We start from the raw sequence: 265,084 nt of genomic DNA on the forward strand, positions 1-265,084 counted from the left end.
GGCCTGAGGGCATTTCATTCTTTCAAACAGTCCTGAAAACAGCATCTCTGGTGTACTGTTCCAGGAATGAATCACACTGTTTCTGAGAGCAGTATTCAGGGCTGTCTGAAGGGTTTGCATTAGAGACACCTCAAGATCTGTTGGAGAGAATGGCATGAATGAGAAAAATAGCAGTGCCTGGTGTCTTCCTTGCCCTAAAGCGCAGGTACAGACATCTTCTCCCCCCTGTAACTACACTTGCTTTCAAGTTTGAAGTGTTCCCTACTCTACTGCCATGTTGTTTGATCATTCACAGGGCATAGCACAAACCAGGTGAGGCATGGGGTTCAAGGTAAAGCCGACATCAGCAGTGAGATCCAGGTCTGACTTATCCACTCCTGGAGGGGGACGAAAAACAAATTTGCGGAGCAAGCCCCCAAAAAAGAGGAACAGCTCCATTTTGGCCAGTCCTTCTCCAAGGCAAGCCCTTCATCCTAAAAACAACCAGGAGAGAAGTTAATGATCAGCACTGTGACTGTTAATGTTGATCTCTGAGACCTAAACTGGAGATATAGTCTGTAAGAGCAGACTGCTGAGGTAGGAAATTTTCCCTTCCTTCTCTCTGTGTGTTAGAGGTTCTACTGACTTGGTCTCAAGCTACACAGAGGGCTGTAGGTATGTGAAATTATTCAGTGACTGTGAGTAAATCAGTGTCTCCCAGATCTCCCAAAGAAGAGAGCCTACAGCAATGGTGGACAGAAAAAATCACTAGAAATCCCTTATCCTCTGTTCTATATCCCTGGCTTTCATACTTTCCTGAATCTGGGGCAACTGCCATTAGCCCAGCCCCAGGTGATACACATACAACCCCCTCTCACCTACAGAGAATGGAATAAATGCTTCTCTCCTAATGAAGTTCCCATTGGCATCCAGGAAATGGGAAGGGTTGAACTGATCTGGGGTTTTCCAGTGTAACTCATCATTCAGAGCAGAGGTCAGCAGTGGAATAATCTCAGTACCCTGAAAGGGATCAAAGAAACACATGGAAGAGGAGATCACTCTCCTAGTTGAGACAGACTACCTTCTTTTTTCTAATGTGAAGAGGCAAGTAAGATTGAGCCATGACAAATAGAACTGGGGGTGCTTCTCTGCCCCATTGTGGTTCTGTTATCAGTAGCTGCTATTTTATTTTTTGGCCCACAAAACATTCCTTCCTTACAGAGTCAGATCTTTCAAGAAAGATGCTGAAGCAGACGCTCCACATTTTACATAAAAGATTCAAACCAGTGCAATTTAATTATGGTTATTCAAGCTTCAAACAGCTGTAACAGACCACAGTCCATTGTATGCTATAACAGTTACCCTGGATCCAAGACAAAGGGTCACGGATTAAAACATGCCTCATGGTGTCCTTAGTTATTTGTTGGGGTTTTTTTGTCTGCTTTGAAGAAAAGTGTAAAGAATCTGCACAGCATAAGCTGCTGTCCTCAAAACTCACCTTAGGAATCACATAGCCTCGAAAATTCACGTCTCTGGGAGTTGATCGTGATACACCCATTGGGACAATATTGGCAAACCTTTGTATTTCATGTATCACTGCTTCTGTATAAGGCATTTTTTTCCGGTCCTCCAACTTAGGCAGCTCTCCTGGTTCAATGACACGGTTCATTTCTTCCTGAATCTTTCCTTGGAAGGAGGAAAGGATTAAGAAGCTGATAACAATCTTACCTTGCACCTGAAATGACTTCCACTTTGGCAAAGATGAAGAAAAGGGAAAACTGTGAATATTTGGGAAGAGCAGAAATGGGTAACCCAGAGCATGGCATGGCTCTTTCAGGTTTTGTTGTTGAGCCAAGGGAACTCGAACAGAGTCACTGCAGTCCATCCCATGCCTGATTCTGACTACACACCTTTGTTACCCCATAACCTTCAACAGAAACCAGATCAGAATCAGCTCCTGAGGAGACCTTTAGTGACGTAAGCCCATAGCCTGCAGGTGAATAATCACGGGGGAAGCTTCACTGTAACTGTAGACTGCCCCTTAGCCTCTCCCACTTGGCTGGGCCTGGTTTATTGCAATCCAGCTGAAAAAAATTTCTTTGTAAAGTCAACGGTTGTTATCACTCTCAGAGCACTCGGAATCCTTACTCTAGGCAGCACTGAATGAGTTCCACTCCCTTCCACAACCAAAGCCTGAAGCATGCAACAGTGAATTGTACAAGAGACTTGCCAGCCTTACTCTGAATTTCTGGGTATTTCATCATCAGAAGGAGCCCCCATCGCACAGTTGTAGATGTAGTTTCAGTCCCAGCAGCAAAGAGGTCCAGTGTTGAAAACATCAGGTTTCCATTGTCAAACATAGTGTGGGGTTTCTTTGACTCCTGCAAAACATACCGGTAATGGCCATAAGTTCTACAGCAAGTGACACCTATGTGTGACTGTGTTGCCACCATTTTTATCTGCATTTTAGCTCTCTGTGACTCTAAACGTGCTGGAAAACTAAACATTTAGCATGTTAGCAATACAGCCTGTGCTGTGTGGAATTTGTCTGGTCCCAAGCATATAGGCAATACCCAGTTCTAGGTATTAAATTAGTTGGAATTTATTTATTGCAACACAGCTTGTAACTGTACCGTTCTTGCAGGAAGGTTTGGGATGATCTCCTCCTTGTGTGTGCTGAGTGGTAACTTATGTCACCACATGGGACATCATGACAACCCTGTAACCAGCAGTTTCAGTGGAGCGGTGGAGTAAGTCCAGCACAGCTCACTGTGAGTATAAGGTTTGATATATCCTGCTCACTGCAGTCCTTCTGTCTCCACATACACCCAGTCCCTGACAGATGGCCTGTCCTCAGAATAAGTCACAACTAAGAGAAGAGAAAGACTCTGAGACTCAGCTTTAAAGTACCTGTTGTTGCTTTACCAGAAAGGCATCAACAAAGCCTGTTAAGTCATTTTCATTAAGCTCCTTTTTGTGTTGCTGGAAGAGCTTCTGGAGAAAAGCATTCAACTCACTGATGTTTTGTAGCACAGTCTTGGAAGCTCCAGAGAGAAATCCAAGGGATGGGTAGAAATTATATAACTGTGAAGCAAGAGAATTTTTAAAGTTAGTTGACATTTTGAACACATACTGGTATCTCAAATCACATTGCTATGTGTTTTAGATGCAGAACCAGAGATGTGTTCTGTACGGGCCACTTGGTTGATAATGTTCTTGTTTTCAAGAAGCAAGTTGTGGGAGGCCAGGAGAACAAACACGGACAACTTGATATCCCCCCAAAATCTAAAAGTTACAACTTAAAATAGAGCTCTTACCAGCACCATAGGGGAGCCCAACAGCTTAGCATTTTGATTCATCAGCCCCAGCAAAGTTAGAAATACAGGATCATCATATTCAAACCTCTCTCCAAACAATATCGAGCAGATGACATTGGATACAGCATTGTTGAGTATCATTTTCGTGTCAAATGGTTTCCCTGTGTTTCAAGCAATTAAAAGAAAGGACAATGTGATTATGCTTTTTTCAGTCTGATTTCCTATGGAAATACAGTCCTGAGCTCCCAAAGAAAACTCATTCCCCACCCAGAATGCATGGCAGGGAACTTTGTTTCAGTGTTTTAAGGCCTCGGTTCAATAACCTACTGCAGCATACGCTGAACTTTAACCACGAGATACCATTTGCTCAGAGTTAAACTTTCATTAATTTTTATTGTTCTGCTAGACCTGTTTTCTGTCTCTGGATGAAAGACTTGACACTCACCATGATAGGATTCAAAATATTTAATAAGGGAATTTACTTCCTCCAGGATTCGGATCTCAAGGGTTCTCTTTCCCATTCCAAAATCTCGCAGTGTGGACAAGGTAAACCTTCTCATAGTTTTCCAGAGCTCTCCATGGCTGAATGCTATGCCTGAAATAAAGATGTAACATCCTATGTCACCTGTCGTTCATAAACATCGGTAAGGCTTTCTTACACACTGGTACCTCTTTCAGATCACAAAGAGTGATCTGTACGATGGTGATAATCTCTGCTGTAAGAAGGTACTGAAAAAACTACAATCAAAAGGTCAATTACCATTTCCTTGTGTCATTTTCCTAAATATGGGTATTTCTGCCCTCTCTCCAAATTCTTCAGCATGATTTAAAAGGGCGTCCTTGATGGCTTCATATCCAGCCAGTACCACAACTTTCCTGGGTCCAAAATGCACGGTGAAGACGTTGCCATATGTCTTGGATAGCTGACAAGGTGAATAAATATGTTCATTCAAAACCAGATCAGGACTCAAACGCTAGTACAAGCCACCCTAGGTGGTTTTTAGACCAAAAGGAGCCTCTTAGCCCTGCCTGAAGTCTCCAGGTGCTGCTGTAATTCAAGTAATGAGCAACAGCTATCGATTGCCAGCATCTCAGCTTGCACCCTGTTTGCACAACAAGGTGTCTGCTATCACTGTTTCTATCAGAGGAGTCAATAAAATGCCATTGCATTCCTGTGGTGTTCTGTAGTAACAGGCCAGTGCAGTGATACCACACTGGGAGGCTGGTTGGAGAACGCTGTGGCAGGCAGGCCTGTTTATTGTAATGCTGTTGACCTGAGGCAAGTGGGCGTGCACACACCTTTGAGGCTGAAGCCACAAACACTGCAAAAACAAAGCTAGACAATAACTCTTTCTTTCAGGACAGCACTTGTCTCTAATTATGGCAAGGTGCGTAGTGATGCAGTCATTGCAAAATTATTTGCTGGCCACCAGAAACTGGAATCCAACTAGGAAGCACGTTCTTGTAGATAATGCCACAGGAGCACTAGGCTTTTATAGCAAATTAAAATATGGATCATCTGTTACACAGAAAGGTAGCTTTGACAAGCTAATAATTCACTTGGTATTTTAGACTTCGTTTAAACACACTTCAAGCCACCAGCTCCAAATGTCTTCTTGTTTCTGATGTGCCTGGCTTACCATTTGCTATGCATTAGATACATTCCACAAATTGAATTTCAGATTAGAAGCAGCTCCTGTTATTACACCAGACAAATTGAATTTGTTTTCATCAAATGCTGGTTTGACGGCTTGGGAGATAACATTAGCACTGGTTCTTTCATCCCTGGCAGCTCACAGAGTGTGCAGCAGAGCCAGGGGCAGGGAATCACAGCTGCCTCTGAGCCTTCCTTTGGTCATTTCTTTGCATTAGTGCTTCTTGGTATCCACTCTGTTTTTACTCAGAAACAAAAGTAGTGGAAGGCCTGAAAACCTAAATAAAGCTGCTTGGTGGATTACAGGAAATTAATCTGGTGCAATCACATTTGTATTATAAAATCTCACACTACTGACAAAAATGGTTGCTCTTTCATGCCGACATCCTCAAACATGCCTAGGATCAGCTGGGAGCTCAGGACCAGAAGCCCATCAAAACTGGTCTCTGCACAACCCTCTGCACTGTAAATCAGGGCGGATGAGCACTGCATGCCTGCTAGAGGAATTCCATTATTTTGCAGCCCAGGATGCCCTTTTTTCTACAATTAACTGGAGGATTTCAGTGTCTGCACTGCCCTCTCACTGCAGATGTTAAGTGGCTGAAGGAGTTCACTGTGGACTGGCTTTCCCCCATCACAGTGTCCGGTAAGCACATACAGGGCACATGACAATGGCATCTCCATTTCTCTAGCTGCATTCCTCACTTTGGGAATTGCACATTTTCCCTCTCCCTGCTTGTCCAGCCCCTACCTCTGTCAGCGACTGGAACGGCTTTTTCAGGTCCACCACGTTCAAGTTTCCGATCAGAGGAAGAGGCCGTGGCCCAGGAGGCCAACTGCAAACTGACTTCTTCGAGCTGGTGAGAAAGTAAAGGAGAGCAAACAGCCCTGCTGCCAAACAGAGCAGCGAGCTGGAGCCCAAGTACTGCAGGAAACTCTGTATGGCCATGTCCAAATCCAAGTGTGGGCATGAGAGTTTTGGGGTCCCTTTATAGCCCTTCTGTCATTTCCTGAACACACCTTCTGGGGAAGCGGCTTTGTGCAGAGAAAAGGACTCTGTGGTCTTGTTGACATCCATTCATTATGCTGACAAATAAACCACCCTATTTTATTGTGAACCATGGATTATTGTAATCAGGAGCTCCTATTTCATCTATAGCACCAGGGCAAGGTGTTTGTTTTCCAGTGAAAATCTGTGTTATGGGCATGTTGTTCTCTGCATTATTTCAGGGACAGAACTCAGGGATAGGACCCAAGCTGGATTGCTGCCATGGTGCCAGGTCACAGGGCTCAGATGGGCCACTGGTGATGCAATGGAGGAAGCAGGACACAGGAGGGAAAGCCCATAATAACACATGGACCAGGGTGCAGCTGGCAAGCAAGCCCTCAGGAAAGACAAGACTGACCATGGAGGGGTTGGAATGGTGGTTGTATGAAGATGTGCTAATTCAGGATTGCCAGTGGGAGTAGATCTATTTACAGGTGACAGTTCTGATTCTTTTTGCTTTCCTGCCACCCCAGTGAAATCACCTCCTTGAGCAACACAGTGTTTTCATTGCTAGAGTTGTTATTGATCTTTGTCCCAAAAATTGTCTACGAGCAATTCCAAACTGCTCCTGAAACCACTTCAGTCATTATTTTGCAGTTTACTGTCCAGAGGACTGTGTGTCCATGTCTGGCTCTGTGTTTGATGATGACTCCTTCTGTTTGTGGGCAGATGCATGCAATCCTCTAGGAGAAACCGTCCCCTCCAGGCAGTCCTTCTACCTAGTTTGGGAAAGAGATCCTGAACCTTTGTAACCTGGGAGGAGCCAGGATCAGAGTGCAGCTGTCCAGGCAGAGGATGGAGGCTGCCTGGGCAGCTGTTGCAGAGGGGGTGCCAGGCAGGAGGAGCACACAGCAGCAGTTTTTTGGCCCTCCAGGTGCACTGAGTCATGCACCATGCCAGGGCAGGGGCCTGCAAGAGCCCGCGTGCCCAGGAGACAGCTCCCCAAGAGCCACCTACACCCTCTGCATCCTGGGGGGATGACAACACAGCTGACGTGATCATGAACAGGAGGCCACTGTTGAAAAGGTAACTCTGGGGGAAAAGAGCCAACTTGATGTTCTATCACCTTTTCTCAAGTGGGGATATTTTGTTCCCCAGTTGCAGATTCTATCAGATTACTGGGCTGTGCTGCTGTTCACCCCTTTAGAAATCTTTAGCTTTAATAATACTTTTGCTAGAATTCTCCAAGGCTCCCGGGTACAGGCTCCACTGATGGAAAAATGATGATTATTTATTAATAATAATAAAAGTACATTAGCCGAAGGCAAGGGGAATCAATAACTCTAACTAGATTGACATGAAAAAGGTGTCTGCTCATGTGCCTGCACATCTGCCTGTTCTCCAAAGCTTGTTATCAGGAGTGGAGTTTTTCACAAGGGGGAACTTTCCTGTGCAGAAGAGGACTAAGCAGGGTGGGCAAAGAAAAGACGGCAGCGGATGGTCATGTCAGTCTCAAGATTTCCTGCACAGTTATGAGGTCTTTTTCTGCACCCACTTCTTACAGACATTTCCAAGAATATCAGATTCTTCTCTGAGCAAATGGTGTGACCACGGGGACTCCTGATGCTTTGTAACACACAGTAAGAGGGAGGAAAAAACCCTATGTGGGGCCAGTTGGGTACCAGTGGAGGAAATCTATTGTTTCTGTTTACATACAGCTCTGTTGGAATGGAGCTGGCTGCTGCCATAGCAAGCAAGAGCACCTTCCCAAGGGCTTCCAATCTGTTTCAAGCTTCAGGTTGTACCTGGTGACAATAGAGGGTGAAACCCTTTCTCAAATGGTGAGCCTGTGGACTTGCAACATGCTGGACTGGTGTATGCACTGCGGGAATTAATGGAGGAGCTCTCCAGCGGGTGGGAATGATTGCAGTCTTAAAATACAGCCAATCTGATGTCCTCACCTCCACTTCTTCCTCACATACCTTGGCTTCCAGTATGCAACTCTGAACCCAGCTTACAACTGAGTTGCTGGATTGCTGGTGAGGCATCCCACATTGGACTGGGGAGAAAACGTTGCTCTCTGCTCACGTATCTTTGTCTGTCTACCAGCCCAAGCCAGAACTGATACCATCTTAAGGTAAGCAGACTTTGTGGGCACAGTTCAGTTCCTCCTAGAAAATGAGCCTGTACATTAAACAGCCACAGTAATTTCTGTGTGCTCATCTGGAGAAGGTCATATCATCTTCTAATGGGACGCAGGTTAACAATGCTACAGTAACCGTAGGATAATGCAGGGAAAGGGTTGTTATAAGGCCATAATTCAGTCAATGACTGCTGATAACATAATAAACCATGAGAGTGAACACCAAGTGCTTGTGTGCCTTGCAAGGCTCTGCCACTGATTTACAGCCTCTGGAGATGCCTATCAGCCCGTGCATTGTTATCAGGGATATATAAAGCCTGAGCACACCCTATTAAACATTAACATTTTTAAAGACTCAGATGTGTTAAAACTCAGGCTGCTCCTTGCTAATGGATTTTGCTTGCCCTGACAAATGCCACTGCAAAAAGAAATCAAAAGCTTCCCGACTTTGACCTCTTTCAATTTTTCATCATTATTGCATTGTTTTATTGGATTACACCCACTTCTTCCCACCCTGCCAATCTGTACTTCTGCAGAATCACTACAGGGTGGTGATCAGTATCTCAAGTGTTCACTGTGCTCATTTTCATACAAATAACTTGTTAGTTTCTTTTCACCTATCTGTCAAATCAGTGTGGGTTGCAAATCTACTTTGAGAAGAAAGACTCCTGAAAAAATATTTTAAAAAATCATTATTTTACTGCAAAAAAAATTTCAAAGACTCATGGGGGGGTTTTTTACATATTCTGAGCTGAAAGAATTTATGTGAAGGGTCTGGTCACTGGGAGAAGAAAATGAAAAAAATCTGTGTATGGGATTAGTGCATTGTCCCTGTGCAGAGCCTGAAGGTGACAGTATTTTCCACTCCTGTTAAGCATTTATGATTCTTGGGAACTTTGGTGCTTTTAAAAGCTGCCTTCTTGTACTGAATGGATGCCATTCCTTCCTTAGTCTCATTCAGTGAGAAAATACATGGGAGATCCCAGGGTTTGGTGCTGGTAATGCACTTTTCAATATGCATATCTACAAAAATATTTGCAGTAAAATCCCATGTGACTGTAGCCAGATTCATGTTCTCCAGATCTCACATTTACACCAAGTCATGGCAACCTGACCTGGGAAGTCAGTATTGAGAAGGTCAGGTCATGAAGAGTTGATTTTCAAAATACAACTGATCAAATCAAATGTCTTGTCATAGGTCCAAGGATTTTTCTGTTCTGGGTCTCTAGCCTCAGTCTGTCTCAACAGAGTATTGCAGAAATTATATTAATCCAAGAGAAATTTGGGGCATATCATGAAGGGTGATTAGGAGGTTGGTATCTAAAGAGCCAGGGGCCCAGCATCTTACTTTTGGGCCCCTGTCTGGATGCAGGTAGAGATGTGGATTTAAATATACCAGAATCGCAACTAGCAACGTAAGATAAAGGTTTGCTTTGCATATCTGTGCAGTGTTACCATTGCTACAACATTCCTCTCTAACCTGATGAGACTTTGGCTCAGTAATAACAGAAAATGAGCTATCACTCTGTACATCTTCACAGAGCACATAACATATTGAGGCCCTGACCTCAACGGCATGAAACTACAATTTCCCTGTAAGTGCAAAACAATAATACTTCATTAATCATCCACAACAAAAATCCCCATTCCCCAGACTATTCTGGCAATATTCTGCATTTTTGCTTGTCTAGGAACCTGAATTAAAAGGGAGAAAAATGGTTTACAACAGCCTGTGGCAGTGATGTAGCAAGAGACCTTATGTAAGAGCTGGCGGCATGCTCGCCTTGCAAGGGTGAGGTGTAGGAATGAGTGATCCTGGAAGGATGTTTCTCTGAGGTGTGTTCTGTGCCTGGGCTGGGAACAGCAGTCTCAAGGGCACAAATTCCAGCATCTGAATGTGCTTGGTCTTGTTCATCTCATTAATTTCTTACAGCTATCCCAAGTGAAGCTACAAAATCCCTGAGTACTTTACTCAAAGCCTTTCATGGCTTGTCAATAAATTATTTTCAAATTAACTACCTGATAATTTGAATCTGCAGGCTCTTCAAAGATGCAGCGTGGTGCAAGAGAGAAAATAATGGAAGTCACCGACTTTACCCTGCCCATAAAAAAGAATAAAGGTTCTTCTCTGAAGTATTATTCAGTTTGGTGCTTCTGAAAAGTAGTGGTAAGTCTGTAATAACTCATTCTGAAGAGACATTTGTACAACTAACAGATAAACACCAATAGTGGAATAAGTTTTCAGCATTATCTGACAACATTGTAGAAGAGCAAACAGTTTTTAAATGTTACTTTAGTCCACATTTAATGAATATTTAGTCCCTAATTAATGACTAACAGCTCTGATTCAAGCAAAGGATTTTTTTTTAATCTATAAAGCTCTGTACCTTGAAAGGGGAAGATCCAAGATTTTCCCGAGTTTGGGAAGCCTTCCAATTTGAGCCTTCTAATTTTTGTAAAGGGCTCAGGACTCCAGACTAGAGATTCTGTGAAACATGGTGCTTTACAAATTATCTGATTTCTCTTGTACAGTGGGCACTTTTTTACTGAAGTAGCTATTTCAGGTTTCCCTGATGCTGTCAAAGTCTCTCACTTCTTTGAAAGATAATATGGGGAAAACATTTAATTCTCTGTTTATGGCACTGCTTTGTTTTTATTGAATTTCTTTGAAATTGGTTGGCTTAATCTGCAAATGAGATTTTTTTTCTTCACACTGATTATCTAACAGGGGTTTCATTTGATCTCCTTGGGAAAAATACATCCTTAACTGCTAAAGCACGTGTATTAGGTTGTATGACACCATGTACCTTTAAAGGAAACTCTAGAAGACACAACTGGCATTTGCAATAAAAACATTAAGTAACCATAACCAAACACCTGCTACTATACCTGACCTGAAGGTGGGTAACTACAAAATTTAACTCTCCAAAGACAGGCAGTTAATAAATAGGTAATAAAAATATTTGGATATTATAAAATATATCAAGTTGATATAGCCTTTGCCTAGAATCATGGAATTGTTTAGGTTGGAAAAGACCTCTAAGATCATTGAGACCAACTGTTCCCAGCACTGCCAAGGCCACCACTAAACCATGTGTCTCATTCTTAATATACACAGTGCCGCTCAACTGGTTGTCATCTACAAACTTACTGAGGGTTCCATCAAACCCCTCATTCAGATTGTTGATAGAGATATTAAACAGAACTGGAATGAATTGTCACTGTCTGTCTGGGAATAATTCTGCTGTGGGATCCCTGCACATCTTTTTCCTTTGACTTCTTCCTTCATCACATGGGGAACCAGCAAAGTCAACCACTGTGCCAGAAAGTAAAGAATACAATTTGGGCAGTTTGCTAAAATTTAGTGCCTTGACAATTCAGTTAAACTTGTCTAGATGAACCAAAGCTGCTTCTCTGCTGCTCAGTCCTCTGAGATCTGGGAGACAATTTCCTGCGTGTATTTATGAAAGAGGCGTATCTCCCTTTTACCACCAAGTGTTGTAACGAAGTCAAGTGGAAAAGTGCCATTTACCATATAATAAAAACCCTCTATTGTTCATAGCAATGAACACCTAATAATAAAACCTTAAATTTCAGGCTGTTTAAACCAGTTGCTTATGTAATAGAACACGGTGTAATTTTCCATTTAGAATTTCAATACTGTAATAAGAAAGCAATCAAGGCATAAACAAAACACACTTTAAACAGGGCTGCAGGTAGTATTTCCATAATGACTGTTCTTAAAAATTGAAGCTATTTCTTTTTTTTTTTTTTTTTTTGCCAGCCTCGAATTCTTTCTACTTAGCTCAGTCATTTAATTAAAAGAAAAATCAACTTAAAACAGATGAAAGACTGTCTGAAACCAATTGCAGCTATTAGCAAAGAAGAAAAAATACTACTGTAATCCTCTGTTAACACTTGGGTAGGTTAAATTAAAGCCATATCTCATCCTCCTTTCAGGAGGAGACTGTAGATCTGCAGAAAGTGTGCTGTAAACCTGCAGGCAATAGGGGCGTTTTTCTTGATTATCCATCTTGAGGATCTGGAAGTTCACCATTTCCCAAGCACCTGCCAAAAACTACTTGGTTTTACCAGCCTCATCAGCATTCATGCCACGCGATGGGAACCCTCCTGCTCACCCATCATTTATAGGAGGCATAAAAATAACTCTGTGCTGTCTGTCAGGTTTGTGCACAGCATTAAACCATGGGGATTAATGAGGGATAAGCAGTCATGTTACTGTGACCACGGACAGCCGATGGCAGAGTTCGTGTCACTGCAGTGGGATGGAGATGGCTCCTCCAAATCCCTGCTGGGTTTCTAAGGGAAGTTCATACTGCCTCCCTGCAGGTGTTATCCCCAGGGCTCTGGGATCACACCAGCCAGGGCTGGGTCCTGAAAAATGTGCCAGCGCTCTCAGCAGTGGCAGATGAGGAACTTGTTCTTCATGGCAGAGGGGACGGAGGAGCCCGGCCTCAGTCTGGTCCCTGGATAGAAACAGGAGAGACTCGCTGGGGATGGATCCTTTATGAAGGGGTGTGCTGACACCAGGATCCAAGTGTTATAAATTGTGACCACAAATGATCAGAGTACCAATTAAAATTTATTTATTGCTTAGAGATAGCAAGCGGAATATGAGCAAATGCAGCGCTGGGCGAACAGGGGGGGTCTCCGCCCCACCAACTGCCGCGCTAAAACATTGAAAAAGTCCCTTTTTATGGTTTCTTAATTCCGTTTTCTTGACGTAGTGGTAATACTCTTGCGCATGCTTGGGCTGTTACTAAGGGGTCTTTTCTGCCTTCTGGTGGTCGTCGAGGCTGAAGTAAGACGTCTTCCTCTTGTGTCCCTTGTTTGCCCTTTTTGTTCTGGATAGTAATTGCCTCCTTATATGGATCGTCCTTGTAACTCTAAGAACCTTTGGCAATCTTGTCTCTTACATAACTATTACATAGTCTCTTGAGGTTTATTGTACATTTTAGCTTAGTATTTTTAGCAAAAGATGCATCCTGTTTGATAAACTATATTTCCCACCTTAATTTATTACACAAGTTTGGCTTTCCAGCTGAACAAGTGCCAGGGACAGATTGTTTTTCCAGGCCCCTCCGCAGACAGGCGGCCCGTGGCCATCGCTCTCACCCACCCATTCACAGAATCACAGAATCACGGGATGGAAGGGATTGGAAGATGTGTTGGAAGGGACCCACAAGGATCATCAAAGCCCAACTCCTGGCCCTGCCCAGAAGAACCCCGAGAATCCCTTGGAGCGTTCAGAAGGGAATGAGGACAAAACCACGGGTTTTTATGAGGAGGAATCGGTTTATTTCGCGGAGGCTGACGAAGCCCTGAACGCAGGGACGCCAGCACTCCCGGCCCGACCCTCCCGTGGGGGCCCGGCCCAACACGGCGGGCTGCGGCGGCGTCTCCATGGCGACCCGCGCATCGCCGCGGTTGCCGTGGCAACGGGGGAACGCCGCCATCATGGCGGGCGGCCCCGCCCCGGTCACGTGCCGCTCGGTGAGCTCGGCGCGCGGCTGCCCCCGGCGGCGGGACGGACCGACGGACCGGGCAGGGACCGACGGACAGGGACCGACGGGACAGGGACCGCGGGACTGTCCGCGCAACGCCGGCGACATGTCCACCGCCATGAACTTCAGCACCAAGAGCTTCACGCCGCGGCCGCCGGACAAGGGCGCCTTCCCGCTGGATCACTTCGGTGCGGTGCCGCGGCCGGGCCTGCTCACCCTCCCCCCACTCCCTGCCCTCCGCGCCCTGCCCGCACGCCCCGGCGGGTGTCACGGCCCCGGCGGGTGTCACGGCCCCGGCGGGTGTCACGGCCCCGGTGGGTGTCACGGCCCCGGTGGGTGTCACGGCCCCTCGCTGTGTGTTGCAGGGGAGTGCAGCGCCTTCAAGGAGCGGTTCATGGAGTGTCTCCGGCACAGCGGCTACGAGAGCGCGGCCTGCCGGCAGCGCGCCATGGCCTACCTGGAGTGCCGCATGGACAGGCGAGTGTGCCGGCAACACCGGCCCTGCCCGACCCCGGGCACCCCCGGGACGCGCTGGAGACCCGGGGGCCAGCCCGGTGGTCCCCTTTGCGGGGACGGGAGGGGCAGGCAGCCCGCAGTCACACAGGAAGGTGTCCTGAAGGTGGCCCGTGCGGCATCACCGTCACTCGGCTCGTGTTTCCACGTTCTCCGGCCCGTACGGTGGGATGACGGCGGGACTCGGGCAGCTTCCATCCCGCACAACCGCATTTCTCCGTGCGAAGCTTAATTTTTTTATTTCCAACTGGTTACAAGTTAAACTTTTAACTTGCACGTACTTTGCTCGCTTCCTGCCTGCCCTTCTTAATCAGCTCTGTCTTTAAAACCCCCAGTAGGTGTTTGTATAACTTACCCATGAATTATGGTTAATAAGGTGCTGTTCTTTTGTTTATAGACCGTGTTCTCTAAAAAAGTTTTTTTGTTTTCTTCTTTTGAACTTAGGCAGCTTATGGCCAACGAACCACTGGAAAAATTGGGATTTAAAGACCTGATAAATGAGAAATCAGAAGAAAAACCTGAAAAGTCGTGATGAAGACAGACAACTTTGCTCCTCATCTATGGAAAGCATAACTCTAAATGTAGTACATATTGTACCTTCTATTCATATTGCAATAGGAAATGTTTCCTAAAGGAACATTTTTTTCCAGAGTTTAATTTTCCTAAAATAAGGGTTGTTTTTTTTTTAAGTGAGCAAAAGTACTGCCTTTGTATGCTTTGCTCAAGTATTTCTTAACTTCTTTCTTTTAATTTCTCTAGAGGGAAAACAGTTACTGCCTGAAGTGTTCTCCATGTCTCTGTAAGAACAGTGAAGCCTTATTTTAAAAGGACAAAAACCCCAAATCAAACAACCCTTTATTGTGTAGATCTTGAACTGCTGATTAATCTTGTGTGGGCAGTACTAATATGCTCACAGCAGTTGCTTGTTAGGTGGAAATAAAGCTGTTGTGGTACTTGCAAATTGCTTTTCATTAAATACTGGTATTAGTGCCCGTCTTTGGGGTGATCTCCTTCTCACCCTGCTATGGAAGACACTTGGGGTGGTTGTTTTTTTTTTTTCCAGTCTTAAAATCTTCCATCATTGTTAGGAGAGTATTTCTAGTTCCAGACACCAGTCAGGTAGTGATTCTGCTTTGCCATACCAGCAGTGTTCACCTAAACTTCATTTCATTGGGAATCTTTCATTCTGAATACATTCACTTTCCCACAGGGAGCTGCCATATGTTTTGGGGTTTTAATATCTTTATGGTGAAATCAGTGTGGGGACAGAAATGGTATTTATTTGTGCTCTAAGTGACAAAATATACATAATGTGATTGGACTGTTTTATTCTTTTAAAATCAAACATTTTATATTAAAAACCAGGATAGATCAGGAGTTAGCTGTCCAAGAAATCCAGTGTTTCTTTGCAAAACACATGGCTGCAGCCCATACATTGAGAAGGCCATGCAGCAGGTGAGCAATCAGCTCTGAGTGTGTCTTTAAGATCCCTGATATGTGTTTGTATAATTTAGCCATGAATTACCAGAGCCATTCTCTTGCATGTAGTAATGCAGTTGAGTCTTTCTTAATTAATGTTGAGTTCAAGCAGAAAGAGTTTGGCCTGTTAGCCCCTTAGAAATGCGTTTCAAGCAGGCAATAAATTTGTAAATCCTCTGGATGTATTTTCTACTGTATTTTCTGCCCTGTCACCCCTGTTTCTTTTGTTTTTGTCTTTACCCCAGTGACTCATTTCTCTGTCTATCTGGTTCTCGAACGTTAAGCTTTAGGGTCAGGGCCTGCAGACAGTGATACAAACAGTGATCTGTTTGCCAAGGCAATTGTCCAACACTTTTCTCTTTATTTGGTGTCCTCTCTTTGATGTATCTCCCCTTCCCTGCTGTCTGCTTTTGCTTCTGCTTCTCTCCACTGTGCATCTGCTCATACAGAGCTCCAGGAAAGAGTGGAAGAACATTTTCTGCTTTTCATATTGGTCACTGGAGCTGAGATTTAAATTGTTGCTCAGGTCTAATCTGATGGAACAGAGTGCACATAGCTCAGAGCAGGTTCCTGTTTGAAAAGAACATTAGCTTGCTGCTGCATATTTTTATTCTACTTCATTCTACTGTTCAAATTATATCCTTTGGTGAGATTAGTACATTTATAGAAAAGAAAGAAGAGATTGTATTTCTGCAACAGATATTAAAAGACTTTATATTAAACCACTGAACAAGGGCTTCCTTTCAGTGATACCAAGTCAGAATTAAAATAATCTCCAGCATCTGCAGAAGAAAGAAATCAAATTTCATGCTTCTGTGCTCCTTGAATATTATAAGGTGAAGTGAATTCCTGGTAGGTGTGAAAGAACCCACCAGTGGTGGGGGAGTAATCTGGGCTGTTATGAATGGTAGTTTCATTTTTTGGGTGTTACTTTCCACTGTCGTTTGGCCAAACAGTTCCTTCACGAGTTCAGTCCGTGTTTTTCTGAGACATTGGTACCAACTCTGTCCTCTGGGTTGTTCCAGAGTAAAAGGGGTAAAGTTTTTGAGGTGTTGAGTGGTTGCCACCCTAAAAAGGGAGGGCGGGGGTGAGAGGTTTGCACCTTTCACCAACCCTCAGATCACATCCTCATCCTGTCCAGATCCATAAGCACCTTTCATTCTGCTTTCCAGCACTGTGAGTCAGCTGCACAGCGCTGTCCCCTCATGGCAGGGCAAGAAAGGAGCTGTGAGTGGGTAGTTGAAAAGCTGGGGAATTGACAAAAGCACATATTTCCTGTAAGCGTTAGCTGGAGAAGAGAATATGTTCAGTGGAGCTGTAAGGTAAGCTCGGAGCTGGTGAGGGACGTCAGACAGTGAGACCCAATGCAACTGAGAAGTGGTGGGAAAACAAGCCATTAATCAGTGCCAAACCTGGGTCAAACAGTTTTCCCAAGTTGCTCTATGGGACAAGCCCCTGCAACACCAGAGTCATCAGGGAGAATTCCCAGAATGCTCTTCAATTAAGTCCTGCCAACATCCAGATCATTAATTAAAGCCTTTCTATTTAAAACCTCTTAATTTTAGCTTTGCTTGTGGTATCCAGGTGTGTGCTCCTTTAAAATGAAAGCCAAAGGAAAGCTGTAAATTCATAGCCATCTCTCCTGTGCTCATACCAAGAAGGAGCCTCTCCAGAAGCCTGTCACTAAGCTGGGAAAAATCTGTATTCTGGAAACGCTGAGCTGAGGTGTGTGTGCTGCAGGGGAGGCAGTTTGTCAGGGGCACTGCTTCCTTCGTGGAGCTGCTTGGAGCTGATGAGCTGCTCTGCTGCGCGAGTGGTCCCACGCAAGTGCATTAATCTTCCTGTGAGAAGCCTGCCAGGTGCTGCTGGAGCTGCCGAGAAGCTCCACCTGCTGATGGATCCCACGAGCTGGAGACAGGCAAATGGCTGGGAAAAGAGGTTGGGCTGGGACTGATGCACGGACTGCCAGCCTGGATGTGCAGGTGTGGAAGGGATAGCCCGAAGCAGGAGGAAGGGTTGACTGTGTTGGAGCGAAGATCTATTCGAGCTTAGAATAGAATTAGCAATAGAATCAATAAGTGAGGGGGCTGTAATTGTCTTTTCTGTAGCTTTTCTTCAGCAAAGCCTCGTTCACATCCTAAGGAGGCACTCTGCTGCTTGGGATCGGTCCCAGGGAGTCCCCAGAGGGCTCTGGAACAGCAGAGCTTTGCTGTTGGCACTGGGGAGAGCCTTGCCCACACATTCCCCCTTTCGTTGCTCATATTAAATCCACTCAACCACAAAGAGCTTAACCTTGATCACGGCAGTTATTTACAGAGGGAACATTGCTGCGAGCCAACCGTCGTTATGTCTTCCTGGGAGACCTTGAGCTCTAGGTGTATCTCTCCAAATAACTGCAGTGACCTGCAGAACAAGGAAGAAAGGGTTTAATAAACATTTCCAGAGCTCTGGGTGTGCTTTCACAGAAAATCCTACACAAAGAGAGACTCCTGTGCTTGTTCTGGAAGTGGGCCATGGTCCAAAGTCCTTTGTGGGAGCACAATGAGCCTGTGCCTCTGTGCTGAGGAGGGATTGTTGCTCCATCTGCCACCTGGAATGGCAGTACCTGGTGTAGCAGAAGGGTTGCATCTGTCAGCACCTGTGAAGTGAATGTTTGGGGTTGTGCACAGTTAGGGGCAGGCAGTGGGTGTAGCTGCTGACCACACTTGGTCCTTTTCCAAAGCCTTCTCCCCAGTTTGTCCTGCCTGCTTCAAATCCAAGGAGTTCCTTGTGGCTGGGCATTACACTTAAGTTCAGCAGTCACCCATTTGGTTTCCTTTGGAGACCATGGAGTTGCTGGCCTTTGCTGATGATTATTGCCCTTTGGGGCAGCAATCAAAACAACTTTCCCTTACTGCTGCTTTTGTGGTTTGGGCTTAACCAGCACTAACAGTGAGTGAGGGGTAACTAAAGTTAAAGCAACTCTTAAATTTCCCCTTGTTGTCTCATTCCAAGCAGGCCTGGAGAGCACTGAGAGGCAACATTATTTTCACCAAGCCTCTGGAATGAAACTTAGGTTGTGTGAGGCTATGAGAGAAGGAGCAGCCTGCTCCTATACAGAAAGTGTCTGTAGCATCTGTAGGCTCTCAAAGTGCCTTGGGTGTTCTGGTTCCACTGGAGAGCAGTATTTTTCTACATTTCTCATCTGTAATTCCTGGGATGGGAATGATGCTTCTGCTAGAATGCAGGAGCCTGGTCGTTTCTGGTAGCATATTCAGTGACCCCAGAGGACTTAGTTGCTTCTGTGCCTGAAGGAGTTCTATTCTGGAAGAGATCCTTCTGCTAAAGTGGGACTGTTGTGTGAAGCATCAGCTTTTCCACAAAAATCAAAGCTCTAACTCTGATTAATTGAAAAAAAAAAATTAAAAATTTGGAAGTGCACATGCAAGGGTCTGTTTCCCCTTCCAGAGTATTTCAATGAAAATTGGATGTCTGATTAATCTTATCCTGGTTCTCTTTTTTTTTTTTTCCTTAATGATCCCACTTCTGTGAATAACTGGCAGTGTTGCATTTTTTTCAGGATGCAGCAGATTTTCTAGCTTACAGATTTCAAGACAAAATGCCTTCCTTCTGGAATGAAGGTGCCATATGGCTTGAAATGCATAATTGATCACTGCTCAAAATAGAAGCTTCATAGAAAGTCACCTAGAAGTCCAATGCATGTGTGCAGGAGACTTAATAGACCTTGATGCATTTTTTGTTTCCTCAGACTGATGATGATATAGGGAGAGGTTTTTATGGCTCCTCTTAGAGGTTCTGATGCTTGTGCTCTCTCATTATTCCAGGAGATCTTGGGAGTTGCATTAGCAGGTACATCAATCTTATGCTTGCTGATCCCTGCTGGGCTTGGCTGGATGAAAAACACCCCAGACAAGCCTGGCATTCACCATAAACCCAACAAAGGCCACAGTTGTATCTGTGAGTGTAAAACAGTTCAGTTGATCAAATCTGGTGGGTTGAATCCCACCCTTGGTGCCCCTATTTCCCCACCTCTGGTGGGATGCCTGCACAAGCAGTCTTCCTTCCCCAGCTCCCACACAGAGCGAGGTAGGTTCCTACTGACATGGGAGGGATGTTGGGGTCTGTCTGGCTGTGTGCCCTGCTTCCTGGTAATGAACAACACTGTAGACCACCCAGTATTATGGATGCTTTTCTGTTCTGGTCCTTATGAATTATGGCAAATTCTTGATAAGAGCAGTGGTGGGAAGTTGCTTTGAAAAAAAGAGAGCAGAGCAGGAAAGAAATCAAGGAGACTACCCAGAATGACCCAGGCTTTTCGATTCACCTTGATAGGTTTAAAAAGCAGGCAGTGGAGGTGCTTCTGCAGCCCCTTTGGGCAACTAAGTCCTTTGTCTATTTTAGTAACCTTCAAGGAGTTGACAGATCTGATTTCTGGAGGATTTCTAGTTTTCTCACTGCTAGCAAGCCCTGCTCAGCAAGAACCTGCTCACACACCCAGTTCTGCTCCTTGCTTGCAGAGCTGCTAATCAAGGATAGCACGTGGGAAGGCAGCCACATGGGAGGGGGCGCTCTGCGAGGGAGTCAGACCCGGTTTTGTTTGCTCAATTTACATTTCTCTGTTATTAAACCATGTTCTGGGTTTCAGCAGGGTTTGTAAGCACTGAATCTCTACTTAGTGGACAAGGTAGGAGAATTATAGCTACTACAGAATCTGGGACACCAGGATAGCCCTGAGGATTTGATGTGATGCTGTGTACTGCAGCCATCTGCTGCCAATCTACTAAGGGCCTCTCCCCTCTGGGTTGCACCAGCAGCCCCAGGTAGCATGGATGGATGGATGGTCATAAGCATTTCATCACACTGGGGAAGCTAGTTTTGGGGCAGGCAGACTCAAAGGGGAAAAAAAAAATCCTGCTGCCACTCAGGATTGCAGAGAAGCTGCGGATCAGAACAGTGCTGAGAAAATTGCTGGTAACTCAGGATGCTGAACCAGGCAGGAGCAAAGCCTCCCACTGATAAATGAGCCTTCACAGCCCCATGAAAAAGCACCAAGCAGGAAGTCCCAGGGGTGTAATGAGGCTGGCTGCTTGCAACTCTGGGGTTGCCTCCCTTGGCTTTTGCTCTTTAGTGTGGAGGTGGGAGTTATGCCGTGCTGTAAACCCTGGATTTAGCAGGTTGTCTTTAACCCCTTGTCCTCACCACCCATCGCTGTGGCCCAGCCCGTACAGAGCACACACTCCAGGCTGTGCCTGTTGTTTGGCACACCTCTGTGAGCGCTCAGAGCGGTTGCTAAGACAGCATAAGTCTGTCCCCTTTCTCCATGCCTTCAAATGTCTGTCTGATCTAGAGGTATAGGTGTACTGTGCCCATGCAGCCCAATCCCAGAGCAGTCTCCGCATGGGAGAGCAGAGGCAATGCCACGGGTCCGGTGTTAACAGTCTGTGTGCACATCAGTGTGAGCGGTACAGGAGAGTGGAGTGTGAGCTACAGCTTAGTTCTCCCCCTCCCCAAACTGTGCTGCAGAGTCTGGTGGGAAAGAGGGACTGTCCACTGCGACCTTAAAGGAGGCAGCATGGAGATGAACATCTCTGACAGGAGATGCATCCTGACCTCTGTGTGAGAGATGCTCAGCATGTGCAAGGGCAGGACAGAGATGTTGTAGGAACCAGGTCGCTGCAGGGCTCTGGTGACAGGAGGTGTGTGAGTTCTGGTCAAAGGGACAGAGACACTGCATTCCACTGGCTGGTGAAAAAGAACCAGGTAAGTGAAAAATGAGAGCGTGTCTGTAACCATCTAACTCCATCCTTCCAGCGTGCATGGCAGGAGACTTGCAGGTGTGATGGTGCCAGCCAGAAGGACTCATTTGAACACAGAGATGTCTGGATTGATGGCTTTATTTCAGCTTATTTTAGCAAGTAATAGGCAGGGGGGGTGATGTTTATCACTGAAACTGGAGCTGGCTGTACTTTAGATCACAGCTCTAATCGGTTAGACTGACTTGGACAGTAAATCACTTCAGCAGCACTAATAACACAGAGTGACAGGTGTACTAAACCCTCTATTGCAGCAATAACCTGGTCCTGCTGGTTCTTTCACTCAGGTTAGTGCTTCTGCTCTGGTTTGTTTATTAAAGCTCCTTCACAAAAGTCACCTGGGTGGCTGCTCTGACTCAGCCATTGAAATGGCTGTTCTGCCATTCCCCAACCTGGCTTCGGCTCTTTTTATAGCCTGCTATAAAATTGTTTATTTTTGCACCTGTTTAGAAAGGCTTTTTGGCCACAGGGGTCTCATGATGTTGTTTTCATGGCTTCTGGAGCAGGGCTGCTCTGTTGTTGCTAGAAATAATTGCTGTTAATTAATTCTTTGCTGATTTTTCTTTGGCAAAGCACACTGAAATAGAGAAGTGAGCAGCATGCTCTGTATCTCGATGTTGTGGGAGCTTTTAGGAGGCATGCAATGACATCCAAACAATCCCATCAGCAGCCAGAGGAAGGGTAGGACACAGTCCTCAAGTTTCTGTGGACAAAGTTAATTGAGGGGAGGCTGAATTACCATCTCCAGCTGTTTGGCAGCTTCCTTCAGGCCACCATTTTTAATCTCTTCCTAGAGAAAAACCACAGCCTTGTTTCCATCTAATGCTTTATTCAAATCACAGTTGAGCAATGTTACAGAAAATGATGCGGTCTCAGCTCTCTGAGCTGGACCAGCAGCTGAAGGCAGCAGTCTGTGATACGAGACTGACTGCTGGGGCCAATAATTGCACCATTTTCTCTTCTGTGCCCTTTTTTAAATGGTTTGTTCTTTTTTTTTCTGAGGGACTTTCAGACAGAAGTGAAGTGCTGGGCTTCAGCCCCTCTGACCTGTGGTCACGCCTGTATCATCTCCATCATTCTCTTTGCACTGGGCTCCTGGCAGGATCAGCCGCTGCTTCCCAGAGCTGGCAGCAGCTGGCTGGGCCACTTCTGTCCCCACCCTGGAATGGGACATCACACAGCCCAGTCTCTTGCTTGAATGTCTCCAAGCTGTTCCTGGAAGGATGAGCCATTTGAGCCAGGAAGAGATTAAATTATTGGAATTGAGCAAAAGCAATTTCCATGATAAGTGCTTGCCCTGCGGTTGGCACATTGAACCTGTCCTGCTGTGTCTCTGACTCAGACTGAGCTGATGACGTCCTGCTCTGAATAATCACTTTGACTTTTCTTGGAGGAGCTGATACACCCTGACATATGAGTGTCTTCACACATATGTTGGCTTTCTCCATACTGAGATTCCACGGGCCTAAGTCTTTTAATTAGAATAAATGGGGAATAATGCTCAAAGCAGCGGTCTACCAGTGATGTAATTGAATTATTGACTTCATTGGCCTAATTTCATCTTCTCTGAGAGCAGAGAAGAGCCTGTCATTAGGTCATAGAAGTCAGCACAGCTCCAGACTCAGGTGCCTCAGAGATGCCATGGAGCCAATTCCCTCAGCTGCCCATTCCATGTCATATTTTACACCATATGAAATGGGTTTGGTACAACAGCAACAGGACTGTTACAGAGCTGGTTTTCCTGTGTTGAGATTTTCCCGTGTGCTGTGGAGCGGACATACAAATATCCAACATCTTCAAGCTATCCATTGCCCCCTTACTCTCTCTCTTAGAGGTCTCTTGGCTCCCAACCACACTGTCTGAGCAATTAAGCAGCCCCTGCAACCACAAACCAACTCCTAAATAAGCCCATTGCTGCAGTGAGCTGGCCAGAGACAGGCAGAATGGAAACTGAAAGGATATCCTGAGAGCACGTGACAGACAGGCTGATGGTCAGACAACTTTCCTTTTTGTTGGCAGTGCGGCTGTGAGAGATCAATGATCAGCTCTAGGGTGTGGCAGAAACCTAAAACAAAAAAAGGTGTTTAAGGAAATCAGCAGAGATTTTGCCCTGAACCCCCTTCTTGTCCTCATTCTCCCCATTTCTGCTGCCTTACAGAGGATCTCTGTGTGCATGATGTTACCTGCATGACTGTTCAATCACTGGAGGAAAGGATTCCCCTTCTTTCACTGGTAACACTGGGCTGCAGCAGAGTTAACCACTATGCAAATGGAATGAAGCCCTGACCTGCAAATCACTCTGCAGTGAGGCACTTTTAGAGCTGCACAACACCATCTTCTTTGAGGGTTGGTGCAGGTGCAGAGCAGCTCTGTAGACACAGGACTTCACTGTTATTTCTGCACCTTCACATCACTTTCTCTTCAACCTGACCAACACATCCTAACCATGCAGATGCAGTGAGTGTGCTTTTCCCTGTTCCACAGAAGAACAATCCCACAGGATCCATACAGCAATTTGCTCAAAAGCAGAGAAAGTTGGCATCAGTATTGGATTTTCAGTTCAAGAGTTTTTAATTCCCCTGATCAGAGCTCTCTGCTCTGTGGCATTCCTCCCTCTCAGCTGTAGCCACTCTTGATTTAACTGGATAACCCAGAAAACATGATACATATTTTTTTTTAAGAAAAACCTCTAGGATTTAAGTTTCTTCCTTTTTTTTTTTTTTTTCTTTTTTTTTTTTTTTTTTTTTGTGTTTTGAACAGGAAACCAAAACTGCAACGGAAACGAGCTGCTGTAGCATAGGTGCAGCTGGCCAGTGCTGTAGCTTGTTCACACAAACCTCCAGCTGCAAAAGCTGCCTCCCCCGTGGTGCTGAGGAAGCCTAAAGGATCTAGCCTGGTGTATCTGCTACTCCAGAGTTTTGCTTGAATGCAGTTGCAGTGGCATGAATTATTGATATCTCTGTTCAGGTTTGCTGTTCATGCAGGAATCTGTAATGCTTCCCCACCTTACGCTGTGAACGCGCTCCCGGGTCACATAAAGGGTTCTGTTTAACAGCCTTTCACTTGCATGGCTGTGACACTGATTTAGCCATTTCAGGGCTGGGGCTGCAAAATTAACTAAAAACCAGTGTAAACAGCTCTTTCCTGACAAAACAAGGCAGTCTCAGGGTAAGAGGAGCTAATATGGAAGGGCAAGGAGGAGGTATAGTTATGTCTGTCCATTTTCAGGGTGTCACCATAAACATGATGGAAAGGTTTCCTGGAATTCCGGAGCATTCTTTGCCCTGACCTCAGTATCTGGCATTTCCAGAGGCTGCCCTTGCTGCCACTGTGCTTACCACCTCAAGAGATCGCATTAATAACGTCCGTTTCTAAGGCAACAACCTTGTGATTTAGAAGAGACGGAGTTAAAAGTGTGCGTGTTTACAAACAAACACATCTTACACATAAATATGTAAGTATTTACATACATATGTATATAAATTTATATCAGACCTATAAGCCACTTAGCAGTGGAGAGACAGAAAGCATCTGAATGATGGTGATGTGCTGACGGTGACAGCACGTCTCCAGGGAGTTTGGCCAGAGACTTTGCAAGAAGTAGGAGCAAATTCATTTAGCACTCCCTGACAGGCCGTACCCACGGGCAAAGTGTGGGGCAAAGCTCAGGGGAGGTGTTGACTCCTGTGGGTACAGGCAGGAGTGAACAGTCTGACGTGGACAAGGCTGAGCAGTGATGCTCAGCAGCCCCCAGGAGCCTCCGCCAACCCTGACAGGGCAAACTTCACCCTTTACCCCTTGTGAGACTATAAACTCTGATGCTGTCCCCGCTCTACACCAGGAATCACAATCCTTAGGAGCCAGTGTCCATCAGGAGAGCCTCACTGCCTGCCCTGGATCAACATTGTGCCAGTCGATACTGGGACAATACCCAGCCTCTTAACCTTGGATAAACCAGGAGTAAATTTACAGAGGTACTCTTGTATATGTGAGATTGGTTGAAGCCTTTGATTTTCCACTGAAGAAAAGTTTATCTTCAATTCTGGCTCATTAAGTTCCAACTTTTCTCCCTCTCTCTCCATGTTCCCTCCACCCATGTGGGTTGTTTGTTTCCCCATGTGAAGTCTGGAGTAATTCTGATGAGACTTAAATGCTGAGGATGTTGCTGACTGACCCTTGCTGGCCCTGCTCTCTGGCTCTGCCTGTCCTTTATGAAATGCTCCCCTTTCATCATTGACAACAGACTCTGTTTTATTTGATTTTATTACAAGATATAAATTTCTGTCTGCAGCCCTGGCTTCCAGCACGTGGAGGAGAGAGAGGGATTGCCTAGCAACCAGGAGAACAAAAAATTAAGAGAATCAATAAGTCTTAATGGAAAGCTAAACAGAGACTTTCAAACCAAACCCCCTCCCTCCTCCCAGCCCCAGCCTGTGCTAAGTTCATGATGATGTGCAGCATCCTGGCTATCACACAAAGCCTTCAGCAAGTGCCTCTTCTGGAAAAACCAGAGTGCAAATGAAAACCTGACCTAACTTGGGCTTAGGGAAAGCTCTGATCCTGTAAGCATTTACACTTCAAGCTTGAGCATATCACAGGTGTGGAGGATTAGGGCTAAGATAATGTGTTAGCTGGTTTCTCTCAGAGGATGTTAGCAGTCAGTGCTCTGCTCCAGGTAAGTATTAGTGACTTGGAGGCTGAAGAAGGTGAGGGTCTGGATGCTCAGCTTACCCACAAAAGGCCTGTGTGTGGAATTGTGCCTTTGATTAGCACATTTTAGATGTTATCAGCCTATGTGCGTAAAACCAGCAAACCCAGCACAATGCTGGACGCTGGGCAGAGCCAGCAAGAGTCCAGCATCAGCTTAAAGCAGTCAGAAATCAACCTGGTTACAGTCGCTTGCCTGGCAGCACAAATGCAAAGGTCATTTAGAAGAATGTATTCCAGGCAAGTGGGGCAATTATAAATATACCAGGCCATGATTCTGTCTGTATTTAAGAGTGTTATGCTATTTTCTCCCACAAAGTGTCCTCTGGAACCTGCTCACATCTGTGTAGGTCTGCAGGATCAAGATGGTGATTTAGTTGTGGAAGCCTTCCCAGAGCTTCTGGCACACCCTGAACCTCATGGGCAGCATGAACGACATGAGCTGAGCTTGCAGGAGGGCTCTGCTTTGTTGGACGAAGCAGAGAGCGATGACTTGAATGGGGGACTTGCTTTGCAGAACCAAAATTGTTTCTATAAGCAGAGATGTATTAACCACAAACAGGACATATCAGCATTGCAGGTGACCCATACCTGAGAGGAAGGTTTCAGCAGGAGTTTGGGCAGCAGCCTCGAGGCACAACTCTGAACCCCTCCTTGGCCAAAGGCTTCCCACCTCACCATCCAGGGTCACCCCCTAGTCCTTATTAGCTGGCAAAACAAGGACAGGAGCCTTGCCTGTAGGTGACGTGACATGACATGCATGAGAGGCTGTAGCCCTTGGTCCCATCAACACAGACTTGTTGACACAGGGAAGCTCTGGTTATTCCCCAGGGTCGTTTTCTCTCCTGATACTCCCTTGACACCACGGAGGCTGTGAAAAGTGTGGGAAGATGCTTGGAGGATGGTCCTGACAAGACACAGACATGGAAGGACAGCAGTGAAGGAGGAGCGTTTTGGAGCGCATGTGGCTACTAGTGAAACATTCACAACTACCCCCAAAAGACGCTGATGTTGAAAAACGCTCCCCAAAAGTGCTGCCTGTGAACCTGCCAAGGTGCTTGAGTGGCAAGACCCCAGACAGTGAGGGTTGGGGGATGCTGCGAGCTGCCACCTCCCCCAGGCAAAGACCCCCGGCCCCCACCTCCCCATTGCCCGCCGGCTCCCACCCCATGAGCGAGAGCATCCTCTCGCGTCACCCCGAGTTAAACCAGGGAAGGGACCCCTGAGTGCTGGGGACACCCGGAGGGATGGGACGCCCTGAAGCTCGGGGACCCCCCTAGTGGGGGACGGGGCGCCCGGGCCACGAGCAGCCGCTGGAGGTCGCGGGCGAGCGGCGCGGGGGAGCCACCAGCCCCCCGGGGCCCGGCGAGAAGGCGGAACCGGCGGCGTGCCCGGCCGGGCGGCCCCGGCAGCGGCGGGGCCAGAGGCTCCCAGGGCAGCGGCAGCACCGCCCCGGCAGCGGCGCGTCCCGGCGGCCGGAGAGGCGCGTTCAGCGTGCGGGGCCGAATGGAGCCGCCCGGGCGCCGCCCGCCTCGCCAGCGCCCCCCGCCCGCACCATGAGGCTGCGGTAGCGCGGCGGAGCGAGCGGAGCCCCGCGGAGCCGCCCGCCGCCCCCATGGCGAAGGAGAGGAGCAGGAAGGCGCTGGTGGAGCTGCTCCAGCGGCCGGGGAACGCGGCGTGCGCCGACTGCGCCGCCCCGGGTAAGGGCAGGGCAGGGCGAGGGGAGGAGAGGCGGGGGGCGCGGGCGGCGGCCGCACCTGCACCTGTCCGCCCCGCACCGCATGGCACAGCCCCGCACGGCACCGCACAGCACCGCACCGCGCGGAGGCAGCGACGGCGCGGGGGGCTCTGCCCTCTGCGGGAGCGGCGAGCTTTGCGCCCCGCCGAGGGGGTGCCCGACCCCCCATCCCCGCCCCGCGGGGATGCAGCGGGGACGCTCCGCGGCCGGTGCGGGGATGCGCTGCTGTGCTGCCGCGGTCCCCGCGGGCCGGCCCCGGCCGAGGTTTCCCCGGTCCCCCCTGGCCCGGCCCGGCTCCTCGCCCGGCTGTGAGCGCTGATGTCATCCCGGCGGGTCCCCGCGGGCTGCAGCGCGGCCGGGGCCGGTAGCCGGGCGGCGGGGGCTCTGCCGGGGGTGCCCTGTGCTGCGGGGGCGGCGTGTCCTCCGTGTCCCCTCGGCTGCTGCTGCCCTGTCGGCGAGCAAGCAGAGCGGACAACCAGAGGCATCGCTGCGGCCACCCTGCCGACCAACCTTTGCCCGGCTGCCATCGATGGGTGCCTAAGCTATTGCAGGGAGCGGGGCTGGAATGTCCGTAGTCGTCTTCGTGCGCAGACGGGAGAAAATCTGGGCTCGGAACGGCTTTCTAGCCCTTTGGATGGTGAATTGTGGAGGTCGGGGTGTGATGCTCTTGCTGAGCAGGGTCTACATGAGACGGTGAGACCCGCCTTTGAGAACAGCCTTAAGAAAAATTGCAGAACAAGTAGCTTTCCTTTAAAAAAAAAATAAATCACCATATAGAAACACCTAAAATTGTATTAGCTTGAGCAGGAAGGCTCTGAAGAGGTGTATAGAAAGGATGTCCTTCCCAGCCTATGTAATTCTATAGGTTAAAGAAAACCCAACACTTCAGCTGAACCTTATTTTCCCAGATATTGATTTGCTTGGGATTTCAAAATCTGTTGGATACCACTATCCAGCTCATACCATTACCCGTGGTTTTGTATCCCTAACCTGCATCTCAGGACACTGCAGTTCACTTTCAGACGTGTTGTGTCCCCCAGTACCCAGCTGGAAAGGACAAAGAACTTTCAGCACAGCGTGAACAGCTTTGCAGCGCTGCACTGCTCTGCCTGCTCCCACCCATCTGCTGCCTGGTGCTGCTGTCTGACTGTACCAGCCCACCTTTGAGGTGCCTTGCTGAGCACAGCTTGGGCTCACCGAGAGTAGGTGTCTGCCTAAATTATTCCTTCCTGGAGAAAACTTTACAAACCTGGGTCTTTACAAACCATTCAGGTCTGTGGGATGATTCTCCCTCACCCTCTGCAAAATGGGAAGTTTCTCAGCACTATCAGGGTGGAGATGAGGCTGTAGGACAGTAAAACAGCTCACGTCAGGGAAAGAGGGTTGTTGGTGAAGGCTCCAGAAGGGCCTGTGAAACAACAAAACCATATTTTGTTTTTGGTGACGTTTGCATACAGAGATGTCTTAGTGAATCTGAAACTCGGAGAGGAGAATTTAGGCCAGTGGCTTTTGTAACACAAGATGTGCTATATGAATACCATTCAGCTTCTTCTGAACTCTCGTGGCATTGCTTCCCTGGGACCAGCTCCTTGTTCATCAACCCAATTTCTTTAGTGACTACTTTGCTTCAGTTCCTTTGGCAAACAGGAGCTACTCAGGGTGCTGGAGCGTGCTCGTCTGCCTGGGAGTGACAATAAACTTGAGATGCTCTGGGCTACTTAAGATAATACCTTCTGTCTGGAGGTGATATAGAAAATATTCACCCTGAATTAAGTTATCCATCCTGGGCAGGTGTGGCAGGCCAGGTCTTTCTGGGGATGAGGTAATGCAGGATAGGCAGGATAGAGGTTAAGAGAGCCTCCAGAATGGAGTGCAAGTATATTCTTTGTTGAGAAGTGAGATGCACAGAGAGATAAAGAGAGATAAAGCACAGAGAGCTGGAAGCAGGTGTGCAGCTGACCCTGGGAAAGTACCAAAGCAAGAAAATGAAGTGAGAAGGAAAGAAGTGGGAGGGTGGGGAATGAACAGAAGATGAGGAAAGCAGGGTGGACTTGTGCTTTCCCACATGTGAGTATCATCATAGGGCTAATCTGGTACAGCTGGGGGGGAAGCCAAAGGTCAGGATCCTTCATTTATTATTTCTGCTTCTCAGGTGGGTGTGTGCCTTTCCCTGAAATTCTCAGTTAGAACAGGATCCACTTTAAGAGACAGCCATTTAGCTCAGGAATCCTGATAACAAAGAATAGGATGGATCAGAAACATAATTCTCTGTTAGTCACTTTAATTTGTGTATTTGGAAGCCAGCTGGGTTTTCTTTTTCTCTTGGAAATATTTGTTTTAGAAATCAGCCAGCTAGTGAAAGTTTGTTTGTTTCTTTTCCCTTCCCTGCTGTCAAAAAGGGTTGTTTTCTTTTGTTACTGTTTTGGCATTTGGGAGAGGCTCGGTAGCCAGAGCCCTGAAGTCCCAGCTTGTCCCAGGTATTCAGTGTCTGTAACAGATCCCTGGGTTTCTGATGCAAAGGAGCTCACAGCTTGGCATTGTTGGACTAAGCTGTGACCATGCAAAAATCAAAGCTGGGGATGGAGAGGGAACATGGAGGGAGGCAGTGCTGCTCCTCCTGGGCTGTGTAAATAACACAGCCTGCAGGGTCATCGCATCTCCTCGGGGAGATCCAAGCACAAACTGCTGCTTGCCTGGGTCTGGGCCAGAATTTGCCACCTAATCATGATTGAGGATTATTTAAGTGGCCAAGCCCTGCAAGCAAGGCTGCTGAGTTCAAGATGTGTGTTCCTCTGGTCTGTGTGTTCCTCTGGTCCGAGCACAGGATATGAACCCTTGCAGCTGGGTGGAATGTGGTATTGAGTGTGATGTTCGGGAAGGTCAGATCTGGGTCTTCCCCAGCACCAATGTACATGCCTGGCCAAAAACTCTCTTGTGCAAAAAGCAGAGCTTCCAAAGAATCCTCCCAGATTTTGAGGACGTGTCTCAGGTGAGGAGAACAGTCTTGCTGTGGCCCTGGCCATGGCAGCTGGGAATGCAAAAAGTCTAAAGCAGAATGTGAAAATCAGAGTGGAAAATAGCCTGAGAGGTTACATTTTTCACTTGAAGGGCTTTTGTGGGTCTTTTTATAAGTTAGGCTTTTATTAATTGTATCTTTACAAAACCTTAAATTTTAATGAAAGGTTGTTTTGAATAAAAGATGTTTCAGTTGCAAAAACATCATCCATCTGTAACAAGTAATGAGATTGCCTTGGTTACATCTTTGGAACTGAATTCTGGGGTAGAAGCCACTGTAATAAAGTCATTAAATGGGGCTTCAGGTCCCCTGTCACTACATACCTCTGTGTCCTGGGTGTTGGTTTGCAGCATGTTTGTTTCATGGGTTTAAAGCTGTGCTTTCACAGTGAAGACAGCATGGTAAATGCCGTCTTAAGTGCAAACTGAGCAATGTTGCTGAATTGCTGGTGTGTAATGGCTCTCTGTGCATTAGAATAATCTTTTTTTCTTCAAGACTAGTGTGGCAATTCAGCCTTTTTTTTTTTTCCTAAAGGATTCTTTGTCTCAGGCAATCTTTCCTCGCATCATGAGACGGATGGTTATCTCAGGGCATAACAAGACCTTGAGTATTTCTCTCTCTTTACTCCATTTTTCTATGACTTAGGCTGGTGTTTCCATGGAGTGAGAATCATTTTACATTGTAGGAGGACAGGGAGGCTCTGAAGACAGAAATGGAAATCCCATCAAAGCAATCCTGCAGTTTAAACCCTCCGGCAGCAGTTTACATGGCTTGTTATCATTTTCATCTTTCTCATTTGGGATGGATTACTGGGACACGGATCCTGGGTAACATCGGCCTCTGTGCCTGAGGCTCAGGGGGGATGAGGGATGGAGGAAGAGCAGAAGGCACAGGCTGGAGGGGAGTCTGGTATCCAAGCTTTGTGCTGCAGAGCACAAAGTTTCTTCTGCAGATCTGGTGTTTTGGTGTAACAGTTCATATAAAAGCCCGAGGGTGGGTGGTGCGTGGCTAAGGTGGTTGTAAACACCTTCCCTGCAGGCCCAGCATCTTCTCAATTCTAAGGCAGGTGAAGCTTTTCCATTCCCATGATGTCACCAAGTGAGGGTGGTGATTAGAGGGAACACATGAGTGCTGGGGATTGCTTGATTTGCTCAGGATTAAGGAAGGCACTGAACGGATTTGATCTCAACCCTCTCCCTTCCTCTCTCCAACCCAGATCAGCGAGACAACTGAGTCATTGGGTCCTGCCTCGTGCTGCCATCTGCACTGACTCTCCCCATCCCCTCAGGGGAGTGATGGGGCTCTGCCTTGCAGCTCATTCTCTCTCTTGCCCCCACTGCCTCCCACTGCAAAGCTGTTCTGGAGCTTCACCACTCTAATGGCGTGAAACGGCCTTTTCATGTTCGAGCTGAAAGTGGAAACTTGTTCCTGCACCTCCATTGTCCTCTCACTTAAGTAGTGATTTTATTTTTTTTGTTTGTTTGTTTGTTTTTCCCTGGGAATTTGCCAGCCCTTCTCCCTGGGCATAAGGATATTGGAGGGGTAAAAACAATAATAAAAAAAAGAGTCTCACAGCAGTTTAACTCGATGCCACTTTATGCAGGAGAAAGGACTTTTTGAAACAAAGGAGGTTTAATGTGATGGTGTTTTCTGTCTGGTCCTGGTGCCTGGGCTGCAGCACAGTTGTGGGCTGAAGACAGAGGGGGCTGCTGGGACCTGCCAGTTGAATTAAAAGACCTTGGCAAGTTTAGTACCTTCACTGAAAAATTTTCCTACTTAAAGAGGAGTGTTGGTGGGAGGCTGCTTGGCTTCAATGTTAATGTCTTTTATTGTTATTTTTCAGCATGCATGGCCAGGGTTTGTGTATTAGGCTCCTAATCTTTCCCCAAAGTAAATAGCTACAGAACTTTAGTGCTGAACACGAGGTTCTCTGACTGAGCCATGTAGGAAATCAGCAGCAGCTGAGCAGCAAAGGCTTTTTTGTGCTTGTGTGGATCACATCAAAACCCCTGTGATTCTATCCCGTATCGATGATTTACCTTTCTAGTGCAGGGTAAGAAAGGTTTTGCCTACCTGAAGAGGTCCTTCACTTCCTTTTGATCAGCCTTTATCACCTCAAACAAGAGAGAGATCAGGAAAATCCTCTGAATCTCCATCCCAACCAAACACCAGGTCCCATCCAGCTGGGGTGGCTGGGATGCAGCCAGGCAGCTCATGAAGGGTCAGGCCATCGTTGGTGTGCTGGGAAATGTGTTAAGGGTGTGTTGCTGTGCATTCTCACAGATGTTTGCCTTGGTCGTCAATATTGTGCTATATCTAGTGATAGCTGTAGTTTTTAAGGCAAAAGGTGGAATAGAGGCATCCAAGTAAGTTTTGGGACTCGAGTTCTTGCTCTTGTCTTGTGTCTTACTTTGAGCCTACTTTTGCTGCTCTACTTCATGGGATTTTTCTTGGATTGATGGCATCTAGGGATTTTCAAACTGGAACCATATGTTTATATTATGGACACAGGAAATATTGATTATTTATTAAAAAAATTAAATTCCATTGCCATTGCACTTCCAGTCTTTTTGGTTTGTGTGAATTGTCCTGTGTCTTCTGCTGGTTCTTCTTCCTTAATATTTCTCTGGGTCTAGCCTTTGTTTTTCCTTTCTTTCTTTTGTTCAGTAATGCTGAGTTCAAGCTGCAGAGTTCACTGTTCTCTGTGCTGGGTTTTCCTGGGGCTTATGGAGGCAAAAGGGCTGGGTGGGGAAGTTAATTTTTGAATTTAGCTGTGTTGCCCAAGTGTTTTATTTTTGGTTTGGATGCTTCTCTAATCTCTGGCTGTGCCTTCCCTTTTAGATGAATGAGATGGGAAAATACCAGCCCAATACTCTTCTTCTGAGTTTAGTTTAGCTTTGCTTGTTTCTTTAATTTTTAAAAGGAAGTTAACTCAAGTCTTTATTTTGAAAGTCATTATAATCTGTTTATAAGTGACCAGGAATCTCTAGCACATTGGGTAGTGAAAGCCTTTAAGAGCTGGAATCGGTTGTTCAGGATAAGAGACTTTCTGCACTTAAAACACTGTATTTGGTTTAATATTCCCCTTGCTCCTGTTCATCTTTATTACTTTTGGCTTGAAATAATGGAAGAAAGTAATTTGTGTGGAACTTAGGCATACTGGAGAGTTTTCATTAGGCTTCACTGGTGTTTGCTCAAAACTCTGGAGGCTTAGGAAAAAAAATCATCTTTTTTAAGCAATGCCCAAAAGTTCCAGATTATAACATATTGCCATTTCAATGCACTTTTTTTTCTCCATGCCCAGACAGAATGTCTTAAATGAAATTACTGAACTCTCAGTAATGTCCAGCATGGAGAATGTGTTTCAGCTGAAGTGTCTAACAGCAAGGTGGACTTCACCCAGCTATGGAGAGCTCAGCTTGCCAGCTGTGCAGCCTGGGGTCACTAGTTCACTAAACTAATGGTGCCGCCCCAAAATTCACTTATTTTGTGTGAAGACACTTGTGAAAATTTATTTGCATGTTTGATTAGATGTTGTCTTACCTCGAAGCAACGGTGCAGTCATTTGAAAGGTGGGAGTCTGCGATAGTGCCAAGGCCAGAGATCACTGCTGTTATTCCCTGTGTTCCTGATCTGAGAATTTTTCACACTGTTTGTGCATTATACCTTGAAATATAATCCAGCTTTTGTTTTCTTAATTAGACAAGGCTTGACATGGTGTAGAGCCCAGGAGGAGCATGTTTAAGAGTCTGGTCTGAAGAAGAGAGTGTTGGTGTGAGGAGAATGCTTTAAAGCCCAGGTGTGCTTCAAACCTGTTGCCTGAGGTGCTGTTTACCCATGTCAAGAAGAGACAGCTTGGGTATGAGCTGGCTTGGTGTCCACTGGAGCTGGAGTCTCCTCTAGGATCTTTCTCTACCCAAAAGTGTCCTCATCCCTGGTTGGAGGCAGGTGTGATATCTCCTGTCACACACAGCAGTGCAGGCAGTGGAGGGGTTACCTCTTCGAGAGGACCTTAGAAGCCAGAGTCCAGGAAGTTGCAGACGACATGAAGAAATCCACCTGCATGCCTAAGATAAATCTGTTAACATAAAACAGGCATTGGGACTCCCAGTAAAACCTGTTTTATTGGCCAGTGCATACTTTGACACCCATTTCCCTGGGTCGGGCAGAGCTTTGATCGGATTTCATTACACTGGGAAGGTTTGGAGCAGTTATCCTGGAGCGGCTGTGCTGAGCACAGGGAGCTGGTGACCATTTAGTTCCCAGCTCCAGACTCTGATGCAATGGCTTTGTCATCGCTGCTCTGTGGCCACTCCGTCCTCTGGACACTTTCACCATTCCTTGTACCTGATCCTCTGTGTGGAAGTCAGCGATGGATGTTTAAACAGGAGACCTTGATGCTTTCACCTTGCCCAACTTGCATCATTTTGTCCCCTGGGCTGCCACGGGGGCAGCAGTGCTGCACCTTGGACTGTGTGTGAGAGGACTTCTGGCAAGTCCCAGACTTTGATTAGAGCCATGTGTTTGGAGATGGGAAAGGGCAATGTGAGGAGTTAGAGCACATAAACAGAAACATGCATGAGTGTTCAGAACTCTTGGTTCTTGTTGCCTGCCTACAACCCAATAACTGGCTGCAACGTTTGTGGTCGGAATAAGTGAAGGTGCCTGACCTGGGATGGTGTGTGAATCTGAGTCACCTGGGGCAGGAGCAAGGTGAGGATGTGAGAATTGGGGTTGGGAGGCAGAGCTCCCTATGTTCTCACTGGCATGGCTGGATGTGGGCAGCACCTGGCTGCTGCTGGGGTGCCCTTAGATCCACCTGACTGGTTTTATATTTGCCAGGCCTGAGCTGTAGTCACTGGGGCCTGGCATGAGGATAGGAAACCATGTGAAACAGGAAGAAGACACCTTTATTTGCAGTCTGCTGGTGCCAGCCCTGGGAGCCCAGGGAGCTGCGACTGATGGGACTTGGAACAGCTTGGGAATTTGCTCTCCTCTCCTGGGTGGGCACTCAGACACGTCTGATGAGGCTGCTCGTTTAGCTCTGGGGTTTATATTTGAGCAGAGCCACCTCTGGAGAACTGAGCTGGTCTTCCCCAGGGTGTGCTGGGGGAGGCTGGTGGCCATCCCTGTGGGCAGGGCTGGTGGCAGCCCTCGGTACCCCTTCAGAGGAGCTGTGCTGCCCCATGCCAGCCTGCTCCCTGCACCGACACAGCCCGAGCATTAAAGATGGACGGGGAGGAGAGAGCACGTTCCCTTTTATAAACCCTTTTATAAATAATTGCTGCGCTGTGAGGAGCGAGTGTTTAGTGTAATTACTGCGGGGAATAAACAGATGATGAGGATTTGTCAGAAGGGAAGACCTGGCCTTACCCCGGACTGCCACCCCTTCGAGTTGGGGAAGGAGGGCCCAGGGGACACCTATCAGGAGGATTCAGTGGCTGACTTGGTGCCTTGCAATGAAGCTCCTTCTGCTGGGGCACAGCTGGACTCGCAGGCGGTGACATTTGCCAGTGGGAGTTCAAACAAAGATCCCTGTATTGGCTTTATTGGCGAGGCAGTGCCAGGGACACTGGTGGATGTGTCCTGCCCCCGGCCCCTGCCCTGCTCCAGTTCCTCTCTGTCTCCCCGCTTCAGGCAGTGCCTCTCCCAAGGAGGAATTTGGGGGCAAGGGACTTGTGTTTGAAGTGCTTTGTGTGAGATGTCAGCTCGGGGCTGTAAACAGCGTGTGGTTTTGCTCAGAGAAAGTACAGAGCTGCCACTGGCAGCACTTTTCCATTAAGGAAAGGGCTGGAAACCTCCTGGCTGGCGGGCTGGGCTTCTGGGAGCTGCAGCTGTGGGAGGAAAGTCTCTCTGTGGAGCACATGTAATAAATAAATAAATAAAAATAAGGCAAAGGAGCAGCATAGTGGTTTCCCTGAGCTGTTTGTTTTAATTTTCTAGGGTTTAAGTTTCTGTTCCATGCGGTTTTTGGGTGGGATTTGCTGATGAAAGGTGGACATTCCCTTCTTCATGTGACCATGGAGTGAGTTTGGGAGGTCTTGGGCACATGCAGTTGCCTGTATATTGGGGTTTTTTTAATAACAGCTGCACTGGAGATTACAAATCTCCAGTTAGTTTAATTTGTATTACTATTAATATAAACAAGCACATGTCCTATTTTGCTTGTGTATTTATTTGATGCCTTTAGAATCAGGGAACTTGGACCTGGTAACTCCTGAACCCCCCTGCCATGCCCTGTTCTACCCTGAATCTGAAAGATCAGTCAAGTGCAATTCTCTCTCTTTTCCTTCTTGCTTTCAGACCCAGACTGGGCATCCCACAGCCTAGGGATCTTCATCTGCTTGAATTGTTCAGGAATCCACCGCAATATTCCCCAGGTCAGCAAAGTGAAGTCAGTCCGCTTGGATGACTGGGATGATGCTCAAGTGGAGGTACGTGCACCTGAGGCTGGCAGTACCGGCGTGTTTGGGTTCTTCCTTTTGGAGTCCTTTCTAAAGATGCCACAACAAATGTGATTTTGGAAAACATGTCTAGGTAACTCCTGAATGCGGGGATGAGGTCCGTGATGCTGACTGAAATAGAACAGACGTTTTGCGAAGGATTTCTGAGGGCTTCACCCCGCAGTGAAATTACTAATATTTAATGAACTGTCTTCTGTTTCTTACATTATCTCTAGGCTGGACTAGACCTGTAGTCTACTACCCCTGCCCAGCTCAGCTATTTCTGGCTTTGTTCCTCTTGGTGTTGAAGACTCTTAAACTCACATCTTGAAAAACCAAACCCTCACAGTATAAATTCCCTCTATCTATGCCACACACCTGTCTAGATTTGGGTGATGCTGCTAAGGGCAGGCCTACCCAGGAAATCTTTCTGCTTTGACTATTGGTGTCTTTAAAAGCATGAAGAACACCAGCAGTCATCGATCTCTATCTTCTATGTGTAGAGTTGAGGTTTTTCTGAAAGCTGCAGCTCACGGAGTCATGTCTTTTCTGATAAAAATAGGCCTTACTGTTGCAGGGTTTTTTCATTCCCTGATTTTTTTGGGGGAATAGATTGAATATGTAAATGTGAGAAACTCAAAACCATGACGATAATGAAAAAAAGCTTAGCTGCTTGTTGTGTTTGTATGCTTGGCATTTGACACAAAACAAAACGTATTTAGCATGACTGCCTGGAAAAGAATGGGGGTTTTACACTTGTAAAGTGACTTCAATTAAATAAAATATATGAATAAGAAAATAAGTAGTCTTCTTTGCAGAATTCTCAACTAGCCATTTGTATACAAGATCAGAAGAAGAAGAGGGCTGTCAGGGCAGATAGAAATATATTTATTTATTGGAAAAGAGGGCTGTCAATGCAGATAGAATATTTACTTATTTATTTATTTGTTTATTTGTTTGTTTGTTTATCACTTTAAACTCCTTTCTGATGTTGCTGGCATGACTGTGCAAAAATAAAATTATCCTTTTGGCACAAGTGATGTGATCTCAAGTAAAGGATGTTGTCAGACCCATCTCATTCCCATAACAGTGAGGAAGTGCCACTGCATGCTGCCTCCTGCTCCTGTGGGACTGGTGGGGATCCTGTAGGTGTGGCTGTGACAAGGACCTGTCCTCAGCATCATATTAAACTGTAGGATCCCTGGCAATAATAGTCAATATTAATTTCTGAGCCCTGGTTTGCAGGAACAGTCTTTACAGCATCCCTTCTGTGCACAGTCCTGGGGAAACCTCTCAAAGTGAACAGATGCCCCGTCCCAATAATTTTATTACTCTGTAAAAGCAAAAGAGGATAAAGGCAAATGCTCTTAACATTTTATAATTATTGCTGTTTTTTCTCTTTTAACAGTTTATGGCCTCGAATGGAAACAATGTAGCAAAAGCAAAATATGAATCTAAAATGCCACCGTTTTATTATAAGCCAACGTTTCTTGACTGTCAGTAAGTAAATACCTCTGCTGGTAAACAGCATTTATTTGTTTGTGCAGCTGCAGCCTCTGTCATACTTTAGTTTTAGCATAATACTTTTTTTTTTTTTTTTAGCCACAAAGGAGGTTTCATTTATAAAAGCCCCTGAAAATGTTTTTTCTTCTGCACACATATGGTAGAGTTTATACTACGTGTGGGATCTTATTTAATAAGTACAGTTGAGATGATGCAGGGAAGTCAGTCGTTTGTCTGTTCCCCAGGCTCTTCCAAGTTTCTACAGAAATGCCAATTTCTACCCATTGATTTCCTCTGCTTTTTTCAAATCCCCCCTCCTGCATCAAAACAGAGCTTGCTAATCTGCTGTGAGAGATGCTGGGTTACTTCTAATGCAAAAATGCTGGGGGTTTATGCCAAGGAAGTGGGTTTTCTTTTTTGTCTTTGAACTAAATGACAAATAATCCCTGTGAAGGCAGGTAAGACTTACTGTCTCCCATACAGGGTAGAGTAAACCTCCCCAGTAAGCTGGGGTGGACTTTGTAGACCAAGAAGCTGAGCAGTTAGAATCTGCTGTACCACCCAGGGCACAAGAAGATGAACTAAAATTGGTTTTTAGGGTCCTGCCGAGTACCAAGGTGGTTTTTGTGTGAGTGGTGCTGCCTGGCCTGGAAATAAAAAACCCATCCATTTATGCAATGTTCTGAGCTCCAGAATCCCAGCAGCTGAGCTATGCCTTTTTGAGACTTGTATGTGCTTGGAGAAGCAAGATTTTTTTTTTTCCCACCTCATTGTCATTGGTAGCAGAAACACAATTCTAGGGAATTTTATTTGTTTACTCCTAAGTTTCAGTTAAGTTCAGTGAGATGCTGTCTATGTGATATTCAGGTTGTTCAGGAGCAGAGTCCTGGTTCTTTTCCGTGCTGGAAGTGGGGCAGTTCCCTCTCCAGCTTGGGGCATCCTGAGATCTGGGTGCAAATTGCACCCTGCTCTCCTTGCACAGGTCAGGCTGGGAGGCAAAGCTGGTCCTGCGCTCAGGCAGCTTGGAGACCATAAGCATTTTCACTGCTTGTGCTGTGGGGCTGGCAGCAGTGTCTGTGGCTGGTTCTGTGCTCGGTTGGTTTGTCTCCCTTGGATAATGCAGCTCAGCCCTTGCCGCTGTGATATTTTCCTCCCTCCATCCTGCGGTGCGGTTGCACTCTGGGGAGCTTTGCCAAGCGGTGGCTGAGCTCCAGCCACAGCCCTGCCAGAGCTGTCTGGGATCACACAGGGACCTGTATGGGGTGGCTGCTCCATGCACAGCCCTTCCTGATGCCTGATGGAGCGACACGCTGTTGGGCTGGTAACCTGTGAGAAACAGGAGCAGGAGAATGAAAAGATTTTTGTTGTTCTTGTTGTTTCTTTTTGGTTATTTATCGCTTGATTGATCCATTGGGAGGATGAGTTAAGGCCAGTCTTCCTGCAAGCAGCTGGAAGACTAATTTTTGGCCCTTTTCTGGTCCCAACTTGTGCCTCTTCTGCATTGGGAAGATTATCAGCCTTGCATGGCCTGATTTCTGAACTCAGCCTGGAGCTCTGTTCATGAAGGTGTTCTCCAGACCAGTGCTGCTGGGTCTCTGCCATAGCACTGGGATGGATGTGACCTCTCCCAGTAGCAGATCTCCTGACACTGCTGCAGTATCAGCAGCTGTGGGTATGTTACACGTTGGGGGTGTCTCGAGGACGGTGTGCCAGGCTGTATTTTTCTATCCCTAGTTAGAGGCTCTCTGTGCCTTTCCACAGATGCATGCTAAACAAGCGCAGGGGAGTGCTGCTTTTTACAGGAACATATATTTAGCTTTTTCCCCGCCTCGCTGCAGTCCAGTCACTGCAACAGCATGAGCTGTTCCCAGCTCCCAGCCCTGGGTGCCATCGCCATGGATGGCACCTCCATCCAGGGCTGGCACCGAGCCCTTGTGTCCCAACCCACGTTCTGCAGCATCAAGAGGTTGCGATGCCTCTAATTCCAACAGCAGCATGTGCTGCTGGGCAGCTGCAGTGGCTGGGCAGGCTCTGGGAGCTGCCCTCAGCCCAGCGGGATGCTGACGTACGAGCCGTAACAAGGACAGGCTGTTCGTTCATCTGAAGCTTCTTAATTTCATAATGCTCCCTCTGGAATTGCTCTGCTTCGGTCACATGAAGAATTGTGAAGTTCAGAGCAAGAGGGAAGAAGTGCTGCAGCACCAGCTTGTCCTTTTTTCTTCTTGCCTACAATGTTGTGTTCGACTCCCTGGGAAGTCCATGGTGTTCGCCTGCCGCGTGTGGCTTCTAACCCCGTTGTGGCTTCCTGGTTCTGTATGACACTTGGCAAAGGGAGCAAGGACAGAGCCAACTTCTGAACCACTGGGGAGTCCCTGAGGGTGAAATGAATCCCAGACTCTGGGGTGTTCCTACACCACAGCAGTGCTGGCCCCAAGAGCCTTGGGTGAGTGACTTAAACCACAAAAACCCTCTTTGGATGGTCACCAGTGGTCATGGCCCAGCTTTGTACACCACAGCAGCAGACCAGGAGCTGTAAAATAACCTTTTCTGAGGCAGATATACTGCAAGCACATGGTTAAGTTTTGAGTCACCAGTGAGTAACAGCATCACTCTTGAGCAAAAGCAAAGGAAAAAAGCTTTTTTCAGTCTTTTGCTGGCTGAAAACTCATAGAAGGAAGTGGAGATAATCTCTTACTGGGCTTTTGCAGGACTGGAAGTACATCCATGTCCCTGCCCAATACTTACTGTCGTTTTCTGCTGACCTTTTACTTGATTTGGGAACGCAGATCATCATCCTGCAGAACTGGGTATGAGCTGCAGTGCATTGCTCTGCTCTGCTCCTCTCCCTGTGCTTAGATAAGTGGGAGCTACATCTGCTCCTCATGCAGAACACTTCAGTGCACTGACTGCCAGCACATTTGAGCACCTTGGTAGGAAAAATGGGGCAAACTGCAATGGCATGAGTTGTACTGGGTGGTTGTCTTATCTGGAACGAGATGAGACATCAGTCAGAGAGAGGATGTACCCCAGTGAGGCTCACATCTTGACGAGTCACCCATGTAGTCATCTAAAGAACACCAGTTATTAGCTGAAGTGCCTTATTGTATTGATTGAAATGTGCAGGGAGGAAATTGCCTGGTAAATCTCTGAATTTTATTTTTTTTTCTTTATCGCTTCAAGTTTGGTTCATTTGGTAGAGGAGCAACCAAACCCACCACCTCAGTCTGGTGTCTAAAGGTCAGTGTGGCTCCCTCCTCTCCCATGAGTGGGGCATAAGGATAGTCAGGGGTGCAAACCTGACCTCCTCTTCCTCTGTCACCTCCTTTTCCTGGTACTTTATACATAATAAACTTTATTGCTTAATGTCCAGAGGGGTAACATTGAGTTTTGCTCAGGCTCCTACTTATTCATAAGGGTCTTCAGATTTTACATCCACGGCTTTCAGAAGTACCTGATTTCTTGGGTGTAAAGTTTGAGGTGCTGCTGTGTGGCCTTGTCAGAATGGCTGCTTATCAGTTCCCAAGTGGTGGAACCTCCTGTGGTGGCTCAAACTGGGCACTCAGCCTCGGGAGTTCTTTGTCTGAGTATCGTTCTGCAGTCAGCTGAGTGCTCAGAGCTGCCCACTCCTTCAGTCCTGACCGGCCACGGGGTTTTCTTTCCTTGTTGTCTTTTTCTCTTTGCTGTTAGCTCGTAAGCCTGATAAATCATATGGATTCCTTTAATTTCCAAAGGAAATTGCTACAAGGTTAAGGTAGTGCCGACACAGGCTGTTTCCTACTCGTTTTTAATTGGTGTTTAACCACTCTGAAAAATAGCGTCGGGGTGAACTGGACCGTGTGTGTAAAACAACCAAACAGAAAAGGAACCAGTTAGCGTTTTAATTGAGGATGTTGTGATTTTGCATACTCAAATGCAGCTTTAACTTCTCCAAATCCATAATGCAAGGGTTTTATGCCTCGGTAGCCAAAACCCCTGTCTTTTTTGCTCTCCTCTGGAAGCTTGCTGTTGGGCGCTGGTCTTGGTTGGCGGATGGCACGTCACTCCCCGGGGTTCCACAAGCTGAGGTGATGCAAAGAGCACCTGGAAGAAGCTCCCCAGCTGTCTCATGCCTCACAAAGCCATTTAAAAGCAAGTTCTCACAGCAAGGACTTACTAGACAGGGAAAGAGAGTGAAGCTAGGCAGGGCTTTTAGTCTGTGCTGCAGTGGCTCTCCTTGCAGTCTGAGCAAAAAATTTGGGCTCGGGCTTAAAATTTCATTAAAGCAGTTGTTTGACAGAAAATTGGCATAGCTGCATCCATCAAGCTGCCTGTGGAAAGCAGATTGTTTTTTGCTGGAAAAACCTCTGACAAATTCCAGAAGCTACAAATTTGGCTTTTGGAAATGGTGGTCCTGGATGACATTCATTTCTTTTGTCTTTCTTGGACTTGATGGTGCCTCACAAGGATGCAATTAGAAAGTGGTGGTGTGTGGTGTTTGATGTCTTTTGGGCCACTTTCACCCCTGGCTGAGGTTTCTAGTCTGTCATAAGTCTCCAAAAAGCCACAGCAGCTATGCTGCCTGTGTGGTGTGTGTTCTGTAGTGCATCAGCCAGGCCAGCTGAGAGTCTTGGGAAATAATAAATTGGAGACTCAGAATTTGGCAGCCCAGCGCTCCTCCACAGAGCACACTGAAGCCACGCAGCCACAGTTTGATAATTAACTGCTTGAGCAGCTTTTCCTGTGGTGCTTTTTGCTGTGAGTGAAAGGCTTTGAGTAGGTGGGACCAAGATAAAGCTGCTCTAGTGGCTTCTTCTGGAACCTTCCTTGCTGGCCCCTGGGCAGAGAGCCCTTGTTTTCATGTGGGTGGTCAGGCAAGCAAACAAGTGCCTACAGTGAGATTGGAGCTCTTGTTGCTGGCAGTGCTTTGTTGGCCTCTGGACCTACTGCCTCCTCAGTGAAGCCCAGTCCTGTTCCATCTGGGGGAGTAAATTTCCCTTATTCTGCTGGAAATATGGATTTCCTTAGCGTGTTGTTTTGTTGCTGGTGGTTTGTTTTTTTGTTTTTTTCTTTGCTCCCAGGTTTTTATCTTGATGATTAGCAGGACTTTTCTGTTCTAATTGCCAAAAAATTACATGTTCCCTGTAACCAGCAGCCTGACAGACTTTAGGTGGGCTGTTAAAGCTTTTGGAGTCAATCCCGAAAGCTGCGCATCTCTGCAGTTTAGGAATGATGTGACAAACACAAATGGCATATTTGCTTATTTGCTACATTATCCCATCACCAGAAATGCAGTAAAATACTGGGAGGCTGTTACTACAGTCCTTTCTGTTCACAGAACTCCTTTTGGAATCAAAGGTGGATTTGGATGGAGGGTATTCGGCACGTGATGCCTGTCCCGGGTTATTTGCACACATATTCACATCTGGAAAAGTACATTTCAACTGAAACATAGCAATAGATATTTTAAAAAGCCCCTGAAAGCATACTTAAAATGAAATTAAGATCAGGTCTGCAGCCCACTGAAAACAGTGGCTGTTTTCATACAATCCCTGTATTGTTTGAGGGTCTTCTGGATGGTCCCTGCCCTCCAATCGCTCTCAAAGCCTGTAGATACCAGGACAAATTCCTGCTTCTGTTTGGATTCATCAAACCTGTGCTAGTGAAACTGGGGGTAAACCCCAGGATCAAAAGCAACTTTTTATGGCAGCATTGCATCTAGTCTTGAGAGTGAGCGTGGTCAAGTCCCTGCTCAGTTTCTCTGTTGCAGTGAAGGGAGCTGGTGGACTCCTCATCGCCCTAGTTGGGGTTTTGTTTTGGTTTCTTTTGCTGGAGTTGTTCTGCTTTCTATAAATAACCACTGGAGCAGAAGCTGCAGCTACTGGCCCTGCACTGAGTTGTCCTAACTGTGGGCTGCTCTTGGCGTTTCTTGGGTTTTGGGAAATTATTGCTAAAGAGCTTGGGTTTGTGTTGATAAGGAAAGGGGAAGAGTGTGTGAACTGTCAGAAAGCGCTTTCTGCACGCTGGGAAAGCGGCACGGCTGGAGCCCTGTGTGCCGCGGGAGTTGCCATTGGGGCCACTTGTGCTCAGGGCCAGATGCTGGGAGAGGTTATCAAGAGCATTTTGCAGCTTCTCAGAGCGCCCCGGGTGGCTGCCCAGCGTGTGCTGTCTTGCACAAAAGCTCTGGAGATGCTGAACCACCGCTGCTGGCAGCGCCGGGGGAAGTCAGTCCCTGCAGAGCAGTGTTCCCCAAGGCGTGAGCCCAGCAGAGTGTGTCTGTTGTACGATCTGCATCATACAGCAAAGGGTGTTTTCCCACTGCTGCACATGAATCTTAATTTATACTGTATTTAAACATCCGTGCTGGAAGGCTGACTCTCGGAGACTCGGAGCAGCTGCAGCTCCTGCTGAATCCACTGACGTCAGCGGGAGCCGAGGGTGGTGTGAATTTTCATCCTCCTAGTTCAATCCCTAATCATCCTGTTGAAAAGGTCCAAGTTTGGATTCGGTGATAACAAGCTGTCCACAGCAGCTGGGCTGGAAAAATTGCAAGAAGGGTAGCAAATTTAAGTATTCGTGTTGATTTTATGATTAAATTTTGGTGGCTTTGCTGATGAGTTACGACCGTATGGAAACAGGAATTTTGGTGCCAGCTTTTGGGTCATCAGCCACCTATGCGTGCAGACTAACATATTGTGGATATCAGATCCAGAAAGGGCATCCTGCTTGACCCAGAATAGCCCCTTGGATGCTGAGGGGCATGCTTTGAGCAACCCCATGGCGGGGGGGTTGGAGGTAGATGACCTTTAAGATCCCTTCCTAAAAAAACCATTCTAGGATTCTACAAAGCTTACCTGCACCTCCTGAGATGAACTCAAAATGGGTTGTGCTCAAACCAGAGCACAGCACAGGGTAGCAATAGAAAGGAGATGGGTGTTCATCTCCAGAGTTCACAGTCAAACTTGCAGATGTGTAACAGCTAAAGATCAGTAAAGGAAACAGAAACAGAAGGGGGAAGGCAGAGTTGGTGCATTATTTCTGTTACAGCAGAAGCTCACAGTTGGGGTTTGGGTGCAGGGAAGCGATGGTGCTCCTTGAGCCTTGGGGGAGAAGGCTGGTGTCCCAACCAAGGAGATGACACAACGGGTGGAACAAAGTCTATGTAATTATTTCCTCCTTTATTACCAAGAAACCAATCACAGCCACAGTTCTGACTGGATAGTGCCTTGAAGACTTGTTAAATGCATTTGCTGTACCTGCAGATGAATTTTTGTAAGCAGTGTTGGTATGTTTGTCTTCTCTGAGCATTTCTGGGATGTGTCTGCTGAAAAGATACCATTGAGTTTGCATCAGCAAAAAAGAAAAGGTGATTAAGCATATGAACAGTTTTCACTGGCAGAGAAGCTGATGTCTTGAAGTGTGATGGTTTTATGGAACACACCCAATGGTGGGGAATCATTTACTGTCTTTGGTGTAGGCTGCTCTGAAATGTCTGCTGTGAAGCTGGGATAACACATGCCTTTATTTCTGTGTGTGATTTCTGCTTCCCTGGGCTATTTAGGGTTCTAGGGCAATTAAACCATTTTTAACTGCACTCAGTTCTTGAAGGAATTTCTAGCATATTCTAGATCAAAACTACTTAATTTGTTCCAGCACTCATACTAAAATAAAATGTCATAAAATGTATTTATAATCTTTGGAGTATTTTTAAGTTTTTGTAAGTTAAGGTCTTGGTGTATAATCATTGGTATCATTTCAACATTAAAAATAAGGAACTTTTTAATCATCATGTTTCCAGCTATGCATTATGGATTGCTTTCTTAGACTTATCAGTATAGGCTATGAATTTGGAAGAGCTTGGCCAGGTGGGTTCTCACCACCTTGCAGTGTTTTGGTCCTGTGTTCCAGCCTTTACATCTTCACCCATCCATTTTCTCCTGGTCTTTTTGAGGCTTTTTCACTTTTCACACATCCCAGTTCCTTCCAAGAGGTTGGCCAGGGCCTGGGATATGTTGTTTTATGTTGTTTCTAGTTTGGGAAGCGTGTGACACCCTGCAACAAGCTCCAAGTCAGCAGGTATCACCCATACCTGGGCGGGGCTTCCCTTGGTCACTAAAAGTATAATTTTAACCTGACACATCACAATTTCTTGGAATAGCCATCCATGCATGACAAGGAGATGCTCTCTCTGCATCTTTGACTGCCAGAAGGCCATCACATACATGCATCACACCAGGCAACCCCAAGTTCTGCTTCTGTATTGATGGCTTCAGGGCAATAATTCCTCTTTTGTCTGTAGTTTTTGGGTTTTTTTCATTTACTGATCCTGTTCACTGAAGAATGTGATTTGAGGAAATTAGGTTTAAAATAGTTCATATAGTGAGGGAGGGTTTTTTACAGTCTGATTGGGTGGGTGGGTGGGAGTGGGCTGTTCTGCTAAATCTGTACATTTTATTAAATAAGTTTCCAATAAAATTGGATATACAGTTAAATGAGTAATTATTGTCCAACAGTAAGCAGAAGAAACCCTTGACTCCAGGCTGTACGATGCAATTTTTAGAAGACTTCTAATTCACAGTTGTATTTTGACTGAAGAATTAACGGTTCTGGATTCTTCCTTAGTGTATCTTGGACCATGTTTCCTTTTCTCTGTATTTTTTTTTCCAGACTGCTGCGGGAACAGTGGATCAGAGCCAAATATGAGCGAAAAGAATTCATTCACAGCGAGAAGCAGGAGCCTTACTCTGCAGGTAGTGAAAGACACTTTTGACAGATAAGATTTTTGATGTCCAGCACCTTCCATTTTCTTTGCCTCTGTTCATATGTTCTTTATATTGGTTATTGCTCATATGTCTTTAAGTAGGAGGAGTAAGTGTGTTTATTTTGCTAAAGATCCCTCCTGGCATTCCCTGTATTTGATTTAGATTACTGGGAATTTTAACACCTGATGGAAATGAATCAGAGTCTTCCTGTTGACTTTCAAGGGCTGTTCACCAACAGCAAGTGAGACCAAGTGCCAGTGGGTTCATTTCTGGTGGGCTGGTAGAGCAGTGGGTCGGATGATTTTCTTGCAGAAGGGTGGGATTTGAAGAGGAGACCCAGGGCTCAACTGTGTTTCAGGACCACATGAAAGTGCTTGAAACTAGCTGGGTATTTCTGTGCTATATGTAAGTGGCATTTAATTTACTCTGCATAATAAGTAGTTGACACCAGCTATGTGCTTGGATGACTCTGGGATAATTTTATTAGCAAAGACTGTGCTACAGATTAAAGGTTAAAATATTATTGTCATGATGCTTTTCAAGACTAATAATATGCAGGTAGCTCCAGCATTTGGCTGATATGAAAACCACAATTAAAGTCTTATCTCATATATTCTCAATTTATGTTTAGAGCATTTCTGCTCTGCTATTTTGTATACATGAGGCACACACATAGTGTGTGGGGAGTATCCATATTCATATAGAGAACGTTATGCAGATTTTTATTTTAGATTTCTTAAAGCAGTTTGCTGGAGTTGGACGTGGTCTGTTAACAATAAAAATAAATAGTTTGATTTCTTAGATAATCAATTTTGGAATGTATCTGCCCGTGTGTGTATAATGTTCACCCAGGAGTAATGTTTCTAATTTCTGCCTTGCAACTACTAGATATAAAAGCTCAGATTCAACCAGGTACTTGAGGCAAATGCATCATTTTAAGCACATGATTAGTCCTTTCGACTCTGAGAAGAGCGTGTACCTGGTTAAAGTGAAGTAGGTGCTTCAGTGCTGTGTGGGAAGAAGGGCAGTGTGTTCTGAGCATTCTGAAAGATATTATAAGAAGAGTTCAAAGGGGAGTTTATTTTAGTAGTGTATTTTGTAGGTGTTCTTCAGTAATGTGGCTGCATAATATTTAACTGCATGGTGAAGGGACAGGGTTTTCTCCCCTCTCTTTGAAGTTCAAAAGCCATTAAATACAGCACAGAAGAGAAGGGGCTAAGCCATTTTCAGTGAGCAGTGCTCTCGTGAGGAGGAGGGGAAGGGAAGCAGTCTGGGTATTGTGTAGGTTGTGTATGAGTGATTTTTGGTTGTATCTTGTCTTTGGGAATTGCCCTGTTGCTAAAATCCAGCACAGCAGTTGTGCAGATGACCTGTGCATCTGGGATGTCATTCAGTGATTCTTCTGGACAGTAAATTCCAAGGGGGTCTTTGTCCATGTGGTTCCTCCTTAGGGAGACCAGGTTGGTGTTACAGCAAAACAAAGCTGGGGAAACACACACCAAACTTCCAGTGCCAGCTTTTCCCTTCTGCTGCACCACAGCAGCCCCCAGGGGTAGCTGCCCACCCGTCCTTCACCCTGTGCCAAACAGTGCTCCCTCTTCCAGACTGTCATGCAGCTCAGTTGATGATGCTGTTTTCAGCTCTTGGGCTGTTATGCTGGGATTTGGTTGTTTTCCAGGGTTGTTCCAGAGAAGGGAGCTCGGGGAAAATCCTGTGTCCCGTAGGAGAGCAGCACAATGAACATCACAGAATCATTTAGGTTGTAAAAGACCCTTGATATCATTGAGTCCAGACGTTAACCCAGCACTGCCAAGGATGCCACTACACCCTGTCCTGTGTGTGTTGGGACAGTTCTTGCATCCTTTGGGTGAAATGGGGCTATTTTGGCATTGTGTCATTCGTGGTGCTGGAACACCAGTTTGCCCAGCTGGTGCAAACCAGTGCCATCAAAGCCAGTCTGAATCCCAGTGATATCCATGAGCCCTCCAAGACAGGCTGGAGCGTGGTGCTTGCAGAAGCTCAGCCACACCACACGCCCTGGCTCTGCCCTCCTCGCTGCCTGGGGATGTTGATACAGCTCAGTGGTCACACCAGCAGCTCAGAGGACACACCCTGTGTGGGCTGGACCTGCTGTGCCTGGGTATGCCGGGCTCAGCTCTCTCTGGGAACAACAGAGGATCTGGGCTGTTGCTTTCTGCTGTTGACCTGAACTGTCTGTGAACACACCGAGGTGGGACCGATGCCAGGGCGCCCTCCTGCCCACCCCACATCCAGCAGTGTCTCACTAGAGTGTATGTTTATCTCTGTTTCTTCCTAATGCTGTCTCAGACCATTTTTTCTCACCGTTCTGAATTCCCTGGAGCAGTGTTAGATTACCAGTTTCAGAGCATGAAACATTTTGTTGCTAATAGAGATGTCAGTATCCATTTTCTTGTGTTTGTTGGAAGATTTAATTCCATTTTCCAGTCCCAGGGGCTATTTTGCATTCTGATATTTGTTCAATAATTGCATTTAAAAATAAGAAAATGCTATATTTGAGTAGTTTTGAGAAACATCCTTTTCCAGGCAGCCGGACGAAACCCCAGTCAGAAATTCAATGTCTTTCAGAATATCCTTTGGGGAGAGACTGTCTGGAGCCTGTAGACGCCAAGCAGAAGCTATCACAGCCGAACTGACAGACTTAGGAGAAATGAGTCTCGGGACAGGAGTGTCAGTTGTGCAGGTCAGAGCTGAGAGAGTCGTGCAGGGAAGCCTGGCAGGAGGATGCAGCAAACTTCAGCTGCTGGGGAAGGGTATAAATACGAGGCAGTGTGGGATGCAAAGGCAACAGATGCCCCAAAAGGCACCTTGCCTAACCCCTAAACCTCTGGGAAACATCTGCCTCAGGAGATACAGAGTGGTGTGAGGTAGCAGAATCAGAATTGGGAAACAAAACTGGGAAACCAAGACACTTCCCACGTGCAGAAATCCTCAGTGCTGAGCTGAGCCCTGGGAGGAGGATCCATGCCTCTGGGTTCAGTCCCTAAATCAGATGCCCTGTCTTGGGGATGTGCTGTTGTATGTGTAGTCACAGCCTCTTACCCTCAGTAGGAGACTGAAGTGAAAATTCCTGTAAGGGAGTTTTTAGAGAGTCTCTTGCTCCCCCAGGAAGCCTTGGAGCACAAGCCCATGTGCCATCCGTGGCTTTCTGCTCCTCTACCTCCAGTTAGTGTTTCAAACTCTGATGGTTTTGTTGTTAATGAGTATGTCAGCACCATTGATTTTAGTGTGAGGAGTCAGTTTGAGTTCAGATGGTGCAGAGAGATTAGTAAAACAGTGATTAAATGTTTCGGTGATCCACTATCGATTCTTAGATACACCCATTTATACATTTGAGCTCTTCATTCAGCTGTAGTGTGAGCTAAATAATTTGTTTGCCCTAGCCAGACTTTATGAAACAAAACATTATTTACACCCCAGCAATCCCAATTAACGCCATGGCCACATCCTTTCCAATAGCAGGACGTTCGTTGCACAACGGCACAGAACGGTAACAGTTTTGAGACTTTCACATTAACGTGTTTCAGGTTGGCTTTATCCCTTCTGGTAAATGAACTGGTGAAATTACTGTCAGTCTCCAGCTAATTGTCCCTTTTAACAGAGTTTAATGGGGCACAGGTGCTGAATTCTCCTAGAAATGGGGGATGGCTGTAGTTGCCATCAAACTCTGGATCCGTATCTCAAGGCAACTGCAAGGTTTGATAAATTTTAAAAATATTTTGATCAGTTTACGAAGTTTGGATGTTTTCCCCTGCTGTTGGCAGACAGCAGTTATGGTGATGCTTCCCAAAAGTCCTGCTGAAAGTTAATTCACTTGACTATTTTTTATTTCTCTTAATCAAAGGGATTTATTCTAACCAAGGCAGACATGGAGGAAGCAAAAGGCAACAGTATTTGCAGGCCTGGAGCACTATGATATTATAAACTGGTCAAGGTGCAGCTGCTCTGACACATCCCAGGCCGTGAACGAGAGAATGGGAACGTGCACATGGCCAAGAGAGAGCAAAAGGGAATTGTTTTCTCCTTGAACTTTGGCTTCACTGCTTTCATTGTTTAGTCATGGGAGACTGGGGCTCCTCAGCTGATATAAATTGTCATAGGTCCCATGAAAACAGTGGGGGAATCCAGATTTACACCAGCTAAAGATTTAAACCATATCCTTTGGCGTGGAAGTTGAAGGACTCTCTGATTATCTGACTGGTAGTTTTGTAGTTGGGTGGGATGGCCCATTGGGCTGCAGAGCAAGATAATGTGGTGTTACTTCAACCTTATTGTCATTATTCAGATGAGCTCTGGTTTCTTCAGGTAGTTACTAAGGGTAGCATTTCTCTGAAGGTACCTATTTGCTTGTACTATCTTTTGTCATCACCCTAAGGATTACTTGGCTTATACATTGTTTTGTGTTTGTCCATAAATCTGATGGTAAAATAAATTATGAGACATAACACCCCAAAATAGTAAAATCTGTTAATATGCACTTTCCATTGCATGAGGCTCTTGCACAATTTGGGCAGCAGTCTGAATTAATTTTCCCCTGCACTCACACAGTTGGAAGGAGCTCTGACTGCAAAGCACTAGGGAAAATGCACGGGACACAAAAACGTCCTTTCTCAGTGTGAGGAAGAGACCCTTATTAGCTCAGTCTGACCTGCAGTGATGTAATGCAGTTTATTTTGAGCCCGATCAGACAAAACAGTGAGCAGTGTTGCAGTTAAAACCCAATTATTTTAACCGACAGACCTCATCCTCTGCTGTCTCTTACCCCTTTTTGTCTGGCTAGTGGGGAGCTGAGAGTGTCAGAGCAACACCATCTCTGCAGTGTTTTTTCACAGCCTCAGAAGCAAATTACAGGGCTGAGCACACCCAGAGAGCAAACCGGTGCTAATGGCAGCCTGAAAAGGCACAGGTTTTACTGCACTTCCAAGGGCCTGAAGCACTGAGCAGGGAAATGAAGCATCAGCTTGAGGGCTCCTGGTGCCCTTTGCTAATCTCCTAATGCTCTTGGTCTTTAAGGAGATGCTCATGCAGAAGGGAATGTGAAGCCACATGAGAACCATCCCCTCTCTTTGCCTTGCAAGCACGTGCAGTAAAACCTGCTGGTGGAGGTGGCATGGGGAGAGGAGGTGAGGTGACACTGTGTGGGTGGGATGGTGGGTGGCTCTGATCTGTGGGTTTTTGCAAGAAGAGAGGGTGAGAGCAGAGAGGGCCTACAGGCTCAGGGAACAGGGCATCTTGCAGTCAGTAAGATTTTTATGCTGCAGACTGGTGGGGATAAAGCAATGGTAGAGTGTGCTGGCTGCAAGGAGAGGATGTTTTCTCCAGGAGCCTGTCACATACACAGGCTTACCTGTGCCCATAAATCACTGCCTTGCAATACAGTCTGCTTGGGCTTGGCTGCAGCTCCCTTGCAGGGAAGGACAGTTGAACCAAAAGAGCCAAGGATGCTGGTGAGAAGGTTTAAAGAAAAAGCAAAGTCTCAGCTCAGGGCACTGCAGCTGTATCAGGATCACGGCAGCAGGTTGGTCCCAGATGGGAACATGGGTGGGTTGTAGCTTTTTTTTTTTTCCCCTGCCCTATTCCTGCCTTGGCTGGGGTGAATCTGCATTGCTCCATCCATGCTTGTGATGGTTTATGCTGTCTGAAAGTCTTGATGTGGGACAGTGCTCCCTCCCATCGGAGCTGCTCCATGGTCAGAGCATAGTGCTGTGGGTAGGGAGATGCCCTGTGGGAGTGACTTGGTAAGGGTGACACACAGCTGTTGTGTGACACAGCTCCTTGCCAGTGGGGAGAAGTGCCGTAGGTGCTTCCTGTGGCATCTTGGCTGACGAGACACAAGACACCCATGCTGAGTAAAACAGTTGAATCGAAACTCTGTTCTTGCTAAGGTGTTATCAGCTAACCCACAAGCTGCTTGTAGCACTGGGGAGGATTTGAGCCAGCTCATGTGTGTGGTCAGGATGGCAGCCAGCTGCCGTCTCAGCTTCTCTCATGCAGACCAGCATGAAGATTATTTCATTGTTCTTTTTTCCCCCAAATGCAGCCCACATCCTTGTCCAAAGTTCCTCTTTATATTTCCACCAACTCCAGGGCAGCTCTCCTGGCTTTTCCCAGGTGAAGGTCTGAGGGTGCCAAGGTGATGCTGTGCTAAGCACTGTACAAACACAGAGAAGGAGGATGGTGGTGTGGTTGAGTGTAAGGTGAGAGCAGACAGGTGCCAGCCCCTCAGAGAAAAAGAGGCAGTGCAAGGGTGGTTCTGCAAAACACAGGGATGAGGACGATTTTTGAAGTGTGTAAATTATATCCCATTGCTTTATAAGCAAGAGAGAGTGGTGTGTTTAGCAACACAGCAAGCCACATCTGGCTGAAATTATCCAAGATGCTGAGAAGCCAGAGGGAGAGACAGACGAATAAGCCTTGGTTCCTTAGGAAACCGAGTTCACAGGAGGACTAAGAGAAACTATGAGATAAAAGCAACCATTTTGAGGGTTATCCGCAGCAAGTCGATGGGCTTTGTCCAGGCACCATGTGTGCCATAGGAGAGCGTAGTGGTGGTGCAGAGCAAGGTCACCTGCCCAGCTCGCCCCTCGACAGCAGTGCCTTGTGTGGCACGGGGTGCTGCAGGGTGTGCAGGAGCATCCCACTGCCTTTCAGGAGGTGTGTGGTGTTTGGCTGATTTGGGTTTGGTGCATGTCTGAAGTGATGTACCACCATGCCCACGCTGTGCCTGAACCACCAGCGTGTCTGCCGGTGCGAGGGCGGCTGTGCCTGGCCACGGTGCGGGGCACTGCGCTGCCTCCCCTCCTCTGACCCGGCAAGGTAGAGAAACACTTCAGCGGTTTTATTTCTTTTTTTTTCCTCCCTTAAAACCTTTTCTCCCTTCCCCCAGTCCCCTATGAGCTTACAACATCTCCTTGTGCTAAAAATAGCCGTCGGTGTCAGCGCTGTTGCTCCGCCCGCCCTTTGTTCGAGGGGCTGCAGCGCAGTCCCGGGGCAGCCCCCGGGAATGTTGGATGCCGAAGGGAATGTTGGATGCCGAAGGGAATGTTGGATGCCGGAGCTGCTCCGCCAGTCGATGTCACTTGATTTGCGGTGGCAGCCCGCAGCGGTTCGTAATTGGACCGTGGGCACTTCGCTGAGAAAAAATCACTTTATAGCCTCAGCTACCTGTTTGGTGTCTGAAGCAGTGGAGGAATCTCTGCAGAGCAGTTGCTATGGTTTGCATTAACGTGCCCAAAAGCGAGCGGTGGCCGTGGACACATTTCTGGTGAGAGCAGTGGGGTTTGAAATGCCACTTTATAAACACTAAGTCACATTAGGCTCTGAATACCAGAATAAAAGCTTTAGTGCCACATTAATGCTGCGAAATTATAAATGGCCTTTAAAGCCCTGGCTGCGTTATGCGCCTGTAAAGTGAATTGTGCCATGCAAATAAAGAGTTTTATTTTCCCCTCGTTCTGTTTTTTTGCTGGCACGTTTCCCACAGTGCCAGTGACTTGCCTCCTAATTTACACCATATATAGAAATGTAGAAAAAGCCTAATTATAACTGGCTCTTCTAACATTTTTGAGTTGAACTTCTGCAAATACTGGCTACATCTGTAACCTCGATCCAAAGGTCTGAGATTTTCTGAAGTTTCTGTGAGTCTAAATCTCTATTTAACCTCAATGCAGATGTGGCTGATGGGCAAAGAGAGCTGTCAAAAGCTTTAGCAGGCCTTGATTTTAGTCCGTAGAGAGGAATTTTCAATCTAAAGAAATAAGTTAATTTGTTTCTACTTATTAACCTCAAAGAGAAGTTGCTGCTTGGCTCCGATTGCTTTTTAATGTCACTGTTATCTGATGCTAGTTGTAAAATGGATTAAATTCTCTTCTGATGCTTGAAAGGCTCAAGTATTAGAGCTGAGCTTTGAGGGAAACTCAGTAATTTTCTGCTCTGTCCCTCGCTGATGGGAAGAACTTGTTTTTGTGATGCAGGGCAGCAGCGTGCGCCGGGAAAATGCAGCTGTCATGAGGTCCCTCACTGAGGGATGCTTTCTGGTACTTCTGTCTTAGCCCCTCTTTCCCATCCCTGTAAAGCAGATCCCTCATAGACCTAGAGATCCACAGGGATGCTGCGCCTCCTTGGCATGGACCTCTGCCCTGTCTCAGTGTGCCAGAGAGTGAAATGGTTGGGGAGGGACTGTACTGGGGAATTTGGCCTCTTGGCTGAGTTTTGCAGCCTGCCATGATCTTGGTGCTGTGCAAGTTCTGCCGATGCTTCTCTTTGTGGTCACTGGAGCCGTGGGGTGCATGGCAGGGAGGGATGCAGGGAGGAATGTGGGAGGGCAGGCTAAGTGGCTCTAGCCCTCTCCAAAAGGGATGCAACCTCATCACAGCTTGCTTTTCAAGGGAGCATAAGAATTTAGCACTTCAAGGGTGCGCAAGAGCATCATGTGCAGACTGCATCCAGTGCTCTGGGTGCTCCATAGATGCCCTAGAAAAGCAGCCCCTGTCCAGAGGTTATCACGAGAGGGCTGGGTGTGTGAGTGTCCAGTGGACAACTCCAAACCCTGCAGTTCTCCCAGCCCAGCATCGAGGTCACTGGAGGCTGATGTGCTGTTGTCGGGAGGGGGTTAAAGCACAAGCATCCTTGCAGTGAGCAACCTTGCCTGGCACAGAAACCTCCTTCTCATGCTGCCAGAGCCACAGAGAGGCTTCTGTTCTCTGGGCACTGACATCAGCTGGGATGTGAGTCACGCTGGGAGCCAGGCTTGGTGAGTGCTGGTCCTGCTGCCTCCCCACACCCTGGGTGATGATGCCTTGTTTGGTGGGTCTGAGCCCCCACAATGGGTCCTCACCTGTGCAGCACCTGGCATGTGTCAGGTGCAATGTTTGCAGCCCCAGGAGCAGGACATGATGCCCCAGTGAGGTCTGGCATCTGCGTCCATGCCCTGGCATTTGTGCTGTGGATTTTGGGTATGGAAAAGCGGGACTAAGGCCTGGGTTAGTTATTTTTCCCAAAAACTTTTGTCTAATAGGGAAGAATAGTTGAAGATGAAAGGCTCTGGAAAAAATTGAAATGGTTGAAAGAGGAAAGTCAAAAATATGTTCAGCTGAAGCAGATGGGACACTTTTGCTGGTGCTAAGTCTCCTTTTCATGTCTTTCCAATATAATCCTTTAACATTACACAACTGCCTGTCAGGACTTGCTCCAAGAAACATTTCCCCATCCTCTCCTTGGAGGTTTGATGGAAATGCAGTCATTCCTTTAAAACAAGTACCTACTTCTTCTTCCCCTGTGTGCCCTGGCACTGCTACCACAGGAAGGGGATGAGGTAGGGGGTGATGCTGTTCAGGTCACTTCTGCTCTCTGCAGCCTCATCCAGAGCAGAGCAAAAACTGACACAACAGCTTGTCTCCAGGGTGAAAAAATACTGAGCTAAATTGCCTTGAAAGGAAAGGGATCCACTTGAAAAAATCCACTCAAGAAACCAGCAGCACATCTAATCCCCAGCCAGACTAACAGCATCCTCTAGGATGGGTCTAGGAAGGGCTGTGGAGGGAATGGGCCCTCCTGGGGAGCTGCCTGTGGTGGGTCCTGCTCAGCCTCACTCCATGTTAACAACTCCACAGTACAAATGATGTAAACATCAAACACGGACTTTGCTGCACTAAAGAAAAGCACATCAAAGAGCTGTTTAACAAACCCAGCTCGTGAGGAGGATGCAAGGGGAGATCACAGTGTGTTTGTCTTATTATTATTTTTTCTTGTGCAAGGGGAGCAGACCCGTGGCAGGGACCCACACGTGGCATTGTTCTTGTGCCAGGATGCACTGACGTCTCCACAGAACTCTCATCATATGACCAGGAGCTGGAGCAGCCTTTCAGTGCCTTCCAGGAGCATTTGAAAGTGCTGATTCAGACGTGGTCCAACCCCTCTGAAAGAGCACGGCCTCCTCCTGAGGCTCTGTGAGAATCAAAGGAAGATGCTGCACCATTTCCCAGCCTTGCTAAGGAGGCACCTCTCATAGTCACCACCAGAAGGCAAAGGAAAGGGCTCCAAATGCAAAAGCCTTTCTTTTAGCGTTAACTTTGGAGCATTTTTATTTTTTCTATCTCTCTGGGCCATGGCAAGAGGCCAATGACTGCTGTTACACTTTCCAGGAAATCCATGAACACTGCAGTGACAAAGTGATGGGGCGGTGATGGATCTTACAGATAGCTGCTGTAGGAAGAAAAACATCTAGCAAAGAGAAATACTCTGATGTCTTCAGCTCCCCTAAAGCAGAAAAGCATTTAGGCAGCCAGAAATTGCAGGTGAGGCCCTGTGGGTCTGAACCTGGAGGAGGAGGAGCAGTTGGCCAAGCAAGGCGTTGGCAGCCGGCTCTGGGAAGGGGGTAGCACCACTGTGAGCTAAAGCTGGATGTTCACAGCTAGTTTAGGATCCAGCTGTAATTTTAACAGCTGGTTCTGTCGAGCTGCCTTCAGCATAGCTCTGATCCAGCTTCTATAATTAGCCAGAGAGCAGCAGCTCTTGTGCAAAAAGGAAGGCAGCAGTGATGCTCATTGCAGGGGAAGCAGAGCAACGTGGGAGTGAACCTTGCTGAAAGGGGCAAGGGCTGCCCCATGAAATTTTAAGTAGTTGGAGGTTGGCCTTTTTTTCTCTAAGCACCTTGTGCAAAAGGTTTCATTAGGGGTTTTTTTTTTTGGCCTCTCAAAAAAGCACACTTAAGAAATGTTGTTTCATTTTGAATCATCCTTAACAGAAATGTTTACATTTGTCAACTCAAACCAAAAGCATTTAATTTGTGGTCAGTTTGAGGTCAGTTGAATTTGCTGAACTAGTGCAGTTTCTCATGGGTGAGATGGTCTGAGCCCCTCCACCCCTTGGATTCCCTTGGCAGCTGGATGTGCCGCCTGTGTCTTGGGGTGTGCTCTGGATGCTCCCTGGCGATGCCCTGAGCTGTGGGTGTTCCCTGGGAGAGTCAGGCCACCCGGTGAGGATAGACTATAAGATCAATAATGTGTGAAACACCCCAGCTAGAATTACCATTACTCTCTCCTGTCCTTGAGCTTTCCCTATTTGAGGTCAACCACCTTGAAATACTGTATTTTGATATTGCTAAGGCTGCCTGTTCTTGTAATCTTGGCAGGGTTTTTGCCAGGCAATAAATGGACCTATACCAAATGGAGAGAGCTGGTTCTCCATGTTTTTGATGATAAACAAACTGAAAGAATAGAACCATCCCTTTCCATTTCTGATGCTTTATGAAGGTAGTTATTGTGCCCTGGGTCTCCTGGTGTTTCTCTGTGGTTTTATACTGTGCACGTTCACATTCCTTGTGTAGTGACACAGGACCAAAAGGCTGAGGCATCTTTTTTCTGCTAATGAGAAGGGAGTGACTAGGAAGCAACAGGATAGCAGAGGACGTGGAAAAGGCTGTTTTCGTGGCAATTTGTCCTAGCTTAATTAAATTTCCACTAAAGAAAGATCCGTTTTGCGTTGAAGACTTGTGCAGGGTCGGGAGGTTTCTGTCTCTCACCAGATAAAGAACATTTTCCAGGGTGAGGTCATGTCTTTTTCTGGAGTTTGCCAGAGATGTAGCTGAGTTAGATCATCCTTGACTCAAAAGTGGGAGCATTTGCTGATGCTTCTTTCTTCCCAACATCAGCCCATTTCCACCTGCATTTTCCCTCTCTAGGTTTCACCTTGAAACCTCTGATGCAGCAGGGAAGCCTCTGCAGCAGAGGAGTTGTCCACACCCCACTTCTTGGATGCTTACAGTGAAATTGGACTTGGAGGTGGCTCCCCAGTTGACTAAATAGGACTGGTTTTATAAATCCTGCTGCAGTTGAGGTGCAGACAAAGCAGCCACCTCCAGTTTCATAACCAGGACAGCCCATGAGGGACATTGGTTATGTGGCACAGCAGTAACAAACAGTATATCCCCAAAATACCTAAAAGACGAGGAGGCTGCTCCACAGGGAGTGAATTTCAAACTTTCACGCATTGCAGAGGCTGGAAGAAAAAAAATTAGCCTAGCAAAGTCGATGGGAGTTTTGGTCAGTGAATTATTGGGACAGAATTTAGCCTTGATTTGTATAATTCCAGGAATTCATTAAGTGGGATTATGCTGCTCCAGGGGATGGGGGGGATGATAGTTTTAGAAAAATCAAGGTGTGCAAATGTCCTTGTGCAACCTGGAGGTTGCGGCTGTGCTGCCAAATGCTCCTCCCTTGATAGCACAGCTGCCAGAGCATCCTGTACTGGCTGATTTCTGGGACAGCTGTAACACCAGCAGCCAAGAGAGGAACGAGTCCTAAATTTAAAAAAAAAAAAAACAACACCTCCTTTCCTGCATAAAGTTTTGACTGCAAATGTATTGAATGCTCAATAAAAGATATTCAGGAGCCTTTAGCACTGCAGCAGATATGCTTTAAGCCTTTTGGATTTCTCTTCAAAGCAAAGAAAGAGGAATGTTATGTGCACGTGAGAATGGGTTTCCATGATTTGTGTTTCTGTGGCAATGCTGCCTGTGTGGGGGAAATGCTTTGCTCTAGGATGCCCTGGACAGAGGGGTCTTAAACCCATCTGAAATCTGTGGTGAACTTCTCTGCTGGCTTCTGTAAAGCTCTGTTGGGGGATTAAAGTGGCTGACATTTTATTTATTGGTGTGAGTAAAAGACTCCTAAAGATCTAGAGCTATTCAGGGCTTGGAGGCTCCTGATCCCATATCTGGGGTTCGAGGATGCCTGTGTGAAATCCAGACCTTCAGGTGGCCCCCGGTGCTTTGCAGGTGTTTGGAGCTGGAGCCCCAGCAGCAGGTTGGTGCAGCCCATCTGTGGTGCATATGGAGGGTAAAAGTCTCCTCATCCCCAGCTGTTCCAGGGTGTCACCTCTTTGCTTTCTGCAGAGGAGTCACTGCAGCTGCACACGAGGGCTGCAGCTGGGTTCTCCCTTGCCTTGCAGATGTCCAGGCAGGACCAGCTCTGTGCAGGGCAGGGGTGATGGGTGTGGGATGGAGGCAGCAGTTCCTCCAGGTGTCAGGAGGGAAAGCTGCAGAACATCTTCCCGTGCAGCTTCTGTGCAAGTAACTCACAGTGGCTGCAGCAAGGGGTTTTTTAAGTGTTAGTACCTTGCCCAAGGAGGATCCTTGCCCTGTGGTTTGGGAGTGGTTTGGCTCTCAAAATTCAGCACCTGAAGTGAACTGCTGTACGGGTGTTGTTATGACTTAGCAGTGTGTGCCTGTCCTTAAACGTTTTCTTGCCCAGCTCTCCATCTCAATCAGGCTTCGAGTGCACTCAGTGCTGGTAAATGGGATGAGCATCGCACTGGGAACCTCCCAGCTTTCATCTGCCTTTTATTATAAAAGACTGGCTTCAAAATATCAAAACCTGAAGGTTATTTACCTGTAGCAGGGGTTTTTCCTCCGAGCAGCCAGCAGCTCCCAGGTGGGTATGCAGGGATGCCACTCGAAGAGGAACCATTTGATTTCCAAGTAAAATTAGATTCAATTCTCAATAACGCAAGCGCAAGGCTTCCAGTAAAGACATTTTCTGTAGCAAGAGGTTGTAACATCTCCCGGCAGATACAATCGAATTGCTCTGCAGCAGTCAGCTATGGCCTTATCTTTAATATGTAAACACTTGCTCAGTAATTAAGTTACCACGGAAGTTGTACTGTGTCGATGGTCAATTATAAGATAAACTGATAAAAGGGAGGATGTGGCCGTGTTCTGTACCAAACCTGATATGCCTGAAGCAGACAGGTGAAGACTTGGGAATTGTATATTTTGGTGTTTTCTCCTGATATTTGTTCCCACGCAGCATTTTCAGGGGAGGTGAGTGCTCACTGGGAGATCGATATCACTCTGTTAAAAGAAGTTTTTTCTCTGGTAAGAGTCCTTTGCACCACTTTACCTTGAGCAGTCTCTTGCCCACTGGCTGTCACTTCCCGATGCCATGATTTCCCTGGCTCCACAGAGGAACCTGGTGTGTCTCCTTCCTCCCACACTCAGTGGGCACAAGGGGAAAAGTGATCCCGTCTGAGATACCTTCCGGGAGTATGAATGACTGTGCTAATGTCTTTGTCACCTGAGAGCTGCTCTGCAGGGAATCGTAACATGTGATTAAGGAAACCAGTTAAAAACAGCTTAGGAAGCTGGATTAGGTACATGATCTCTTATTATGGCTCCTTTTAGCTGACAACCCGGTGAAAGAAGGGGGGGTTTGGATTACATGGGGAAACATCAGACCTGACAGGAGTGTTTTCTGACTGTTCGGCTTAGTGGTGTCATGTACAATTTTAATCAGATTTAAATAGTGGCAAACATCACAGGCTTAATGGATTTCAGCTTTATTATTGGGGCTTTGCTTGGAAGCAATTTGGATTTTCAGCTGTGAGCCAGCAATGAAGAGTATTCATAATGACATTAAATGGGACTGGAAACCCAGGGACCAACCTTGCATTTAAATGCCACATGTGTGTGGGGACAGACCTTGTCTTCTTTCTGTCATACTCAGGATCTTGATGCGCAGTTTAAGCTCAGCCCCATTTTTTTTTCCATAGAGATGGTGCATTTGGCTCCGTTTTCCACATTGATCTGAGCAGCTGGGTAGCTGAACTAACACCTTTTTCTATTACAATGCTTTTGTTGCTCAGGATGAAGCAAGATGACAATGTCTTTTTGCAGTGATCTGGAGAGTTTGTTTCCCATGTTTGGCTTCAGCCTTGGAGTTGTTCTACACATGTTCTAAAGTGGTCTCTGTCCTCTGTTTCAGGGCACCTGTGTTTCTTAGGCCATGCTCAGGCTTTGAATGGCTTTGGCTGTGCTGGTTTGGGGTGATTTGACCAGAGGAAAAACAGTCTCTGAGGACACTAACACCTGTATTTCTGCAGAGATGTGGTCCTGCCTCCAAACTGGCTCTTTAGGGGCATCTTTTTTTACATTGTGGGAGAAGATGCCTTGGAAGAAATCAGTATTGAAGGTGGTTTTGTAAAACATATTTGACTTTGCACAGAGGACTGGTAATGGGAGACAGCCCTGTACCTCCAGCCCTGGGAGACTGAGTCTGCAGAGCTGTCAGAGACCAAAGGTACCATTTCATGACAGTCGGTAGTTGAGGTCTGGTCAATTGGTTGGTGCTCTGGGTCCTGCATGAGCAGAAAAAGGAGGAAAAGGGGAACATCGGTGCTTTTCAAATTCCCCTTTATCAGTAAAGGGAAATGTGTGTTCCTTCTCCCTTGTATTTTCTGTGCCACCTCTCACCACCGACCTGAGGTTTCATCTACTTCCAGCTCTGAGCTGAGCATTAGTGATGGTGTTTTCCCTCATAAGGCCAAGGAGATGTCTGTATGGTGTTATCTGAATCATCTGCTAAATCCTGGCTTTCTGTCTGATGCAGCCATTCAAGCGCTAATTGCCTTTGATTAAGTCAATCGTTTGCAGAGTGAGTGGGTTAATTGGGTATTGTGGAAGCAATCAATCTCATCAGCTGCTTGCATCCATAGCTGAGGCTCGACAATGCAGCGGGACAATAATTGTTTTATGAGCTCCTGGAAGGCAGCAGAGGCAGACTGGATGGCAACAGGAAACCTTCTCTGCAAAATGGCCTTTAGGAAAGGTAATTTGGATGCTAAGTGCTCATTAAGAGAGGACTGATTGATTTAAGAGCTGGGAAACTTGCACCTCTAAAACTGTGCGGGCCTGAGAAAGTGTTTGATGTGGGTGTCAGGGTGCTGCACAAGGGAGGTCTTGGGCTCCTTTGCCTGGCTGGGTGAGATGTGATAAAGATGTGTTGTCTTAGCAGGGGATACTAAGTCCTCTTAAGGGAGGTGAAGGGAGATCACTCCCTTCTCAAGCCTGAGAATGTGAGGTGAGACATGCCAGGCACCCACCTTACATCAGGTGCACCGAGAGTTTATCTCCCAGGTGTCCTGGGGGCAGAGACTGGTTTGCAGGATCCCTGAGCGCATCCTCATTCGCTCCTTGCTGAGGCCTTGATTTCTAAAGCACTGACCTGTGCATGAGCAGTAGCAGCTCTTGGTGGCTCCTCACCTGGTCAGTGCAGGAGAACCCCTGGGGGAAGGATGCCCATCTCATTAGCAAGCTTTCTGGGTGCCCTCTGCCTCCTGTGCATCGGGATGCTGACACCTCCAACACTCCCAGTCTCTGCACTGCTGAACATGGGACCAGCAGGAAGCGTATTTATCTGGGGATGACTGCAGAATTGTTTGCAGGGAAGTTATAAGCTCCTCAGCACAGCTGCAGACAGGGAAAACAAAGGCAAAAAAGCAAGCTGCTGGTGCTGTGCAGCAGAGCAGGGTAGTGCTTGCAGGGAAACTGGAGAATATGCCACCTTCTCTGTCCAGCCCTCTGACTATGGATGGTGGGGGTTTATTTTGGAAGGAGTGTCCTTCAGACTCTTCGTTTAAAAAGGAGGTTGTGACATCGGGGTCAGAGGCGATGTGGGATGTCAGGGATTCACCACTCAACTGCTCCAAATAATTATGCAGTTCCTTAACCTCTCAGAAAAGGTGGGCACATCATGTCTAGTGAGTACCTATGCCCCGTTCTGCCTTAATTAACATCTTACAATGCTAATACCGCAGAGTGCTCAGCTTCTGACACACAGAGGAGTGGAGATACAGACCCTGCAATTTCAGCAGCAAAGTGATGGAGTTGCATCTGAATCTTCTCCAAAGCTCTGAATTGGGGTCAACACACTTTAACTGCTTAGAGGAAGGGAAACCTGCTTCTATAGGAGGAGATGCCCTGCCTGAACTCTAGGAAAACGGGATTACCCTTGGATTACTTGCACAAGTACATTTTTTTCTCCTGTTTCAGCCTCCCATGCTTTGACTTGCAGTGAGACAAGAAGGCAAGAAACCACACAGTGATGCATTTGGGCTTGGGTATGGTATTGCACGTGAAACTGCAAAATAAAGTGCCAAAGAAACCAAGGAGCCAGCTTATAATGCCTTAGTTAAGATAACAGAAGCAAAGTCCATGCATGGTTTTTGCAAGACAGTGGATCTGATCCATTGGATCGGGAGGTTTTTTTTCTTCTCTGAGAACAAAGGCTAAAACTGAACAAGTAATTCTGGGTACTTCCTACAATCCACATTCTCAGGGACCAAAAACCCCCGTCACTAACTAAGCACCGTAACAGCTTTCTGAGGTGGGGAAGTAGCAATATCCCTCTTCTTAAGAAATGGGGAACTTGAACCCAGTGCTGGCAGAAGTCAGATGGAAAGATGGGGGCTACATCAGATTTTCTTGATAGAAAGTCCTCTCCCTTGCTTCCTCTGCAGCCTCTTGGACAGCAAGAAGGCTGGGCTACACCAGAGTACCCAGTGGGTCCTGCCTGGCTTGAAGGCACCTCAGACACCAGCATACCTGGTGACACAGCATACCAGCTGGCACAAGGCCGTGCATTATCTTCTTTTCAATCAACCAACAGGGTGATCCTGTTTTCTTTGCCCCCAGAGTTTTAGCTGTGGTGATGAAGTGAGTGTGGAAGCACCAGTTCCTCATTTTTACCTTGGAAACTATGTAACAGGTAAAAAATACCCATTTGGGCTGCGTGGTTTCAGGTCTTATTGCATGCCATTTGTCGGCTAACTTTGTCTCAACTGCTTGGTGGGTTTTTTGCAAGTGTCACAGGTTTGTGCCAGAGCAGCTTGCAAAGGCAAGTGATTGATTTTCCTCCTTGGCAGGCAGCTGAAGTGATGCAGAAAACTGGACATCCAAGCAGCAGCGGTGTTAGCAAAGCAAGAGTGGTATTTCTAAGGGGTGGCTGTAGGTGCTCTCCAGCAGGTAGTCCTTTCTATAGTCACAGCTGGGTGCTGGTGATCAGTGGGATGATGGCAGGTGACTGCATCCCTCCTTCTGGGCCTTGGGAGAGTGTTGGTGACATGATGCTGCACGGTCTAACACCAGTGATCAGCAGGTGTTGCAGGGCTAGTGGTTGTTCAGCTTCAACATAAGCAGAACAGCCTTCATAGAATCCCAGAATGGTTTGGGTTGGAAGGGACCTAAATCTAGTTCCAACCCCTGCTTTTCTGGGGAACCTGTGCCAGGGCCTCACCACCCAGGAAGATCTGGATGTGGCCAGAGAACTCTAAATATTGCTGAGGTGGTTCAGCCCCCAGAGACAAGGAAGAGAGGGTTTGGTGTCCAAATCTGATGCCCTCTGGTTTGAGATCTGTTGCCTGTTCAGCCTCCTGCAGTTTTGTTTCTCAGCACCTTCTCTAGCTGTTTTCACAACCCTTTAGATCAGGACATTGAGGACATGTCTTGCTGACACACTGTTTGCCCGGGGAACCTGTTTGGGTTCATGTTGGGTTCAAGTCCAGTTCACAGTGGTTTGCACTGATGGATGTTGACAGGGGTGCAGGCAGCAGGTTTGGGCAGAGCAGAGGAGCAGCTCCCAAGGATGCAGCCCTGGAGGGAGGGAGAGGAAAAGGGAAAAAAAAGAAAAGAAGCAAGCAGAAATCTGTGCTGAAGAACACTGAAATCAGCAGCTGGCTTTGTCAGAGCAGCCAGGAGGAGCTCTTTTGCTGAGGCAGTCTGTCTGTGAAGAGCTGGCATGTGAGGGATAACTTTTAGTTTTGTTGTGTTTTTTTAATTCTTCCTTGGAGTGGAAGGATACTGTGGAGTGGATACTGTGTTTGCCACAAAATGTTGGAAAGAGAAGGTCAAAATAATTAAATGTCCCTATGTAAGAGGGCAGAGAAAACAGGGTTTCCCGCCTGACATCAGCACTGGCTCACAGCCTTGTCCTGGGCAGCTCATCAAACCTCTTTGGGCTTCCCTTCCTTCATATATGCAGCTGTTACAGTGCCCGTCTGCCAGGTGGACATTAGGTAGACTTTACAGATTTGCAGTGATTTGAGGTCATCTTTGGGGAGATGCAGAACAATTTTTTCATCATCCCTCAAGTGCTAAGAATAATCACAAAGAAAAGGTGCTTTGGTGGGGAACAAGTTTTACCAGGAATGTCTGCAGCATTCTTCGCCATTCAGATGTTCATAATGAAACACTCAGGATGAGTGGACGGATCAGACCCAGAGCCAGGACTTGTGGAGCTGAGCTGCTCTGAGGTGGAGCCACCGAGAGCTTGAGCTCTGTGTGCTCATCGTGCTCTTTCTTAGGAGCTGAGCAAAGCCCAGGTGAGGATTCCTGAAAGAAAAGATGGGCTTTCCTTCTTCATTGCCCCCTGTTTGCATTTGGAGATGTCACTGTCCTTCTCATGTTGTCTTTCCTCTTTGTTGTTGGATGCTGGTGTCCTTTCCTCTATGCCCAGCTCTCTCCATCCCGCTAGGAGATGTCAGTGTTCCCCAAACACCAGTGGGGAGGCTCTGAAATCATCCCTGCCATTCAGTGGAGTGAATAGCAGTGACTTCTGAAGTACTCTCCCACTGCGTTAAAGCCCAGCACCCTTCAGGAACAGAAACCACCTGTCCTTGGTTTCCAAACCACACACTCTGAGAGCAAACAGCTTCACGTGGTGCCACTGAGGAGAGCAGTGGGCCATCCCCAGCCGTCAGAGCCCCGGCAGCAGCTCTGCCTCGCGTTGAGCAAATCTCGCATTTCATAAACGTATCAGCTGGGCATCACCTCCTGCCTGTCTGTCTCCTGTCAGAGAGATGTTACTCCTGCTCAGCTCCATCGTGTGCAGCCTGCCTTAGGCTGTGTGGTGGGTTTGCTGATAGAGCCTGGCAGGGAGCAGCGTCTGACTCTGCGTCAGTCAGAGCTTCGGCTCCCGGCGGTTCTGCCACCGTGGTGATGTCAGCGCATCAGCCTGGGCCATTCCTGCACAGCTGCCCTTGGGTGGCCTTTCTTGGCTTCCTTGGCTGTTTCCCCTTGCTCTTTGAGGAACTGGAGAAAGTATTTGGTGCAGGATCTCGTAAGTCCAGTAGAAGTTTGTGTGTGAATTTTTTCTTGCTTTTGGGGTTTATGTCATGGGAACATTTTATCTTGCTTGCAGCTGTAGAGTCAATGTTGAGGAACTAGTTGAGGGATTTTTCTTCTGCATCTTTTCATCAGTGGTTTAAATCAAATCTGTATCAGGATGGACAAGTGAAAAGCTGGCTGAATGAGGAATTTCTGCACACCACTGGTTTGTAACAGGCAGGTGAAGAGAGGCTTTAATGTACCATTTGGCACATTACTGAATGTAACATATTGAAAAAAAAAAGGTAGTTTAGCTACTGTTTGGAAGTTGTTATAAAACATAATTTTAAACTTTGAAATCCTCATTCCTGAGAGCCAGTAGCAAAAATTGAAAAGGGGTGAAACTTAAGAAAGGAAACACAATTTCAGTGGGACTCTTTGTATAATTATGTCTTAAATTGAGTGTCAGAGCAGGGACATCTGAAGCACGTGCTGTTGGCAAAGAACAAGGGTGGAATGGAAAGGGCAAAGCTGAAGCAGAAGGCCTGTTTCATTCATGTCTCGAGCAAAACAGCCACACGCTTGGTCTGCTTAGTTTTGAAGTCAGGGCTCATCTCTTCTTTACCCCAACTCTTTTTTTTAATTAGAGGATTTTATCCCTGGTTCTCAGCCATTCCTTTCTGCTGCAGGGTACCGAGAAGGGTTTCTGTGGAAGAGAGGACGCGACAACGGGCAGTTCTTAAGCCGAAAGTTCGTGTTGTCAGAGAGAGAAGGTGCACTGAAGTACTTCAACAAAAACGACGTGAGTACCTGGCCTTGCTCTGTGCAGAGCTGTGAGACCATCTTTGAACATGGGATTCCTGGGCCACCAGTTTATTTCTACAGTTTCTGTAAGCACTGAATCCCCAGTTGCTCCAGGCCAAAAGCACCAGGTACAGCTCACTGCTCTCTGTAGTAAGGTTTGCTCATGCTCCACCACCACAGTCATGGTGAGATGCCCCAGCTGAGCAGTTCTGGCTTTGCACCATCCAGCTGACATGAGTGTCATAGTGGTGGTTAGCCTGTGCTGAAGGTGCCACCACCTCACAGGGATCACTGGGGTCTGAATCCTCCTTTGCATGGCATGGCATCCAATCCAGAGGGAAAGCTCCCTGTTTTTCAGTTCCCATGTCAAGCAGTCTGGAAACATTGGTCTTTTCCCCCAGAGCACATTTCATTACTGTGTGAGAAATGGAGCTGTAACCACGAAAGTTGCATTTGTGATGAATGGGTGGACACTCCACTGTTGTGCACCACGTACTGGGGGAAGCCAAGGTGTTTTATCTGACCTTTGAGTCTCCCCTGAACATCACAGCTGAGAGCAGCCCAGGCCAAACCACCAGCCAGTTTTCTCAAGTCACTGATGTAGTCATGGTATTGTGATGAGCCACAATGTGCAGAGGAGGGGAGCATCCACCCACACTTTTTAATGGCTTTGACAGCACCGTCTCCTCCTTCAGCTTGGTGTGTTATGGTGCAATTCCATCTCATGGAGAGGAGAGAGCCTGTCCTTACTGAGGGAGAAGTGAAAGTCCCAGCAGCCCCATTCAGTCACCCTTGACTGCTCTGATAGTTTAAAGCTGCCTTGCTTCATTGTTGACCACAGCTGTGGTGGGAACAGCACTGTCTAGACATGTCCTCTGTGCTGGGATTTCCCCACCGTGGTCACCCACGATGGCTGTGTGTCCATGGCAAGTCCCCAAGTTCCCAAAGTGGCACTAACAGGTCTGCCAGCTCAAGACTTCTGCGTGATGCTGGGGATCATGGCACCACGGCACGACCTTCTGCTGGCCCCTGGCTGTGCCCTAAAACTGGTGCTACCAAGTGCCTGATCTGTATTTGTGGTAATGTCCCATTCACACTTGCTGGTTCACTTCTCAGTGCAGTCCTGAAAGGTGGTAAACTTCTAAAGACATTTTGTAAGAAGATGAACAGCGCTGTGGTGGTGCCTGCCACAGAGGTTGCAGCTGGGGTGGTGCCTGAGGGGGCCTGATCCAGGCTCTCCGTTGGCCTAACCCGCCCAAGAGATGGGCTGTAAGGATTATATTTGTCCCTCTGAAAAGCAAGTTCTGAGTTTGGAAGGCAAGGGGAGGAGCAGCCAGTGGCTCATGTGAGAGGATGGGGACATGCACATGGTGTCCCTGCCAGCTGAGCACCTGGGTGTGATGTTGGCAAGGGGGATAATCCTCCATCTTTTGGGACAAGGATGAACTGGCTGTGGGTGCTGGAGATGCAGAAAGCATCCTGGCCTGTCAGTTAGCAGTCTGTAGGGTTTTTTGCATCTCTGCTGAATTTTGCAGAACAGATTATTTTTCCAGGCTGGCAGGAAGGGCTCATTGATGCCCAAGCAAAGTCTCTGATATCTCATCACCAGGTAGTTTTGTGGGCTGGGAATCAGGTCTTTTTAGCTAATGGCCTCAATCAGGAGTTCATTCTGACCAAGTGAACTGCTTTCTGGTTTGAAAGCCAATTCTCTGGTGTTTGCTCACTCAGCTGTGTTTTTCAGGCAAAAGAACCCAAAGCAATTATGAAGATCGAACACCTAAATGCGACTTTCCAGCCTGCAAAAATCGGGAACCCACACGGACTGCAGATCACTTACTTGAAGGACAACAGCACAAGGAACATCTTTGTCTATCATGAAGATGGCAAGGTGAGGGCGCAGAGGTAGCGAGAAGGGTTGGGTTGTGGTCCTGGAGGTCAATGCTGCCCAGAGCCAGCCTGTGGCACACCAGGCTCTAACCGAGCTGGACTTGTTGGGAGGGGATGGACAGAATGGGGGTACAGGATGCAGAACAAGCTTTGAGCATGTTTGTCGTGTCCTTCCAAGCACAAAGGTGGCAAAACGTGTTTTGTAAGTAGCAAGATGCAAATGGAAGGAATTGCTACTCCTCTGCTTGCAAACTGGAGTTGAGGATTTTTTAAGGGAGGCTCCTCAGTGCCCGGAGTAGGAGACAGGGTGGATGGAGCAATGAAAGGTGAGGGGACTTAATCCAAAGACTCACCAAAGGGGAGCAAGCTGGACTGTAGGAGAAGCGAGGAATTGTTGTTCTGCCTGTCTCATACTTTGTAAAATGCAAATATTCATGTTTGTATTGAAACAAATCCCTTGAAGGGAGATGTGAAGAAGAGGGCTCATGGGTCTGGGGCTGCTCACAGATTTACCCTCCCCTCCATCCTCCACTCTGCCAGGTGGGATGTGCAAGTCCCATGGTGCAGAGCAGGCACCCCTTGTCACCACGTGCAAGCACAGCACAGTGTCATTCAGGTCACTCTCAGGTACCTTCCTGACTGCAATTTAAACCAGAATAAGTGGAAGAAGCTCTTTCCTGTGAAAGCTGCATCCCACCATCGTGCCTGTGTCTGTGATTTGCTGGGCTTTGGTGGTTTGCTTAGCCAAGCTGTGAGGAGCACAGTCAGGGTTGAACTGGGTTTGGGGTTTAAAGTGCTGAGGTCTCTGCAGGGGGCTGGTGGAAGGAGCAGTGTCACTGGTCTCATGCAGTGGCTCCACTGTGTCAGTGGTTTGGCAGGATGTGCTCTCATGCCATCCAATAATGACCTGGCTGAATTTCTTTGGCCTACCCTGGAATCAGCCTGTCCCCTTGGCTGAGTGAGGGCTGCAAGAAGGTGAACTCCTGGGGTAAGCTCCTGCCCTTTGGGACTAGAGGCTACCCCATCCAACGTGGCCTTGAACACTTCCAGGGGTGGGGCAGCCACAGCTTCTCTGGGCAACCTGTGCCAGTGTCTTAACACCCTCACAGGGAAGAATTTGATCAAACTCCATTTCTGGGGATGGATGATCAATATTCCAAAAGGAATTGACTGCTGAAAGTCACCAAGGGTTTCAGCCTCTGCTTTTCTGCATCATGATCAAGAAGGAGACCCACAGACATAGATATATATATATATAAATAGCCATCCAGTAGGTGATTGTATGAGATAACTACCTTTTAACACTGCAGCCCATTGGTCATTATCTCCTGCCTGGTTTGGTCATCATTAACTTCAGGAGTGAATTCCTCTCTCTGATCCTCTTTGTGATGCTATCTGGGGTCTCCTTAGCTGCTTAGAGTTAGGAAAGCAAGTGATAAGTGAGTAAAACCTCAGACAAGTAGGTCAGAGTTTTCAAAAACGTTGTTTGTTGTATTATGTTTCATTTTTTCTCCTTCAACTTGAAGTAACTTAACAAACCAAAACACGGCTTTTAAATATTTGAGGATGGCTGTTTGCCACATTAGACCATTTTAGAGAAACCCTCAATTCAGCTCCTTAAAACTGAGATCTCACAAATTTCTCATATGAGCCTTTCCTCCCCCCCCCAGTAATTTTTAAAGCATAAAAAAGTTTAAATCTTACTGAGGGCTGACTTCTCCTTTGATACGGTCTTTCCTACACTACAGCGACCTCACCTGAAAGGGTTGACAGTGTTTATTTTAGGATTAAGTCTGGCTCATTGAACATGTCCCTGATGTGTGAAGCTTCATGTGCGTTACTGACAGCTGGACAGCTCAGCATCCCTCTCCCAGAGCCCAGCATCCCGAGGAGGGAAGCTGTAAATCTCCCTTCCAACATGCCTTTCCTTTTCTCACACCCTCAGACCACAAGGCAGTGTTTGAGTGCTTAAAATTAATGTGGCATTTCTCAGTGAAATCTTCAAAGAGGCGTTCGACTCAACACCAAGCTCTGTGGGTCTCACCAGAGGCAAGTGAAAAAATGAGTTTAAAAACAAACAGGTTATAAACCAACTAATTTTTAGGGGGCAAAAAATGTGGACAGACTTTTGCCAAGCAAAGGAAGAACTGCCAGAGATTCTAGGAATTGAGCTGGGACTTTAATATCACTGTCTGTAAAGGACTGGCAGACAAGGCTGATAGAGTGGGGTTCAAAGATAAAGACATAGCTACTCTTTTAGCAAGGCACTGATGTATGTTGCTAGATTTTGGGTGGGATTCAGGCATTGCTCCAGTGTCCTGCCAGAGGGGCTGGGATGGCAGGAGGAGTGAGGGGGCTGGGGGGTGTCAGGCTGCCTTTGCACCAGCCAGCACATGCCAAGCCATGTTTATAAGGTCAGTTCAATATCTCAAATGCTGATTTGGGGCTGGTTTTGCCCGTTCAGAGATGTGTTTAAATCCTTCCCTCTGCAGAAGGCCCTTTGGTGCTCACTGGTTGCTGCAGAGCTTTGTGCACATTGGGACAGCAGCCTGGGACAGTTCCCCATCCCTCACCTGTTTGCTGTGTTCTGTATTTTTTAGGACTGCTGCTACACTGTGCCCTGGCACTGGGAACAGTGATCAGAGAGATAAGCTCAGCAGGATCAGGTTATTTTGTGTGCAGGCTATGTTCCTCACTGTGCTTTTCTTTCTCTTTATTAGGAAATAGTGGATTGGTTCAACGCCATCCGGGCAGCGCGTTTCCATTACTTACAAGTGGCATTCCCTGGAGCCAGCGATGTTGATGTGAGTGCTCCTTCAGTTTTGGTTGGTTTTTTAATTTCCTTTTCCCCTCTTGCTCGTTTTTAGCATCTTGTTAACAAGCTGGAAGGCTTGGGGAGTGCTCCATCCTTCGGAGCATTTTACAATTACCAGGCTGAAATGATTGCGGGGGGATGTCGAGCCCACGTGCAGCACCTGTTCCCAGCATCCAGCCTGGGAAACCACGTTCACGTGCAGTCACACATGTTCACCCTAACCACGTGAGTCGTGTGTGTGAGTAACTCCAGCCATAAGCATCTTTCTGCTGCTGTAATACCAAAAAGCTGAAACAAAGGCTGCGAGGTAGAAAAGATGAAAGCAGAAGGATGCAAGTGCCATACCCAGGCCTCTGGATGAGATCTTGTGTGCAGGTCAACGCAGCCTGGCTTATGAATCTCTGTCTGTGTTTTCCGGCTGCTGGAGCTGCTAATTGTGTTACCCTTTGCTAATACAATTCCAGAGCCTGCACTGGCAGCCAGGACCGGGGTTTGCAGCTGGTAACGTCACTGGTGCTGGTTGTTGTTGATTACTCTCTGCTACCTCCTTGACCGTAGATTTTGAAATCTAATTGCCTTCCCTGCCTTCCACTAATTACATGGGAGGGGGCTGGCTCTGAGATGCAGGGTGGCTCCTTCTCTGGCTGTCCCAGCACCCCTGGGGTTTCTCCCTGAGGCTGCTGGCAGTGTGGGTGAAGTGCTCGAAGATGTTTCATGGTTCTTCACCCACCTCTTGGGTGGGTTCAGGGCTGGGGGCCAGCTGGGTGTGGATTTTCCTTCCAGTGACCCCTCCAGCCTTGCCCAGCACACCCAGTGACCCCCCAGCCCCCTCCACCTGATGTTCGTCTCTTTTTTTCTCCTCCTTGGTTGTTCCAGCTGGTGCCAAAGCTTTCTAGAAACTACCTGAAGGAAGGATACATGGAGAAAACGGGGCCAAAGGTAGGATATAAAGTATTTCTCATGTATTATATTTTGCCAGAGAGGCAAAGCTGTAACACCATACATTTTTATCACCTGGGAGCAAACATTCAAAAAAAATCCAAAACCACTTCACAAACTCACTGCCCCTTCCTGCAAGCCCTCGTGGTACAGCTGGCCCAGACCCTGGCTATGGTGGCTCCTGATGACCCAGAAGCTGCCTGTTCTCAACTCCCCCAGCCCATCAGGGTCTTCCAAGTGACTTGAGACTCCTGGATCATGCCTGGTAAGAGAGAACCTATGCTGTTTCAGTGTGTAATCCAGCATTTTTGCCTCTTCAGCAAACAGAGGGATTCAAGAAGCGATGGTTCACCATGGATGACCGACGGCTCATGTATTTCAAAGATCCCCTGGTAAGAGGAAGGTGCATGGGCTGCCTGTTGGGAATTATCTGCAATAATAATACTAGTAATTATAATAATAGTAATAATGATAGTAATAATCTGCAGTGAAGCTCAGGCTGGTGGGAGAGCCAAAAGAGCACAAAGCTCTAACTGCTCTGAGGCTCTGCCTGGTGTTCAGTGTGCAATAGTCCTGTGCATAGATACCAAAAATTCCTTGGAAGCCCTGTTCACTGGGCATTCTGCATCTGGATTTTGGTCTCTCTGGTGTTGGTGCTGTACTGTGGGTGCCCCTGTGGGATGAGCAGGGGTTCTTGGGGTGGCTGGTGCTGTTGGGGTTTGGCTCATGGGACTTGTGGCTGCTGCAGGGTGAGCCGTGTCCCAGCTGTCTGGGACCCAGTGCCCCCCTCACACTCACACCCGCCTGACTGCTCTGCTGTCTCCTAGGACGCCTTTGCTAGAGGGGAAGTTTTTATTGGGAGCAAAGAAAACAGCTACAAGGTGCTGGAAGGGCTCCCACCGTCCACGCAGGGAAACCACTGGCAGCACGGGATAACCATCGTCACCCCGGATCGGAAATTCCTCTTCGCCTGCGAGACAGAGGACGACCAGCTGGAGTGGATCACAACCTTTCAGAAAGTCATCAGCCGGCCAATGCTGCCTCAGGAATACGCAGGTGTGTTTGCTGGTGGGGGCTGGATTTGGCTCTGCTGTTTCCCAAGTGTTGGAGGATTTAATGGCCGGAGGGGGACTGGGGATGCAGCGACATCGCTCCCTCCTGTACGATGTGAGCAGGGCAGCCCACGAAGGAGGTCAGGGGAGGATACAAAGGCTGTTTGAGCAGAGAGGGGCTCACAGTGGGAGGAGGAGGATGGTATCTTTCCCTCTTCCATTGCCTCTGGTATGATGTCCATGGTGCTGTAAGGATCAGTTGTACAGTTATAAGAATAATCGGATCCAAGGAGCATCAGCACAACAAGAACCATTAGCAGGGTGGGCTTATGCAGGGCTGTCACTGCTTGCCCAGTGCTTATCCTGCTTTTAACGTTCTTTTTCTCTGCTTTTTCCTTTCAGTGGAAGCCCATTTCAAACATAAACCTTAGCTGGGACTGGCTGGGCAGACCTGAGGAGTGAGCTTCTGTTTACAACACAACGTGGTTTTATTTGAAATGTTTAAAATAATAATTAATAATAATAACAGTAATAATAATAATAATACTTCCCTTTCCCCTCATCATTCACTTGATCATGTTGGAAACCGAGAAGGACGGCAGCGGAACTTTGGAGAAGATGCTGATCCAACTTGAAATTCAGCTCCATGGGATGGGACAGGTGGTCCTGCCACCCCATCACCCGACACCTGCTGGAAGGGTTGCCCCACCCAGCTTCAGCAGGATGGCAGAGACTGTTGGTGGCTCATCCCAGGGGGAGAAGGAGCTTTTCCACATGCAGGTCCCTGGGCTCTGGAGCTGAGCATCCCCGCAGTCCCAGCTGGCTGCCAGCCCTTTCCAGGGGGCTGCAAGTCCCCAAGCAGTGACATCCTCGTGGGATGGGAAATTGCAGCCTGGAAACACCAGAAATGGTGCTGTGTAAAACGGCTGGGCCTCCCGATGGCATTGGGGTAAATGATAAGGAAATTACCTCTTTGCGGAGGGGTGGTGATGCTGTACCTGGACAGGGTCAAATGGGATTTTGGAAAGTGAGGAAATGGACATCATCAGCCTCGTTACTGCTTAAGGAAGGGCAGGGAGGAGGAGACTCAGTGGGGACAGAGCAGTGTTGCCCCAGCCCTGCAAGGGACACACCAACCCATGAGGTGATGCTGGGAAAGCAGAGCTTTGGGGGCCAGGCCTGTGCTCTGCTCCTGGGTCATTCCTGTTTCGTGGTTTAGGGGGGATTGCACCCTTTTATGGAGTGGGGGGGGGGTTGAGCTTTAGGTGCATTTTTGCTGATGGGCACATCAAAGCCTGTCCCAGCCTACCCCCAGCAGGCACGTCCCTTCTCCAGTCTTGGTGGTTGCACTTTTTTCCCCAATAATTCTCTCAATTTTTTTGTTGATTTTCTTTTTCCTGCCAAAAAAAAAAAAAAAAGAAAAAAAAAAAAGAAAAAAAAGCTGCTTGAAGTGACGTTTCAGCGCGGTGTTGAGCACTGTAATTCCTGCAGTCAGGGCGGGCGGGCTGGGACCTGCACACCAGGTGCTGGATTTTTACCCAAAAATGAAATTTCTGGCGTCTGTGAAAGGACCAGCCCCGGACACGGACCCGTCCAACGCGTTCCTTAGGTTGGTGTGTGTAACCGAGAGCATCTCATCAGCTGTGTGCATTCGTTCTGTCACTGGTAAGACAACTGTGGTACTAAATGTCATTCGAACCAATAAATTATTATTATGTCAGAGCCATGGCCGTGTGGTGCTGGGGCAGGGGAGGGAGGTGGGGTTCAAAAAGCAGGCAGAGCTCTGAGGGCTGTGGGACACTCACAAAACCATCTGCCCCACCCTGGGCTGCTCTTGGGGGTGTTGGTGAGGGAGAAGCTGCACATACATATACTAGGTAAATATATTTCATGCAAACTAAACAGTTATGTGTATTATTTTATATATTAGTTAGGTATATGTATAGTGTAGGTTTTATATGTTTTTCTCTGTAATACATCTATTTGTATGCACACACATACACATATATATATATGAATACATATATATATATACAAACTACTTATGATTATAGAAATAAATATTACGAAAGGGTTGTTGACTATTCACAGACACACAGGGAGGTATATATAGCACTGAGATACATACATTTAATTTACAAATATATAAACTAAATGTATTTCATACACCTGTCTATATAGACATTTTTATAATTGGGATTTTATAAAATACAGTTATATAAACGTGCATGCTTTTTATATAAGTATATAATTTATAAACATATAAATGTAAGAGGAATATATTGCATATAAACCTATCCACGTGTGCGTGCACAGCTATAATGATATATTTAGTTTGTATTAAAAGTATTTATAAATGTTACACACACACTCAGGCTCACTCATCCTTACTTACCAACCCAGGCACAGCAGAAGCAGGGAGAGGACAGACTGGACTCACTGCTTGTGTTTATAACTAGCTGTAAAGATTGTTTTTTGTGTATGTATAATTCAGAATAATATATTATAAATTATATGCCATACAATTATTTAATTACAATCTACACAAAAGGCTGTTTATATGGGTGTGTACATAACACAAATGTAACCTCACACTGGGTCGTATGTGCAGGACACAGGAGGGGACACTGCTGCTGGACACCTGTGGACACCTTTCACCACCCATTCCTGGCAGCCAGAGGCAATGAAATGATTTGGTTCTAAACCTCTTGTCGACATCCCAGATCATTTATTAAATGTCTGCAGCACCATCCCGGGTAGGCAGCTCTTCCTTAAACTTGCTGCAAATCAAAGCAATCCACCTCTTCTCCAGACATTCCAATAACCCCCTAGAGAATTATGCCTTTACTGCACTAAGGTGAAGCTGCAGCACTGAGGGCTGGATGACCCACAGTCAAATGCAGAGTGGAAAACCAGCAAGGAAAGTAAGGTCTCTGCATGGAAATCTCCCAGAAAGCAGCACTATTGCACATCCTGGTATAAAGTGTTTATTTGAGACTTCACAATTAACACAAAGTCTTCCTGTCAATGCTTTTTTTTTTTTTCCATACAGTCAATAAATTTGTATTAATCCCTCCCCCATGCATGATTGCTGTTTATTAATCTAAGCTTTTTTATTTTCACCGTGAAAAAATAAAGCGTTTCCCCACCCTTTCATCTGTTCCCTGCACCAAACTGTGCTGCATTACAGAGGAGATGGAGAATGGCTATGCCTACTGCTGGGGGTGAAGTTACTCCATTATTTATTGATTTATTCTTTTTAACAGAAAGTGTTAAATGAATCAATCACCCAAGAAAAATAAATATATCATAGAGAACCAGGAGTTCTGCAGTATCCCTTTCCTTTACACACAGCTCAGGTCAAACACATACACTGCTCACGGCAAACCGTGTCACTCACTGTCACGCCGTCGCCTGTACGCTGTTATGGACTTGCACTGACAAAGAATCTGTTCCAAAGGAGTAGAGCCACAAGCCAGAGGAGGTATTTTAGATGCCAAATGGAAGCCAATTACCCTGCATTCCACTCATGGGCTTTTACTCAAGAGCAAGTCAAATCTTGTGCTTTTCAGGAATTATCGGCTAAAAACACACGCGTGGGCTCGGCCAGAGCCAGACCTTGGGGAGGGGGACAGGCAGTAATGAAGGGTGTGCATGTTACTCATGGCAGTGGAAGCGAGTTCTTGTTTCAATGTCTCTTGCATGTGCATCTCAAATTATGCTGCTTGGCTCATCTCACAGTACTTTTGGCACCAGCCTCGCAAATAAATTATTCAATTGCTCCCCCTGCCTTTCGAGATCTTCCTTGGAGAGGGCAGAGGTCAAGGAGGCTTTCTCATAACAGAGACGGTACTGGGCAGGCCATGAAGGACAAGACCCATTTTTATGCTTTATTGAATTACTGTGCAAAAGGGAATACTGCATCAGAAACCGTAGAAGACTATATTTTAATCAGTCACCAGCCACTGCATCGGAAACCCACTAACAACTGCTCCGATTGGTTCGTTTGGCTACTTTTTGTTGGTTTCTTTCTTTTTTTTTTTTGTTTTTTTACATAAATAATATAGACCGACATTATAAACATTTCAGCAACCATTTCTAAAAGACCAGAGGAGCCCTTTCAGGCGCCAAGAAACAACTGCAGGATTCAAATTCCAAAAGTGTCTTTGGAGTCATCGAATCATCAGATTTACACGGCACCCAATGACAACAACATTCAGTCGAGCTCGATAGGACTGCTGTCTTCCTGACCATCTTCTGTGTCATCATCTTCCCCAGTTCCCATCAGACTGTTTAAAAGATTTCCTAGAATAAAATAGAGGACAGTTAAAATTGATAGTTTTACGTTCTCATCTCAAAAACTTTTAACTGATCTCCTTCCATCCTGCTCTATGGTGCAGATTTCTGTAACAAAAAAATTCCCCAGAACAAACAAACAAACCAACAACAAGAAAAACACAACCAAAAAAAAACTAAGAGGAGAGTGTTGTTTGAAGCAAGACATTAGTATTTTCACAGTGGTGTCCATTAAGAATATTGACTTGAGAAGCTGCACACTGTTAGCCCTACACAGGACTGCTGCTCCTTACTGATACTCTTCCTTCTCTAACAATACACTGGAAAAACCCATGAAACTTATGTATTTATGTGCTACACTTGCACCCTGAGGGGAAAACACAGCCAACCACATGAGCAGCAGTGAAACTCTCAAAAAGGCAGCAACAGTCCTGCATCACGCTGTAAAAAACTTGTTCGAAATTCAAATGCACTTAAAGGTGCTTGAATTGCTGAAAAGCAAATTACGGATGGTAAAAACATGATTGTTCATGTTTTTCACCAAACTTTGGATATCAGTGAATTGATATTTGTAGGTAAAGCTTCAAGTCAGTTTACAAACAAAGAAGCTTAGTTCCTAAGGGCAAACATTCAATTTTATTCACCTTTTATTCGAGAGCCAGGAAATGAGGGTTGAAATTCTCGATTCCCTTTCATTTCTTGTGAAAGGGCGGTATTAGAACCCTACCAGAGCCCCAGACTTGACTTGAAGAAAATTAGCCACTGAAGTCTGAGGAAATTAAGCTTTAACACCATGAAGATGCTTCTTAATGTTAGGAAGTTATACCATAATGTCAAAAATTAAACATGAGTCATTTACGTGCTTCTCCCCTTCTCAAACACGTAAGGTCTACTAACTCCAGCAAACTAATATCACATGCAACCAATCAATCCTGTATTCTACAGCAGGGACTGTTTCTACAGGCTATGGAAAGAGTTAAATATTCATTAGAACAGATTATCTGTTTCCAGCACAGATGCTTTATCTAAGTCTGTGGTACCTACAAACCAACCTTACCTAGCAATCCTCCGTAGGACGAGGTCTGCTTGGGCGGAACTCCAAAGAAAAGCTGTCCTATTCTATCTAGGTACTGAAATGACACAAGATGAAGAAAAATGTCATTTATTCCATTTACTGGTGGAAATACTGTGGATAGCAGTCACCCACACAAGGTAGATCTCCAACTTCTATTTACAAGTCACAGAACAGGAGACAACCAGCTATTATTTAACTAATTCAGTAGGTTAAATCCTGTTTATGAGTAACTCACCTCATTATACATGGGATCCCTTTTCAGAGAAGGTTGATACTGTTCACACAATACTGTAAATACTGTTAGTTTTCCTCTAGAAAGGAAACAACCAAAAATGTAATCTCAGTAACAACTGAAAAATAAACCAAGAACAACATGACAGAAATCAGACTGTACCCATCAACTGCCAACAACAGAAACCAGATGAAGTTTAGCAGTGGTTGAACAAAGGGTGGGCCCTTCTCTATTGAAGGATGTTTCTGTGTGTATGTCGTAAAAACAACTGATGCGCTGGTCTTATTTTTTAAGCAGAGAAATCTGAAAAAGGAAAGAGAACAGGGCAAGTTAAAAACAAAAGGTAGAAAAACAGTTTCACACACAGAAAGAGAAAGGGAAGCCAAAAGCTCAACAATCTACTTCATTTGTGCACAGAGGCCATCTTAGGCTTAAACTGATGGCAAAACCCAAGTGGAAGAGGTACATCTTTGGGAATGGTTTGGTCATCAGCTGAGGAAGGGGAAAATCACTACTAGAACACACTGTGGAATAGGCAGGTTGGGAGGGAGAACAGACAATAAATAATAAAGAATGAGTTTAACCAGGATTTAAGCAGCTTGTATAGAGGATGGTTACTAATAGAGGGCATCAATTTAATCAAAATGTGGAAAGACTGGCTACGCTGTAATTCACATTTAACATGATATTGCACTTACTGGTCTGGAGATTACTGTGCTGAGGTAACAACTGAATTAAATCAAATCCAAAACACACCTCCTTTCAGCACGTATCTGTCAATGTCCGATGACTCTACCATTCTATTGGCACCACCTCAAAATAACGTGGCATCAGGACCACTAATAAGTTCAACACACAGGCCTAGAAGTCTCATAATAAAGCTACACTTCGAGCTCCCAAGCCATTTGTCCCCAGCCAACAGATCAATCCCCCAAACCGATCAAATCTGAGTTCAGGTCCAGTTAATTTAACTGGCAATCTCTGCCAGTCCCATTGGCCTAACAGGACAAATGTGGGACAAATGCTGTCAGCAGGCTCTAGGAAGGCTGCCACGAGCCATCTCATTTTTGATGGCAGGCTGGCCTCTAATTCTGTACCCTCACATGTGCAAGGGCTTGGGGCTCTTTTGCCTCACTGCTAGGCAAGGAACTGCAATTATTTTCATTAGAGTACAAACTGCTATGTAAGAGGATTTAGCAGTGTTTGAGATATAGGCCAGTAGAGGATGCAGTAGTAGTGTGGTATAAACACTGAAAAAATAGTCTCTTACTCTTAATTTCTGCCCAGAATTTCCCCCCCTCCAGAGCAAAGCCCTATAAAATTGCTTAAGAATTCTGCTTATACTGGATTTCCATACAGGATTTGAGCTACTGCTCAAAATCACAGCAATCTATAGCAACCAGCTAGGGAAAGGAGGACAAATCTGATATGACAGCTCAGTGCTGCCAAAAGAGAGACAAACTTGCTCGCACCTCCTCCCTCTCCCCCAACACCTACTCTCTCCCTGACTCCCTGCCACACAGTCCTGTCTCCACCTCCTCCTCAGACTCCTCCATGAGCTGCTTTCCCTGACTGAAGAAAGCCATCAGCTGATTAAACACAGTAAAATTGGCTTTGTCAACCTTCATTCTGCATGAGCTCTGCAAAAGCACATAATAGCTTGCATTCCCACCTCCTACAAAATAAATGCCTGAAGTAAATGAGAGCCAGCAGCAACTCTGTCAAACCAAAAGCCATAGTGCTGCTGCTCAAGGACCAGGGTGACCAGGACAAATTGTCTCTGAGGATGAGACTGAGAGCAAGAACTGTGCTAAAGGTAAATACAGAGCCTGCTTAGGTCCAGTCTTTGTAAGAACATCGAGGTAAGCCCTCACTGGACATAAAGTGGTATTAACAAAGCTAAGAATTGTGCTTTCAGGGTCAAACAGATTGCATTAATTCTTCAGGCAATTAACAGGATTTCAGGTTTCAACCTTAATACGTTGGTTGTTTTTTTTTTTTTCCTCCCCAGTCTGACCAATTTAACACACCAGTTTTCAGATGGTTTTCTCCCGTTGTTACCACACAAAATGACTTTCAGAATCTCTGGCCAGTTTCACAGTTTCTTTCGAAAAGGATGCATGGTTAAACCTACAGTTACCATGATTAAACTGGCCCCAAAACACAATGTCATCTCAGCAAAATACTTGCACAGAAGTTTAACACCTACTGTAGTACTGCCTGAGCTACAAACATGTCCACCTCACTGCGGTATCCGCGGGACGACGAGTATTCTACCAGCATATTTGCACAGCCCTCACCATCTGTGGAGTGCAAGAAGTGATACCGAGATTCACTATAGTTTTGCTCTAGAAAAGGAAGAAAAGAAAAAGAAAATGGCTTTTAAGAAATCAATTCATCATACCTGAGTGTAAAACCAAAATGTATCAGGCTTTTACTTTATTAGCTGGTAAAAGAACAACAACTACACATGTGGTATATAAACAAGACAAAAAGTTTATGAGTTACAGACAACTTATAAAGGGAAATAATAATAAAATTTAACTTAAATACATTTGAAAAACTGCTATTAAATGCAGTTTATTCAATGCCAGCCACCACTGGCTTGAACTTTGGCCATATCATTTTATCTAACTGCATGTTGACACTTCACATGCTTTCATCAAGAAATTCCACATTAGACCATGTGCACCAAGAAGTCAAACAGCACCTTCAGCGTCCTTCTTTCTAAGTGCACAAAAAGAAGGCACTTCTTATTTTTAGTTTAGCCCACTCTCGCTATCAAAATTAAAATTGCTTCCATATGCTGAACAGAACAGCAATTATACAGGAAAAAGGTGTAAGAAATGGCAATGATTTGTTAGAACTTGAAGCAAAGCATCAATCAGTGCAAAAATCACTGCAATGACAGAACCCTGAGAGCTGCTAACTCTTGGAATTTGAGAGCTTTGTTTTAAAAATCTGAGTCTTTTCTGATGAAACTCAAAAAAATACAGACTAAGGAAACGTAGGCATTTTGCTCTTCAGGAGAACAGTGAGTAGACAGCTACAAAATGGAGATTTATACTTTCAGAATGCAACTGTTTCTTATCCTAATTGTAGCTCAGCTTCTAACTCAAATGTTCTGAGGAAAATCCTGCCTTTCTGGCTGGCAGCAGCCATCAGGACAATGTAAGTCCATGGGAGCAGCTATGGGATTGCCTATGGCACACACACAGATGATGAGCTGCAGTGTTGACCATTATTGGGTCAGGGTTGTTACATGAAACCACTGTCATCACTTGGCAGCTACTGAAAAACGTAAAATAAACAATCATTTTGCACAGTTACTCATGAGAAACCACAGAAGAAATGGCTTGTATTCAACTGTTCTCAATCACCTTTGTTATGCTTCGAACACAAGACTTTAAAAACTGGCTACCATCCACAATTAAAATAATTATTTAGAGCATTTTGTGTTTATCTGACATCCCATCACAAGTGATAAAATGGCTCATAAATCAAAGGCAAAAGCATTCATTCTGGAATAAGCCTGCTGGCCAACTTCTCAAAAAGTACTTATTCACAGTCCAGAGACTGTTTTGGACGCCAGGTGAAGTATTTCAATCTTTGTCATGTTTATCCAGGATTTAAAAACAAAAATCCTCACCAACAGAATAGCTTTGCTCCCCAGTAATTTTCCTCCTAATGACACAATCAAACTACCTCAACGTCTAAAGGTTCCATTGGTCATTTATAGAGAGCCTTACAGCACTTGTGTTTTGGGGTTTGCACTAATGTAGAGCTACAGCTCCACTTTTTTCCTGTTAACAACGTTAAGATGATGTTATTGCAAAAATCAGATAATAGCAGAACTCAATCAATTATTTCTGTCTCAGCTTCCTTAGATTATTTCCAAAGTAGATCTCACACAATATCTGGCTTTTCAAAGGAAAACACAAAAAAGTCAGTTGATTTTTCTTACCTTTCCACAGGGTAATAGCTAGTAACTGGTGTAGTTTTGGATGTCCAAGTTTTCCTGACCCTCCACTGGACCATTTTAGTGCTCTGGATACGAAAGCCACTCGTTCGGGAGAATTTGGATCCATTAAACTAAACAATTTAGCCAAGTTTTCTAGAAGCAATAGGATTCAAAAATATTTAGCATTAAGAGAAATAAGACGATCTGCTGCTTCTAGTGCATTTTATAAGGTCCATCTTTAAGTCAGGCAGCACTGGGTGTTCCAAGCATGCCCACAAAGTTATCAGGAATCCATCATTCTCTAATAAACTTTCCCCCCAGTCCATTTCTATGGGGAAGGTAACCCTGAGCCATGTGGGAATGCATCCAAACAGGATTGCAGCTTTCAAGACTATTAACAACAGTCACTGTGAAGGGAAAGCACAGCTAAACACCATCAAAATGAGTGCAAAGGTCACCTCACCTAAAAGGTCTTCTGCTACTTTTGCATCCGATTTCTCCAAAGACTCCAGAACCAGCATGGACAGATCAGCAGCACTGTTTTGCTACAAAACAGACACACGCTGGCAGTGATGAACGTATCAGCACATAAAAGAAAACACCAGCCAGAATTTTGGCAGCAGAGGGTTTAATGCTTTTATCAACGTCTACAGCCAAGGCACAGCATCAAGTCTCAGCCCTCCCTTATAAAAAAATTATAGTAATTTGATGGCATCAAAAGAGAAGCCTCCAGGAAAGCAAAACATGGTTATTGTTTGGATGCTCACAAACACTTCTGCTGCATGTTCCAGTTTGGCATAATCCTTCTTTGTGGAGAAAGGCTCAACAAAGAGATAAAACAAAAGATTACAAAGCAATTAGCCCAAACATTTACCCTTCAGAACTCGCCATTCAGCTCTCAAAATCTTAAAATAACAACTCCCTGCCACCCAAACTGCACACAAAAAAACAGTGACTTACCTGGTTATGACTGAAGAACAGCAAAGCCCCTGAATACATAAGTTCTCTTGCTTCTGCATGTTTTCCTTGTGACATATACCTGAAAAAACACCAAAGCCATGATAAAAATTACCATGAAGTTAGTTATACTTAAAGGATTCAAAGATCACTAAAATTTAAAATAAAGGCAACAAGGGATTATTTTTAAATCAGGTTAGCCTCAATAATGATGTAGCTTCAACTGCAAGTTGCAATTTGTTTTCCAGACTTCATGGAACAAAGCAAAGAATGAAAACTGAGAGCTACAAACCTGATTTGGGCTGGAACAAAGAAAAGGGAATGATGCCAGTTCACCTGAGCAAAAGATGCCAATGCACTGAACTACACCACTCAGAAGGTGACTTTTGAGCCTTTACCAAAGCCATCCCAGTGAAACACTTTTTGGAACAGCCCCTGGAGAGCTCACACACCCAGCACTGCCCAAGTGACTCCAGCCCTCTCCTCAATGATCTCCTTTCCACTGGTTTAAGTCTCTCTGACCATTACAACTCTACCAGGGGACAGCAGCCAGCAAGATTCACCAGCAACACTTTAAAAGAAACAAAATATAATGCTTCAAAACGCAGCTGCTGCAGCTTCCACCTTCCTTACTTAAGAGTTAACCAAGAAATGAGGATTGAAAGAACTTGTTCCCAACCTCAGGAGCCTCCGACCACAGAGCTGTGATTGCAGCCTCCTGTACATCATCACTACCAGTAACTAAAGCTCTTGTCACAGCTCTGTATTATAAGCACAGCATTTCCCATAAAAGCCCAGTTTAGGTGTGGCAGCAGACACAGTTTCCAAGTTCCATTTCTCTTAACTGCTTCTCAAGAAGTCTGTGTTCTCAGTAGTTAATAACAGCAGCTGAAGCTGATTTGCTCCTATCAGCAGAGATAAGCTGACCATGCTGCTTTAGTACCTGCAGTGTTTGGTTTGTCCTCTGTGCCACACCTGGCTGGGCTGTGCCTGTGTCACCCCTTTCCATTCCCTGGGGGGTCTGGGCAGCCCCTCTGCTCCTGCAGCCCCGAAGTCCCCCAAGGTGACCCAAAGCCTGAGAGTCCCGTGGGGTAACAGAGGGGTTGGTATCTCTGGGGGTGAAGCAGCAGGTGGCACAGCGAGGGCATGGGGGGGTCACACTAACCAGGGGGACAACTGGAGGGAGCAGTGCATCCCAAACTCTTGTGCTGTGCCTGAGATTCCTGTCACATGTGACAGCTCCAGGAACAGGCCCTACTGGTAACATCACACAGACAACAAACAAGGGAGGAGACAGTCCTCCGATCCCGCTCATCCGCTCCCACAAACCCCAAGGTCTCTGAAACAAAGCAGCAGAACTGAAATAATGGATAGCACAATGGTGGTGTGTTGGAATAAGGACCCTCAACAACTTGGATGTGCAACCACCACGGTGAATGTTCCACATGTGAGTCAAACAGATCCGCAGCTCCAACGTTTTCATAGTTGGGCTCACATCCAGGTTTGCTTCTAGGAGTTTGATTAAGTGTGGATCCACTTGCACAAATTCTACTTCCAGCAGAGTCACAATGCTATTTGGGAGCTCTTAATCTGGGAAATATTACAGAAGATACTGAAAGATGCTGAAAACAGTTTCACAATATAAAATACATTTTGAAGTGCTGGGGTTTTTTTTACAGAACTTTTATTAGAAAAGTTCTTTCTAATAAGAAATAAATATTGATGGCACTACTCTAAATGGCATTTAGAACAATGGAAATCCTGGAACATATTATTCATACCAGAAAAATCATCAGCAATGTCAGGAAAATAGAAATTGATGTCACAAGGATATTACACTTGGAAGTTTGACTCAGTCACCGAATCATGAAGAGAAAAGGGTTCAGCCCAGCCAGCCTGTGGAGTGACACCACTGGCCCAGGTGCTCCTCTTTGGAGGAGCTCAGGGTCAGGCAGGAACAGGAGTTTTCCACCTGCTCTGTGGATCACAAGGAGGGATAATAACTCTGCAGGAGGCAGGCTTATGGTAATCTTTCCTCCTCCAGTTCTTCCCCTCCTCCACTCTCAAATACATCTCAGTGTATGAAACTGAGTCAGGATTTCAAGTTTAACCTCTGACAGACCAGACTAACGTTTTACAGGCCAGTGTGTTTAAAAGGCGTAAGCACTGGCTATCCCAATCACAATTCCAGAGCTGAGGTCATCCCAATCCGTGTTAACGCATGTCTGGAAAAAATGCTGATATTTAACACATTTTACAGAGGACTGACAAGAGAATCCAGCACTTTCTTTTGGCCACAGTGATTTTCCAAACATGTTTCACAGTCACATTCCACCTTTTTGCCCTTTTCCCAGGCATGCAAATGTCACCTTTTCATTTAATTGAGCACCTCCTTTCACTTGCATTTAAAATAGAAAAGGCAGGATTTTTGATTTCAAATTAATTCAGGGAGGCTTAAGCAAAGTATGTGAGTTAATACATCCAGAGGACTGGAGGAGAAGTGACCTCCTGAGCCAAGACTTCTTGCACCACTGCAGACACCACATCACATAATCCCTACTATAAAATAGGCCAGGCTTTGTCTTAAATTTAGATTTATTCCCAAATACCATTTAAGTCTTAAGGTCTGGATGGTGCCTCGCTGATCCCATCAGAGGGTTATGGCAGAATGGACTGCTTTAATTTGATGGTGCTGGTACAAGGGGGCAGGGCAGGGCAGGCTGTCTGATGAACACTGGGAGCAGAAGTAGGACTGTACATCAAGACTTTCTTCCCTGGCTGCTATTTTATTGTGCTTTGTCACAGGCCTCTTCCTATCCTAACTCAGAGGTCTTAGGACAGGAGTCACAAGACGGGGAAGGCGGAAATTTCTTCACAGAAAAGGTGGACGAGCATTAGAAGGGGCTGCCCAGGGAGGTGGTGGAGTCACAGTCCCTGGAAGGGTTCAAAAAACAACTGGATGTGGCACTGAGTGTTCTGGTCTGGTTGACAAGGTGGTGACCGGTCAAAGGTTGGACTTGATGACCTTAGAGGACTTTTCCAACCCCGTGAATTCTGTGAAGGCAATTTTCCCCCTTGACCTCTCCCAGCAGAGCCACAAATAAAACAAAGCTGGGACCAACCAAGGAAGCCCCTGAACACAAGGGCCTACATTTTAAATGCTGATGAGAGGAAGTGTGACCACTGCAAGTTGTAGTGGGTGTAAAACATAAAATTTGGAAAAGTTTTGCAATAAAAATAATTTCCTCATGACGTAACAGGCAGCGGCAACATTTCTGAATAAATGCCCAGGCCTGCTCTACTCAGTCTCTGTCACGTACACAAACACTACATCAGGTGGAATTTACTCTTAAAAACTCCTCCGTGCAGGCGATTCCGGCCACGCTGAGATGCCCCTTTCCCTTACTGACAGGGTGGCTGTGCCCTGCAACAAAGCAGCCCCGTGTCCCGGCCGAGCCGGTCACCCTTGAAACGCCGAGACCCCGACACAGCCCCTGCGCTGACATTCAGGCCGAGCTGGCAGCGCAGGGGCCGCGAAGGGCTCGGCTCCGGGACGGCCCCGAGCCCGGCACAGGGGGCGATCCCTGGGGGAAGGCCGGGGGGGCATCACTCGAACTCCGCGGGAGGCACTGGGGGGGCAGGGGGGGTTGAATTCCGCGCCGGCCGTGACCTCTGGGCAGTTTAACGCAACACCCGCCGCGCGTCCCCGGGGCACGGGCCCCGCCGTGCCCCGCCGCTCCCTCAGCCGCGCCGGGGTCGGGCTCCCCCTCACGGCCCTCCCGGAGCCGCCGGGACGGGGCCGGCCCGGGGGACCCTCCGGGCTCTCCGGCCCAGCCCGGGCCCCGCCGCGAGCCCGCCCCACCCCGCCCCCCCGGGAGCCAATCAGGGAGCGGGACGGGGAGATGGACAGGAGCGGCGGCCAATGGGGAGCGGCCGCGGGCGCGGCGGGGCCCAGTGCGTGGGAAGGCTCTGGAAGGCCGGGCTGGGGGGGAAGGGGCGGCGGCGCGGCCCTACCTGAAGAACAGCGTCCGGTACATCTGGTGCGCCTCGTAGTAGTCGCCCTTCTCGACGCTGGCGCGCAGCTTCCCCTCCACGCGCTGCACGCCGCCGCGGTTCCTGCCGCCGCCGCCGCCGCCTTTCGCGGCTTCCTGCTCGGCCGCCATGATCGCCGCCGCCATCAGCGCGGAGCACGGGGAGGGGCGGCGGCGGCGGGTGGAGGGGCGCATGCGCAGGCAGCGCCGGCCCCTCGCTGCCCGGCTTCCGCCCTCACGGACGGCGGCCCGCGAGGCTCACTCCGAGCGGGTGCGCGCGGCGGTCACGGCCCCGGGGGGGGGCGATGAAGGAGACCCCGGGAGCGGCCCCGGGAGCGGCCCCGGCCCCGCCGAACCCGCCGGGGAACGGCAGAGCATATGAAAAAAAAATCAAGGAATGGGTGATGGAGCGCAGGCAGCGTGTCTGAGCGCTGCTCTGGAGATCCGGGGTGTAGGCGAGGCTGGGGGCAGGAATTAATCCAACCTACCCCCGCTTCACACCGATGAAAAGTCATCCAGCAAGTACCAAATTGGGCTTTTCTTCAAGAATTTCAATGTGATGTTTATCTGCTCAACACATGTTGCTGCTCCCTGCCCCAGAAAAGCCAGATTTAAGCCCCTTCTCCTCACCCAGAACACTCAAGAGCAATGACCCTGCTCAGGGACAGGGGAGAAATTTTAAATTAGTCTTTCCTCAGTTATTTAAGCAGCTGATCAAAAAAAATATTACAGAAAAGAAGCTTTATTTCTTGTTTCAAGTATTACATGCACTTTCAAAAATTAAAACTCTTTATTTAAACATCTCAATAGCATCTTGTCAGTTTGGAGGCAGCAAAGAATAACAGACATTTTGAAAAGCATTTACAAAAATACATTGCACAAAGTCCTATCTTGCTTTTTTTTTAAAAATAAGTTAGTGTTATTCAAAATATTCCCCCCCCTCACCTACCTAATTTCAATTTACACAGGATAATTCTAATTTTAAATATGTAACCTATAGTATGAAAACACCTGTACATGTGTCATCTACTCCTCTGCGTAGGCCATAGGTTCTGTCTCTAGGTCAAGTGAAAAAAACCAGTTCTTCACATGGAGACTTTTGTATTTAAACATTCGAGGACTGTTGTGCAACATACATAACTCTATTCAGAAAACCAGTCAGCAGGTCCATGTGGTAACAGTTCTCTGTAACTACAAAATGCACTAGGAACAGCAAGATAAAAAATTCTGCGTACAAGTAAAGTTCAGGAATCTTTCTCTGAAAAGGATCTTCAAAAGCAGCAATGCTAAGGGGGGGCAAACAAGCAGTTTTCATCTCGTTCTACATGGGAATGTTGCTTCTGGGAGCAACTCTAATCATCTCACACCCGACTAAGGCTTCTGGGGAGGATCAGGAATGCCCGTGTGTTTGCAACAGCAGCGCTGAGCACAAGTCCCTCTTGTAAGTGTGACGTGGAGAGAATTACTTCAGTCTTGTTTTCCACACACTGAGTTCTCACAGTACAACATTTATGGAGTGTAACAACGAACCAGTCTAAGGAATCCTCATCCCACAGAGATTGCTTTTGACAAACTAATATTGTTCAGTTGCTGCATAACAATGTTTACTGAGCAATTTAGCAGGTTTATCAGCTCCGATCCAGTCAGTCAGTACATCAAGGTCGATTCGGAATTAACACTAAAAAAGAACAAACTGGCCAAGTTGCCATGGTAAAATACCTTAAAATAACTTCAGCTACTGAAAGTTATCCCTGACTTTTAGAGCAATTCACGGCCACAAATTACAGTAAAGCATTCTCAGTCGCTGGTGTTTAAACTGGTTTTGGTTGTGTTAGCTTTCCCTGACAGTAGGATTTATTATATTCAACATGTATCAAAGAAGCCCTTTTGGATCCACCAAAAAGGTCAAAACCAAGGGTCAACTGAAGGACACCTTTAGCCACAGTCAGTGTTCAAAATATACCACAGTTTTTGGCTCATGGTGCCAAGCTAGCAGAAGGATGCAGTTAAGACCTGGATTAAAAAAGAACAGATTCCTAGTTGCAGAAAGTGTGGTTTATTCTTTTTAAAAAACCCCTATACATTCATTTGTAATAAAATATGTGTCACCTGTTTGCCAACTGGGCTTTACGAACCAGAGCTGTTTGCATGCATTATTTCCCTCAGCATGGACGCAGAAACATGAAGCGAACTGGCAATTACAAGCTGAGCGTTAGAGCAAATAAAAATCGATTTTTTTTTTTTTTTATACATTTCTGCTGACAGTCTTCTGCCTTTTATCAGAGGACCAACAGTTCTGCAGGGTGTATCTTGCATCCTCGTCCTTTAGAGGTTCCAGTGTTCGAGGCTCTCCGGTATATACAGATTAGGAACAAAATGTACAACGAGCTGTAGTGTGCTTTACTCGGCGGGTTTCCCGTGCACTCTGAACCGATAAAGGCAGGTGTACTCTGCATGGCCCCAGTTAGAGAAAATCCTCAGCTCCACTATCTGGAATGCATCTTCATTTTCCTCCTGGAGAAGGCAAAAGCAAACACACAAGCTAGGCTTAGGTTGGCTGGTACAAACAGCTGCAACTCAAGCTTTCTTAGATTGCTGCAGCTACCAACAGTCTTTAATAGCTAAGTCATGGCTTGGGAATTTTCTGCCCCTTTGAACAAAACCTTCCTTGGATTACAATTATTTATTTATAAGTGAGTCAGAAGCAGCATGAAACAGACTCTTCATATGTTTAGCAACTTCACACCATTTGTGTCCAGATGGCAACAAACCTTCCTCCCTTCTTGTTTATTTAAGCCATTGGTTTTGAGGCAGATACTTTTATTTTCTATGGTTGTGTGCAATGAGCAGTGAAAACGCCTCATTTTCAGTTGGACACTGTAGAAGCTGAGGTAGAAAGTATCTATCTTTCTCCTGACACTTTAAAATCTTATAATCCAGACTCACCATCACTGGAAACATCTGCAGTGGTTCTCCTTCTTGATCATAGACATACTCTCCTAGAAGCTTGCCCTCTTCTTGATATTCATCATCCAGACCCTGCAAGAACAGGATAAAGATTTTTGCTTCCAACAAATTTCAAATCAAAGCAAAACTAGAAGCATGTCTACACAGCAGAGTATCAACAGACAGCACTCAGAAGTCTATCAGGCCAGGAGAAGGAGGAACGATGAAACCACAAAGTGTATGAAGAACTAGACCAAATTAAAAACCATCATCTCCTTCCAAGAATGTTTACTGTTGTATAAAGCAAGAGAAACAACTCCCCTAAAATTAGTTTTAAGCACTTCTTATTCCTAACCTCAAATGCTACTAAAAATATATATTCAATTTTGAGAGCAATGACTGAATCACTTTAACATCATCTCATCTGTCCTCCCTTTATGCGTACAAACACCAATATAAATTGAGAGACAGACTTACATATACTGCAAAATTTCTAGGAGCACTGGTGATATTTCCTGTTGGCGAAAGTGTTTTTGGTATGTGTTCCACTGTAAAGGCAGTTGGATAGATCTTCATTGAAAGCCTCACTACGAGATAGCCCTGTGATCCTTTGAAAGCCCAGCAGTTTCCTGGATACATGTCCGGCTAGACAGGAGGAAAGTAGAGAGAACAAGATGAAACACAACAAGAAAAACAACCCTACTAGTGTTTTGTAATTATTTTTTTTATTGTAATGGAGAGTTGTAATTAATTCTGAATTCTTAGGGACAGTCTTAGATAGCAAGTGGCAGAAATAATCTCTGTGGTGCAACTCTTCAGGAAATCACCACATCCACCTGAGCTCCCAGCAGTGTTTTGAAGACCCACCTTGAGATTACTTCTCAACAGGAACCCTCCCAATGCTCACACTTTGCACAAGTCCAATGCACCACCCAAGCCTCCCATAAAGGTCTAAATTTTACTAGAGCAGGACTAAAGCTGTGTCCAGGGACTACCTGAAGAATCCCACTCTTAGGAACATAGTTCCAAGTACCTGTGCCCCTCGATATTACAGACAGGAACACCCAGCATCCGAAAAAACCAATCCAATCCACTCAACACAAAATAACGCTGCTGAATTTGTTTATTTGGCCTTTAATTACCTGAATTACCACTCTGGGAGACTGAGAGAAGTACCACAGAGGAATTCCAAAGAGGCTAATTAATGCTGTCTTGGTCTCATAGGTTTCAGAACAGCGAGTACTCAGAATGCTGCCACCTCAAAAGAGATAGATCAGGTTAGCAGAAATAAAAGTCTTCAGGAAGAAATGAGTAGTTAACGAGATTTATATAAAAGCTTAATGAATCCAGATTAAATATATTGTTAAGATCAAATAATTTTCTGGGGATACAAAGCTTCTATCAAGTACAATGTTATAGTAAGAATACATCAAAGGTTTTTAATTTCTTTCTTATCCAGCTGTAGATGTGCTAACTGTTCTATCCCTGTCCACACACACCTAAGCTGATATATAGCCCTATAAACACCATCATAGATTGCAGCAGACTGATGATCAGGCAACATACAAGAAAGCTCTACTAACCTCTAGTCTTCACTGTAAGATTTCTAGTAAATACTGCTAAAAACATCAATAGGAAAAGTGGTGTTTCCTCTATTTACCTCCAGATTCCAAGGCGAAATCCACCATCCCAGTCTTGTCTTGAGAGTAAAGTTTCAGTGCATTATTTACAATAATCTGTGCTTGCTGTAGATGCATAGGAGAATGGAAAGAGAAATATTTCAATAAGATCAAGTGATAAAAGAATTGATATATACATATCTGTGAAGCTGCAAGCACCTTTTTGAGATGCTGCACTTCAGCACAAGTCTCTGAAAGCCTCTATCAAGACAGAGGCCATTTTAATGCATGGTTGTCTGTCTTAAAATACAAATTCACACTGCATCTTGACCCGTTTTCTTCAAAAGCTGAATTACTTCCTCCACCTTCCCAAAACCCTGAGCTGCATTTCTTTGGTATTCTTGTTTTTTGGGAATTCTTCAGTTTTCAAGACAGCACACTGAATTCAAACACAGATGTTCACAACAGGCAACAAGCAATGCCGTAACAATACACTTCTAAAGCATTTTCTGTAGTTCTCCTCCTTTCAGTGAATGTTCCTGACATCCCTCAAAATCTTTCACATTTATGTCAACAGTCATTTGCTACAAAATGTCCATAAAAGAACTCTCTACAGTTTAACTTCTGAGAACTTGAACTCACCGCTTCCGTGATCCCAGAAATCCCTGCATTAGTCACAGCATTTGTGACTACTTCAGATGTCAGTTTTTGGTTTGTAACAGACATATGGAGAGTGATATTCTTGAGGATCTGCAACTCCAGATCCCGCAGCAAAGTCTGCAGATCACTTTTGCTCACAAAATTGGATGTAAGCCACTGGAGAAGTGATTCGGGAAGGTCTTCTTGATGATCACCAAAAAGCAACAGCTTGACAGATTCTTTGACCTGGGCATCTACCTAATAGAAGTCATTAACAATCATAATAGAAATTATTAGTTTTTATGAACTGTTAAGTGATACTTACATATATATAAATACATATATATAACAGGCACACAGCTGGGCCATATTTGAGCATTATCACAAGATGGTATTTAAGTCAAAGTTGACAATCCCTTATCAACGCTTACTGTTGTATTTTGTGGGCTACGCTCTAGTCAGACCTTTCAAAAGGCTTCCAAAGAACTTTAGCATGATTTTTAAAGACAACTCCCAGATAACAAACCTAACTTGCTTTTATGTTAAGTTTCTTTTCCATATTTTCATGGGTCAGCAAAATACATTGGTAAGATCAGCAAAGTACTGTAAAGAGAACTGCTACTGCATCGTAACTTAAATGCAAACCCCTGTAGAAAACAAGTCATAAACTCTTGCCTAGTAAAGTGCTACACACAAATGGAAAAATGAATGGCACTCCTACATAAAACACTGTCATTCTTTAAGATTAATACTACCCCCATGTTACTCATTGCAGTGCATTTCAAGAAAAAGTCAGCGAACAAAATTAAGTAATACCAAATTTTACTGGGACAGTTACAGAAGTTGCAGAACCTACTTTTTCATGAATGGCATCGATTTTCTCGCAACTCGTCTTCACACTTTCCCCAGATAACAGCTCCGATTTCATCTGAGACAACTCTAGTTCCAGTGTTTTAATTTTGGACATAAGTTGACTATGTTGATCATCATCTCTGACAAAAACAAGGAGCCAATAATTAGGAAAGAGTAGTTTGACTCATTCCACCAAATCCCAAAAGGTATAAGAATGTACTCATCTAATACAAAGTGCTCTCCTAGTTCAGTTATTCACCAGAATACACACAGTAAACTCTGAAGATGGTACTTTAGGCATACATAGAATTAATATATTCAAAGCAGAGTATTTTTAATTTGTGGACAAATCCAGCAGGGATGACTTCATATCAACAAGCTGCCAAACTAATAAACATATTTTGGGGGAATTTAAAGGTTTCTGGCAAACCAGTTTGCCACTGGTTAGAAAGAGTTTCAGGCTACCTTACTCAAACCAGAATAACTTCAGAGGAACTGTTGAGTTAAAGTAGCAGCTCACATATGACAATAAAGATCAGTGTTCAGTGCATGCTATGGAAAAAGGTATCAGCCATCACTCTAAAGCCATTTAAATGACAATTCAGCACATAAGTGTTTATTTTCCTCTTCTAAATGGGGAAACTGCTTAATGAAGTGCTGAAGTTTTAATCCCAGTATTACACTGTACATGAGTGGAAAGTAGCCAACAAGTCAAAACTAGACTAAAGCTAGAACTGATACAATTCAAGACTTTAAATATAAAGGCCATCAAAAGCAGTTACTGTATACTTCACTAATGATCTGAGGGAAACCTCTAATGCATTTATAAGAGGATGAGAAGGCACTCATTCTCCTCCATTATATAAGCAGCTTTCTCTAGTGAAAATGTAGTTGCAGGGCTGTCCCCACACTGGAGGTGGGTCTTGTGCTGATGTTCAGCATCCCAGTTAAAATCTCCAGTAAGACAGAAGTGCTCTTGTTGACAATGCAAACCCTCAGGGTCAGTTAACCAACACAAGAAAAGGATTGTTTTACTGGAAGAACAACACACATAAATCACTGTCTGTTGTCATCAGAGCTGAAAAAGCAAAATATATTTGAAAAGTGCTTATACCTCATTGTTTTTGCTTTAGCTATGTCAAGCTCCTTCTGGATGTCCTAAAAAAAATACGTAAGTTAGTTTTAATGTGTATGAAGAAACACAAGTGACAGAAAGAAGATAAAGAATGATATATGAAAATAAGAGATTCTAGCACCACTCCTGCAGGACTGTGTACCCACAATATTTTTACCTCTGTATAATAAGGTTTTATTCCAAACAGAACCTGCACCACTGGTCAAGTGAATAATTTTTAATCTTTGGACTGAAACCCTCTCCAGGGAGGGGGAGCAAAAAACAAGTTTTGAGACTTAAAGTTCTGTAATAGCCAGAGCAAAGGAAACTGGTGTTTAGGATGGAAAATAAAAAACTTGCTCTGTTTTATCAACAGGTTACAATTAGAACAAGTCAGCAAAGCTCACTTTCAATACCTTGGATTCAGCAGAGAGTTTTCTAAGAAGGTCTTCCAGTGTCCGGATGCGCGACTCATGTTCTTGATGTAAAGCCAGGAAGTCAGTCTTAAAAAAACAGGGAAGGAAAAGGGGGTGTATTTGCTTTTGGAGTACAAATACCACAATTGGTATTTTTTGCAAAGCATTATTTTAATTCCATTTTGTGAATGTTAAAGTGATTTATCCTGCAGGTACTGTGAGAAATTACAGAATCTGTAATAAATACAGGAGTCTGATTCAGCAATAGTAGGGGTTATACAGAGGGAAGTTTACCACAAAATCCCTTCTTTGTCACTATTCCTTCCTATGGCATTCTTTACCTGTATGGAAACAGGATAAATCCAGCTACTTTTTAGCAATGTAAGAATCTACTTTAGGCCATCTGTCTGGAATTAATCCTTTGTCAGCAATAACAAAGAAGGAATAAATGCCCATGACTACTCCCAGGCACTTACTACCTATTGATTAATTCTGTAGCAGAAAAAGAATCCTCCAGTCAATTGATAACAACCTGCATTAGTAAAACAGAAAACTTTGATCAGGAACAGAAAGCATTAACTATCTTACCTTTTCCTCCAATTTCATATCTTTAAGATATTGACTCATCACATTTTTTATTAGCTTCAATGTTTCACTTTTGTCACTCATCTTGGCAACCTGATCTTGAAGATTATGGAGCAGAAGCATCATTTTGTTATATTCTTCATTCCGGTCATGGCATCTGCCAGACACGATGGCCATTTGCTTTTCCAGCTCACTTATCCGATCAAAATCAAAGATATTTATGGTATCCTAAGGGATAAAGGTAATTTTTTAATATATAAAAATTACCCTTGTGCATCAAGTAGTTATTGCAAAATACCGAAGACAGAGGAGTTAAAATATATGAAAGTTTTTCCCTGGACTGTTCTCCTTTACCTTTGGAGGCTGCACAGAATGAAAAGAATCATCCTGTGGTTCAGGAACACGAATGGAATCATCTGTTCTCTGTATTCTGTCAACTCTTGTCCAGTTCAACGGAGATAATAATGAAATGAAGCCATCAAACCCCCAGAACCACATACCTAGAACAGAAACAAAAAGCAACATGTGTTCAAAATAATTCTCCCTTCAGATTGCTTGTATTTACAAATTTCTTCTTACTTAAGGACACAAGCTACCTTCAGTTTGCAAGATAGATGCCACACAAAGAACACTTCTCCAGTCTAAACAAAAATCACCAATGAGTCAGCTTTAAAATTTTTAACTCAAGTACCTAAGAATATTAGGAAGCATCCATCAGTACCACTCACACATTTGCAAGGTGGGCATTGTGCTTATATATATGATCACACATATATATATATATGGCACCTTGATCACATTTATTAAGACAGGTCGTGTTTTCTGAAGGCAGATGTAAATGCTGCTTTTTATCTCCATGGAAAATATGTTGCCTTACACCCCACTTACTACAAACCCCATTGCATAAGAGCTAATAAAATTAGGAGGAAACTTAGGCCTTCATGGTAATAAAATAGCATTTCACAAGATTACGCTTGTTTTTGCAATATCTTAGTGAGAAGTAGCAGCATTTTCTACACAGGGTGAACTCTTCCTTCCTTATTCACCCTAGTACAGAGGACTTTGAAACCCCACTGCAGGTTTCCAAGAAGCTTCATCTTCTCCACAAAATAGTTGCAAGCTTTTAGGACACACAAAGACTTGAAACTGCTTTTCAGAAACGGCCCAGCACTTTTACTAAATATCTTAAACTGAATTTGTTAATTTCAAAATTGACAGCTGATCTGGAACACTGTCTATGAACCAATATAAAGTGAACAGTAACTTAAGCAACTAAAACATGGTCTAGAGCACAGGAAAGACTTAGGGTGAGTTGGTAAAAGGACCTAACCACACTGTTATTGAGACTGACAACAATCAGCACACAGCCCACTCTTTCACTGCTACTCCTATGAAGGGAGGTAAAGAAAAAAAGGACTTCAAAGCACCTACTCACTCAGCCACTCTCTATAAAGAGCTCTGTGCAATTAAATCAAGGGTATTCCTTCCATGGGGAAAGTGCATTGACTTGTCAGTACTCTGAAAGCTTGAATTACTGTCCTGTTCACTAATTTGCTTTTTTTTGCTTCTGCATCCTCTTCATAAACCAACTAAAAATGCTGTTTTAGAACAGCTGTAGTACACACATCAATTTGTATTATAACTAAATTGACATACCTAGTAGAAACAGGAGTGGGATAAGAAACAGTAATGACTTGTAGTTCTTTGGAAGGCATCTAGAGAAAGAGAAAAGAAAGTTTACAAGAAACAATACATTTACCATAAATTATTGGGGTTTTATATTACATTATTTTATATTACATTTATTATTATATTATTATTTATTTTTATAATATTATGTATTTATATTATTTTAAAATACATATTACCACTGATAAATAACTTGCTCACAAACAAATTTTTTCAAAGGATACACACCTTCTTACAAGAAACACCTTGAGCAAAGACATCAGAGCAACAAGCTGATACCACCCAGTTCGAAGCAACCTGTACATGCCAGAAGCTGCCCTCCCTAGAAGACAGAAAGTGGGAATGTGAAATGTAATTACTGCAGCACTTGTTCAAAGAAACCAAGCAGAAGGACATGCAGCTGTGGCCAACAATGCTTTGCAGAGCGGAGAAATGCACGAGTACAGGCAACACATGCAGCTTATGGACATCTAGATATCACAAATATGACAGCACTGTAACATCAGCTACTCAACAAAGCCAACAGCCATGCAAGAAGGTGAAGTGCTCCTTTGTTATGACACTGCTATCTCACTGGAAACTCAGTATTAATGTTTGAACACAAGTTATCACAGACTGGAGACCTCAGTATGTTTCAAGAAATGCACAGATTAGCAGCATCAGCTTCTGGTAAGAGGAATATCAATACAGGAAGTGGCTGCCAAACTCAACACACCCCATTGTTCTTGATACCCCACATTCAGTGCTATTCAGACATTCATTCCCCCATGAAACAGCCTGGTTAGTCTCCTGTTAGACCTGTGAGCAGAAATAAACCCTCTCATTAAGCCTAATTTGGTCAGTAAAAAAAGTAAAGTAGCACATGCATCTCAAGATAGAAAAGCTCCAGCACAAGCACAGCTGAATTAAGATAAGCCACATACTGCAGATTCCTAGTTTGTCAAAAGGAACAGGCAAGGCACACACACATGGATTAGAATAGTAACCTGGAGAAAGAATGGCCAGCCAAAGTAGAGACAACACCTTCTGAGACACAAGCCATCCCGTTGCTCCCACTGTTCGCAACACGTGAAGCATAAAGTAACCTGGATTATAACAAATTAACTCCATGTGGTAACTGACACAAAGGAGATGAAGGTTCTTTTCAATACATGCAGTAAAACACACTCAATCCCCTGCCCACTATATGCTCTGCAGAATTTTAAACCATACCTTTCAGTAAACTCAAACTTAGTTCTTCACTACTTTAAGGTAAAGCAAGCCACTAACAAATATAAAGCCAAGTGAAACCAAGACAATTTAGAAATTGAATTCTCACGGACAGAGATAAACAGAATGAAAAACAGCATCTGTGCAGTTAGAATAGTTCTTTTCCAAAATCAAAAGTTTACATTTTGTTACATGTTTATCTAACAATGCCATGCAAAGTGTAGCAGAGAATAGCAAAAGAGTACTACCATAAAAACAAGCGTTAAGCACATCATTACTTTAAGAGCATCTTATTTGTTCCAAATTATACAGCAAGTCTCTTATCTGGGTTACTGTGCAGAAGAGGGAACAATTAAAATTTTGAACTCCAGTGATTTCGAAGAAATATTGAGAAATAAAGTATTTCTTCTAAAAGTTGCAAGCAGTACATTTTCATTAAGCTGAGTGTTCCCAAGGATGTTCAATATGACAGCTTTGTATCTCTTAAAGAGAATAAAAGCACCACCAACAACCCCCCCCACACACAAGGCACTAAAATAAAATGGTGTAACTTAAAACCCAATGAGGCCAAAAATTACTAAATCCACAACTAGGACTGGCTGTTCTACAGAACAAACTACGTAGTATATGTTTAGAAAATAATCCTACATTTTTAGATTAGCAGGTATGTCTGGGTTAATCTGAGGGATTATAGATATACCAACCCAATGTTTTGCAAATCATTTAGGTGACTGAAGTGTCCCAAATCATTTTCTTTTGCTGAATAAAGAGCACTCAACAGATCCTTGATGCCTCTGTCATTCAAGCTAGGGAATGCTCATCTCACAGGGAAGATTCTATCCCTATATAAGATTCCTGTAAAAATTGACTATCACTAGAACAAAAATAAAATGTTAAAACTCCTTTATTCAAATAATCTGCATACCAATACCTCATACCTTGCTTTTATTAAAAGGCAGCTTTTCAACCTATGAAGCATACAGATCTCCCCAAAGTGCAATAAATTAACAATCTGACTTGTTCTTTCTAACATATAACGTGTACACAACACCTACACCTTTTTTATTAATTTTTACTAATAGGTAAGCATCCTGCCAAGCTTGTAAAAAAGCCAGAATAAAAGTAAGAAGTCAGAACAGAAAGGTGTTAAGCGTGTTAGTTTTCTAGGCACTTTACACTTTTAACGTAGATGAAGGAAGGAAAAAAAAACCCAAACACAAAATTATTAACATTGTGAGATTGTGACGCAAAATAAAAGCAAACAAAAAGGTCCAAGTCAACCTGCAGAAGAAAAGGTGTGCCAAATGGTCCTTGCTACCCTTTTGGCCCATGAGGATTGCATGTGGTCTGTGGTGTACATTTCAAGATGTTTCTTCCCCTTACAGTCATCACCTGTTGGTTGTGGTAACAGTTGATTAATGGGACAAAGCCAGGATCAAGCCAAGATTGTTACAAGATAACGTGAACAAAGCTATTTCACAGTATCAGTTATCAGACCAAAAACCCCTAGGGAAATTCAGTGGAATAAAACTTGCTGGGGAAATACTACAACAGGCCATCACCAGTCCCGCCCTACATCCAAGTGCAAAGCAAATATTTACTTTGTAGCTTCCACAGTGTCACGGGGTGTCTGACACTACTATTACAGCAACAACCTGGGGCACAGCACAAGGAGAGATAACATTAATCACTATACTTACATATTGATTCCTCATTCACACCAAGATGTCGATCTTCTCTGTAAAACTCCTTTACATTCATGCTTCCACAGTAGTCCGAGTGAGCTGCAACACATTCCAAAAGCACATAAGGAATCTGATTCTCCAGTTCAAAGCCTTTCATATATGCAGATTTTAGCTAAACTGGCTTGGTTCACTATTAAATCAGGTTGCTCACAGGAAACATGAAAAATGATTGAGGAAGAAGCCTACTCTGGGCAATCTTATTTTTCTTCTTTAAGTATCAGGGGACCTCTTGATTCGAAAATCTTTCTGCTTCTTTTCAGATAGCAAAAATTTCTTCTTTGTAAAGAGAAACAAACACTAAGTAACAACTCATCAATAAGTCCCTGTTCCCAATATTCCACCACATGGGCCAACCATTACATCTTTGTGTTGTTTTTAACAGAGTTGTTAGAAGGAGCAGGAGAAAGCATTAGCAAGTTATAGGGATCTGAGCAGAAAGAATGAGGAAAGCAAAGGTCTACTCACACAAAAATCAGGTACCTTCTGCCTATGGCAATTTAACTTCACTCTCAGAGGGTGTATTATAGAAGAGAAAGCACCAGAGAAGAAATGAAGTGTTTTCAAAGAAAACAAGATGTGCTTCATAGTAGCGCAGAGTGATGATGGCAGTTTTAGTTCTGCAAGATCTAATCAAGCTTTAAGTGCACAGCAGGTTTAAGGGTAACAAGATGGACCTAAAGACATTGCAAAGTTAGGATTTGACACTATCACACCAGCTCTTAAAAATCAACCCAAGTTTCTCAGTTTAAAAATTGCCCTCTACCACTTCCTAGTGAAAATCAACATGTGAATCCTAACCGTAACACAGATCTTGTCTATGGGAATCCTGGTACTTTCAAAAGAGAGGGGAGCTATGAAAAATGCAGCTGAGGTAATAATAAAAAGGGAGAAAGACAAGAGCCAGCCAAAAGACTATAGAAAAAGAACACCACAGTGCCAAAGATGAAGACCATAGGAAAGAAAAACCAATACACACACTCTGGCTTTGTGCAGAGACCAAGGAAGACAACTGAAAAGGTACCTTTGTATTCATAACCCAGCTTCAGCAAAACCATTTGAAATAGTTGCACTAATAGTGATGCAAAAGATGTTGCAGTATGTTTGACCAATCGTAGAATCTTACTCATGTAGAAATAGGTTCCTCCTATTGAAAAAAACAGTGTGAATACAAATTATTCATCTACAGAAAGATGTAATTCTGTTCTCTGGTCACCATTAGCTTGTGGAAGAGTGAGAATGAAGCACAGTAAAGCCTTTTTTTAGCCAAGAGTATGAAACTCAAGCAAGTGTGGTTTGAAAAGTCTGGATGTATTAGATATTACATCAAAGCTTCTGTAAGAACCACACATCCTAGGGAAAATGACTTCAAGGCAAAATGTATGACTTCAGCAAGTACACATTTCCTTAGTGAGAACGCAGAACTCTAACCAGCAATGAATTCCTTGCTTATGGAACTCGGGATTCCTCACTGATGTGAGCTGCTGATACTGACTTTGTGGGTCTCAGCTCCAAAAAGATAAACTGCATTCTTATTTTGGATCTGAAAGGGCGAGGACTTTTCACTACCATCTCTGCTGTTACACCAGAGGACGTTCCTATAGTGTCCTGCCTGAAGTGCTGGAGACACTCCCAGAGCCACAGTCCAGCACTGCTGCTCTCCTAGACAGCTGCACTCCAAAAACCTGCCACAACTGTGTGCTCTCTTCCCCAGTGACATGCCCCCCAAATTTAACCCAAACCTCTAGATTAAAGTTCAAAGGAATGTACAAAGATGAGTATAGAAAAGAGTTTTTATGCAGTGTCATGTTAAGTAGTTGATTGTGACAAGTCAAAAGAATTCCAACCGGTGCTACACAGTAACTAAAGAGAAATACTACCCTCAAAGCATCTGAATTCACATCTTATAGCCCAAACAAACTCATTTCTTGCAACTGAAAACACCCTTCATTCAAGAATAACAAACCTACAGAATCCTAAAATTGGTTCCTTTCTAATTCAAGGTCATTTAAGAAACAAATCCTTTGTGGTAACTGAGGACTACCAACAATCCAGAAGCTCAAGATGCTGTGCAGGAGGCAGGCAGACAAGTCCAGACACTGAGGGCAACAATCCACTGAATGGAGATCACCTTGGAAAGGCAGAACCTTATTTGCACAGGCTCATTTGTTTTCAAGCTCTCAAAATGTAGTCCCTAGAAAGACTATTTGGAATCAAGTTTTTTTCCCTTTGGAGGTCAGTTTTTCATATAGAGGTTTAGCTTCTAGAAACACTCTAGAAAGCCACAAGGTTAAATGAGGAGAAAAAAATGAAGCAGGAAGTAAAAAAAACTCAAGAGATTTCCTGGATAGCAGAAGCACTGCAAAGTAACAATTCTGCTCAATCTTGAAAGTTCAAATCATGTAAGGGATAAAAAATAATAAAAGAAAAAGCACAGAAAGTTTCTATCTGAAAACCATGACCAAAAACTTCATATACAGACCTACACAGATCTGGCATCAGATTAGGAGACTTTTTACAATCAGTGCTGGTGGGGCAAATAATTTTATCATTTAAGGTATCAGAGCATTTTAATTTTAATTAATGGTTTAATTCCTACAGCAGCACTGAAAATCAGTAGATAATTACATATTAGAAGCTGACAAGTACATAAAATTTTAACCAATACAGAAAAAGTATTTCATATAAGCTGATCTCTAGAATTCTGTTATTAGTAACTTTACCGGGGTAGCAAAAGTGCTTGAATAACACTTGATGGAAAATGAGCCAACTGAACTGTGCACCAGACAGAACACACGAGACAGTCACTTACTAGATGCATGCTTCTGGCTCCTGTCCCGAGTGTAAATCCTGGAGGATGGCACGTGAGCCGCCGAGTAGGCTGTGAGGACCTCCTTGCGCTCGGACAGCATGCTGCAGTCACTGCACGTGTAGCCGTTCATCGGGGGCTGCGGCTCTGCTGCTCCTGCTATGTCACCATTGCCCTGCAGCAGTGTAGTGTCACTACCTGCCAAACCCAGAGCACAACACCCGGAGCACCCACGTCAGTACTGCCAGCACTGGGTGCTGTCACATACAAGGGATGTGGAAGGAAAAGCGAAGTGCAGTTACCTTTAGGGTCGCCTTCCTCGTCAAGACCTTCAAAGGTGAGAGAGAAAAAAAAAACAACAAACTTGGTCCCAGATATGAGAAAGGCCTGTATTTAACTACAGTACCAGACAAACTCAAGTCAAAAGTCATATTAATTTTCAGGCTTCAAAGAAAGGCACTTTGTGATTAGTATTTAACATGTTTTGCAGCCCATCAGAGAAACATGTATCCATACAGTAGGGTAAGTTGTGAAAAGTATTCCACCATGGAAGGGGCAGACAAAATAATATGAATGACAACTACACTTTTACTTAGCTCCCATGTGACTTTAAAGCAGCTAATTACAAGCTTACAGTGTTTCTGTTGCTTGGTAACTACTTCAATACTACTGTATTTAAGATTCTGGTTTAAGAGCCAGGTAATCTGAAGTTTAGAAGGGGTTCCACCAAGATTGAAACAATTCTTCCCATTTGGACTCTGGGAAGGTCACAAGTGTACTGACTAGAAACAAACAGTCTGAACTGGGAGATAAAATAAATTGTTGATCTTCTCCCACAGTACACTTTACACAGACAATTCTCATATTTTTCTCTTTGTTGAAGAAAGCAGGTTACAGGAAATACATATGTGCAAAACCAAACCAGCCAGCCACACACAAAAATCCTTTAGGGAAATCCTTAAGTGCCACTGATTTGAAACTTTCAGATTAAGGTATGTTGAAACACATTTCTGCCTATAACAAAGAAGAAAATGCTTTGTCTTTTCGAAAACAAATTATATGTTTACCATTCTTTAAATACAGTAGTCTGTGTACCTTTTGAAGAAAGTAATGATAGGAGATAATTATGGTGTTGCATCACAAAATTATATATGTTTCCTGGCATATTAAATTGACAGTACAACTTGTCTTGATGTTAGCTACACCAGTAAATCAAGTTTACACACTGGACCACAAATTTCCAGTGGGCATCTCAGCAAGCAGACACCTACAGCAGAAGTCTGTGTGCACATATGTTTAGGGGCAGGATGGAAAACAGGTGGGGAAAAGATCATGAATTTATACACACCAAACCGTAAACAGTTTCCACAGTTTGATACAAGAAATAGCAATCATTGCCTACCCCAGAAATGATCAACTTCTGTCTGCTCACGAATCAAAGACTCGTCCAATACAGTGGATACCATTGATGTATCACTGGCATGGCTATTGAAACTGCTCTGGCTAAAAATAGATGAGCTGGACAGATTTTTCCTCGGCATGTGTCTTACAGTGCCAGGCTGTTTATTCATGCTTTTGCGTTGCTTTACCATCCTAGGAAACAAAGCAAAGACAAGTAAGACACAGCACTAAACACACAAATTTCAGTTAGTCTCTTGCTTTATTAAGGAATAAACCGTCATTTCAGCATTGATGTGACTAAACAGAGCAAATTAATTTTAAAAGGAACCATTCACCTGTATTTTTACAAAGATTTCATTGCAAACCACATACTGAACATAAATTTCAAAGTATGGCAGTAAATACTGAGAACAGAAGAATAAACCAGTAGGTGATCTGTTCGCATTATTGTGTTCAAACACTAAGCCTCAGGATTCCAACCCACAAATTAACTTGTGATGATTAAAAACGCTTACTTAGAGGACTGTTCCCTGAAGGACACGTTTCCGGTGTAAGAGCTGTCGCGAAGGGAATCGCTGCGTCCATCCTCTGCTTGGCTGTATCCTGCAGCAGCTAACCGTAAACTACGCCGGGACATCCTTGGGGAATCAAATACTGGATCTATTTTGTTTTCAGTCTCAAAATCCAAAGCAGATGAAGAATAACTTGAACTGCAGTAAAATAAGAACAGCAAAGTTACTAGGGGAATTTTCAACCTGGTAACAAACATGCCCTTCAAGCCAGTCTAACTTTCCATTAAAAGCAGTTTATTCAGGGTTATGGTGCAATTTCCACAAGATGTGCCACGTAACCCAAATAATCTAGACATGTGTAGATATTCAAGGTTCTCCCAAGCAATTCATATTGCAAATTTTACAACTGAAAGCAAATCACAGTTAGAAACAACCACCATGGAAACCATGTTTGAAGTTTAGCCAGAGCAAGCACTCGTTCTTTTGGGACCAATTTGACAGTGGAATCCGTATGACACAGTTTCTTCACCATGCCCAGCAGCAAATTAAAAATCATGACATGCTCTAAGTAGCAAAGATTAATTTTTAGTCAAAGCTTATTTTTGTCTATTTTTTGCTTGCCAAGTCCTTGTTTTGAGAACCAAAGATCTGTATGCCACATTACTCTGAGTTTCCATCTCTCAACAAGTAGGAACTTCCTCTCTTTAAGATACTTAAAGGCTTCCCAACTTCAGCTACTTCAGTTTAACTACTATTACTCTTTTAAAAAAAGTGGATTAAAAATATTTCTTAATTTAATGCACATCATTGAAATATTTAACTCTGAGCAAACAAAAAATGTTTAAAGACTTTAATTTTTCTCCACAGAGGCAAGTTTGCACATAGATAACTTTCATATCATCTTCCTGGGAGCTCCACATTTCACCATGTGATTCCCTCAGAGCCTCCATGAAAACTTATAGTGAAGACAAAGCAGCAACACAAGGCAAACAAAAAGAGCTTAAACCAAGGAGTCTGTAAGAAATACACTTACGAAAGCAGAACTTTAACCTAAAGTAGAATACTCATACTTACAACCCAGGGAAACATTCAGTTATGTAAGTGAGCAGACAGAGGCTGTTGCAAGGGCACAGCACAGCAGGTCAGGCTCTAGAACCACTCAGCCCTGTGACCCACAGCATCCAAATGCTAAGTGCCCTGGGCCAGCTTTCATAAGGGCTCTGTCCCCTCTCAGGCCACAGAGATACACAGTTACTTCAGTGTTCCTGGGGGTTTTCATTTCTTGTTTTTAAAAGAGCTGAACAAGTTATTGTTAACAACAGCAGCTCTTTATCCCTAAAACCCCAAACAAAAACACACAAGCAAATTAAATATGAATGAGTAGATTCTGCTGTGCAATCTGTATTTGAAATGGAAGCTTTCCCTTTAAAAAATACAGAGAAATAGCTACTATAAAATGTACTTGTGCAAAAAACAATTAATGGAAATAGTTTTCTTTCACAATCTTTAAAGATCTCAGAACATCACAAAGTAATAACATGATATGTATTGTATTACTTTAGCGTACAAGTTAACACCGGAAGGCCTTGGAGCTACACTTACAGTAATGATGCAATTCTGACAAGCTGGTGCTTTTGAGGCAAGTTTCTTCATTGCTCCGCAATGCAAAGCAAAGCACATAAGATAGGATTGTGTCAGAGCACATGGACTGCATTTCTTTTGGCTAAAAAAACTAACCCAGACAACACATTGCAGGAAAACATCTTCAGGCTCCAGCAGCAGCTGGGCATTCAGCCCACAGGGCCAGAGCAGAGTCTGTCCAAAGTAACTTCTTCAGTTGCCCAGAGGTGCCCAGATTTGATGGTCAGGTGTTTGGCACTACGTGCTGGATCTCACTGGTGTGCCCTGCTCAGCCTGGCACGTGCAGTGCAACCCTGTGCAAGGCAGGAGCCTGAGCACAGTTTGAGACAAACCCAGCATACACTGCTATATACATTAGGCTTATTAATCCCTGCTTGCATTTGGCTGGAAGGGGGAGAAAAAATAAGACACTTTTTCTCAAGTACCTAAGGAATTGCAGACTAAAGAATATATCTTATACAGTTTTCAAAAGTACTAAGTACAGATAACTCCCATTCTGACAGATGTGAAGTGAGAATATGGGTTAAATGCGGCTCCTCCTGTTGTTATTCAGAAAGGGTCAGAGGCACAACAGTTTTCTATTGAGTCCCTCCCAAACAGTTGTTTCAGAACCCAGTTTGGCTATTTACACTTGCCACTACGCATTTGCTTTTCCTCATCTTCACCCAACGTTTCTTACAGATACTCAATTCACAAGAACACAAAGTACACAGAACACGCTGACAGCTGTGACCAGCCTCAATTTGTTTCTGTTTATGAACACTTGCTGTTACCAAGTATCTCAGTGAGCATTTATATCAATGTGGGTTGAATACAGAGCCTGGAGTTGGGCTCCACTATCTAAAAACTATAAAAATCATGGAATGTTTTCCTCTTTAAGCAAAAGGAGTTTGTGTCTTACTCAAGATAATAATAATTCTCTTCAAATTATCTGTCCTGTCAGTTAAGACAGTACCTAGAAGTCTCCTAACCTGCCATCTCACTTTCCACACTTTGGACTGTGGCCTTTTTTCTTCTACAGAAAAGATTACAGTAAATTAAAAAAGCACTGTCTTTCCTTTCGAGGGCCAGAAATGAATACATACATTGATGGTTCTTCTATGCAATATGCACTGCTAACCACAAAACAATCTAAAAGTGGGATGCAATTAGCCTACACTCCCAGATAACCTACACAAACAGTGCACACTCTGGTTCCTTCCCCCAGCTAACAGCTCCCGTGGTTGCTGGCAGAGCTGCTGACTGGATCTAGTCTCACATTTCCAGCTTCTATTACTTTGATACCTCCTTCACATGAGCTTCTACAGACTAAGAATGTCCCAGACTTCAGTGGGTTTTCAAGTTATAAATATATTAGTGGAATGAGAATGAGGTCTGCCAATTTTAGCACACCTATAGCTTTGTCTGACAGACCTTAAATGTCATTTATTTTTAAGTATTCCTCAGAATGAAATGGGCAGTGATGTTCTTGATTATTCAAGATAACAGATAAATGCAACATGCCCAGAGAAGTACAGCTAAACAGGCATCTTCTAACATGGACACAGGTATATGAATGTACAAACATTCATGTGCTTTCTGACCAGGGCATCCTGATTGCATGCTCTGATACAGAAAAAGAAAAAAAAATTTAAACCAAATTCTTACTGATTTAATCCATATTTGTAAAGTGCTAAAGGCACCCAATTGACAACACAACTCAAAAGATGAAGGTGACTAAAAGGAAAGATCAGCCTCAAGAGGGGGGTGTAAATTATATGTTGACAAGTGGGTGAGATTCACAAGTTTGACTTGTGTTTGGAGGAGGATAAAGATTATTTAGGTATATCAGTTAAATGTTTTTCTGATTTGGGCTGGAGGAATAAAAGCACAAAGCTGAAACACCACAGTTATGAACATGCAGTAATCCCAGTGAGTATTAATATAAGTTCTATTAATAAGTGATAGCCAACTCTATTAATAGCTTTGTGGTATCAAACTTCACTGCACTGCTTTCTGCAGGGCTACGTGCACAAGCCAGTTTCTTTAAAGAAATTCACAGGCAGATTCTGTACAAAAGGCAGAATAAATCAGACTGGAATATAAGGAAAACAAACACAAGTGAGCAGAGAGAAGGAATGAACTGCAATATGAAAACATTTCTGATTAGCAGCTCTCCCTCTCCTCAGATTCCTCAAATATTGTCTGACCCAAGGCAGGACAAGCTACAGCAATACAGGTCATCCTGCACAGGTTCATCAAGCAGACACACAGTAAGAGTCTGCTCAAAAGACTGCACTTTACTCTGCTGATACCCTGAAAGCACCATCGAGTCAGTGTACCAAGTAGTTTTCCCTATTATTTTAATACTTGTGGCTTCACAGAATTTTTCATGCAGAAATTTTAAAGAAAGCACTTGCCAATCCTTCCTTTCTACACAAGGAAGAATTACAATGAATTAATTCAACGTAGTTTAACTATACTTGCCTTCATTAACTCAGTTATTAAACTTCAGATTATCCAGCTCTATCCGTATTTGAGTAACTATACCTAACACACTTTACCACAGCAAAATGGCAAACTGCAAAGGTTCAAGACACACAACCCTCCCTGTCCATAAGTTTTGTGTTGCAAAACAACAGTCTTCATTCCTAGAGGAAGACAAACACTCCAGCTGTCTTCTACACAAATCCCACCAAAGTAATAATGAACTATCCTCTAGATGTCCAATAGGATTTATCACTCTGCATCTTCCTTTCTTCTTGCCCACAATTTTGTTGGATATAAGCTTTGCACAAGAACGCCACAGGAGCGAAGATTAACCTGCCAGGAGTTACAATATTTTAGCCAATTTATTGGCAAGTAGCCAAGTGTTCTCCAATCTATACAGTGCATTTTAATATGCAATAGACAATAATGACTTACAGACATAGCACAGAAAGACAATCTCATACTGTGTCCCAATGAACAATCATTTTTTTTAAAGTTAACTAAACCAGTAACTCAGGCTCACTGACAAATACTTGTTTCAAAATATATCTACTAACTCAACATCAGGAAAAGCTCGACAGATCAAAACAACACCAATCTATTAATACTAAAAAACTCAAATGGGCATCACAACATTTGTTCTGAATACATAATACAAAAATCTAACAAACAGTGTTAGTTTTTAGAAAACTGAAGTGATTTAAGAAAAACAATCTAATAAGAGTTTAATAAAAAGACACAAGAAAAAACAAGTTCATTAGAACACAGATTTTACATTCACACAACAATCAGTTTTGCCAAAAAAAAAAAGTAATCAATATGTTACTTCCAGCCACATTCCACATTAGCAGCAACGAGTGCACATCAATCAGTGTTCTAAAGTGAAAACAGTCCCAAGTCACAAAAGAAAGCACACTCAAAAGTTACAGGACACAAAACATCTAAGAATTTTGATGACATATTTATAGAAATCAAACAGCAGTTGTAACTAGGCGGGCACAAGTTATTCATAGCAACTAATAAACACTGAGTCATTTTCTTAGTCATTGTCCTCTCAGTTCAACACGTTTTCTTTCCTCCATTTAGGACACAGAGCTGTTTTCAAACCACACTAGATAAAGTACGTTTCTTCAAACAAGTCAGCTACTTACCACGAAAGCTAAACTCTCCAGAGTTAGCAGCATTCAGAGAACATACAGTTTCTCTACGAGAAGAAAAGAGTTCTCACCTGAGTGCATATGTATAGCCAGTGTTCTCTGGCAGACATTGGGGAGGAGTGTACGTATGTAGACGTGAAAAGTCCATGTTGACTGTTTCAAATCATACTGTAAAAGGTGAAAATAAAGGAATGCAGTGACTTAAAGTTACATCAAGTCAATGTAAGAGCCCTTGCACTGTTCAGCCTGTGTTATTAAGTACTGAAATTAAAAAGCTGTTACCAGAAACATGGAGCTCTCAGTATTGGAGCAGCACTGCTGCTAGTGCCAGATATCCCTTTATCATTACTGCAGGAAGCTCAGGGTATTTCTGACAGAGACTTTCTTGGTGATACCCTATTTCCAGCTATTTCCGAGTTCTCTGGAACACTACTGTAACATGAGCCAAGCTCTTATCACAGCTACACTACAACACTTCCACAGGAACCAAGTCAGGCTGGCATCCCCAAAAGCTAAGCATAAAAATCTAAACAGCTTTCAGAGATCTCTTCACAACGAGTTTTGCTCTGAGAGCCCTCTGGGCAAAGCACAGGCTGCTCTGTGCACCAACTAACATAATGCAGATGAAACTAGAGAGAAGGTTTTACATACAGTCAAATCATTTCACTCTACAACCTTTGAACACCACCCACTAAGTTGCAAGGGAGTATCCTTCATTTCACATAAAATTCTAATATATGGTATTGGATAATTTATTCCTGTCATTAAAACCACTGACTACACACCCTGGTAGAAGAGCCAACTGCAAAATGACTCACAGGGCTAGAATTAGGCACATTTTCCAGAGTGCCATCCACTTCCAAAAAAACCTCAAAACACAAAGCTACCAAACCAAAAACACCCAAGCAACACTTGTAAAATTTTCCATGGAGTCTTTGAAAGATATGACAGCTTTAGGAAGAAAATAAAAACTAATGTTATCATATCAACGAACTTGAAGAGCTGTACAGGTGACTACTTGTGGTGTTATGAACAATTTGACATTCAAGTTCATAATATTTGCAATATCCTTGAGCCCTTTTCAGTTTTATTAGCCACAAGAAAAGTTTTGCTTTTCTAGAAAAGATTCGCTGATGATGGCTTATTTGTGGTTAATAAATAGGGATTTGGCTATGCTGGATTTGCATGGTTAGGAAAGCAGAATCCTGGCTATTTTCAGATTATCTACAGCTCCTGTTTCAAGAGCAGTAAAAGATATTCCACACAACTGTGATGACATACCTAAACCAGGGTAAAAATATCCCCAGCTACACTCTAATTCTTATAATGAAACAATAAGTCTCTCATTTTGGAGGTGCACTTTTCTAGGTTGAAATAAGAGTTTTCATTTGTATAGCTACCTATACATAAGAGAGAGGGACAAAAAGCAGTGTCACAGGTACAGGTAAAAGCAGGTCAAAAAGAAATCTGTACACGTAACATTAAAATGCTCTTAGTCATTCCACCTGTAGCCTCCAAATCCTGAGGTCAGTAAGGCAGAAAGATATTTCCATTACTACTGAAGTCAGTTTCCTTCTTGTTTTTAGAAAAACAAAAACTTACAGGCCTAAATGTTGTGGCTTTCTGAATGTAAGCACCTCCCATGCATTTGTGGGGTTAATGAAAAATAAGGTATCACTTCTGCTATTTACTTTTTTTTTTCCAGTATTATAGAACGCATTTCCATTAAGTGATCTTTCTCTACACTCAGTTCATTTGTCCCAGAGCTATAATGCTTTCACTGGCTCGTATATAAAATTTGTTGTTTGTTTAGAGGAAGCATAAGTCAGTAGTGCGGAAGTATTAGCAAAGTAGTCTCATTCTCTTGCTAGAATAAGCAGCAAATTCTGCTACAATACATAACAACTGCTGCCTTTCTTTATCAACAAATCAGAGCTCAATTTAGCACATAGGAAATGGGGACCGGAGAGTAATGGTTCTCCAGTAACAGAACTAGAAATACAGTAAATTTCAAAATGAGGGATGTTGATAATATCAGATAACACTTGTTTTAAAGAACAGCAAAACATTTCTTATACATATGCTTACTGAAATTCAAAACTATGATTGAGGTTGATCAGTTTGAATTGGTGTATTTTTAACACACAAGCTATGGAAACCTCCTGTTTAGTATCCACTGGAGTTGATGTGTGTGCTTCGCACGCATCATTTAATCACAAAACCTATTTTTTAACTGGCAACTCAGTAGCTGATATAATCCATGTGACACTATGGGAGACAGCTTTGAGCAGCTCCCCAGCTCCTCTCCATCTCTGCTGCCATATGGGCAGGGCAACGGCTGACTTTGAAAAACAACATATTGGCTCAATTTCTCTCCTGCCCTTTTCCCCTTCACCACCAGTTCTCTACTTACTTGACTTCTGAGGAAATCAAATGCTACAATTTAAATAGTATTCCTTACTTGATAAGGTTTTAATTGTATCATTAAGTTATTACAGATAAAATATGAACTTGAGAACGGCAGTGCAAACTGCAAAGCCTCGGAGGTATTTATGCGTAGGACTATTAATAGCCCGTTTTCACAGCACCCAGCTCTCCAGTGAAGATATCAGGTTTGCCATCTAAACACCACAGCTAGAAATCACTCTTAGAAGATTTAAGGGCTTGGTTTGATTCACTGTTTGTCTGATGCTCTAAAATTAATTCAGACTCAAGGGGGAAAACCTTTACTCAATTTTTCAAACCAACAAAACAGGACTGACTTAAACAGAACTTGAAGAATCATCTTCAGAGATCACCACCATAATTTTCAAAAATGTGCATCTAAAATTTACTATGCAATTGGACCTTTTTTAAAAAGAAATGGCTATTAGTTCAGCAGCTTAATTTTAGTTATTATTCTCTTCAAAACAAATGATCATCTTGATTTATTTAAAAATATTCTACATACTTATTATAGAATAGGGGTATGTAGGTGGAAGACAGTAACTCCCTCTAATTTGTTCACTCATGTTTAACAGCACTGCACCTTGCAGGTATTATCATTCTTCTTGCTTATGAAACTTTCATATGCAACTGGAACAGAAAGCCATGCTGATAAAATATTTTGATAATTTAAAATCACAAAACTTGGCAGAGAACCTGGGAGCTGGACATTGCACTTAGTTCCAGTTTGAACACTTCTGGGTGCACAGCATGTTTCTGATTTAGGTACCACAGATCTGTCTGGACTCAGATTCTTGTAGGCTTTTAGCATCAGCTGTGTTGCAAGCATTACTAGACCCAAACTTTAAGTACCCTTTTTTCCTTCTTCAGAAGCCTATAAACACCTATTTCTAAGTACTAAGGGATGTGTAGTGCAAGAAGTAAGCATGTAGTTATATAAAAACCCCAGGTAAACAGAATACCTTTATAAGACAACCCAAATTAAAGAGAATTTATTCTCTTGAAATTAAAGAGAAGCACACATTTCTGCTAGGATGCAAGGGGGCACTAGATGAGCCTCAGCTTACAAGCCAACTTCCATGTTCCTCCTAAGGAGACATGCTTTCTGGGAGAAGTAGATAGCAGCAATCACCTTAAGTATCATCTCTCCCTTACAATTCAACTGCATCAGTATGACAAAAAACCAGCACATTAGAAGGGCAGGAGAAGACAGATTCTGACTTGGTCACAACACAAGGAAGCACAGGGACTCCTGTAATCAGTGCAGCAGAATTTACTTTCATACAAGGCTCCCTGGAGGTCTCTAAAGGACTCCGAGGCATCTAAGTGAGACATGAGGCTGCTCCACCACCTCAAAAGCCTGTTTATCTGACAGTCCCTTTCAAAACCAGCCGGTTTCCACAAAACTCTTAGTACCACAGCTTCCTGTACCATCCTGGCTTCCAGGGAGGGGGATGAGATGCTCCACGAGTGGCCTTTTTGCAAAGAAGCATCACAAGGCAGGGGGAGCAGCATCAAACACTGAACACGCACTACAAACACTTCCCAAGGACTGAGACAAACCCTCACTTACAGCTTTTGGGGTCCATGAACAGACTGTCACAAACTCACTGTTCAGGTGGTTCCTCAGAAACACCCTTTTTGACAAAGGAAGTGGTTAAATTGCCATTTCACAAACGGGACCCTGGCACAGTAGAAATACTCATAAAGTCCATTAGAGAACAAGAAAATTTGCAAGATAACGTCTTATTTTTACATCATAAGGGGCAAAAAATTATTTAACTGAAGTCTTAGATGTTGGTGGTACTACACCTAGAATCCATGCTACTCTATACCTAGTAAAGCCAACTAAGTCACTATGACTTAACACAGTAATGCCACCAATGCTAAACAGACTTTTGGGCAAATTAACAGTAACAATGAAACTGGAGTATGCAACTCCATCAATTCCTGAGAGCAAACCATTTTTTTTACTTGTAATTTCGATTTTTATTTTCTTCTATTATTCAGAATAAAAAATAAAATGCCTACGTATACTCCACAAAGGATGTTTCCACATACCAAATCAAGTACTAGTTTAAACAGGCTGAAGAGGAAAGAGCTCCAAGCTAAATCAACGTTTTATTAAAACACACATTCATAAAACATTACTATTCCTTTCAAAGAGCAACCCAGAAGCAAACAAACAAAAAAAAATCCCAAGTAATAAGACCGATATTTTAAAGTATATGTTAAATGGAAATTGAGCATTATGGCACAGATCCCCCAACACAGGTGTCAAACCGCAGCGCTACCAACAAACCCCGGGTCCATCACAAAGCAGCACCGTCCGCGCGTTCACATCATGTACCTCCTGAAACGCTTTTTAAAAGGGAGGCCGGTGGAAACCAGCCGCACATTCAGCCGCGGCGAGACAATCAGCGCGCCCGTTCATTGTTTACACGGCGGGCCCCGCTGCCGACACACCATTTCGCAGCCCAGGCCGCTCGGCCCCCGCAGGCTCCGCGCTCAGGGGCTGCGCTCCGCGGCTCCCCCATGGGCAGGGGGTCTGGGGCCGCCCCCGCGGCCGGGCCGGGCTCGGGGCGGGCCGGGGCTCAGGGCGCGCTCCCCGGCGGGCGGGACATGCTGTTCCATGGATCCCAAAATGGCTTCCGGCCCCAACAAAGCCCGCAGGATCCAGGGATCCGGCCCGGCCCCCACGCTCCCCGTCACTCGGGGAGTTTGAATTCACTGGAGGCGGCGGCGCTGCCAACCCACCGCCTTTAACCCCTGCGGGGCCGCTGAGCTGCGGCTCCCGGAGCACAACAAAAGGCGTGTTCTACCACGCTCCCAGAACGCGTCACCTGCCCAATAAAACACCGCCGGTATTAACTATCAAATTGCAACCCATCATCTTACTCCTTATAACCAACACCTTCACCTGAATGCCTAAAGCGTCCACAACTTATCAACACCGAGGCACAAGTCAGTCAATCACCGCATACTGAAAGATACAAACGAATATAAATATATATATACACACAAACCACATCTACTAATACATCAACGTAAACAGCCTACCAAGCTTGTTAATAAAACCCTCTTGTCCAGATCACTCACAACAAAAAAACCCTGCAACTCACTTCCACAGCACTGCCATGAAAACCAGCAAACAGCAATTCACCCCCATATGTAAAAGAGGGAATTGGACATTAACTTGAAATTCAATAGAAGCATAAGCCCGGAATAGTTAGTTGCAAAGCACTGAAGCAGAAAAATTTTTAAGAAAATGAGCAAAGATTTCACTTCCTTTTTGCGTAATGATAAACTGAAAAAACAGATGGTGGGATGGGGGCACTGCAAGTGCCGCAGAAACACGGAATTCCCTAGCAAAGGCTTTCCTTCCCTATAACATCTTATCAACAATACATTTTAAAATAAAGAAGCGTAAAATAAGGCAAACCAAATACTTTTTCTTCCCAGCTGACACAAAACTTCTGGAGACTATCAGAAAACAGGTGCTGCCTCCAAACAGTTCCGCGTTTCAGACACTCCTACCCCTGCGGTCATTGAAGAGCAGCCAAACGTGAGCACCACACGAGGGACACAGCCCTACAACCTCAAAACGGGCACCACACTGAAAACAGCACATTTTGCTGTAAAAACACCAGCAGTCCCTCTGTGGGCGACCGGGGCCAAACTGTTTTACAGTAAACCCGCCTGTTTAACAACACTTTCCCCGGAGAAGCAGCTCGCTGACGCCAGCTGCCCCGAGGTGACAGCCGGGGGGGACGGTGAAAACAGGACCGTCCCCCTTTGCTCCCCAGCCCGGAGCACAACACCCATCACAGCACGGTACCTTCGCACCAGGGCTCGGCAGCTGCAGCGAGCGCCCGCGCGCTTATCAGCTCGCTCTCGATCAGCGCGCAAAGCTGCAGGTTACAGTTTCTTCTGACAAGGAAATCCTCCAGGTGCCAGGCCCAGGGGCACCCGAGCGGGGGAGGTTTCCCTCTCCTCCCAGCGCCGACCCGCCGAACCCCGCGCTAACGAGGGGCCAGCGCTCGCCCCACGCCCCCAGCCCGCGGCGCCTCACGCCCCGCTGCCTCCCCTGCCCAGGACGCCGATCCCCCAGCCGGGGGAGGCCGCAGACCGGGATACCGCGCCCCGAAGGGCTCCCACGCGGCCCCGGCCCGGCGGGAAGCGGCGGCGGGCGGGCCGAGGCGGTGGCGGGCGGCGGACGGGTGACCGCGGGCGGGGGGCGGTTGGCAACGGCCGGGGCGGGCTGAGCCCCGCCGCCCTCCAGCCCCGCGCTCCGGGGGCGGACAGGGGGAGCGCGGCCCGAGCCCTGAGCGACGGGGAGACCCGGGAGCGGGGGTGGTTACCTGGTGCCGGTGCAGCGAGAGAAAGGCAGAGCCGGCGGCCGCGGCGGCTGAGATTGCCCGAGCCCCGCCCGCTTTGCCGAGGCCGCCGGGAGCCCCCGCCCCGCCCGCACGGCGCGTGCCGCCAGCGCCCCCTCAGCGCCCGCCCCGCGCGGCCCCTCACACGCCCGGCCGGGGCTTCGCTCCTCCTCCTCCTCCTCCTCCTTCTTCTCTTCCTTCTCTTCTTCTTTCTCCTCCTCCTCGAGCTCCCGTCAGCGTTTCCCCCCCCACGGTGTTTTCACCCCCTGGCAGCGGCCACAGCCAGGCCTCCGCCTGCCTCGCCTTCCCCCTCCGCAAAAGGGAGCCGTGGGAGTCTCCGGAGCGAGCAGTGAAGAGATGAGGAGAGTTAGCTCGGATTTTCACTCCGGCCTCTGTTGCTTGACTCATTGACTTTCCCTCCCGGTGTTTTCACGCCTCCCCTCGCTGTTTCCTTCCCATTCTGCCTTTTCGAGGTTTTCTTTCCCTTTTAATTGCTGTTCTCCACTAAGGCTTCGGTGCTAGCCCAGCACACGCGGCCGCTCAGTGGGACTGAAGTGCTTTCAGCTCCTGTGCGGTGCCCAAGCGAGTCTCACTGATGCCAACACCGGGATGCAGAAACCCCTGCACCAGCCGCACAGAAATCACAGAATGGTTTGGGTTGGAAGGGACCTTAAAGTCCGTCTAGTTCCATCCCCCTGCAATGAGCAGGGACACCCCTCCCTGCTCAAGGTTTCTCCAAGCCCCATCCAGCCTGGCCTTGAACACTTCCAGGAATGGAGCTGGCTCTTGGCAGCGAACAAACAAGACCCATTGTTCAAATATTTGGGGAAAGTATGCACATACATTGAATTTGAAGCTTGTGCCCCAGTCACGTTTGGCTAAGCCTTCAGTCTCCCTGAGCCCGCAGTTGCCTTGCAGGCCTGGCAATGCTGAGCGCTGTGGGCAGGGGCAGTACAATGGCAGGGAACAGAACAGCAAATTGTCACTTGGGAAAGGGTAGTCGGGCCATAAATTGTTATTTACTTGTGTGTGAGAGAGAAATGACTCAGCTTACTGGGAAACACTGGGTAATAAATATATAATTATCAAATAATCCAAGTGTTTGGATACAAAATGGGTGAAAGCTAATCCTTAAGAAACAAGAGATGCAAGATAAAGACATTCACTTGAGGTGTTGGCTGGTGCTGATGCAGCACTGATTTGGGGCAATTACTGTTTCTTTTTAAAGAGCTTTGCCCCAGCTATGTGACAGTTTTAAGATGCTGCGGCCAAAGTTGAGCTGACCCCAGAAACACTTGGAAGCCAGAGCATGGTTTGGTCAGATGTGCAGCCCTTCACCAGTCACCTCGTCCTTGCATATGGCTGAGGATTTTGCAGAATCAGTTTTCTGAGCGCTCCTTCTCCTTCTGTACTTATTCCACACCTGTTTTCCTGTCCTTAGAGTAGATAATGTTTAAAGGCTTAAGATAGTCAGGGCAAAATCAACTCTTAGTTTAAATCTCCCTGAAATTCCTTGGTGATGTGAGGCCAGGCTTTCTCAGGGATGTTTTTCCCCTTATTCCCCGGGAGCCCAGGCAGGGCAGGCAATGCTCAGCTCTGGCAGGACAAGGCATGTCCCTCTCCCTGGGCACTGCTCCAGCTCCCCGGGCTGCTCTGACTTGTCCCAAGCAGTTGTTTTTCCATCACGACCGGGCCAAGAGGCTGGATGGAGAATGATGACTTAAGCTCAGCTTTCACTCCGCTCCTCAGCTATGAGGAGCAATAGAATATTTTTTTAATTTCAGTGATTTAAGGGAATCTTAGTCAGATGTCCCTGTTTTGTTAAAAGAAGCTGGTACGTACAGGGAGTTAATTTTTCCGCGTTTCAGAAGAAACTGCTCTGAGGCAAACAAAAATTCTTTCAAAGTTTCTCAGCATCCAACAACGAGCTCTGAATGTAAAGTGGGCTCACTTATTTTATTGTCTGAGCTGAAGTGTGCAGAAAAACGGTCAATAAGAATAAAAATTAATCATGTTAAAATTGCTTCAGTTTTAACACTGTAGAGGGCAGCTAAGAATTTAGGGGAAAAAAGCTTTCCTAACTGACACCATGTACAGGAAAACTGCAATACAGGGCAAACCAATCCAAGGTGCACATTTATCTAGTTCTACCTCTTCTTCCCTTCCCATCGCAATTCCCATATTAGTGCTCTCTTCCTTCCCACCATGACTCCCATTCCCAGCGCACTCCTGCAGTCACACCTAGCAAACCTGTTCTGCTCCACATTCTGGTCCTTGCTATCAAAAGGGGCAAGTCCCCACAGCTACTGAAGGTGCAGACCAACTGTGACAGAAACCAGTGCGGGGAGGTGTTTCTGACTGGTAGTACTGGGTGCTGGGCATGGCACACTGCTGCACAGGCTGGAGGTGTGGTGACTTTTATGTCACTGGGGAGACGATCATATGTATGTATTAGTATGAAAATTTCCTAAAAGATCTGGAAATCTGATTTCTTGCTCATTAAAGTTTCTCACCATCTGCATCCCTCTATGGTTAAGCTCACCAGGGCCCTCTCCCTACATCATCACTGCTATCAGCCAAAGGCAATGAGTGCTCCTTACAGAGGAATTAGGTTACCAGGTAAAAGGGGCTGCAAAGCACTTCAAGTCAGTTTTGCCACTAGATCTCCATCTCCCTGACTTACAGGGGATTTCAGACATTAACAAGAAAAGCCGATTATACTCAAGGCAGGCCAGCAGAGCAGCCGTTCTCCTCACAGCTCTCATCTGCTGCTTCAGCTCAGTTACTGCTTCTCTGGGGGATTGATCCCGGTAAATGGACACAAGCTTGTTAACTGTAATTTTTGTTGATCCTTCAGCTGCCTAATAATGAAGAATTTGGTGCTTTATTTTTCCTTGTCTCTCTTTAAAACACGGTTAGACCTGCACATAAAAGGCTGAGACACAGAGCAGTCCGTGGTGTATCCACCAGGACCAGCTCTGATCCACTGTTTTAGCCAACAGCTGCTCGCTTTCCCATGCAAGGATCCTAACACAGATTCTGCAAATGAAACAGAAACTTGGCTCGTCTCAAACCTGCATTTGGCTTCCAAAGCTAAGATGTTATTATATCTGGGGCAATGTTCTCGTGTGTTTTTGTTGTGCAGAAAAGGGGCTTCCCCCAAGCAAGATAAAGCCTTTGCAATAACCCATCAGAACTCCAACCTCTCTATATAGAGCTAGAGCTATTATACTATAACAATTTATATATAGTAAATAAATAAATAAACAACTACTATAATGACAGAAATAGCTATTAAGGTTATACTGTGCTATAACAGGATAGTTTTACTATAACAGTGTGTTGTAAAACTGTATTATGTATTATACTAATTCTTTCTGGTAACTCACAGTTTTAACTGGGAAGTTGTTGTACTGTAACAGCTAAAATTCTGTATGTAGAAATTAGATTAGAGCTCTGTAATAACTCTCCAGCCATAACTGGAGGTGAGTCTCTGGGAGCAGACTGCTGACACACAGAGAGAGGTGCCTTAGTGCACCCTCTCCATGGGTCACATGACTCACTGCACCTCCAGACACAATGTCTGCAATCTGCCAAAAGCCTTTCCGAGGAAAACTGCAGATTGCCTATAAGGACCCTCACGGATGAGAACTGGGTGGATCTGGAACATCCTTAACCCCAGCCTCTCCTAGAAATGCTCTCTGATGCAGAGCTTCTCTCAAAGTCTGGGTGCCTCATATTTGTCAGTGCCCTCTCAATGTCTAATTAACTCAATTGATTTAAAGTTGTTAACAAATATTGAGAAGATTCTATATTCAGTTAGAGAAATGCATGCACTTACCAAAAACCCTTTGTTTTGCTGAGAATCCGAGTCCCAGGGTCCTCCACAACAGGTCTTCTGGCTTACAAGGACGAAGACAGAGGCACATCTGTTCGTCACAGGAAGGGCAGGGCTAAAGCCTGCTTATCTAAAGGGTCTGAAAGTCTGAAAGTTGGAGATAACCGTTCTGCCTGAAAAAAGTTGCCCTCGCTTAAGAGTTACGTAATGCATATGGTCCTAGTGACATTCTGTAATGAGCACAAATTAAATCTACTACATATAACAGCTGATCTGGCAAAATAGGAGAAGAAAATTGTATATTTCAATTGAGTCCCTACTGATGCAGTAAAAGATTGAAGCTGACAAAGTTGAGTCTCAAAGAAAATTACTTTAAAATCCGCCATCCACTGGAGACTCAATAGTAGCATATTTTTGTAAAGGATTTGAGAAATTTGGCATATCAATGGAAGTGTGGTAAGCTATTTTGGGGTCAGCATATTGTCAAGTGCTATGCCCAGAAGACTCTATAATAAAAGGATGCAGTGCAGGTAGTAGTTTGTCTCACACACACAAACAAGATCAGGCTGGGTGTTTAACATCTCTCGAAGGATTATTAGAAGACTCAATTCAACAAGCTCTCCTGGCTCTGAAGAAAAAGCTGGTTGTTGGATGATGCAGTGATTTTTCTTTGGGAGGCATCCCACAACGGACTGCTCTGAAAGATAACAAAATGTTCAACATATGGAGACAAAAAATTTCCCAGCCTGCTGAAGACATCAAGCTTGATGAACACTTCAGCTCTTACTATTTGTGTACCAGCTTTAGAACGTCTTGAAAAACTTTGACTGGATTCCACTTCACCCAAGAACGTTCTCTTCTCTAATCCCACATTTGAAGTTGGGTTTGCAAACATCTCTTCTTTAGATCACAAGGGTATTTAAAAGCACCTGCCCAACATGTGTGCTGCAGTATCATGAGGCTGCAATCAGTGGTAAAGTAAAAGAATCTAAAATTTGCCAACATAGCAAGCTAATAATGTCATGCCAGTAGTAGTGTTGTTAAGTAGGATTTATTTGAGGGACTTTTAAGGAATCTTTACCATAAGAACTGGTTTCTTGCTGCTGAAGTGAAACTTTAAGTTGTATTGGAAGAATGTGCTTCTTTGCAGTGCTTTGAAATGCTACTTTTTTTGAAACAAGGGCTCTGCTAGGATAGTTACATTCCAGTCTAATTAAATTGGCTTTTTAATAATTGATTAGACTAAGGGAAACAATTTAATGGAATCACAGAATAGCCAAGGCTGGAAGAGGCTCCTGGAGATGATGCAGGCCCACTCCTGCCCAACAGGCTCAGGCAGAACAGGTTTCCCAGGACTTTCTTAAGTCAGGTTTTGAATATCTCCAAGTCTAGAGACTCCACAACCTCTTAACTCTATTTAATGTTTTCTAGGGACTTTTACTTCACTCACATTGTGCCTTCTATGAATTTCAGCTGATCCCCCAGTGAGTTAAATAGTAGTTTTTAGTCAACTAAAAGGCTCAGTACAGGAGCAGTTAGACCTTGGCTTTCCATTAAAAGTCAACTTCAAAGACACTACAAAGGATCTAAAATGAGTATTCTGTTCTACAGGAATGCACAATAGCTTTTGGATCCATAAGAAATTAGTCAATTACTCTGTATTGTTAGTATTATTGTCCCTTTTTGGAGAATTTTCAAAGCAGCATCATATTTTGTGGAGAAGTGGCCAGAAGTTTGCCTGACTTTGCTTTTAAGCTAGGAAGACAAGACACTTGTCTTGTGTGTGTAATCTGCCCCAAATGCTTCTTTGAGAATGCAAGGAGATATTGCTGTAAACAGATCTTGGGTTTGTTAACAATTATGTCACAGCCTGAAAAGGTAAAGTTAGGTCAGAAAGACAAACAAACACCAGGACTTCCTACAGCATAAGGAGTATGAGCAACTCCCACTGAGTCTGTTTTTAAACTTGATATAAAGCCAAGGCGCTTGGGAATTAGAAGCCAAAGAGCACTTTCTGTCTGTACTACAGATGATTTAAAAAAAAAAAAATCAGAATCCTGATTTCCCATGATTTGTGTGTGCAAGTAACAAACAGCACACTACCCCACAAGGATGTAGACAAGCAGTTAGGAGCTCACTTATTTTATTACACAGCTGAGAATATAAAATCACTAAAACTTATACACTACAAAGGTATTAAAAAACCCCCCAAACAAATCAAACTTTAACCTAAAGCTGCAGAATTTAATTACAAGGCAACATGAAAACAAATGTTGCTTGCTTTCCAAGGCACAATGGTATAAATATTAAAACTGCAAATGTGATATATTTAGTACAAAAATATAAATCTATGAACTAAACATGTAATCTAAATAACAAAACAGCACATTCCCTCCCATGTATAAACCTTAATTTAAAAAATTCAGCTTTACTCTCCGTCATGAAATGTAATACAATAACAATAAAAACTGTTCTTTTAGTGACACCTACTATGTCCCTATTATACCAGCATAAATATGAGTCCTCAGAACATTATAAATTTCACTGCATTATGCAAGAGAAGTTTGGCTGCTTTTTTTTCCTTATAAAACTGATCCTCACAGACCTGACTCTGCAAAGTCTGATTTTATCCAGAGTTTGAAATCCTCCTTGAAAGACTGAGTCCTTGCTTTATTATGTTAATAACTTTGACATTAAATTATTACTTTGTTAAATAATCTTACTCAATTATAAATAGAGTTAAATTCCTGAAAAAGCATTCCTCCTTTAAACCTTGTATCTGAAAAACTTCCAATGCAAAGTGAATTAAAACACTGTTTTATTGCTAACAAATACAAAGAACTGTTCAAAGTGCAAAGAACACAGAATTGTGCCAACTTGACTTTTTAATGAGCCAACAGTGAACTTACAAAGAAAAAAACAATCTATTTTCAGCTCAGCCTTTCTCAAGCAAAAGAAAATATGAAAGTAATAAGGGTCATACAGATTTCAGATCAGTTCAGTAAAAAGAATCTCAGCAGTGATTCATAAAGCTGATTCCTTGGCTGACTGAATGTGATGTAGTAGTTGATTACAGTAGAGCGGCGTTTGATGCTTATGTACAACCCCTTCGATTTCTCTCACAAGCAGATCTGGATATAAAACACTTCCTTCCTTTAAAACTTCTGTAAAACAAAAATATGTTTTATAAATCATTAGCTGCTCTGTATTTCTCTATCCAAGTTCTCTGAAAAGAAGCTGAAATCGAATGTGGAAATTGTTGTTCTACGAGTGGCGCAGTGATGACAACTCTGTTCCTCCCTTCCCTGTTTGCTGAGGTCTGTATTTTGACATTTATGTTCTTGAACACAGGCTGACACTAATAAATTCCAGAGAGCCCATCAAGGAGGCTGGGATATGGTCACATCCTGCAATGGTGGGGCTCTACACTCCATATCCTGTTTACCATCTGTAAAGCCTCCAGTAGTTCAGCTGCCCTGATATTTCTCCCCTGGTGAACACTGGACAAAACATTACATTCTGCACCCAGGTAAAAGGTCAGAGCTCATACCCACTGAAATGCAGAGCAAAGCTCCAGCCTGTCACTTAAAAAGCATTGTTCAAAATACATCTGACTGAAAGTCTTACCTAGGACTGCATTTTGGAGATTTTGATCTGGGTCATCGAGATGTATCAACAGTTCTTGGTACAGAAACTCAATATGACCTTGCATTGAGGATTTCACATCACTGTCCTTTAAGCACTTAAACCAATTAGCCAAGGTGTGAGCAGCTGCCAGTCGTACATCGCACGAAGCATCATCCAGACGCTTTAAAACCTCTGAAAAGGAGCATATAAATAACCAGACAGCTCTGTGAGCAGGGGAGTTAGCTTTTGCATTTGAAAAAAACCCGTCCTCTGTCATCACTGAAATTATTGTTGCATTTATGACATATTTCTGTCTCTTGAACGTTATGAATACACGTATGACATTGCTCTTAAAAGCACATGGTGCATTGTTATTGGATTGTTATGTTGCCAAAAACATTAATAAAGACATACACGAAACATTTTCTAGCAGTCCTAACAAGGTACTATGAAAGTCTATTCATGCATTACACAACTACAGAGTTTAAGTATTTCTATGCCCTATAAAGCACAGTATTTCTATCAAATGCTACTGTTTCAGTGAATGACTGCACTGCAAACTAGTTGAACATGCAAGGTGCAAAGGTATACTTTGACAATTGTCTGATCATGTACTCCTCCAAAATAAAAATGTTTGTTGTTAGATTTCTACTGTGCCATGTAAGAAAGAGTATCAGTCATTAAGACGCTGAGTTTGGGAAAGTCCAAGTTATTTGTATACATAAGAACATAAATTCTGGTACATATATGTGCATAGTCTGTACTTCTGATTCGTGATTTAGCATTTAAACTTCATCCTAAGAAGCATTACAGACCCTGGGTCTATTTTACAGTACAGCACTCTAGATTAGGGTTTTCTTCTTTGGTTTTTTGGTTGGTTTTTGGTTTTTTTTAGATAAAACCCCAACCCACTACCTATTCAAGTCTATTTATGGTAGGCTGAAACGGTTTGCTCTTGGCCCTCAAACACAGCACGGAGAACAATGTGACTTCCATTTATATACTGCAGCACTGTTCTGCTCTCACTATACTTAGCACATTATTTCATAGAGACTAAACTCTGAAGCAATGCAGATGAGGTACTCGCAAGCCCTGCACAGACCGAAATATTGAGTGAAGTTCCACCTAGTGGCCTAAATGGATAACGACGTCGGGAATATTGCTCAGTTCGGCCAAACTGGGAGTGAGGACGTTTCCAAAGGACATGAACTTGTCTGCAACACCCTTCAGTGAAATGAAAAACTGACATTAAAAACCTGCTACAGAAAAGCCTTGCAAGTGCTGTTGGAGTCACACTCAGCAACACCTGCTGAGTGTTTCTCACCTGGAGTTTCTAAAATGTGTCCATGTACTTTATACGTTTTATGCACCCTCTCTCAGCAGTTTAAAACCACGCCTCAGTCTCTGCAGGATTAAGAAACTAAAATGCCTCTCATACACGAAAATGCTGCTAATGGTATGATTCTGTGCAGTGCTTTTCCCATTTCCTTAGTATCTATAAAATTACTCTCTGGGGGAGAACTACCCAAATAGTTAAAATACCCACTAAGAGAACACAGAAATAGCATTAGAATATGCCTATGGGAATGAGATAAGAAAGGGTGAGAAACGAGTCTACATAAAATCTGCCCCTATTAGTACCTCAAACTGTTTAAAGGCTTTTTGTTCTTCATGTGGGATTAAAGCCAGATGCCACAGTGACATGCAGCAATATTTGTTATTTCCTAGTCTGTGTTAGTGCTTTCAGTGCTACAGTGAGTCTGCAGGTGATGTGGACAACCTGCACAGTGAATCCTAAAGCCATACAGCAAATCTGCCAACTGCTCCAGCAGGATGCTTTTCACCTTCAAAAGCTGAGCTAACTGTGATGCTTTGCGTAAAAAAAGCAAATGTAAGTTTTAAACTGTGGAGATCTTGATTTTAAAAAGCAAAAAACAAAACCACTCCCACCACTAGTCAAGTAAACATTTACACTTACCTGTGTAAGTGTTCTTAAACTTATCTTCATCAAACTGCCTCCCACAGGCTTTTAAAAAAGCATCAACAATACGACAAGCCATCAGTCGAGTAATTTTAGAGTCTTCATCCATGGAAGCAATGATTTGGGGCATTAGCTCATCTTTGACTTTTAAGATCTACAATTAATAGGAAAAGCATAGAAGAATAACAGCTTTTCAGTCACTGTAATACAATATTCTCAGTGGTTAGAGCAGTTACCATTAACTCTGAGAGATGCTGGTTTGCTTAGTTTGAAAAGTTAACTATAAAAGTGAAAATCTCAGAAGTTACACAGCTCTATTTTTGCCTCTAAGCTTGCTTGGAAAATGAAAATCCACCAGTCCATCATCCAGCTCATGGATGCTCAGTATACATGCAGATGAGTTTTATGTAACTTGTAAAAGCTTTCAAACTTACTCGCCTGTAAAAAAAAAAACAAACCCCAAACTGTTGCCAGGGTTTAACCAAACCGGAGCTGAGGATGACGCGCCCGTACCAGGAGATGGCGCTCCGGCTCTGACAGGGAGCGATGGGATGGGATGGGATGTGTTGGGGAAGGGTCGGAATTTCACCTTATTATGTACATTTCGTATCCATTAATGAAAAAATAGGCATTAAGGCATCGATTCAGAAAAAAAATGTTAAACTGGAATAGTAATCTTGACATCAATGTTTTTGTATGTGTGAACTCAACTAGTTATGTGTTTTTAAGCACTTTTTTCTGATATAAAGGCAATAAAGACTATGAACATTTCGTAACATTTTAATTCAATCTACTTTTCAGAAATGCCCTTATATTTAAAATATTTGCAGTGCGTTATCTCCACGTGTCATTTTTTTTGCAAAGATGCTTCAGAAACCCCCTCAGATTCAATTAATCCTTAATCACTGGTGGGTAACATCTCTCTAAGTGCAGTCCTTGCTAGGTCTCCAGTTTCTACAGATATTCTTCATTTCCATCTCAACTCCTCCTGCCCTTTCCAGGAGTCTTTTAGATTTTATTTTTTTTTCCCCTAAATGGACCTGTGAGCTCCAAGGCAACCAAACAACTTGTCTTTTCCACATGACACAGCAGCATGTCCTGACTAGTTCCAGTGCTGCTGCACAGGCACAGGCTACGGGTCCAATAATACCAAGTGTTGTGTTAATAGTGGGCAGTAGTTTGTGCTACAGAACTGATGTTATACTAGAAAAAGTATCTACAAAAATGTGATGCTGGACAGTTCTACAGCTCAGCATATTGCTGGCCTCAGGTCTCCTACCAGGACATAATCATCCCTTCACAGATTGTTTCAGTCATTAATATTCGATTATAATTAATGAATTTTATTATGAAAACTGTCCATCCATCTGAAAATATTACTTACCCTGAGGATTCATTATTTTTTTTTCCCTCCCTTGCATTTATTTGGTTTTCCTGCCTAAGATTTCAAAGGATGAGAAAGAGAGAATTTACCTCTTTTGGTGAAAGCATTTCACAGTGGATGAGAGCCCAAAGGCACAATACAGCTGTAGCACGGATGGCAGCTGCTGTTCTTCCAGCATGCCACTGCAGATTAGGAGCCAGGATGTCTTTTATCACAGTCTCAAGGTAGCTAGGGAACAGCCTGAAGCCAAAAATAAGAAAGCAAAATAAAGGTTCATGAGAAAGTGATAAAGAGACTGACAGGATGTAGAAGAGAATGTTCTGTCATAGAAATATAGACAGAAAGGGGAAAAAAGAAGACTCTAAAAAAAAATAAATAAAATCATATAAGCCAATGTGATTGTAATGTATGTGATAAGATTTTCATAACTTAATTTTTCTAGATAATATTTAAACAAATACCTAACATTCATGGAAGGGGGAGGCTAGACTTTCTCCCACTTCAGACGATGCCCATGACTCAGTGTTATCTTGGTAAACTACTTACCTTCTCTCTGTCTCACTTGCTCTGTCTGTGAAGTGGAGATAACACACCCCGTGTGAGTGCTGTGAGGATTCATTAATATCTGTGAGGCCTTTTGAGACTGTCCAGTGAAAAGTATTTATAATGTCAAAAGAATGACTGCTATTGATGATACCTGAACTCCTGATACTGCAGGGAGCCTACAAAGAATACTTCAACTCTCCCTTGGCTCAGAAACTCATCTCCCTCAAGGATGAGAGGTCTGTAGGATTTTCTGATGGCGCCAGTCCCAATATTAGTTTCTTTTTATCACAAACACAAACTTGTGATGTTTTAGCTGATGCTTTTTCCTCCTCTTCTATTAAATGACTATTATGCTAAAAGTTGCTGTGAGAGTCAGTAATTCTAATAGGCAGGATTCCCTCATACCCCTTTAATTCCAGCTCAAACAATTTTAAATTAAGAGAGAGAGAGATATAGGTCTTACACACAAGTTAATTAATACTTTGCTGCATCAAAGAGACATTAGTACCTGGCTATGGCCAGTAGCTTGAGCTCAGGTTATTCACAGCCCTACAAATCAGCTGCCAGCATGCAAACAGATTGGCAAGTGACAGACTAAATCTACCCTGATTCCTGCCCACTCTGTTCAAACTTCTGCTCAAACTGTGACCACCTGAGTGCCAAACAGCACATGACCACCCTGGTGCTTGGCAGAAAGGGAAGAAGCTCTTGTTGGCTTTTCTAAGAGTCCTGCATTTACAGGATGAATAAGTGGCTCCTTTGTATATGTGCCAAGCCACTTGAGGAACAAAACAGGTACATGTTAACAACTAACTTATCACTTAAAAAAATTCCACAAAAAAGCAAAGCAGAATCATCCAGCAATAAAAAAATTCCATAATAATATTGTATCAATGTAATAAGAAATATAATTGTAGCTACTTCTTTCCTGTAACTGCCTTTTACCCATTGCAAGTAGTCCACGTTATCTGGGTATAACTTGACTAAAGCACAATAGTTATCTACTGACACACAAACACCTGCAAATCTCTACCTGCAACATGGTGAGAACAGATACACCTGGCTGCTGCTTTGCCCTGTGGCAAGAGAGCCCTGGGTGTCTGAGGAAGGCAGAGATCCAGCCACTCCTGCTTCCTGTCAGCAGATGGCACTTAAGTAATAACAAGAAATCTGACATCCCATTAGACACGTCTACATTTGTAAACCCCTTTAGATCTATTATTTTAAACACATTTTTGAGAATTAATAATGCTCTATTCAAAATGTTGCTGGAAAAAAAATATAACTAATGATCACCATCGTTCCAAATTTCCTTTCAGCTCCAAAACTAAAAGCAGCTCTGTGCTATCTGATCAGTAGCTGCTTCTGTTTTTAATAAAACTTTCTGTTAAAATGCAATGAAAAATGATCTGTGAAAACACAAAGGTAAATTCCACCAGTATTATGTTAACCATAATGCTGAGCTGTTTGTGAGAATCTTTGTTCTAATGCCTTGATATAGAATCAGTAAAGCAGTATCTGGCAATTATCTGACTCAGTCATGTCAGGCTCAAACACAATTAGATGACCACACAACTGTGTTTAGCAGAATAACCAAAGGCCTTCCTATCCAAGCTGTTAGAATAATTTTAAGGAGCTAAACAAATTAGTGGCAGCAGTGAAAGCAAAAGTGCAACTGCAACTTATTGCTAGTTCCCAACGCTATCTCTCATTACCATTAAGATGTATTTTTGCTGTTGGTGATACAATTAAATTCTCTCTCTTTCCATTTTCAGATCTTATTGTTGTAAATCTGTGTAACTTAATTCTAAAAGTGAGTCATTTCCATGAAAGTAAACAAGTAATCTACTGACAACAAAGACATTTCTTATATGAGTAGGGAATTTAATATTACACTCTGAAAATATAGAAACAAGTAACAGCACACTTCACACTGAAGCTTTCAGTTCAAAAGGTAGCAAAGACTACAGTGGAGAAAGTCCAGACTTAAATTTATTTATATATTTTTAAAAATTATTGCACTCCACCCTTCTAATGATTGTTAAAAAATACAGCAAGAAGATGGTGGGAAAGTCTTTTTTTCTCCAAGACATGCCAACATGGGCATGGTTATAAGGGTTAAATAACTACCATGGTCATTACTTCTTAATGCCCCTGTAGTGGTCAAATAGCTGTGTGAAATCAGACCTCCCCTTACCCCTGAGAATTGATGGTTTCACTTGCTTTCTGGAACAACTGTGATAAAACAGTAAAAAGTTTCAACCGCATCTGGGGATCCTTGTTTGGCTGAAGACACGTCTTCAGAATGGGAATAAAGTCATCGAGAGCTTCACCTATGACAGGACCTAGAAAACAAAGAGCTAAAGCTTATTTCGGACTACGAATAAGTTCTATTTAGGTGTTTAACATGCGAGTGCATTAAAATTTGTAAATTTTAAAATAGGATTTAGCTTTCCACTCTTGCATGGCAGCTGTTAAAGTATCTGTGTTACGTTGTTTTTGCCTAGTCTAAGGCTAGGCAAAAACTTTTGGTTTCATTAAACTTAATGAAAAATTATACTGAATGTGGTATGACCCTGACACCCCTCTCCATACAACAACATTAATTATACTTTTTTCTTCTTTCAGGTTTTTCCACATGCAGCCTTCAAGGAAAGGTGTTCATGACTCCTGCAGGCACAGGAAAGGGCATGTTTGAAAAGATCAGCTTCAAAACTCGGCTAATAGAATTAGTGCAGCAGCATTCTTTCTCCATGTCTAAGTAATGCTTATTTGCACTTTACAAGAAAATCTAAAATATGATGAATTTTAGGAGCTATTTGAAATAAAAATATTTTCTAAATTAATTCTTCAGTTTGTCAATATTTTCACACCTACGATGAATTCTGTTTTCACCTCTAAAAATAAACAAACAGAACTCTAAGCTTTAATCACAACATTTTCAGAAATTATTTTCCTGAAACTGAAGGAAGTTTGTGTCTTTCTCCTTGATAGTGATTAACACCTGCATGGTTTTAAAGAGGAAGAGTACATAGAAACTGTACACATGCTCTCTTCTGTAAGCTTCTAGCTGTAGAATGCTCTTTCTGCTCTGTTTTTGCAATAAACTACTCTAGGAACTTCTTCAGCTTTGCATCCCTGAGATGCACATTCCATTCAACTCCAGTCACTCAGAAAATGTTCCCAGGAGACACAACACTGGCATTTCTGATGACAAGAATATTCCTCACACATGGAATGGACAGTTGAAGTATTCAAGATTCCAAAACAAGTTCAATAGCATTTAATAATTTCTGGAAATTTAATGTTTAAAATAATAATGACAAACACCCAAATCTTCACTGTCTAGACTGAAGCAATAGAGGGTGTTGAACTGCAGTTTGCTAAATGTCTGTGCCAACAAATAGGTCTTTATTTTCACAGCATTTATTCAAAATACACCGCTTCATGTGAGTTCTGAGACATTCACAAATACTACTATTTTATCAAACTGATAACAGCAAATTCAACAGATGGAAAATAAACAGAATAAACTAGATTGCTAATTTCATTTTAAGCATACGTTCCTGGAAAACAGTAAAAACTGAGAAATGTGAAATGAGTAAAGCTGATTAAACTGATTAAAAACAACATTATGCGTGGGAATGAAAAGAAGGGAAAAAAAATAGCTCTAGGAGCTGCTGTGTCAGACAGAAAACACAGACAATAGCATATTACCAGTGTTGGGTGCAAGCCAAAATGTTTGCCCAGACATTTGATGATTTATTTAGCATTAAGGAAAACAGAGACAACTGTCTAGAAGTCCCTCAGTCATGGAAATGGGAGTACAAATATATAGAAAAGTTGGCCTCTCGGATCTTGCACTGAAGAAACTTTCTGTTCTTTCCACAGATGAAAACCAGAAAAAGTGCTTATGCTGGTTGCTGCACAAACCAGCAAGTGGGTGCTTCACATAGGTTTGATGAGGGGTTTTTTGAGATTCAAGGATTAAATGCATAAGATAGAGCCCTTTAAAACACACCTATCCCCATTTAACTGTCTGCAGTAGCCACAATGATACTTCATCTGTAGTTGGAATGACTGTCTGATGTGCCCTGTTCAACCAACACAAAGGGAAAAACAAATCAACAGGACTTTCTATTCTAATAATCTTCAAATGTGTGTCTAGGTGAGAAGAGCTGCCTGTCACCACATCCCTCGCTGTAGCTGCAACCTGGAGAGCTGTGTCAGGGGATGTTCACTGTGCAGCACTGAAGGCATGTGAAATGTGCACCTAGGTGTTTCACTCATCTCTACACAGCCACCTGTTGAAGAACAGTGAGGAAGTGTTTGTCACAGAAAGTTTAGTATCCTCTGAAAGACTAGTGAATGGATGGAAAAAATAGATACATTTTTGGACATATAAGCTACATCATTTAACGCTCACCTATTTCATTCACCTGGAAGTGCACTTTTCTGTAAGTGCTTTTAACAGGCTCCTTGCAGACAAGGAGTCTTCTGGAATACGAGCTGCTTCAACATTTGTTTTCCATTATGTTCTTGTGAAGTTTCTGAGCATTACACTGTTCGTTACAAAACACAAGCTGGCTGCGGGCTATGGAGATTGAGATTTGATTTTTTTATTTTTTTTAGGATTACTAAGTAAGTGGTACCTGAATGGGTTGCGATGACCTCTAACTGTAACACTTCTGGAGAGTAGCAGCTCCACCCATCACACGACACTGAAACCCACTCCATGAGCTGAATTATGTGCTGCTTGTAGAGACAATGAAAACTATCCAGTTGCTGCACTTCAGCTAATGAAGACATTGTTTTCTCCACCTGTTAAAGCAGAGACAGGATACTTTAACTGAAACAATGTTAATAAAAAACCACCAAACTTTTTAAACTCATAAGAACAGAAGGGACACAAGGAGATTTTCATTGCTTCTACTTAAACAATCAAGATTGATATTTAATGTCTGCCTATACTCCATCCATTAACTTTTACTTGAAGTGAAATGTTTGTACTGATTTCCAAATGAAATCATGAGGAACACAGCAACCTAACAGCAAAATGAAAGAGTCTCTAATCCGTGTGCAGACCTATCCAAAAACTAACCACATCATAAAAAAGGCTCTTGGTGCTTATAAAGATGTAGAGATTTTTCTCCTTAATTTAAGAATGATTTAAACCAGGGAATTTCTCACAAGCCCATCTAGCAGGCTATGGCAGCTTCCAAAAACTATTGCTGTCGCAGGTCAAAGACCTGGCACTTCCCCTCTCCCCCTTCCTCCCCCCCCACATTGAATTATGCAAGACACTCTCTCTTTACAGTAGCTGGGCAGGATCACTCTGAAATTCTCATCTTCTGTTGCTTATAAGTATCAAAATTCACTGTTACATTAGAAATATCTTCTTCATATTTACAGTTAGGCTATTCCATGAGACATGCAAATAAAACATGTACAAATGAAACATGTAAAAAGAACTACTAAATGAATTCCAGACATGATCACGATGCTTGGCAAGGAAGCCTATAGGTTTTCTTAATCATTTGCAGCACATGTATTTCAAAGGAAAGGAAAATTTGCTTTTACAATTCCTGAAGGCATCTACCAGAAGCATAAAATTTCTCCAAGCAAGAGATTAAAAGCATGCTGGAAGCAGCATCTTTAGTCTCAGTGATTTCAGTAGACAGGGAAGCAATGATGAGGAGCAAGACACCATTAGGAACCCCACTAAGGAATAACATGTGCTGCCAGCATGGCCAGTTCCAGCAGAGAAAGATGTAGTGCAGAGCTCTGAGTGACATCATTTGACTCTCATTGCTTCAGTAGAACTACAAATTGTACTCATAGTTTTAATATTTTTAAGCTGAACTCAACCACACAAGTTAGCTGGAACATGTCTAGGACCTTTAGACTCTTACAGAGTCTAATCACTTGCCAGACAAAGATGTTTTTATGAAAGTACCAGATGTGGAGAAAATAAATGAGAATTCTAGGGAAAAAAGTATATAAATCAGGATTTGCTAAGGACAAAGGTTACTCTTAAGGCAGGTTTGCCTGCCTCAAGCACAGTAGATTTCTCCTTTCTGGAAGCATTTTGCCAGTCAGCCAAAACAACTCAGATAAATGAATATTTTACATATAAGTTATTTGTAAATTAATTGGTACATTTTACAGAATGTGTCAAGACAGAAACTGTTCCCCATTATTAATCACACCCTAATGCACAAAGAGTTTTTTCCAGTGAACAAGAGATACAAAATAATACATTGTTCACTTATGATTTAAAATAAACTTGCAGTGGTTTCAAAAGTGCAATTAAAAAGAGAGAATAAATTAAATATGCCTGTAGACTGATGCATATGTTCTCATTAAGAAGAGTCTCACAGTAAAATAAAATAAATAGCAAACGTGATTTTCTTTCCCTTATTTGAAAGTTTAATGACACATTATTTTCACACTACTACTCAAAGTGTGCCAAAAGAAGAGCCAAGATAACACTGGTGATGAAACAAAACCTTATCTTTAGGTCACCAGTTAAACCACTGACAAGCTCAAATCATGTTTAACAGACTCACAACTGAAATGGGTTGCAGTCTCTCTGGGGCTGTAAACCACCCTCCTGCTCGTGCCACTGCTGTGCTCAGTTGGTGGTCTTGGCCTGTCTCCTCAGCCCCAAGCAACCAGAAACGTGAGGGACACAAAGCAAAGGGGCCAAAAATCAGGTGAGACCTGAGTGTTCACCATCAGGTCACATCAGCTGTGATCTCCACTATCTCAGTGATCTCCTGTCCCCTTGCAGTAAAGCCTGAATTGAAGTTCTATGATGATAATTTTTGGATAATTTATGTTTATACTCAAAATCTTTTGATCCTGAATACAGATTTCTTTTCCGAACAACAAACTCATACTTGTACAGCAGCTGTAATGCTTTTGTTCTGTATGTTCTTAAGCTATTTTAACAGGGACTTCTTGCCTCCTGCAAGATGTAAAGCTCACTTTGAAGTTTCAGAATAGTCAGTAACTGGAGGAAAAAAATAAAATTCAAGCCATATTTGTCTTTGTGGCACTTTGAAATACTGCAATTATGTAATCTCACTGCCAGATTTTCTATGTGTCTCGCTGAAAGAAAGGCTAATGAGAAAAAAGATTCTTATCCAAAGTCTTGTCAACTTAAAAAATCATCTGCAACTGCAGGAACATCTTAAACCTTCAATAATCTTGGGAGATTAACTTTTCCATATATGAAAATTAGGATTTATTGCTATGAAACTGCTTTCTCTGTAGGAGTATGAAGTTTAAGGTTTTAAATGGACCTTGCTGACTTTATAGTCCACCGCAGGGATAAATAGACAAGATACCACAAAACATTCCAGATCCATCTGTCCCAGCCTTACTTGGACAGATTTTTTTGTCTCAAAAAAGCCCCAAGCAAACAAACAAAATCCCCAACCCCTTCAAAATCCCACTCTTGCACTGGCTCTCCATTAGACAGATCATCACCCCAACCCTTTTTGACCTGTGAAGTCTTTTCAGTACTTGTTTCAAGCTTTGTTCTACTTTATTTCTTCCAGAATACCTTATGCCTCCTTGGAGGCAGCCTGTCAGCTCTGGGGCCATAAATACTGATGCTACACAGGCCTTTGGAATACCATGCCTGGGAGCAAGAGAAAAGGAAGTAGAATAGTCACCGCATTTAAGGTGTGTGTTTGAAAAAAGACAACTGGGATAGGTCATAATTGTCCTGCACGAGGATGGCTCGCTGATTTATATGATATTTAGCTCGAGGAAGAAAGAGGAAGAGAGAAATAAGGGGTGAGATAATGTTAAGCCAAGAAAGCTCATCTATTATCTGGGCATGTACAGCTGTCCTTGATTTTAAAGCATTCCTGCGACATTTAAACTTTTGTTTCTGGTGGGGAGGTAAAAAGGTCAACTACTGTAAAATCAGCCTGATCTCTGGCTAAAGATTAAAAAATTACTACAAAAACATCACTTTTTTAAGGCTAGTAGTGCTCTGGATCTCTAGGTGAATGGTTCCTTAACAGACAGAAAGTAAAAGTGAGTTTTTTCCTGTGTATAACCAAATATTCACTGGCCAGTGACTTATATCCCAAATTGTAAACCCAACCCCAATCTTAATTCTGTTATCAACCATATACAGTCTGTACAGTGAGAGAAGAACAACCTGGGACCATCCACAAAGTGTCTCAATAGTAAAAGTCAGAAACACAACAGAATATTAAACCAGCTCATAGTTTACCTTTTCTTTAAGGTCCTGAGAGGATGGTATTGCCATTATGGTCACCAAAACTTTCATTAGCTGCAAGCTAATTTCTTTGCAGTCTTCCTGGCACACTTCAATCAATGCTTGCACACAATAAAGCAACTGCTCCACATAAAAGGCCTGATTTTTAAGAAAAGCATACAGTTATTATGTTTTGTTTGAAAATACAACATTCTTTTTAAGAGATGGGAAATGACAGTAATAAAATCTGAGCACTGTATAATCCCTACATTGGTAACATATTGATAATTTCTTGTTAGCTCTTCTGACGACCAGCATTCTACTTTTTATAGAATACAGTATAATCTTCCTCCCACACTGTCTGTTTGTATTTACCTTGTCCTGTTAGTAAAATAAATGACCCTGCTCTTAATCACACAATGGTTCCACTGGTGAATGGTGAATAAAAACATCAAAGCATTTTGAAGTGCTTGCTGATAGTACTTTCTCTTTCTGAAGTGCAATTTGTTAATTAATAACGTATTTGTTACAACTCTTTGAAATATTATTCCATGTTTGACTATTTTGGATGAACAGTGACAGTTAAATACATAAACCAAGAAAACCTGAGCGTTTGCTTTTATCTCAGCCAATTTATCTCATTTGATTCAATATAATTCATGTTATCTTGATCCAACTGATACCAGTTGAAGTCAATACTGTTGTCAGTTAGTTTGCCATGACTCCTATGATAAAGTGCATCAGACATTCATGGAGCTGTCAGTGAACAGAAGGGGCCATTGTTACAGATTTACTTCCAAAAAATAAATCAAGTCTAGGAATAGGTTAGCTATAAATGTTATTAATCTCATGGACGTGGTCAATCCTTAGCTAAACAGTGTCTGTGAAGCATTCACTGGCTAAAATAGAGAAAGATTGTTTTCCAAGACTAAAGGCTAGAACAATTCCCCCAAACCTTCAGCTGCAGATGGATCTGACTCCTGCAGCTAATGCCAAATGGAAGTGGTAAGCTTAAACCTCATAGCAATTTTGCAGATATACTTCAGGGAGCTGTTATTTGAACAATCAGGTTACAGTGCTTCCACTTATATGAGTTCCTAATCATCACAGGCTTCATGGAGATTAAGGTTAATTCCTGCATCACTGGTACATATTCCATTAGGGAAGAAACCTAATGAGGGAAGAACTTCAAACATATATCTTACATTGGCTCAAAAAGACAATTAGGCCAGGTTCAGTCTGCACACATGAATAACTGTTTTAAGGGGAAGCCTGCATCTGACATGAAATCAGAGTTTCTAAAGGCACAGCACTGGTCCTTTTTTGGTCATCTTAACAGCAGAAGCCTAACAAACTTCTGGTGGAATGAAACCCAGGATTTCATTTGTGGGGAAAATTATAGGGATTCCTCTTGTGCATCTCTAACAGATCTATTTCTACATTTGAATAAGTGAAGGGAAAAAAAGTCTTGCAGGTTCAAAAATCTCCATTCCACACTGAAGAGAATCTCTCACCTCCTTATACAGCAATTGATGAATATTCTTCATATGCTAAAATAAAAATGATCTTCAGGCTCAGCCATTAATTAGGGATACACTTGGAAGTAAATTTCTAATTAATCAAGATCTTCCTTCTAGATTCAAGAGAAGGAACCAGGCCCTAAAGTTTACACAGTGTGCTCCTAAATGTACTCATAATGTACTGGTACCTTCCTTTTTTAAATGGGAATTAAGAATACAAAACAAAAATAAGATGACATTAAGAGGGAATCTTTCTTGAGAAACCTGACATGCCAATTACAATGGACTGTGAAAAATCTTCAGTCATTTTTACTGATGAGGATTGAAATATATGATCTTGTTTGGATTGTGAATACAAGGAATTTCAAAACATGGGTTTAACTCTGCCTCAGGATCAGCCAAGGTAGCCCTCTGTTAGTACAGTACTTACTAAACAGCTGCTTCTCTCCCTGCCGTGCCTCTTCATTTTCCTACCACTATATGAAGCCTTTCACAGCAGTTCTCAAGCTTGAACCCACATCTGCTGAGAGGATGGACTGTTAGGAAGCTTTTGGAAATAGCAGCTCTGCCCAGGAAACAACAACATGGCCAGGGAAGCTCCTGTTTTGTCTCAGACACACATCCACAACTATACCCTGAGATAGGGTGGGGTAGGTGTGCAAGGGATGCGTAAGAGTGGGAGCATTTAGGGAGAACAAGAGAAGAAATAAGTTGGTCAAAACCTGTAGCCTGCTGTGTGTTTTCCAGCTTTCCTTACCTCTTCAGATCGCTGACAAACTCCAGGTTGGGAAAGTGTGTTGCCAAGCTGGGCCACGTGAGGCTGCAAGATTTCTTTTGGGCTCCCTCGAATCACTGCAGCCAGAACCATCACACAGGAGGGTTTGGGTGTCTGCTCAAAGGCCGAGGTGATCAACCTCAAAGACACCTTCAGGCTGACAAACGTGCCAATCAGTTCTGCTGCTTTCACACTCTGAAAAAGGAACAGGAAAACTTGAGGATTTTCCTGAAAACACAAAGACTATTCAACGTATCATAGGCTTTTTCTTTTTATGATTCCAGCTGTTACTTTAAATGCTCCAGCAGTTGCCTTGTAGGCCTTTTCCACTCGCTCAGTAATGATTATACGCATGAAGAAATTTTCTTGACGTGTTCAGTAAGCACATAATAAGGCATGCAAGCACCCTTCTCATCAGACAAACCTGCATGAGAAAGCAGTGCACAGAAATGAAATGTACAACTTTCAGTGTAATAAAGTTTCTGGTTTAGAATAACCAGATGTTGCAGAGTTAGTGGTTTAGCGTTTTGTCCTCCAAAGGCTGTTCCAAGGCTTACTCTTAACGGACCCACCCCCCATCTATTAAAAGCTGCAACTATAAAAACCTGAAAGAGGAATTTTTTGTTATTGTACTATACCTTGAAGCTGATATTACAGATCTGGTTTGGTGTGGAAGCAGTGCCATGGGGGAACTGCCCACTGCTTTCAATTCTTACTTCTTTAACTGAAAAGGCCTAAATTATTATTTATTTCCCATAGTACTGGCACCCTTTGATGCCATCCCTGCCTTGTAGACATATCAGCATGTTATATTCCACGTGAAATGCCACATCAGAACTTACTGCCTGACACCCAATGTTTACAATCACTTGCACAATAAACAAAATACAATCAACTACTGCACCACTACCTGTGCAACAGCAAAACTTCTTCCTAACCTCTGTGTTTAATGGTTGGCTCATTCCCCTACAGCTTACCTCTCTTTGTATATTATTTTTAGTCTGGTGATTTAGCCATGGATTTTTAATTGCACCTAATTAATACTTGAATCATGCTAAATTCTTTAGTCTCAACGGAATAACACAGCCATGGGTTCTATAGTTGAAATCTGCACTATTTATAGCTGTTTCCTTTCACAAAGACTCAAAGGAGTTGTAACATACTCCATGTAGATGTGAACCCTGTCCTCCTCCTTATTTGCCATAGAGAAAAAGACTGTTACTGCTCTGAAAACAGGACAGTACAATTAAACAGCTCAAAAATATGAGTGGATACATTTGCATGGATCAATTTACTTATTTTAACAGGGGAAAAAGTAAAAAAAAAAAAGAAACAAAGGATAAAAGACCATCTGGTCTTTTGTACATCTCATTTGGTATTACTAGGCTGGAAAAAGAGATGGACATTTTCCAAGTTGGTGGCTGAAATGGGTTCTACAGTAACAAACTATAGAGGATGTTATCACAGTACCCTGAGAAGCAGCACCACTAAGAGATAGAAGGCATTCACAAACACAAGTTGCTGAACCTTATGTTTAGGCACAAAGAAAAGTACAATTAAATACTGAAATCATCTCCTAATTGGGAATAAATCTCTTGGAAGCACCTGCAAGAAGATTAGTGGTGGAATTCCAAGAAAGAGACAAGTATGGTCAATAAAAGGCAAGGAAAAACTATGTGCTGCTTGAACACATACTTTTGAATTTAGAACTACTGCAATAAGCAGACAACAGGAAATTTGGTCAGGACAGCAAGACCACGTGGCTTTCCTCCCCTAATTATTTAAGTTTTCTTGTAGCCCAGCTCACAGCAAGAACCTAAAGAAAAGCCTGATTTAAAGGTTGACCATTTAGTTGGACTACCTGTATCCAGTAAGCAGAACACATTCTTCCGATATCCCAAAGCAATAACATTTGTAGCTTTAAAGTAAGTTACATGGATTTTTTTTTATTGTTATACATATGTTCTCTTCCTCGTGTAGAAATAGGAACAGAAGATTTTATCTTAAAACTGTAAAAACATTTGTACCACCTGTCCTTCTGTTGCTAAATTTATCTAATGTCTTCAACTACATCTGTTTTACTGATTTGTTGATCAAAGTGTTGAAAGCATTAACTGTTAGAAAAAATGAAACTAATTATTCCTCACAAATTACCAGCATTTTCTAAGTGTTAAGTCAAGGATTCAAAAACTGAATATGGGTATCACATGGAATAAACATACCTCGACATACAGTTGGATTATGGAGCAGGGGGAGATAAGTGAAATTAACCTGAAAGGGCATGACCTGCACATTTCTTTTACATTGAATTTATTACCTCAAGGCTTTTATACTTTAATCCACTGCTTATGGTTTTTAGAGTGGTCATTATGAATGCTTCACGGAGTTGGCAAATGAACTGAAGTTTAAATACCTTCACTATTAGTCTTCTACATTTATTTTAACACACTAGGTAAGTACAACGTTCATGTGTTTTTAACACCCATAAAAACCTGAGCCTGATCCTTCAGCAACTTCCAGTGACCTATGGTAAGGTCAGAGTCAGGGCTATAAAGGACAGAGTCTTTATTCAGTGTACAACAGCTTCTGTGAGAGACTAAACTTACATTTTTAACCACTTCACTCTCTTCATCCAAGCACGACTGGTACAAAGTTCTGAGCAGCAGCTCCATGTGCTGTGTGATGTGATCCTCTGCATGCAGCAGTAATGTGTACAGGAGCTGGGATGCTTTTACTCTTGTGCTTACAACCCAGTCTGTCATATCATGACAGAGACCTGGAAGGATTTTGGAGAGGTTTCTTGACACAAGTTCCCGACAACCTAGTCCTGGTCGAGTCACTAGAAGAAAGAAAGAAACAAAAACAAAACAAAAGGAAATATCAAAGGGAAAGCCAATGCAAATTAATCCTTAGAAAAGTTTAGAACTTCCAAGGTAAGAGCTCTGGGTATCTGCTTCAGCATAGAACAAAATATTCCAAATGCTTCTGAGGAACTTGCCTGTGCAAGTTGCATTTCTTTAATATATATTGCAGAATTTAAACTCCACACAGCTCTTTGAAAAGTTATGTATTTATTACTGGATGGTGATGTAGATTTCATGTTTTAAAATGTTTCCAGAAGAGAAAGAGAAAGAGAAGTTAATGTGTGACATTATCCACTTCGGAAAACACAGCTTAACAATTTCAATTTTTATGGCAACACAAATCTCTTTATAAAAAACAAACTGAAACACACAGAGGTGAACAAAAGAAATACTTTTGCACGCAAATGTTGTGGTCTCGCTGAGTTAAATATAATTTGGAGTGGGAAAGAAAGCTAAAAGTCACAAATAGTACAGAGGACATGAGCTGCAATGAAACAGACAATGTCAATTGTGCCCTCTAAAGGAAAAGGTTAAAAGTGTATCTGGCAAATTGAAAGCAGAAAGGGCACTAACTATGGCTTGTACAGGTTCTGTGTAATAAATCAGGCCAACAAATTGATAGTATTTTAAAAATCACAGCTACTATATGATCCCTTTTCTTAGGCCTTTTCAGGAAAAGCAGCTCACTGATGTGCCTCTTCAATCTCTCAAAAATTAAATAACACATTTAAACTGGAAAGAAAGATTATACAGGAGCTGGAGGGGGAAGGAAAACTGACTAAAGTAAATGGTCTAAAGACTACAAAAGGCTTATAAATGCTTATGAAATACCTAGAACAGGGAAAAAAGTAAAATTCAAGCATCAGGATGTGAATTGCTGCTTCATTTGTCAATGGAAGATAACATTTTGGATCATGAAAACTGACAACGAATAGCAAAAGGTCAAATAAAGAAATCAACCTGAGACAGCAAATACAGACTGTGCATCCTATTTGACCCCAGGCAGAATTTTGTTTGAAGAATTCAGACCATTCTTTATCGGCAATTCCTTCATTTCAGATGTTCAAATGCAGGTATTTATCCCTGTAGCTACTCCTGTCAAAGACTTCCCTGCTATAAACTGTCGGCACCTGTATCCTAAGGCAATGACTGCTGTGGCTCAGTGGAAGCTGTTCAGCTGGGGGGATGACACCAGGTATGGGGTCTAACTCTGGTCTTCCTCTGACCTGCAGGATCTGTCACTGTGAGATCAAAGCAGGGGGGCTCCTGTGTCAGCTCCATTAGTTTGACAGTTGGACAGTTCAGTAAAATGTACCTTTAACTCACAGTTGCAAAAAATATTCCAGTACATTCAGTAAGTCAGAAGAAAGCACAACAAAGTATTAAAATACATATCATTATATTAAAAAAAAATAAAAATCCAACACTAACCTCCCTTCCAAAACCAAAACCAACCAACAAAAAGCCCCAACCAGACTTAAATGTTTGTGGAGAGCAAAGAGAGGAAGGAGACATATCATAAAAATCATCTATATACAGTCTGTGGTAGGACACCACGAATTAGTAGTTGAAACTAAGGTATGTTAGTGGCTCTGATAAAGTTTTGTGTCTGTAAGATTAAGCAGCCAATCATTCTTTCCCCTGATTTTTCTTCTCTTGTCGCATAAAGCCTGATTGTTAATAAGACATTCAATTTGGAAGTAAAGATAAGCAGGAAGAAATGATATCTTAAAGTCACCATTATCTTGGGACTCAAGTCCAAAATTACCAGGTTATTTCTTCAAAATATTCTTTAGTTACATGTGTACATATATACACATACATATGTCACATTCAAGCCTTAAATGCATCATTCTACCAAGAAAATTCAATTAAATGTGGAGCTGGAATGTTGCATATTTATTGTGCTAAGAAGATTATTTTGGAAAGCACATATCATTTTACTATGAAGTAATTGAGAGATGCCACTCTAAAAAGCCCCAATGAAAGAGCACACACACACACAAAGCCCAATACACACCTAGAGAAAACTGACCAAGACATAACACTATCAGCTGTACAAATGGTAATCCCTGTTTCAAGGACAAGGATATTAAGGCTTTTATGACCTTCTCTATATCATGGTAATTGCAAAACAAGTGACTGGAGCTCAGACACTCAACTTCATCACTTTATGTCTGTTAAAAGATTCTCTGACTGCCAGAAAAAGAAGTATGTTTCTGCCATCACCAGTGGAAGTAAAAGCATTCTTCAGAATTTACAAACCCCTGAGGTAAAATTATATATAAAATAAGGAGGAAAGAGAAAAAGTTAGAAAGGATGACAGATCAACTTGCCTGTCTTCAAAGCTAAACAGTTCTGTCAAACCAGTCACCATTATGAAGTGCTTCCCCTTTCATTCAAGCATTACTGACTAAAACAACTTTGAAGAAAAAAAAAAAAAGAAGTGTAATTTCAAAGAAGAAAGAACTCCGGAACCCACTGTCATGGAAAGGATTTTGCTGCTGGGTATTCTGTGATGTGATTGTCACGTAGGCACAAGTCAAGCATGAACCTGTTCTTTCACACCAAAAGAGTTTTTGTTCTGTTAAGTATGAGTGCAGAAATCAATAAATGAGCCTGTTAAACCCTCTCTCTCACCAACTCCCATGTGCATATTTTTAAACATTAACTTCATGAACCCCAGACAGGAAACAAGCTTCAAGCTACTGCAAACACAATGTTTTAAAGCCACCTATAAATCATACAGTACTAAAAAGTAATCTACCCATTCTACATATCTTGATGGTTTTTTGTGTATAATAAAGGAAATTACTCTGTTCCCACATTCTTCATGTACACTGGCAGATTGGTAGCATCCCAGTGTCTCACACAGAAGTCCGAAATAATTTCACTGCAAATTTTTCTTCCACACCAATTATGTGGATCATTAATGCTGTGATCAGTTCTCATTATTCAAGGACTTCCTTTCCAGTCATCTCTGTGCCCACTGCATATGTGGCTGCTGGCTGATGTAGAACTTTCTGCTGTTTCTGCACCACTGCTCTACCTGTTTTTCATCGTAGGCATTTTCCCTTTCTTTTTCTCGAAAATGCATTTCTTGATTAATGGAAAAAAAAAAATGTAGTTATTGAATGAACATTTTAGAAATTTAAACTAAATATAAATAATTTAAATAATTTTATATACATAAATACTATATGTTTTTAATAGGTGCCATCCCTATACATTAACTAACATTACACCTTGTAATGAATATTACACATTCTGCTCTGCTGTTACTACTGCACTGCAGCTCTTGGAGATTATTCAGGAAGCAGAAATGATTTTCAATGCAACACTTACCTCCTTTGGGATAATGAGATGGTGAAAGACTAAAATCCATCTTATCCTTCAAATCTTCTTCATTCTCCTTCTCCCACTGCAAGCCTAGCTTTTCCCAATAAGTCCAAGCCAGTTTCCTAGGTAAAAAATAAAGAGTTTTATACCATCACACCCCCCTCCCCAAGAAAAACGTTATAAAATTAGACTTCTAGAAAAGCTGACTACTTAAATTCATCTGGAAGGATGGGAAGCATTCCTGCCATTTAACTGAGGCACATTAAGTAGAGAGTTTATACTTCTTTAGTACTCAGTGGACAGAGGTTTCCTCTTCCAAGGTATAATTCTGTCTCTACCTCTGTCTCTCTCACACTTACTTGGATATACCAGAAAAGGACAATATAACAAAAGTTACTGAAGATAATGCTAACATTTTGGGTTTAAGAAAAACAAACAAACAAACAAAAGTGGGGGTTTTGTCTTCCAAGCAAGACATCTGTGAACACAGGAACACTTCTGTGTGTGATATCTATTTGAGGAGGAAAAAACAAAAGAAGAAAGTAAGAAGAAAGTTGCACTTACTCATTTTCAGGAATTTCATCACTAAAGCTGCCAAGTAACAAAGGGATAAGCTTGTGAAAATATGAATATCTATCTCGTAGGTGCAACAACCATTCTCCAATGACAGTTGTTACAGCGTGCCGTACCTACAGGGACACAAAAAGACTATTTCATATGTGTCAGGGAAAAACCAGAAAAAAAAAATAGTATTTGCTTTCCCTATGGTAAAGTACATCAATACTCTCAGACAAAATTAGAAGAACACAAGATTTCCTCACTTGCAGGAAGCATCTTAAGTAACACCCAAGGTGTCACACTCCCTTGCTTTCTCACACTGCCTCAATCGCTCTGAGACTGCTGCACAAAAGCACAATTCTGAGAGGAAGACAAGGTACAGACCTAACTCAGAAAACTAAACTGTCGTGGTTAATATCCTCCTGAGAATGTAAGACACGTACATTTCTCTGGGATTTGTAGCTTTCCAAGCACATCCTGAGAAGAAGACTTCCTCTGTTCACTACAAAGGAAGGACTAATTTTAAAATTACTGCCTCAGCTGCATCTTATGAAGGCACCATACTGTGTTTGTTAAGCATCTGAAAAGGCCACAGAATCAAAGCCCAGAGAGATGTGACAGAGAATTTAAGACAGAATTTAAGGCACCCATCAAAACAAAAAGGTGCCTATAATCTTTAACACCTTGCAGAATTAGGCAGCAGCTGAACAGGCAGATGAACAGGTCACCAGCCTTGGGTTTGGACAGTTTACAGCTGATGAAACTTGTATGGGAAATTGTCCTGGTTTCAGCTGGGACAGAGTTCACCTTCTTCTTAGTAGCTGGTACAGTGCTGGTTTTTTTGAATAGTATGAGAATGATGCTGATAACACACTGATGTTTACCTGTTGCTAAGCAGAGTTTAATCTACATCAAGGACTTTTTGCGGTCTCAAGCTCTGCACAAACAGCTGGAGGGAGCAATGCCAGGACAGATGACCTGAACTGGGAGTGAGTGAGGGACTGTGTGATATTTAATTTCTGGCTGGGATTAAACCACAACAGACACATTTACTTATCTCAACTGAATGAATGAAAGTGGAAAACTGGGGGAGGAGGGAGGGAAACAAAAAAACACTCACCCCGAAACACATATAAAATAAATCCAGATTAAAGAAAGAAGAGAAGCACACCTTGGGAATCTCATCAAACAATCTCTGGGCCAGATGAGACAGAACATCATCCACAGACTTTCCATTCCCAAACTGTATCACTGCTCCAGTAGCCTGAATCACATCAACACGAACTCGGTAGTGCTGGTGTGAAATCGTCTGCATTAAAGGCTTTATCAGAGATTCTGACTGCATGTGGAAGTGCTCTGTTAGGGCAGAAACACAGAAACGTCAACCGTGTGAGCTGTCACAGTGAGTGGCCTCCCTGTCTGTGGCAGGGGGGGTGGAACTGGATGATCTTTAAGGTCCCTTCCCACCCAAACCATTCTGTGATTCTAAGTAGCAGGGACATATCCATGCCACCCACTCGCTGCCGGGACCAGCAGGACACGATGACATTTCGAGTGGACTAATGCATTTGGGTGGTGGATTAACGTTGTCCTGTGATTCTGTCTTTATGTGGAGCAACATCATTTCTGCAACACTACGAACAGCACTCTGACTAATGTTGCTGCATTTGAGTAGCAGGCGGATTTAACTCTACACTGTATCAGAGCTGAACTAACTCCTCCTCCCGCTGTCACCCAACATGTAACAGCTCAGCCTCCACTCCTAGCACGGCTCTTCCCCAGCAGACCCTCCAAATCCCATAAAGCACACCCGTAAAGGGTGTGTGCGACTTCTCATCGCTCTTCCTCTCTCCCCGTCCCTTCCCCGTCCCCCATCCCCCGGGATTCTCAGGCTCGCACCATCCCACCGCTCCCCCCGTGCCCGTCCCTGAGCCCCACCTGGCATGGCCTGGGCACAGGCCACCGCACACCTGCAGCTCTCCCGCCTGACCTCGGCATAGTGGTCGAGCAGGGTGGCCTGGAGGACGCGGGCGATGTCCCCGAGGTAGGGGGCGGCGGCGGGGCCGCAGCGCCGAAGGAGGAGGTGCAGAAGCTGGACGAGGCCGAGCCGCAGCTCCTCGCTGGGCTCGGCGGCCGGCGGCGGGCACAGCCGCTGCGCCAGCGCCGGCAGCAGCACGGGCAGCGCCTCGCAGGGCCGCTCGCCGCGGCTGAGCCCGTCCTGGAGCAGCTGCAGGGCGAGCTCCCGGCACCGCTCGGCCGCGTCCCCCGCCAGGCACCGCGACAGCGGCCGCAGCAGCCGCGCCGCGAACACCTCCTGCAGCACCGCGCCGGGCACCGCCCGGCCCCGCAGCTCGGCGCCGATGGCCTCCAGCGCCCGCAGCCGCGCCGCCCGCCCGCAGTCGGGCTGCTGCAGGAGACTGAGGGACCGCGACAGCGCCTGGCACAGCTCGGCCCCCTCGGGCCCCTCGGCAGCCGCCACCGCCATGTTCCGGCTCCGCGGGGGGGCGGCCGCGTCGCCAGGGACGCGCGGGGCGTTTGCGACCGCGGGAGCGCGCTTTACGGCAGTGCGGGCACTGCGGGGGGGGGACCGGGACAGGCAGAGAGTGAGGGGACAGGGACAGAGACACAGAGAGAGGGGACAGGGACAGAGCGGGGGGACAGGGACAGAGACACAGAGAGAGGGGACAGAGACACAGAGAGAGGGGACAGGGACAGAGCGGGGGGACAGGGATAGAGACACAGAGAGAGGGGACAGGGACAGAGACACAGAGAGAGGGGACAGGGACAGAGACACAGAGAGAGGGGACAGGGACAGAGCGGGGGGACAAAGAAGCGGGGCAGGGACAGTACGGGAAGGCAGGGCCGGGGGGACAGGGGCAGCAGGGGCTCAGCCCCTCCGCCGCTCTGCCCCGCGCTGAGGACACGTCCCAAAGCACCGGGGGGGCTGTGGTGGGGTCGGTGGGTTCAGCGAGTTCTGCGGGTTCTGCCGGTACCGGCGAGGGTGGGGGAGCCGCTCTTGGATCACGCGGGGAAAAAGGGATGCAAACCCGGGAGAGCCCCGCGGGCGGTGGAAGGGCTGAGGGGAACGGGAAAGCACCGGGCCACATTCACATGTATCGCTTCTCCCTCCTGTTTTCTCTTCGGAGGGATCAATGGGGCACTATCAGGAAGTCACCTGACTGCTGTAGCAGCCTTGTATACTTTGTAGTGTTTATTTGTATAAGTTAAGGTGTGTATATATTGTGTTCATATAACGTGATTTATACAACCTAATGTTTCGTGGTTTATTCTGGTGAATGCAATGAACACGCATCAAACTAAAGGGTCCTTTTCTTGAGCGATCATACTGAATTTAAAATACAACAAACTACAAAACTAATTAAAATTACTCTTCTGTAAAAGCCCTGTGTTTGCCGGCAGAGTTTATTCTCTTGTTATGCTGCTCCTAGCTGGAGTGTGAGCCTTCAGAGTCCTTTTTCACCCTTTATTCTGTGGGAACCACGAGTGTGAATTCCCTGGGAACAGAGGAAATACTAGCATGCATTGGAGTATTCCTCAGTGCACGTTCTGGTCCATGGCCACGTCCCAGCTGGGACCACGCTCCTCATGGCCTTGCATGGAGGTGCTGCTGGGTGTGATGGCTTTGCTCTAAATACCCAAGGATGGACCCGGTGATCCGCTCTTCCCAGTGCTTCCCGAGCTCTGGGTGCAGGAGGGCTGGTGGCTCACATGCCACGCTCCTGCCCCACTCAGTAGCCTGTCCTTTGTGGCCAGGCTGCCCTTCATGGTCAGCCCTTCCTCCTCCATGGTCAGGCCGCCTTTCTTGGCCACCCTCTATAGCCAGCCCCCCTTCCTGGCCAGCCCACATTTCATGACCAGGCTGTTGTCCTTCATGGCCATGCCTGTTCTTCACGCTCTGGCCGCCTTTCACACCTGGGCTGTTCTTTGTGACCACACGATTGTCCTTCATGGCCAAGTAGTCCTGCACGGCAGGACACCTTTCACATCCAGGCTGCCCTTTGCGACCAGGCTCGCCCTTCCTGGCCAGGCCATGTTTCATGGCCAGAGTGTTGTTCTTCATGGCCAAGCTGTCCTCCATGGAAAGGCCACCTTTCACATACAGGCTGTCCTTGGTGGCCGGGCCCATCCTTCGTGGCCAGACCATTGTCCATTGTGGCCAGCCCGTACTTCATGACCGGGGAGGCCTCCCTGCCCAGTCTGGCCTCAGGCTGGCGGTGTGGGGCAGCCAGGCCGGGCTCTGCCGTGCCCCCGTGTGCCCGTGCGGAGCGGAGCAGGTCGGAGCGGTGCAGAGCAGGTCCGTGCGGAGCGGGGCGAGTCGGTGCGGGTCGGTGCGGTGCAGAAGGGGTCGGTGCGGTGCAGAACGGGTCGATGCGGAGCAGAGCGGGTCGGATCGGGTCGATGCGGAGCAGAGCGGGTCGGATCGGGTCGGTGCGGTGCAGAGCGGGTCGGTGCGGTGCAGAGCGGGTCGGTGCGGTGGAGAAGGGGTCGGAGCGGTGGAGAAGGGGTCGATGCGGCGCAGAGCGGGTCGGAGCGGGTCGGTGCGGTGCAGAGCGGGTCGGTGCGGTGCAGAGCGGGTCGGTGCGGTGCAGAGCGGGTCGGTGCGGTGCAGAGCGGGTCGGTGCGGTGCAGAGCGGGTCGGTGCGGTGCAGAACGGGTCGGTGCGGTGCAGAGCGGGTCGGTGCGGTCCGTGCCGCCTCTCGGCGGAGGCGAGGCCGCGCCCGCCCGTGAGTGACGGCGGCGGCGGCACTTCCTGCGGGCGAGCGGCGGCGGCGGGGCCGGAGCCTTTGTGCGGGAGCGGGAGGAGAGTCCCCGTGGCGCCCCGCGGCCCCGGGCGGGCGGGCAGGAGCGGGGGAGGCGGCGGCTGCAGTGCGGATACCGGCGGGGGAGCCCCTTCCTCCTCCTCCAGCGCCGGGAAGGACAGAGGAGGCGCCGTCGCTCCGCCGGCTCCGGACACCAGGTATTTACCGGCCCCTGCGCTCCCGGGGCCCGGCGGCGGGGCAGGGGCTGCCGGTCCGCCCCGCCGGGCCCGGGGGATGCGCTGCCGCGGGGACCGCCCGGCCGGGCTCGGGGCGCCTCCCGGGGCCTGCCCCGCACAGCCCCGCACAGCCCCGGCCGCCCCTCGGGACCCACCGGCCCGGGCAGGAGCGGCTGGGACCGGGATAAAGCTGCCCCCGCGGTTTTGGGCTCGTAACAGAGCGGTCATATCCAGGCTGGTGGAAATAAAGAGGGTTTTGGGGTTGTTCTCCCCCCAGTCACCAAACTTCCCCTTAAGGGGCTCACTTCCCTTTGGGGGGCTCAATTCCCTTTTTGGGGGGCTCTGCCCGCTGCTCCCCAGCTCCCCCGGGGCCGGGAAGGGTCGCTCGCTGGGAAAGGGGGAGATGCTGAAACTGACGGAAAATCCCCCTGTATCGGAAAGCTGGGCTTGTGCTGACAGGGAAGGAGTTCCCATGGGGATGGAAAAACAAGGCTTTACGCCATCGTTTAATAGCTGTCTTTGAAACTGCTAGCCTTGTAGGGTTAATTGCACTGGATTTTTTTTCCCCCGAAGATTGATCGCTGTCTAGGAGTTAAAATCCTCTTTTTGTACTTACTGGGATGTTGATCTTACAAAGATAACACAGTTCAGCATTTCCACATACAACCCTAAAACATTAAAACATTCAGTTTCAATAGCTCTTGAATAGGCAACAGGCAATGGTAAAAATGTCTTTGCTCCTTCAGATCTCTCTGACAAAGGATTTTGGAACTGTCTCTTATCTCTTTCTTGCACCATTTTCTTACCTAGGTCTGTTTTCTGTTTACAAGCCTGAAGATGGCTGCTGCTGCTTCCTGCAATGTGGAAGAAGATGAGAGCCTGAAGGGATGTGAACTCTATGTTCAGAAGCACAACATCCAACAGATTTTAAAAGAGTGCATTGTAAACCTCTGCATAGCAAAGCCAGACCGACCCATGAAGTTCCTTAGAGAACACTTTGAAAAATTAGAAAAGGTCAGTGATTTTCAGGTGGCTTTCCATTTTCCATTTTTAAACTGAAAAAGATTGTTTAAAGAGTTTCAAATATTTTGGGACATTTTTTCTTTCAAATTTTAAATTATCACAAAACTGTGAAAAAGTAGACTGTTAGAAGAAAAAAACCCTAACCCTTCATTTGCTGATGTCTACTGTAATATTGGCTATTGTTTAGAATTTTCTGTGCAAGGTTATAATTCCTCATCAAACTGCACTTGTTAAAAATGACCCAAATTGTTATGACCATACTTTGTGTTGTGATATGTGATATCCCAAACTTTCATCTATGGGAAGAACCTTCCTATGGGTGCAAAACATGTTGTTCCCTGTTTATTCCAGTGTCACGTGATGCGATTTTCCCTTCCTCTAAAACTGAGCAAAATCAGGGAACCAGCAAGTTTTGAAAATCATTGAATAGTTTAATTTGCTGCTTAATTTCCCTGCTCTCTCCCATCTGCAGTACTTGTCCCAGGATTCTCTGACAAGGGATGCTTTCAGAGAGACCTCACTTGCTGTGACTGTCTTCTTAAGCACCGTAAAGGAGGAAACATTTTAGAACATTCCCAGACAAATTCTTACTAAAGCCCACGGGTGTCTTTGCAGGAAGAGCACGTTCTGCTAGCACAGCTTTTCCCTGGGGATGAAATTCATCCAGAAATAAATGGGAGCACAGGGCAAGTTGTTGGCTATACAAATCCTCAGCCTGCCAGAGAATTTATTCATATACTTAATTTAAGAGGAGGATTATTTGCCTTTTTTTGAAGGAAACATGTAAAGTTTGTAGGTTTAAGAGATAAGTTTTATGTAGTGTCTTCCTTTAAGAGGCAGAATTTTATAAGGACAGAGTAAGAACAATAATAAACAGTGAATAATACATAAAGCTGATATATTACCAGTGATGTGGAGCATTTTAAATATCCCACTGTCTGCTTTTCAGACACATTTTTGTAGAGGTGAGTATATGCCAAATTTACATAGTTTTAAAAGAACCCAATCATTGCATTGTGGTGGCAGCCCAGTAAGAATCCCTGGGACATCAGAGAGGGGTAGGAAGTACAAGATGGTTTTTAATTCCAATGCTTATTATTAAAAAGGGACAGTCTCTTAATTCTGCATATTCTAAAATTCTGACAGCCAAGACCCATTTCGAGAGAGTCAAAACTGTTGAATTTACTTTATTGTGTTATGAGTTATTATACATCATAATGACTGCAATTTTTGGCTTCCTGAAAAGAAGGATAAGCACCATTTTTGGGGAAAAAAAAAAAAAAAGTTAAAATACGATGTAGTATTTTGAAATAAGCTCCATAGCTAGAGGAATTGTACTTGGGGAGTTTGGCTTCACTGATCTAAACACACTACACAGAACTGAGGCAGGAAGGCAGTTGAGAAATTCTATATCTTTTCATTTAATCTCCTATTATTTCCCAAAGAACAGTGGATACCAGAATGCTGTAGGACATCAATCAGGATGCAGACACAGAAGCTGATGGATATCACTTGTCTCAGAATGGAAGGACATGATTTAGAAACAACCAGTCTCAAGGCATCAGATGCAGTGAATATCATACTTACTGTGGGAGGGAACAATCTTGGCACTGCCTCTCTAGAGCAGCCTGGGGGCTAAGCCTGCTGAGCCTGAAGGCTTCAGGCTGCTCCTGGAGGTTTCCAGCACTGTAATTCTTGTTCCTGAAACAGTTTGACTTCCCTGTCCAACCATCTCTGAGGGCTTTCTTGGAATGAATTGAACTGTGGAGGGTTTTCTGCTGCAGAATAATATTTTGACTTGGTTGGTTGTGTAATAACAGTTGAAGGAATGCTTGTAAATATAGAGAAATTCTTTCAGTAAGTTTTATCCTGTTTTTATACACTTGTCATACGCAGGTCGTTTGAAGAATCATAATGGAATTGTTAATTTAGCAATTGATCATTAGGTTTGTGTATGTAAGTGAGCAATACCGATATGGCAAGATTGCTATTAGCTCCTTTAGTTTTGCTCCTGTGCAGGGAGAGGAATGAAAATCTTTGGGTTTAAGCATGATTTTTTAAACAAAGTCATGCATTTTTCCACCCAAGTGTGTGGTATTTTGGGCTTATTTTCCAAACTCATTAAAACAGACAACACGTTCCACTGAAGAGAGCAGTAGAATAACAGTTTATCTGTCAAAAAATCATGTGGGCACTTTGGAGATGAAGTGTAGGATATTTTTCGAGCGGTTAAAAAAAGGAACTCGTGGAAAATATGCAGAGCTTGATCCACAGCAATGTACTGGAGCTACCTCAGAGGTGAATTTAAAAAAAAAAAAGTGTATTTCGTTTTGCTAATTCTTAACTCCATCTCATAAAATCAACTCATAAAAGCAAATTTATTATGATATGCAAGATCAGACTGCATCATAAATGCTTTTCACCTGACTTCTGATGACATCAGAGTTGGGTCCATTGCCTTCAGCCCACATCTGTGCTGCTAAATTGGAATGGGTGAGGCTAACCCCTGACCCCATGACACTGACTGGCCCCAAACATAGTTCTTAGGTCTAACAGGTCTAGGAGCAGGTTTGTTTTGGCAGGAGTTGGTAGGAGCAGCTGAGAACAGAGCCAGGGAACGAGCTAATGGTTGGGGGACGTGGACTGTCTTGAGCTGGTGCTCAGGCCCATGGCTGGGCCACTTTTTATTTTGCAATATGGACATGGACTGAGAGGGCTGTGGAGTGAGAACATGAATAAATACTTGTAAATAAAGTGCTGGAGATTGAGGTTTGATGTTTGACGTCACAGTCATCGTTTTCAGCTGGAAGAGTGCCCAGGTTAGAAAGAAATGCCTGATGCCTTTCTAAATTTGCAGCTTATTTGTATCAAGTACAATATTAAAAAAAGAAAAACATGAAAACTCTGAAAATAATTGTAGGAGAACTTAAATAAATATTTTTCAGTTCACTTGATACTGTCAGGACCCTCTTGTCTTAAGATGCCAGGAATTGTTTGGAATCAGCCTGTATTTCTATATACTGAAGTTTGCAAGTTGGTTTTCATATGTGACCTACAGACTTAAGGATGACATCTACTCTGATCACATTAACAGCTACTTTGTAAAAATCTGTAACATGCCCTTGAGCACAGAAAATAGTTGCAAATAGTTTAGATGTTTGAGATTTTAAAAACTGTCACGTTTCCTTTAAGTTGTTTGTTTTACATTTCCCTGTGACTGTAAAATTTCCTGTTGGTGGATGGGGTGAGGGAAACCCTTCCCTTTGGGGCATTAATTGGCTTTTTTTAAGTGGGGGAATAGATGTTAGCTAAGAAATTGTGGCAATATTTGAATAGCTGTAATTAGGTCCTGTTTACTTGAGTACTAATGAATGGCAGAAAGAACAGGGAAGCCATATTTTATCTCTGGTTCTTACTTTATGTAGAAAAAGTTAATTACTAAGACATTACAAGGAAAGCTTTGTATTTTCAGCCATACTGAGCCTGCAGAACTTTAATTGGTGTCAGGCTGTTTAGTGCCATGATTATATGATCAAAGGTGGAGTTGTCTTGCCAGGCTAAGCTCGACTGTTGTTCAGAAGGAAAAAAAAATGAGAATAAAGAGTAGAACTAATGGAGAGAATGGCACAAAAGAAGGGGAGGCAGCAGGAACCTGCAGGATGTGTTTAGGCATTGCTGAGTGCTTTGCTGAAGCCATTTTGCAAGCAGTGTATTTCAGAGCAGTGGCTGTGCTGGCTAAGCCGGGCTTTGCTCGTACCTTCTGGAGCTCTGTCCAGGTCCCCCTGTTGCCCTCAGCTCATACAGGAAACACTGTCTTTCTCTAAAAAAAATTACTGTCTTGGATTGCAATGGATTGGCAGTGTTTTTGTGGATGCAGGCTGATGCTACGTGTCTTAAGGTACCATTGGAAAGAGAATTTTAGGAAAACCTGGACCGAACCATCTGTCATTAAATAAATTGCTCTGCCCCCACGTAGCTCCTCCTGGCGGTGTTAGCCAGTACTGCTTGTGTGACAGGTTTGCTGTGAACTGGCATCGAAAAGAAAGCGTGGAGTAAACCACAAATTCATTCACTGTTAAGTAAAATACGCGGTATTTATTTATCATAAAGAGTTTCAGAACCAAAGGTATTCGAGCACCAAAATTCGAGCATTAGGCTTTTCTTCTGCAACGGTATTCTCTCTCAGTATTTACATTTTGTCCCCAAAGGAAATTTTTCAGTCAGTAATTCCCACCAGAACCTGTCCAAGCCAATAAAATTCACTCTTATAAGTACAGGTGATCGTGCTAAGCATAACTCATTCCTTTCAGGTAGGCTGGGGAGAGGTTATGGTTTGGAAGGAAAATCCTATGGAGGAAAAACTATATAAAAAATGCATTAACTAAGCAGTTTCATAGAGACTAATAAGACAAATACTTCTGTGTCTTTCAAAGCTTTCAAAGCAGTTGGGTGGTATCTGCTCGGTGGTCAGAAATGAGGGAACACACCTGAGCTACCTGAGACACTGAGAGAAGCACAGTGATGGGAGCACCAGCTGTGTGACTGTGTGACTGTGTTTCTGAGCAGGCTTGGGCATCCTCTGCTCCTGCCTCTCCTCTGATGTCAGTACTGGGAAGAGCTGGATGCAAATCAGCTCAGGTGGGACCTCTGTGATTGCTGTAGTCAGCCCCAGGCAGGGCGTGAGAGGCATCAAAAATAGGATCTGTGTTTTGTAACAAAACCTCTCTACTGTGAGGCGAGTGTAAGAAAGTAGGGAAGAGGTGGTGATGTGTTGAGATACTGGAGACACTGGGGAGGGGGAAAGGCAAGAAGTGTTAACAAATTGCAGGAGGTAAAAGGATGCCAGGAAAGGGTCTGCAGAAGGTCAGCGATGCAGTGTGAATGTCATCAGAGTAGGTGGATTTTTGGCAGGAGAATTTTTTCCAGATTTGAAATTACAAATGAGCTGAGATGCAGAGAGGCCACAGAGGATATAGTAATAGTAATCAAAGTGGTGGAGTGGGTAAACACATTAGTGGGAGGAGTGGATGTTAAAGATATTTCTTAGAAATGCTGTAGAAGAAAAGGCAGCACATCCTGTGGGGAAGACAGTGGAAAAATAGTTGAGATTGTGTGAATAATCTCTGATGACAAGTCTGAATGATCATAAAGATTGTCTGTTGTGGCAGATAAGACTGGAAAGGACATTAAGACCTCCCAAATTTCTCCTGCTTTCAGTGATGGCATCAGGCAGTCCTGTGCTTCCAGCAAAACAAAGTGCTTTGCCTTTGGCCTTTATTGATTACTATAAATCATCATGTCAGTCTCCAGGAGTGGTGGGTGGGTGTTAGAAACCTTCCTGGATTGAGAGCATCTCCTCTGGGTCAGTTCCAGTGGAAAGAGAGATTAGTTACCTGTGCATGAACTGCACATCCTGCACATTTTCTGTGGATAATCCATGTCTGCCAGTCAGAAAACTTTATGAGTGTACTTGAGGAGAAAAAAAAAATCATTTAGGAAAGGCTTTTCAAAGCTGTCGCTAGGTTTTTGGTCACTGGTGACATGATTTGAACAGAAGTGGGATTAGATTACATATATATGAAATACAGTGTTATTGCCACACAGCAGTGTTGGTTTACAGTTTTGGGGTGTAGTGGACTGTGGCAGTGACACTGGGGGCTTCAGTCAGCGGTGCACACCTGATCCCCTACTGCCACATATGTGAGATGTCCACTGGGTCTCACAGATGTGACACAGAACAGCATGAGACTTGTGTCCTCAGCTGCAGCCAAAATCCGAGCAAGGTCACCCAAAACAGCACTGGACCACAGTCTGGATCAGACCCTACATGTTCTACAAGTCAGGAGCTTCTCCACTGAAGCCAGAGAAGGCACTGGTGTGAAGAGAACAAGATGCTCAGAGGGACTTGGTCAAAGGCAATTACGCTGTCTTGCAGTTGTGTCTTCCATGTGTTTTCTCATTTTAAGGTGGACATAATTGGACAGTATGATTGTGAGTTATCAGTGCCATCAGAAGAGAGAGGGAGAGGGAGAGAGATATCACTTGTTGTCATGACAACAAAAGATGATGAGGTGTTTACTTGAAACTCAGTTCTGCACAAGGATTCACATCAAGCTGCATCTGAAGATCCGTGTTCGAAGAACTATTCTTCACACAGTTGATTCCTCCTTTAAAATATTGGCTGTATCTGTGCAGTTTTATCCCAGGATATATGGAAGACGGCTCTCTGAAAGCTTAACCCAGGACAGAGCACACTCTTTTATTTCCAAAAGGCACGCTTTAGTTCAGGAATGGGGATCCTACCTAGACTACAAATAGCGGCGTATGGAAAAGCCGGCCAGTCAACTGTCTGCTGTTTATATAAAAGGAGTTTGTAGTGAAGAGACTTCCTTTTAAAATGAATCACAGAGTAACTCACTTTTATAATCCTTTAATATCTGTTTGGCTTCTAAAAGTATTTAAGTTTAAGAGCATGCTTTGTAGTATTAATTTTATCTCACTGAGCTTTCTTTTGTGTATAAATCTGTGCTGGGGCAGAGGAGATATTATTTATTAATTCCTTGGAAGTGCCTTTTATGCAATGTGTACTGAAAAAAAAGTGTGTATTTGATATTCAAATGGGGCAAACTACTGCCCTTCCCTCTGAGTAAATATACTGTGTATAAAAAGAACTATGTAAGGGCTGCATACCATTAGTTAACTGACTGCCCTCTTGTTGTACTTACCTTTTAGTGTACTTTCAGCTGCTACTGTTCAGAAAGGTCTTCATTAACTTTCACTTAAGCATATGAAGAAGGTGCATTTGGTTGTGTTCATTTAATATAAAGAAAACGTTGACATTGTCAGAGATATGTGAGCTACAATAGTCAGCAATGTTATTTGAAATTCTTCAGTCATAACTTTCATTTTGAATCATGAGATAAATGAAATACAATGATTATAAATGCACACATTTGTTTTTTTAAATATTTGTGTTTCTACAAATGCCTATTTGTAATTAAGGAATCTAGAGAAAGTCAGAGAGGTGTAGGGAAGAAGTTAATAGAATGCTTAAATAGGACCTGCAGTTCTTGCATGATTGGAAAAATCTAGCTGAGTAATTTTTTACATATCTAGTGCTACTATTTGAAATTTGAATGTAAAGTGAAAAAGTTTCAGTAAGGACTTAATACATAGGAATGCAAGGTTTTTTTCTGTATTTTTTTGGTTACAGCTCTTAGCTCAATTGTGTTATGGTCTGGGAGTTGTGGTGTTATAATCCCAATTTAAAAAACTGCAACTGATCTCAGAGAGAACTTGGTACTTTTTGAGGCAGGTCAGAATCCTAAGAAGTCAGATCTTTAGCCAGCCCTCTGCATTTTATCTCTGAGCTTGTCTCCTAAATATTTCAGTAGTCCCTCATTCAAAACAAGAATGTGTGACTTGTTACTTTGAGTCACGCAGCATGGGAAATACTGTTGAGTTATTTAATTCAAGTAGAAATAGTGCATCAAAGACTGGTGTCAAAGGCTCATTAGGTTAATGAGAAGGGCAATGGAGGTGATGGTCAGGAAAGAAAATGGAATAAGATCAGAAAAGACAAGTGGCATGGCTGGATTTGTTGGACATTTGTAAACATCAACGGCAAAACATATATTAATCATCCATTTTTCTTGCAAGCTTAATGATTATGAGCTTGTGCCAGGTTTTGTACCACCCTTTTCTGGTGTCATACCTGATGAGTTACTGATAACTCATTTCCTCTGTCAGTGAGACCAACTGGCTGTGTTGGTAATCTGCCACTTTTCTAGTGCTGGTGCTCCCAGATGCTCCCTCCTCCACTGACTCCATATCTTAGCTTTGATTGGAAAGTCTCACTGGAAATTAGCTGTGTGAGATGGAGGCCAGGTTCTGGCACCCCTGTGGAAGGAATGTTGGTTTATGGGGTGGGGAGGGAGCTCAGCATTGCTGTTTGCTTTTGGGTAACCTGCAATGCTGCTGCTCTAAATGGTCTGAGAAGTACTCAAGTTGTTCAGGGAAGCACTGGATGATGACTGGTACCTGTACATCAATCAACATAACAATGAGGCTATCAGGGTGTGGGTTTTGCCTACAGTGATATAGGAGATGACAGCAAATAAAATACTGGGCTAATGCTGCACCAGAGAGCCTTCTTACAGTGCTCGTGTATCAGACAATCTGAGAACAGGACATATGGTCCATCCCATCTCCAGTTCTCCCCTGCCTTTAGGGAGGAACAGCCAAGACTGGAATGAACCAGCCAAGAAGGCACTGACCAAGTAGTGAGGGCAGTTTGTTGGGGTGTGTTTGTGGGCAGGATGCCAGGCTGAGGGGGTACCAGGGGGTGAGAATGTGGGCTGGGTCTGAGCAGACAGACCCCTGTTCCATAGGCTGACAGATGCAAAGGGAATTTTACTCCTTTCCCTTGAATCCCAGGAAGCTGAGGGGTAGAACATGGGGCTCTGGGAAAATACTATAATTATGTGTAATCTTGTTTGTCTCGCTTCTTTAGAAGTCAAATTCAGCATATGTTGACAAAGTCTTGCAACTTTGATTTCCTTTATTGAAGGTTTACTATACTGTTTCCTGCTCTTGTTACTCTCTCTACAGGGATTCCCCTTCCTATTTTATTGTCTGTTCCATGAGCATGAAATCTGGGGAATAACCTCCCTGTTATCCAGCTGGTGCTAGGCCAGCCATCATTTTTCATAACCCTCTGGAGCCTACCTTGGATCTTATTTGTTTGGAAGTAGCCCCATTGATTGTAAATCTGTTATATGGCAGAGATTCTGGAGTAGGGAGCATCTTTGTTGTTTCTGGTGATAGCAAGCTTGCAAAGCAGAGCAAGATGAAGAAACCTATGTAATGTATCAGTGTGTGACTTCTGATACGTTATCTGTACAAGAGACAAAGCTGTGTACAAACCAACTGAGAAAATAACAGCTGTGCCGTTGGAGAGTAAGCAAAAGAGGCTTGTTGTTTTGCTTTCTCAGCCAGGAGTAGCTGCAAAGATACGCCAGCAGTTTCTATACACTGGTTTCCATTATGTGTAAGAAACAGTTAAACAGGTCAAGTACTGGAGTGATGACACCTGTACACACATTGTAGTTAATGCTGCTCACATGGAATTTTTAATTTTCCTTCAGCAGTACACATGTGTAAATTGACAGCCATCCAAACGCAGAAGTGAAGGCCTTGCTGATAAGTCATAAAAGAAGAGTGAATTGACTATATGCAGCAAGTGAGCTACAGGGGTAAGGGATGTTTTATTGTCTCTTTTTGCCTTGCAGGAGGAATGCAAACAAATACTGGCTCGGCAGAAATCCAGTTCCCAGTCTGATTCTCATGACGATGAGATTTCCCCTCCTCCTCCCAACCCAGTGGTCAAAGCCCGGCGCAGGAGAGGGGGGGTCAGTGCAGAAGTGTACACTGAGGAAGATGCTGTTTCTTATGTCAGAAAGGTAATGTGTTACCATCTCTCTGACTCTGAGAGGTACAGGACAATTCAGTGACTCAGATTTTGCCAATAATTTGGACTCATGGGTCAGCCTGTAGGATGGTGTTCTCACTCCGGCATGGGCACAGCTTGACCATCTTCACACTCAAGTTCTTTTGCTGCATCCTTGACTAAATGCTTTCACCATCAACGGGGCTTCAGCATTCTTTGTTCCTTCTTTTTTGAGATGTGCTGCTCATCTGTTTCCCCATCTCACAGGATCAGTATTTCTCAGCTGGTTTCTTGATAATCACCGACTTCAGCATCTCCTGAGTTTGGTCAGAACCTCACACTTTTGGAGAGCAGCTTTTTTATTGCTGCATTTCCTGCTTTTTTTTCCACCCCAAAAGGCAATTCTACCTCAAGTTTTCTTCTATCCTAAGTCATTTAGGTTTCCTCAGTGTGGTTCTCAGTGTTGATTGGCTACCACCTAACCAGATTTTGGAAATCTGTTGACCATACTTGGGCAATTTCATGTGACTGTTGTCTTTGAAGGAATGCCAATCCCAAATGAGGTAATTTCTTCACTAGGAGCTCTAATTTGGACTTCTATTTTTTTAACTGCCTTTTCCACAAAAATATCTAGCTATGTTGTAGCTTTGATATCTCTTAATAACTCTGCAAAATAGTTTGAAGCTGGCTAAAGCTTTCAAAGGTTATTAAAAGAGAGATGTTACAATAGCATATGTCATGTTTGTTTAGGGAACCAGGCTCAAAATATATTTCATAAGGTTGACAGATGCTACTAATGTGCTTTTGTGCACGCCTGGAGTAGCTTTAACTCAAAGAGATTTTTATTTATGGGAATACATTTTGTCAGTCACTGTTTCTTGGCAGAATACTTTTTGCCTTTGCAGTCAGATGTGCTTTTGTCATCTGCTTATGATACAAGTTTACTGGCTGCTCTGGGCACTTCTGTCCCAAGAAACAAAGAATCAGGAGAGCCAGTCATCCTTTAAACAAGTATTCTTGTGGCAGTTAAATAACTCTTGCATGTATACAGTAAATTTCAACAGCACTGTGGTCAAGCTGTTAATGCCTTACACTGTTGAAAAACTTGCATGATACTTCAAAAGCCACTTTCAAGCACTTCTTTCTGTGCAGTTTGCCATACCCCCCTTAAAAACTTCCATGAAGAGATCACAGTTGTTTGAGCTTATTATGGGTTCCATCTGACTCTCCTGAAAATCAAAGGAAATATTCCTCCTTACCCTCTGAGTAATTCTTTTATGTTTATAATGGAACCTGAAGTTAACTTTGTTTTCTTCATTTTTTGACATTGATGCCCTTAAGTCCAAACAGTAGCAAGGACAGGCAAGAACCAGAAGCAGCAATACAAATCATATTCTGTGTGTTCTGTGATTAGAGTTGTTATGATTTTAATTTCCTAGAAACTGACTGAGCTTAAATAATAAAAATTTAGGGGATGATTTCCTGTGAAGCTACAGATGCTGCAAGGAATATAGAACTAGCATTGGAAGGGTTTGTGTCAGTGCTCTGTCTTCTGCCATAAGCAAATGAATCCCACGGTGAATCCCATGGATGTGTGGTTTAGACAGAGATTTCTAGAATACAGAAATAAAGGTAGACATTGAAAGGACAAATTATGAAAGCCAAAAGGGTAAAAAGCAAGGCAAAGGCTGTGTTAGACTATTGGAAACAGATGGAATTTTAGATAGTAGTCAGGAAGAACCTCTGGCTTGAATTCAGGTGTTGGATAGAAACACATCTGGGTCATAAGCCAATTTGAAGGTTCCCTTCAAGGGGTGAGCTATAGAATGAATAGTGCTAAAGGCAGGGCAGTGAGTTGGGTTGCTGGAGAGAAGAATCAAAAGAGATTTAACTCTGTGATTTGAGCAAGCACATGGCATGGCTCCATTCTGGGGAGCACTGAGGAAGATCCCTGTGGAGGGTTATTTCATTGTTTCATTCTCGATCTAGAGAAAGCATTATTTGTCAACACATCTGGCATAACATAATTAACAACTAACAGAACAGGAATTTTGCTCTAAAGAGAGTTATCAGCTTGAAGAGAAGATTCACTATGACTTGGAAGGTTGACGTAAGAAATGGTTGAGCGATTCTTCCCGGCACTGGGTTTCGGTCAGATGCCTGGTTACATCTCAAGAATCTCTCCCCTGTTTTCTCTGTCCCTGCCCCAACATGACCCACAAAGCCTTGTGGCTTTCATTGCTGCAAATTTGCACTGAGAAAGGCTAGTCTGTGGTATTTCAGAATCAGCCAGAAAGGTTGGAGTTGAATGTCTTAGTGATTTGATTATCTACCCTTTTGGCTCATCAGCAGTAAGCTGAACAGCTTGTGTATTCTTTCTTAATAGAGCAAGAGTTCAGGACTGCAATTCAATCTAATGTTCATTTGATAGGGTAAAACCCAAGAATAAGATACTATCCAACTGCTTGTTTAGCACTGAGGAATTGAAACTTTTAGATAAATTAGATTACATATCACTCTGATACAACCATGCAGTTTATACAAATACACTTCTCTAGACTCAATTTGAGTACTCTAATGACTACAGCAGTCAATACAAATGATGTCTGAAGCCAGAGTTTAGCTTCAGATCTTCACAGTGCAGTATTTCACCATGAAAAAAATGTAGATAATTCTTTGTGAGAACTGGTTCTACATCACTTTTACCTTTTACCTAAAGAAATGTTGCTTATTCCCTAGTTTTAAAAGTAGGTTGCTTCTGATAGTGGTTGGGGGGGGGGAGGGAAACCAATATGAAATATGTTTTCCTTAGTCCAAAAGATTTGAAAGGAGACTACAGAGCTGCCAGTACCTGCTAATTATAATATTTTTTGGATATTCTTCTCACCACTCATCCCTGATCTTATATTTCTTTTCTGGGTGTCGTTCTGAGAAAATCAATCCTTATCCTCAAATTACCAAAACTGTAATTCATTACTTTATGAGTAGCTTTATATTATAGCCTAATCCTGTCTCAGTGTTTGAAATCAAATTGCATCCATTTTCTTGAAAAATGAAATTTTCAGTACATTTCACGATCTATGAAGAAATACAACCAGGCATGTAATTACCTTTCATTCTTTTCTCCACAGGTTATTCCAAAGGACTATAAAACTATGACTGCTCTGGCAAAGGCCATCTCCAAGAATGTGCTCTTTGCTCATCTTGATGACAATGAACGAAGGTATGAGGTGCTTTATGATTTAAAGGAATATCTTGGTCTGAGGACAAGAAATGAAATTAAATTTTAGCTCAGGAATTGAAATTACTCTCACTGATGCATTTGAGTCATACTAGGTGCACCCTCAAACTCATTTATGGTATTATGAGAGAGGGTAAAATCACAAGCTAAAAAAGGACAAGAACAGGTGTTAGAATGTGTTCAGACACATGTAAAATTTTCAAATCAGCTGTGCCTGATGACCTTTATTCTATGTTACTTAAGGAATTGGCTAAAGCATTCTCAGAAGCATTTGTCATTACTTCTGAGAACTTGGGGAAGATAGGTCAAGTGCAGAAAGAGAGGGAAAGAAAAAGCATGATGTCTGTAAAGAGGTAAAAGAGAATTACAGGTAAATTATTTTGTTCTTTGAAAAACTGGGACAAAAAAATTGTGTATAAGCACCCGAAGGAGACCAAGGAGTTCAGTTGCAGCCAGTGTGACTTTTAAAAACTTGAAAATGTCTTTCTGGGACTGAGTAGCAAGTTGTGTGACTGGGGGAGTCATGATGGAGGCCAAAGAGCTTGACTTCTAGTAACGTTTTTGACATGAATGTGTATGATGGTTTCATAAAAAAGCAAGGGGAGAATTTCTTCAGTGAAACCACCATGAAGTCCATGCAAAACTGATTGGCTTGCCATACCAAGTAGCAGTTATCACTAGTCCATCATTCCAATGGAAAGATATATTGAAGTGTGAGAGGGGTTGGTCTGCTTCTCATCATTATTGCCATTAGTGACCTTGGTGGAACAGACAATGAGTGTTGAGTTTTGAGGTGACATAAAGATGGGAAGGGCTGCTAAAACATTTGGAGACAAGAGCAGAATTCAAAATGATGCTGACAGGGTGAAGAAATGTTTTAGTAAAAGCAGGATGAATTGTCACTAATTCAAGGGCAGAGAAGTATCCTTAGGCAGGGAGAACACCTGTATAAGACAGTTTTGCAGTTTTGGTAGTTCCTTGAAAGACTATGTGGAGCTTATTGTGACTCATCCTCTGAATAACAGTCGTTAATGTCAAGCTATTTTGAAAATACTAATGTTTTACTGGGGTAAATAAACAGAACATGCAAGACAAGTCCTGGCATTGGAAAGATTTCAGCTGTAACAGAGTGTCCGGTTTGGGCACTGAACTTCAAGAATAAACAGTTGGAGGAAGTTCATGGAAGGGTGAGGGGAACAATCACAGACCTAGATAACATCACTTCTGAAGGAAGAATGGGATTGGTTGACCTGCAGAATAGATGTTGGGGCAGAGAGATGCAATAATAGCTTATAACTGTGTGTGAATAATAGTATATGAGGAATAAACTACTGTGTGGGCCAGAGGGTAAAGAATAACAGATTTAAAGTGCAGTAGGAGAGAGTCAAGTCAGATCCAAGAAGAGGTCTCTGAGTGCCTGGGTAGGTTGTGTAGTCTCCACCATCTGAGGCCATTAAGAACAGATTAGGCTGTGGTCTGCCAGGAATGACATAAGCAGTGTCAGTCCTGCCTTGCAGCAGACAGTGATGTGGGGAGGTCCTTGCCAACCCCACTTTTCTGTGCTTCTATGGTTAGAAAGAGTGAAATGTCTGTACTGATGGTTTTAGTTCTGGCACAGAACATCAACAGCACAGTCCTGTGGTGGGGCTACTCAAATCCTTGCAGTCAAAGCACGTTCCAACTGTGCAAATTTTGCTCCTTCTTGCAGATGTTTACACAGTTTAATTACTTTGCAATCTTAATGGTGCCACGTTAACATGCAGATTTCTGGAGTAATTAGAAGAGGATTAACTTTGCACATTTCTTCTAGCTTTCTCTCCCACAGCAGAGAAGTCTTGTACAGAACTACTATAAATCCTGATTATACTGTCAGGATGCCGACGTGACAGGCACTGGAAGGATAGGTTTTAGGGCTGGAAATGGGACATTTCAGTAACATGTTATCAAAGTAGAGTGAGAGACAAAAAATGGAGGAAAAGGGTTTTTTTCTGGCACTGCCCTGATTGTACATCATGGTCATGTGGTCTCTCCTGCCCATTCCCTGTGTCCCCTTTACCTCTGTCAGGCAGACTGTCCTGTCATGGGTATGTGATAGGAATGAAGAGATGTGCACAGAGTGCTCCATTGCCCTTGTCTGGTTGTGTTTGTCAAGCGTGGAGAAGCCAGCAAGCTGGAGCCATCATCATACCATTGCCATCACTTCCAGTCTGCATCTTGTTGGTGCAGATTTGAAGTTCAGTAAAGCAAGTGGTATAGGACTTCATTTGGGTTTTGGGATTGGTGGAAAGCTAGGCAGGGTGACTTTATTTTCTGTGCTGCAATGGTGGTGTTGGTGTTTATTTTCCTCAGTGCTTTCTATGCTGAAGACAGTGTCATTGTTTCACCTAATTTCATCTTTGGCCAAAACGTGGGAGGTGTTCAGGTGTGGGAAGGATGGACAATCAGGGCTTAATTCCTCATTTAGAATGGATGACTCTTACATTTTTCCTTCTCTGAAAAGATATTTATGTTAGTTTGCTCTGTGGCTGTGCCATCCATGTGATTGGTGCTGAACTTGCTGCTTGGCAGCTCTGAAGCTCCTTATGTCTGACATAAACCCTTATTTATAAAGGCAGAGTGTAGGATATCATCTCTGTGTCAGATATTCCATAGGAATGATTGATTGCATGAGAAGTCATGCTGAAGTTGAGGTAAACGAGCATCTTTTTGCACTACTGTCTGAAATATTTTTCTCCAAGTCCTATTTTAGATCACATCTTTCCCTGTTCTGTGCTTCAAACGGGGTTGCCATCTATGTCCTGCACACACACACAGAGCCTCTGGTGTAAAATGGTACTGAAAAGTACAATAAAAGGGAAACTGTAACTGCAACAGTACTAAAAGCAGCAGAGCTAGTTACCAACAACTTTTGCCAAACTGTTCAGAAGTTGTTAATGTTATAAAGAACAGTGCAGCTCTGCAGAGTGATGTGGCAGTCCACTGTTTTTCCCATAGGACTTTTCCACTAACTTCAAGCAGATCTTGATTAAACTCTGGAGTAAGGTCCTGGTTCTCTCAAAGCCAGTGGCAAAATGCCCATTATCTGAAGTGGGAATGTGCTTTTAACTGGAAAGGAGCTGCTGTTTTCATTTGCATATCCAGAAATGCATGGCTTTTTAATTGGGTTTCCACACATGTGCACCTGATGTATATTTTATGTTGTTCTTCCTTTTCCTAGAGCTGGTATCCAGTGAGGATACCAGCCCAAACTGAGTTGCAGTCTGTCAGAGGAGCCTTATGTCATATGTGCATTGATGGAGATTTCTTCCCCAGCTGGTAGATGTGAAAAAGCCCTTTTACTTCATTCCAGGTTTTGATGTCTTTCAGTGCCTGGGCAGTGAAGCTTGGATGTGATAATGCTGTTGTATCACCTTGCAGGTCCCCAGGCACGTGTGCTCTAACTTCTCTCTCCTTCTCTCCCCCACCTCATGTGATGACACTGGGTTTGTCCACGTGCTCACATGGGGGTTCTGCCCTTTGTTCTGTGTTTCTTCTGTGCTGCACTTCGTTTGTGACTCCACTCAAAAACTCATGGAAGAGATGGCTCCAAAAGGGTTTTGTTAGGTGGGCAGTGGAGCATGTTAGTTAAGCTCAGGTGTGACTGCAGCAAGAAGTTCTGGAAAAGCATAGTTCATACTGGTGTGCAAACATCCTGCAGAAGCTGTGGAGATGGTCACCAGGAGGACAGTTTTTCCACACAGAGAGTGTTGTAAAAACCTGCTAGTTATTATCACTGCAGGACCACCACCCTGGTTCTGGCTTGGTGCTCACCAAAGCCTTACATATGCACAGTCCTGCAAAACAGCTTCTGAAGGAGCTCCTTGCAGCACAGAACATCTTCTGATGCAGAAGACCAGGATGTGCACCCAGAAGAATTAGGAATTGCTCTGCAGTCTGTTCAAGGATGAACTAGCCTTGAGAGAACCAGTTTGTGGAGCTGGACCTACAGACAGGTATGAGGTTTTCACTCTCTCTTCGGTTATATTGGGGAAAAGTGAAATGGCTGTGAGGGACTTCTGCATTATAAATACAAATTTTTTTTATAGGTGATATTCTTTACAAAAATTTGTCTTTAACATCAGTTGAGGGCAGAGACCATCTTGTTTCTCTGCTCTTCATTGCCCTTGTGATCCAAGAGGAAGTCCTAGGAAAAATAAAAAAAAAAATTGAATAAAAGCCTTGATGATGGCATTTATACCAAATAAAAAGACCTCAGAGTTAAAAATAACAGTGCTTATTTCAGAAAGTGCATCTCTATCTTTCTAATGTCCCTCCAGAATGCTGGTAGGAAGTCACACATTATAACATTCCAGTGCTGTCTTCAGTGGCCTGTTCTAGAGATTCTAATGGCTGGATAAGGGGAGGACGTTCCTTGCAGATCTTATCCCTCCTGGTTCAAATGTGATCTCATGACTCAGGTCCATTCTGCAGACCATTAAGAGTTTGCATAAACTTTCCCCCTTCTTTTGGGCTGTGACATCTGAGAGTTTTGCATGAGGGAGAGATCGGCCGGGGGCGGCACCGCTGCCCTCCCCGCTGCTCTGGCTCCGGTCAGGATTTCTGTCTGTGCAAAGATACAATTACACCCATAACTTGGCAGCGTTTTATTTCCTCTCCCACTCTTGGATATCCAGCAGATTAACGTCCTCTAAGGCCTCCTAGTTGTGAAATGGTGTATAAAGTCAAAATTGGTGACAAGGGGCCAGTGTGACTGACCTGATCTCTTCTAAGCCAGCAGTGTAGCTACCACGATTTTTTATCGTTCATCGTGTAATGCTGGGATACAAGTACACCCACTTGGCTCTGCCCTGATGTTGAATGGTTAAGGGGAATCAAAAGGAAGAAATTGTGGATAAAAATAAAAAGTATTTTTTCATCATTTCATTGACAGGATGCTCTGTCTGTACTGGACAGGGGCAGACACTGAGAGGGGGCAGTGAGGAAGTTCAGAGGTGACCTCCTGTGGGAATGGAAGTTGGAACCAAAGCTGTTGATTGTCAAGGAGGAGAAGGAAATATAACTGAAGCATAACCAGTGGGGGAGAGAGCAGGACTGAGAGCGGCAGGAGTGAGTGTCTCTCCTGCTTTCAAGATGTCATCAGTGCCTGACTGCTCTGCTGAGTCATGAGGCACATCTTTCAGGCCCTGTTCAGAAGCTCAGTGGCCTCCTGACCACACAAAGAAGTAGAAAGGTTAAACACTCTCCATATCTATATGTAAATGCTAAGTAAAATTTGTTCATCAAGAAGTAAAGAGGTTAGATAAATATTTAGCTAATGTCATCATTTTTAGAAGCATTTCTTATTAATGTACAGGCAGCTGTACTGCCTACAACAGCTTTTAGAATACTGTTGTGTATTTTATTACTTGGATTAATAATAAATTTGTTTCTGAGAACAGTATGCTGGTGTGAAATTGCTTTGGAAACAAGGAAGTTGTATTTAATGCTTTTACTAAAATGCTGAGCTCTTATAAAGGCACAAAAAAAAAAAGTACCAACAAATGAACTTATAAGGAGATAAAACTGCTGTATTTATTCCAGCAGCACACAGTGTTGCATTTACTCCTGTGTGTTTCCTGAATGGCAAATGTAGGAGAGCAAAGGGCATTTTTTATTATCTGTGCCTGTTGGGGCCCAGATGCGAAGGTGAGCGTTGGCACTCGGGCTTCGTGTGCAGGCCAACCAAGACTTTGCTTCAAGCAAAAATTCTTAGGCTTTTCCCAGCATCCTCCCAAACACCGTGGAAGGCATATGCTGCTGTGATACTGTAGATAAAATTGGAGATAAGTTGCAGATCCCACCATGGTACTGCTCCTGTTTCAGCAAAATGTTCTGTTGCCTTCTTACAAGTGTGTTTTAAGTTCAGGCAGTTTTATAAGCCGTGATCTGTGGAAAAGTGGGAGTCCTATAGGGACTTACTGGGTGTAAACATAACACTATTTGGAAGACATTCATGCCCAAATTAAGGCTTCTTTAGTATCAAGACACAATCGTGTTCTTAAAATGCATTAAGGGCTGCCACAGGGGGGAAATGAGTTGTTATGTATCTCTGTCCCCTGAATACAAAACATCAGACTTAAGCTTAAATCATAAAAGATGATGATTTGCCACGTGTGTGTAAATTATACATGTGGTAACAACTTCCAGGGGCAGGGATACTTAAATAGATAGCAGGATCTAGAATTGTTAAGAACAGATTAGGCAAATCTCACTGAACAGAATTTTGTTTCTCCTGTGTTTGGATGGGAGAGGTCTCTTAGTTCTCTCTATTTTTGTAATTCTTGGATCTTCAGTAGTGGGAAAATCTTTCACTATGCATTTTTGTTTTCTCTTTTTATTTATTTATTTATTTATTTACTCAAAGGGTTATTGTTATTTTGTTCATCTTATGTTCTTTCAGCTGGATGAATCCAATTCTCCCCATCTTCCTTTGCAGACCTGGTTCCTCAGTCTACTGGTCATTTTTGTTGTTCTCAACTCTCTCTAATTGCTCCATGTCTTTCTTGTTTCTTTAAATTTTTCCCAGCAGTGAGATATTTTTGAGTCCTACTTAGCATGTGATCTCTGGAATCACTGGATCCTTTCCTGCAGAAATGTTCCCTTGGCAGTGAATCTTCAGCTTGTATTTATGCTGTTGGTCACCCCTACCCTAATATAGTTAGCTGTAGTGTCTTTATTGAAAATATATCTATTTTCTCAGACTATTTCTTCAATTTGTAATAATTTTACATCCTAACATTTTTTTAAGTGCTTGCAGATCCTTTGCAGTGAAGTATTGTCTTTTATTCAGAAAATACACTCTTTATCTGGGTCAGTAATGACTTGGGTGTGTTTGGGTTTTTTTTTATTACAGGCATAATTTATCATGAGAAAAATGGTTTTCCGTAGCTACCATGAATTTTAGTTGTTGTCCTCTTGATCTCATATTAAAATCTTCTTGAAACTTCTGGTGATTAGCGAATTTCAAGGACATTATTATTGCTATAAGCTTTATTCACTTCTGCATAATACCATGTTTTATTACAGCACTGGCTGCAGGCCAGCTGGAAAGCCTCATATATGTGGAAGAAACCTAAGAAGGCACCATTCAGGAGCAAGATATTTTAGAAACAGGATGCCACAGCTATGACATATTCATTACACATCCTGTGTTTTCCTTGCATTTGTAACTTAACTCTTTTGTTAAAAAACAAATACCTATGAAGCTTCTGCCCATGCTTCATATGTGCCTACAGTGTGCAGAGCAGTGCAAGAAAAATTCCCTTCCCACGATGCTGCACTAGTATTTCTGTATCTCCAGGAGTCCATGTTGTGCCAACATGGATGTTAAGGGGGGATGAGAAGATGAGAGATGAAAAGGTGAAAGATGAGAAGAAAGAATAAGAGATGAAAGAGAAATGATGAAAGTGAGGCATGAAGAGTGGGGGGTGAAGAAGGGCTTTGTGGAGTCCATAACAGGGCTTCCTTGGGTTATATTAGGATTTTTTGTGAACAGAGTTGGACAGGTTTCTTCCCACTCCTTTTTGAGAGTAGCAAAAGAGAGAGGAGATGCAGCATCATCTCGCAGTGCACGCTGTGCAGATGCATCCCGTGAAGGTTTGTAAAAGTGTGGATGCTCCACCTGTGCTGGAACTCCAGGAGGTGGTCAGCAGAGAGTGGTAGCTTGCAGGGAGGGGAGGTGTGAATATACAAGTTATATTCAGATATAACAAGTTTGTTATTGAAGAAAGTGGCACAAAACCTCGCTGTGTGGGGGATTTTTTTCTGATCCTCAGTCCTATTGGGTGATTAGTCTGTCCTGTGAATTCTACTTGTAAGCAACCAGAAAGAGGAAACTCAAATGAACCAAGGCAAGCTAAACAGAACTTTTCTTCTTTGGGCAACACCAAGGTATTTTCCAGGTAAACTTCCTGGCAATCCAGCTTTTCTTTGTGCCTTTCATGCCTTCTTTATGGCCTTGATTCCTCATGGTATTTCAAAGTGCGTGTTTGACTATGAGTTGTTCCATTGACTTGCTATTGATGTCAGAGGAACTATTCATGTGTTTAAATGGAAGCACATTCAGTCCTGCTGAATTGGAGCTTGCCAATGAGGAATACTGCTTAAACTAGAAAAAGTTATGGATTTTGGAGACAAGAATCATCTGGCAGCAGAGATGGAAATGAAAGCAGGTAGAATTGCCCAGCTGCTTGGAAAATAAATGATCCAATTCTCCGTTGAAGGATTAGCTATGAGTTTAGCACTGACTTTATTTTCCAGTACATCCATCTCATTTATCCAAGAATTATTGTCTTTAATTGCCATTGTGGTGCCTGCAGGCAGCAGTCTTTAAATTAGTTATGCAAAGTTCTGCTCTCAGCAGTCATCAGGAGATTGTATCTGCTTTGGTATCAATCCCCTTACAACAGCCTGACAGCATCAGACTCTGTACCAGGGATGTACTTTTTGTGATGTCTGTATTTGGCCTGGTGGGTAGGTTAGTCTCTTAAACAAAACTAAAAGCACAGACATTTGGTATTAGTGGATATTTTTATCTTGAGAAACAAATACTGTCAGTTCGTAGCTTTTTAGAGGTTGTGATTCACCCTCAGTGTTTTGTTAGACAGTTTATATTCTTCATCACAAATACTGGTGGCGCCATGCCTAATGGTGGTTATTTTTAATTCTTCATAAAGCACTGGTTTACATATGGGCAGTATGTCACCCATTCTGAAAAACAGAGTTAAAGCAGAGAAGTTATTTACATAAATCCTTTTCAGATCTAGAAAAAACACCCTGAGGCAAATAGTACTCATGCATGCTCATGAAAAAATCTTGATTCTAAACTTATCTCTGTCTATATAACATAGAAAAATTATGACTACTCCTGGATTTAACAGGCCTTGTAAAATTTTTCTACCACTGCAATATATATGACTGTGCCTTTGTGTGCTTCTTTACACAACAATTAGCTGGCAGTGGTTCTGAAAATACATTACCCAATGCTGAGGCTTTGCAGAATTAAACACAAAGGTTGAATAAAAGAACATCCCCTCTTCTCAGCAAGTCTTTGTGTTCTGCATTGGAGCAGCTGGAAGCAGTAATTTGTCTCTGTGCATGGACGAACAAGGGTTTATTTCAACTAAAGCTCTTTAAAATGCTGCTTCCTTTCTTTTTGCCCCCAGAAGGGTTGTAGGTAACCTGTCAGCAGTTACTCCTACTCTAATAAGTCTTCATTAGGCGACTGATTCTACAGCCTTGCATGGCTTTGAAAGCCTACGTGTCTTCGAGTGGGGGTATTACCGGTACCGGTACTGGAGGATCAACTGTGTGATTAAGTTGCTTAGTTATGCATTTAGAAGAGGATGTTCAAAGAGCTTAAAGGAACTAGATATTCATGTTGACTGATATATAGTGGGAAGTGAATGTTTAACTCCTGTAGGGTTCTCTTGAAAATGCCCACCTTACGCTCTGGATGGTTAGACCTGTGCATTTCCATTATGGGATGACATCTGTTTAGTAACACCGTGTTTGGAAAGACAGAAAGAAACTGACCTTCAAACAAAAAAATATTCTATAATACTACGAGATTTAGTGGTGGGTTTTTTTCTATATAGAAAGAGTGGATTCAGCTCAACAACCAGATGAAATTTCTCTGTCATTCCAGTGCACTTAATGGAAATACCAAGCGTAAGTTATTTGACTGTTAGGCTGCTAACTCTCTCTTAATGACAAAAAACCTGACAAACCCAAACAATGATTTAGTTCTTGTTTTACAAGTTCCTTACTAAAGACTTTGACCTGAAGTACATCGCATCTTGTGAGGTAACAGCTGGTCTATCATTGTCTTTGGAAAAAAGTAACAGTTGCTAAGATTTCAGGAAACAAAGATGGTCTTTGAATCAACTGGAACAGCTGTAAGAGACTGACACACCATGCACTGTCAGCTGCTAAATTCAGATATTCACACTGCCCGAAATGGGATACTTTCACCCTTTGGCACCACCAGATTCCTTTCTCTCTGTTTTTCTTTTTTTAAAAAGGCAGAAAAAGAAATTGGGTTTTCAGTTTGCCTTTTGCATCCAGAAAAAACCCAAACCCCCAAACTATCACTTTCTTTGTAGGGATTTTATTTGTTATATTTATTCAACTTCAGATTTATAAGTCATCCAAAGACATGCTTGCTGACAGCTGAAATTTGCATTAGAAAAGTATAATGTGCTTCTCTGTGTGGTGCATTAAAAAGAAAATATAATAGTGCATATCCAAAAAACAACATCAGATGCTATTTTAAGGCACTGAGAATCTTCCCAGTTTTGTTTGTGGAGACTGTATTTCGTTTAACAAAGCAGAATGAAGGTGAATTTATCACATCTATGAGGGAAAGGTAAGTGATAGCAATGGTATCTTTAACAGACAGAGGAATGTGAGATCCAAGAGTTGGTGGCTGAAGTTGGGCACATTCAGACTGGAAAAGTTTAGTTTTTCTTTTTAGAGTAATCAGGGAACTGATCCATAATTTAAATTAGCTTGGGATGTGGATTTTTCCATTGCTTGAAACCTTCAGATCAAACTTGGCTCTCTGCTGTTTTTGGTTCTTGCAGCACTTTCTGAAGTGCTCCAGAATATTGTGGGCTTATTTTCAAAGATGGCAAAATGTGATGACATGAAAATTTATTTCACTTAATGAAGAGTCAGCAGCCATCTCTTGTGAACAAAACACTTGTATGGCTTCGGTACGCCTGAAAGCCAACTTGGAACCCGACCGATTTTTGGAAGCCTGAAATAGGCACAAACTGGGACTCTTGCTAGACTATTGTTTTAGTTCAGTTACAAAGGATGGGGTATTATTTAGGAGTCTCTGAGATGCTGTAGCCTGTGTTAGATGGTATCAGGAAAGCTGTGCACAGCATGGCTGATCTTGCTGCTGATGGAGAAGGTGAAACATCCAGCGAGTGGTACCCTGAGCCCTCTGTAGTGCTGATCAGACAATGGGACTGGTGTCTCAGCATTGAACACTCTGTTTTCTTGCCCAAAGAGCCATTCTGGCTCCAATTTGCTCCTGAGTGATTTACTTCAGTACTCCCAAGCAGTGCATAGTGATGGCTTCTTATAAAAACTCTTTCACTGATCATATCTAACCTACTTTCTTGCATCCTGCACTGCTGATGCTGCACTATCTGAGTGAGTAAAAGATTGGCAATTATGGTCACTGTTTGCAGAGTCAAGTTTAGTTTATTCTTCTGATTGTGGGTATGACTGTGTGAAAAAGAATAGATTTACACCATAACCCCAGAGGATTTGAAAGTTCCTTGCTCATGTGAGTTAATGTCCTAGAGTAAAGGCTGAGACATAAATTGAATAGTTTTCCAGATGTGATAATTGAGGCAAGCAGAATAAACTGCTCAGTCTAGAGCTTTATTCTTATTATTAGGAAATTCTTATTATTAGGAAAGCACTTTACTGTCCTGATGGTCTGGTTTATATTTACAGTTAATACAATGTCCACATAAAGGCTACACCTCCTGACATCCCTCTCTAGGTTTGCAATGAAAGACCAAGTCTGCTGTCATTAAGCTGAATTCCAGCTCTGCTTTCCACATCTTTGTATTTTTCATCTGTCTGATATTCTGAGAGACATATTTGTCATGAAAAGCCAGGGAGAAACAAGGGAAACAAAACAACAGATGTACATATATTCTGAATTTAACTTTGTCTTATTTTATTCTTTGTTGAAAGGATTTGTAAGGAGACTTTGCTGCTACCTTTGCTTGCTCTTCTTTTCCCTAGCTGAGGCACATCATTATCTTATGAGGTGAACGGGAATTACTTTTCAGTATCCAGAAATAGACTTTGGCCTTTTGACATCCTAATAATTCCCGGAACAGCCAACTGAACCTTCACCACGATAGACTGGATTTGCTATATTAAAATATTGTAGTAGTGCCCTGATTTCAAGTCCTGACAGTTTCATCACTGCAGATGACCCATGTTCCTCATGCAGCTGCTTTCTGCAATGTGGTTACAACATCAGTGCAGATTTTCCTTTGCTTTTAGAAACTTGGTTTAAAATAGTGAAAAGTTGTGTTTCTTCCAAGGTTACCTACTGTTCTTTAATGGTATGTCATGTATCCCGTTTCTTCCCTTATTTATTAAATCCTGTGCTTTGACTAGAACTTATTTCCAAGAATATTAAATTATTGTTCTATTATTAGAGCACAAGGTTTGATTTCTTGACGGGCTGACAAGAGCTCTGCCACACTTTGCAGGAACAGCCCTTCCTAATCAAAACTGTCCTCAGCAGCGTCAGTCGGTTTGCCCTGGTGCTGAAATGTAGTTGCAATAAAGCTGCTCAGTTGCTGGGCAGTGTGTTGTGGCATCTGGGACTTGACGCTCTCCTTTTCGCAGTCACCCCACCCTCTGATACAGACAGTCATCTTCAGAGCAGCAGCTACCAACACTCGTCTTTTTAGTGCCTGATCCCTCACATACACGTCCTGATTGAGTTCTGCATAAATTCCAACATCTATCAAGTTTCTTGGCCATCATACAGCATATTAATATAGGCTCATGGTCATCTGTCTCCTTCCATTTGCTGGTAATAAGTAAATTGCATTTAGACTAGAAAGACAATAACCTACTAATTTGGTGCATCTTGGGATCTTCCTTATGTTGCAAGGGTGGGTTTTTTTGCAGGCTTCAGAGTGTTTTCATTTACTGTGCTCTTTGGCTCTTAGACTTCCTTCCTCTTCTGGTTTAGGATTTTAACCAAATTCAGTGCTCAAGATCACTTAACATGCTCAGTGTAGGCTCTTTTTAATTACCTGGACTTTATATCACTATGTCAGAAAATTTAGATTTATTTTCCAGCAACTTCCTATGAAAACAGTTGCCCTACAAATACAGTTATTGTGAATGTGAATGATGTGGTTTTAGAACAGTTTCATTTTCAAAGGGTGCTTTCATGGAAAACAAGGTTAAGTTGTGTGGGAACAACGGAGATTATGCAAACAGCTCTAATAGGTAGTTCCTTTCTCCCTTCCAAGACAGTGTTAGGAATCAGATCAGAGCACGAGAGATACAAGGAAGAAAAGAAAATACAGAGTGATACTGTTCTCAGACTCCAGAACCGTGTTCTTAAAGCCCAGGGGCGAGATGATGAACAATTCCAGTGAAGGTTACATTGAGATTATTTCTACTAATGTTCTCCACATCTCTTGTTTATCTCTTTTATTTGTTTTGCTGCTCTGTTCCGGTGCCGTAGTGACACTCTCTGGCAATGGCAGGATAGTTTCATTGCCATTAGGGAGCTCTTCAGCAGTCAGGGAGCAACCTCATGGGAAGGGCATGGGCGTGCCATGTCCTTCCTTCCCTCGGAGCTGGTTTGGCTCAAGACTGAAATTCACACATGTGAAGTTAAAGTTAATGTGCACGATGGGTAATAGATACAAATTGAAGTACCATGTAATAAATGACATTGGGCAGCTTTTCTTCTGGCGAGGAGCTTGAAAAGTCTCCCTTTGTGCTAAAATTGATTTGTTTGCACTGACTCTAAAGCACATTCTTCCCTTCTGGAGTACAAAGCCCTACAGATGCTGGGTGTGGCTCACACCAGAACAGAGCTGACTCAGTGATCCCTTATACCTGTGAAATAACACAGGTTTTTAAAGATGTAAAAGTTTCTCGGAGTTTTCTGCCCACTGTTAATTTTGTATTTTGTGCTGGTGATGCTTTTATTTGTGCTGTCCTTCATGATGGGTCACAAAATGCAAACTTCTCACAACTGACATTTTTGCAGGCAGTATGAAGAGAGCTGTCGAGGCAGTTGGAGCAGCAAACTAGGGTGGCTGAGGCTTGGAGGAAGGCATTAAGGTGCCCAAGTTCTATTAAAATCAAGGTGTTGGAGAGTACTTAATGTTTTTTGTCGTATCTAGGTCCTGTGTCTCATTTGGATAAGCAGCTTGGTGCACATCTGCAGGGCAAGCTGGTAGTACAAAGCTGCCTAAATGGTCGATTTTGGACAAAGCAACTACCTGGCTGCAGCAGCTCAAGGATCCATGCCAGGCACCTCACTGAGCTTCTCAGCAGCCTGAATAAGCCCAGAAACAGATGTCTGTGCTGCTGGACTCGAGCAAAGTTGAAGACTTGTTAGAGAAACCTCCATGGATAAATGGGGAGTGGAGGTTCTCAGATGAAAACCTTAAGTCCCGTTGATTGCTCTGTCCCATAAGGGCTTTTATTGACCTGCTTGCAATGAGCCCTCCCCAGTCCCACAGCAGCAACTGAGCTGTGCTGGACTGATTCTGGGGACTCTGAGTTTGGACACAGGGGCTTCTCAGCATCATGATGAAATCAGAAGGTCTGGCTCAGCTTCTGAAAGCAGCCGTGGTTGTATCTGCCACCTGGGGTCACTGTGATCAAGGTTATTAAAAAGGGAGGTATGAAAGTAACAAAGCAAATACAAGCAGTAAAAAACGCACTTTCCAGCCCTAACCCCTGGAGGCTAAAACTGAGGTTGCCACAAGTATGCAAATTAGTTGAGATTTTTATTGTGTGTGAAAAGGTGAAGCCCTGTACTTCAGTGTGTAAAAAGAAGTCTGCTTTAATGGGGCAGGGATTTGTATGAAGCAAGACATGAACTATCACAGGAAAAGTGTTATCTCTCGTAGACCTTTCTTACTGCATTTTGTCTTAGCTCTTCTACCTGTTGGCTGCTGCAGTGTGTTACAACTGACTTTGAAGATCCTTTTAGCAGTGTAGTTTTGTGGCTGCAAAATCTTCAGTGGACTTGTTTAACACAGGAATTGCTGCACATATCTCAGTGTCTGTTCATATTATTTACACACATGAGATTATAGGTGAGTCTAATAGATATTTTGATTCTGCACTCATCCTATAGAATTTCTTAAGTGTGCTATTAATGAAACCTTTGTCTCAGCTAACCCCACATGATGTATTATGTACCAGCAGTACTTCTTAAAAGCACTTTAGCTGAATTTTCAAGCTGGCTTGGCTTAAAGTTGTCAAAATCATATGTATTTATGTTAAAACTCTTCAGAATACTGTGTGGATGTAAATCTTTTTGTGGAGGTGCTGCACTGTGAGATAGGAACTGCGCTGGGAAAAGAGCAGTTCCAGAGGATGCAAGTGCTACTTCAAACCCCATTTATTGTCAGAGCAGCACTGCAGTGTGTGAGCTGCTTGGCAGCTGGACATCCCTGGTGCTCTTTGAGATCTGTCTCTAACAGCAGCTGCAAAATTGTTACCTCATAGTCTGAAAGAGAAAGTCAAAGCTAAGACAGTAAGACATAAAAACCCACTTCCCATGCTATTCTCTTCACAAATCCTTTTACAAAGGCCTGTAGGTACCCAGAGAACAGACTTCTGCTGCTCTACTTGCCACTGGATGGCCTCCATTGGAGCTGAAGGAGATAACATACACCTATATAGGACATCTTTTCTTTTTTCTTAGCTAAATATTGCTGAAACTTGTAGACAATGGGACTGTACAAGACATTGCATGGAATTCAGCCTGCTCTTTAGTAGGAAAAATTGGTAAATCAATATTTTGAACCTTTTTTGTGCTTACTAATTGGAATTTGGTATATCACAGAGCCACAGAATGGTTGGAAGGGACCTTAAATACCATTTGGTTCCAACCCCCTGCCATGAGGGGTTGCCAACCCTAACCCTAACCCTTACCCTAATCCTAACCCTATACCCTAACCCTTAACCCTAACCCCTAAGCCTAACCCTAACCCCTAACCCTAACCTTCCACTTTCCCAGGTTGCTCCATGCGCCATCCAACCTGGCCTTGAACGCTTCCAGTGATGGGACAGCCACAATTTCTCTGGGCAACCTGTGTCAGTTCCTCAAACCCCTCATAAGAAAGAATTTCCATGTAATTTACTTCTAATTGTATCATTTCCTTAATGATAAGAAGTACTTCAGTTACAGGTATAGTTGAAGGAGAATGGGATTGAAGAAACAGTAGTAATGCTTTTAGTAGGGTTTCTTCATAACTCTTTGCAAGTGGAAAACATCCATTCTTTGCAATCCTGAAGGGCTATAGGGTCGGAACTGCCTTACTCCTCTGCCTTTTCAAGTGAACTTTGCATCACCAGCACCACCTTTAGGTAAGATTATTTAGCATCTTTTGTAATTACGTGATCTTTAAAGCATCTCTCAGGACCACATTTTAGTCCTATTATAGTCAGTGTTCTTTGGAGTAATTAATTATGTATATCATCACGAGGTCAGAATCAGAACATTATGTTTTCATCTCTTGTAGTGATATAGCTCCTCGTACATCCCATCATGCTGCTGTACACATAATTAGTACTATATGAAGAATATAAATTAACATGTTAGTTTTGATGGGAATGTTGATGAGCTTGGAAAGGCGTCATTAATATGCTCAATAGTGCAAAATAATACTTCTGATTTTAGCTTCCCTTGCTTTTCCTTTCAACTGGTTAAGCTAAAAATATGGCACAGCTGCTTTCCCTTTACACATGTGAAAGTGCGTGGAATGCGAAGTGAGAGAGAGAACAGCAACCTTTTGGGTGAGAAAACGTGAGGTTCAGTGCTGAGACACCAGTCCCTGTCTCATCAGGGGAGCAGGGCTGAGGGTGGGCTCGGGGTACCGCTTGTTGCTGCAGGGATGGAAGGGCCTCCTGACACAGCACTGCAGCATCACCTCAGTCGTACACAGCAGGGTGGGTTCTGTTACTGGCTGGTTAGAGTCAAGATGAATTGCTGACTCCACCTGGAGATGCCACTGCACCTCTTCCTTCTCTAAGGCCTAAGTAGTTTTATGCACTGTTGAGCTCCTCCAGTGCCTCAAACACATGTGGTCCTCACTTAACTGCTGCTAATGGATCAGATAGAAGATTTAGGCAGAAATAGAAGATCCTTATGGATGTAAATCAATACTCATTAATGACATCTAACTGTGTTAAGTCTCAGGACAAAGGAGTATCTGCAGCTTGATAGAAACTCTATGCAAGAAGACCAGTAGAATGGATGAATAGCAGCAAAAAGCAAAGGATGGAAAGCTTTGTGAAGTATATTTATTTTATAATAGTTTTGCTCTGGGTTTTTTATTGAGAAGGGTAAGTAACCAATATCCATGTTGAACACTTTTTGGATATCCTTTGCTGTTGTGGTTGATGAATAAAATTATGAAGTGAGTATGTGATCCTGAAAATGGATCTCTGCAAACAAGCTTTTATAAACTTGAAGAGCTCAGTGGACATCAGTGGGAGCTGCTACGGGAAGGAGGGTTAATCGGTATTAAATTGGTGGCCGAAGTAAAGTAGCTGTCAGCTGGGAGCAAAACAACAGAAAATACTGGTAGGAGAGAATGAAACTGTGCTCTTAGATAGATCTTCTCTAAAACTGATTCAGTCAGAAAGTCACTAATTAGTTTTTACAAATTCAGGCAGTGGTTTAAACTTGTCTGCCTTTCATAGTTACATGAAGTCTCACGTAAAGTAGAGTATATTTCAAATGTGTTTGAATTAATGTTTTCCATTACTGGAGTCTGCTTTTTCCTTTCCTTTTTCTTTTTTTGTTGATTTAATATGCAGGAGAATAATATTGCATTGGTGCAAAATTGCTTTGATTGCAAGGGTATGACTTTAAACCCATTATATTTTCCTAATTGTCCTTTTTGAAAGTTTCCAATTTTTCTGTTAGTTTTCTTAGTGGTTTTTAGCTCCCAAATTCAGCCTCTTGGTAGAGACCCAGCTTTCCAGTCATAAAGGCATGAAAAATCAGCATAATTAAAAGCTACCTATTAAAGCAACTTCATAATAGTTTTCTGAAATGCAAATGAGACATAAGAGAAGACTCACCTGTATTTGCTCTGTACATTGCTTGAAAAAAATCCATGTATTGTGCTTGGAGGTTTGGTGCTGGTAGGATATTGCAGCTATATTTATTGAAAACTCAGGGTTTAACTAAGATGACGCTTTTAGTTCCTGACTTACAATACTGATTATAATTTCTAGTCAACTTGGATTCTCTTTCTACCTCTATTCCCATGGAGTTCACAGTGATGCCACTCTGCCTCTCCCTCTTAAATCCACTGGGTTTACATTCTGGTAATTTTCCACTTTTCTCCTTCTCCCGGCCCTCAGCCCTCTGCCTCACAGCTCTCTTCCACTTTGCAATTTCTGATTTATTTCTGGCATCTGTTCAATTCCAGAAAAAAAATAATTCTAGCCTATTAGTCTTGAAAGGAAATATAAATTCCATTTTTATCAACATTCGTCAATTAAAATCTGATATTGCAAAGCCTGTTTATAAATAACTTGACTATTCCAAATTTATGTTGATAATACCTTATACCATTCATTCCATATATATAACACTTTCATGTGGCAGATGAGGAGAGATGTTTCTGTGAGGCTATATAGATTTACAAGTACAGAAATAAAATCCATTGACTGCCCCCCAGTGTCACACTCATTGTGTGTATGCTCACACTTACACACATGTGCCCTGTAAGTTGCTTTGAAGGGTGAACTTGTATATAATTATCTGATAAGATATAAAACTGAAGCCTGAAATCCGGGCTGATCTCTTGAGTTTTGGTTTGGGGCCAGATTCTGGAAAACCATTTGAGTTCCGATTCAGGCAAAATCCCCTGAATATGTTTTTCTGGCAATATTTTTGAGAACAGCTGATCTTTTCACATTTTTTCCATTTGGGTTAGAAATCTTAAGAGAGTAACCGAGATGCCACTGAAATACTGCTGTTTGCTACTCACTGAAAGGAAAATGCAGCCCATAGACATGGAGCCGTAATTTTGGCATTTTTCTCTGGTGTATTTCAAAGCTCTAGATGATAGATAATGACATTAAGGAGAGTGAGTTGAAGTTAATTGCAAAGCACTGCTTATTAGGTTTGAAAGAGATATAATCACAGGGCATTCTAATTCCTTAAGACACTGATTAATGTAACAGCTACAGAGAAAAAACTGGCAGGGAATACGTTTCTAGGGAGTTTGCAGGATTGCTGGTTTATGCATTTTCTTTTACAGCCTACACAGTTGGAGATAATTCAGAATCTTACTGTTTAAGAGTAAGCCAAGTATCTAAAATCTTGTGACCATATTTAGGGATGGATGAAATGTTTTGGATAAAATAGCTCACACTCCCCTACACATGCCCATGTTTCTGTCCGGCCTTCAGACCGGTGAAAGGAAGAAACAGGAGACCTCAGAGATTTCCTTTGCCTTTCTTGCAATCCACCAGCTGGGTGTTAATGATCTCACGCTGCTTATTCCAGTACCCAAACATCTGCCTTCCCTCTGGACTTGGTTGAATCACCCAGAGCCTTTACCAGTTGCTGTGTTCATCCACAACTCTGTTTTGGTTTAAACATCCCATTAGTTGAAGCTGAAGAAACAGTCCGCGGCATGTGGCACTGGTTTGTTCTGCATCTCATCCAGCATGATGCTGGGCTATGCCAAGTAGGGTTGTCTCCTTGCAAGGGTGGAAGAATGAGGGGAGAAAATTCAGAAGTTATAGGAATGATAGCACTGTGTGGATAAAGGCTGTCTGCATCTCTGGTGGGAATGTGCAAAATATGGAGAGGGCTAGAGCAGTGTAAAAATAACATTTATTAGCAGACCGATTAAAGGCTGAAGAAGGATGTTTGGGGGAGCAGCGAGAAAGGCAGTCCCAAGCTACATCTGTAATAATGAAATTCTTGCAGTAGTCTCAGACAATCTGCTCCCGGTATGTACCAGGACACACAGCATTACCCATGGCTGTGCCAAGAGCCTGAACTCCACAAAGCTCCTGACAGTCAGGAATTCCGCACAGCACATGCAGTTAGGCAGTTTCTCCAGCTCTAATTGGCATCTAGAGGATGCTCTAAAAACCTCCTAAAGCGGGCAAAATCCAGCAGGCTTCGGCTGTATGGGAGGTGGACTCTGAAAGCCACCAGTGGCAGAATGGGGAGATTGTTTTTGAAGAACAAGATGTCTCATTCCTGACCCCGTCATCTTCCGTGCGAGCCAGGGGGAGAGCACTGATGCCAATCCAATAGGCATGCTCAGCAGATGTCCAAGTCTCTGGTTTATATCCAGTGATACTAAAGGTTGTTTATAAAGGCAAGACGTTATTGTTTTGAGTGTTTGGCACTGCCTCTCTCATCTTTTAAAAAGTTGAGAGGAACAATTCTGATGAGGTTTCCAGCTATTTTGTCTCGGTTACAAGAGCAGGCTGCAGAAATCAGTGTGTCTTCTCTGACAGTGATCCTGCACTTGTTTTACTCTTTGTAGCCCTGCTAGGAAACATCTTTTTACTTGTCCGTGGAAACACAATCTGAAAGGGTTCTCTTGAATCACCGAGTTCAGCCATCTGATACTGTAGAAAACCAAGTCATCTGATCCCTCATATAACCTAAATGAAAATGTTTTTGTTTTCTCCAGTTTATTGGGCTGCAGTTGTTGGAAAGCTGCTCCACAACACTACTGTTCCCATGGCAAGAGAGCATCTCATTTCCAGACTAAATGTTTATATATGTTGATTTTTCATGGCTTCATTGTCCATTAGTTAAAGTAGCTCTTTTTCAACTCTGTTGTTCACCCCTACCCTTGCCTCTCATCTCTATGTACTTATAAATTAAAATGGTATCTGTTTTTAACTTATTTTACTGCTGTAAATGATTCATACTCTTTTCTTCTTTTTAAAAGATAGGCTCTCCACTGCCCTTATTGCCCCAGAATACTTTTTTTCTGCATCATTTTTGAATCAAGTGCATCTTGTTCCTTTGTTTCTTGGTTGATTAGAATTGTGCACAGCATTGTAGTGAGATAATTTACAGAAGGGCTTTTTACGATGGCATTAACACTTCCTTGCTCACTTGAAAGTGACCCAGTTCATGCTGATAAAGGGTGGTTTTGCTTTTTTCCCAGCCAAGGGTAAAAAGGTTGGCTTACGGTGATCCAGTGGTTTAATGAATTCAGATTAAAGTAGAAATTGTTGCTGTAACTTCAACATGCATGGCCTTTCATGTTAGATAGATTACTGAATTTCAATCCAACTTTATTACTTCAGTCATCAAAAGCATCCTCTGTGCAATCCCTCCGAACACAACATCTCTACTTCTTAGGACTGGGCCTTGAAATATTCTTAATAAAATTACCCCTGGGCTTTTTCTGCCACTTCCAATATCAACCGTTGTTAATCTACCTTAAATTATTGCCTTAAACACATAATGATTCTTCTTCCTTAATCAACTTTCCCATTTTAGCCAGCAGTTTACCTCACAGCACTGAACCTGCTTGCTTGAAGAATTGATGGATTTATCTTGTCTAGAATATCAGTTATCAAATAAAGGCAGAAAGTAGATATTGCAGTGTGTCTCATTTTTCAATTATCTCTCTGACTTTCATTATTCTTGACTTAAAAATTTGTTTTTAAGCCTTGCATTACTGAGTTTGGACTAATGGTGAATCTGTAGCTGCCCAGGTTACCTTGGGATGACATCAATCCATAGACATCAAAGATGATGAACAAAGTGGCTTTTAGTTCAGTCTTTTCTGAGTTGATTATTAAAATGTCAGACATCCATGATGCAGCCCTGATTTCACATCAGGAAAAATATACCCTCCTGAGCCTTTCACAATAAGAATTTCAGATTGTGGGATGTCTGACAAATTTAGTTTTCAACTGCAAGAAAATGAACAACTTGGCTGTCTCTCCCTTAAAATGCTGTTGAAATAGACAGTAGATTTACAGATTTCTATTTCTAATTAAAACGAATGAAACTGAAAGACATTTATGCTTTTCCATTTTTTTTCTCCCAGCAGGTCACTGAGTCACTACTTCTCTTAAAATCTCTTCCAAAACTTTCCTCGTTATTTCCTCATAGTTTTGCATGCTGTGAAATAATTGCTATATAAAATGTTCCAGCATATAAATGAGTTCACCATATAAAATATATATGGTATTTCATTAAGCATTCATAGTGGGATTTTCACAGTAGCCAAAAGAACTCAATTTTTAAGGGAATTTTTTGGGCACTATTTCAAAGAGAAAGTGACATTAAACATAAATATTCTGAATATTGTAATTGTTATCACTGTTCACTGATAGTCCTTTCTAGAGCATCCTCACAGGGGTAAATAGTTTACAAGAAAAAAAATCTGCCTGTTCTGGACACAGATTCTGCTCAAAGGAGATAGCAGTCCTTTTGCTGAGCTTTTCAAAGTTGTGCTTATTAATTGAGTCTATTTTGGCATCGTATTTTTCCTGAACAGGACTGTTCTGAAATTATCAGTTCTTCTGAAAACCCATAAATGTGGATTTTTGGCTTTTAATTTTGAAAATCCTGGCTATAAATTTTATATGGTGGTTCTGTCTGTCGAGAGAACACTTAGCCTGAGATCTCATCTTGATTTAGAAGACAGAGTACAAAGACATTTTGTCTTTTGCTTGTCAGTTTATTATCTTTCATGTTCCATTTTTTTGTACAGTTGAAAATCGCTTTTCCTTTCTTTGCAAGCTAAGAAATAAATCCTGTTTAAGAGTGCAGCCATTCTGCCTTTCCTTGAATTACTAAGAACATTAATAAAATTCAGTGAAATACACATTGCTCATATTAATGAGAGTTCAGAGGCTTCTAAAATATTTGGAGCAATAATATTTCATGGATTATTTTGGAGTACTTTGTGTAGAGGTCAACTGTGATATGATCACTGAAACCTGTGGCTATACTGGAGCCTTAGGAAACCTGTGTAAAAATAAACCACATGGCTTTGATAGACCAGAGCAGCCAGCAGGAAATAAGGGCAGAACTATACACCCACTGCTGAACACCAATGGCATGAGAGAGGCCATTAAAACAAATAATATAAATGAGCCTGAGCTGGCTATAAGACCTGCAAGGTGATTAATGCCTGTGGTGACAAGTTGGAGGCATAGGAGGAGATTAAAGATTAAGTTAAAGGTAAGAGTGCTAACAGGCCTTTTCCTGCCCAGCACTTCTAATTGCTCTTCCTTCCTGCAAATCCAGTGGCCAGCACTGCCTGCACAGCACCACATTCCTCCATGAGACTTGTCAGGCTGGTAGATAAATGAATTTTTTTTTTTTTTAAGAGCACTTTGTTCTGTCTTTTCTTTCTTTCTTTCTTCTTTCTTTTTTTTTCCTCCTTTATTTCCTATTTTCTTTATTCTTTTTAGACTGTTCTGTCATCCCTTGTAGGAAAAAGTCATGTGGGAGCTGTCCCTGTTGGCTTTAGGCAGTGTCCTGTATTGGGGTGGTAAGTATAGGTTGGTCCAAACCAGCCTCCAGCTGCCCACCCAGACTGGTGCAGTTGGCAGAGGAGAGGCCACCAGGAAGCACAGGAAAGGACTGCAAATTTCTCTCACTTGGCTTTCCAAAACAATTGTTCAAAGAACAAGAAAAACCTTGACTATCAGAAAGCCTGGTCTCCTGAACCTCTAAGGCTCAGTTGTGGTGTATCTACTGCCTTATTTGCAGAAGGTTTTAACACTTGACCTGAAAAGTCAACAAAAGAATCACCATCTCCCATCTTAATAAATTAAGTTCTATCTTCTCTAATCACTTCCTACAAACACACAAAGTCATCTGTTTCCTTTTGGCTTAGATCTTGTATAATGTTTGGAGGAAGAAGGTCTACTTTTGTCAGCACCCCTGTTAAATTTATTTGCTTTTCTAGTTCAAGGAAAAAGCCTATAACTCTGAAAGTCATCCAATGCTTTTATTTATTTATTTTGCTCGATTTGATTGATACATCTTTGTTCTGAGCTCATACAAATCTGACCACAAATACAGTAAAAGTGCTCCTTGTTAAAACACTTCCAGAATGTCCAGGTGTTCCCGTCCTGTGCTTGTCTTTCGTGGGAAGAAACTTGACCTTAGATGAAGGTGCATTGAATTCAGAAGTGCTCCACCAGAAACCTTTCTGGCTGATAAGTCCAGAGCTTGAAAAATATTCAGACTACTTTGCTGCATGTAATTCTGCTGCTTGAATTATAAGCAAGGGTTCTCAAGCCAAGATGAAAATAGGGCAGCTAGTTTGACTTCCCTTTGTGTCTGAGAAACCTTCACCTGGCTCAGAGGGCACAGAGAGTCACTTGGAGAAGCAGAAATGTCACCCTAAGATATCATCAGTGCTGACATACTCGAATAGGTGCCTCTTAACGGTGGTCCATAATTGTTCATTGGTTCTTTCTGGCATAATTAAGAAAACATACTGTAAAAAAATGAGGTTGATGATCATTATTCTGAAGAATTCGTGTAAATATCTGTAGATATACTTGTGTCTATGAATGTAAATATACATATATATTTATTTCATGTTTCATAGGCCACCAAGATTTATTGTCCTTGGTAGTAAATATTGACCTTGGATTTATCTCAGTCAATGTTTACCTCTTAGGCCAATAAATCTTGAGGTTCACCTTAACAGAAGTCAATATCTGCTTAGTGTTCAGCTCCATCATTAATATAAATATTTTAGTGACCTTTGCATGTATTAGTCTATTTTTTAAAGTCAACTTTGTGTTACAAATCTTATGGCACATCAGCAGTTTATTTTTCAGGCGTTTATTCATTTAAGATTTTTTTAACAACCTCTGATAATACTGTTGAGGTGTTGCAGAAAGCCTGTGGTGCGTTTTTTGAGGAGAATCTCAGGAATGTGAGTGCAAGGTGCTGTGTCCAGTGGAGAGGGAGGTGGCCCAGAGCACCCGTGTGTATTTGTGTGGTCCATCACGTATTTACCTACTCCCTGTTTTGGTTGCTGCCTCTTCTCTGGCTTTTTCTCTTTGCATGACCAAATCTTTCCCAGATCAAGTGTTTGCTTTTCTGTATCTGTCACTGAGTTTAGGGTTAACAGGGACCTTTAGACCACCTAGTCTGACCTTTTTATCTCCTGCCATCTTTATCTCCTCCATTTAAGAAACACTTTTTTGCTGCCTTCCAACTCCCTTCCCTTTTGACCCTCACCAAGTGAAATTTCTCTACAGTGTCGTTATTAAAGTTTATCTTTCTAATCGCATTTGGTTTGGTGTGCAGCCACCTCAGTCTAGATTCAAAGTGTCCCAAAGGAACATTGCTTTGTGAATCAGTCTGGGCTGTCACCCCCAAACACACCCCAATACTTAGGCACGAGCATTGCATCTGAATGTTATCTTGAGCCATTCAGCCATGGGTGGGGTCTCTCCTGACCTCCTCCCCCTAAAAAGTGAGATGCAAAGTGGAGTCTAAATGCTTGTGACCTCTTCCCACCTCCTGTGGCCACAGGAACATGTAAAGAAGCCCGTGATGTGGGTCCAAGAGTTGTGAAACCCTCCCTTTTAAATAAAGGAGCCTGAAGGCTTCAGGACAGTTACTTAATTCAGGCACTGGACTCAAAATTTTCCTTCTTACTATTAGTGCACCACAAAGCACATATCTTATACTCCTGATTACAAACCACTTCACCAGCACAGATAAGAGACATGTTCTTCATCCCAGAATGTTCTCACTCCAAATCCCTGATTCTACCACCCGCTTTTCATTAAATTACTCCTTTTATTCCAACTTAGAGTGCTGACTGTTCACATGGATAAAAGCTTGCAGGGTTAAACCCTTTGTGAGCCTATAGAAAATGTTCTGTGCATGTGGAGAGGTTTCTATTATCCATTATAAAGGTGCTGCTGCTGTAAATGGTTTAAAAACATTGTGCTATGGAGACTTCTGATCCTTGTCACATGAAATAGCATAAATGTCAGACCAGGGATTTATATGAATATTCCTTGAAGAGAAGCAAAGACAAGGAATTAGTTGTTCTCTTGTCCTATTTATTCCCTTTAATTGGATTTGGTTTTAAGTTGGCTTTAGTATAGAAATTTCTGCTTCATTTCTTTATTGTATTTTGGAATTTCATATCAATACAGATAAAGCCTGTTTGCCCTACATTAAAAAATATATTTAAACCAGTGGCGATATGTTCCTTAAACAGCAAAATCTTCTGGTTTTTTTTCAAAACTATTTTTTAAACCTAACCAAAATCAGTTCTCATCTTACAGACAGAGGATCTCAGGGTGCTGGTGTTGTTCACAGCAGCAAACGCAGCCAGGATTCAAGATCCAGAGCAATTATAGCTGCTAATACATCAAGTCTTTGAGGGAAGGAACTGTGATGCACTGTTTTTCCCAGAGGGATATGTGTGCTACAGGCCATATCGTAGCTGGTTCATGCGAGAGACCTGATAGAGCAAGTACTGCACTTGGCTGGTTTTCGGTGCATGCCTCCAAGTCAGACTGAAGAGCAGCTTACTGTTGTCAACCTTTGATTCATAGAGTTGTGTAAATGGGCAAAAAATTCCTTTCTGTCATGCCAGAGGCCAAATTAAACACAAATCTGTAAACTGGGAGGGTAATTTAGTTGGGAGGAAGCAACATGAGTTGTGTGATAATGTACTCCTGCAAGTTTTTTTTTGCAATTTGTTTCGGGGCTGAGTTTGTCCTGGTTTATTTAATGCCATAAAATATAATTCTTTCTGCTGAGAAATTGCTTAAAAATTATACCGGTGTGAAAGCAAACACAGAGTTATCAGAGCCAAGCAAAGGTGTTTGAAGGTTTGGACTAAGAGTGACCACAAATGTTGGCCTTAATACTGATCCACCAGCCTGCCTGGTGAATTCTTCATGTTCCCTTTCAACCAGGCATTTAAAAAATGTGCTGCAGATATGCAGGAAGGCATATACAACACTGCTTTTTCCCCTCTCCTATCCCAGCTATGCTAATGAAAGCCCAGCATAGCTGAGATTTCCAGATCTGCTATCGCTGTGGAGAGATAAAAGTAGACCCGTGCACTGTTACATTGCAGGATTTAACTCTGGGCACTCGTGATTTTTGTGGTGTTTGCAGCAGAATGTGGAAGAAGGAGGTTGGTGCAGTGTTTGCTGGGCAGGTTTTAGAAACACAGTGAACTGCTGGGGAACGAGTGCTGGGAGGTTGGAAGGAGCAGGTGTTGCTGCCAGGGATATTGCTGGGTCTCTTCAAGATGTCTTTGATGTGCACTGTAGTGGTTAGTGAAGGCTCAGGAAGAAAATTAATAAGAAAGATGGAATGAAGTAATGTAATGGTGTCTGAATTTATTTCCATAGGTATGAATAAAGTGCGCCCTTAGGTCTGTGTTTGTGCATTTATAGATTTATGCTTTTTATGCTTAAAAAGCTCTCTTTCCTTGGAGTCCTGCAAATGCAGACCACTTAAGAAAACATGCATGTATCGTCTGATCTAATCAATCTCTATTTTCTCCTTCTTTGAATTAGTGGAGCTGTAAAAAATGAAGCTGCTTAATTGCGATAGTTCACTAAAAAACTCCTACAAAAGAAGTATTTATTGTCTGGAGAAATTTTATCTCTGGTTCTTTTCATTGTAGAAGATTCTATCTCAGAAATGCTGTGAATCACAGATGAAGGGGAGTAATGATGAACTTAAGGAAAACATAAGGAAAATGTGTGGGTGTATGAGTTTGCACATGTCTGTAAGCTATAACAGATATGCAAATAGAAAAGCAAGTGCTTGTGGACATGTGGTTTTGTGTCAGATGTGAATTTTATTCATCAGCTCCTTAACACTGGATTTACACACTTTTAAAAAATCATTCTGACTCATCCTAGAGAACCTCTATCAGCTATTTTATAATGATTTCATTTACCTATCCAATTATAAACCCAATTGAATCCTATCCGCTAGCACAGGCTCAAGTGTTGTTATTATACGCAGCTGTTTGGTATCTCCAGGTGTGGGAGCTCACAACAAGGGTGGAAATTAATTAAGCAAGATGTGGGAGATGGCTGCAGCCGTATGTTATGAGCTTGTCAGCCAGAGGAGACGCATGTCAAACACTGCTTGATTAGTTGCAGCACACGCTGAGTGACTCGGAGCTACAACTCTGCAGAGCCTTGGCTTCAGCCTCTCGTCCCTCCTCAGCTCTTCCAGGAGCACTTTATATCGATACATGCATGGTCAGAATTACCCCAGGAGTTTCCTGATGTACTCAAATACCTTATGTGAACAGAACCCCCTCTAACTGCATTTACTGAGCATCTTCTCGTTCTTTAGCACCGTGTTATTCTTTAGCATCTTTAGCATTCTCGGTGTATTGTGATTTTTATGTTAAAGGCAAAGACCACCAGGCATGGAGGGTGAAGATTTTAGCCTAATAACTGCTGGTTCTGATACACTTGCCAGGCAGAGGTGCTGTCTCAGACCTTTTTCTAGGTGTGCAAGCCATAGTCATAGAAATAGTGTGTAGGAGCAGTAAGTATATGATTCGAAGGAACAATTCTAATTATCAAATACAATTTAATTTTCCTATATTTATAGAAAACTGTTTAAAGTGATTCCTTCACAGAGTGCAAAAAAAAAAAAAAAAAGGATTAATATCATGTTCATGTCCGAGTTCCACAACCACAACAGTTTGTGTGTAGACATGCTCTGAATAGTAAAATTGAGTGAATTATTAGGATAAAATTTTCTCTTGTCAGAAATTTGCTAATCACAGGGATACAAGACAACATAAACACATATAATTTAATTTTCATGAAAGAATGTCCTCCATTTTATTCTGAAAAGCAAACAGAGAATGCTATTACTGTTGGGGGGGAGGTATTCCTCTTCACTGCATAATATGAACTGTAACGTAATGTGCATAGTGTGGTTTTGTTCTTATTTACTTATGTACATGTGAAATACAACTTATTATAGTTTATTTTTTTTAAATAATGTCCTGTGTTCCTATATAGAGATATGCCCAGGGATATATGTTCCTTGTCCCTATGTTTAGGGACATATTCTCCATCATTTACTCCGAGAGATTGCATAATTGTGCATTTCCAATTGCCACCCTCTGGGACCGCTTTAAATCCCAGCTTATACAATTGTAATTTCAGATCCCTTCAGCTGTAGTAACTTTGGAATCAGGAGACAGCGATCAGAGATCTGTGTCAGTGCCATTTGCCCAGGGCTTCTTCAGCTTTATTACCTGATTGCTGAAGTAAGGATGAGTGCACAGTGACTCTCCAGCTTCATTGGGATAGTCCAGAAGAGGGAGCTTGAAATTAAAGAGTGAAAGGAGTTGAAAGTACCAGAAGGAATAAACTGTTCAAATACGACTTTGTTGTGGTCACCCTTTATCACTGGTGGAATTTGCTTCATAATAATAACAACAGAGACTTGTTTTGGGGATGATAATTATTCTTGTGATGTTGTGTTTTGGTCCCAGCAGAAGAAATTTTCTCTCAGTTACTAAGCTAAAATGCTTATTCTTTCAACTATTAAGTTAAAATGCTTGTTTTTTCAGCATGATGTCCTCCATCACTTTTCCAGAATTTTGAGAAAATGATAAGTAATTAATTGTGGGGAAAATGTAAATCATATACTCATGGGGGACATAAAGGGTCATTCTCCTCTTTGGTCAGCTCAAATACACCAGCCTCATATCGGTGACACCAGGGTTGAATTTGGCCCAGTTTGTCTGAAGAACATGGTTTGTCATTGTGCTAAGCCTTTCCCTGGGTCACTTCTACAATGCCAATGCATAAAAATAACACCTTTGACTTTCTTACAGTGCCCTTTCATGCTTCAAATAATGATGTATTTGGAGCTTTCTCAAAATAAGAGTTTCAATAAAGTATTCTTGCAGCAATGCTGTGTTCTTACAGCTTATAATCTCCATAAATGTCTCTGCATTAGACTCTGGTACCTGCTGGCCAAGGAAAGAGTTCCTAATCACTATATGGTACCTACTAAACCAGAAAGAAGCCTATACAGTCTAGTATGTGTGCTTCTCTATATCTGTATACATATATTTGTACATCATAAGCTAGTAGAAAGTGTATTTTACTGACCCAAGTTTCTCTGTTTTGTTTTGCTTGTTTGTTTTTCTTTTGGCATTTAAATTCCTCTCTCATCTTGAATCTAAGTTCCAAGATGAAAATCTTGAGAATGCTCACACACAGGAAAAAAGAAAAGAAATACAATTAAGTTGAACTGAAAAGCATTTTCAACAATGCCTCATTTTGATTTTAACTTATTACCAAGAAATGTTACTTTGAAGGAATTGCACAGTGAAAAGTAGATCCTCTGAAGATATCACAGTAGGACAATTAGACAGTTTCAAAACTTCTAAAACATTTTTAATGGGACATGACATCAGCCGTTTTCCACAGGAATATCCAGTTTGAGCAAACTGCTTTTTTTCCCCCCAAAATCATGTTACCCATTTTCTGATCAAGGCCTCCTGTTATGCACAGGCTCTGCTGATGAGCAGTGCTATTAGTGATGGGAAGTTGGGATACAGCCTCTTTGCAATTATTCATGCAGGAGGGCAGATATTCCTCCATCAGTCCACAGAGAGCATATTTTCCGTGCATTATGCATGGGATTTTCTCCAGCTGGCCTCCTGACTCACCCTCCCCTGCCTCCCCCGTGTCTGCGGCTGGGCCCAGGACCACCTCATCCCTCCCACTGGGAGCAGCTCAGTGCCAAGCCCTGGGCTCCCGGCAGGTGGACGGGGCTTCCAGACATCCCTGCTCCGACCTCCTGCTCGAAGCCGGTCTGCGCAGAGTTGGCTGCTCTAACCCAGAGCCTTGCCCAGCTTGGAAACAATCCCCTTCCCTGGGCCCCTCTTCCAGTGTTTGACCACCCTCATAGCAGTTTTTTTTTTTTTTTCCTTTATATAGGTTGGTAATTTCCTCTGTTCCAATTTGTGCCTCTTGTCTTAAGAGCAGTAGGATCTCCCTGACTGTGTTTTCAGGAGAGGCCAAATGCGGTTCTCCCACCTTCTTTGCATCTGCTGTGTGCTCCAGGCCCTGAGCTGACTCACTGATTGTCAGTGTGTTTCTTGTATGGGGAAGCCCAAAACTGGCCATGGTACTCCAGGCTGTCCAACAAGGCATGAACAGAGGGAGAGAATCAATTCCCTCAGGCAGGGCTTGGCAGTGTGACTTCAATGAAGTGATGCTTCTGAGAGGCGGGAGTAAAAGAGGCCAAAGCAGTGGGGTAGAGTGTGAGATTGGACCTTGTCATTCTTGAGCCACAAAGTTTGGCCCCTTTTTGTACCTCTTATTGCAGCAATCCATGGCAGATAGTTTTCCAGATGAAGATCCCTGCAGAAACTGCCTCCCAAAGCTGTTGTTAACGCGTGAAGATGATGTGACCCATTGGCACGTAGATGTACAGTCTGTAAAATGAATTGATGCTCTGCTCACGAAGTTGTATTCTGTTCATTGGCTATAACAATTAATGAACCTATAAAAGGACTTCATAAAACAGTAAAAGTGGAAATATTTCACAGGAATAGAAGATGACAGATTTTTATTTCTTTCTGTTTCACATGTCTGCTAGTTATGTGGACCTGTGACTTAATAAATATTATGGAATTAGACATGGACTTCAATGTTAGCCTGCCATTCACAGTCTTCTCATGTTCAATTTCAAAGACTTATACAGTCATTATGGTAAAATTAATGCATGTCTTAATTGCAATAGTAACTGTCAACCATTATAATGAAGTAATTAAATATTCTAAATTGTTAATAGCTTTGTAAGCTGCTATAATTAATTTGTTGCTGTCCTAACAGGAAGAGACATTAAGAGAAGCAGATGGGTAATGTTTTTGTTAAGGCTTCAGTACTGACTCTTTCTTAGGTACATGCCTATGACACCACATATTTGATTACAGCAATTGTAAGCTTGGGGCTGTTGATTTTAAATACCTCTAAAAGGGAATCTTTTATTTTACCTGGGTGCTTTGCCTTTATTCTCAGTAGTCAGTAAATCATATTAATAGTTCTTGGTGGTTTCAGCAGTGTACATCACCAAGAACTTGCAGCATTCCTAGGAACAAGTAGTATGGATTGAAGCCTTATACTTCCAGAGGGAGCCTTGCAGAGAGCCTTGCAATTTATTCTGTGGTAAAGTTCTGTGTTTGTTCCCTCGCTACACAGATGTTTATTGAAGCCAGTTTGGTTTGAATTCTGTGCTCTTCGTCCTTACAGGGCAGGGGAAGCTGTTGGTAGAACAGTTGCTAGAAAGTTGTTGTCTTTTCAGGAAATGAATCATAAGAAAATCTTAGACATACACAAGAAGACCCCGTACAGCCCCCCCCTCCCACCACTTCAGAAATCTTAAAATAGTTCCCAGATAATACCCAGACATAAGAGCTACAGCTAAAGGAGGGTGGAGTTACTATCAACTCTGTTTACTAAACTTTAAAGGTATGTAAGTGGGAAAGGTTTAAAATGCTTGAATCCTCCTGCCAGGGCAGCTTCACTGCGAGAAAATGTTCCGTGTCTTTTGTTGAATTATGCCAGAACAGCTCCATATCTTTTAAAGCTGTCCTCAACAACACAGGGCTGGCTTTGTTTTGCTAGAGAGATAGCAAAAGAATTAAAAAAACCTCTGCATAGCACACACATTGAAGGCTTCCTGAGGCTGCCTGCACAATGAAATTGTTCTGATTGAACTCTTGACAAATTATAACCTGCAGGTATAACGAGGATTTTCCATTTTTGCCTAACACATATACATTTTGTCTCTTCCATTTTTCCTTCCCTGCAATGCATTCAGCACAGCAAGGGCTGGAAAGAAATCTGATTGTGAAACTGATAAATTGTCTTACATAGTTTCCCTATTTTGGCCATTGCCATGGTCTGGTTCTGAAAGTGCTTGGAATTCTATTTCTCTCTCTTTGTTTTAACAAGCTTCTTCTCAGTTGCCTATTGCCAGTGCTATATTACCCACAGTGCACATCATTTTTTTTCCATCTCCTATTCTACGTTGACTCCAAGCAGCCTCGGTGTAAAAGCAGATGAGATGATTTACTTTTATCACTCACTTTTTCTCGTGAGAAAGAGAACCCCCTTGGCCCTGCCCTCTCCACTGGCTTCCTCTTAGCACAGGCATTTGCTTCTTGGCAAATGGGGTCTATAAAATGCTACTGAATTAAATCAGCAAAGTGTTTCATCATATTTATTTTGCAGTCACTGCGATAGATTTTTTTTTTCTGGTCTAAATAGCTGCAGTCTCATTGGTTTGAGTGGAGTTTGCCTTCTTGGCATGAGAAGGGAATTGACTCAAACTGGCCAGGTGGCCAGGAGTCATCAGAGATGCCAGACAGCAGAGGATCAGCCCCTGTGACTCCAGGCCTGAGCACAGTTGTTTGCAATTCCATGTACACTCATGGAAAACACTTTATGTGTTAAAACTTGCTGCAAGCCTTTGATATCTTTGACCTTTTAAAAAAAGTCTTTTAAATTTTGATATTCCATAAGAAGACAGCTGGTATTTTTTGATTGAATAGATAGAGATTTCATGTCTAAACACATTTCTTGGTTTCACTTTGTTGGACTAGTTCACTGCTCTCTGTATGTTCTCTGCTGCTCACAATCTTTTCTTGTGAATTGTTTTTGAATTGATACTATTGAAAGGTTATGAGCGATTAAACCTGCAGAAATCCCCCTGGAAAGCATTAGTGATGTCCTTCTTTGGATCCCTTTGGATCCGAACACGGATATTCAGGTACATACAGTCTCACCTGCAACTACACTTCCAAGCCAAAAAATTGCCCTTGATACCTTTTGACTGGAAAAAAAAGTCTGACTCCAGGTGTCACGAGTAATCAGATATAGATTCTCTGGGAGGAGTTAGGGAAGCTGTGAAAAAATGGCAAAGCCTGTCAAAAGCTTGGCTCTGGAGAGGGTGAGAAAGAGCCCTCCAAGTGCTGATGCTGAGCCCAGGACACGCTGGGGGCAGAGCAGCTCTCTTGGTCTGTTGCAGCTCTCTTGCAGTCTCATGAAACAACAGCTTAAATACCAGATCTGGTGCCCTATTTTCTTCATCCATCACCTGAATAAGTCATCTGGAAAGAGGGCAAACGATACATTGTCAACAAAATAAAGAAATCCCTCTGAGCAGTTCTCACTTACAGCACAATCATAAAAATCCTGGCAGAAAATCAAACCATTTCCATATCAGTTGAGCACAAAGCATTGCGAGCACGGTCGGTGTCAACAGTGCAGGGGCAGGAGACAGAGGCTGCTGTGTTCTTGGTGCTGCAGCTCAGATAGAAGATGAAATCATGGTAGTTCAACACTTGAAGACTTAACTACTGATTTTCTGGCTTGCTTTTTCTGCCGGAATAGGACCTGCTTGAAAAAATGTGGTTGTCGGGAATGTGTTTGCATGTGTTTGACCCTAACAATTTAACACAACCTTCAAACCCAAGAAATACCAAATATCTTTGCAGAGCTGGAGAAGAGCCTAGTTACAGTCTGTGCTAGTGGTGGTGGGATGGTTGCAGCTCTGGATTTGTAAGGGCTGTTTTTTGCTGTAATGGCCAGAGAATGATTTTGGATGCCTCATAAACAGGTGCGTGGTACAGGAAAAAACAACTGACCATGTTTTTGGCCTTGGGTGTATTGTTTATGCCTTTAGCAAGTGCCTCAACTTATTCAGGATTTAAAGTTTGCTGTTTCAGCATGGTACAGGCCTAGGACACATGGCTGGAACGGAATATGGAGCATCAGACCTTTACTGGGGAGGTGGAAAATATGTCTTTTTATTGCATTACAGATTTTGGCTTGAGTCAGGAACAAATTTTTCAGATTTTTGAAGTATTTTGGTATATTGATCCTTGTGATATTTTTGTATTTATTTCAGATGCTGAGGATAAAGGCAATAAGAAAAGTTTCCAAACAGATTCTACACTTAGTCTGAATTAAATCAAAAGGTGGATTTCATACAGGGATCTTAAGCATTCAGTACTTTAGGAGATGATAATTTCCAGAAGGGTGGTTTTCTTTGGTGGTATTCTGAATGGCCCAGTTATTGGCTGCCAGACTTGTAGGCTGAGAAACTTTGAGGCTGCCTGCTGATCCATATCACTGGAGATCTGAGGATGTTTAATGAATCTCAAATTGAGCATCCAAAAGCAGAAACAGTACGACTCAATAATCACTGTGAGAGATCTTGGCCTAACTATATCAATTAAGAATAATAATTCCCTAGTAGGAAAGAAACATCATGATGTGTTGTCAGTGACAATTGTGGTATTATTGGTCACTTATCTTTATATTAAAGACATGTCCTTGTTTTACTTTAGAGTTTTAAATTAGCACCACCACAACTTTGGGTAACTTCTGTGTGTGTTCCTATGTACCTCAGACTAATGTTTGATGACATATCCTTCAAAGGTCTCTTTAAAAATCCAAGTCTTGGTCTAATAAGATTAAGACTTCACTGAAATAAGATTAGGACTTCACCCCATCATATGTGGGGTGTTAGAATATTTACACCTGTATTCTGCTATACAGCAGAATATTAGTGTAGATCTGCTGTTGCAGCCAGTAGACTTAGGGTTCATTACACTGTCAGCTGAAAGTTTTAGTCTTTGAGTTTTAAAGAGGGTTTTTTTGGATAAAACTAAAAGGTGATGTATAATTGAAATGTGGAACATTTTGGAGAAGGGTGGAGTGGTATACATAATTTATTGGGCACTGTTTGTACAGTCAATTGTTAAGTCATAAATAAAGTACAGGATTAAAACAAGGATGAAAAGGTGAAACTGAATAGTTATTTTCTATTTAAAATAAAATAAAGTTTCCAAGTTTGTTCGAACAGCACATTTTGATTTGGATATTGGTATTCTATTTTTGGATCTATCACATTGAAGACTTTTTTCTCTGCCACATTTACTCAGTAAATGTTCTGTAGGCTGCAGGACTGTTCTAAGAGCTCGGTGAGGTGCCCCAGCACAGCCAAGGGGAAACCACGGGGAGGCAAAGGAGCCTCTGTCATACTGAATTCCCAGGTCCCAGAGCTGCTGGAAAATGACTTGCCTCATGGACATAAAGTCCCTTGGTGCCTTTTCCAGTTCAGCACCTACCAGTGTGGTAGTTTCCCCCATCCCACTGGAATCTCAGCTCCCAGTTCTTCTCGGTGGAGGGTTGGCACAGGGACCAGCTCCAGAGATTTGTCAGTACCAGGCACATGATTTTTACCAACAGAGGAGTCCCTTGAACTGGAGAAATGCTGAACCCATCTAAGACCACAAAAACGAGTTCAGTGGATTTAAGAATATGGTCCATAGCTTTTCAAAGTAATTTATTATAGGTCTTTACATCAGTGCTCAAAACAAGGTGAGAAAGAGGTTTCTCCTTGACACCTTAGAGCAGGCTCTGTATCTGTGGTTTCCTGAATATGAGCAGGCATAGCATGGAGTGGGCCTGATGAAACAAGAGGGGTGAAATACATTGTTTTGTTATATTTATGTCATGGCTGAGCATCCCTTGCAGGTGCCTGGTCTGAAATCTCCCAGCTCTCCTGAGGCAGAGCTGTGATACTGAGCAAAAACATCCAGACTGCTGAAGAGGAAAGACATGAGCAATTTGAACTTAGGAGTGAAACATTTCCTAGAACTGAGCCTGAATAAAGTCTGGAACAGCTGAACAGGAAATAAGCTAATAATGGGATTTTACAATATGCATTTCCCATATAAGGCATTGAAATGTAGCATAGGTTTGTTTGCTGATCTTCTGACTATGTTGATGAAAATTTTGGGTTTCTCCACTGTTCATGTTCCGTTACGGTTGTGAGGACTTTGCTCCATTCCAGGCTGAAGTGTTTCATCTTGCTGCTGTTGTCGGTGGTCCCTGGATGGACCATTCCTAGGCCAGACCAGGGAAGAGACTACTTAACAATCCCCTCTTTTTGCCTTTTGTTTGTGTTGGGGAGCTATTTCCTTTAGCCCTTGAGGCTGATGCATAGGAAGGGGAAGAGAGGTGGGGAGTGCCCATCTCGATGTGGCTCATACTTCTGAAAATAAGTTCCTCAAAATCTGATGTGGGGAAAGGAAGCCCTGGCTCCACGGAGCCTGCTGTCTCCCTCAATAAACAAAGGACTGGATTTGGGCAAGTTGCCCGAAGTGTTGGTGCAGGGTGTGTTCCCGTCCCTACTGCTCTGCCTGGCCTTTTAAGGCTATGTGACAGTGTGCTGGAGACGTGGCAAGGTGTGTAATTCAGCTGTGATTAATGAGCACAAGGCTCTTCTACAGCTCCCCTCTTTCTGTAGCATCGCTCGGATTCCCTTCTCACGAGCAACTCGCTGAGGTTTTCAGAGTTTGGCCTCTTCTGCACTGCGAGTGCAGTCTCCTGACAGCTCTTATGCTGCATTAATTTAGAGCCATCTACCTTTCCAAGTGTGCTCTGTACCGTGGAACAGGTTTTGCTTGTAAATGCGAGGCCAGATGTTCAGAAGAGGAGAGCTCCCGTTTGGGCATCTGGCAATCACTGCTGGGACACAGACCCATTGCAGCTGAAATCCCAAATCTCTCTGCTTAGAGAGTGCAATACTCAGGCTGGTTAGTTTGTACAGTGCTGCAAGAAGAGCCTTTCTGCATATAATTCAGGAGTTCTTTCAAAACAGCACGCACTGAATCATGGTCTCTCTAAGTTTTAGACCACAGCTTGTGCATAACTGGTTATTTTGATTCCTTGCCGAGCAGGGGTTCACTTTCCAGTTACAGCTAAAATTTTCCTTTTCTTTTTCCTCAAAATCTGCTAATGAAGGCTAAATAAACAATGAATGTAGGTCTACTGGCTAGATAAGAAATAGGTCTGATTTATTAATAAATGTTTCTTTTTTTTTTTTTTTTTCCAGTGACATATTCGATGCCATGTTCCCTGTCACACACATTGCAGGAGAAACAGTCATACAACAGGGTAATCCTTTCCTCTTTTATGTTGGCTAAGGTTGTATAATTCACATCTCTCCGTTTGAGATTTCACCCTCTTTGCTTAATGGAAAGAATAACCATATTCCAAAAGCATCTAAGTGTGCAGCTGTAGGATAAGTTCATGGATGCAGGTCTTTTGCTACATATGGAGAGGTCTCCTACAAAACCACACTGGTAGATCTCCAGGGTTTCAAAGTGCTACAGCTAAATGTAGATAAACAGCACTCAAATTAAACTCTTAATTCCTTAACTGAAGATAGTCAGGAAGTAAACCTCAGCTCAGAATGCATAAGGGTGGCACAGGCTAGCTGAGAGTAATTAGAGATGGAAAATATTTTAAGGTTGTTGGGAATATTCAACACCTCATTGTGCTGTATCAGAATTATCGCACTTGGCAACTTACCTGCATGCCTGCAGCACGTCGTGGAGGACTTCATTACCCTCAGGCTATATTATCTTGTGTGTTTACACTGAATGAAGTGTTGAATCAATCAAAAGAGATAAATTAATGCAATTGAAAGATATTAATAGCAAGAAATCATAACGATACTTTGATTTATGAAGGCAAATAGGCAAGGATGTTTCAGAAAATTAATCTCTCTGTAAGTAATCTGGTGTACAAACCTGTGCAAATATGTACAGGATTAAATACAGGGACAGGAAGTTATTGAATAGCTTGGCAGACCTTCAGGAAACAATCACCTTTTGTATTTTGCTTCCAGGTGATGAAGGAGACAACTTCTATGTGATTGACCAAGGCGAGGTGGATGTAAGTACACCCTTGCAGTATAATATTTATTTTGAAGCTACATAATAAAACTGTGTGCTTTGGCACGCAGCTTGAGCCAGCCATGTGCTGTGGTTCTGACTCCTTTCTTCTTGAACTAGATTTCACAGCATTCATTTCATTACTTTGCTTTTGTTGTGTTAAGTCATTTGTTCATAATTTTAAAATTGGCGTGTTTTACATCCTGGCTTATTTGTCCATTCTAAGCAGGAAAATATGGTATCAAAACCAAGCAAATGGCATTATCTTCAGAGCCCTAACCACACCTGGAGGTGTGCAGTCTTTGGCAGAGCAGGCCACCATGCTGGAATGCACCCGAGGGTTTAGATCAACCATAAGGAAAATATTTTCTTTAATCAGTTAGCTTAGCTCATGTGTTGTTTGGGGTTTTTTTCACAAATTGAGATACACCTTCAGGCAGTGAGTTTCATCTTAGAAACCTTAATTTGCTTTTCAAATTAGGTCCAAATATATGAACAATGCAGCATATTAATAAAGCAAGGATTATTATAAGTGTAAAGTGATCTGTTAGACCACAAAATGTTTACGGGAGTATGCAGTGGTTTAATCAGCAAGTCTTTGAAAAGAAACTTCTTTCTGAACCTACCTTCCAAATCATAAACTATTCACCTCTTATAATTTTTATTCTTTGTGAAACTCACCCTTTTGCAGTTTTGCTGCAAGTTCCTGCACACATCTTACATATCCACAGCGGTTGGGTAGGACAGGCTTTGCTCATTAGCAACTCTGCTCTTCAGATGCCCACATGAGTTTTGTTTGGCATATTTAAAGAAGAAGGTGATTTATTTTAAACCCAGGCAGGAGGCTTGGAGCTATTTTAGTGAAAGTTATTTTTTTTAGCAGTCTGTTTGTGTGAGGAGACCATCTAATTGGTATTGTTGGGAATTGAGAAACCTCACACGCTGCCTCTGCCTCTGGAAGTTGCTCCTCAGGAAATCCGTCTGACTCACTGTTCCTATCAGATGTACCTCTCAACAGCAAACATTGCCACATCCACGGGGCCAGAAAATAAAAGAGCAATATTTATAGAACAGTGCTAAAATTTAGTTTTAATATAATTGGTCAGAGACCGATAGGGAGCCTAATGAGTTCACTGGCTTTAAATCAGACCCACAAACACTCGCAAATGCACATGTTGAAGTTATGGATTAATCCTCTTTAAAAATAATTTGTCCTCGCTCAAAACCCTTAGGAAAGCTTTCTTCAGTGTTTGTCTCAGGGATAGTGAGAGACTGAATGACATCTGAAAACAGTCTGCAAAACCCTTGCAATTAATTGCAAAAGAAATAATATTCCGTATGCACATATTGCTCTTACAAAACACTGACAAAATGGGGTTTCATTGAGTAGATTGCAGCTCTGATTTCATGAGCCTTCTCAATCCCTACTCCACTAAAATCAGTCTGTAGCTGCTAGGACAGATCAAATGGATGTATTCATGTAATGTCATCCTGACACTTCTCAGAGACATGTAGAGACATGTCCTGTTGGACAAATACTTCCTGGTAAGACTTAAAAATGTAATTTGAACTGAGCTTATTCCAGAGACAGCCAAAGCTCCTGACCATGTTGGGTCTTGCCAAACTCTTCTGTGACCAGCTCTTGTGCTGACCCACTTCAGCATCCTCTAAGGTGCATCCTGCTGCACATTACCCCTACTCTCCCTGTCTCAGCTTGGTGCTCTCTGCTTCCTAAGCTGTTTCTAAAACATCAACCAAAACACACCTTGAATTCCAGTGCAAGATTCTGTGGAAGGCACAAGGTGTTTGCTTGTCCAGGAGCTACACCCTGGTAACCACAGAAGTTCCCTACATTAACTGCCCTGCTGGGAAGCTGCAGGGAGATGATCCCATTTCCCTCTCCAGAGCAAGTCTGTACCAGGGCCACTGGTTCATACCCAGATGCCTTGGGCTCACACTATCACAACTTGTATAGTGCTCCCCAGAAGAGTTCTCCCACTTTCTGGGCAGAGCTGCTAAAATCCTTATTGTCTGAAGGAACTCCAGACCGCTTGTAAGCGAGCTGCAGTTCATTTAAGCCTTGCCAGAGAGTTTTTTGGCATGCTTCCACACTTCTCCATGAAAAAAAAAAGCGACTTGGAGTGTAGACAATTGACCCTGAGACTTAGAGCCTCGAGCCATTTTCTGCCTGGTTCAGCTGGTGTTGGCATGTGCATTGGAGGTTTTAACCCCTGGCCAGGCTCTCTGCTGTCGTTACTTCCCTGGTCTGCTTGGAAGTGGCAGGTATTCCAGGAGTGGTGGATTCAAGGAGCAATTTACTCTGAGAGCATCATCACGGATAAGCACCCAGATTTTCCATGCACATGCAAGACACACGTAAAGGGGGTTGCAAGTGCCATCATAAAATTCCTACCCCTGGAGGAAAGTCATGGCAAAACTGAAAAAAATCCCAATAAAATCTATCAACCAAGCAACCAAAACCAAACAGAAACCACCAACAAAGTGAGAATAACAAAGTCAGTGTGTGGTTGTTCTGAATTTAAAAAACTGCAGCATTTAAAAGTAATTTTTGTTGGAGTTTTGGCACAGGCACTCCAAAGAGTAAGCAAGAGCTTTCTAATATTTTCCCTTACAAAATAATCTGAGTCAAATTAGAAGTGCAATAAAATATTTTTTTAATATAATAGCACTTAATTCTCAACTCTTACATTTTCTTAGGGTGTACACAGGCCCTGATAGCATAGAATAAAGTATCTGTATGTTTTCTTCTCAGTATTACTGTGGACAAACACAGGAGACCCCAAACCCTTCCACTGGCAAGCACGCTCGACATGGACTGTGGGCCAAGGGAAGGGCACAAATTTTCCTGTGTAAAAGAAAGGGAGTTAGAATCAGAAAGAGGCAGGTCTTAGAAGGCCTGGGGTTTTCCTCTCATAATCCTGTATCCTACAAACCAGGTATATCTTAATCAAAGCTGGCACTGGGTGGGAAAGGACATTATGGCGTTATCAGTCACAGTCTTCCTCCTCAGCACATCAGGGTTGAGGAGAATTGTTAACTCATGATCTGTCCCTGCAGATGGGTAAAGTGTTCTCTAGGTAGATGATGGCACAAACTTTGAAGCCTTAGAGGTCAGTTGTCTACTGGAAGCTTTCCTGCTCAGACAAACGGGAATGTGTGCCAAAAAGTAGCTGGCAGAGCTTTAATTATAGTTTCCAATAAAGATGTTGAAAGCACCTGCTAAAATATGACTTGCAAAAATCTCTAATCCATATTTCTAAATATAAAAAGACTTCCTGTTTGTTATTTTAATCTCACAACCTCACATTTTTTACTTTAAAAAGCACCGCCGACTACCCTTTTGCAAACAGATGTATTATTTTTTTTAGACTCAGCAACTTCCTTTTCTATTTAATGTCACAGCAACTTTCTCTACAGGCATTCTCAGGTTTTCTTCTTGTAAAACAACAGCAGCTGAACTGTAGCACGGTGAAAATCAAAATGGAAAACTTTCCAGTGTTTTTTTTCCTTGAATAGGTTCTGTATTTACTGTATAAATCTTCCTGTGGACCTCTACATGAATACTGTGGATAATAGATAAAATTATCTCTTGACTGTAGGTCAAATCTTCTTGAGCCCTTATTTGTATATACAGACTGTCTAATTTGTATATATGAAGATGAAAATTGCACAGTGTTTTATGTGGGAATTCTGTTGGGTTTTAAAACTAGTTATATTTAATAGTTAGATTCCATAGATTGCTTCTGGTTTGAATTCTTCCATCATCAATGATTCTCCTAATTTCAAAAGGTTGCCATTTGAAATTTGAAGCAGAACATTTAGAAGTTTGGAGTTTTTCAGCTTGAATTTTTAAGGGTTCTTAAGGCAGTCTCTTCTAGTTCATATATTCAAATTCAAACTACAAATAAAACACTAGCTTTGAGAAAACTACCCACATATAAATACCCTTCATGTCTAAGGCTTGTTTATTTTTCCAAGAATAAATAAAACTCATCTTCTTGTTTGGATAACAAATATTAAGGCTTAACAAGACACAAAGCCCAGATTGCAAACAGATACAAGGGAGGGGATTTAAGATGTAAGAGTTGGAATGCCTGGAACAAATTAGATTGTCCACATAGATCACAAAGTGGCAGCCAAAAAAAAAAATAAAAAAGCTAGAAATTAACTTGAAATCAATAATACAAAATTAAAGGAAAGATAAATTCACTCCAGTGAAGCTCAGAGACAGACATTCATATCCTGCCTTCAAAGTAAAATGTTTGCATCCCTGCTCATGGCAAGGTCCCTTTCTGCATCTCTGGAGAACGTGAAGATGAGTGAGGCCCAGATCCAAATCTTGTTGCATAGAGCATTGCATGACCCTGCATCTTCTCCCACAGTCACTGCCCGTGGATATCACAGCCCATGAAGAAACGAAATACTGATGTTCACAGGAGATTTTTCCTGTTTGCCTCCTAAAATATAATGCAATGAACCAAGTTGTGTGATTCTCAAGCCTGCAAAAACTGGAGTGCTCATAGTACAACAGTAGACATCTAAAGTACATTCTATCTGTGAAAAGTAGGTGGTCCTGAGGGCTTGGATGTAGTTGGGCATCTGAAGTTCTGCTTTCCTCTTTAGCTGCATGAAAGAAGGTTCCAGATATTACAGACCTGTGATTGACAGGTCAAGTGAAAATTGGGAGTAATTCATTTATGTACTCACCACTTTGGTGAGAGTTCACAGATGCCTAAAACTGGCTGAGCCAAAACCTCAGCCCAGCATTTTTTAGGATAAATAGGGAGATCATCTGAGCTGCTGCCATATAACACTGGCTTTCATGAGCTGTTCTGAGCCTAAAATAGCTTTGCTTCCCACACCTTACAAACAGAACTACTTTCCTTTCTACTTCTTTTTTTTTTTTTTTTTGTAAATCTATTTTAAAGGGATTTATAGTGGAGCCAAACTCTGTTAAAGGGCAGGATGGCTTTGTAGTGTGCCATCAATGCACTCGAACTTCATCATAAAGACAAAAGTAGATTGTTGACTTAGGCCTTTGCAGAGAATGAAGTGCAGTGGTTTTCCTTCTAGAAAATAACTTATTCTCAAGCTGTTTTCTCTTTCAGAGACTGATATTTGAAATGACATTTTTATTGGGGGAGTGAATGCTGGGCCCAAAGACTGTCAGATCAGTGATTTGGGTTCACCTCAGAGTACTTTGAACCTGACACCCTCAGGGTGGACGAATGACCATTTGCATAAACTGTTTAAGGCGAGATGTCAAACTTGTTTTGGAGAGTCTTGTCAAGTAAGACAGCAAAATTAAAGGAGTCTTAGAGCAGAGCAGTAGCCTCTCTTTATAGCAACTGTGCAACATTAAATATCCATCCTTCACTCTCTCAAACTTGAGTTTTACCAGCATAATTCCCTGTCTGGCCTGCAGTCACACCATGCACACTGCTTTTACAAGAGATGTCACCATATTGCTTTAAAAATATGTGTTGGAATGAGTTTTATTTCCTGCTTGTAATTCAGACCATTATGCAATAACAAAATCTGTGTTTTTCAACAAAAGAACATACAGAAACACATGCACTTTTGGTGTGCTGAAAAAGAGTCCAGGGTTCCATGTCAGTTGACATTAAGGATGTGGACCAAAACTCATTGGCATTATTAGATTTTTGCCATCATCCCTAAGACTTTTTACTGGGGACACATGGATTACTGTACTGTAGCAAACCCTGGGTCCATCCAGTGAAATTCCCACAGAAGGAGGGTATCCCTACAGTCAAATATGCATCTGGACAATTTTGCAATGAATTAATAGAGTTTAGAAATGTTCATGCATTCTCATTATGTTACAAGCCTTTCAGAATCCTCCTTTTATTCATCCATTTCTCCTGCTTGTCTCACAGAAAAAAAAAAAAAAAAGAGATCCAGGAGCCACAGAATTACCTCCTTCTTTCACCAAGAAAATGTTTGGGTTTTCCTGGCTTTTTTAAAACTTCTTTGCTTTCATTTTTTCATCATGAGGGGAATCAAAAGTAGTTTCAGTGTTCTATGAGATGTTCTTGCTGTGGTGAGTGCTAAAGTTTGAAAGGAAAGGCTGTTACTATTCTCTTGTGTGATATTCTCCCGTGTGACATTCATTCTGTCATGGTGAAGAAATGAAGCTATAGCCTTTGTGGCTTGAGCTCTTTCTTGGCAGTCTGCTACCACCTGCCTGTTTGGGATTATTTTTACCCTTTATTTTTCAGCCCCTTTATCCTCAGGTGTTCCAGGAGTACCAGGAGCCACCACATTGCCTGGAGTTCAGCAGTGATGCCAATGCTGCTCCTTTTCAGCTGATACCCAAGAGTTCTCTTGATCAGCTGAACTGCTCTGTGGCCTCATCCATCTCCTACTGAACCAGAATTTCACTGACCTCAGTAGGAGCTGGAGAAAATCTTAATTGAATATTGTGAAGATAAATTGGGATGGATTCCAGCTGTATTTTGTAATAGGCCTTTTCATCATAAAAGGAAGATAGAAGTAAAATTAATACTGACAGGTTGTTGAATTTTGACCCCAGTTCATTTATTTTGGTCACCATCTTTTCTCATGCCCAGCTTGAACACAGCTCTAATTCATATAGTTTTTAAAACCTGCTAGTTTATTGCTCAGTAATTGGTGTTAGGTTATGATCTCTGCCTTTGCAATACTTTTCTTCTTAAGGTGAGAATACCTGCCTATTTTCTTCATATTATTTTTCTTCACAGAACTTCCAAACAAATGAAATTAATTCTGGTTGATTTCGGCTGTTACTGGTCTGTAACAGATTGGGATATATTCTGCACTGGGTAAAAGCACCCAGCCTTTCCTTGCCTCCAAACTCACGGACACATTAACAGAATTAAAAGGGTTTATTGTGTAGTTTATGGCAGCAAGCCTTAGAATGCACAGTCCACACCAGCCTTTGCATACAATGTCATGTCTCTTGAGCTGTATTGTCCTTGAGTGGAGAGGAAAATGGAGCCCACTGGAAAGCACCTGCACAAGGCTCCTTCCTCCAGTGAAGGTTTTGCACAGTACCCAAGTGTGGGAATTCTTCTCAAATTAAACATAATCTGGGAAAAATACACAGTGATAGTGGTATAGAGCTGTACCATGTTCCAAGAGTTACCTAAATAGACCGTGGGTCAAACACTGCTTCCCGAATTCTGTAGAGCTGATGTTAAAGGCAAAGGGTAGTTCCACACAGAGCTTCTCAAGTCCAAAGCACGTAGTCATCTTCACTAAGGGAGAAGAAGATCTGTATACTTGTATTTAAATGGCTGTTGGAAGCACCAGGCTTAGGGAAGGAGAAAAAAAAAACGTTTCTTTTGAAAAGATATTTCCTTGTTTTGACTGTTTTTCATTTCATGGCCATGACGCTTTTCAGCAACCCTCATTACACATATCAACAAATCTCCTTCCTTTCAAGTCTGACAGTGTTAATAAAACGCCAAAGTTGTGACAGTTCTGCTTGTTGACTGCCTGAGCCTTGAACACAAGAGGGAAAACATGATGCCAGTTAACCATGGGAGCTGAAAACTCGGAGAGTAAATACAGTCATTGTACTGAAGCAAGACAACTTGAAATTCTGTCCACAGAACAGGTTGTTGCCCTCTTTGGGGACCGACTGCAGAAAGTTTTACGCTCTTGTTTTCCTTCTGTGTCCCCAGAGCTGATGAAAGGAAATTGCTAACAGCCTTTTGGGTAACTGGTAGCAGGAGGAGAACTGCAACTCAGCCCCCAGACTGCTATGACTTCTTTCTTTGTCTTGTGCTGTGGTAGGTTTATGTCAACGGGGAGTGGGTCACCAGCATTGGAGAAGGAGGCAGCTTCGGGGAGCTGGCACTGATCTATGGAACACCCCGGGCTGCCACTGTCAAGGCCAAGACAGACCTGAAGCTCTGGGGCATCGACAGGGACAGCTACAGACGCATTTTAATGGTAAGTTTATGGAGAAGGGCTCCTCTGTGGAGTTGGTATTTTTATATTTTATCTTTTGTAGCTCCAGTGCTTCTGTGTTCAGAGTGCTCTGGTGATAGAAGGCTGTGCAGTCTGTGCTTCTGCACAAAAGAGAGCGGACATGACAAAAACAGGGAGTAACTGAATGAAGTGAACTGAAAGAAAAGGGGACAGGATTCAGCAGAAAGACGCTGAGTCAGAAATTCAACTGAATAACATTATGAGTAACTGCTATACATGAATGAAAACCTCGGGAGGCCTCTGGTACCCACCAAAGCTCTGCAAATCCTCTCCTTATCGTGAGCCTTGAAGTGTCTCTCAGCAGCACCCCTTGCCTATGAAGTCTTTGTCTGAACTTGTGTTACATTCCTCAAAGCAGGTGATAGAAAGTAAATCCAGCTCCACTAAAACAATAAAAGGGTGCTGGTTGGACTGTGCCCTCCGTCTGTGTTAGGCAGCACCCAGCCACACGTATCATGGGATGGGAGCTGCAGAGCCCCTGCCAGTGATTCATTGCTCTGCTCCTTTCAAACCCCCTCAGCAAAGCTCAGCAGACCTTTGTGGCACCTGGGCTGTGTGTGAGCTTATGGATTTGATGTTGGTTCTTGAGTGGTGAGTTGATAATGGAAGCTTTGACAGATAATTAACTTCAGCAAAGCCATAACTTTTTTTATGAGCTTGTTTCCAATGTCCGTGCGCATATCTTCCTTCTCCTTGAAATATTCCTTTCTTTTTGATAATTAACAGACATAACTCTGTGTAAAGCTTCTTTCTCAATGTGACTTTTTTCCAAAAGCTGCATTGTTCCATTCTGCTCTGAAGGACATGACAGTATGCTCTTAGACCAATAAAGCAGTGTGCATTTTGAGATCACCTATATTTCCAGTGGATGTCGTGGAAAACAGAAAAATTAGGAAAGAAATTGAGTAGATTTTACACTCAAATGATTAGTTCTTAACCACAGAGTGTAAGAGTGATCTTTATATATCCTGTTGGATGTCTGTTTGAGCATTGCTGGTGTTCACTCTGTATTTCAAGGGCTGAGTTCTGTGTCACATAAACAAAATTCACACTGACATCTAAGAGAGCACATCTAATGGAAATTTACTCTATCCCAAAATATTCAGCCTGAGGTGTTTTCTCTCCTTCTGTCTCTTCTTGGTGTTTTTTTACAGTTAGGGCCATTAAAAATTGGTGGTCTGTTACATTGCATTAGACACCCAGACAGCATGATTGCAGTATTCCCAATACTCAGATAGGAAATATTTCAAGTAGCACGGTGAATTAATTGTTGCAAGTATAGAAGATGTCCAATTTTCAATGCTGTTCATGGTGAATGCAATTTACCCATTCACACACTACATGAAGCCAGTCATCTTTCCATTTATTTGTAGGTGCAGGGTGGATAATTTCTTTGGTGTGGATAATTTCTTTTTTAGATGTAGAAATGCTTCTGCCTTTAAATAAGAGATAGTAACATTCAGGATATTTTAGAAATATGTTGTTTAAGCTGGTAAAACTTGTGAGTGAGCAGGTTTTTCTTTTTATTATTACTTTTGTTTAATTTTCTGATTGCAAACCCTTTTGTCCAAGGGATCAATGGCCTTTTTCTCCCCAAGTTATGTTTTTTTTTCTGTAGTCAGATAAAGCCCCTCCATAACCCAAGCTAGTTATTTCTCTCATCTGCATTCCTTCCCTGCCGTGACCAACCCCGTGTTTTCTCAGTCTAGTGTTGAAATTTTATTCGAGTTGTAAATATTTATTTGCAAATCATGCCTTCAGATCCACACTTGCCAAAAAGATTTTATCCTGTCATGAGACACTTGACTCTCCACCTCATTCCTCCTTGCAGATGCTGTTTTAGTTCTTTGCTTTGCATTTAATAATTTCTAGTTTTTATTTCTGTTTAGTGCCATTTTCCCCACTTATGTGTCTCATTGATCCTGACTGATTTATGGTATGAATAAAATGCATTTCAGGAGGTTTGGAGTTTGGGTTTTCCTTTTAATGGATGGACAAAGCCCGATGCAGAAAGTTCCTGCTGGTTTTTAGTTACACTTGTCATCCATTTATTATTTATCCTGTCCCAAAGGAAGTTTGTTAAAACAGATATTTTTCTTTATTTCACTGTCTCAGCTTACGTACCCTGATGTCTTGAATGTCACATTCAAGTTTGTTTCAGCAGCTGTGATGACTGTAAATGTTGGGATAGGTCCTTCTGTCAGGTTTTGCAGTGAAATTGCTTGGCTTTCACTGCAGTCCTTGACAAAGTATTACACCAAGAAATTCACTGTACTAGATGGGTTACTAAAAACCACTGCAATGTGTTCCCTCCATGGTACACTCACAAATTATCTGTCCACCTGTGTACTCCAATTATTTCATAAAATAATCTGTGCTGAGTCGCATACTTTTCACTCTGTTTGCAAATTTTTTTATGTGTATGTTCTCTGTGTGTGCACACACAAGCACAGACACACACATTCATGTATATATTCAATATTTATTTACTGACATTCTTCTGAAAGAGCTGCAATGGATTTTTTTGCCATAGGCTTCTCATGGAATTCAGTTGCTGCTCTCTTCTTTGCAATTTGGATTCAAGAGCATCTCAGAATGGGGAATATCCCAGGGTAGTACAATATTTGTATTCTAAATATAGCAAATACCACAAATACCAGAGAAGCAAATGTCTGTATCCCAACATCAGATTGATCCCCTAGACAATTCAGTTCCCAGACTAAGAAAATTTGAAGTATTAATTTCTTGCAATTTCTTCTTTAAGAAGACTTGATTCAGGATAATTTAACTATCCTCTAGTTCCCATAGTCCAAGATACCTGGCTCTGAGAGTGGATTTGTATGGGATACAACACTTTTTGCCTATTTGGCAAACTTTGTTCACAGAAAAGGAGTTGTAATATTGGGATGTAAGTCATGACAAATCAAGGATAGTCAGTTCCTGATCTTGCACTTCATTTTATTTGTGCTATTTTGGGTTTCTTCTACCATCTTTTCACAGCTTTGAACCTGAGAACGAATTCTCTAACAAGTGCTTTTCTTCTGCTCAGAGAAAATGAAATCAGAAGGACTTTGTGTTGCCATAAAACGTAGGTTGTGTGGTGACCAGAGCATAAAGCAAATCCAAAGGCTGCAATCCATCCGACGTGTGGAATAAAGCACAGGGATTGTGTGGGCTGATTTGCTGTGGATCATGGCCAGTATGCACAGAGACTCTTTCTTTCATGCTCCTGTAAGAGTGCACACCCAAAGCATCATTCAGGATCAGGTTGTGCAGGGATTACATGGAGCTGCAGCAGTCCAGAAGGCCACTCCAGCACCTCCTGCCAGGAGAACTCTTTATTTGAAACTTGACTCATGCTTTGCCATTCAGAAGACATTTGTTTGGCTCCTCACTGAAGGTGGGAATTTCTAGGAAGGGCCCAATCAACTCCACCTGAAAAAATTAAGCCAGAAAGAAGACACAAAGAGTGCTGGAGGGAGAAAGAAAGATCAGACTGGAGGAATGGGAGGAAAAAATGGAAGAAAACAAGGAAGGTGAAGAAGGGGCAGTTGGAAAAGAGATGAAACAGACATTGAAAAGGATCTCAAAAAAACCTGTTACAATCTCTGGGGCATTCATTTTTCCCAGCCTGTGTATTGCTTAAGCTAAGTCTAGTGCCTGCTACATTGAGTGGTCCTAAAACTGGCTTTGAGCCCTTCTCTGTGTGGATGTGACGAACACGAGTGATCTTGTTCCTCCTTGGGACTGTCTCAGGGAGGAGCACTGCAGCTTGGAATATTAACCAGGCTTCGTAGTTAATGGGAACCACTGTCTTTAAGGAGATGAGTTTGTGCATGACAGCTCAGAACCAGGGAGAAAGTGAACAAAGGAAAGGGGGGAGAGGGAGAAGCAGCGACTATTGAAATAAGATATTAATAGGTTAGAAAAAAAGCAGAATTAATAAAGACTTTTTAAAACATGCCATCAAGAACCCTGCCAGTGCAGAATTATTCATGTACATTTACTATTGTTTTTATCTGGCTTAAGCAGTAAGAATTCTACCGCTTCCCTTGGGAAACTTCTCTGCAAGAGAATAATTCTTACATTGGGAAAACTCTTTTGATATTGATCTTAAATTAGATTTTCTTAATTTTCTCCTGTTACTTTGAGTTATGTTAAGCTATGCTGTACTGAATTGCCCTCTCTTTCTGTCATATATCTGTAGATGATTATCACTGTCTACTTAAAACCTTGCCACAGTGCATGCCAGCTATGAGGATGACATACCTATGATCCCAGAGCTGAGCCAACAGCTACAGGCTGGATTTGTTTTGCTCCTTCCTTATCAGCTCTCCCTGAGTGTTTTAGCATTTCTTCAAGCTCTGTCAGGTTTGGGAGCACATTTCTGGAGAAGAGGTACCGAGACAGAATGTAGCACACCAGGCGCCGTCACATCTGAGCCACAGAGATGGAGCCTCTAAACTTCATTCCTGGATGATATCTTTGCATGTACAGACCAAAATAGCCTTGGCTGTGTTCTTGTCCGATGCAGGTCTCACCTGCTGTCTGTAAATCTCTTTCAGGTTTACAACTTTCAGGTCTTTTCTTTGTCAAACGTCTCTGCTCTGGATTTCTTTTTCTTGGCTGTTTTTTTCCAAACAGAAGCTCATTGTATTATTTTATAGTCCCATTTCTAATGTGTCCAGGTCCTTTCTTGTTATTTTCCTGCTCTGGCAAGCTCTCATAGCATCTCACAGTCTGTGGATGTTGTTACTGTCTGATTTGTTGCTGCTTCTAGAAGATCCATGAAAGTGTTGCATGAGAGCAGGCTCAGCACATGTCCCAGGGAATGCGCTGGCTGGCACTTGGATTAGGAGAGAAGGTTGAGTCAGGAGCCATCAACTGGGTCACCTTTGGTTTCAGTGCATGTGTTGGGAAACAGGAGTCCTAAGCCTCAGTCAATGATTCCTCTCTAGGCTCATCTTCTCCCTTACCTTTGTGAGATCATCCTGAGGCAGGGGATATTTAATGCAGTGTAGCCTGCATTAAGTGGAGTCCCACTGAGGTTCTAGATACTATCACAATACAAAACATTTTAACAGCACATTTAATGAATTCTTTCCGCTTCAGTTTTGCTTTTGCACTTGTCTTCACTGTGGATTCTGTACCACTGCCCTGGATTAATTTAGCCAAGACATAACACACCTGTTTTCCTGTAGGAAGTGATGGGCTCTTCCTCTCTCAGCCAGGTGGGATGCCTGCAATTCCTACCTTCCTGGGTCTCTCTAAATACTCGAAGCTGTGGTCAGGCGTCACTTATGGCTGCTGATTACTGCTTCTTAAAATTCATCTGTGTCCGCAAGTCATTTAAAAAGCATTTTCCACATCTGTCCCCGGGTGTCCCAGCCCATCAAACTAAACCACCAATCTGGTTTTCCACAGCTGTCAATTTTGCTGGACTTGTTTCCACTCGATTGCAGGGAGGAAAGCAACAACTGCGCAGTGTCCAGTTTTCCATTCTTTGTCTCGCAGCGAGCTGTCAGGGGCTGGCGTGGTTTGCAGAGCCTCCTGCGTTTGAAGTTCTTCATTTTTTTTCCTTTCTGGCACTTCAAATGCTCTCGGGGCCCCCCGAGGTTGAGAACCAAGTTTGTCAGACAGAGAGGTCAGACAGGGGTTACCGATGCTATCGCTGAGGAGAACTGTCATCACCAGACTCGGAAATTATGAACGGGGTGCGGAAGGGGAGACCTCGGTAGCTGGTGCTGCTGCTGAGCCAGAGCTACCTGGGGAGAGTGGCAGCTCCTGGTGGTGCTGCGGCTGTCCTGGAGCAGGGATGGCCCCAGGAGAGGGGCACAAATAGGAGCTGTCCCCAGAGGAGAGCACCTGGCAGCTTCCTCTGGTGCTGCGTCCAAAGCTGGATCCAAAGCCTGTTGGTGTTGGTGGAAGGGTTCATGTTGCTTTGGGGGTCGTTGCAGACCCCCCTGCACAGCACATGTAGGAAGGGGGATGATGTTTAATTCTTAGTTTTACCTCTGCAGTTGAGTACACCAGCCTTTCCCATTTTCTTACTGGCTTCTTCTGTGGCAGACACTGACATTTGCTTTCGCCTTCTCTGCCCAGCCTATGAATAAATGGCATCTTTATCTCCTGTTCCTTGAGAAGATGAATGTGTCATCCTTGTGTTGTGCCTTGTAGATTTGACTAGTAGGCACCAGGCAGCCTTCGATATCCACAGGGAATCTGTCCAGGCAGAAAGGATGTGGGGTGTCATCAGTGTGGAACAAACTGCATGGTACCAAGGCAGACCCTGGAGTTCCTCTTTGGTACTGGGGAAGATTTTCTTTTCAAGTCATTTGTGTCACTGCAGAAGGAATTAAGGATTAGTTCATTATATTTGTATTGGTAAAACTTCATCATAAGTATTCCTACATGAATCCAAAATCTGTGCTGGAATGGAGACTTACGGTTTCTGTCCTGGTGATCAAACATTATGTGAGCAGAAGGTGTCTTGGTAATTTATCACACAACAAAATCTTAGTAGAATGGGGAATGACTGTGCTGGTGGCTGCACATGCACTGATAGATTGTCTGCCACAGAATGCTTAAATCCTGTTAAAATAATAATATGAAGAGATTGCTCAGCAGTAACAATAGATACAACCCTGTACAGAATATTACAGATAAATGCTCTTGGCATTAAAGAGTTTTTAACCTAAAAGGATGGGAACTATGAGGGGGACCTGTTAAATTTTATCCTATTTTGCAATTGCAAATTCCCTTCTAGCAGGGCCTCATTGACAACGAGATATATATTGAATTAGCTAAAGAGTTAATTGAAGCTCAGGCTTTAAAATGAGTGCCTGTAAATAATGGATACAATTCATCCTCAGTGTCCAGTAACACCAGCGAAGTCAGTGAAATTACACCAGGATTGAATTTGAGTCCTTCTGTCTTTGCTTATCAGCAATACAACTTGCCCAGACATTTTATGGGGAAAGATTTGCCTGAGGCTGTTTACGCTGGCTACGCTTAAGAGCTGGAAGGGGAGGGAAGGAAAAAAAGAGCAGCTGTAGGAAGAAATCACAAAAATACTTTGTGTAATGTTCTGCCTCCTTTTTCTCTCTCCTGTAATAACAGGGCAGCACGCTGAGGAAGCGGAAGATGTATGAAGAATTCCTGAGCAAGGTCTCCATTTTGGGTCAGTTGCCCTTTGGAACTTGGCTGTTATTTCCTCGGTTATACGTGTTGGCAGAGTGGATTTTGGTCTTTGATGGCACGATGAAAGCAATGGTGGTCAAACAGAAGGGCTCACATTGTGTTGTTTCTGAAGGAGCGAAAGTGTAAAGGGTCCCTTTTAGGACTTGTTCTTCGCAATCTTTACTGTGCGCTGAACGTGTGTTTGAAGCACACGTTAAACATGGGAGCAGGCACACACTGCTCACCTTTCAATAGCTGCTGCTCAGTAAAGATCTTATGGATGGAGCAGAAAGCAGTGCAGAGATATGAATTTGTCATAAAGTCTAGTCACATCCTTCCAGGGGACAGGTGAGAAGCTTTTTCCTGCGAGAATACTGTGTTTATGTGCACTAAACAAACTAACCTTACAAATCAAAGTGGACTGATCTTTTTTCTTCTGTGCATTTTACAGCCCCTGTCTCGCATTCTTAAAACATCTGTTTAGCTTCTTGTCCTTGGATTTTGTTTCCCTTTGATTAATGTGATAGCCACGAAATTTGGACATGTTCTTGATGGCCTTCAGTAGGAAAAACAACAAACCCATAATGCCTGACCAATCAATCACCATTAGGAGAACAAAAGCCTCTAATAAGGAGGACAGTGTTAGACAGTACAATGAGTTGTTGATTCTGTAGGAGAAACATGTTTCTACTGGGGCTATTTAGAAAAAAACAGTTCAGTATTCATTTGCTATATAATTAAAGTATTTGTAGTTCTACTTAAAAATTTTCTGGTTCTTGTTTATGGTATTCACCTACCATTTGAGCTGAGGCACCTGAAATATGAGTGTCTCAGTGAGAGTATACTTGAACTTCTGAGAGGTGCTGTCCATGAAATTTTCCATTATATTTGTATGCTTAAAGCAAGGCCAAGTATGTTGCTGACTTATTAATGAAGTTTCCATCATTTAAATACTTTCTTTTATGCTTAACTTAAATCTTCCTAAATTAAGAGCACAAATTATGCCAAATTACAATGAGTATTTAAAGAAAAAAGGATCTGTGCACCTGCACTAATGAGAAGCAATTACAACAATGAGACATCTCAAAGCAATTTCAGAGTAGAAAGGTTGTTCAGAGATGTGCTTCCTTAAACATGCGGTTTGCAATGTAATTATAGCCTAATTTGTAGTGTGGCTTTTGAATGTCAGTTAAAAAAAAAAAAAAAAAAGAGGAAGGACTTCAAGGATTTGAACCTTTTTTTAAGTACAGAAAAGCAGTGAACAAAATAACACATCCTTGCAGGAACATGGAAATTTAGGTGAAATGCATAAGGATCTATTTGACTTGTCTAAAAAGTAGATGACACCTGGGAAGCAGGAAGATATTTTAGAAATCCCAATACAGCATGGAGAATTCAACTTCACTTCATCCCTTAATGTGGTTGGAACTCTGTGATTTCCTGGTGGAAAAACCTCTACCTATTTCTTCTATGTATTTTTTTCCATGGCCTGTCTAGTGTCTGTAATTAGCCATATAATTGTAAGAGTCACTTTTTTTACTTTTTAAATCTGAGGTTTTTTTAGATTATCAGTAGCTGCTTATAGTGTGTCGAACAAGATAGGGAAAAACTAGTTGTTTTAAATCTTTCTCCTGGAGTTTAATTAAATATAAGGCCATGAACTGATATGTACAATTCAGCAATTGCAAACAATTCCACATGATCTACTTTATCTGATGCTTAAGTTCAACTCTGTGACTAAAACTTGTGGAATATTCTATGTAACAGTTGTTTGCAAGAATTATTAACCAAAGTATTTGTAGTGGTACAATTCCCTTAGACAAAGGAGAGGCACTTCGTGACTAAAGCTAGATTTAGCTTTGAATTTTTCATAAAGCCAACTGTAGAAGAAGTTTCAAGAGACTCTTTCATTGTTAATTACCAAGTTCCTTAAAAAAAAAAAAAAGAGAGAGAGAGAAAAAGCCTTCTCTAATATGTATGAAAGTGTTTGATGCTTATTTTTAGTCAAACAGAGCAGTTTTTGAATGTTGCATTGACAATATGGGCTTGGTCTTTGACATTAATGCTGCTGCAGCAAAGGTCACAAACACACCAGGGAAGGGCTGTAGTGATTGTAGGTAGGGAAACATTAGAAACAATAATTTCCCAAACATAAAGGGGCATAAAAACATGAAGACACATACCAGCCAACTCAAAACTTACCTTTGGTGCATTGATCACTTCTGTCTGGTTTTATAACCAGACTCAGAGTACCCTTCTGAGCTCAACCAAAAGGCTTTTTAACTTCTAAAGAACAACTCTTTCACCCTCACACAACACTTATAAGAAATATTTTGAACTAAATGGGGAAACCAGAGTCTGATAGAACAGCACAGATCTAATCCTGTTGTCAGAAACCATATCTTAAGTTACATTGGTTCAATAGTTCATAATAAGTCAGAATTAGCAGAGCTCTGGAACATAAATTTTAGCCCAGCTTTTTAAGGCAGTGAAGGTTAAATCATTGTATTATCTGTTTCTTTTAATAACTTTTAAACCTGTAATTTTCCAATCAAATCTGATAAAAGTACAAAAGTTCAAGTACAGCTCACTGTCTTGAATTCTCATGCAAATGGGTATTGGAGAGAGACACAAGAGGCACCTTTTCTCTCCAAGGGCAGGACAGAGAATTCATCCCTCAGGCAGGAGGAGGAGGGCAGTGGGACAGAGAGCAGTCCTGGATGTGCCCTGTGCAGGCTGTTCTTTGCCGTGTAGGTACCACATGTAGGGGATCTGGGGCAGGGGCAGGTGGTTGATGAGGACCCCAGACCACAGGGAGCTGGCTGTGTTGGCTCCCTTACTCCTAAAACACATGGGACATTTTTCCTTACTTAAGTTTACTTCGAAGTTTTAAAACTTCTCTTTCTAAGTGGGAGAATGAGAAGGAAAATTTGCAGACGGTCCTGCTGGCACATGGAACAGCAGTGCCACTTCAAACATCCATGAATCCCAAGGCCTCTGGTGCCACCAGGGGCTGGAATTGGCTCTGGTGGTGCATGGTCCCGCCCTGGGGCCAGAGTCATCTCTGAGATCAGTGCCCTGCATCGCTTATCTGCAGCCCATCAGGAACCAGATGGGAGCAGCTCTGACGAAAAGACAGTGGGACTTGTCCTGACATCTGGTGTGGGATGTGGTAAGAGAATCCCGGCGCTCCCACATCGCTGGTATCTCCAAACAGCTCCTCAGCTGCTCCAACCCATGGCAGCATCAGGGCACTGTGCGTCAGATTGCAGGCGTAGGGAAACAGAGCCAACTTTTCCTGTCCAACTTTTAAGATTACTATCTGGGTGATTACTAAAGTCTAAGACACAATGAATAAATACATTCATGTTTCCCAACTGGAGGTTCGTGCAAAGTGCCTGGATGAAAAGAAATGTTTCTTTTATAACAGAACCAGGCATGGCAGAGCTGTCAGTTTAGATCTGAATCTCTTGCCAAAGTTAAGAGTATTTTTATAATGTAGCTTTATGATCTTCAATATTTTAGAGTCCCTGGACAAATGGGAGCGGCTGACAGTGGCTGATGCGCTGGAACCTGTCCAGTTTGAAGATGGGGAAAAAATTGTTGTGCAGGGAGAGCCTGGTGATGACTTCTTCATTATTACAGAGGTAAGATTGGCATCCTGATAAGCTCTGTGATTTCCTGGTAAAGATCAAGGCTGTGTATTAAAGACCTTTGGGTTCAGTTCAACCTCTTACTTCAGCATAAATCTAACTCCACTTAAACCAGGAGACATAAAATTCAAATGAATTCAGAGAGCAGTTCCATGAAATTGTCTTAAGTGGGACAATCTTATTTCCAGTAAATTGAAAATGCAGAGGAATTTTGAGGTGTGTCTGTTGTCTTTACTGTTTGAAGATTTGTTTTCTGCAGGAGATTTTTCTGCTTCCAAATTGCCAATACTTCAGCAGGGCTGGCCAGCCACACAGTGCATTGATCGTTGTTCCCAAAGGGACTTAGAGGGTTTATCACAAACGGACATCTGTAAACTGGAGCAGGAGAGCTGATCAGAAAACGGATAATTTGTTCTTTGTTTTGCCTTAAACTCAGTCCAAATGGCTGAGCCATTTTCTTGTTTACTCTCACACAGGCAGACAGATCTGTCAGGCAGCTGAAAATGCTGACATCTTTTTGGGAGATTATCTGACACTTCAGTTCCACCATCTCACTTCTGCAAACAGATGCTGATAGGGTTTTTCCTCCCTCTCTGACATAAATATTTGGATCTTTGGTATCTCATACAAATACCAAGGCACTGTGATATAACAAGTTATAAAAAGGTATTAAAGAGACTCAGACTGAATAACAAGACAGCATTAGGATATGATTGTCAATGGATTGAAGTAAGAGCGTTTCAGCACCAGCTGTGAGTGTTCATACACAAATATATAGACTAGGACTGACCAAGATTTGACTATGTGGTGACAGTTATTCCAGTGCACATGCCAGGCTGTGTCCAGCAATGAGGCAGTGGTGGCACAAGGAACTGGGAGGTGGTTGGAATCCCTCACTATGGGAGAAGGTGGGTGAGATGGATATAAGAAGCTGGTGTCGTCACTGTGTTGCCTTAGGACCCAGATGTGTGTACATAGAATGCATCTCTGGTTCTACCTGGCTGCTCTGTCTATCAGGATGTGATTGAAGAGGAAAGAGATCCTGTACTGCTCAGGTGAGAAAAGGCTTGTACAGCTCCCATTCCAGGCAGTTTCAAGGCCAGCAGGCTTTGCTTTGCTTGCTCCTTATCTGTGGATTTTTGGACAGGTGCCTCTATCTAAGGCAGCCAGAATTTGGTTCATAATCAGTATCTGACACTTAAAATTCCAACCTTGCTTCCTCTTGAGTGTTGAAAATACTTATTTGATTTATGAACATAGTTTCTCTTTGATGCTCTCAAAATTGTCAGTGCAAGTAACTGCACCCGTCTATCACACAGTGAGACACTTCAGGAACATTAAATATGTGACAAGCACTATCCCTTCGAAACAATAGTGTCAGAATAAAAGAGACTAGATATTAGGGAATCTTTTTTGTTAAGAAGATAGTATATAAGAAAAACTTAGGAAATATAAGTTTTTTTCATAAATACAGAATTTGAATGTCTCCTAGCGTTACTAAGTCTGCTGTTATTCTTTGCAGCAGCATGAGACTGGGAAAACCCAATTTTCTTATCCATCAAATCCCATGTGGAAAATTGGCAGCTTGTTTAAGAGTTACCAAGGGCCTCTATTTTCCCCCTCTTACTGAAACAGCTGTTAAGACTTGAATGGGTAGAAAGGCATCAACACTCCATACTGTATAAAATATCTGCTCACCTCACCCTTCCACTGTAAATCTGACATAGTTTCTCCCTTTGGAAATTGCCTGTATTTTTCTACTTTAAAGAATGAATATCCAGGATCAACTATTTCTTGTGCTGCAGTAGTATTTCTGCCTGCTCACATATAGTTTAGGCTTTGTATTCTAAACCTGATTTTACAGGAGTTCACATCTTTGAAAGGAAGACTTATAGCCCTGGTGATGATCAGAACAGCAATTCCTAACCAGGAATATCCCCAGTGTTGCACAGGTTATTTGGGGTGCAGGTTATTTGGGGTGCAGGCTGTATGCATGGAAACACTACAGTGCCCCTTGGACAGCAAGGCTGCAGCAGAAGCTCAGCCAAATTATTAGAATAACAGAAAATGGAAACAGAGAAGAATCACAGGAAACCAGATATTTTCAAGTTCACTGCTCACAAAGCTGTTTATGATTCGGTTTCTGTTAAAAAGTCTAATGAAAGGAGAATTACCCTGAGATTCCAGGACAGCTATGGTTCTTTTGACATCCTAAATCTTCACAGGCACCAGTAAAATGTTTACTTGCAGTAGGTTAGGTACTTTTCCATTTAAATCTATCTCAAGCGCTCTTCAACAAGATTTAGTTTTAATATTTAAAAGCTGTAATTTTTTCCAGAGATAGAATTATTGTAGTGTTTATACCATATTCCTTAATTTGAAGATAGGATCAGAAGTGAATGTCTGCTTACAAAAGCAAAGCAACAACTTCTGTGAGATTGATTTACTGCACTTGACACTGGTAATTAAAAAAAAGAAAAAAATAAGCAGCCCTGAAGTTTCTGTATATTCAGATATTTCCAGGTCTTACTTTCCCACTATGGTTTTCACACAACAAACTCGGGCTTTCCCAGACCAGACAGATGTGGAATGTATCTGCTGGATTCCAAGGTCATGGAATTATCCCATATGAGATTCCTGGCACAGAGGTGAAAAACTTTAAGCACCATGAAACAATTGTTGCCATAAAGAATTATATTTTGGCAAGAGTAAATCATAACAGATGTACGGTTTCTAACAAATAAATTTGCAGTTGTGTCGTGCACTGCCACACTGTGTACCCAGCAGCAGGGAGGATTTATTCATCTGACTTCAGATAACGCAAATATTTTTAGCCAGCATTTTAAAGTGGTAGATGCAAAGGCATGTGAGCTTTGTGGAGTTAAAAGTCCCAGCAAATGAAATGCCAGCTGAATGGGGGCTGATTTTATTCCCGACTTGAGCTTTGCCACTGACTCCAGCTCGAACAGTAGTTCAAACTAGTGTAGTAGTGCTCTGAAAACTGGAAAGAAGAGAGGGTTTTGCTGTTGTCTAGGTTACTGAGGAAGGTAGTGACAATAGTATTAAAAATAGCGGTTATGATCGTGTACCACTCTCTCAAGTTCAGCCTCCAACTTGGCTGGGTGGCACAGTACCTCGAAGTCTGTAGCACAGCTGCCAAAAATGCAGGGACCTGCAGCCGTGAAGTGCCCTGCTGGGTTTTCCAGCTCCCAGCCCTCCCCGTGTCAGATCACTCGGATCACTTGTCATGACCGAGCACCGTACACGGCACACGGATTCTGTCACGGGACTCCACCGACTGCGCTCAGGGAGCCTTTTAATCTCAGCTGCACACTGAGAACTTGCTGAACTGCTGCCATATGGCCCTAATGCTCATAAAGTTTGACATGGTTTAAGAAAAATGTGTGCTCAGACACAAACGTGTGCAGGTGTAGGAGGAGAGAACAGCAAAAGGTTTTCTAAGAGGGCCACACTGTGCCCGAAGAGCACAGCTCGTGACTGCCCTTTAAATGTGCTTTCTGCAGCCTATCATCTCCTCCAAGGACAGGTTGGTTTAAGTGGTGCAGAAAGCATAGAAATAAAACTGCATGAGAAGTAAAACATTTCCAATTAATAGCCGGTCGAGCTGCCCAGCAATAGCATGCAGCAGCCTAAAAATAAAAGACCTAAAAATAGAAGATAATTCACAGGAGAAAATTCAAGGAGAAATGGACCCATGGTATCAAGTAGTTTGGCATCAGATTTTTTGTTTCAACTTTAAAAATTAGCATATTTAATTGCAGATTAGTGGTAAGTTACAGGGGGTTGTTGCACCCTCCTCTGTAATTCCTTTGTCAAAAGCACTTCAAAAAAGCTGGGGATTTGTGTTTTTCATTATTATCCTGCTGGTTAGAGAGGAGGCAGAGTCAGGGCATCTGATTGTAAGTCTCACCTGTCCAGTTGTGAGCAGAACATTGCCTTCCCCGTTTCCCCATCAGTGGTTGTAATCCTGATGACACTTCATAAAGGTGAGAAAATACTTAATGGGAAAAGGCATCTGTCTAGTGAAACCAGGCAATGGGAATAGAAAAACTGGTAAATAATAGGAAAAAAAAAAAAATCCTTGAGAGTGCAGAAGTCCTTTCAGAATTAATGCACAGAGCTGCCTCACTGACAGAAATGAATCAAATTAATTGGTAATGATTATCTGTCCAGCAGTATCCTTGACTGATCACACTGCAAACGGCCCAGTTATCCTGGGGGGAGCTGTTTCTTTCATGCTGCTGTTGACATTTCAAGTCAGGCCCACAAACTGGCTCCAGTATGGGCAGGATCTGCTGCGAGTTCTTGCCCAGAGTGTGCTGGAGATACTGTCCTTAGGTGAAATCAGTGTTTCCAGCTCTGCTGACACTCTTGGCACGCTGCGGGGCGTCTCTGCACAGATGCAGTTCAAAGCCTTGTTAGGTGGAACAGTGTTTGTAAACTCTTCCTACCATGGAAACGTGCACCAGCGGCGGAAGGGCCGCTGTCAGCCTCGGAAGGGCACCCCGTCCTGCAAGGAGTTGGGCCTTTCTGTAGGAAAACTCGACTTGAGCCTTAAATTGCACAACAAGCATCTGAAGATTTATGATTTTAAAAGCTCCTCAAGAAGGAAAAGACAAAAAAAAAAAAAAAAAATAATAGCCCAATTGTTTCCTGCCCTAAATCGTTGCTCTTTGACATTCTAACCTAAGAGAGACCCCTTTGGCACCTACCCCTGCGACAGGCAGGAGAACTACAAAGTAAACTTCTTCCGTATGGATAATGAAGTCACTGCCTTAGGCACACTCTGCTATCACACCTGATAATCTCTTTAAAACACAGTGCGATTAATTATTAATTAGGAAGATGAATGTTGTCTAGAAAAGGAGTTTCAAAGGCTGCAATCTGAACTGCCTAGTGTTACTAGGATTTTGTTGATACCGAAAATGTTTGTCAAAGGCAGTCTGCAGCGACTCCTAATGTACCCAATAAACAAAATATGCCAAATAAACAGAGCCAGCAGGCACCAGGGCTCTGTACTCTGCTTATTTTTAACTGCAGAGACATTGTTTCCCACAGAGCTCTTACAGGAAAGGGACGTTCAATTTTCTTGATATCACCCAGTTGTGCTGGAGCAACAGCACTTCCATTGGCCCTGCTACAAAGTTCCTCTGTGTTCAGGATCCATTTTTAATGGCCAGCTGACGTCAAAGATGGAAAGTTAGGTGTGTGACTGGGTCCCATCCTGACTAGGGATGCAGATGAAGTATTTTGCTGAGTTAAAGGGACAAAAATGTTGGCATAGTCCAGCTCTTGTTTAGCTCAGTTTAATTTTGACTTCCATGGGCGGTGGATCAGGCTGTGCATCCATGCAGTATCATGAGACAGTGGTGTTTCATAGGAATCTGCTCCCATTCTTCTTCCCACCAGTCATGGAGGACCTGTCAGTGACTGCAGCTTTTGGCCTTTCCTTCCAACCCTTTCTCACTAATAACCACTACAGTGCAGTAGCTTGTGGTGAACTCTGCAAAATCTGAAGCCTCAGAAGTGATAGATGATGGAACATTTCCTTAAGAATTTTGTGAAACTTCAGATTAGCCAGTATTTCTAGTCTATTTTAGAGCTTTGCAGATTTTGTTCCTCGTTTGTGGCAGAAACCAGGACAACTGTATGTAAATTCTGGGAGTTGCTATGAACCCAGAGAGTGGAGAATAAGATATAATAGTTTAAAAATGTACCATTAAAAAAATATCGTCAAACCCAGTCATGACTCAATCTTGAGTCCACAACCAGAAGTCCTCTTGCTTCATCCTTCTCCAAGACCATTAAGATCAGAGAGCTTTTATACTAGGAAAATAAAGTATTTTGAAAAAGAGGTCTAATGGGAAGCAAAACAGTGTAAAAGCAACCTACACAGCCAATAGTTTGTGATGGAAAAGAATTTTCACCTGGATTGTCCCATCCGTGTAGTATGAGATAAATAATTTTATAATTAAATAATTGTAAGAGTTGTATTAACTGTGATATATATGTAACCTTCTAACCAGCTTATTCCATCTAACGTAGATGAACATCTCATGACCTTCCTGGGGTTTGTCTTCACCACACCCATGTGATGCGGTGTGTGAAGCAACCTCTGTGGTACATGCTATGGTCTGAAGCACAGGCACAAGAATTAAGATAGTTCTTCCTTCTTGCTGAAAACAATCCATGAGAGTTAGACATCTTGATGGTCTGGACCTCCAAGATTTTGCTCATGGAAGGTCTCAGGCAGAGAAGCAGTGCTAGCCCTATGGCCAGCATCCCGTCATTAACAGACCAACCTTCTTCCTTTAGGTTAAATTTTGCCACCCAAAACGATGGGTGTTATTTTCTACTGCAGGTTATGTGGAAGTCACTTGCATTTTTGTATTGCTGACAGAAATTTGTTGATTTCTCCGCTTGTTTTTGTAGAAAAGTCTTTCATAAATCAAAGGTTGGCAAACAATAAAAATCCAAGATTATTTACTGGCTAAAGGAATAGTTTCAGTGTCTTTGGCTACATAGTTCAAAGGATTTGTCTTCTTTTGGAAAGTAGCCCTAGAACTGCTGATCCTTAGCTCTAACATAAAAGCTGTCCCAGGAATGATGCTATCAGCAGTCCCTGAGGGCTAAAAGGGCAGCTGAGGAGTGATGTGCTGGTGGTCTTCCAGGACACCAGGAATGAGGACATTGTGCATGTCAGCATCATGAGGTACACACAGGACTGCTGTGTTACTCTGTGTCTTTGGGAGATTGGTAAACTTAGGTCTTGAGGAAAAACCCCAGCGAGGATGCAGTGTAGCCATAATATTCCCAAAGGCTTAAAAAACTAGTTTTCCCAACCTCTCTTTCGCACATGCTATACCCAGCACAAAAAAAAAAAAGTGTATGAATGTTTCCCCAGTTCACTTTTGACATGACAACTTGTGTAGGAGTCTTCAGTCTCATTCAGCTGTAATTTAAAACATCTGATTTGTAAACCCATAAAATTGAAGTTTATGCTGGAATGACAGCCACGCCCTGGCCTCTTATCCACCACTATAGGATACATGGAAATCTGGGAGATGGTTTGGTGTGTGGAGAAGTAAAACTCAAAGTTAGTAATTGGCAGTTTCATTTTTAATATATTCATGCTCCATTTGAATTTGTATAGAAATCAGAGTGCAGGATTTTCTCTGTGTTCAAAACAGCCTGGGACTTCTTACTGAGCTGCTTTGGGGAATGGTTGGTGCTCTTTAGACCTGTCCAGTAGTGTCTTCCTACCAGGGAAGTCTACAGAAGCATTAGAGATTCTCAGGTAATGAAACACCTCTCCATGGGAGCAAGGAGAGCAGCACAGGCTGTTTACCCCTCCAGGTTTTCAGAAGGTTCTCAATATCCCTGTAAGCTCCTTTGGCATTGAAGACTGAGCTCACAAGCCCTGATTCAAATCATTTAGTCAACGTGAGCAAGAACTTTATGGCCTGAGGCGCATTAAATCTGAACTGAAATTAAAGGCACGTGCTGTGTCAGGAGCTGGGAACTCTGTCCTGAGGAGAGCTTCTCTGTCTTCAAGCAAAAGACACTGTAGTATAAACAAGACCTGAAATATAGTGGTGCCCAACCTGGTGCAAGGGAAATGGAGAATTTTCCAATCCCTGCTGAAGTTCATCCCTTTCTCTGGATTATGTTAAAGCTGTCCTTTACTGGAATGGCTTTTATCCCTCCTCTGCCAAGATACCATAGAGATGGCTGCAGATTTGCTGCAAGAATATACCGCTTAGAGTTCCTTCATTAGCTGTGCAGTGTGGATTTTCTGGAGCATGTTAGACCCTTCCCAGTGTGCTCCAGGATGAGGCAACTTTCAGTTTGTGAGGTTTTTAATTCTGGACTTCAGAATTTGGTCCTTTGAACACACAAGATTCACCAACTGAAAGAACTTAAAAGAGAGCTTTATATAGGGGATTTTACTGATCTCTGTGATAAACTCTCTTCTTTCCTTCCCCAAGTTTGCTCCAAGTTTTATTTCTTGCTCAGAAGCTGCTGCCCTCGCTGGCCACAGCTGCTCTCCCAGCCCTGGTCACAGCATTAGTTATGAGACTTTAATGACAATGTCTGTCTCAGCCCTTTGCTTGGTCTGGTTACTTCAGCATCTACAGAATGTTTTCACAAAGAAGCAGATGGTGGTAGGAGTAATTGGGCCGTAAAACAACATTAACAGCTAAAAACGATTTTCACCAGAAAGGATTTTGCGGGCAGGGTGAGGGAGGTTGAGCACTGTTTTCATGTTTTCTCTCCCATACATTCACCCCTGCCCTGGCTGTAGGTGGTAGCGCTCCGTGCTTCTGCTTCCAGGGGATGAGCCCTGTCAGGTCAGTCACAAATATGAACAGTTGATGAATAACCCATTATGGAGTCACTTTTATGTTGACTCAGTGGACGTTTCCTGGCTTCAGAGAGAGTCAAGATAATGGCTAGCTTTGTAGAAAGAAAGAATCTCTAAAATGCAACATTTTTTTTCCTTTGTGACTTTTATTGCTTTGTACGCTGACATGTCTGAGGGAGGAAAACAGGGCCTTGTTGCCAATAATGCTTGGCACAGACGGTCTCTAAAATCTGGCACCAGGATGAATATTAATTCAGTTGTTTTCCCACAGAAGCTACTGATTAGTCAAGGCCAAGTATCACTGAGATGATTCATTAAAACCAACATCTGAGCCCACCTTTACTGAGTAGGTCTGCTTCTTGTCACCCCTGCAACAGGTGACTGAATTTGTAATTAGTGTGGCGACTAAAATCCCAGAATGGAGTAAAGATAAAAATGCCAAGGAACCCCAAAGGCTGTGGTGCAACTGCTTCCCAGCTTTCTGGGCATGGAGCCAGGACAACTAGCCAAGGAGGATCACACCCCAGGCAAGGGGTTCCTCCCATGGCTCAAAGCTGGTATCCTTATCCCTCTGTCACCATCCCCTCACTCCCAGGCTTCCCAGTCCCAGTTGGCAGCTGGTGGTATGAAGAAGCATGGGACTACCAGGACATGGAGGCTGTGGTGTCCCTCCATCTTATGAAGGGGGATGATGATGATGATGATAATGATGATGAAGTCATGAGTTCCCCAACACATGGATATGCTTCTTATTGTACACTTGTGTGATCTTGCCTGATTTTAGCTCTGCTGCTGTGACTCAAGGTCAACATTTTGGAGTCAAAATACTATACAACTTAAAATTTCCCTTCTGTAAAAGCCTTTCAAGAGAAAAGTCTTAGCAAAAAAATGCCAATTTTTGTGCAAAACCTACTTTGTTTCACTCAAGTACTGCAGGGGTCTCCATGCATGAAGCAAATTGCACTTGGTGCAGTGTATTCCGATCTTTTTGGTTTTTCACTATGTTTACTGGTCTTTCCCTGCCTGAATCTTGACTTCTTACATCTAATAATAGCATTTCTTTTACTTCAGAGGGAATGCATAGGTACAGCACAGGTTTAATGCAGATTGTATCAAATAAACACTGAAGGGGAAGATTGTCTGAAGTACTGCGATAGGGGGATGAACAAAACTATTGAAAAGGTCTTCCCATGTCAGACATCTACGATTTTAAATACTGAACCATCAAGACAAAGGCATTTCCTGGTGATTAATGATGGGCTGGGTGTAGTCATGTCTGGGCCTTAACCCTGGCCTCCCATATATTCCTAGGAAATGCCCTGCGGCTGCTGTTTTAAGCTACACTTGGCTTATGATTGATTGTCTTTTTTAAAAGTACCTTAATGTTTGTGGCTATTTTGGTGGCTGCTCTAGACAGCTTTGTTCCTCTCTCTCGGGTCTGGATGTTATTCCTAAACTAATATAAACGTGTCTAAATAGTAAAGGCACACATAGGGCAGTCTGCTGCAGGTGTGATATAGCTGGTACACGCAGCAAACCGTGCTATCAGTCTGATGTGTAGGACCCCTGCCAGCTGGGCAGTGACAGGTGCTTTCCATCTCTGCCAGATTTTTATGTGTCGTTGAGAATTGGGGCCAATAAGATTATGATGCATTAGTTGATATCGACAAAATAACGATCATGGTAGACGTGGATGCTGTGGTTGTTGCAGTGCAGAGGTGCTTTTGTCAGCACTGCTCTCTAAAGGATATTGGGTGGGTATCAGGGTGCCTTTAGAGCTCGTCTGACCTTGCATTATTAATCCTAACCATATCCCCAAGGTGCTGGCTTTCTGAAAATCCCCTGAAATGAGTGCAACTCCAAATTCACTGAGTCACAACCACATTTAAAAAGCTGAATGTGTAAAATGTCACATGTTTTTTCTCAAAAGCTCTCAGTAGCTCATTAGCTTGGCCATTGCCTTGCACTGTGATTGTACTGAGCCCTAATGGATGCAGGAAAGAACCCACTTGCTGGAGATAAGAAAAGCAAACAGCCACCACTTTTTCATTCAGTGCAAACCTAGGGCTGTTTGTGCACCCACCCATCTCAACAGGCTCATCATGAACCATAGTCATGAGAGGGAAGTTGTTTGAGGTTTCACATCAGACAACAGAACTGATTTAAATTATTGTTTTTTAAATGGAGGGTGAAACAGGTCTCCCAATTTTATATTATTGGGAGCTGTAGCTTTTGACTCTCCTTAATTTAAGGTAATGATTTGGAGATGCTCTATGAATGATTTATGGTGGCATTAACCTGTAAGCAGAGATAGGTTTAAATAAGGTGCAACTTACTGTGGTTGTAGCTATTATAGTGTAGGAACATGGCCCAGACAGTGTCTGTAGACAGAGGAATGGTGGATTTTATTGGCTATACCTGGAGAAACAGGTAACTCAAAGAAAGGCATATATGCCCAAAAGCTCTTCTCCCTTTTCTAGCTCTGCATGTTCGTCTAATAAAATATATTACTTCCACAAACCTCATCTTGCCTGCAATTCAATAAAATACTGGCAGAATCATACTGTGTGACAGATCTTTTAATTCATTTCAGAGCTGTAGCTCCCATCCAGTCCCTCTGCTTCACCGTGTGAGCAGGAGCGTTTTGTTCCACTGCACAGCCCCTTCCTTCTGCTTTTGTAGTAACTGTGCAAAGATTTAATAGTGACATATAATGAGGGTTTATGTGACTGTGGAGTGAGGGGAAGCTTATCTTTTGAATGTGAGAATTATGGAGTGTGCAGATTAACAAAGTGAGAAAGAGCAAAGGTATGTTCGTAGCTGCAATTGATGGAGTTAATGGCAATCGCAGATGGATCAGCCTGACCTTTCCATCTCCACTTCCATAGACTGCACTGCTCTTTGTAGTGGGTGGTGAAGAGAAAAATAAAATAGGCTAGAAAAACTTTCTAAGCTCAAAACTAGGATAAAAATGTAACATTTTGAAGCCATGGGGGAAAAACTGTTTTCTGTGCTTTTTTTGAAGTAAAAAAAGAAAAAAAAAAAAGTGTGAAATACAAACGGAAATAGAAGAGGTAATTTCCTGCTTATGAACATTGAAATTATTTTCTTATAATTTTAATAATTTTTCCTTTTTAATAATTATCCTTCACCAAAGATGGAGCCCCACCAGATTTTTTACTGATTGCTATGTCTCTAAAATGGGTAGCTAGACAAGCAAAACCAAAAGATCAACATGACTGACTTTTAAACAAGTTTCTAAAACGGCACTGGGTTTCTCATCCTACCCCCTGGCCCTGGTGAAGCCCATCCTGCACAGCCTGTCCCGCTCAGATGTAACACAGGCTGCCACATTTTGCCTTGTGCTGCCTGGGAGTGATCCCTTCTGATCCACTGATCTGGAGTAGAGGAAAAAAATACAGCATTTCAGTTTTTAGCATCATGAATCATACTTGCCTTTTGTAGCCAGGCTACTTCAGCCAACTGCTGGCTATAGAATTCATACTTAAATATAAAAACAGGGCTCCTGGAGCAATTAGTGCTTGTAAGTACCTGCAGAGTAAGGCCTGGGAATCTCAGTGTTGATCCAGACGGGCTGCTGTCTTTGTATTGTAGGATGTCTCACTCATCTGTAGGGTCTGAGAGTTTAAAAGCGAAACATCTATCAAAATCTCATTACTTTGGAGAGGATGGGAGCTCATGGATTATAAACCTCCATTTATTTTTTATATCTTAAATTGTGGTGCCATATCTGAGCCGTAAATTGTTACAAACCAAACTGCTGATGCATTTGAAGGAGTCGAATAAACACTCCCAGCACTGCACCAGGACAGTGACAGGGGGAGCAGGCAGGTGCGTGGGGTGAGGGTGGCAGAGAGGTGGTGATGGCACATTGCTTTGGGAACTCCTGCTCTTGTTGTTTTTGCAATAAGATGCCCGTATTTACTTGGGGGAGAGGAGAGGAGGTTAATGATACCGGTTCCTGGGAATACAGGCACTCCCCAGTGACTGAAAGGGAATATTCCTGGATCCCCCAGAGCTCATAATTTCACTCCCAAGTGTCTGCTAGCAGAAAGACATGCCTGTCTGCCTTCAGTTTAATATCGTCACAAAGGCCTGATTTATTACATGGTGTCAAACTTCTGGAGAGTCTTTGAGCCCCTGCTCTGTAGGGTTTGCTTGGTGATGTAGGAGGCTGAAATGGCTATGAGTGTACAAGGCAGTATTTTAAATTGGGCAGCACTAAACAGCCTGATCCTGTAAATCTAGGATTGTGCAGTTTGTTTCAGAGATTGATCTTGCCAAGTTTTGTATGTCATTTAAGGAGAAATCTTCCCCACTGAGACCAAATGCGTTTGGGAGGGAGAGTGATAAGCCCCTGAATCCTTGCTAGATAATGCCCCTGCCTCCCAGGACAGAGCTCAGAGGATTTATTCAGTCCTATCATTTCTAGGAGGTGGGGTTTGCTAAAGCACAAGAATGATAGAAAGCTTAAAAACTTCACCAGAAAGATTTGACAAGTAAAGTAAAATGAAATACAGCCATGAAATCTGTGATGAGGGCAAGGGCAGGGATCAATACTGAATTCATATGGGAATAAAGGATTGTTCCTGTAACACTTTACTCTGTATTATTTTATTTTATTCCACATTATTTCATTTCTGTATTGTTTTTGCCCCAGTTGCACTGTTCGTCTGCAACTGGAATCTTCCTCTAACACAGTCAGAGTAGCGTTGATTCCAGAGATAAGACACACACAGTGAAGGTGATAGAGACAGACAATTATAAATACATCCTCTTTGTTTCACGGGGTGGACAGTCTTCCCGTGAAGGTCACTCTGACAATGCTCCAGGATGTACTTGTGGAGCTGGCGACTGGTGCAATGAGAGGCCAAGCGGTGTAATCAGAGCTGACATCTGGGTGCTCGCTGTCAGGGTTTCAGGAAACTTGTTTTGCTCCATGATAGACCTGTTCTCACTGGGCAACGGGAAAAGCCTATGTGACTGTTAAAACAAGAGTGGAAAAATATGTATCTGGAATATGCATTGCTTTATCCTGCCAAGCCAAGTGTTTATTGTGGAGGCCAGACACATCTGTCCTTCTCCAACAGATATCATGGTGTTTCTTGGATTAAAAAGACCGACTGTAGTGGAACAGTGGAAGAAATTGCTTCAGAAGACTGACTTACTGGAGTCTTATATCATATGGACCTTGTCAGAAAAATATTAGCCACGATAAAAGCTGCCACTCAGGGGGATGAAAGCAATATTGCTTGATATTGTGATTACCTTTATGGCAACATGCTCCAGGTGAGCACTGGGGAACTGAGTCCTTTCTCAGTTTGACCTGGGCAGTCAGTATGATTGCTTCAGGGACTTTTTCTTGGTTTATGTAATAAAACATCTGTAATGAAAGATTAAAAAAAAAACCAGAACAGTTTTGGGAAAGAGACTGGAGACAAGGATTGCAGACAGCTATTTGGGTCAAGGGGTTAGGTTTTTGCCAGGCTCCAGATGGGGATGGAGAGGACAACAAGGGCTGGAAGCGATTCTGAAGCTGAATCCATCTACACTGCACAGGCAATGAGAACAGCATCAGTTTAGTGAGCTGCACCTGATCCCAATTTTGGCAAGAGAGAGGTCGATACACACATTCTTCCCTGTGTGGGGTATTTCTGAGAGTGCTGCTTGTGAATGTGTGTCTGTTCTGAAAGCTGCAGCGAGTGTGAGTAACGGTGCTCATCACACATCTTTGCATTTTCATGCCCTTGCAGATTTACTGGAAGATCTTGTGAAACAGCAGCTTTGGTGGAACAGTTTAGTTACAGGAAGGATAAGGAATTTTTGCTGAAAACTTGATAGAAGGAACAAGATTTACCTCTTCATTCATATAGCACATGAGTTAACCTAGAGCAGCCCAGCAATTTGTAAAGTCTGTGGGCTCAAAAATAACCCTGTCATGAAATAGGACATGATGCAATACAGGGGTATTAGAGCAGCTTAGTAGTGCTTGTTCCAAAGGAAGCAAGTTATGATCATTTGCTACATAATAGTGGATATTCTGCAGCTTTGGGTTACTCCTGGGTCCCCAGGTCCTAGAATAGCAAAAAGCAGACCTGAAGCAGCCCTGACAATGTGTGGCACTACCATAGGGTGTATTTAAACACAGTGCAAAAGTGAAGGGCTGGTTCTGCAGGGTGCAGAGCACCCTTAGCTGCATTGAAGCCAAAGTGATTTGGGGTGTCTCTCAATCTGCCACCATACCTGGAGGTGCATAAGTGTCTTTTGGTGGAAGGAGGCTGCAGAATATTTGCAGCCAGTGAATGTGAACTGAATACTCTTCACTGGAGAAGGCTTATATTTTTCAGTTAAAATCAAAACATGTTAACATTTTGCCTTTCCCTGTGCTTTTGGTTTGGACTCAGAAGGCTCAAAAGACTCATATGTTACTGTAATATTTTTTCCAGAAAAGCAGATACCTTCTCTGTTCCTTTACAAAAGCTTTATGCCAGAATAATTTAAGATTTCCTCCAGGTCAGAATATTTCTGCATGTAAAACCTCTTTGAAGGTTTAAATAGACTGTAACTGAGTTTTGACATGTATTAGCACGTGTCAGGTACAGCAGTTATTAAGGGTAGTGGAGACAAGACACATTCCATCTCTCCAGTGACTGACTCACAGGTGTCCAGATCACTACAGGCCACAAGCCGGCAAAGCCCCTAAAAAATCATTTAAAAATCACCATTTGTTGCAACAACCATTAAAAACTCCTTTTACCACTCATTTCAGCAATAGATCAGGTGAGGAACAAACTCTAGTTGCTGTCTTATGAAATCATGTCCTGGAATTGTGACTGGGAAAATTGCCTTTTCATTCCTTTTGATGTAAATCTTCCCTCTTGCAAGGTTCTGCATCCATCCAGAACATATTTTTAAATGATCTCAAAGTATACATTTGCACAGCATGATGTGCTTTAATTAAATAGGAGTTCCTGGGTTCTGTCCTGTTCCTCTTCTCTCTATTAGCTGAATATGTCTGCATCCAAACAATTCATAACAGAGAAATCATTTGCTCTACTGATGGATTTTTTTAATTTTTTAATTCTTTAATTCTTTTCATTCAATTACAGGAATTATCTGAAATTTTCATCTCTCCCATAGCTGAACTAAAGGAGTGTGGCATGCAAAAGGAAGTACCCAGGACTGGATGCTTTTTAAAGCAGAACAGGTTTGAGCAAAGCCAGCTGACCCTCTGCACTTCTCTTCCCAGGGCACAGCTTCCGTCCTGCAGCGCAGGTCTGACAACGAGGAGTACGTGGAAGTTGGAAGACTCGGTCCATCAGATTATTTCGGTAAGAAAATTCAGCTAAGCGTGGTTCAGAAAGACAGGCATGTCTGGATCAAGTAGTTATTGTCTTAATTAGTGTTCTACTCTCACATGCAAAGGGTTATGTGCAGGTCAGCTGCTGCTTTCAGCGATAGCGAGAGATTTCAGGGAAGCTGAGTCCATTCCTTGGTTTACACCAGTGAGGCTGGCAGGAGACAGATCCAGAATCAGCAAAACAGTCTGAAAGCATTTGTTTTCAAAGGCATTTTACACGCATGCATTATGCATGTGTAATGCATTTGTACTGTCAACAGAATTATGTAAAGTGTCTATCAAGAGATATATAAAGGGAGATGTTCTACAAGCGAAGCAACCGGATGGTGGCTGGAATATGCACCCTCCGAAAAAGAGGCCCAGGGCGTGTGACAGCGTGTTTGTCCCTGTTTCCAGGTGAGATAGCACTGCTGCTGAACCGGCCCCGGGCTGCCACGGTGGTGGCACGTGGACCCCTGAAGTGTGTGAAGCTGGACCGGCCCCGCTTCGAACGAGTGCTCGGCCCTTGCTCCGAAATCCTCAAGAGAAACATTCAGAGATACAACAGTTTCATTTCGCTCACCGTCTAAATGATTCCTCTGGAAAGCTGCCTTTGTGTGACCTTGTGCACTTAAATTTGCTCTGTGCAGCTCCATAGCTTTATGAAGAAAAAAAAAAAAAAAAAAAGAGGTGTGCATTTTACGTGTATTTTTTCTGTTTGTGTCACGTATTGGGTGTCAGTTCAAATCTCATGTATCATGGAAGTGGGAAGGAAACTGTTTGGACAAGACTAGCTTTGGGGAAGATTGGGGCTCTTTTGGGCTCTTGGCTTGCAGACAAGATTTTTACCTGATGTTGGATCATATGGCTCAAAACAGTGGTTTTAACTATTTAAAATACATATGAATTTCTGTTTTCCTTATTATCTTTAAAGTTGGTCTTATCCACCTTTTGTCAAGCTTCTTTGATCAAGTGATGTGAAAGGTGTTCCTGCCCATGGCAGGGGGTTGGAACTACATGGTGTTTCAAGTCCCTTCCAACCCAAACCAGTCTGTGATTCTGTGATATCTTCCTGTTTGTCGCTTCAAAAAGACTTTCACTGGTTATGGACTGGAGGGATCTGAAATCCCAGGGGGTAATTGGCAGTTGTGCAATTTAAGGGGAAGGTCGGAGTAAGGTTTTGATCATTCCAGCAAGCCAGGGAAAAGTAGAGCTTTTGGGTGATTTTGTTTGTGTCTAAGATATAGGGGCCATATTCCTCTGTGTCACAAACTCTTTTGGGGTCTGCTTTGTAGGATATGCTAAGGCAAACAGCCTGCTCCAGTCTTCTGGGTGAAGAGGTCAAGGGACAATATTTTCTAAGAATTCAAATGGAGCCTTTAGGACCTAAGTTATTTGTCCTCAGCTATTTTTAAGTGAGGGTTTGCATTATAGCCCTTACAATTTCAATGGGAACTTCTCTGCTGAATTAAGTGGGCTTTGAAACTCAGCAGAGTGTCCTCAGCCACTCCTCTGAACATCAGGGACAAATACAGCAGCCTCTTTTTAATAAGATCCACTTAAATTCAAATGCCTTTCTTGTAGTATATGACTAAATTTTAGAATTTTTTAAGATTTTCTGAAAGCCAAATGAGTGCTTCAAAATGCTGCCTCTCCTCCAAAAGACAGGCATTGGAAACAAAGAGCACCAGGATCCTCAAACCCAGGTCCCTCCAGGGTCCCTCAGCCTCACTGGCAGTCATTGCTGCCATGCCTAGACATGGGGCTCCTCCTGAAACAGAGCTTTTTGCAGATCCCTCGAGGGTGGGAATCTGCACAGCCCTCAAGGATGGGATCGTTGGGATCATGCTTTGCGAAGCTTTTCCTTTGCAGGTAAACTTGTTGCCAGCAGCAGCAAAGCTCTGCATCTCAACCACCCTAAACAGCACTGCCTGCTCTTCAGCTGGGGCAAAACTCCATTTCTTCTTTACAATAACATTCTTCTGAGTAAATACAAACTTTCTGTACCTTTGATATGCCAAAGGTTATGCAGTGAAATACAGCAGCAATCTCCCTTTTGAAACTAGAGGTGTAGGTGAACTTGGCTACATGGCTAAAATTACTCCTTCTGGCACACAACGTGCTTTCTTCTTTGGAATTAACAAATACTAACTTGACACTTTCCTGTTGACTCCCACCACGGGCCCAATATTCCAGTAGCTGCCTGCAGTGGTTCTCACAGAGCTAAAAGCTTCTCAGCTTCATGCTCCTCTCATCACTTAAGGGTGCTTAATTTATTTCAGCATAATTTCAGCGGTCCCTTTAGTGTGTATCTGTTGCTGCTATTTATTATGATTATGTTATGCTTCTTGCACGTGTTATTAAATATGACCATTCACAGTTTCCAGCCTTGCAGTTTTTATCACATACATTTACATAGGCAGACCCCCATCCTATATAGATAGATCAATGTATACGCATTTGGTTATTTGCTGCACTGTTTTTGTATTCTCTTGTGCAATTTTTAAAAGAAGTATTTTTTAAAGGTTACCTGTCACTCAAGTATGTTCTTTTACCTATTGCATTTCTGTTGTGTTGGTAAAAAAAATTGTGAGTGTTTCACATAATATGCAAGACACGTGTCTTGTCAAACACCAAGTATTAGCCTCACTGTTTAGAAGTTACTCGAGCACACAGACACACTGCAGATTCTTTGCTTTAAACCTTCACAGCTCATGGAAAAAGCGTTTGAATTATGGTTCTGTTATAAGCAATCTCAAGAGAAGTGTAACCATTTAACACCAGGATTCCTGTGCTTTAAGTGGAACAAAATGATGTTCAGTGATGTTTTAAAGATAATTGTAATATTTGCAGTGGATGATGGGATGGGATTGCAGTATGAATAAAATTCTTCTACGTTATATGTGGCCATTGTGGGTTTATTGCTAATGGAAGTCTGTGTGAATAGATATGTTCTAATTAAAATCTGCATATCATGAGAAGTTTGAACTCTACTGAAAATAATCAGATGCAAAGGGACAAAAAATAGACTAAGATTCCCAGTGCTATATATAGTAATGGAAACCAAACTGGTTTGTGGAGGATTAGGATGAAGAAAAAATTTCTTCTGTTTAAGTGTAGCCATATATGTCTACATAAAGAAAGAGGGGTTCAAGATGTCTCTTGGACCTTCCTGTTGTTTTTCAGGTGCCAGATTTGAAACCCTCAGGACTGCTGCTGAGTCTGTTGTATGGCCATTAGAGAGACCTGGGGAAAAACAGGCTCTTTCCTTCCCAAACACCAGTGCTGCTCCTTTTGCCCAGTATCATAGGCAAAGCCCTGACTGAACCAGGGATCTTTCCCAATCATTCCTCTCAACTTCTGGCCACACATGGATTTTTAGAAGACCATCTGCCCTAGGTCTGAAGCATAACCCCAATTTTGGCACCACAGATGTACTGTGCTGCTGCCATGACTTGTGTTCCTGCTGTGGGCTGGCCAAGAACTACACTGAGAACAAACTTCTCAGAGAAGGCAGAGCCTCCAAAGGAACCACCTGTACCTCATACCTCAGGGTAAAGGCACGGGTTGAAGGACTGGCATGGCTTCTGGGTGAGGAAGAGGAGTTCAGGGTGTTGTTGTTGCTGCACTATCTGCCAGAGCTCTGGGTGGCCACATCAGTAGGTGTGTTGTGGTCCAAGCTTGGCTCCAGAGCTGGAGCTGTCACCCCAGAGCAGCAGGCAGGGTCAGTGGCCTTACTCCATGCAGCTTCTCTGCAGTGGCCCCCACACAGGAATCTTGGGCGGCTCCCGGCATCCAAGGGCTGTCCAGCTTTCCATTTTTGGAGTGTGTTATTTTTCCCCCCTTTGCTATGATTCAGGAGGGAAGGACTGGTCTTTCCAGAGAATTACTCACATTATGTAGTAATCAAAAGTGACCACTCTCTCTGAGGTCCTTCCAGAAGGACATTACCAGCCCACGCTCCCCAGAAAAGAGCATCTCACCACTCCTCATTGTCATTCTTTTTTCGGTCGGTTTTAATTGTGTCGCAGCCATTTCAGGACTCCTGAGACAAAGGAAAATACTTTTTTTTTTTTTTTTTTTTTTTAATAGAAACTAATTGCACCTCAGGTTTTTACAAGGCCCATGTGGCTGACCAGGCTTTGGTGTGTGTATCACATTACTGTCAGCTCTCTCAGGCACTCCAGCTGCTTCTTGGCACTGGGTGCCTAAATTCACACAGTCATATGAACTCCGTGAATCCTTGATCATCAAGCAAGCACAGCCTGACACCTGCTCAGGTGTTGGTGGGAAACAAGACCTGTTGGAGAGCCAAGTAACCCCAGTGCACACCAGTTGGGCTGTTGCCTGCTGGGTTGTGTTTCTTGTGGTAAGTGGTTCTTTGGAAGTGGAGTCACCACACAAAGGATGACATTTCTCCTGCTGTGGAGGTTGCACAAGGTGTGTGGATCCCATTCAGTTTTTAGTCTTAAATGGGGCATAAATCCTTTCACTTACCTATTCAAGGAAGAGACTGTGCTTGTTGTTTGTGCCCATTTCTGTATAGCAGAGAGAATGTTATCCTGTGCAGGGGCAACACCATGATGACCTCCTTAAAGGGAGGCAGAGATCCCACTGCGCTCTGCTCATCACAGTGCCACAGGGATACAGAGTCACTGCAACTGCAGCAGCATCCCCAGAGACTGTTACAGGTGGATGGGACTCAGCAGAGCACTCAGCAGAGTAGGTGACTCTGAGCACCAGCCACTTTAAAGTCTCACAGTTGATATTCCAAAGAACAGTTCACTATGTAGAGACTGAATTATCTACTCTTACATTGCCAGGCGTGTTTTTTTAACTTGTTTCTATTGATTTGGCAACTCTGCCTGGAGCTTCAAGTGCACACGACTGCTCAGAAACTCGTAAGAGCATTTCCAGCCAGAGTCATTTCTGTAGGTCCCTCTCCCCTCCAGAGAAGGAGAACATATTTGGATATGAGCATATGTGTAGCATTGAAAATTTGATGTTACGGGAACACATTGGCTTGGATGCTCCTCCTCCTCCAGGGATTTCTCCATGGCTCTTTGCTGCTCCGCAGAGTTGTATCTGGGATGCAGCACTCACACAACAAGCTGGCCTTTTCTCTGAGAACGCTGCCTGGCCAAAGGAGCTGGCATCTGCAGCCATCTGGTTTTTTTTCTGAAGGCTGAGGATGTTTTTTGTGCTTGGTCAGGCTCCAGTACCAGAGCGATTCTTCTGATTTCTGAAAATCTGGATTCAGTTTTTAGAAAAGAGGTGTCCCTGTGCCTGGGCAAAGAAAGCAAAGCATGAGTGTCTCCTTGGGCTGCTCTGACTCCTGTCTCAGATGTGCATGGGTAACTTTTCACTTCTGAGTGCACCAGCCCCTCCCCAGCTGTGTTTTAATCCTTGTTTTCAAGTCACTCTCTACACAAGTATCACAGAGAGCCTCCACAGCCCAGACCAGCTGCAGCACACATCCCATGCTCTTGTGCCTCAGCAATTTTAAGTGTGTAGAGTTCTCTTTAAAAAAGTTGTGAGATCTTATGGAGGAAAAAAATAATCATTTTGCCCAAGAAGACTGCTCCTATTCCAGTATAAACTGCCTCCAAACGTGGAACAGTGGCATGCCATGTTGCTGCACGGGCCAGCAGTGCTGAATGAATTGGCAGATGCTGTGCTGCTGTGTGATCTCTGGGAGCTGGGCTGTGAGAACTCTGCTCCTCTACTCACAGCTTCGGTTCGAAGCCGAAAGAGTTGGTTTGCCAAAAAAGTGCCCCTCGCCCAAGCCCCCATGGGATAAATGGAGCCTCGTGCTGCCAAGACTTGCTGGGTGCATTCACCTTACCCTTGGTGGGTGCTGACAGCCTCCACTCTTCCTGGAGCTGGCAGTTGGAAAGGGGATGTATAGACTGATGATGAGGTAGGGAATTTCTCACCACTGCCTGCTGTTACTGGCGCTCTGGATGTTCATACTGCTGGCTCCAGGGAAATCAAGCCTTTCTGGGAAGTGGCTACTCCCTATCCTCTTTATACAGAAAATGTATTGTTATTATTTGAAAGCACTTTTGTATTGCCCTTAGACTACAAGCATGGCGATTGTTCCATTAGAAGACATCATGGTGCATAGCAGTGAAATACAACGTACAGTACCATGCAGTATGTATTTTCCAGATAAACTGGGAAAATAGTGAAATGGATCTGCAAAGTGGGGGTACAATAGCTGCTTTGCATTCCTCCACATGTGTGGAATTTATGTGCTCCACAGAGTGACTCTGTTTCGTTTCCATGTGTTTACGACGGTCGGATGATCAGTTGTATTTCTCGCCGGTTTCGTTTTCTCGGTTGCACTTGTGGGCCAAGCACAAAGTCACAGCGACTTCAGATTGAATTAGTGCTGGCTAAACCCTCCCACCATTTATTCCCACTACCACAGCGAGGGGAAACAGACTGAGCAGCTGAAAAACACAAGAGGTTGTTTCTCCTTCTCAACCAGGGGCAGCTCAAGCAGTTTGCCAGATAGCAGTAGTTGGCTGCGCTTGCAGACTCTGCTCTGGGTTATTTGATTGAGACTTCCCAGCCTGGAGGTGCATCTCCTGCACACCCCACCCTGCCTGGGGAGCCAAGCAGGGGGATGTGCCACTGTTCACAGTTTAACTTGAGTAAGGATGACTCTGGAAATCGCTGCTGGAGGAGAATCTGCACCTCTCAGCACCGGCTCTTGCAGAGATGGACAAGCCCTGGGCTTGGCCCTGCCAGGAGGAAGGAGTCATGCCCCACACATGGTTCATGCAGCTCTTGGCGAGGCTGAAGCTGTCTGGGAAAGCAACAGAGCTGCTCCCCACCCTGGAAAGCCTTTAAGTCACTGCTAAAGGCCACCGCAAGCACCATGGGCCAAATTCCCATGAGATGGCAGGATGGTTCATATCCTTGACACATATCCAGTAAAGCATCACACCCTCTCCTATTGCCTTGCATTTCTGGCCCTCAGCCCAGGATTTAGCTTTTAGAGAATAACAGGATTAGCCAAGGAGGGCTTTTTAAAACCTTGGGTTTGCAGAGGGCAGGAGAAGGTACCAAAATGGGCAGAGGTTCCCGAGGAACACGAGAACCAGCCCAACAAAGGCGCCTTTGTGCAAGCGGGGAGATGCAGCAGAACCTGTGTCCGGATGAAAGCAGCCCTATCAAAATAGCCATAAACAAACCCGCCTCCTCTGCTACAGAAAAGCTGTTGTGCCAGGAGCATATTAAATTGTATATGCTTTTTCTCAAGGCAAAAGAATTGCAGCAGTGACGGCAGCTGTGTGTGCTGGAGCCGAGCCACCGTATTCAACTCGCGAAGGCCTTGCTGAGGACGGGGTGGGGGAAGGACTGTGGATGAATGTATTATTCAGAGGGACCCACACTGAAATGATCTACCGGCCCTGGGGATGTGTGAAAGGGGAGAAAAAAGTGACTGCCCTGACACCAAAAGCTGATGCATCTGCCAGGGGCAGCACAGGTGATGGGCCAGGTCCCCGCCCAGAGTGGGAGCCACGGTCCTGCCGTGTTGCTGTTTAGGGGATGAGGCAGAGCATATTTTGCCTTCCCTGGGTTTCCCTGGGGAGGTTTTGGGTCTCAAACTTCAGAAGCAGAGCTGGGTTGCAGCCACTGCTCTGACCAGGATGGAGGAGCAGGTTGCAGGCAGGGGGGTGCCCAACCTGCCAAGTGAGGAGCAGGGAGCTGCAGCCAACCCCATCCTGTGTGTCAGTGGGCTCTGATGATGACCACCTGGCTGGTACCATGGTGTGGTGGGTGAATGGGAAACAAAGTGGCCTCATACCCACAGGATGGCTTGTTTCAGCCTGCTTTTCTCCTGTCAGGGCTGTTCCCTGCCTGGCGCCTGCCTATGTCCTGGAGAGACAAGGTGCAGTGGGCTTGGGACTTGCCCATGCTGCAGCCAGAACCTTGTATCACTGAGGCCACCTCTGCATGAATGTCCCCATACCAGGGACGAGGGCTTGCAGGGATCCCTCTGCAACCTCTCAATGTTGGTGCACTGTGAACAGCCACAGAATGGGATTTCATCACCAGCCACACCATCTCTGCCACCTGTGAGCTGAGCCTCCCAGCCAAGCTCATTGCCCAGTTGGTTGGAGGAAGATCTCTGAGTTTGCTGCCCAGGCTTTGCCCTTCACTCCTCGGACTGTTAGAGATCCAAGCTTGGACCCTGCAGCCCAGAGGAGACACATCCATGTCCCATGGATGCCCACAGAGACCTTCTGTGAACACAGGGGTATCTAAAATATTTTTCTACCTTGAGCTGCAACTCCCTTGTGAGCAAAGTTGAGTTGTGACTAAAAGATATGGGACAATTTCACATTCCTCCCAAAATTTAGAAACATCGAGAAAACTAGCAGGATACTTTCCTTATTAACTCAGGAGCATGCAAGGTAGAACACCTCCTGCAGATCTCCTTAGGAGGGAGTGAAATAAAACAGAATAAATTCAGAAAGGATGACTTCTGTGCAGACACCTTGCAGGTGCCTCATCAAAGATCAGTTTATCCCCAGGCAATACAGTTCAAACGCTGCAGCAAGGAAATAGGAGAGAAGATCCTGACACTCATCTCAGGTTAAATTCAGTCACTGCAGCTGTCCCCTTGTTTAAGGCAGAAGAGGAAATTTATGATTCTCCTGCAATGCGAGCAATGCTGTGAGCACCCACAAGGTAAATGCCCTTTTGTGCCCAAATCCCTTCCCTATCTGAAGTCACTGCATACAGAGGACTAACATGATTCAGTGAAAGAAAACCCATTTTGGTTGCTTTCTAAGCAGATTACAGCAGATTAGCTGACTAATCTATATGGAATCCTCTCTCCAACAATTTCAAACTGTAAACAAATCCAGTCACTTTTGCGTTGCGCATAAATATTTACTGTGGATTATATGAAGATTAACTTCGAATGATACTTGCAACAAAGGTTTTATTTTGTAACTTGCTACCTTTAGTAACGTAAAACCTTTGGAAAGATATATACCTTCCACAAAGCGTGGATTTAAGGCCCATCAGCTGTACAATAGCATCCACCAGAGCATACACACAACCAGAAACAGAATATAGCATTGCCCACAGAAGAAGGAAACCAATAATAAAAACTACTGGTGCCAAATAAAAATGCCTGAGATTATCATAACATGGAATTAAGATCTTCCCTAGAAGATCTAACTTGGTGTTAGTAGCTGACACCTCGCTGCTACTCACAGTTGGTTCTTCACCTGCAGAAAAAAGCTGTGCAAGGTTTGCAAGCAAAGGATGTTGTTTAGTGTCGTGAGACATCGCCCTGCTCTGTGGTCAGTGGGGGGGGACCTGGCCCTGCTCACTGCCCAGGGGGCTGGTGAGAAACAAGGCAGCCCTTGCCATAAAGCAGTAGCTCTTCCTGAAGATCTGGGGTTCTCAAGGGATCTCCTTCATCTTATCCCCAGTCATATGGGGAAACCTCAGAGCCACCAGATCAGTGCTCCAGAGGCTGCTGCTCATCCTGGTAAGGTCCCCACAAGCACGGCAACTGTGATTCCCAAATTTAAAATGCCAGTAGGGAAGGGAGGGGTGGGAATCACTGTCTGTATGACACGGCTCGCAGAGGAGAGAACCAAATGATTGCAGACTGACTTCTCTTGCTTGACCACATCACCTGTAGCTGAATCTCAGCCACACCCCACTCCAGGACAGTGAGGGAAGGAGAAGGGGGGTCCTCAGAGCACCTTTTTCTTTGAAATAATGACAGGCCAGAGGCCCCTGCCGCGGAACCCCATGCAAAAGCCAGAACCATGTTTGGCAGCATGTCATGCTCCAAATAGGATGTTTCAGGGGCAGCCAGCACCAGCCTGCCTGCACTGCTGACTCCTGTGGGGCTGTGCCTGTGGGTGTGCAGGCTGACCAGATCTGGTGCTGCTGCTCCACAGGGAGAAAAGCAGGCCTTGCACAGCATTTGGTTTGGACATGGGGAATGTTGTGTCTACCAGGACAGTGAAGGAATGCTCAGTTTACAAGGCAATGGCTTTTTAGGAAGCCAGAAAAAGTTAAACAGCCTTCCCAGATGGAAGAGCGTCCTTTTCCACCCTCTGTATAATTAGGACAGCTCCATTCTCTTATAAAGAGATGATCTGTTTAATATAAGAGATTTCCAAAGTCTTAGTAAATGAGTATCTGAGAACTGGCTTCTGATGTGGTTTATGTTCTTTTTGATAGATCTGGGTTATGAGAATGTTGGTTACAGAGGCAGTGAGTGATTCATGCTGAAACCATCCGGGTGCCATCTGACCCGTGCTGTCCACTCAAAGGTAGAGGGAGGCTGCAGCCTGCTCTGTGTTAGTGCCTGCAGTTTGAGCTGTTCAGTATAAGTTATAATTGCAGAAAAAATTACTGCAGCAGAGAAGAAGAAAGGGCTGCATTTTGCAGAGAGATGTAATCCTCACCAGAGCAACATTTCCATAGCAAGCTGGGGTCTGACAGCAATGCCTCAGGACCTCAGATTGCTGTGCTCCGTGTAAGGAGCTGTACTGGCACCTTAGGAAAAGAAGGTTTCCCTGGAGAGTCTCTGGCTGCTGCTTGTCGAGCACAGAGCAACACAGACAGGAGCCAATTGCTCTGTGCTACTGCCCACCTTGGAGCAGTCTTGGAAAACATCATTTCCCCACCGGTTTTCTCTGAGGTTTTCTCTCAGTAGTACTTGCAGGATCAAGTCCTTGATGGGAGAAAGAAGTGTGAGGGAGAAACAGCTTTTTTTCCCCTATAGTCAAGCATTTGGAAATCCTGTCTCCATCTGAAGAACATCAAAGCAAGCAAAAGGGCAGAGGGTGGGCTCTGAAAAACCTCAAAGAGGAGCTGCCCTGCAGAGAAGGACTGAGGCTCTCCAGCCTTGATGTGCTCCCTGGAGGCCATGTCCCATCACAGGACCCTTTTTGCCTGGCTGGGGCTGGGCCTTGCTGCTGTCCAGGCTGCCAGCTGAAAAACCAGTCCCAGACAAACCTCAGCACCACATCAGGAGAGTGGGCACTGAGTGTGGAAAATCAGGTGGACAAAGCCATGGGATGCACTGTTGGGCAGCACTGTCATCCAGCTGCCTTGCAGCACACCTCTGTGCTCACTCCTGCCACAAAGGCAGGAACGGTGGGAAGCTGGGATACTCCTCATTAAAATTCATAGATTCCCATTGGACCTGCATAACTTCTCCAGGACTTGTGTGAGAGCAGGGCGAGGCCACGAGCCAAGAGCTTTGCAGCATCACATACCTTTGTTGCCATGTAATAAGCAGAAGACTCGAGGATACTACATTTGTTTGCAGGTTTTCCTCCTCTGTTGCTCACGTTTCAGCTGTACATAAGTCCAGAAGGAAAGTTTGGACCATCTTTTTCACCTACCAGATGTGTGGGTGAACTATGTGGGTTCCTTGACCACTCACTCTCAGTAATGTTAAAACTCAGAGTCCCTAGGATCAGCCCCAAGAATCCCACTATGTGCCTGAGAGTGTTGTCCAAGCGCTTCTTGAGCTCTGGAAGCCTTGCTGCTGGGACCACTTCCCTGGGGAGCCTGTTCCAGTGTCCAACGACCTTCTGGGTGAACAACCTTTTCCTAATATCCACCCCAAACCTCCCCTGACACAGCTCCATGCCATTTTGCGGTGTTTTGCTGATCCCGTGTCTGCAGGGTTAGTTCGCAAACCCCAGTTCACTGCAGCTGCTTCCCTCTGTGATGGGGAGGGACAACAGCTGCAGCAGGAGGAGGGACAGGTATCTTTCCTCGCTCAGCATCCCTGTTCTATCGCAGGCTGGTGGCCTTGGCTGAAGGCCGGTCCTCCAGATAACCGGGCACCGGCGAAGCCTCCCCGGGCTGGCGGAACACTGGCCAAAGAGTAGCGCCGGCAGCTCCTGCCCGAGATAAGGCAGTGTGCTTTCAGGATTTATTGCCTTTATCCCCATTTACTGCCAGCCTGAATGTTTCAATTCTCTTTTTATTTTTTTTTTTTCTTTTTTTTTCTGTGGTGGCATTTCCCTAACAAGCAGCGTTATTTTGTTGCTGCTGTTTCGACCGGGACAGACGGGGCCTTGTTTTCCAAACATGACACACATGCATTGAAAAGCAAGCGGGCGATGGCAAAGCATATTTGGTCTGCCTTGGTGGTTTGAAAGGTTATTATCTGACCTCTCGCTCATCACCTCAGCCCCATAAATCTAGCAAAGGGGCCATTCTTAGCCCTTTAGAAATGCATCCTGTTTCCTCTGCAATGGGCTCATGATTTAATTGCTGACCTTACCAAGTAATACCCCTAATTCATTGACTCTGAGTTTCTTAGAAGTTAATCCACTTCCCAGCTTGACTCCCTTGAGGCAAATTCAGCCTTGGGGTAACTTTGCCCATAGCTGGGATTAACATTAGCACCAACTTTAGCCCATAGATCCTGCTTTTTGGTTTAGGCAGCATCTCAAATTGCTTATTGGCATGGGATGGTTGCTTTCAAGATTTCTCATAGCTCCAAGTCCTCCTCTCCGATGCTGCATGTGCTGATAACGAGCCGTGTTAGCTAATCCCCCATCAAGATTCATAATGTCAGAAGCAAAACCTGGTAGGAAAAATGTTCATCACAGTTTGTTCTGCAGTACAAAAGGTCATTCTGGCTGAATAGTTTGTCAGAAGATTTCCATTTGGTGTGAAAGTTTTTCAGAGAAAATTGTGAGTTTCTCCTCTGTGATAATTAGAATATTTCAGTTTTCAATAGCTGCCAACTGTCCCCTCTACCAAAGTGCAGGGTGAGATGCAAACACAAAAGGTCACTTTCTCCACAAGTGCTCATGAAAAGTGTCTCCAGCAGCTCTTCCTGTGACCCTGAGCTATGCATTACCTGCTGAAACCCCTCCAGTCTCTAGACCAGCACAGCACCCCTATCTCTCCAGCTCCCATAGGCAGCACACAAATTTCTGTAGGGCACAACCAGGGTGGCATTAACTGGGGGAGGATTATCTGTATCTGGATTCCACACAGTAATGTACAAAATTAGATTGTTAAAGGGAAGAAAAACAGAAATATAAACTGATGAGAGCTTGCCTTATGCAGCTGCCAAACATGATCCTTTGGCATTAGCAGATTAACCTAAAAGAATTCTGGCCTCTGGTTTTTAATCCGTTTGACATCCCACCCATCATTACAGGCGAGGCTGTTGGCAGACCTGGACGTGTGTCTGAAGCGAAGGGACCAGTGAACGTCCTCAGCAGGGGATGTGTGTGTCACATGGGGTCCTGGAAAAACTCCATCACCCTTCCACTGAGCAGAGTGTGTTGGAGACAGGGTGCTGGGGTGACAGTGGATGGATCTGAGCTCTTATTTCAGCCCAGGCAGCAGGTGGGGAAAGAGAAATAGTGGATACAAGGCAGGAGGCTGCTGTAGCACCACACCCAGCAAGGACCTTTGATGTGCTTCACTCCCAGCAGAGCCACAGACTGCCAATCACCCAGGATGTGTGAGAGCATCGCAGTGGAATCCCAGGAGAGAAATATCTGTCCACCAAGCAACACACACTCCTGAACACAGCCTTGCAACAGCCTCTGGGAGCCAACACACTTCATTTTACCAACAGAAAAACATTCTCAACCTCAGTTCCCAGGAGGGAACGATTGGTCTTTTGGCCAAAGGGTGGAAATGGATCAAATCTGCACATCTGCCCCCAGTGGTGCAGGTCTGCTGGGTGCTGGGCAGGTGAGGGGAGGGAGGGCTCTCTGTGGGACAGGGTTTGCCTGGAGCTGCTGTTGAACTCAGTTTTTAATGCAGCATTTTCGATTATTTCCTATTCACTTGATACGCCACCAAAAGAGATCCAGTTCTCCCCTGTTTTAGCCTCTGCTAAAACCCTCAGACCACATCTTCTCCTATAACAAAAAGTATGTGGAATTGGCTAAAAAAGAAACATTCCTGTTCTCACAACACTTAAAAAAAAAAAAAATCCACTTCTTTCCTAAAGAAAAAATAGCACTTATAAGACTTTATAAAACTGCTTCTGTCCAGAAGGCTCCTGCGTCAGCTCAGCTTCATCCCTTTAACCATTGCTGTGCCAAGCCTCACTATGAATTATTAATCATCTCAAAATAGCTGCTGGAAAAAGAAGCAAAAGGGAAGGTTCAATAACAGCAATGCATATGGCATAATTTATTTTCATCTTACTGAAAGTCTTTAAGAAAATCTTTAAGAGCTCAGGGTAGGACAAGGGGATGATGAAACCTCAGGGATGCAGGCAGGAGCCCACTGCCTGCCAGGGAGAACGAGGGATGCCTTCCTAGACTTGGGGAGTAACTGTGAAAGGGAGAAGGAGAGAGAGGGGAAACCGAGCAGCGAGCTGAACTTGCAAATGTTTTTGGCATGAAATCATGAGGGCAAACTCAGAGCTATCCGCCCACCAGCACATGTGTGGAGCTCCCACTTTATGGGGACAGTCCTATATATATGTATATGTATATATGCATATATATATGTACGTGTAATGGAGTGAATGAACTGGAGAGGGGCTCTCATGGGCTCCTCACCCAGAGGAGAAGGCTCGTGGCCCCGCTGCACAGTCCCAGTGCTGTGCAACAGCAGATGCTAAAGGGCAATGAGGGTCTTGCTGTGAAAGCTGGGTAAAAGCACTGTTTTGCAGCAACGTGGAGACTCCAGGAAGGTGCCCGGCCCCTATGGATGGGGATGGTTTGTGGTGCTTTGTGCCCAGCCATGGGGTGACCCTGCCCCTGCAGTGAGGGTGCTTTGAGCCCAGCAGTGGGGTGACCCTGTCACCAGCAATGCCAGCAGGAGCAGAGCAGAGCAGACTCTGTGCCTCAGTTGTGGGGGAGTGTCGGGGAAACCGCACCCAAGCGGAGCTGCCGGAGAGAGAAGGACATTTTGTTGTGAAGGGGTTTTTCTTCTTCTTCTTAAGATTTTTTTTTTTTTTTTTCCAAGCTGTATTTCTTTGAGAGGCTTTGTGGACAGTGTGGGCAGAGCCAAGTGGAAGGAATTTAAAGGGAGAAGCCAGTTCAGGGTCACGGCCTGATACGCGAATATAAACCAAACAGTTGTGGATGGTACGAAGCAGCTCCCCGGGGCCGATGCAGCGCTGTGGACACGCTGGCTGTCGGGGCTGTGGAGAGCAGTGTGCTGGCTGGCCAGGGGCATCCCACAGCCAGGAGCACTGGGGGATGTGTGGGAAAACAAGGACCATAGCGCAGGAAGGACATGCACAGGGTGACAAGGCACGGCAGGAACCCACACAGCAAAGAGTCCCTTTGAAGCACAAGTCTGGTGAGGAGCGGCTGAGGGAGCTGGGGGTGTTCAGCCTGGAGAAAAGGAGGCTCAGCTGGGACCTTCTCTTCTGGTTCCCTACAACTCCCTGGAATAGGCTGCCCAGGAAAGTGGTACAGTCAGTGTCCCTGGAGGGATTTAAAAGAAGTGTAGGTGTGGCACTTGGGGACACGGTTAAGGACCTTGGCAGTGTTGGGTTAATAGTTAGACTTGATGGTCTTAGAGGTCTTTTCCAACCTTAATGATTCAACAATTCTAACAAGCCTGTCTGGGCTGATTTGGTCTTGGCTCTTAAGCCCTGGAGGGAGTTCCTGGGCAACTTTCCAGCAGGGGCAAGGGGAATATGGGAGAGAGCAGCTGAGTGAACATGGGCTGAGGAAAGACAACATCCACGCCAAGAAGCCTTGCAGGAAAAAAACAGTTGTTTGCTCTGTTGCCTTCACATACAGTTGAAGACTTTGCCAGTAAGGGGTCTGATGCCCTATCAGACTATTATGGATTTAGTAAATGAAACCTGGAAGGCTGGATTGCTTTTCTCTTGCTCTGTGTGTAATGACCTTAGTGCCATTTCAGAGTCACCTCTTCTCTGGCACCTGCTTCTTTCCAATTCCTGCACAGCGAGGTTAGAAAATAACCATCAGCAGGAAGGAAGGCTGTACCACAAGAAATTGTAGCTTAGCTTAGTAAGGCTTCTGGCTCCTGTGTGCATGACCAGATTTTGTTCTCACACTGTTTTAATCTTAGGGACACTCCAGACACAAATTCCTTACTTGCTTTTTACTCTTTCTTCTGACACTTTGGCAAAGTGCCCCTCACATCCCAGGAGTCTCTCACCAGGTACACGTGGGATCAGTCAGACCTCTGGGACTGCAGAGTTAGAGTTTTCATGAGACTTAGCAACGAGGCAATTTTGAAAATGGCTTGAAAGGTAGTCTGGGAGAAAAGGAAACGTTTTCCCTGCGGAAGCTGCCCAGGTGGGCAGTGCTGCAATTAGAATTTCCCTTGCCACAGACAGTGCACGAGTACTGCATCACCTGTCTGCAGCAGGGGACATTGCCCTCTGGTTTGAGGGACCCCCCCACACCTCTTCAGACCTCCCAGCCAAAGCAGGGGGTGTTTATAGGGGAAGTTTTTCTGGCATGACCATACATACACTAGGAATTGGACTGAGCCCACGAAGTTCACTGTGGATCAGAGCTGCATTTTGGAGTGGTGATGTCGAGGTTACAGACTCTGTTGCTGATTCCCAATCTCTTGAGCCATCTGGCTCCCTATCAGTATTTTATCTTTCTCAAGTGCTGTGAATGCAGAGGCCCTGCTCTGGTGTGATGGCATTTTAAAATAAATTGACAGCCAATTTGGGTTATGCAACCATGAAACAAAGAAACAAAAGTCCCTCCCAGCAAAAGGTGTCTGATGACACTTATGGGAGTAGGTGGCCCAGGGCCTTCAGGGGAAATTCCCAATGGATGGGAAAGTAGCAGTGATACAGCAAACCCCTATGGAGGGTGGGACCGTGGGCACATGGTGAACCACCAGAGGAGCTGTGGTTATGAGATCAGATGGATGGCCTGGGGAAAGTCAGCAGAGATGTGTGGAAAGCCAGTGGGCTGCTCCCAGTGTGATGCCGAGATAAGCAAGAGATGGGAAGGGTGTGGTAAGGCAAACTCCAAAAGACTAAATACTTGCTTAATGCCAAGAAAAGAAGCAGGTCCATCCTAATGATGACGTCAAGAGAGTACTTCATGCCCTGGCTTAGTCATGCTCCTGAGTGCTGGGTTGAATCTGGGCTGTGTTTGACCCTGCCCCTCCATCCCTCAGGAAGCCAGGATTGAGCAAGACCACACATCACCAGCACACCTCCGGAGGGAAGTGATTAAGCCATGAATAAGAGATCCACCAGCTGTTGTGCTTTGTGTGTGTGCATACACCATGGAACTACTGCAAAAAGCTAAGCCTAGGGCCAAGAGAGCCTGGGACCAAAGGTGAGACCTCCATGAAGGACCATGACAATAACTACACAACTAAAAGCATGAGCAATGGAAACAGACACCATGCTAGCGTGGATGTTTGAATTTGGCATCTTAGTTTTAAACAAAGGAGGCTAGAAGAGTATTTTTCAAATCCTTCTCACTAAGTAATGCCCCCAGCTCGCACTTCAGTGGGAGTTGAACATGTACACATCTTTGATGCCCTTGGAAATTTTGACCTAACTTTAGTATCAGCCCTACAAAGACAACTGGGTTTGGTTTTTGTTTGTTTGGTTTTTCATTTCTTTTTTGTTTGTTTGTTTTTGGTTTTGTTTTTGTTTTTGTAGAAGTCTGTGATAGCTGGCTTCAGATTCAGCCCTTCCTTGTTTCTGAACAGCTTTCATGCCTGGTCACAGCATCATTTAAAGTCATTGATAATTACAATAGAAGATTGATCCCCAAAGACTTCTACCACTGGCTTCTGTAAAAACAGGCTTTTACACTGGGTGTTGCTAAGGGCACATATTTTCCCCAGTGGCTTTGGACTTGGACTTGCTGTCTGCTTTCAGAATAGAAGTGGAGCAGGCACTCAAATAGCATCAAACCCTGATCTGGCCTTTTTCACTTCCACAGCAGCCACTACGAGCATCCAGAGTTGAAATGATGGCATTCCCATCCAGCAGCCCTCATGGCACTGCCCCCAGACTCCAGACATGCAGGGGCTGGAGGAGCATCCGACTGCTCTGGGGCTGTCAGAGCATGCTGGAGCAGTTGGGCTGGCTGGCTGCAGCTTTCATCCTCCCTGGCATCCACAGAAAACTGAAATGACACAGAAAAGATATGGCAGAAGATGGAGAAAATAAAGAGATGGAGGCAATCTGGAAATCACAAACTAGGGAAAGGCTGGGCAGGAACAAGGCAAAAATGCAGAGAGAGAAAGAAAGAAAGAAGAAGTCACAGCAAAGGAACAGCAGTAGTAACCCCTGTGATACAAACAGAAGCAGTTTTAAGGTTTGTATGCATTGTGGCTGGGCTGTTGCCCGTGGTATTTAACTTCACAAACTAACCCAGCCATTATGCACCGGGGGATCGTTAATGCAGCAGATGCAGCCAGACATACGTAGGAGTGTGTTAATATAAGGCCTGATGTAAAAAACACCTGCTAGTTTGGCAGGGTGTCTCAGGAAAGATACATGTGGCTCGTGTGAGGGTGCAGTATTTACAAAGGTATCTGCTGCTTTCCCATCACGCCATGTGTAATTCCCATTTGCCTTAACGGGAGCTTCACACAGTGATGGTGTAACAGAGACACCGGACTGAAGTTGGATGGATCTGGTCCCGTTTACACCAGCAGGGAAGCTGACGTCTTAAATGTTCTTCTTATTTTTTTTTTTCCTTTTCTTTTTTTTTTTTCCCCTATCCAAAATATCTAGGACATGGAAAGGAATTCTCTCCTACAATACCTAGGCTCCAAGGCTGCTGTGCTTACAAATGGTTTAAGCTTTTATAAGCCCGAAGGAATTGCACTGATGCCATGAAGTTACAAGGGGAAGTGGCTCTTTCAGAAGATTATAACAAGGTGGCTGTGTTATCCTAATCCTGGATGCTGCACCACTGGAGTGGATGTGTGCCATCACTGAAGTCTTAGAGAGGCTGGCACACTCTCCCAGTATGGGATTCTCCTACAAACTGAAGACTGGGCTGGTACTGGGCAATTAGGCAGCAGTGCAGGGCCAGGCTGCCTCCAGGAGCATCTCAGGGATGGAGGGCTCTGGCTCAGATGCAAAGAGCAGACAGCTGCAGTGGTTTAAGATGTTACCCCACAGCTGTCTGGCTGGGCTCTTGGTGGGAGGCTGCCTGTGAGCAGGGGTGACCAAATGGAAGGGATGCCTGGGTCTCAGCTGTCCCAGCTCAGGGCCCAGGGGATGCATGGAGAGGGCAGATGGAGAACTGGAGCTGCTGCAGCGTGGGCACCGATGGCTCCAACACAAACCGGGGGGCACCACTGGCACAGGTGCAAAGTCTGGTGAAGGGAATGCCACAGACCAGCCCAGGAAAACTAATTAGAGCTCATTTGCTAGGACCCTCAGCGAACAAAGGGTCGCTGCTTCCCCATTTCTCCATGGGATTTCTTTCCCAGGCTTTGCTCACTTTTGCCTCTCTCCTTGCCCAGCTATCCTTACTGGAGCTCTGGCATATCCCACTTCCCACCTCTCTGCAAGGTGCACGCACAGGAGAAAGCCTCTGGCACAGGTAGCCACGCCATAGGAGCTGGTGGTGGACAGCCAGCACCACAGCCAGCCTCAGCAGTGAGCTGAGACACAAAGCAGGGATGCAGGGAAAGCTGTTCTTTTATGTCCTGGCTTTTGGCTTCCTTCTTGGCATTTTAAACCTATTCTGCTCACCTTTCTCTTTTCAGATTTTCTTCCAGCCCAAAATAACTGCAGCAACAGAACCCACTGCCTTGCATTTCATTCTCAGCCTTGCAGTCGCCACTTTATTTTGCCTTTCCCCAGTTTCATGAAAGAACGCAGTCGCATGAATAACAGGATTATTTATCATCCTCTCCCTCCCCTTCCAGGATGACTTGCTGTTTATGGAAAGCACTCGAGTGCAGGAGAGATCGTGCTACAGTTAAACAGACAGTGCTTAAAGGGCCATTGCCTGCTCTCTGCTTTTAGCCTGTAATCCTCACTGGTTTCCAAGAAAGAAGGAGTTCTGTGTCCTGACTGATGGGTATAGCATCTCAAACCACCACTGAAAGGTAAACGAATGCTATGTTCAATAGGATGGAGAAGATGGTTGGACTCGATGATCTTAGGGGTCTTTTCCAACCTAAATGATTCCATGGTTCTGCACTTACCTTTTTGCAAGAACCAAAAATTCAATTCTGGTGTCAATGTGGCTATGTGTTCCCTTTCTAGCCCAGCAGCATATCAAGAACACACTCTTAGTGACCATGCAATGGTGTCTAGCAGGTGACAGATCAAGCTAAGACATCTCCATGTGACGCAGCCAAATGATGTGACCACTGTGTGCTCCTCAGAGGTCTGTTGGACCTGGAACACAGCAGGACAATGATAAAACCTGTCCTGAGGTTGTGGGTGGCTGTGAGAAAAGGGCTTTGGCAATGGTTGCTCCCAGCTTCTAACCTGCAGCTTGGCCACAGCCCCATGGCAGGTTCACTGTGCTCTCTCTGCATTTCTGATTGCTGATGCACCTTGTGGTGATAGAGCATCTTTATCAGCTTTCAGTAAGAAACTGCATAAGTACAAAGTGTTGAGAACAAACAGCTGGAAAGGATGAATTCCCTCGTAATTTCTGCTGAGGAACAGATGCCACAACACAGGTTGCCTGCTCTGGTCTGTCAACCACTATTAGTGGGTCTGTGGGTAAAAGTGCCTCAAAAGAATGGAAGATCTCAGGGTGGACCAGCTTTGGAGACAGAGCATGGGCTCCATGAAACCCTTCTCTAGAGATACTGCACTGCCTGGAGACTGCTGGATCCTGCAGTCTCTCATGTGCACAGAGCTGAAAATGTGTGTATCATTCTCGTGAGTTTTTATTGTAAGGGAGGGAATCTCACAGGACAAATGTGTAATGTTGTAAGAGCAACAAGGTTGCATAGATACAAGAACACAAACGGGGCGGCTTGCACTTTGAGAATACGAATTCTTCAGGAAGAACAACTATCTCACTGTGTTTGGATGGAGCTTAATAAAACTGACTGCTCCAAGCTAGGCCTCTACAGGCCTCCAAGCTACAAACAATGAAGAATAATATCACAATTTTATGGTACTTAGCATGGCTGAGTTACATCCTGGATGGTCTCCACAGAATCACTGCAACTGGCTTTGATTTGAGTCAGAGGAGAAGAGCTTTACACCCACATTGCCAAGGAGACATGAGCACACTACGCACGGGACCCCAGGCGCTGAGCCCTGTGTGTATTGCTCTCATTTACAACGTGCATCAGCATACCTTAAGCTGGGCTGGTACTTTTACAGTCATTCAGCTGGATGAACTACGTATTCCTGACAAAACACAGCCCATTTGTAATAGCTTTATCCACCAGGCAGAGGATATCCCGCACTCATAGCAGCTCCGTTGTCCCACAGGGGTGGGGAGCAGGGATCGACTTCATACACCCACCAAAATAGCGGCCAGTGCTGGTATGCAAGTGCCCTAGTTTAATGCCTAAACATGGTATCTTGCTACCCAGGCTGGCAGAGCTGCCAGTTTGTGCTCCAGCCCTGAAGGTGAACTGTGTCACTCAGCAGTGGCTCCAGCAGCAGGGAAGGTCAAACGGCCCCTCACTTTCGGCTGTGCTGCTGAACCTCCTGGGTAAGAAGCAGCTGGGCAGGGGAGAGAGAAGAGCACATTGACAAGAGCTTTACTGTCTTTCTCAGCTATTAGACCAAACCATTTCTTCAGGGAGAGTTGGGTCTAACCCCCACTAAAGTCAAAAGGGCAGTTTTGGGTGGAGGATCAGCTCTAGAGGGACCCTGCCCCACTCATTGTACGGCAAAGCATCTTCAGAAATATCGTGCCTTTAAGAGTAAACTCACGTAGGTGGATGTTGGCCACGGCCACCCCCTGTGTTCAGGGAAAGGACATCATAAATCTTTTCCACACCACTTCTGATCACTCCATTTAGCTGAAACCTTGTAGCAGATTTGCATCTCATGACTATTTAAGAAAATTATCAAGCGTGAAAGCATCTGGAAAGCTGCACCAACAATAGTTTCAAAGACAACAAAGCTCAGCCAGAAGGACAGAGCCAGTGCAAGGATCCAAAAGGAAGAGCTGAGAAAGAAGGAAATCATGTCTGTAGGTGTACCAGCTGGAATAGTAACTGCCTTGCTTGTTCTTCTTGCAGCTTTCCTTGTTGCTCTTTATTGGCTAAGATTCAGGAAATGGAATGGCGTGTCTGCCATCAGTGCTTTCTGCATTGGTAATTCCTTGCCTGTACTTCACCTACACCTGTGCCAGCCTCGTGCCTGTTAATACAGCCAGGCAGGAATCGAGCTGCACAGTGGGAAAACGACCTCCCCCACACCACGGCCACATGGACAGGCCAAAGAAATGTTCAAAACCAAGAGGAACCACCCAAAGTGGGTGAGATTCCTGTCCAGCTTTCTAGATTTTATGTTCTGAACTTTTATCCTTTGTTATACACTCTGTGGCAACTGACACAGAACGCTGCAGGTCCAAATCTGAGACCTGAGAGTGTTTCCTACGGTCCCTTTCCAGAGCCAGGACACTCTTGCCTCCTGGTCCTTTCTAAGCTGTTGTGGTGGGATATATCCTGTAGAAGATACCGAGCCGCTTTGGCCAGCCCCAAACACAGGCCACCCGTCCAACAAAAACCCTTACCCATACTCACTGTTCTGTTAATTTTAACTTTAATCTATGAGGCAAAATCCCCACTAAAATCAAGTCTTAAAAACACTCAGATAGGTTTCCCAAGACTCCCTCAGCAGGAATGTCATGAAATGCAATGAAATGATTCCTCTTTCAACCTCAGGACTTGTGAGGAGGGCCAAGCAAATGTGGTTTCAGCCTGACATCTGAAATAGAAGCCACAGGCTGAAGGTACAATCTTGGAGCCATCCCAGTGGCCCCTGTGGCTTCAGCCTCCTCAGAGCACCACAGTGCCCACCTTGGTGCCCATCCCTGCACTGCATTTCTCCCAGTGACCTTTCCACAGCCGGGCTGCCCCCGTGCATGGCAGCCTGGCACAGGTCTGTGAAACATGAGTTGGTCCTGCTGCATGGCTTGACCTATGTATCTAACAACTGAGCCAGCAGAGATTTAAGCAAGCTCTGTAGTGGGTGCTGGAAGCCTGATTTGGGGCACCCTGGTTTCAGGTGGCACCGCTTGCAGAAAGCACTGGTGACACTGAAGTGGTTTCATTTTGTGTCAAAGAGCTTCTGCATCCCTTCCCCCATGCCAAGTGCTTTGCAAACCCTGGGAATCCTCCCTCTAAACGCTCTGTCATGGTGTAATTCTATTATAATTCCTGACATTTGAGGGACTTCTCTAACAGTACGTGCTTTAAATTAGACAAGGCAGTATCTTGCTCGCTGCTCTCAGATAAATAAAAAAAAGTGCAAACCCTAATGTTCTGGTGCTCCGTTCTTCGTACTGATTTTCTTTTAAACCTATAACTGCCATCCTGTCACTCTTTCCTCACGCCTGGCTTGTAGGTGTTACGTAAAAGATGCTATTTCACGTCTGGTGCACACGTGTGTGAGAGATGTGCAGACTGCAGGAAGGTGCCATGATGAAGCAAACATGCACTGGTGTGATGTTTTTCACACAACTGTACCTTTGCGTGCTTGTAGAGACTTACAGGGCACACATGCATTTTTAGATCAAACAACAGACAGGGACAAAATGTGTTTTGTAAGCAGACAGACAACCCAAGTATAAAGTTGTTTGCAGAATCTGTGTGAATTTTATTTATGTTCCCTGGCCTCTGCTCTCTCCTGGGATCTTACATATTTTGCATTATTATCAAATATTTGCAATGATCCCCATAAACAGTCTAATGTTAAAAGCTACTCCAAGTGTAACTTGACCCAGAGGAAAGATGCTTATCTGAGCTCCACAATGACAGATTTAAAAAAGATGCTGATGCAGTAGTCTCTTGTAAAAATGAGAGAAATGTAAGAAAAAATCAAAACTGAATAGATTTTTTTAATCGATAGATAAAGCAGGAGTTATCTCTAATAGTTTTCACAGTGGAATACCACTCCCAAGAGCTACAAATACCCAGCACTTCTGATCCCAAACACTCCAGCAAACGAAGGGAGGAAGGAGAGGGGTAAATGCTCAGCCAGCTGGTACGGTCAGAATCTATTTCACTGTTTGGTAATTATTTTTTTTTATTACTATGACAACACAGAGCATAAGAATTGTTTCTTTAACCCCAGCAAATGATAAGTGCAGATGAGACTTTTTTTTTAACTGAAGTCATCACTTTTTACTTCTGCCATGTAAGAAAGTGATGGCACTACGAGAGTGCCCTGCCCTGCTCTGCCTCCTCCTGCCCTGCATGGATGGCTCTGCTGCAGTGTGGCACTCGGGTCATTTTTTCTATATCAGGAGGCATTTGAGAATGGCTCCACACTGGCTCAGCATTTTCTGTCTTGAAAAAAAAAAAAAAGTAGCAGCATTCCCCTTTTTAAAGTGCTTCCAAATCTCTTACATCTCTTTTCCTTTTCTCTCTTTTCAACCCCCACCTTTTTTTTCCCCCCCTTGTGGTCCTGGAGACCACCCTGTAAGCCTACATGACATCATGAGAGAGAATTAAATGTACTTGAAAGGCCACTTCTGTTTTGGTGGGAACTTCTATGCAATTGCAAAGTGCCCATTAAAGCACAGGTTGTTTCCTAGAAGCATGTCCAAGCCAGTAGCGTGCAAACCCCTTCAGGGCTTCTAGAAAGCATTCGCTTTTGAAATGCTGAAGGAAATTCAGAGATGAAAGGATAAGTCTCCCTGGCTGTGCATTTACAGTCTATTGTCTTCCATGAAGGATAGTATCACTCCTCAGTTGTGTTATTGCAGTTAATCCACTTAAATGCTATTGGATTTTCAGATGAGCCGAATTCTTTGCATCTGCTATTAAGAAGCTTTGTTTAGATGAGAAAGGGCTGTTATTTAAATCACAATGAGTTCAGGGAGATGTCAGGGTGCAGCAGGCACCTTGTGCCAATCTGCGCCGGGGAGCAGGGGGCAGTTTTCTCGCCGGGGCAGCGGGGAGGGAGTATGCGAAGGGAACGCGAACGGAGCAGCGGGGCCGGACTGGGGCCGACTGCGGGGTTCGGAGACAGCTTGGTGAGGGTGCGGGGTGCCGGTGCGGTTGAGGGGGGTGGGTCCGGCTGCGGCGGAGCCCCGGGGCGCCGCGTCCCCGCGGCCGCGGCGGGGAGCCCCGCGCCCGCGCTTGCCGCAGCCGGGTGCCGCAGGGCGGAGGGCGCCGCTGCCCCCCGCACACCACCCCCCGCTGCCTTCGTTCTTTTTGGGGGTGATTTTGTGTCCCTTAAGGGGTGTGTGTCTCCGCGTGTGCGCGTTCTCCTTCGCAGTGAAGGCTACGCTGCAACAGCAACGTTAAATCCCCCCCCCAACACAACCCTC

The 265,084-nt window shown here is 43.5% G+C and overlaps 7 protein-coding genes across 12 annotated transcripts; 3 read left to right on the plus strand and 4 right to left on the minus strand.

The window, feature by feature from the left end:
• Positions 1-285: 285 nt before the first annotated feature.
• On the minus strand, positions 286-5,899 carry LOC126641089 (cytochrome P450 2K1-like). Its single transcript, XM_050317421.1, is given in 9 exon segments — positions 286-473; positions 858-999; positions 1,478-1,665; positions 2,219-2,360; positions 2,890-3,063; positions 3,297-3,457; positions 3,742-3,891; positions 4,057-4,219; positions 5,702-5,899. Coding segments are annotated over 9 exon segments (1,506 nt in total).
• Positions 5,900-13,626: 7,727 nt separating this feature from the next.
• On the plus strand, positions 13,627-15,779 carry LOC126641106 (cytochrome c oxidase assembly protein COX19). The gene is made up of 3 exons (XM_050317460.1): positions 13,627-13,794; positions 13,972-14,087; positions 14,568-15,779. The coding sequence occupies exons 1-3, from the start codon at positions 13,713-13,715 to the stop codon at positions 14,649-14,651; spliced, it is 282 nt and encodes a 93-aa protein (XP_050173417.1). The 5' UTR covers positions 13,627-13,712; the 3' UTR covers positions 14,652-15,779.
• An 11,831-nt stretch (positions 15,780-27,610) lies between these two features.
• Positions 27,611-76,690, plus strand: ADAP1 (ArfGAP with dual PH domains 1). The gene is made up of 11 exons (XM_050317428.1): positions 27,611-27,818; positions 37,176-37,306; positions 38,724-38,815; positions 47,462-47,544; positions 68,161-68,273; positions 70,017-70,163; positions 72,883-72,966; positions 73,854-73,916; positions 74,237-74,308; positions 74,744-74,972; positions 75,371-76,690. Exons 1-11 carry the CDS (start codon positions 27,734-27,736, stop codon positions 75,397-75,399), a joined length of 1,128 nt encoding a protein of 375 aa, XP_050173385.1. The 5' UTR covers positions 27,611-27,733; the 3' UTR covers positions 75,400-76,690.
• A 2,142-nt stretch (positions 76,691-78,832) lies between these two features.
• On the minus strand, positions 78,833-89,729 carry GET4 (guided entry of tail-anchored proteins factor 4). Its single transcript, XM_050317430.1, has 9 exons — positions 89,504-89,729; positions 85,493-85,571; positions 84,996-85,077; positions 84,536-84,685; positions 82,781-82,919; positions 80,734-80,874; positions 80,575-80,650; positions 80,322-80,394; positions 78,833-79,273 (listed from the first exon to the last, which is right to left on the minus strand). Exons 1-9 carry the CDS (start codon positions 89,713-89,715, stop codon positions 79,185-79,187), a joined length of 1,041 nt encoding a protein of 346 aa, XP_050173387.1. The 5' UTR covers positions 89,716-89,729; the 3' UTR covers positions 78,833-79,184.
• Positions 89,730-90,246: 517 nt separating this feature from the next.
• Positions 90,247-119,275, minus strand: SUN1 (Sad1 and UNC84 domain containing 1). 5 transcript variants are annotated; one of them, XM_050317405.1, is made up of 23 exons: positions 119,127-119,275; positions 112,392-112,488; positions 107,057-107,251; positions 106,543-106,733; positions 105,443-105,469; positions 105,144-105,338; positions 103,356-103,478; positions 102,290-102,373; positions 101,871-101,981; positions 100,367-100,465; positions 99,609-99,702; positions 99,348-99,406; positions 98,046-98,191; positions 97,695-97,919; positions 97,107-97,193; positions 96,691-96,734; positions 95,577-95,716; positions 94,728-94,978; positions 94,127-94,211; positions 93,609-93,724; positions 92,944-93,111; positions 92,467-92,559; positions 90,247-92,034 (listed from the first exon to the last, which is right to left on the minus strand). In XM_050317405.1, exons 2-23 carry the CDS (start codon positions 112,466-112,468, stop codon positions 91,921-91,923), a joined length of 2,724 nt encoding a protein of 907 aa, XP_050173362.1. In that variant the 5' UTR covers positions 112,469-112,488; positions 119,127-119,275; the 3' UTR covers positions 90,247-91,920. The 5 variants fall into 5 exon arrangements, with proteins under 5 accessions (XP_050173362.1, XP_050173361.1, XP_050173363.1 ...); XM_050317404.1 differs by lacking the exon at positions 119,127-119,275 and adding an exon at positions 117,116-117,368; XM_050317406.1 differs by lacking the exons at positions 101,871-101,981; positions 119,127-119,275 and adding an exon at positions 117,116-117,365.
• A 6,571-nt stretch (positions 119,276-125,846) lies between these two features.
• On the minus strand, positions 125,847-150,297 carry DNAAF5 (dynein axonemal assembly factor 5). Its single transcript, XM_050317409.1, has 13 exons — positions 149,751-150,297; positions 148,984-149,168; positions 147,819-147,943; positions 147,261-147,376; positions 143,658-143,890; positions 141,034-141,246; positions 138,772-138,915; positions 135,170-135,338; positions 132,715-132,862; positions 130,061-130,211; positions 128,585-128,741; positions 126,607-126,798; positions 125,847-126,143 (listed from the first exon to the last, which is right to left on the minus strand). Exons 1-13 carry the CDS (start codon positions 150,295-150,297, stop codon positions 126,004-126,006), a joined length of 2,520 nt encoding a protein of 839 aa, XP_050173366.1. The 3' UTR covers positions 125,847-126,003.
• Positions 150,298-152,615: 2,318 nt separating this feature from the next.
• PRKAR1B (protein kinase cAMP-dependent type I regulatory subunit beta) lies at positions 152,616-242,578 on the plus strand. 2 transcript variants are annotated; one of them, XM_050317426.1, is made up of 11 exons: positions 152,616-152,790; positions 153,619-153,822; positions 163,122-163,292; positions 166,411-166,502; positions 204,241-204,302; positions 205,039-205,085; positions 212,903-213,061; positions 220,220-220,280; positions 223,805-223,926; positions 239,589-239,670; positions 240,096-242,578. In XM_050317426.1, the coding sequence occupies exons 2-11, from the start codon at positions 153,646-153,648 to the stop codon at positions 240,266-240,268; spliced, it is 1,146 nt and encodes a 381-aa protein (XP_050173383.1). In that variant the 5' UTR covers positions 152,616-152,790; positions 153,619-153,645; the 3' UTR covers positions 240,269-242,578. The 2 variants fall into 2 exon arrangements, with proteins under 2 accessions (XP_050173383.1, XP_050173384.1); XM_050317427.1 differs by having other exon boundaries at positions 152,661-152,790; positions 153,639-153,822.
• Positions 242,579-265,084: the final 22,506 nt, after the last annotated feature.

This window comes from Myiozetetes cayanensis, unplaced genomic scaffold (assembly GCF_022539395.1).
Source record: "Myiozetetes cayanensis isolate MyiCay16 unplaced genomic scaffold, myiCay2020 scf20-37, whole genome shotgun sequence".
Classification (NCBI taxonomy): Eukaryota; Metazoa; Chordata; class Aves; order Passeriformes; family Tyrannidae; genus Myiozetetes; species Myiozetetes cayanensis.

Excerpts from the sequence above, each read along its gene's own strand:
- ADAP1 (XM_050317428.1), top strand. The coding sequence starts at position 27,734 with ATGGCGAAGGAGAGGAGCAGGAAGGCGCTGGTGGAGCTGCTCCAGCGG. Across the intron at positions 47,545-68,160 it reads GCAGGAGCCTTACTCTGCAG|GGTACCGAGAAGGGTTTCTG; the intron begins GTAGTGAAAGAC and ends TTTCTGCTGCAG. Across the intron at positions 68,274-70,016 it reads AGTACTTCAACAAAAACGAC|GCAAAAGAACCCAAAGCAAT; the intron begins GTGAGTACCTGG and ends TGTGTTTTTCAG.
- SUN1 (XM_050317405.1), bottom strand. The coding sequence starts at position 112,468 with ATGGACTTTTCACGTCTACATACGTACACTCCTCCCCAATGTCTGCCA. Across the intron at positions 107,252-112,391 it reads GGCTATACATATGCACTCAG|TTCAAGTTATTCTTCATCTG; the intron begins GTGAGAACTCTT and ends ATTTTACTGCAG. Across the intron at positions 105,339-105,442 it reads CGAGGAAGGCGACCCTAAAG|GTAGTGACACTACACTGCTG; the intron begins GTAACTGCACTT and ends TGGGTTTGGCAG.
- GET4 (XM_050317430.1), bottom strand. The coding sequence starts at position 89,715 with ATGCGCCCCTCCACCCGCCGCCGCCGCCCCTCCCCGTGCTCCGCGCTG. Across the intron at positions 85,572-89,503 it reads TACCGGACGCTGTTCTTCAG|GTATATGTCACAAGGAAAAC; the intron begins GTAGGGCCGCGC and ends GTGTTTTTTCAG. Across the intron at positions 84,686-84,995 it reads AGTAGCAGAAGACCTTTTAG|AAAACTTGGCTAAATTGTTT; the intron begins GTGAGGTGACCT and ends TATTGCTTCTAG.
- LOC126641106 (XM_050317460.1), top strand. The coding sequence starts at position 13,713 with ATGTCCACCGCCATGAACTTCAGCACCAAGAGCTTCACGCCGCGGCCG. Across the intron at positions 13,795-13,971 it reads CTTCCCGCTGGATCACTTCG|GGGAGTGCAGCGCCTTCAAG; the intron begins GTGCGGTGCCGC and ends TGTGTGTTGCAG. Across the intron at positions 14,088-14,567 it reads AGTGCCGCATGGACAGGCGA|CTTATGGCCAACGAACCACT; the intron begins GTGTGCCGGCAA and ends GAACTTAGGCAG.
- PRKAR1B (XM_050317426.1), top strand. The coding sequence starts at position 153,646 with ATGGCTGCTGCTGCTTCCTGCAATGTGGAAGAAGATGAGAGCCTGAAG. Across the intron at positions 223,927-239,588 it reads ACTTCTTCATTATTACAGAG|GGCACAGCTTCCGTCCTGCA; the intron begins GTAAGATTGGCA and ends TTCTCTTCCCAG. Across the intron at positions 239,671-240,095 it reads CGGTCCATCAGATTATTTCG|GTGAGATAGCACTGCTGCTG; the intron begins GTAAGAAAATTC and ends CCCTGTTTCCAG.
- DNAAF5 (XM_050317409.1), bottom strand. The coding sequence starts at position 150,297 with ATGGCGGTGGCGGCTGCCGAGGGGCCCGAGGGGGCCGAGCTGTGCCAG. Across the intron at positions 141,247-143,657 it reads AGAGTGAAGTGGTTAAAAAT|AGTGTGAAAGCAGCAGAACT; the intron begins GTAAGTTTAGTC and ends TTCCTTTTTCAG. Across the intron at positions 126,144-126,606 it reads TCTCCAAAATGCAGTCCTAG|AAGTTTTAAAGGAAGGAAGT; the intron begins GTAAGACTTTCA and ends TTTGTTTTACAG.